This window comes from Triturus cristatus, chromosome 4_2 (genome assembly GCF_964204655.1).
Source record: "Triturus cristatus chromosome 4_2, aTriCri1.1, whole genome shotgun sequence".
Taxonomy (NCBI): domain Eukaryota; kingdom Metazoa; phylum Chordata; class Amphibia; order Caudata; family Salamandridae; genus Triturus; species Triturus cristatus.
The window spans coordinates 721669703-721958060 of NC_140586.1; the positions used below are offsets into that span (position 1 = coordinate 721669703).

General features: G+C 44.3%; 1 long non-coding RNA gene across 2 annotated transcripts; it reads left to right on the plus strand.

Moving 5' to 3' along the window:
- The first annotated feature begins 23631 nt into the window (after positions 1-23631).
- LOC146834965 (uncharacterized) lies at positions 23632-191127 on the plus strand. Of its 2 annotated transcripts, none has more exons than XR_014960356.1 (4): positions 23632-24630; positions 37092-37194; positions 38183-38338; positions 190738-191127. It is a non-coding gene; the product is annotated as an uncharacterized LOC146834965 (long non-coding RNA). The 2 variants fall into 2 exon arrangements; XR_014960357.1 differs by lacking the exon at positions 190738-191127 and adding an exon at positions 73181-73625.
- The last annotated feature ends 97231 nt before the right edge of the window (positions 191128-288358 follow it).

Consider the following 288358-nt stretch of genomic DNA (forward strand, 5'->3'; position numbering starts at 1 on the left):
GTTGGCACGGAAACTGCAAAGTACAAAGACAAAGTTTATTAACCCTTAAGGGTGGTCCTACAACCCATACAACACCCTTCAGTATTGCATAGAGTAGCACAAAGAACTTGCGTACACGGTCCCCTTTTATACACAACAGAGGGGCTCATAAGTGGGTGGATGAGGCAAAGAATATTACCTTTAATGGTCATTTTCGATACTGAATCAATATATGGGCGGAGCTGACACACTCCTTGAGCCCGCGAAAACATGGTCAAGCAAAGACTAACTGATAACTAACTGATAACAGATGTGGTCAAGCCTGGGCATGCGCCAGACGGACAAAGGAGCTATTTATAGACTGTTACTAGGCAGATTGCAAGAGCAACTAACACGAAGATAGGACTCTCCTCGTGTTGAGCACATGGAGACATGACAATACAAAATGGAGTCCAGACTCTAGTCAACATAAGACAAGAGACATGTTCTAAGGGAGGAGAATTCATGTCTTTAGTAAATGCTTAATCACATCGTCGTTTCAATTTACAACAGGAGCATCAGAACCAATCAAACACTCACACCGAGTCAACAGATCCGGGTTTGATCCATCACCGCTCTTTAGCCCACTCTACCACCCCAGTTCAGACATGGCCATATGCAAATCAGTCTGACCCTGTGCCTCATGGGAACAGTCCAGCCCGAACTGCCAAGCCATGCCTTCCCTGGACCAGGAACAAGCTTCCTAGGACCGGTTTCTGGCATTTCAGCCGTCTTCAGCCAGGCTTGCTTGAATCCAGTGGCAAAGTGAGCAAGGGACTCTCGTCTGAGCATACCCTGCCAACTTATGGCGAACAAAGCGGTACAAAAGGGGGTGGTGATGGACGGAGCATCAGAACCAATCAAACACTCACACCCAGTCAACAGATCCGGGTTTGATCCATCACCGTTCTTTAGCCCACTCTGCCACCCCAGTTCAGACATGGCCATATGCAAATCAGTCTGACCCTGTGCCTCATGGGAACAGTCCAGCCCGAACTGCTAAGCCATGCCTTCCCTGGACCGGAAACAAGCTTCCTAGATCTGACCCCTCAGATGTCGTGTTAACAGATCTAGAACCTTTCGCTCAGTCCCTCGTGCTTACTTGTTCTCAGTGAAATATACAGAGAATACACAGTGGGATGTTTTCAATATATTTAGCAAACCAAAGTTATTCTTGTATAGAATGCATGTGCTGTGATAACTGGTAGACAGAGGCAGATGAAAGTGATTACAAACACCAAAATTGTAAATAGCATATACAGTTCCACTATGGTTCCAAGACAGTGGATAGATGCAGGCATATACTACAAGGTAGTAATCAGGCGTACTCCTACTAGGCAAGCCCTACTCTGTTTATGTCTAGAGTGTATGTAGGTGTAGAGCCAAGAATCCCTAAGGGACGATCTAACCCCATTAACTAGAGGGAGAGAATGTAGGGTCCTGTCCTGGTCATGAACTGGACACCCCTCACGGAGATGTCAGACCGCTGTGTGGTGAAGTCTCAACATGCAGGGACCCTCTGTGTCAGCTAAAGTGCCTGCCCTGCCCATCCTCTGAAATGCTTATTATTTATAATAAAAAGCATCCATGTAATGTATTCATAGATTAGCAATGTTATGCTTAGGCAGATAACCCTGCTGCCCCATGAATGAAGATAGGATAATGTTATGCAAAGCCAGATGTGAAAACAGAAGTAGTTTCAGAGAAACAAAGCCAACATTATCACACCAATGGCTATGTGCAGAACGTTCTTGTGCTGGAATAACGTTATTGTGCTCGACAGATTGCAATGTAAGGAAACATACAGCGTTGCTCCATGGGCCTAAACCGGACACATAACAGAGTGTTATGCCCAGAGCGAACAATAAATGGCTCCCACTCAACATCAATGGATTTCACACACTCACCACATTATAACATCAGACAGAACAAGGGACGAGCCCGTAAGGCTGGTTGCTGGTGAATGTAGTGTGCTGGGGCCTGACATTAGGGAGGCCATACACGAAGGCCGAGCATCTGCGCTAAAACCTAGACTCACACTTTCACTTGGCTGGTACATTCTTGAGTCATCAAGGGTAGTGACCGTGCCTGGCAACTTCTAGTGTTTGCATTGATTTCTCACGTGTCGCTATAGTTCACACCATGCCCTTACACTTCTTTCACCTAACGTTCTCCCTCAAAGCAAAGTAAAATCCAAATTCATATTCGTTTTACAAATAAATTGCTCTTCATGCAGATTGTTCAGAAATGCAGTTTGAGAAAATGTAAGTAGTTGCTGATTCATTTTACAGTTAATCTGCAAATGTGCTCAACCCCTTGGAAAGGCTGGTTCGTGCACGGGGGATGGTAGGGTCCACTGGAACTAGGTTGCCATCCTTCTAGGTCAGTCTCAACAAATGAAAACGACGATTTGTGTTCCAGAGCTAGACTGCGTGCCACGGTTTGGGGCCCCACAGGGACCAGTGCATCCCTCCTCCTCCTCAGAGATGCATACCACCACTATCTAGGGTATTTACAGTGTCTTACCTGGGTTACCAGTTACTTGCTAATAACACCCAGATGATAGCTTGGGGCAGCCTGGCTAGAGTAAGAGCACACACCTGCCTGCTGGGGATTTATTGCCGGATAAGAGAGCAAGCACGCTTTCCTTTTACTTGTGTTTATCATGTCTATGACATTGACCCCCCCCCCCCCCTTTGCACCCTGATGTACAAGCAGCGCATCTATTACTTCCGTCAACGAAAGAACCTGAGAGTTTATCTTGACCAGCAATGATCATGCACATCTCGGATACCAGCTCTAGGAAATAGCTGCAATTTTCATTTTCTGCTAGAGAAAAATGTTCTTTTTTTCTGGAGACTCCAGACAGACCTTCTGTTTTTCTGGTCTATAATCCTGTCGAAGGTTAAGTACATGGATGCCATATGCGGGTCGCACTGCTGCCCAGCTCTACAGATTACAAAAAGCACACCATGGGTAGCCCAGGTCACCTACAGGCTGACATGGAATGCTCACGTGACCCCTACCTGCAGACCCGTTCAACGGATCCCATCACAAGAGGAAGTGGAATTTAAGTCTCCCGTAGAGTAAAAGATCTGCAGTATCTGAAAAGTGCATTCAGAAGGTAGCATTCAAGGTGGAAGGCTTCTGATTGGCTGATTCCTCCTAAATATCACAAAGTGAGGGCTAATAGACATAGAGGTGAGCCTCAACTTGGAATTCATTTCCTCATTCCACCCAGGTCACTGGGGAGCATTCCCAGTTTAGGAAAGCCATTATGACTGTTGTTGAGGCGAGTTTATGAATAATCTGTTAGTCTGTGCCGACCGCTTAAAAGTGTTATAGAAATTGCAATGCATAGTAATTAATACAATATATCAACAAAATATATCTGGATGCTATTGTAGAGAAGTCAGGCTCGGAAACTATGTGTGCTGCAGAATAAAAAACAATATCTGTGCAAGAGTAATAGTTAATAACATAAGCATCGGCCTGGCTAAATCACTATAAAACCGCAGGCTTTGCTTTTGAAAAATAAATCCCCGAACTTGAATTGCACTGTGGTTGCAATGTTGATAGCATCAGCCTCAGCTAAATGGGGTGGGAAACCGATAAGGACACAAAACTCATTTGCCTCAGTGTCTTGAAATGTTACATTGGGGGTTGTGTTCGCTTATCAAAAAAGCAGGCCTCCATAAGTGAATTAATTCACTGATGTCTTAATTGATGTTGATTGGTTGTTATCTGTGGCCCCAGATGTGCTGGAGATCAGAGCTATTGTCTCTGCCACAACTTAGAGAAATTGCCTTTTAAAAATGTACATCATTAATTGAAATACAATAGCTTGGAAGCCTTTACTTCGGCCTGCTTTAAATGCATAAAGGCAAACTAAACAGTGGGTGTGCTTCGAATTTAATTTTGGGCTTTAGTTTTAAGGAATGGTATATCATTATCGTTAATTTATTGCATGGGGAATTAATTTTAATTCATTTGCTCCTCCGTAAAGAATAAATAGTCGCAACTTTAGAAAACTGGTCGTCGAGCTATATTTGTATTCATGTTGGAATATCTGTTTTGCTCTTGTATTGTAAACCAGTACTCGAGTATGTGTTTTTTGTCTTGAATGCAGTAAGCTCAATTGATTTTAGGAATCGTTCATGCAATAGATTCTAAGTCAAGTGAATAAGCCGGCGCGTTGTGTGACATCCATGGAAATGAAAGCAGTATAGTGCAATGCAAGTCAACCGAGAATTAGTCTTTACAGTTTTCTCCCCTAGAATTAGTTTTACAAGGCAACTTATAGGAGAATCACCCTTCATCATTGGCTGCCGTAAAAGTAATTGCATGTCAATTTATGGAGAACTTTGCCACCTTTGGAACTTTTTTTTTTTAAGCATCTTTTTATTAACATTTTGCTCAAGTGACCACAGATAATCATGATTACAATAGTACTCCCTCAGTTGCCAATACATTCTGACCACATTTGACTCCCATTGAGACAGAAGGACATTAACAGCATTCTTTTCAATAGGTATAAACCAGATCAATGTGCACATATAGCCAGTAAAACCCCCCGCAGTAGAAACTGAGCTTCTCTTTCTCCTATCAATGACTTTATGGTTGACAGTCTTCCAAACCCAACCCCAATCTATATTTACGCCATGGAGACCATATTCTATCCTATTTTTTGCTACATCCTCTTCCTTCACAAACCTTCTCTTCTGCCCTTTGGCACCAGTCCATGTCGCATTTCCACTCTCTCAGTGAGGGCGGCAAAGGTGACTCCCACCGTCGTGCAATGTTCCTTTTAGCGATGTCGGCCGCAAGGGCCAGCCAGATTCCTGTGTATCTGGGCCAATCAAAATCCCCTTTGATCATCAGGAGTAGCCATTTTCGTCCATAGAGATACGCTCACCTGAGACTGAACAGTACATCTGTAACTTCCCGCCAATAGCTAACTATCTTCTGGCACTCCCACAGGATGTGAAAAAATTTACCTTCTTGCTGACAGCCCCTAACGCAGAGCACTGTGTGTGTTTTACCCCAGGTGTACAAGTATGTGTGCGGGTAGTATGTGCGATGCAGAATTTTAAGTTGTAACAGCCTAAATCGGGTCCGTATTGCTATCGGGCTTTGCACTGCCTTCTGCTAATCCATGTCATCTAAGTTCTTCAAGTCCTCAGTCCATGCCGCCCGCAACTCCACGAGGGGGTCTGGCATGTTATTGATTAGCTTACGGTATATTGTGGAAGTGGGCTTTTCAGAATGGGATCAAGGAGTAGCCGGGCCTCTAGCGGCGAGTAGTCTGGAAGAGAGGTGCCATGCTGGATGTGCCTCTGTAAGAGCCGGAGACAGTGGTATTTTTGTGTATTGTGCAGGGCATATTTTTGTTGCAACTTCTCAAAGGTGAGTGGTGCCGCCCCCTCCATACATCTCCCAGACATTCAATCCCAATTAACTTCCACTTCCCAAAGCCTGTTAATGTGACTACTTCTTTGAGGAAGATGCCCTCCCATAACGGTGTTTGACCAGTTAACTCTCCAGCCCATTCCAGTAGTTTGTTTGCCTCCCTCCAGCAGTCTACTACTACCTTTGTATGTAGCGGGCACTCCAGCTTCCTCTTTCACGAGTAGAGGAGTGAGGCGTAGCGGCCATCAGGCATGCCAGCTCTGTCAACTCTGTAGGCTGGTTCGCTCTCGTCAGTATATACCCAGTCGTTGATGACCATTAGCTGACCTTAGGCACTTTTGATACTAGTTGCACAATGTACTGATTTTTTAAAGTGTAAAGTATTCACTTATTTATTTAGCCAAAATCTAACCAGAAGCATTTGCCCAAAATCAAAATTTTCTACAGTGGATTCAGAGGGAAGATTTACACTGAAACCTAAAATACATATTTGCACAGATTTGCTCTTTACACTGTTCTGGTTTCAATAGAGGAGGCTCAATAAGGAGGGATTTTGCATTTTTCAACCCCAATTGATCGTGGCCACAGCAGCCCATCTGAAGGCACTGTAGCTTCGCTGAGAGCCCGCCATGTTTAATGCAGATGCTTATCATGTATTTTTATTTGTCCAGGTGGTTCTAGGAAAAAGATTATTTGGAGCATCATCCCTAATTAGGGTGGACAGACTGAAGTACTTAGATGAATGGCTGATGTTGATGGAGTTGTCTGTCTAATGTTTTGGTGGGTGGGGCCAGGGTAGGCTTTGCCAGTGGAAACTTGACAGTTTGCCAAATGTTAAATTGTGAGGGCCAACAGGGTACTCAGCCACATTTGTGGGAGAGTACCTTGTCTGTTGTAGGAAATCCACCTTTTCTGTGTGCCCATCCCCAATTTTTCACCTTTGGCTGGTCCTTATATTTTTACTAGCTTCAAAACTCAATTGATCCATGCTAACGAGTGTTGGCGTGCCTGTGCTCCCACTTTAAACATGGTCAAATTGGCATATTCCTAATTGGTGTATTAACTTACCCATAGGTACCTAATATACGGTAAAGACATTACCCAAGGCCAGTAAGTTAAATGCCACCAGTGGACTGCAGCACCTATTGTGCCATCCACTACAGTGATAGTGTAAAACATGGCTTCAGTGTAAAACATGGCTTTAGGCCTCCCATTGTAGCCTTATTGTGACAGTGTAAATACTGTAATGCAAACTTTCAAAAAATCTTTTGACAAATCAAAACCTCCCATTTAAATATTAATATGCCACCCTAAGTAGTTATTTGGTACACAAGGCAGGGTGCATGGTATTTCAAACTAGGACATAAGGTGACATGTCCTTACAGTGACTAGCCCCCTAAAGCAATTTTTCACTGTTGCAGGCCAAGCTGTTCTATGTAGAAAAACCATCATACTGTATCTCGGGATTGGGACTAGCTAGAAAATTATTAAACAACTATGTTTAATAGTTATTAGAAATCGAATTCACTAGTTAAGTCAGATTCTAAATACATATTAAGGGATAGTACCTTTCAGAAAGTTACCTTTACCGGCCTGAACGTCCTGGGTGCTAAATTTGCATTTGCTTTCAACTTCTGCCAGGCTGTACTTAGCATTTACTAAGTGTGGAAAATATTTAAAATGCTTCTTAGGAGCAGACCTGAATAGGTAGAGATGCCTCCTCTGAACTCTTACAGAATATTCAGGGTGTGAATGGTGAGCATCCCTTTTGACTCGTATGTTTCAAATCCTACTGGAGTGTCAAATCACTAGGATTTCCATAGTACACTATACACACACACAGACCGACCCTCTGAGCCCAAGTTTAATGTGGCCAATGGCTTTTGCTAAAATGGCCAATGTGGGTAGAGTTGGCTCCAGGAACCTTTACCCCATTTGTTAGGGCGTGCCAAGGAGTCATTCCCACCCAGCAGTTTGTGACAGGAATAAATGTGGCATCACCAGGCACCTACTGCAGAACCTCCTGGACATGAGGAAGATCAGAAGGGTGAAACCTGCTGCCTGCAATCTGAGAAGAGCCCAAAAGGACTGTACCTGATCTCTCTTATGCCCAGGACAAAGAAGTGGACTCCAAGGGTCGTAAGGCGGACCATCAGTTCAAGATACAGGTATGCAACAAACTAAAAGATTCCTTTTTTGCAACTTCCCAGCTCATCAATGGCAACTGAATTTGGAATGGACCCTACTGCTGGCTTCTGCCTGATACCCAGTGAGTCTCTGAGTGTCTCCCTGGAGATTCTGGGGGGGGGGGCTTTAAATGTAGTTCTGTGGTGGGCTAGTCAGAAGGCAAAATCTTTAACCAGGATGAACCTAGTTGGTGTATCTAACCTCCACTCCTTTACGGTCAGGGTCAAATTAGGTACCGGTCCAGTGTGACCATTTATTATCATTGGCATTTTATGCTTCTTGGTGCTAGGTCGACTTATATATTTTTTTAAATCATATCTCGGATTCCTCTTTTTGACTTGTTGTCAATTAGGTGTAATTTAGCTTATTAAATTAGACTCTATTTTCCAATTCAGGATGGGATTTTTATTATTTTGCGTTTTTACTTTATCATTATTTTGGTACTACATAACTACTTTACATTTAGCCCTAACTTAAACATGTCTGTTCTGTGCCATAGCTTCCTTGGGGTTGAGCTCAGGGTACTTTAGTGATCTGAGAGCTCAGCCTGTCAAGGGTTGTGATTGTTCCTTGAGGTCACACACCCAACATGGCTAGCCACCCATCCCAAATAACAATCCAGTTTCTTACATCTACCAACATTCTAAATCTGCCCATTAATTGGTAACATGCACTCTTGGCCATTACAGAGATTTCCCTTTGTAGGTTAGTTCACAATAAAGAAGGCAGTGGAATTGGTACACCGTTGCATGTCGGTTGGATTTTTTTTTAGCAGGGATTAAATATCTTAGGGGCATATTAGCAAGGGCTGGCGATATAATTATCGCCGTTTTATCGTCCGTTTTTGGGTGATAAGCGGCGATAATTGTATCGCAATATCATCAAGGACACGCTAGCGTGTGTTTCTTTGATGTAGAGCCCGTTTTTTCACAGCCTCGCCTCGCACCGCTAATGAGATGCAAAGAAGGCGTGGCTGTGAACAACACATGAAAATATTGCGAAGGCAGCTTCGCGATATTAACAAGGAGGTGCAGCGATAGAAAAAATTGCACTACCTCGGCCTTAACGCTGGAATTTAACGTCTGTTAAATTCCAGACTAAGGCATACTAATAATGGTAGGTGGATTATGCTGATACGGCCACAGGGTCGTATCAGCAATGTTATCGCGGTTTTCCATGGAACATCGCTTGAAAACCAGAGATGTTCCATGGTAAACACTGCTATCGCTGAAATATTATCGCCATAGCGCTATGTATTGTTAATATAGCGTTATCATGGCGATAATTTTCAGCGATAGCCGGCGATAATATTTCTACCGCTATGTGGGGCCAGCGATAAGCCCTTGTTAATATGCCCCTTAGCTTTTGAGGACTTGAGTTTTAAGTGATGATTTGTCAACATTCCTCTTTTGACTTTTTTCCATGGTACTTTAGTAGAAAGTGAGGTAGTTCGAGGGTGGAATATTTAGATCGATGTGTTTATCATCAGTGCATTGATAGTACAGTATTCCAAAGTTCTGAAGAAATGCCCTAAATGGCTCCAAGTACAGATTAAACAGAGTCTAATCATATAAAGCCTTGAGGAGCTCATTGTTGCAAACTGACATTGCTAGAAACAGTTTTGTCGATTTTGATCTCCTTGTGTTCGGTTTAACAAGCAGGGGGTGAAACAGTTTAATGCAACTTCTTCTAATTCCATTTAATCTATCACAATTTTGATAAGGGAACTATAATTGACTGTATTGAAGGCAGCTGATAGGTCTAGAAGCACAAGCAAGAGGCCCTCTGCCAAGGAAGTGGAGTGTGACATCAAAACCATGTAGAAGTGCAGTCTCTGTGCCTCAATGGTGTCTGAATGCAGAGTGAAAGTTGTTTGTGAGACAGGTTGACTCGATGCCCAGAGAACTTTGGGGGGATACAGAGCTTTCCATCACCTAGGAAAGGTAGACTTTTTAGAGAGCTCAAATTATTGAGGTTATAAGCATCAGTTGAGTATTTTTTTAAAAGTGACGGGACTCGTCCAGTTTTCAGAAAGGAAACATACATTGTGTAAATGGACAAATTCCCCAAAGATGTTTTTATAAATTTTGCCGGGCACCATGTCAGTGAAGTGGTTTGAGGGCTTACCTTTGCTTACAAAATTTCAAGTAACTCAAACTCCGAGGCACTATAAAATGAGACAATGTTGTATCAACTTTTAGGTTTAACCTGCCATTGGACAGCGAATTAGACAATAGAGAGATGGGAGTGCTACAGTCCGAATTTTCCAGGACACAACAACAATTCTAAGGTTGTGTGGGGGAAGAGAGCTAGGCACAATATAACATGTTCATTTGTAAAGCATATGCTCAGTCCATAGGGCATCCTGGCGCTGAGTAGCAGATGTTACCCCACTCAGGGGGTACTCATTTAATTGACCTCAGCTGGGATTAATATTTATGACTATGAGGTCGAGTATAGATTCTTGGAGTGGATGCATTAGTTCTATGAGCCACCAGAACCAGCAACAAATGCCCTTTCCTTTCAGTGCACCTCTAGTATGAGAATCCAGTGCAGATTGAAGGATATACTCCTACTTCCGAGTCATTTCTGAAATGTTCTTTCATCTTGCTATGGATGGAACTCTATGGCCATCATAGCTAGGAAACTACTACTAGTTTTGTTAATGCACCTGTTACCCTAATAATTTCTCTTTAGTGAAGGCATTCAGATTCAGAGTTTGAATGGCGGCAAGTGTGTGGCACAATATGGGCCCCTTACTCAAGGATGGAAATCATGATGCACGATGCAGGTAGAGTCATGAAGGGGCTGATGGCATTCTGCCATGTCCTTCCTACATGGACCACACTGCCTCACATTCACAAAGCCTTTGGGTGCATCTGCGTAACAACCTAGAAAAACGACAGCAGGCATATTACATTTATTAGAGAAAACTAGACGTGTAAGACAGCTGGTTGTAGAGGCAACCCCACTTGCAATGATTGCTGACTCAACAAAGGACTGGGACTACAAACATCACTCACTATGCTGAGCCCAGAATACTGCCTGCCCTAATACAATGTATGTGTTATGAAATGTCTTGTGGTTCAGGTTATGGCAGCTGACATCAACCAGTATTGGGTATTTTACAAAAAGGAAAAACACACATGCACAATAAAGGCATATCTTGAATTAGAACAATAATGGACTAGGCTTTTACCTACATTTATCACACCTTTCCCCTGAAAATGTTGCATTTGCAAAGGATGAGTCCTAAACCGACTTCCTCTCACATGGCACTGTTTTATGACATCTGTTAGGGTTGGAATTGTATATGCTGCAAAACAACGAATCAAATAGTCTCTGTACTTTTTCAGGCTGCACAGATATTAAAACCTTCATTATGATTTTTTAGGGTACTTCTAAAGAGTGGAGAACCTTGTGCTTCCATTCGAATCAGGATTATGATGGATGCAGTAATGCTCAATGTGGTAATACCTCATGCAGTAATACACCTATCAAATTCTAGTAGGCAAAAACCTGGCAAAATGTTTATGAAGAACAAAGCTCAGAATGTGGAGAAAACAAACAGAAATCTGTATGTAAACCCTGATTTCCATGCTTATTATGAGCACAAAAACTCATATTCATAAAGTAAAACTACACAGAGGAATTGCACCATGTGTAATTACTCAAAGGAGTCAGCAGCAACAGGTAAGGTATTGGTCATTTTTCTGGCACACCCATAATAAGGACCTAAATGATACCTCCCACCAGACCGTGGGAGCTTCAAGGGCAAGTTTCATAAGGCCCTCGCCCTTTCTCTATTTGGCAGATACCTGAGCCATTTTTCTAGGCTTTAGGTCCTCTTGACTACCGTCTCGGGCTGCCATAGACCTTGGGTCAAGCACACCCACTTAGGCAAACATTAACATCTCCAGGTGGGACTAGAGCTCCACCTACTTCCAGATGATATGCTCCAATTCATTACCAAGCACACAATCGACAGGCATGGCAGGACTCACAGCCCCATCAAGGAACCTGAGACCGCCAAGCCCCTAACTCAAAGGGAACCTGAGCCACTGGACAGTGACAATCAAGGTTGTCTGCTATAGCAACCTGGTGGAACAAATAGTGATTATCTGCTTTGAGGACACCAGATGGCACCTATTTATAGTCATACTGGCTCCTGTGTCTCTCGGAGCCTCCACTCGCTGCTCATTGATGGTGAACCACTACCTATAATTGAAAGTATGGGTAGGCATGTGGGCTTTCAGCATTAATGGCTTGTCACTCACGGGCAATAGGGTACCCTCTGCAGTACCAACTTTGCTAACTGGGACTGTCTCCTCCCCAAGCGCTACATTAGCCAACTCTTGTGTCTGCCCAACAGTGGGGGGGCGGCCCTCTTGGGACATTTAGCACCTCCCTTCATATGCCCATATCTATAGCACTACTAGTATTTTGAGTTGAACTTACCCAGTTTTCTCCTGGTCAGGTTGGGACTAGGAACCCTTTCCCCCTTGTTTTTATTTTTGCCTCCCTCCTCTTTACTTTGCTGGAGACTTTGCTGGAGACTCTGATCACCGTTTTGACCCCCCCCCCCCCAAATACCTTCTTGTGAACCCTGGTGCTGAGCCAGTGGTCCACCTCCTTAACAAGCTTCCTACGGTCAGTGAGCTCACTATCTACTAGTGTTAACGCAGAACTGCAGAATACTGAACATGTGCTCTCTGGCAATGAGGTTGGACAGCCCTTTCTAATCACTCACATCACTGCCCTTCACCAAACCACCCTATGCCTTGCAAAAGTGATCCACATACTCCACCTAGAACTGGTGGGCAGCATCTGTCTGTTATTCTCAGTGGCCATACTTCCTGATCAGGGGCCTTCCTTCATGAGGGGATACCTCTGTCTGTCCCCGTTCCCTAAGGCCAGTAATGCATTCCTCCCTTCATTTAAAATGTGTCACCAGAGACTGTCTACCTAATCCTCCTCAGGGACCCAGACTGTCTCCAAGGCAACCTCATAAGCCTTAAATCACTTGTTAATGTTTTCCCCTACAATAAAGTTAGGCACCAGGTCTTCGGGGACATGGAACCTCCTATCTGCACTGGGGTATCGGTGCCTCCATTGCTGCTGTACCCTGTACATCATTCGGAAGAATTTAGAAAAAATCACATTTGATGTCAGAATAGTTTAGCATTTTAGTGTTGCACAAATTACTAAGTGGCACTGCACATGTTCTGGATCCCACTACTGAATACCAATGTAAGAAATTGGGTTATTAGTTGAGGGGGTGGAAGCCCCACTCAGGTCATATCCACAATCCCTTTCCGGGTGAACCACAAAAGTCACAAATTTATCTAGTGCTCAACCCTCTAGTAGTTTGTCAAGTTAACTTAGAGGCAATGTGTAAAGTATTTATGCATTAGACAAACAGTAATAAAGTGAAAACACAACACATGAAAAATCCCACACCAATTAAAAAAAATAGAGAAAAAAAAGTAATGACACAAAAATGAATTCAATTAAAAGAATCAGAGTTATGAATTTTACAAGTTTTTAGATAAAATACCGCCTAAAAGATCAAAGTGCCAACTGCAGATATCTGGTCGCACAAGACCAGGGCAAAGTCAAAAGTTAAGGTCGACTGCGATGGAGCGTGGATCAGATTCCCAAGGTGGATTGGGCCCTGTCTTGGTTTACCTTCGGACTTGGAAGAAATTTTGTAGAAAAGTTACCGAGAAGGTAAAGTTCAGTGGGGCAAGGGAGTCAGTGGTGTTTGAGGAGGAGGTGTCATTCTTGGGGAGCCACTGGATGAGCGTCAGTTAAGATATCTACCTTTGGGTTTTGTCAGCTTTTTTGGAAGTCGAACATCTCTAGCAGGACAAATTTATAGACTGTAGCCGACAAGGGATCTGCAGGGCCAGATAACTTAGCTGGGAGGTCCCGCCGAACAGGATTTGCTGATGTGGAGAGAGTGTAGTGGGAGCTTCCATGGAGTCAGGTGATTGGTGATGTATCTCGGGTGGATCAGCTGTCAGGCAGTTCTTGGTCTTCTGTTGGTTGTCAGGCTTCTTTTTGGTGGAAAAAGTTTTGACACCAAGCTTTCGGGATAGGCAGAAGCAGTATCACCAACACTACAACAAAAGGTCCAGGACCTGGGGACACCAGTTGGTGGATCGGACCTCACTCTAGCAGAGGCCAGGTGCAGGGTCAGAGGACTCTGGAGCATTTAATGATCAGTAGCGGCTGCTCTCAATGAAAAGTGGTGAGGTAGAGTAGGGAAATAATGAGAAAAAAAAGAGAGTACGTGGCCTGCTGCTGTGGGCTGCTGCCTCAGTACTCTTCTGCTCCTCTGCTCCTAGCCCTAATCCCGGCAGTGTAACTTGGGTGTAACTGTGTGTCCGAAGGTTTCTATTGATTGTAGTTTTGGTCCAGTTGTCCTTTGTTGCTATAGCTTTTTACTAATGGCTCTTTCAGTGACCCGGATCAGTTTACTGTGACCACTGAGGCCATATTATAATGCCGACAGGCCTCTCTGCTCACAACCACTACCTCTACCTCCAAGGCTCTGAAGGGACTGCAATGCACAGACTTCGCCTCGGGATGGTGCACACAGCACAGGCTCCCAGATGCCAATCCAGATGCTGCTCTCATGCTGGTAATACCACTACTTGCATGAGAGAAGTGCCTATCACTCCTTCTCCCTGCTGCTGACTCTCCTTCAGCTTGGCACACCTTAAGACTTGGCAGACTCTGGCTAAATGAAAAATAAAATTATGATAAAATTGTTTAATCATCATTTTATTTTTCACATTTGCCTCTGCTGACTCTCAGCAGTGGGGCAACGCTCCTTTGTCATAACAGGCGAGCTGCTGTTTCTAATGTACCTTTAGCTCATACAGGAGAGCACTTGGAGGAAGTCTAATAGTCATGGGTTCAAGCAGCAAGGCAGGCCTCTAGCATTAGGGTAGCAATCCCGTAGCAGCAGGACAGTCCTCTGGGGAACAAGGGAAGCCTCAAGCAGCAAGGCAGTCCTATGGAGGGCCAGGGGAATCTTCTAGGCTACACCCATAGCTGGATCTGGAAAGTTACTTCCTTCCTCTGCCAAGTCTTCAAGAAGCCTGGGGTTGCAAAAGATTAGTGTCAAGTTCCTTTGTGTGTGTTCTACAGCCAGTCCTTTGTAGGGCAGAGAACAGCTCTCCCTCTAGTCATCCCAGAAGGATGGTCCATCCTGTCAACACCTCATCCTCCCTTTGTCTCACTGTTTGGGAGAAATAAACAAAGGCCAGCAGCTACGCTATTTACATTCATGTGACCCAGGGCACAGGCAGCAGGCAACACATGGTCAGGACAATTTCTAAAAGTGCCATTTTCAGAATTGTTACTTAAAATCCAACAACATCATTAAAGAAGACTTTAAATCACGATTCATTTGAGTTCAAACTTGACATTCCTATCTATCCTCAATCAAAAGTTAGCACTTATTAAATGTAATAAGGTAACCCAATGTTATCCAGTGTGAGGGATAGGACTTACAGTGAAAAACATTTTTATGTTTAAAACGTTTTTATTGAAACAAAACAAACCATGGGGGAGGGGGGTAGGAGGTTAGGGTACAGTTAATACAATCAAAGAAAAAAGGTGCAACTCAAGAGGGTTGGCGATGGATAGCTCGATGGGCCAGGGGAAAGGCACAGTAAACGAAAGGCTAGAAATGCAAACTGTGGAATCCCTGCATGCATATCCAACACCCCAAATCTGAGCAATGAAAGCCAGCAGCAACTCGACAAAGCACACTCCACCCCCCCTATCCCCCATCCCCCCAGTAAAGAAAGGAAGAAAGAAAAAACAATACCCCACCCCCCCGTCCTATGGTCCCGCGTCAGATTAGTCCTCCCCAAAAAGCCCCGCACCCCCCCCCCGGAGGCCTCTGTCTCACATGTGATCTAGTCCGCCGGGATCACCGGCGGCGTCAGCCTGAGAAGCCTAAGATACCTCGGACAGGTGAGCTCCCGGAATTCGGTGGACAGCAGCGCTAGAAAGGGTTGCCACAGCTCTTCAAATTGGTCTATTTCCCCCGCCACCGTGAGCGACAACTTCTCCATTCCCAGCACATGCCAAAGCCTATGCAACCAACCTGTGATGGAGGGAACAGTGTTGGTGCGCCAGTGGATAAGGATGTTCTGGACCGCAGACCCCAGCGCAATCGCGATCTGCCTACCCCTGCGGGACTTCAGTGGGTACATTAAGTCATTGGGGAGGCCCAGCAGAACATACGCCGGGAAGCGCGGCAGCTCTATCTCAAAGTGCTTATCCACCTCGTCCAAAACTTCCTTCCAGTAAGCGGTCAGCACGGGGCAATCCCAAAGAATGTGTGAGAGGGTACCCTCCTGCCCGCAGCCCCGCCAGCACCCCTTGTCAGTGTGTTTATGCATTTCATACAGTCGCTCCGGGGTGTAATACCAATAAGTGGACACCTTAGTGAAGGTCTCGGTAAGGCCCGTGTGATATGCAGAGTGCCGCGCCCGATACGCAATTTTGTCCCATTCCTTGTGGCTGAGTGTCCTACCCAATTCCCTGTGCCAGCGCTCCCTCCCCGGGTTGTAATGGTGAAACGGCGGGGGTTGTAGGTACTTGTACAGATCGGTAATTAGCTTAGCGTCGGAGGTCCGGGTAGCCAGCCACCTCTCATACGGTGTAATTTGACGAGCAGCGGTGTCACGCACCTGGGGCTGGAGGGCCCAATGCCGAACCTGCATGTAGCGCAATCTGTCCAGCTCCGTCAGGCCGAACTCCTGGCGGAGTTGCTGAAACGGAGTCACTCCCTCCGGGCCATAGATCTGGAAGAGCGCCCTGCAGCCCGCCTGCACCCAATGGGAGAAAACTCCCGGCTCCATCCCTGGGGAGAAGTCCGGGTTGCCCGCTATGGGTGTGAACGGCGAAGGGAAGGTGGTGAGGCCCCGAGCCTCATAGACTGCGTCCCACACCCGCAGGGGGACCCGCGTAATAAAAGAAGCGTAAAGGTTAGGGGGGCGGTGCGCGCGGCGCAAGAATGGAACCTCTTGTAAAGTGCGGCCTGCCACTGCCTGGTCTTGAAAGAGCCAGTGTTTGTCGGACTCCCACCTGCTCCACTCCACCAAATATCGCAACTGTGCCGCCTGAAAGTACCTACGGAGGTCCGGAATACCGAGGCCCCCCGCCTCCGGAGCAAGCGTGGAGAGGACCCTCTTCATTCGTGGCTTGCGGCCCTGCCAGACAAAGCGGGAGATGTCAGCCTGCATTTGTCGTATCCAGCCCACCGGGGGCTGGAGAGGGAGGGCCCGGAAAAGATACAGTATCTGGGGCAGCACCGTCATCTTAACCGCCGCGATTCGCCCCAGCCAGGACAGTAGGCCTTTGCTCCAGCGACCAAGCTCCTCCTTGATCTTCCTGCTGAGGGAGGCATAGTTAGCCGTGACCATCTCCGGTAATGTGGGCGCCAGCAGAATCCCCAGGTATGGCACCGTGGAGGAGGACCACTACATGGGGAAGAGTCGCTGAAGGTCCCTCCTGGTGTCCGCAGCCAGGGACACGTCTAACGCCACCGACTTGCTCATATTCATTTTGAAGCCGGCCACACAGGCAAAGGCGTCTAGTTCCTGGAGGCAAGCAGGCAGTGACCTCCTAGGGTCGTCCAAGGTCAACAGGACATCGTCCGCGTAGAGACTGACAGTGTGGACATACTGGCCCATCCGGACCCCAACCGCATCCGGGTTATCGCGAATCCTCTGAGCAAACGGCTCCATGTAGAGGGCAAACAAGAGCGGTGAGAGGGGGCAGCCCTGCCTTGTGCCGCGTTCGATGGCAAACCCACCGGAGCTACACCCGTTGACCCGCACCAACGCTGAAGGATGCTTATAACAGTTGAATACCATGGTGCGGAACTTATCCCCGATTCCCAATTTCTTGAGAACCAGCTCGAGATACGGCCAGTGAACTCTGTCGAAGGCCTTCTCCGCGTCGACGGACAGCAACATCCGCTCCCCCGGGATCCGCGAGGCCTTCTCCAGAACATGCGCCACCCGCTTGGTATTATCAACCGTCTGTCTGCCGGGTACAAAGCCAGCCTGGTCCGCCTCCACCAATCCGGGGAGGTGTGGACCCAGCCTGGACGCTAGAATCCCTGTATACAACTTGAGGTCGACATTTAAGAGCGAGATGGGTCGATACGAACCGCGGAGGGCCCGGTCCTTCCCCGGTTTCGGAATTACCGCGACCGTCGCCCTCAGGAGATCCGGTGGGATGGCTCCCGGTTCGGAAAAGGAATTAAATAGCCGAGTAAGGACAGGGGCCACAGCCGTGCAAAAAGTCTTATAAAACAAAGACGTGTACCCGTCCGGGCCCGGGGCCTTACCATGCTTCAGCCGCGCGATAGCGGAAATCACCTCCTCAACATGGATATCCCGCTCCAGGTGGTCCGCCTGAGCCGGATCCAGCATCGGAAGGGTCACCGACTCCAAATAGCCTTCAGCGTCCTGTGGCGAGGAGGGTTCCTCCGCATACAGCGCTTCGTAGAAGCCACGGAAAGATTCCGCTACCTCCGCGTCCCCGGAGACGACCACCCCGTCCGTGCCCACCAGTTCCTTCACGACGCCACGCTGCTGCGTGACCCGGAGCCTGTGTGCTAGGAGCTTGCCACATTTGTCCCCCCCAGTGTAGAAGGCGTGTTTCAAGCGCAAGGCGGCATACTCCGCCCTATCAAGATCCAATGCCGACAGGAGCTTCCTCGCAGCCTTCAACTGCCTCCACACCCTTGGCGCCCCCGTACGGCGGTGGACCTGCTCAAGCTCCCGGACCCGAACGGTCAGCTCGTCCCTCTTCCGTTGCCGCTCCCTGTTTTCGGCTGCGGAGATAGAGATAAATTCCCCCCGGAGGACTGCCTTCAATGCCGCCCACTGTGTCGCTTGCGAAGTGTCGGTGTTGCTATTGTGAGTTAGGTAGTCCTGTATGACCTCCCCAATGCGCTGGACTACAGACTTTTTGTGTAAAAAGGTATCCCGGAGGCGCCACACCCCCCCGAGAGGGGGAGGCCGCCGGCCACTGGAAAACGCCGGTGACTGGTGAATGGTCAGACAAGGTCAGGACCCCGATGTCCGCCGCCGTGGCAGCGGCATGCATCGGTCCACTCACCAGAAGGTAATCCAGCCGTGAGTAGGTTCGATGTGCGTGTGAAAAGTGAGAGTAGTCCCTATCCGTGGGGTGCATGGAGCGCCAAAGGTCGTGTAAGTCCATTTCCGCAATCCGGGCCTTCACAGCCTGGGACAGTTCCCCCGTCTGCGGGAAGCGCTGCGCCGATCTGTCCATCACAGAATCGAAGACAATATTAAGGTCTCCCCCCAGAATGACGTGGCGGTCGGGGGAAGCAGTGACATCCACCAACACGGAGTCTAGGAAACGCTCTTGGTGGTCGTTTGGGCTATAAACGGAGCCAACCGTAAACGCTATGCCTCCTAAGCGCATGCGATACGCAAGAAGCCTCCCCTTCTGTTCAGCACACTTATACAAAACCTCCCCCCTAAAGGAGCTCGCTAGAAGAATGGCTACCCCCGCCGTCTTGTTCGCTGCCGAGGAGAAGAACTGGGTAGGGAACTTAGCAGAGCGCAGCCTATGGCAATCCCGGGACAATAAGTGGGTCTCCTGTAAAAGGCAAATGTCCGCCTGCGTCCCCTCCAGCAAAGATAAGATCGCTCTGCGCTTCACGGGGTTGTTCAGACCCTGAACATTAAGGGTCACTACCTTTAGGGCCGACATTCCTCTCGGGGATCGGGAGCGCCGTGCAATGGGCAGGGGCTCAGCGGGTGGGGCGCGCGGGGCAGCCGCGCAGGACAAGCCATAACAGACCAAGCGTGGGCATGGACAACGTCGGACGGGACCTCCCCAACCCCAGAACAACCCCTACACCCACCCGAAACACAACCCTGGCAACTAGCCAAACGCAAACTCAAACACCCCATTGTCCCAGTCAAGCCCCAAAACGGGCAAGTCCGTAGAAAGGAACGAAGTGGACGTCCAGCCACTCACCTCCAGCCGCTCCCCCCGACCCCCCCGCCCCGAACCCAGCATTTAAAGAAGCTAAAGGCATCTCCCCCCGGAGTGAGTGTTAGGCCGTCAACGCCACGCCGGTGGAGCCGGCCGAGTCCCTGGCCGCCGCCCTCAAAGCGTCGGCCATGTCCGCCCTGATGGTAGGGGAATCAGGACGCCCTGCGCTGGCCGCTGATCATCGCCTCGCCGACCTCCGCCGGCTCCGTCTCTCCGAGGCCCTCCACGACGGTGTAGCTCCTTCCTCCTCCGCCGCCGTAAGCCCCAGGACTCCACAAATGTCCTGCAAGGAGCGTAGCTGGTGTAGCACCCCGTTCCATCGGAAGATCAGGCGGAAGGGATGACCCCAAGAGTACGGCGTCTCGTGCTCGCGCAAAAAGTCAGTGGCAATCCTGAAGGACCTGTGTTTCTGCAACGTGATGGCGGAGAGGTCCTGGTATAGCGCCACCGGCCGCTCCCGGAAAGTCAGGGGCTGTTTCCTGCGGGCCTCAGTCATGATGCGTTCCTTCAGCCGGAAATCGGGCAGGAAGGCCAGAATGTCCGGTGGAGGTGCCGATGATTGGCGCTGCCGGCCAACCCTATGTGCCCTATCAATGCTAATGGGGAAGTCCGCAGCCTCCCCCAGGATCTCTCGGAACAGGTCCCGCAGGTAGCTCCCCAGATCGGACCCCTCGTCTGCAGTCGGCACACCACGCACTCGAATGTTGTTCCTCCGTGATCTGTTCTCAAGGTCCTCAGAGTGGGCCTGGAGCTCAACACACTGCTCCCGGAGGCGGAGAACGTCCTGTTGAAGATGGACTATCTCCTCCTCCCGGCGTTGGGCCTCCGTCTCCACCATTTCAACGCGCTCACCAAGGCCCTCCACTTCCCTGCGCACTTCCCGGACCTCGCTGGCCACCTCCCGCTTCAGTGTCTGGAAGTCCTCCCTGAGGGAGCTAAACAGTTCCTCCGTAAAGGTCCTCGTGACGGGTGGCTCCCCCCCAGTCACATCCGCCGAGGCCCGGGAGGTCCCCGGCGAAGGCTGTGTTCTGTCCCGCAGTTGCTGGGCCCTGCCAAGCATGTCCGGCAGGGTGCGGTCCCCCTTCTTCGAGCCTCCTCTTCCAGACATCGCAAGCACTGCGGTCGGGCACTGGTCCAGCCACCCCAGGGGTGTCCAGCTGCTGGCAAGCGCTCGACGTGGGTGTCCCCCACAAGCAGGGTCGCTGCGTCACCGGTGACAAAATGGCGGTCCAGCCCGGTCACCACCAGCCCCGGGTGCCCATCCGAGACAGGAATGGCAGCTACAGTGGGGGGCTCCTCATCAGCACATCCCCCAAAAAGTCAGCCCGGCAGCAGCGGCGGTCACATACATCCACCAGCAAGGGCTCCGGTGAAGGCCAACACCACTGATCCCACGGGGACAAGATGGCGGCAGGGCGAGGCAGGGCAGAGCGACCAGGCCCGGCAACACCACCGGGGCCCCCAAAACGCACAGCAATCAAATAGGTTCCACCGCCGGTTTCAGTCTATCACACGCAGGGGCCCAGATGGTCCGACCCCAATAGAGAGTCCGCCGTACCTCGGCCAAGGGACAGGGGCCTACACAGTGCGAAGCGTCGCCGACACAGGTCTGAGTGCCAAAGCACCCGTCTGAAGTCTTCCGCACCGTCGGGTCCCCTCCCGCAGGGCTCCTTCACTCTCCGTCGAACGACGGGCCAGATTCCCTCCAGATCGCAACTTTCAGCACCAGGCCCAGCCGAGGCGCCCGGACAGCACTCCGATGCGCTCCGCCCCTCAGGCCCTCCTTCGCTCCTCGAGCTTGATCGGACTTTTTGGGGGCTTCCCCCGAGGCGATCAGAACCAAAACGGCAACAACGTGCGCACCAGGTGCTCCGCCACGCTCCTCTTCCACGCTGAGCCTCAGCGGGGGGAGAAAAGCATAAGAAAAGGGCTTAAGCTTGGCCGGGCCGGAGGAGCTACGGGAGGAAGCGTCCGCTCACCCCGCCATCTTGGCCACGCCCCATGAAAAACATTTTTGGGGGAATTTTTCACTATCAGTGCAAGTAAAAATAAAATCACATGTCCCACCTTTTAAATATAATGCATCTTGCCCAATGGCTATTTAAGGCCCACCTTAGGGGTGACATATATGTATTACAAAGGAAGGTCTAGGCCTGGCAAAGGTTTATTTTGTCAGCTCGAATAGACAGTTAAAAACTGCACTACAGCCTGTAGTAGCAGAACAGAGACATGTTTTGAAGTGCTATTTTAGTAGGTGGCACAGTGAGTGCTACAGTCCCCCTAGTAGCATTAAACTTAAATGCCTTGGGCAAATGTAGTACTACATACTAGGGGTGTATAGGTAAATTAAATGTGCCAATCACTGGAAAGCCAATTGTAACATGTTTTAAGGAGAGAGCATAAGCACTTTAGCACTGATTATCAGTTGTACAGTGCACACAGTCCTAATGAAACCAAAAACTAAATTCAGAAAACAGGAGGGGTGAAGACAAAAGGTTTGGGGGTGACGCTGCAGAGAGAGACAATTCTCACACCTGAGGATCCACAAGTGGGGCTTTTCCTTCTTAGTACATCCCAAGCAAAGGTAGTGAAATTTAACTTGCTACCTTGAGCTTGCACAAACCAAAATCCGGAGCATTTAGACTTGTATGCTTCCTGCTTTTAGGACCGGTAGCTGAAACAATCTGCATATTGGGCTCATTCAGATGCAGCCACCTGAAACACAAGAAAATCACATCTTGATAAAAAGCTGATTTTTTTCCAGAAATAGTGCGTGCTTTCATTATTCGCTCATGCATGAGCCAATATTGTGATGGAAAAGAGTGGGTTACCGGATAATAGGCATAAAGTATACATGAAGCAATAGGCCTTATTTGAAATTATTGACCATTGTTAAATGAGTTGACATTCCAGAGATATACTTAATTTTATGCAATTGTTGCAACAATGTTTTTTTAAATATATAAAATATACACTTAAATTGAAGGTACTCTTTTTCTCTGCTTTAGCAAACCTTTGGTGACTTATAGTGGCTGCTCATTACAATCTAGTTGAAATGAAGAGTTACTTTATATTTGGAGAGATGTATGACATTGCCGTGTATGCCTTTATCACGTAAGCCTTCACAACGCAGCCTTAACCATGCATGCCTTTACCATGCATAGTAAGTATATTTAAGGAAGTAGTGGCGGTCCCCACTGGATAATTATTCATGATGCTAAATAGTTTAGCGTTTCTAGAATTGAATATGAGGGAAGCTGTGTTTATATTTGATTAGAGTTGCCCACATTGATTCTTGCTTCAAGCTGTAAACATCAAGTTATGTAAGCATATTGGGGATTCATGGGACACGTAGTGCAGAGCAAGCATCACGGGGTTAATGTTGTTTTTTTATCACGTTTTCTTGTTGTTTTTTCATTAGCTAATTAATCGTCAGGGAACCGGTGTTACAAGTAGGAGGGGTGGGTCAGCAAGGTTAAATGGTGCGCGTTAGGAGAGGTTGGCTTTCAGATCAGACTACTGAGAAATGGTGAATAGCAGACGCAGCGCGTTTAGATCCACAGGTAAATGGGAGTGTTTGGGGAATACAACTGGGCTCTGAGGATGGCATGTGTTTACGGGCAGATAGCAGTTTGATAATTATGTTCTGTGGGGTGAGGGACGGTATGTATTTTCAACATTTGTCTAACGCATTAATGATTGTCAGTTGTTCAGTGGGGATTTAGCAAGGCGTTCAATAACAGGGTTGGTTTCAAACAGGGAAGGAGAGGAGAAGTCATTGCATAAAATTTAGTTGTTTTTCATAGGGGCTCTGCACAACGACTTCACACATACTTTGTAGCACTAACTAGCAGAGGGTGTGTATTAAATGTTAATAAGGATTGATGTGGGTAGGGTATGGGAGGCTATGCTTTAAACGTTTTTCAGTGAAGAAGTGTTGGAAAATGAATATGGGTTTTATATTTCTTAACAGTTTCCCCTGACGAAGGGCGCTACAAATAGCCCGAAATGCATTGGGAATATTGAGACTCTTGCTGTGATTCATGAATTGAATGTCTTATCGCAAAGTGGTAAGAGGCTTGGATGGGCACAACTACTTTGTGTGAAGCTTAATGGACATTTTTTGGCACAAAAGAAAGTCGAGTTGGCAAATTTCAACAATAAAAGAAAACTAAAGACACATTTTGGAAATCGGAAATACATTTATTTACTGCTGTGCGAATGGGTTTGCAGCCCACACCGGCTGCACACGGTATGCTGAACTAATCCCGCGCAAAGAAGTGAGGCGCGGTCCCAGATTGCACGCACAACCTAATAAAACCACAAGAATGGATTACATTGAGAAATAGAAGTAATTAAGTTCGGTGTGCAACGGCTTCCCCCAATGTGCATTTAAGATGATTTGCTCGCTTCATTAGCCGTTTGCACCCTCCAGAGATTGAATACAGAAGACGCAATAAAGAGATCTATTTTGAACAGCCTGACGATCCTAAGTGCCGTAATTCATGGATATTAAATTTGAGACCCGTGTCATAGAAAATATGTTGGAACAAGGAACGTTTGAAAAGTTGACCTTCAGCAGCAATCTATTGACATTCATGATGCTAAATAGTTTAGCGTTTCTAGAATTGAATATGAGGGAAGCTGTGTTTATATTTGATTAGAGTTGCCCACATTGATTCTTGCTTCAAGCTGTAAACATCAAGTTATGTAAGCATATTGGGGATTCATGGGACACGTAGTGCAGAGCAAGCATCACGGGGTTAATGTTGTTTTTTTATCACGTTTTCTTGTTGTTTTTTCATTAGCTAATTAATCGTCAGGGAACCGGTGTTACAAGTAGGAGGGGTGGGTCAGCAAGGTTAAATGGTGCGCGTTAGGAGAGGTTGGCTTTCAGATCAGACTACTGAGAAATGGTGAATAGCAGACGCAGCGCGTTTAGATCCACAGGTAAATGGGAGTGTTTGGGGAATACAACTGGGCTCTGAGGATGGCATGTGTTTACGGGCAGATAGCAGTTTGATAATTATGTTCTGTGGGGTGAGGGACGGTATGTATTTTCAACATTTGTCTAACGCATTAATGATTGTCAGTTGTTCAGTGGGGTTTTAGCAAGGCGTTCAATAACAGGGTTGGTTTCAAACAGGGAAGGAGAGAAGTCATTGCATAAAATTTAGTTGTTTTTCATAGGGGCTCTGCACAACGACTTCACACATACTTTGTAGCACTAACTAGCAGAGGGTGTGTATTAAATGTTAATAAGGATTGATGTGGGTAGGGTATGGGAGGCTATGCTTTAAACGTTTTTCAGTGAAGAAGTGTTGGAAAATGAATATGGGTTTTATATTTCTTAACAGTTTCCCCTGACGAAGGGCGCTACAAATAGCCCGAAATGCATTGGGAATATTGAGACTCTTGCTGTGATTCATGAATTGAATGTCTTATCGCAAAGTGGTAAGAGGCTTGGATGGGCACAACTACTTTGTGTGAAGCTTAATGGACATTTTTTGGCACAAAAGAAAGTCGAGTTGGCAAATTTCAACAATAAAAGAAAACTAAAGACACATTTTGGAAATCGGAAATACATTTATTTACTGCTGTGCGAATGGGTTTGCAGCCCACACCGGCTGCACACGGTATGCTGAACTAATCCCGCGCAAAGAAGTGAGGCGCGGTCCCAGATTGCACGCACAACCTAATAAAACCACAAGAATGGATTACATTGAGAAATAGAAGTAATTAAGTTCGGTGTGCAACGGCTTCCCCCAATGTGCATTTAATTATAGTTAGGGCAACGTTTCTAAGGGAAAATCATATTTTGTTTTCCTAATAACTTTGGTGCCGTTTGGCGAATCTTCATGAAACTTTAAAAAAAATGTTCTTCCACCTGAGCTCCTTTCTGCAATGTTTCATTGTGATCAATTGGTGGGAGAGGGCAATACATATTTTTCCCACTCATTTCTCCATAGGAACTTTAGACACAGCTACAGAATCCGCAAATCTTCAGCAATTTAACAAAAGTGGGTGCCCCCCCAGGACAACCACCAAATAATATTTCGGGGTCCTCAAGGGGAGCGTGAGTTTAGGTTTATTTTTAAACCATTTTTTTTTTCTTCATATCTGCTTCACATTTAAAACACAGTGATCATACATTCAGTGTTTCACAACTTCACATGGACAAATAATGCTTTGACACGGGGATATGCAAAATAGAGGACAAGTTGGCAATTTATCCAAAGTTTATATGGGTGGGAGATATTAACTGTGTTTCCCTGAATGGTGTAATACCCAATGGTATAGATCCTGAACTGGTGTGAACTGAGGTAGGTCCAGTTATCGCTAACTGGGTGATCAAACTGGGAACGCAGTGATTGAAACAGAAGAAGAAGTAGGGGGGAGGTGGGAGAGGCAGGTGGTTCTTATAGTTTCTACAGGGTTATGTCAGGGAGTTTGAGTCGTGGCTGGTGTTAGGCATTGCTGGGGTGTGGGTTTACCCTGGGTTCCAGGTGTGTGTATGAGGTTAGGTGTTGCCTGGGGAGGCAGTTGCGATGCAACTACATGATTCTCTGTTCTGTGCTGTCAGAATCGCTGGAGAAGTTCAGCCCATTCTGCAGAGATGTGTTGGCGGCGCTTCCTCGTATCTCTCCATTTATCAGTGTTTCCTCCTCTGCTGCGCCCTGACTGCTCCTGATCTGGCTGCTATTGGGGGTCCCTCAGGGGTGTGCCAATGCATGGCAATTACGCGCTTCACTAATAGAGGGGCCAGGGAGGCAAACCGCACCTGTATTTTATAATGTTTCCAGCAGCGGAACACATCAAGTGGGCAGGCCTCCCACGTGGTTATGTTGGGTATCTCCGTGACGTCCCACAGTCTAGAGTGGATTTCATCCTAGTAAGGTTGTATGGTGTGACAGTTCCAGAACATATGCTGGAAAGTATCGGCGGGTATATGACAAGAAAGGGCAGAGAAATTGTTTGTCTGGATCGTATCGCTGGAGCCGCTCTGGCGTGAGGTGTGCTCTGTGTAGGAAATTGAACTGAATGTTTTTGAATCTCGCATTTCGGGATACTTTCTTAGGGTATTCTAGGGCCACTTCCCATTACTTGTCATGTAGTGCCCTCTCTATTTCTACTTCCCTTGTTTGCCGGAGCTTGGTCAGTGGTGTGATCGTGAGCTCCCGAATGGATTTGTATAGCCAGGTGATTAAGTGTTGTCCAGGGCTCATATTGAGAATTGTGTGGAAAACTGGGTGCGTCGGTGGTTCCCACTCCGATAGGTCCCGTAGTTGCTGGCAGTTTGCGATTAGCCACCTATGTAGGAGAAATTGGCCTTGTGGGAGCCCATTGTCCTCTGCCAGGCGGTCAAAGGTGAGCAACTAACCGTCCTCAAATACAGAGTTGACATCATGAAGTGAACAGTCTCTCCATGGCTGCAAGGTGTGGGCTGTGTAAGGCAGACCTCCCAATGGGAGGAAGAGGTGTATAGCTGTGTACCGCGGAAGAGGCTGTGGATTATGTGTATACACGATTCCACCACTGTCACGCGCAGCGGGTATGGTACCGTTGCTTGAGCAGTAGGGAAAAGCAAACGCTGTATCATTGGGAGTGTCAGGGGGCTTGTCTCCGAGCTGGCCTCCTCCACTTCACATCTGGCTGCCCAGCGAAACAGCCACTGCAATTGAGCTGCCAGGAAGTATGACTCAAATATTGGGGCTCCCAATCCACCCTTTGTCGTTGGCAGTTGCAGCTTTTTCAGGGCCACTCTGTGTCTACCTGTGTGCCAAATTAGAGAGGTGAGCAGGGAGTCTAGTTCCCGGAAAAATAAACGTGGAGGGATTATCGGCAGATTTGCAAAGTGGTAGAGGAGTCGTGGCACTATGATCATCTTCACTAGGGCTAATCTACCGATCGGGGCCAATGGCAGGCTTGTCCAGAAACTAATTTGGGCTCATATTCCCGCCACTGTCCTACGAAGGATACCCTGGTATAAGTCTGTGGGAGAGTGGTAGAGTCGGATTCCAAGGTAGCTGGGGGCTTGCGCACACCAATCTAGTCCCACATTACCAATATTTCTCTCTTGCGGAGGGAAGTCGGGACTTAGGGTGTACACTGTAGAGTTCACCCATTTAACCCTTAGGCCCACAGCTATTTGAAACTCTGCAAGTATTTCCTAGATGTGTGCAAGGATCATTGTGATGTCGTGCACATACATCAGTAGATCATCCGTGTATAAAGACACGCAATGTATTGTGTCTGCTATAGGGATGCTCCATCCCATCCCGCTTTCCCAGAGGCGGGTGGAGATAACGGGCACCCCTGACGCGTGCCCCGCACCATCGGGGGTGGTGCAGAGATATGACGGCCTAGTCGCATGCTTGTCGACAATTTCTTGTTTCTATACTTCTAACAGCGTAGGTCCCACTCCTATCCGTCACAGCACCCCAAATAAATAGGATTAGGTCAGAGTGCCAAAGGCTTTCTCTAGGTCCAGGACTAGGCAAGTTGCGTGGGGATATCGATCCTTTGCCCATTCCTGGACGTGAACCAGCCGGCGGATATTAAGGGATGTGTTTCGGCCTGGCACGAACCCGCACTGATCAATGTTGGGAGGATCTGCCTGTAGCGATCCACCAGTATTTTACCCAGTATTTTACAATCCATCGATAATAATGTGATTGGCCTGTAGGAGGCCAGTGAAGTTGGGTCTCGATCTGGCTTTAGGAAACAGATCGTAATGGATTCTCCTAGCAAACTCGGTAGTACCCCCTTATCAAGTGCCTTTTTATACATAGCTTCTAATTTTGGTGCCAGTTGTGTGGAGAATGTGGCATAATACTCTAAGAGTAGGCTGTCCTGGCTCGAGCTTCATGTCGGTTGCTGTGATTTGTGTGTCATGGGTTGCTCTATCAGACTGAGGGATTTGCGGTATGGTGATGCGGGAAAGGAAGCTCAATGCTCGGTCTGGGCTTTTGCTTCCATTGGGGGATGCATAGATCTTAGTAAGTAGGTTCTGAAGGCCTGTAATATGTGTTCTTGCATGCGGACCGTGGTTCCCATTGGGTCTACAATTTCCGCAATTGGGGTTGTTGCTGTTTCTTGACGAATGAGCCAGGCTAGTAATGCACCGGATCAATCTCCTTCTCGGTGGGTTCTAGCTGCATAGGCTTTTAAGTTGTATCTCCGGAGATACGCCAGTGCCTCTGTGTATGTGGTCTTAGCCTCTGCGATTAGGGCTACAGACATTTGACCGGCCTCTTCTGCTTTGGTTAGGTCCGCTAGCCTCTTTTCTGAGGCATTCAGCCTACGTTCTAGTGTTCTTCAAACGCCTGCTCTCTATTTAATGCATGCTGTCCGGATGACCACCTTAAAGGCATCCCACTCCAATAATCTGGAGGAGGCTGTGTATGTGTTCTCTGCGAAGTAGTCACAAATGCTGCTTTCCTGTTCATGATGGAGCACCGGGTCCTCAAGACAGTCCCGGGGTAATTGCCAGGTGGGGATTGGATGTGGAGGTGGTGTCCATTTGACCGCCAGCACATGTGCGTCATGGTATGACACCACTTGGCCCAAATTGTCTGTGTGCTGTATCATTAGTACTATTGTTGCGGTTCATAGGAATCGGTCTATGCTTACCCATTGGGGGGATGGAGTGATGAGAGTAAAGCCTATGAGTGGGGTGCTGGCTTCTCCAGGCATCTGTAAGGGCCGAGTGTGTTACCCAGGCACGGTATTGTTCCACTTGTCTGCCCACTGGGGAGCTGGGAAGAGGGGGGCGGGATCTGTCTAGAGACAGGTCCAAAACGTAGTTGTAGTCTCCACCCAGAACCCACTGCAACACTGTGAATTGAGCGAGGACACCAGATAAAGTGTTCCAAAAACTCCCTTGCACAGAATTTGGAGCATAGATACTACCTATTATTATCTGCCTGCCATCCAGATGTCCCTCCAGGAACGTGTATCACCACTCTTTGTCTATTACTCTGGCAGTCTCTCGGACCTAGATTAGTGCTCAGTGCGCAAACGGTGAGTATGTGGTGGCTCAGAAGGTGCCTCCCCATCACCTTTGTAGATTATCTAGCTCCCCGGTTGTGAGATGCGTCTCTTGCAGCAGTGCTATTTGTGCCTGCTGACGCTTGATGTAGGAATAGACCGTGTATCGCTTGCGAGCCATATGTATACCCCAGACATTCAGGGGGATCATGTTAATGTTTGCTGTGCGAGCCATGATGGGCATTAGTGATGGTGGAAGGCGGGGTTTTAGCGAAGACCTCAGGTTTTGCCACCCTCTGTTCCGTGTAGAGTGTACATGAATTGGTACGATTGCATGCCTATCGCCTGCTCTTGGTGCAGGGGTTGAGACCAAACTAGGAGTTGAGGGTGACAACTATAACAGGATATGATCCCTACTCTGGGGACCTACTGCAACTCGCAGTATGTCCAAACAAAGCATAGTGTGAACACTCTAATGTTCTAAGGAAGCTGCTGTCGCACAGGGTTAGTGCTTTGCGTGTGTGTCGCCCTTGCAGCATCTGTAGTAGTAGTGGGGCTTGTAGCTTGTATAAGTCACATCAGTGGGTGTACTGATGAAGTTTAGGTTTCCATGGCCTGTGTATGACTAGGTAATGTCCCGTATGGTTTCCTGATGTGCCTTGGTGAGGGGTTGAAGAGTGGTTATGGCTTTCTCCCCATCAGCTTCTTTGTCGGTTAGCTTGTGGTGATCGTCTCGCAGTATGGTGAGGTCTGTTGTGAGCGTCCCAAATCGTTCCTCCATTGTCACTCTGGAAAACTCGATGGTACCATTGCCTTTATTTCGCCTGCCGGTCTTCTGACGTCTTTTGCGGGATTTTGCATAGGTGCTGTAGGTTGCTGTCCCACGTTTGATCTCAGCCTGCCCACAGTTTTGCTATAATTTGTGCGAGGGATCCTTTGTATGAGCTTTTGTGTTTGCCGAGCACTCCTGCCACTAAATTAGAGTCCAGGTTTTATCTGGCTGTGGGAAAAGCCCAAGGTGACACCTCCCGTAGCTCCTCAGGTTGAAACCCCCTCTTTTCTCCACCAGTCGTTGGAGTGTGGACATTGCTTCTGAGTGGGGGAGTTAAGGGTATGAATGCTGTCTGGCCGCTCTGTATCACTGTGCCAGGGACTTTGTCCATGTATTGTTGAGGGTTAACGTCTCTTATGAACGGTTCCTGCCAACTAGGTCACCGACGTGCTCTCCTCTCTTAGCCCAGGATGCGGTGCCATATTGCTTGCTCACCAATAGTGATCCTCTTCATGATCTTATATGCCGTGTCTCTAAGCTCCTTGGCACGGAGAACCGCTCATTAGGGTGGCGTTGTGCATCTGCCACGTGGCTGTTGGTGTGGGTCTTTGCAGTTATATTGCATCGGTGGGGGCTGTCCAAACTGCCAGTTGCAGTGACATCTATGGTGTTTGGGTCAAATCTTTAGGGCACCGTCCTTCATCTAATGGGGGGGGGAGTGACCACTCTGCTTACCCCCTTACGTTTGGGCCGCTGTCCTGGGTACTTCCTCCTCTGAGGATTGCTGGCTTTTTCTGGGCTCTCTTGTACTTGTGCGGTCCTCTCAGGGCCACAGGTGGTTCCCTTCCTACTTTGTCACTCAGTTGGGGGGAAGGGCGTGTCCCTCAATCTTGCCCTCACCAATCCTTGATGTGTATGCCTCGTCCTCCTTGTGTCGACACGCTACGCAACCTGATGGCAGGTGCCAATTTATCTTGCCGTGGAGGCGGGGAGGGGAAGTCAGACTCACCGCTCTCGAGTGCCCGGGGCTGACCAGAACCACCAGCTGCCCTCACTTGCTGTGAGGTCCAGCCACTGCCTGGCATGAGCCGTCTCGGTCTACCCCCTTGCTGGTTCTCAGCAGAGCACAGCCGCCTGTCTGCCACAGATAGAGCTCCTAGCATTACCAGGAAGCACTCCCCAGCGATGGAGTCTTGCCTTGTTTCTCTGTCCCCCTGATCAGGCTCCGCTCCGGGTCTCTGCTGGTTTGGGGAGGAGGGCTTTCTCTCGCCCCGTATCGGGAATCACTCACTGGGTGCTACCATCTTGTGCCCGGCCGAGTGTTCTCCTCTCATTATCATCCGCCGCGGGTGCCTTCTCGTAGCCAGCCTAGTGTCCGCTTTCATGTGTGCTGTGCTTGGCCTCCGGATTCTGATGTCAGGGATGCCTCCATTATTACGGATTATTGATGATTGTCGGGCCCGTACACAGAGCCTTAAACAATTACGTCAGCCATCTTAGCGGTGTCGGCCACACCAATGGGAGTGTGAGTTATAGTTACCTTAGGACACGAGTTATAATTATTTGAGATAACTATAACTGATGAATTTCAGTAGTTTTATACGTTTAAATATTACATGCATATATAATTATATATTTATATGTATACACACACACACATATATCACATTTTATTATAAATTAATTTCAAATGTAACTTTTTTTGTGGGGGGAAATGTTAGCTGCACACCTCTCAACAATGCAAACTTTAGATAGGAGGCTGTACTATGTGAAACCTCCTGCTTTATATTTAGGAGAAATGAATTGGGCACTTTTGCATGGTACTGTGGCAGAGGTAGAAAAGGTTTGTGATGATGTGCAGTTTTGTTTCTTTGGTCCAGAACAGGACTGTAGGGAAATTGAAGAGTTGATAACAGGAGGAGTTGCAGAACAGGACATAGGTACTACAGTTGATAGTTTTGAAGAAGAGATTACAAAATTTAGGACAGTATGTGCTGAAAAACCAGAGTATGTTTGTACATGCTGTCGACACACTCACTACAAGAATCAAACGCGGACTGTTGACTTATATTTGAAAAGCGAAAAAGAGAATAATGATAACTGGCAAAAGTTTGCACTTTACTTATTTGTAGAACAATGATTTGACTTGTCCACACAACAAGTTATATGTAAGTAATGCTACAATAAATTGGAGGATAATAAAAGGCCTGCTAGAGCTGTGCATAACAAGTTAGAACTGGTTCTCATTCCAGAAGCACTTCAAGGTTTAAATATTTATGAGTCCATGCTTATCCAAATTATACATCAATTTCAAGCTATAGTACGTATGGAGAGAGAGACTGGCAAGTTACCCCCAACAGAGCTGCAGAAAGGTCTAAAAGGTAGAGTAGTGTATTTGCCATTAGATGTCATGGAAAACATTGGAATGGTAGTGGTAGATAGAGATTTAGAGGAAGCACTAGTAATTCTGGTACATTGTGTGCATACCAAGAACAAGAAGATATGGCAGGAGTTAGTAGATGTTACCAAAGTTAAAAAAGCAAATATATCTGGTACAAAACAATAATACCATAGAAATGTGGAAATCCTGCAAGATATTAAACATATGGAGGATCAGACATTTCCATCAACAGGTGAGATTGAGAAGGTGTATCAGTCCAGAACAGAAGAAATGTATTAACATTATAGCATCCACCCTTCACATTCTAAAGAGGTTATTGGTAATGCCATTGAGCTGTTTCAAAAGAAGGAAACAAAAGAAGCTCCATTGAGTGTGTGGGAAAAAAGTTTAGAAGCTCAGTGTTTCCCAAATCTTTTTCCTACTGGAGTAGGTGTCAGTTATGACGAGCGGCCTCTGCAAATACCTGTGGTTGAGTATAGCTGTAGTACACTTTATTCAGAAGATCCTAGATATTGTCAGTGTATTCCATGTATATTTCACCTATTATTTGAGAGTGACTTGTCTGGCCTCTCATATGCCGTGAATCATATTCTTAAAACAGGAGTTAATTTGCATAATATATCAGCAGGAGAACTTTTGGAGAAAGTTCAAAGAAAAGATAAGCACTTGGAATACAATTTAATAAACCTAATGGCATGTTAGTGTGAGACTAATGAATATTGGTACCAGCGTCATGGTGAACTGAAGTGCATGTTGGGGAACCTTGGAGCACCTACTTGGTTCCTGATGCTGAGTTGTGCTGAATATGCATGGGATGACCTGCTAGAATTCCTGCAGCAGGCAAATTCAAATATAAAAGACCTTCATCTGGAGAACTGTGCTCACTAGTCCCTGCAAATGTTTGCAGGTATTTCAATCACAGATTTCAAGCAATGATGACTTTCATCTTAAACAAAACAAAACTTCCTCTTGGTGAAGTGATTGATTTCTTTTGGTGTAAAGAGTACCAAGCCAGAGATGCTCCTCATATTTACATTCTTTTGTGGGTAAAAGATGACTCAAAGTTTAGAACAGACAGTGATGAGTCTATGATGTCTTTTATTGAGCAGTATGTAACTTGTTCCATCCCAAAGGAGAGTAGTGACAACATATTAAGAGAACAAGTTCTACGATTTCAAAATCATAGATTCAGAAAAAAAAATATTTATACAAGATGTACTTTCAGATTCCCACGACCTGTCATCTCACAAGGAAGAGTCAACAGCTTTTTGTCTGCAGTCAGACAAAAACTTACAGGAAAGCACCTTAAAATGCATACAACCTAAGAAGAACAGAAGCCTCTAAGTACATTCATCACTACAAGCATGTGATTGTGAAGATGTGAAATGCAAACATTGATGTACAGTTTGTTGCAGACAACTCAATTGCTCGGTACATCTTATATAACAAAGTCAGAGAAAACTGAAATGAAAGAGGGAGGAGATTTCAGCAGAAAAGAGTTTTACGCAGAAATTGTAAAGTTTTAGTTTGAAAATGCTTTCTCACAGAGAGATAGTCTCCTATGAATGTGTAGACCGGTTAAGCTCAGCTAGTTTGTTTTCTAAATCTAGAGGCGTTCTATAGGTAAGTTTAGGGCTTACTAATACTTGTAACAGAGTACTGAATTCTTTTCCTTAAGTTCAAAATCTGGCAGAATTTCAGCCACACAGTACAGCTATTCTGAAGAGTAACATGGAGTAACATGCTGAATATGTACTATCCAAAAATAAGTCCTCATCTGGAAATGATGCATCTCTATGAAATACTTCAACATTATACTTTCAGAAGTAATGTCAGTGAAAAAATAGATTAAGGTATATCTGCTGTGGCTGGATTTGAAAGGATGTTTGGTGAGACATAACAAAGAAATGTACTCAACCACAGAATGCTAAGTTGCTAATCCCCTCACAAAAAAAGTTTTTCTATTTAGCCTTGTTACAGTTGTTTAAGCCATAGTGGACTGAAAGTTAGCTATTTGGAGAATTTGACTGTTATGAAGACTCATTCAACGCTGTGAAAGATAGCATTGAATGTGCTGTTTGTTTCCAGTGTATCTTCAAATGTTGAGAGAAGACATGGAACAAAAAGAAACACTTGCTGCTGAGATAGCACGAGGGAGTTCTCAGGGCAGTCAAACTTCAGCACCTGGAAGACAAGAACCTCTTAGACAGCCAATCATTGAAAATTAAGCTTCAATACCTGTGATTGAAGTGGAGAATGCAATGCAGCTAGTAAGAGGGGAAACTGCGTATCTAGAAATTCTAATACAACAATTGAATGCAGATCAGAAAGAAATGTTTGAAGAGGTAAAAGGTAAAGTAGACCATGGATTTCTCCATGAGAATAAAAAGTGTCTATTTTCAGCATATAAACCAGTTCTATTGAACATAAGTGGTCAAGCTGGAACTATAAAAAGCTTCTTGATTAAAGTACGGTCAAGTTACCTACAGAAGACAACAGATTAGTTGTGTGTAGTCACTGCACCAAACAGCTTAGCTTACCCTACATCAATTAATAATGCTGCTTGTTTAACATGACAACAAATTACAATACAACAAAATATTTGGTGATGCTTGTCATGAAGTGGCAAGAGTAATAAAGAAATTAAAGCTACTAATTATTGATGAAGTCAGCATGGTCTCTAACCTAATGCCAGCTTTTATAAATAAAAAAATGCTACAACTAACTCCCGTAAAAGGACAACCTGTATTCAAGAAACTACTATATACTGAAACAAGGAATTCACTAGGAAGTATTGGAAATGTAAACATTTGGAAAAACTTTCAATTTAAAGAGTTAATCCAAAATATGTGCCAAGCATCAGATATGCATTATCCAGATATACTGAAGAATATAAGAGTGGAAGTCCTCACAAAAGAGGGAAAGACAGTATTGCAAACCTGTCTCATCAAAAATGTGTTTCCAAGTAATGTTTCAGCTGCTGAAGTAATATATCATTTTGTTGAGGAAGAGAAGTAATTTGTTTGTTTGATGGCAACTCCTGAGGTGCATAGTAAATTCAATGAACATTTATTGCAAAAGGAAAAGGATGAGATCGTCGAAATTAGAGCAAATGATAAAATGGAACGTGAAGGAGTTACAGTCCTGCTAACAAGAAAACTCCAATCGAAATTGGATAGTTTAGAAAAGTCTGTGCTGAAAACAGCAGGGTGCGAAAAACAGTTACGTATCTGTAAAAAATGCTGTATTATCTTACGTCGTAATTTAAATGTTGAATAAGGGCTAGTGAATGGTGCAATGGGTAAAGTTATGCAATTTGGTAACTATCCAAACAGTAATGATGTAGAATACTTAGCCAATTTGATGATATTGCTGAAGATTAACAGATTGGTGGCTGCATTGTACGTTTCACACTTGTGAAAGACTTGTATGTTCAGCAAAAGCAGTTCCCAGTGACTTTAGCATACGCAGTAACTATTCACAAATAGCAAGGTTTATGTGTAGATACAGGTCTTATTAACATTGGTAGTAGTTTATTCAAATAAGGAATGTCATATGATGCTTTGTTGAGAATTAAAACATTGCCTGGTTTATTTCTGATTGATTTTGATGAGAAGAAAATAAGTGCTGATGTGAGCTGTGTAACGAAGTATAATCGGTTAATAGCTCAATATGCTCCTCATTTAGGCCAGTATCCTGTAATTCAAAAAGAAATACTGTGTTCAAAGCGGAAAATATCAAAACAGTCTATTAGAGTTGAACAGAAAGATAAACAAAAAGAAAATTAACAAGGTGGAAAGAAAAGAAAACTAGAGCACAATGAGGAAATACATGGCTGTCACTTTGATAATGAACCTAGAGTGAACTGGTATGCAAATGTAGTGTTAAATGCACTAAATCATTTGGTTCATTTTACAAATTCTATTAAAGAAAAGGTAGATAAACAAATGTCTTCACAATGGTGTAGTTTACTTGAAGAATTAAGAAGAGATAGAAGGATTATATATTCTGTTACTGGAATGAGAAAACTTACCGATGACTGTAGTGAATCAGTAGTGTTCTCATAAAATCTTTAGTAGGATGCTCAAGAATTTCTAATGGTAATGCTAGGACTATTAGATGAAGAAGAGGTGAATATCAGTGAATTATTTGGTTTGATTTATAAATGGACCCATATCTGTGAAGATTGTGAATTTACGTCTATCACTGAAATCAATTCAGACCGATTCCTCTACTTGACATTACCAGATTGTAAAGCTGTGCCATTTGAAGATTGAACCACAAAAGCCCATCAAGATATGACTTGTCCAAACTGCAGATCAGAACTTAGGACAACGTTGTTTCTACAAAGGTATGGAAAATATATCATAGTAGATGGTACTAAATTTGGAACTGAAATTGCAAACTATAATCTGTGAAAATTTCCATCTAAAAAAAAACTTTCAGAACTATAGCAATCAGATTTCATGAAGGAGTTAATATAATCTCTAGAAAATACACAATCTATTTAAGATGTCATACAAGATGGACAGAGTGCAATGACATACAAGTGACATTCAAATCAAGACTACCCAAAAAGTTACCAAACTCATATCTGCTATTTCTAGAACCCAAGTTCTAAGGAGAATCTAGGATAAGAAAATGTGGTATTGTGTTGACATATATATGAATTATGTGTTTCAGAGACATTATTCGGTCTATTGGGGGTATTGTCTACAGCAAGCTGTTAGAAAGTAAATGGAGGAACTATAATACCATTAGCCTTGTGTTGCATGTGAAAAGTCTCATCACCACTAAAAAAAGTCCCCTTTTGTTTCTGCTACAGCAACTTCTACGTAGTACTATGAGTTATGTTTTTTATGCATGGACCGAGAACATTTTAGACATCATTTGGCCTAACAGGGATGATGTTTACAAACGATATGCAAAAATGAAGACTGCATCATAATTGTTGCACATTTTGTACTAAAAATAAAAATATCAGAAACTGTTTTAACATATAGTTGCTTTCATTTAGGTAGTAACCTATCAGCAAGCCAGTATTAAAAAACGTGTAGTGAGTGCAGTAAACAGTATGACATAGTTGTAATGATCTTCTGTGCACATCTTTTTTTTTTTACAATCCGTTGATTGGTTTTTCCCACTGTTTAAAGATAATTCTTCATACAGAGCACTATTGAAAGTGAACAAGTCTGAAATCTGAAAACAGGAACAAACTGTGAAATATTTGTCAATGTTGAATTAAAGGTGTGGTTAAAAAACATATTACATGTTGTTTGGTTGCCTAATGTTCGAAATGAAATTCGAATACATTTTTGTCCGTTTCCATTTTTTCACAGTGGTTGGAGGTCAAGATATATTACGTGTGTCAAATCACTAATCTACTGATGGATTCATTGTGTAACTACTCATGAACTCATCCCATCTCCCAGTAACAGTTGAACTTGTCCAATCATCGAGCCACTACCTATGTAAGCAGTCATCCAATCACTCAGGTACTGCACTTGAAATCAACTAATCTCCTAGCCACTATCCAGGCACTTATCCAATCACCCAGGACCTACCCATGCACTATTCAATCCCCCAGACACTATGTATGCACTCATCCTTTCACTGAAGCACTGCCCATCCACTCATCCTCTAACCCAGGCACTACTTATAGACTCATTCAATCACTAAGGCAGTACCCATGCACTCATCCAATCACCCAGGAACTATCCATACACTCAGCTAATTACGCAGGCAAACCATGCATTCACACAATCACCCGGACACTATCTATATACTCACCCAATCACCAAGGCACTACCCTTGTACTCATCAAATGACGCTGACACTACACTTGCACTCATCCAATCACCCAGGCACTACTCTTGCACTCTTCCAGTCACCTATGTGCTACCCATACAGTCATACAATCAACCAGGCACTACCCATGCACTCACCCACTCACTCAGGCACTATCTATGCACTCTCCCAATCACCTAAGCACTAACCACATACTCATGCAATCCCCCAGACACTACCCTTGCACTCATCCATTCACCCAGGCACTTCCCATACACTCAACCAATGACCCAGGCTCTACGCTTGCACTTATCCATTCACTCATGCACTACCCATGCACTCATCTATTCACCCAGGCACTACTCATGCACATATAAAAACACTCAGGCACTACCCCTGTACTCATCCCAGCACCCAGGCAGTACTCTTGCACTCATTCATTCACTCAGCCACTACCCATGCACTATGCAACTGCCCAGACACTAACCATGCACATATCCAATCACTCAGGTACTACCCATGCACTCATCCATTCACTCAGGCACTATCTATGCTTTCATCCATTCACCCAGGTACGACCCATGCAAACATCTAATCACCCAATCACGACCTTTAAAATCATCGACTCACTCAGGCAGTACCCATGCACTCATCCACTCACTCAGGCACTACACATGCACTCATCCAATGACCTAGGCACTACTGTTCCACTCATCCATTCACTCATGTAGTACCCATGCACTCATCCATTCACTCAAGCACGACCCATGCACTCATCCAATCACCCAGTCACTATGTATGCACTCACCAATCACTCAAGCACTATCCAAGCACTCACCCAATCTCTCAGGTTGTACCCTTGCACTCATCCAATTATCCAGGCATTACCTATGGACTCATCCAATCACTGACGCACTACTTATGCACTCATATATTCAGCCAGGCTGCACAGCTGCACTCATTGTAACATCCATTCAGCAGTTCTACACTCATTCAATCATCCATACACCAGTCATACACTCATTCCAACATATATACATACTTTATCTTTTTTTAACTGTAAAAGGCGGTTCCAACAGAAACCTTTTTTTTTTTAGTGCTTTTGTAAAGTTTGACATTTTTTTCTTTTTTATCATAACAAAAATGGCAACTGGGACAGGAGGAATTGAAAAAACGTGCATTGAAAAATGTGTAAAACATATAAAAGGGGAAAAAATAGCATGTATGATGATTTGCAACATTGGGAATAGCTGTAGGACACTGCTCACCGTCACTTATAACAACACTACAGTCCATGCAGTATGTGGCCATTCTTGAAAACTCTGGAGCCATATCTGTTACAGTAGTCTGCACCTCTGAAGGGAATTTATGACTGGGAATTGTTGCTGCTGCCACTGAAGTAGATGGATCTTCAGATTCCCTCTGCTTGATCACCAGTTGGAGGAGTCTTTTTAGATAGGTTTATAGATGATATAACATGGCCATTGTCTCACATTTCTTGCTTTTCCCTCTAGAAAGGGTCTTGTTGCAGATTGTGCATTGGACAAGTTTGGAAGCAGTTTTCGATTCCCCTGACGGGATTTTGAAAAACAAAACATGCCACACTGGTTCTCTTTTGTGAAGGTTCCTCCTCTTCCAAATCTTCAGTCTCCACCTCTTCCACATCCTGGTCTAGCTGTTAGTCCTGCTGACCCCCCTCTCCTTCCTGTGTTGCCATTTTTAGTAAAAAAAAAAAGGGCAAAAACTTTGCACACCAAGATGAATCCACCTGCTCAGAATGAAGTTCTATGAAAGAAGATTCAAGAAGGCGGAGTGGGTGTGTACTTCCTATTGATTTTGCTGAAAAGTATATTATCCAATGATATTCCTTGCTTTCCCAGTCATGTGATATTTGCAGTGACCGATTTGTTCGTGGTTACTGCGATGAGGCGAAAATTCAAAATACAAGTTTAAAGTAGTTCTCTTTAAAAATGTAAAGAAAATCAGAACTTTCAATACTATGATTGTGAATAGCTATACTGAAACTTTTTCACAATACTTCTACATATATGTTTCTGAGTTGTTGAAAAATACGCGGGATCTGCGATTACCGACGTCATTGCGGCTTCTGCTGTCTTTGCGGAAACGGAAATTGCGTTTGAAGATGATTATTCTGGAAACTCACTACATAAATATGAATTTGAAAAGTACACTAATAAAGCTCTTCTGTTAAATATGCTGTAGAATATGTCTATAGATATGTTTTTCACCAGGGGTCTCCAACGAGTAGCTCGGGAGCTACTGGTAGCTCGGCAGTACCTTCAAAGTAGCTCTCTGAGGTGAAGTCAAGCCCAGTATCAATTTCAGAGTAGGTGCCTATTAAAGAAGGCAGCATTGATCATCTCAAGACCCTAAGAGTGACAGCCAGCCAAACTTATCACAGTAACTCATACTAACACTCAAACACACACTGTGCCAGCTTATAGGACCTGCTACATGACAGTCTGTATCCAATCTCAATATAATTAAGCCACAAGGAGATTGACCATGTTGCAGTCCCTCCTTTATCAGTCACAACATGTGTGTGAACAGTGCACCATCAAAAAAGTATGGCAGCAGTAGCCTGAGCTGTAATCAGTGCTGACCCACCAAAGTGCAGGACTGCAGGAGTCAGAGTGAAAATGTGTCAGTTAGATGCACGATCAGCTCAGGACCTGAGGAGAACAGGGCATGATCCAGATCGGAGACAATTAAGAGATTCATCAACATTTATGTGTGTGCCCATAATAAACGCTATTGCTTCCTGAAACTATGCCTGGTGCCAAGAACCGCCAAATATATATGCTAGCCCCATCATAAGAGTGTTATATTTGGCATAATTGTGTCCATTGTTGACATAATAGTGCCAATGGCATAATTATGGTCATCCTTGACTATTTTAGTTTTTTTGGTCTAGTTGTGGTATGTTGGCAGCCATCATAGACCTACTCTGAGCATGACTCGCCTATATGTACCTATTCCTGGCATATTAATGGTCATGACTGAGATGTGGTCTTATCCCTGATCCTTCTGGTTTCCAGCCTTGGCACAACTGTGGCCCTAGTTTAATGGTGGGCATTACTGGCATAATCCAGGCTTCCATTGTGCTATGGTGAGCATCCATTATGATATAATGGGGTAACCCACAACTGTCCACGGACCTGGGTAAAGATTGGTATAGGAAACAACGGTCCTAGACTTCTTTTAAGCTACAATTCAGTTATGAAAAACATTCATTAGCCAAAGGGCATCCGGTACATATAGAATTAGCATTGTATCATTAATGTACCACCATTTTCTTTACAATGCAAGCAAGTATATCCTCAAAAGACACAAAGGCACAAAATATCGCTTCAATAGTTACTGTTTATTATTTAGTTACTTTTATAACAGATCACCATATTCAATGCTCCAAATAGAGAAAGAGGTTGCTCCAAGGGGAGTGTGAAAAAGGAAAGTGCTCGTGAAGTAGGACAGATATAAAGGAGGGGAATCCAAAAGGCAAATTCAATAAATCAATCAATTACACATTCTGGTATCCTTAGTAAAACTGGTTGTGGTTCATAGTGGCACCTCAGGGGCTGTATCCTGACTGTACCTCACCCTAGGTTGCCTCCCCTTCCCCGTTCTGAGGAAGACCCGCCTGCAGAGGATATAAATTACCCTCATTGCACCAGGGGCGAAACGTAGACACTCTCCCCCAGTGGGCATGTACCCGATATCATCCCAGCCCTGCCTTTTCACAGATGAATGTTCTCTGTGTCATCAGAAAATCATGAAATGAATATTTGTAAATCCATAAGGGACAGGCCGATCTGTAAAACTGGTGCCACTATGAACCACAACCAGTTTTACTAAGGATACCAGAATGTGTAATTGATTGGTTATTGAATTTGCCGTTTTGGATTTTGGATTATATAAGGCAAAGGAAATATCTGTAGCAAGATAACTATTTTCAGAATGTGTTTAGGCTGAGCTAAATCTAATTCTAGCCACGTCAGCCAAGTGTGATGAGCAACACAAGTATAGCTCATGGCTTAAGGCTTCAATGCTAACCCTGCTTTGCATATTTAGAGCCATTCGTAGTGTGTTGCCTTCAAATGGTCTAAAACAATGGAATGCTCCGAATACAAAGCAGGGATGCCATATGTGGCATTTGGAGCCACTTTAGCGTGGTATGCCTTCAAGACCAGTATAATTGCAGAAACGCCATATTTGTGGTTAAATCACCACAAGCGAACCAGCTCTGCATGAGCCCTTCTAAATGCTTATTTAGCTAAATAATTAAAAATCCTAGTGATATCAAACTCTGCCCAGATATTTATACAAGTGCACCTTTTCAGGTTTTTCCTGTCTTTGTAGCCTTCAGGATGTTCAATTTAAGATCACCAAGTCATCAGCAAATAGAAGTAAATTGAACGGCCTACAGTTTATAGTGTATGGATCAAAGCTTTAAATAATGATGATGGAAAATTGTGTATAATCTAAGAAAACAGCATCAGTGTAAGCACACAGGTCTGTTTGAGCCAACTGTGTGTTCTTACTCTAACTGTCCGTTCATCGAATCCATGATGTTACAACACATACTAATACCACCTATGCCATTACAACCCAGGTATTACTATGCCAATGACTTTACAAAGACCTACCATTACAACGCAAACCTTTCACATGCATATGCCTTTACCATGCATGTCATTACACAGCAAAGGCATGCGTGGTAAAAACATACACATGGTAAAAGTTATGAAGGTAGGTAAATTACCATACATATGTATATGTATATATATATATATATATATATATCCAAAAGAAAACTGCTCCCAGCATTGAGGCGCCTCACACTTCGAGCTTGCATACCATTTATTGGAGCTTTGACAGGGATGGAACAGCGTGCACCCAAACAAGTACTTCAGCCTTCATTTTCCATACGCGTTTAGGGAGTGATCTCCCTTGATCACTGGAACCGGCAGCATTGGGGCAAGGCAACAGTGTTCACAGCGCAGCTGCGCTGATTTTAAATGTTTCCGCCCAATGGGCGTGAACAGCAGGTGCATGATGGTAACTGGAGTTTTTTTGCAACCTCGTTAAAACCATGAGGTTCCTTGCTGTCTAATTCTAGGATGTAGTACGTTTCCAGTTTCCTCAATTCCCTTTCTCTATCCCCTCCTCTTTTCTTCTAGGGTACTTGGGCTATACAGCTGTATTTCATTAAGGCCGGATCAATGTGATGTTCTTTTTCAAAGTGCCTTGCTACCGGGTAGCTTCGATCTTTGTTAACAATGGCCCTTCTGTGCTTCCCACATAGATTTTTAAACATGAACACTTTAAGATATATCCCACAAAACTCTGTATCTTGACAGTTTTATTAAAAACTGTGTGGAGGGATGTCATATTTTCCCCATGCTGACATGCCTTGCATTTAAAACATTTTTGGAATCCTTCCTTTTGTTTTAGTGACATTTGTTGAGATCCGTCTCCCAGATAATCGCTTCTAACTAGGCAATCTCTGAGTGACTTCCTGTATGTTATTTCTGGGTACTTTTTCATTTCTTGTCCAATTATTGGATCTTCTCTTATAAAGTGCCATTGCCTCTTTAAAATCTGTCTGATTTTTTTATGACTGTTGCTATATGTTGTTAGAAATCTATATGTGCTTCTCTTTTCTTTATTCCTCTTTTTCAGCTCTGTTGTAGATGGCTGAAAAGAGTACCCTGTCTCTGTTCAAATTCCTAACTTTGGCTGCTGCTGTTTACAAGGTTGCGATTGGATAGCCCCATTCTAAAAAACGACACATCATTTCCTCCTCAAATTTATCATATTCTTGTATGGCGCTACCTGCTCTTTTTGCTCTGTAAAACTCCCCAAAAGGGATACACTTTATGAGGGGGGTTGGGTGTGAACTACCATCGTGTAATATTGTGTTTCCAGCTGTTGGTTTTCTGAAATGTTGTACTCTCCAGTCTGTCTCCTTCCACCTAAACCTTAATGTCCAAGAAATCTATTGACTGTTTGCTAGCATGCCCAACAAAGTTCAAATTTAACCCCTTCAGCGCGGCGCGGATTACCGCGCCGTGCTGAAGGTTCCGTGCGCGGGCGCGGCCTTGACAGAGCGGTTCCGTCATGCACACAGCTCAACCGACGCGCATGATGGAACCGCTCCGTCACTCGCATCGAAGGGGTTAAGACATTGGAGTTTAGTTCACAAGTAAATTGATCTACTTCCGTCTCTGTGCCCTGCCACAGCAAGAAGACGTTGGCAATGAACCTTGACCACATCAAAATCTTTTCAGACCCCTGAGCACCTGCTTCTCCCACCAGCCGAGATGCAAATTAGCATAGCTTAGGCAAAGCAGGTGCCCATCGCCGTTCCTTGTTCTTGTTGAAACATTTCACTCCCAAATAAAAACATATTCCTCATCAGGCACCATTCCATCATCTCCAGTATCATTAGGTTGTGGGTCGAAAATCTCATTGGTTTCATCCTTAAAAAAATGTTCTGTCGCTCTTAGTCCATCTCTATGTCTGATACTCGTATAGAGAGTGGATATGTCCAACGTTACAAGCACAATATTTTGCTCCCATTGGATGTCATATATTTTCCTGAGGAAGTCTATTGAATCCTTCAAATATTATGGGAGGGTCCTGGTTAGTGGGTTCAAGAAATGGTCAATATACTTTGAAATGTTCTGGAAAAGACTTTGTTGGGCTGAGATTATCGGTCTTCCCAGGTGGATGTTTAGGTTTTTATAAACCTTCGGGATCATGTAAAACCTGGGATAACCAGATATTTTTGTTTTAGGAATTGGTATTAATTCTAAGTCAATAGTTTTTGTTCCTTCCATACACTTAGTCTCTCTGAGAATATTTCTTTTACATCCTCATATTCCGCCATAGTGATTCATTTGTAGCATTCTTTGTTGTTGAGCTGGATTAATGCTTCATCTTTGTATAGTTCTTTTCCCCATAGAACGACATTTACTCCTTTATCGGAGGGTTTTACAATTGTTCCTGGGTCCTTTTGGATTTTGTTAATTGTGCAGCAAATTTTTTGTTCTTTACTTCTACTCTGATTTTTTTGGTGTGTTCCCTCCTGATAGAGTTGCCTCAGATCCCTTGTGACATTGTCAAAGAAGATGTCTAGATTGTCCCTTGGCATCTGTGGTGTGAACCTAGATCGTGGGTTGAATGGGTTGTGGTCGCTTTCAAGTGCGTCGGTGTCTGGTGGGAGCACCAACAGGCCTTGGCAAATCAACAAACGCAGAAGTCGAAGAAGGTGCAATGTATGGTCCAGCAAGGTCCTGGGGACTCACCAAAAGCAGGGGAGTCAGAGCAGACCCCGAGAAATAAGGGGAACCCCAAAAAAAGATAGGTGACCCTCAATTGGACCCAGAGGCAGGAGGCACTAGAGTCACAAGAGGACCTTAAGCAGCTCACCAAAAGATGCAGGCCACAATGCATAACAATGCGGTGTGGCTGAAGATTCTGGTCTCTGGAGATGCTCGAGGTTGGGGATACTTGGAGCCTGAAGGTCATCTTGGAAGGAAGCCAACAAGCCTTTGCAACTGCAAGTTGAGGCAGCACAAGCGTTCGGTTAGTGCAACTTACACATGGGATACTGGCCTCAAACTTGGTGAGAGGGCAGGGCAGGCCTCTTGAGTTGTGGAAAACCGCCTCCTGTGTTGCAGAACCCTTTCAGAGTCTGGAGGAGCTCAGGATCAGCAGACTGGTCGACTTAGTTGCGGTGCCGGCAAATGCAGGGGAGTGACTCCTTCTCTCCAAGGATCTTTTAATAAAAAAAAATGTTATTGACATTTGAATAACAATAACAAACATCACAAACAACCGGCCAGTTGCCCACATAACCATCAGTTGGGTGTTCTTGTACATTAATTGGAGCAAATAATAGTACACAAGTGTTTTTCTTGTTGTTCTGGTCCACCTGAATACATCAGACAACTATATTAAAATAACCATAAGTCACCCTTATGCAGTAGTTATTCTAGTAGACATTAAACAATCTAGTATGCCCGCAGCTGCCACTCAGGGTGCAATCCACCAATACCTCTCCCAGCATTGCGTGCCCCATGTGATGTGCGCTTCAGGCGTCTTTGATGCCCACAGGCCTTGCATGGTTCCTGTATGGTGCACAGGCACAGACAATGCAGCAGACTAGTCGGGGGATGAATTTGAACCCAAATGAAGTCCTGTGAAGTCCAGAGTACCCAGACGGTGGAAGAAGTGGTCTCTGATCTGAATCTTGTCCCACGACGAGACCCACCCACAGGTAAGCCCTTAAGTACCCTAAAGAAAGGGTTGGGACGATTCAGGGGACCCTCCCAGGGGAGGGTCTGGACTGGGTGGAGGTTACTCCCATGTCCTTTGTCCAGTTTCGCTCCCAGAACTGATTTGAACTGGACTATGCATGGGGACACCAAATGTTCCCCTTATGCAGACTGAGTGGCACTGGCAAACACACCCACCCTGCCCCAATACACTCAGTCCTGTCTGGGAGGTGGTCACACCTCCCTGTGACAGAATGCCTATTGTTGTGCATTCCCCTGCTCGAGCTTGGCTCAGCAGCAAGAGGGCAGAATCATCTCTCTGGTCGGCAGCAACCCTTTTGTGCTGTCCGGGTCAATAAGGCTGGTACCAGGAGCACTGAGAGCCTAACGTAGGTCTCTTCCAGTGCTTGGAATCATACCTCCCACACGGTTTACATGATAGGATTCATTGCAGCCAGTTTCAAGATGGTCATTTCGTAGTTACGCGGTGCCCCTCTATATAGTATATGGCTGCTTCACTTACAACCCGACCTGCTGTAAGGGTGATTTATAGGTTTTAAGTGCAGTGACCCCAGATATAGGAAACCTATATCTGTAGTAAGTGGTGCTAGCACCAGCTTACACAGGCTGCAATGGCAGGCCTGTAGTTGCATTTTGAATGGTCTCCCATGGGTGGCATAATGCATGCTTCAGCCGATGGGGGACCACTGGGGTACCTATGCCCTGAGTAAGTTAGTAGCATCTATTAGGGACTGATAAGGGTACCCCAGTATCCAATCTGGAGTGTTCCTAAGTACTAAACACTACAATCCTTACCTTATACCTACAAGTAAAACACATATGCTTTTACCATTCATGCTAGTACAACAAAATTTGTTGTAAAGGCATGCGTGGTAAAGGCATATGCGTTGTAATGCAAGCATAAAAAAGGTTTCGTTGTAATGGTTGTTTCCCATGCTCGTCTCCAGTGCCTGTGCTACCTTGTGCGCATATGTTTAAAAGCAAGTGCACAAGCAATTTAAGTAATCCTTTAGGGGTGTTCTGGATAGCCAATTCTCGAGCAGACCATTGTCCACCACGTCACAAGCTATATGTAAATTAACAAAAGAAATACATATAAAAAGACCGATCTCTGTATAATTTAAGTTAACATAAAAAAATGGTGTAAAGTGGACTGGCTTGATCTAAACCCTCTTTGGATATTAGGGCATTCATTTTTGCCCACTTCGCAGCTTCTCTTTGCAACAGATGGATAAAACGGGATCGTCTGGTTCCCTTTTTTGAAAATTGGGGTTAATAAGGAGTCCTGCCATGTACTTGAGATTCTCTTGGTTGTCCACCAAAGGTTATGATCAGGGCTTAAAAAAAGTACCTATTGTTCAGGACTTTGCTTAAAGACCACGTTAGAATTGCAACCTGGACCAGCAGTCCTACTTGCTTTAATTTAGCAAATAACTGCCTTAATTTCTTCTGGGCCAAACATAATCAGTTCAAATTTAGTGTTCTAAATTTCCAAAACATCGAGCGGGACAGAAGAGGGCACATGCAATGCGCTCAAATATAATTCCCCTTGTGAATTTGTCACTTGACAAAACAAATCAACAGCTACTAATTTCCAAAACAATCTCGCGTCATTGTTTTTCATGGCAAAATACACGCTTTGTGAACTAGCACTTCTGTTTCATCAACATTGACGTTCAATCTTTTAAAAGAGTGTTGTAAACCAATTGAAATTTGGTCTAATGCTCTGGAGTTTTTACATATCTGACACAAATGTGCTAGAGTGTTCTCCTGAGTTCCCAGCGCTTTTAATCTACATTTCTGTTGGACTAGTTGCTACAGTTTCCAACACAGCCAACCACCCCCCCCCCCCGCATTCCTGGTCACTTACAGCTTTTTTAAAAGAATTTTAAAAGCATCTTCGTTGTCTCTTGAATTTAGAATCCCTTTTAATTTACACTTTTCAACCTAATTTTTTATGAATTCAAACGCAAAGACCAAGTTATGGATTATACCTTCCTGGAATATCTGTATGTGATGGGGTATAGTTTTACATTCACTATTAGACTTAACTGGCATGATGTAGTTCTACCAGAAATTGTGATTGTTGTCGACAGTGGAAGGTGGTCTCTATCTAGCCAGTCAAGATCCTCAAAGTGATCAATAATGTTTCCAATATACTCAATACTAAAAGAAAACGTAACAGTTTGAAACCTTTCTAATGAAAGCTCTTCTGGTTGGTTGATCTTGTCGAAATCTGCAATTTAACATTTTAACCCCAAATCCTGGAATAGACATTCGGTAGTGATACCTCTTTTACCAGTTATATAACTAATCAGCTTTGCATATACTTGGATATTCAAACACATATTCTCATTTTGATCTCTATTACCCATAAGGGTGTGACAGATGCTGTCTTGTCTAGAATTCTAGAATTAAAATCTCCCCAACCATTACTAACAATTTAGGATAACTTGCTCAAATGTATTAAGCAAGTCAGGTTATTTTCCATGAAGAGGATCTGAATTATTTTTAACTTATAGTAGAAATGCTCAAGGCATTTTTCAGTGTACATTTTTTTTACAATAAATTCATAAGTAACTAACGAAACTAGAATTTCAGTATGATGGAATATTTGTGCACGGATAAAAATAACAAACTGTTAGATATTGGATTCCTGGTTGACTGGGGTGGAAGTTCTGGTCAAACAGTAACCACAATCCTAGTCAGGATAGGTAACAAGCACAACCTACATTGACCTGTGCTCAACATCTGGTAGCTTGGTACAGATCAGTCAGGCTCAATTTAAGAGACAATTTGTAAAGTATTTGTGCAACACTTCAAACAGTAAAACAGTGAAAAATCCACTCAAAGATTCCACAACAAGTTAGAAAAATAGCTCCTAATTTATTAAATAAAACAAGACTGAAACAACAAAAACGAGTTATGAATTTTAAAAGATTAAACTGTGAAAATGTGCATAGAAGCATTAAGCGCCTATTTGGGATATCTGGTCACGCCGGACCTGTACAAATTCAAAAGCTGCATCATGGGCCCAATACAGGGAACCAGTAAGACCCGCTGAACAAACGGACCTTAATCCTGTTTGTGACAACGAAGATGCGGGGTGCAGCTGAGCGATGCTTCGGTGTCAAGCCTGCAGTCTAGGTGATGCGTCGATTTTCTCCACGCAACTATGGCGTTGCTCTTGTTCCAAAGATGATGCGTCAGTTCCGAGATGCGCTGGTTTTGATGACGATGCACCAGATTTCTCCATGCAGTAGAGGGAATATGTGGATCTTCTCCACACAGTGGTTGCGATGTGTTGGTTCTGAGCGGCGATTCTTATGGTGATGCACTGGTTCCAAGTGTGATGCACTGGTCCTGTTCCTTCAACAGCGTCGATGCGTTGATTCTGTTCATGCAGCAGAGGATGCGTCAGTTCATCTGGAGCAAGCACTTTAGGCTCTCTTCCAATGCTCTAGGTGCAGGAGCAGGGGTGGAAGTTTTTTTATCTCTCCGAGACTTCATATCAGTAGGCTACTCAGCTAGCCCTTGAAGTCACTCTGGGTTCAAGTGATGGAGGTCCAATCTTTACCAAGTCAGAGAGAGCAGCAGGCAGTAGACAACACAGCAAAGCCGGAGGTTTGCAGAGTAGCAGTCCTGCAGAGTGGCAGGGTTTTAGCACACCACTTCTTTCTGGCAGAGTGGTTTGAGGTCCAGAAGTGTACTAAAGTGGTGGTATCAGAGATCCAGTTCTTATACCCAGTTGTGCTTTTGAAGTGGGGGGACTACAAAGCAGGATCTTTGAGGTACACAGATGTTCTCCCTTCCTGCCCTGTCTCCAGACTCACTACAGGGAATACGCAGCCCTTTGTGTGTCCACAGGACACAGCCTATTCAGGTTTAAGTGTGCGGCTGTGCCCAGCTCCTCCCTCCAATCCACCCAGGACTATCCATCAAGTCACAACTAATTTCCCTTTGTGTGTGGCAGTCTAGAGAGATTACACAAAGTCCAGCTGTCACTCAACCCAGCCAGTGATCGGAGACAGGCAGCAGGCACCAAATGGCTGAGAGCAGAAAAATGCCTAACCTCCTAAAAAGAATATTTTTAAAATAGCAATATTAAATCTGACTTTGCCATTGAAGAGGATTTATCACTACCATTCAATAGGTACTGAACATGACGAATCTACCTTCTCTGCATTAGGAATTACAGGTTATTAAATGTAATAAGCAATCCCCAGTGTTATTCTCTGGGAGGAGTAAGCCTCACAGTATGGAAAGACAAGTTTGGGAGTTTTTCATTACCAGGACACGTAAAACTTAAAAGTACATGTCCTACCTTTTCATTACATAGCACCCTGCCCTAAGGGCTACCTAGGGTCTACCTACCTTAGGGGAGACTTATATGTAATAAAAGGGGAGTGTAAAGCTTGGCAAGGGGTTTTAAATGCCAAGTGTATACTGCACACACAGGCTCTGCATTGACAGGCCTGAGACGTGTGTAAAGGCTACTTGAGAGAGTCGCACAAGCGGTGCAGTCCCACTAGTAGCATTTAATTTACAAGCCCTGCGCACCTGTAGTGCATTATACTGCACCTGTAGTGCACTGTACTAGGGACTTATAAGTAAATTAAATATGCCAATTGTGGATATATCAATCAAACCATGTTGATAGGGAGAGAGCTCAAGCACTTTAGCACTGGTTAGCTGTGGTAAAGTGCTCAGAGTCCTAAAGCCAAGAAAATGAATAAATAAAATGTGAGGTGAGCAGGCAAGAAGTTTGGGTGAAGACCACCCTGAGGCTGTCAGTTATAATGCAAACTCACCTTGTGGGGACCCTTTAAGGTTAGGGTGAGCTGGCTTAGACTAATATTTGTAGTCCAACAAAGTCATAATTGCCATACTCCAGGTTTCTCAAGTCATTATTATGTCTTTTGATGATAATAAATGTATGTCAACATGCTTAGCAATATTTTAAAACCAAACATATTACAGCATTTAAATCTGGTTGAACAATATAGTTCACATGTTTGAGAAAGTTGACAAAAATGGGATAGGGAGCCCAGTTTTCATTTTCAGGAGCCAGGTGTCTAACCTTAGCAACCATATAAGTCTCTGTGCTTCATGTAATGGTGACTCCTATTTTGTCTAATTTTTCATTCTCTATATTGCTAGAGTTAATGTACCCTCCTACTAAAATTCTTGGAGTATTTCAGATACTTGAGTTGTCTGACCATGAGTAAATAGACCTGATCCTGGCCCGTAAGTTGGCTAGCTACATCATGAGATTGCAAAATTATGTAATGTTTCATAAAAGAGGTCGGCGTTGATATGATCAGGCTACAAATTAAAGAGGAACCAAAATAAACTCTGATATTTTCTTGATTTTCACAGTCCAACGTGATCCAAAAATTGTAATGACTTTAGTAGATCCATTAAGCGATTTACACTGAAACATTTCAATTTAAGAGGAAGCCATCATTCTTGCCCTTTTGAGCCCTTAACAGTTAGACTGCATTTGATATATTGTCTGACTACTCTTTTGTCTCACTAATAGTTTCATATTCAGGAATGATATCTGTGAGAATGGGCTCAACGACATGGAACCTTCATTCTTTTTCTTTCAATACATATCTAGCTACTGTGGAGGAGGATAATACAACTTGTTCACTGAATTTTGGAGCAACGTTATTCGACGCTATTTAGAGATCCTTATTGATGGTATCAAGTTCTTTCTGTCTACCGCATATTCTTCTTCTTTAACCAGCATAAAGTACTGGTGCAACTGATTTGACGTTGTGAATAGCGGGATCCAAAAAGTAACTTGCATCTCTTTGCACAACCTTAATTTAGGTTTGTCAGATGTCCTAAGGTTGGACTATGACAATTTACTTGAGTACTATTGTTGGGTTTAGACTTATTATTGTGTTTTGCAAAATGCTTTGCTGCCCTGCCACCATATGCTTCTTAGGCCGTCTAATCATTATATATGGAATACGAGAGATGAAGAAACTACCTGTGGATTGAGAATTAGAAGTTTTATATTTAAAGCAGCAAAAGTAAAGTTTTTATTAAATTTTAGTTAAACATGTTACTTGTTCAGTCTGTTCTTTAGCAGAACTAATACGTGTCAGTTTTGCTGTGAGAGTGGATTACATTAAAATAAAAGTTTCCATAAATTATTTTGCTGGTTCTGCTTGAAAGTCATTTTCAATGACAACTAGTGTATCTTCACCTCTAAAACTGGGAGATACTTGAGTGAAGAGCTTAGGGTCTATTTTTGTCCAGTCGCTATCATTTCTGCCTCAAATCTATGAGGTCTCAATTATAGGACATGGCCTACTATGAACTCCTAGTAGAGTAAGATCTCATCTTCTGGAGACAAGTTTGACCAAGTAGATGATGCATGTGCAGTTTCACATAAATTGACTGCTGTAACTCTATCTATAATGGGCTGCCTTATACTGCCCTAGCAAAACTCTAACACCTTTGTAACATTTCTGTAAAAATTGTTTGGTGCCCCAAACAAATTTGAACATGTCAGAAGCTAGAGAAAAATTAGGCTGAATGTTGGTTGTGAATACGATTGAATTAAAAAATGACTACGTTACAGAAAAAGCCTTTTATAATACTGGATCTTCTTTCCTCTCAGAGTTGATTGCTCTATATCAGTATGCCAGAACACTATGTTCCAGTACTGCTTTACTGACCAGAGTGTTCAAGATTCGCAGAGCTTGAGCCGGTGGAAGGTTTTTCCGCTTGGTTTGTGATAGAATTTGGAATTGTTTGCCACTAAATAGCTGAGCAAATGAAAATTACTGGAGATATAAAAAAAGAATTGGGCCTCTCATTTGCAGAGTTCCTAAATCTATTTGCTTTTGTTACGGAGGGTTCTTTGTTTTCTGTTTGACGCTATTTATTGGATTGATCATCTGTCAGGTTTGTACTAGCGAGTGAGTGAGTGCTTAATAAATATAATACTGCCTACAACTACTAGTGCTACTATTACTAATAATAATAATATTAATGGATTATTAATTTAAATATATGTAGTGGTTGCATGAATTTTTGATTTTTTTTTAATTAACATCTAAGGGCCTCATTACGATGATGGTCTGAAAGTATTCTGACAGAATCCTTGTCGGATTGGTTTCTGACCAACTTAGGTTCGGGGAGTCCGACTGACCGATTACGATGGTTCTGAAAACCGTTCGGTCAGACAACCATTGACTTCAGTGGGAGCCTGTGTTCCGACTGACAACACAGGCTCCCATTGAAAAAAGGGGTGGGTGCGGAAAACCTTGCACCCTGTGGTGGGCACATCATGGTGCCTACAACACTGTGCATGGTTGAAACAAGGGGATCCATGGGTACCCCCGTGGGCCCCAGACGGAGGCCTCTGGATTTAGGGGGGCCTGCTTTGGGCCCCAAACTCGGTTTCTGACAGCCGCTCCGTGTCAGACAGATCGAGTTGGAATGGCTGTCGGAATCCAACATCGTAATTGGTCGGTTAAAAACTCTGCCCGTAGAGCTCTACGATTCGGCTCCGACCGACTAGGACTCTCCGAATGTCGGTCGGAACCGATTGGGAATGACCGACAGACTACCTTGTATCGTAATCGGTCGTTCGGAGATGTTTCCGAGTCGGTCGTAAACTTGGCTTCCTACGCGGGCTCGGTCAAACCGAATGGCATTATTTACTAATTTATTTTAAATGATATTAAATATTTATTTTTGAAATTCGAGATACACTTATCTTTTATTTGTTTTAGAAACTTCTAAATAGTATGCATATATTTAATTAATTGTAATTTTTAGTTATTTTAATCAGATATATATTGGTCATGTGATCAAGGCAGGGATCTGCCGAAACGCGTCATGGCGGCTTGATGGTGTGTTGAACAATAAATGACTAGCACCAAACCTGGGTCTACGCTTATTTGTTTTTCGGAAAAACACTGAAGACGAGGTTCGTGGCATATATATGTATATATATGTATATATATATATATATATATATATTTAGATGATTATATTATTAGATGATTATATTAACAACATTGTGGCCAGTAATGGCAGGGCTAGACATACAACAATATTTCAATAGTCCATGGAAAGGGTATTTAAACCTGAATGTTATATAATGCCAGTGGTCAAAAAATCCTGAGGGCACTTAACATAACAACAATGAATTTATGCTTGTCTATCTGCTGTATTTTGCACAAACTTTGCTCTGGCACTTGTCACTTTAAATTAAAAAAAAATGTGTAATGAGATAAAAAGAAAAAATACAAAACACCAACAGGAAATGATGTACTGTGTTTTGTGTCATGTGATCAAGGCCCTCCGGGGTCGAAACGCGTCATGCTGATGGTGATATTGGTGATGAAATAAATTCAAAATCTGCACTTACTCTGTGGTCCGTGCTCCTGTTCCTGGTGTTGTTCCTGTGAGTTCGGGGAAGGTTGGAGTTGGAGTTTCAAGGATATATGTATATATATATGTATATATTATCTACTGGCGGTCGCCAGTAGATAGTTATAGTTAGGACCGTGTTTCCATAGGAAATCCGCAACATTCTATTTGGAATAACTTTGACGCCGGTTGACAAATCCTCGCAAAATTTTCAAAATAGGTGGGGCGCTCCGCTCCTACCCTGAAAGTCTCGGGGGGATTCGTCAAGCGGGGGCTGAGAAAAAAGGGGGGCCCCAAAACGCGTTTTCCCCATGCAATTTTCCATAGGGACCTTTAGTCCAAGGTACATCCCGAACGGCTGAACAGAATTACTTGAAATTTAGCAGAGAGGTAGTCCTCAGCTCAGGGATGTGCCTTTTGCATGTATGGAGTCAATCTGTTCAGTAGTTCCTGAGAAAATCAAAAGTAAAATCATATATATATGTGGGCGGAGCCTAACCACACATCTCATCCTGAGATCTGATTGGCTGTCATCACTTCATCCAAGAAGTGTTGGCAGCCATCTTGGGACCAATATACATGATAGCACCTCATTAAAAAGCATTGCAGTTAATAAAAGTTTTTAAGACTTTAGTTACATTATAAATCATTTGTTGATGGTACCATATTCATTTTAGGAATTGTGGTATGTTCTAAGGTGATTTCACCATGTGAAAAAGCCTTATGCTGGGATATCATGATTGAGAGAAAAATATTTTCTCATGCTTTTCCCACAGAGGTTTGGAAGGTGATCTATAAGCTAAACTGAGAGCTTATTTTCTGTAAATTCACATTATCTTTCTCAGTCATGTGAGAATGAAGTCTGACATTCTCAGTAAAACATGTACATCCAACAAGGGCAGAGACTGTCAGTTGATTCCTTTGTGTTCTACTGCAGCTTCCCAGAGTGTTCCAAAGAACAACTAGAGCACTAACAGTCCTACTTATGATAAACGTATGGCACACCTGAAGCCATCTTGCTTGGATTAAAGTGGTAACTCTTAAAACATTCAATTTAAAAAGGAACAAAATGAGGGGGTTCATTTTTCCATAAAAAGTATGATTAGTGCTGCAGAAAGAAAAATTAGGGCACATTTTGAGTGACTTCTCACTCACTTTTCATTAAAAAATTCTGACATGCAGTCTGAAACATGCACTTTCAATACCAGCAGCAGTTTTCCCTGGTGAGCAGTAGATTTACTACAGTGATCTAATGAGCAAAAAGAGTGCTAACATTCTGAATTTATGGCAAATGTGTGACACATCTGAATGCCTTCTTGATGGAATCAAAGTAAAAAACTGAAAGTATTTCCTACTGAGGAGACTGCAGTAAATGAGGAAATTAGGAAACTTCATAACAAATAAGTCTCCCAAGATGGCCACCAGAGACAAAAGAGCCCAAATGTAGCCCAAATATCACCCAGATGTAGCCCAAGTATAGCCCAATGACAGAATGTCCCAGAGTGTTCTTAAAAACAACTAGAGCGCTTACTGTCTTCATTATGACAAAAGTATGGCACACCTGAAGCCATCTTGATTGGAATAAACTGGTAACACTTAAAACATGTAATTTAAAAAGGAACACAATGAGGGGGTTCATTTTGCCATAGAAATTATGATTAATGCTGAAGAAAGAAAATGAGGGCACATTTTGAGTGACTTCTCAAATCCTCTTCTATTTCATGAAAAAATTCTGACATGCAGACTGAAACATGAACTTTTAATACCAGGAGCAGACTTCCATGGTGAACATTAGTTTTACTACAGTGATCTAATGAGCAACTAGAGTGCTAACATTCAGAATTTATGGCAAATGTGTGACATATCTGAATACCTTCATGATGGAATCAAAGTAAAAAACTGAAAGCATTTCCTACTGAGGAGACTGCAGTACATGAGGAAATTAGGAAACTTCATAACAAATAAATCTCCCAAGATGGCCACCGGAGACAAAAGAGCCCAAATGTATCCCAAAATCACCCAGATGTAGCCCAAATATAGCCCAATGACAGAAGTGTGCAAAACACTTATTATTTTGTGTTTTTGCAGTGTTATATAGTGCAGATTTGTCAGGTATTGGAGTGCTTTACATGAGCATTGGTTACATCACACAAGAACAAATTCATTTTGGTTGTAGACATGGAGAGATTAAGTGATTTGACCAGAATCACAGAATGTTGAGCTGAAGCAGAAACTCCAACCTGGTTCCCCAGTTGCAAAGTCTGCAGTTCTGGAAGTAACACCACATCCTCTCCCCTAAGTGCAACATTTAATCAAGTGGTCATTTGGATAAAAAAACATAAAGATAACAAATAATTTAAAAGTGCTTTGTCGCTATTTGAAAACTCAGAAAATATGTCCTTATTTTAGTCTTTTAGAGCACTAACCATACTTTTAATGCCAATAAGACCCTCTCATATATGTAATTTCTAAAGGAAATGCTCTAGGTATTACAGTTTTGATTACATCAAGATGACGTCACTTTTGTAATAAATATAGAATGTTAGCAATCTAGTTGTTCATTAGGATACTGTTGAGAGGCAGAGGCCAGGGGCACGGACTCTGAAAATCGAAGGCAGGTAGGAGGGTGCAAAGGCAACAATTTAACCACACTGAGCAGGCAGGAAGGGCCGTGGCAACACAACAGACTATGGAGGGCAGTGGAAAGGGGGGCAGGGGCAACAAACCAACAATACAGGACTTGCAAGAGAGGCTGTGGCAATGTAATAGACCATTGTGGGCAGAAGGAAGAGGCAATGGTAGTACAACCATACATGCCAACAGACACGATTCAGCCAGGAAACGTCCAATGTTTTTAAGCTCAAATGGGCTTTATTTGATCTGTCTCCTGTCTACAATCTCCTCTTTTTCAATGTAACTCAAAGGGGAAAATCAATACCCCAGTTTTTTTTCAAAATCTCCCTCTTACCAAGTTCAAAATGTTCGCAAGTATGGTACATTGGATCATGGAAGGAAATGGGGTAGGGACATGGACTTGGATAACAGAGGACAGGAGGGACATGGAGAGGTGCACCAAACTGACCCTGCAGGGCAGGCATCAGGGTTTGCAGCAGCACAATACACCACACAGGGCATGCGGGACGGGAGTGCAGCACAACAATCCATAGAAAGCAAGAGGGAGGGGACAGGACCATGCACATGGACAACAGAGAACAGAGGGGCAAGAGGAAATGGTAGCTAGCTGACCATAATGGACAGACAGGAGAGAAAGCTGCAGCATAACAGACACCTGGTGGCCCCCCACGGAACACCACTTACACCAGCCATCACCGTCAGAAATCTGGGGGTGATTTTTGACGATAAATTAAATTTTATGGCCCACTCAAATAAAATAGCAGCAACAGCCCATCACAAACTTAGGTTGATCAAGAAAAGCATGCCGTTTTTACCAACCTCAGCAGGTAAGACGCTGGTAAGCGCCCTCGTGCTGTCATCTCTTGACTATTGTAACGGCTTATTCATCAACGCCCAAGCAAGAGTGACCAACAAAATGCAGACCATCCAGAATGCTGCAGCCCGCCTCCTGTCTGGAATCCCTAAGTTCTCACCAATCTCTGAGACTATAAGGGACTTGCATTGGCTCAAGATTCGAAACCGGATCAAGTTTAAAGCGCTGTGCATACTCTATAAAGCACTGCACAACTGTGGTCCACATTTCCTGAAATCCCATCTCAGATACCAGTCCTCCATAAGATCGCTCCGATCTAACAACCTTAAAATCCTTCAAATACCACGAACAAAACAGTTAACTGGGGCGATGGACGCTTCCTTGTGGCAGCTCCCAGGTTATGGAACTCCCTGCCAGCATCCATCAAAGACAGCCCATCCCTGATGCATTTCCGTAGAAAGATAAAGACCTGGCTGTTTGATCAAGAATAGTTACCGGCTTAACCTCGGGAAAACATTCAAAGTTTCTAGCGCCGAGACGCCTACGGGCAATTGTACGCGCTGTATAAATCTCCAAAATAAATAAATAAATACATAACAGACCATAAAGGGTAGAAGGGACGGATCAGGGGCATTACAATGGAACAGACAAGCCAGGGGGGAGGGAGTAGGGGTCTGCACATGTAAACAGAGTGCTGGGGGCAAGGGGGCAGGGCAGGAGCAGGAGCAGCAAGATAGCCATGGAGGTCAGGCAGGATGGGCACTAGAAGCAAGACACACCATGAAGAGCAACAGTGAGACTGTGATGGCATACACACAGACCATGGAGGGAAGGTGGGAGGGGGTCAGGGGCAGCTAACTGACCACACAGGGAAGGTGGGAGGGGCCATGGCAGCACAGAAGACCATGCATGGCAAGTGGGAGGGTTAGTGGCAGCACAATGGCTATGATGGGCAAGAAGGAGGGTGCAGGTGCATGCACAAAGGACGATGGAGGATAGAAGGGAGGGTCAGGACCTGTGCACAGACAAGAAAGTTCAGGGGAAGGGGCCTCACAACAGACCGCACGGGGCAGGCAGGAGGAGCAGTTGCAGCACAACAGACCAGGGAGGGCAGAAGGGTGTGGCAGTACAATGGACCATGTAGGACAGGAGGAAGGGGATAGGGGCATGGCATGTGGACAGGCAGGGTGGAGGTGGCAGGGACAGGTTACAGTCATCTGACAATGCTAGGCAGGTGGGAGGGGAGTGGCAGCTCAACAGAACACTTAGAGTAGATAGGAGTGGCAGGTCCATGGAACATGGTGGGAAAAAAGGATGGAGCAGGGACATGCACAAAGACATCGGAGGGCAGGGGGAAGGAGAATAGGGGCAGCAAGCTAAGCACAGAGTTTAAGCAGGAGGTCAATGATGGGGCATAGAATTGGGCAATGGAGGGCAGGAGGAGTGGACTGGTACATCATACTAAATTGAGGGCAGTGGCAGCACATCAGACCATGCATGGCAGGAGGGAGGAGGCTAGTCCATGGATTCACACAACAGAGGATAGGGAGGAGGGGGATGGGGCAGCAAGCTAACTGTTCGAGAAGGCGGGTATTAGGAACTTTATTGTTTTTAAAACGTGTGTCTGTGCGAACTACTTAAAATATGAACAAGTATGCAGCATAATCTCACATTTATTCAGGAAGAAGAGGACGTTTGTGACTGTGACTCCGGGCTCACTTGGCAGAAACACCCCCTGACCCTCCACCCCCTATCGCAAAATGTAATGCCCGTGAAAAGGGTAGGTGAACACAGTGTTATATAGAACATAGTCCTGAGAGCACGATTGAAAATGAAAACTAGATATAGTGTATGGTATAAACTATGCACCAAAAAGTGTGATATAAGATGAACCGGGCGTGAAATATAATATGCAATACATTGTGCGCAATGACAGATTCATTGGAGAGCGCGAGATAGCACAGGCACTAGCGCGTACTATGCGATATGCACCTTGGAGTGTAATATGCACAGGGCAGTGTTGTGTAACCTAACTAGTCTCTAAAGTTGTAATATAAAATATGTGCTGGGGAGTGTAACGTTGCATATGCACTGTGACAAAGATATGGATCCCAGATTGTAATATGTATGGCATAGCACTGTGCGTTATAACATAGGCATCGAGGAAGGCACGTTAGATGGGGCAATATAACCCGTGCGAAGACAAGTGTGGCATGAAATATTCACGGGGTGGTGTTACAGTGCACATGGGCTAGAGAGTGTCATAGCATATGCACTAGCTAGTGGAATACAACACAGAGGTGTGTGGCACTCAGCAGGCAATGGTGGGTGTAACACAGCATTGGGCTCTGCCAGGAGCGCGCTGTGACTCTCAAGTGATGTTCGTCCCCTTTCCAGAGAGTAAAATAAAAAGTATTACACATCAGGCAGTGGATGTGTGTTTTATTAACCGTGAGGGGGGTTTCTTGCATAGTTTTGGTCGAATTTTTGTTGAATCTCCTTTGAATGGCTTGGTGTGCATGTGTATTAAATGTGCCCGTCAATAGCTACCCATGTTTGTATAAATAAACGACAAGGGTGTCTACCGGGATTAGGCACGGTAGGGCATCAGACATGTCAGAGCTTCACTAGTGGCGTAAATACATTCCACGTGGATTCATTGTATGCATAGTCGCCTTTTAATGAATATCACGCAAATCGTCATGGTGATAGGTACGTACGGTTTGTCCAGCATGTCCGAGGTGTGTCTATAAATATATATTTTTTAAAAATAATAAAAAACAGTGGCTGGCCCTGGGGATTGGGTCAAAAAAAATATAATTAGGAGACAGGCCCTGGGGGATGGGGTCATTAGGGCCAATAAATTAGAATAAGAAGGGGAACCACACAGCCCCCCTTCTTAAAAAATTAAAATAAATAAAAGACTGGCATCGCGCCGGAGGCCACGCCCCCTCCTTGCAGCACTCTGCAAACGCGCCCCCTGGCGAGTTGTAAGTTGGGGAATTAATTCCTCTTCAATACTGAGGGTCCCTGAGGGCCAACTAGCCCAACAGGCATCTCCAGTTTGCGCCAGGGAGATGCGCTGCAGACAGGTGTTCTGAGGCCAAGCCCCTTTTTACGGATGTATGACGTTACAACGCACACTTTTACAACGCATGCACTTACAATGCATTTTTTACAACGCATAATCCATTACAACGCATGACATTACAACGCATGACACTACAACGCATTTTTAAAAAATACCTTTACAACGCATTTCCATTACAACGCATACTACCTTTACAACGCATACCATTACAACGCATAATATTAAATTACATTTAAGGTAAGTATTAGATAGTATAGGGGTAAAAATTACTATTCTAACTCCAGGGGGTGCAACAGTGGGGTAAGTGTTGGATAGTATAGGGTTAAAAATTACTATTCTAACTCCAGGGGGTGCAACAGTAGGGTAAGTGTTGGATAGTATAGGGGTAACAATTACTATTCTAACTCCAGGGGGTGCAACAGTAGGGTAAGTGTTGGATAGTATAGGGGTAAAAATTACTATTCTAACTCCAGGGGGTGCAACAGTAGGGTAAGTGTTGGATAGTATAGGGGTAAAAATTACTATTCTAACTCCAGGGGGTGCAACAGTAGGGTAAGTGTTGGATAGTATAGGGGTAAAAATTACTATTCTAACTCCAGGGGGTGCAACAGTAGGGTAAGTGTTGGATAGTATAGGGGTAAAAATTACTATTCTAACTCCAGGGGGTGCAACAGTAGGGTAAGTGTTGGATAGTATAGGGGTAAAAATTACTATTCTAACTCCAGGGGGTGCATCAGTAGTGTAAGTGTTGGATAGTGTAGTGTAATATTATGCGTTGTAATGGTATGCGTTGTAATGGTAGTATGCGTTGTAATGGAATGTGTTGTAAAGGTAGTTTTTAAAAATGCGTTGTAGTGTCATGCGTTGTAATGTCATGCGTTGTAATGGATTATGCGTTGTAAAAAATGCGTTGTAAAGGTAGTGCGTTGTAAAAGTTGCGTTGTAAAGGTTGTTCCCCCCTTTTTACACCTCTCTGCAACGCAGCTCTGTGGCGCTTACTGGAGGTACCTCGTGGTCTAGTTTGACCCTAGGGACCCTTAGGATTCAAGGGGACTTAATCTCTCAACTTAGAACAGCCACAGGGCGCGTTTACACAGTGGTGAAGGGAGGGGACGGGGCCTGAGGTGACGTGTGCAAACACGCACTATGGCACGTTTTAAATTGGGGATATAATTTCCCTTCAATACTGAGGGCCCCTGGGGGCTAACTAGCCCACCAAGTGCTTCCAGTAAGCGCCACTGAGCTGCATTGCAGAGAGGTGGTCCAGGCCATGCCACTTTTTACACCTCTCTGCAACGCAGCTCTGTGGCACTTACTGGAGGTACTTAGTGGGCTAGTTGGACCCTAGGGACCCTCAGGATTCAAATGAACTTAATCTCCCAACTAAAAACGGACACAGGGCGTGTTTACACAGTGGTGAAGGGAGGGGACGGGGCCTGAGTTAACGTGTGCAAAAACACCCTGTGGCCTGTTTTAAGAGGTAGTTTTAATCCCCCTGCCCTATTATATACTAGGGGCTTACAGAGGAGGTCATGCTAATCACAGGGGGACCCCAACGCATAATGTTCCCTAGTGTATGTAGGTGTTTTCAGTGTATTCTAAGTGTCTTTTAACATAGCACTGGCTCTAGGACTGGTTAGTCAGACTCCGTTACCACCAGTATCCGTCTGAAAAAGTTGAGGGTACAGGATGATTTTGCAACAAGGCTTCTTTCTGCTCTTCTTTTTGTTCTTTCTGCACGTTATCCTTCTTCCTGCACTTTTCTTCGTCTTTGAGGACTTCTGTTGCTTCTTTCTGCACTTCTTTTTTTTCTTTCTGTGCATTTTTTCTTCTTTCTTCACATGTCCTATCTCTGTAGGCATAGTTAGAAATTAGCATTTAAAAAACCTTTGAAATTCACAGAAAAAACCATAGGTTTCAGGCACGTTATAGTTAGGAATTAGCATTTAAAAAAACCTCAGAAATTCACTGAAAAAACCATAGGTTTCAGGGGTGTTATAGTTAGCTGGACTTTTCACTTGTACAAAACCATTGAAATTCCCCCGTTATAGTTAGTTCAACTAACTATAACTCGCGCGCCCGCAATGCACTGCTGATGACGTCACATATTACATCACTCATGACATGGTCAGTGACATCACTCATGACATCACTGATGACATCTCAAATGACATCACTGATGACATCACTGATGACATCATCCTTGTGATAGAGTGGCAGACCTCCTCTCACCCTAATATAACCTTTGATACACACATTCAAAAATAGAGACTAACATTTTCAAAACAATGGACATACCAATATCAGTTACAACAACCTCTTCAGTAAATCTAAGATCCACATACACATCCACTCATTCACCAACAGTCCTGTACAGTCACTCATACATGTACTCACTCATCATATGTACTCATACACCTATACATCCTGTTACACAATGCCACTCATCCATAGAGTTACTCACACACATAGTCACTCATGCTAATAAAGAATCAAACATACATTTACTTGCATATACAGTTATACACACACCACCACACTTACTTCTACGGAAACTTACACATACTAGGTCTTTTTAACAATCACTTATAGAAACACATACTTATTCATACAGGAACTCTTTCAATCTCTCACTCTCACATATACTCACTTATATACACCAATAGTCACATATACTAGTTTAAAACATATGTAGTTACTCATAAAGACACTATTGAGACAGTCATTCACTCACTAACACACCCTTACACACACTCATCCACCCATACAGTCCTGCACACATGCTGTCTTCAACACATACAAACAGTGAGTCACTCATTCATGCACCTATGCACTACGTAATACCCCCCACGAACCATGCAGACACTCAGACTGATACTCAAAAAACCAACTAATAACCTATATAGACACCATGTAGCTACTCACCAACCCATGCAGCCACTTATACACAAAGTGAGAGACTGATACAGATATTTACATATTTAAACATTACTCACTAAGCCATGTATTCACTATGATACACTTAATCAGTCAGTTACACAATCAATTTTTCAAAAACAAATCATCCATTTAGACACTTATATACCCATTTATTCTTCCATCGACCTTGAGATATACATATATAAAACATATTTAATTTTCATAAAAACACACATTCACTGGATGATGTCATCAGTAATGTCATTTGAGATGTCATCAGTGATGTCATGAGTGATGTCACTGACCATGTCATGAGTCATGTAATATGTGACGTCATCAGCAGTGCATTGCGGGCGCGCGAGTTATAGTTAGCTGAGCTAACTATAACGGGGGAATTTCAATGGTTTTGTACAAGTGAAAAGTCCAGCTAACTATAACACCCCTGAAACCTATGGTTTTTTCAGTGAATATATATATATATATATATGTCACCAAAAAGCGCCCAGGTTTGAGGCCGCACTCCGCATTCAGGTGGGTTACAAACCATTTTTATTAAAGCATGCAGCTTCCCATCTCGTTAGGAAAATCCCTCGGCCTTACGCGTTTCGAGTCCTTCATGACCCTCATCAGAGGCCAACATCTGAAAACAATTCCTTTGCTGCCACACCCCCTTTATGCACTCTTGATTACTTTGAATAGCCTCCGGTGTGCCCTCGCAGTCGAATTGATATTATTAGGTGCATTATGGGGCATGTGTTAGTTATTAATGCACTTTATACGCACCATTGTGTTTGTTTCCTTTAGTTCAATCACGGGATAAAAGTTTAACAGCCCTCCAGTGGGTCCCAGATAGGACTCTGCATGCTTAAAATTAGGTCACCATCAGCGCCCAGGCAGAGAGGTATATATATATATATATATATATATTCACTTAAAAAACCATAGGTTTCACACATGTTATAGTTAGCTGTACATTTCACTCGTAAAAAACCAATGAAATTCCACGTTATAGTTAGATCAGGTAACTATAACTTGCGCGCCCACAATAAACTGCTGATGACGTCACATAGTACATCACTCATGACATGGTCAGTGACATCACTCATGACATCAATGATGACATCTGAAATTACACATTGTGGATTGCGGTCGCGCAAGTTATAGTTACCTGATCTAACTATAACGTGGAATTTCATTGGTTTTTTACGAGTGAAATGTACAGCTAACTATAACATGTGTGAAACCTATGGTTTTTTAAGTGAATTTGCAAGGTTTTGTAAATGATAATTCCTAACTATAACGTGTGTGAAACCTATGGTTTTTTCAGTGAATTTGTACGGTTTTTTAAATGCTAAGTTATGTATTTATTTTTTATTTTTTTTTCTGGTTTTTCACTATGCGCACACCCTGCGCGCACGGTGCGCTTCGCGCACCGAGCGCCCACGTTGCGCAGTCCATGCCGTGCGCGCCTCGCCTTTTTTTATGCAGTAACATTTGTTTTTTTCTCCCTTGTGGGTCCTTTGATTTATTTAATAAATGTGATTGTTACTTCTTTATTTTTTTATTTTTATTTTTTTTGCCGTGCGCGTACGGTAAGCTTACCGTACGCGTACCCCGCGAATTTTTTTAAAAATTATTAAATTTATTTTTCGTACTTTTGGGTCCTTCTTGGACCCCCTGACAAACACTAGGGGGTCTGCAACTCTCTTTGTTGCCCCCGTTTCACGTTCCCCACCTTTGTTTCTCAGTGCGAGAGACAGAAAATGGCGGCCGACACTTCCTGATTTCGACCGATTCGAATGTTTACAGTCATGTAACCACCAATCAGAATTGAGCTCGCGCACGGCACCGTACGCGTACGGTAAGCGCACGGTAAGCGCACGGAGCGCGCTTACAGATATATATATTGATTTAAATGCTATTTTCTCAGGACCTACTGAACAGATTTACACCAGACCTACAAAAGGCACATCCTTGACCTGAGGACTACCTCTCTGCCAAATTTCAAGTAATTCTGTTCAGCCGTTCGGGCTGTAGCTGTGTCTAAAGGTCCTATGGAAAAATGCATGGGGAAACGCGTTTTGGGACCCCCCTTTTTTCTCAGCCCCCGCTTGACGAATCCCCCCGAGACTTTCAGGGTAGGAGCGGAGCGTAGCGCCCCATTAGTTTTGAAAATTTCGCGAGGATTCCCCGACCGGCGCCAAAGTTATTCCAAATAGAATGTTGCGGATTTCCTATGGAAACACGGTCCTAACTATAACTATCTACTGCGACCGCCAGTAGATAATATATATATATATATATATATATATATATATATATATATATATATCCACAGCTCACGGCACAAGTAAATGGACCAAGCACTCACAGGAACGGATTACCCAAAGTTTTAATGGGTTCTTCACACGACCAGACGCGTTTCAGCTATCGCCATTGACAAAGGCGATAGCTGAAACGCGTCTGGTCGTGTGAAGAACCCATTAAAACTTTGGGTAATCCGTTCCTGTGAGTGCTTGGTCCATTTACTTGTGCCGTGAGCTGTGGATTGTTGATCCGTGCGGTTTCCGTCACCGCACTATCGAGCACCCGATCGAGAGTGTAAGGGAGTAAAGGCGGGGATTGAGCATGATATATATATATATATATATATATATATATATATATATTCACAATTATTTAGAGTTACATTAAAACACTTTTTAAGCAGATTTTTTGTGGATGATAACTTGGTAGTAGTTATGTTTGTAGTTGATATTTCATCATTTACTTTTTATTTCTTTTTTTATGTTATAAACTTTAGATAGTCTGACTTTGATATTTCTGTTGCTCAATACTCTTGTAGTCAATGTTTGGGACTACATCTATTTCAACACAACAGAAAAAGGAGCTCATCTGCTTTAGCTGTCTTTTTGTTCTGCACAACAGACCCAAGAATATAGCTCAATGGCAGAACACCTGCGGCACAACAAACACTGCCCATACATAAGGCCCCCAGTTCAGTCCCTAATATTGCAAATTTTGCATTTGGGTCTCATCTACACACAGCCTATGTTGTTTGTAGGCTGACCTATTGTTTCCAACACCTACATATATTTGTGCCCTTAATAAGAGTTTGACTGTCCTCCTGCCGGCCCGCCACTGCCATGCCAACAGGAGGTTACGCAAACCCATTGTGCACCAACCCACCAGATTATGAGTGTAATCCAGGGTGGGCGGGCGGTTCTGCAGTGGCTGTATAGGGCTCATAGGAGAGCCTTAACACCAGACGGCCGCTGTGACAGGCCCTGCAACACATTCCTGCACGGTGTGGCAATTCAAGGGCAACATGTGCCTAACCACCATTAAAAGGGTGGTGGATATGCAGGTGGGAATACACTTGGTGGTGCTAGGATTGGCCAGCCAGCATATTGAGGCCGGTTGCAGACTGCTGATGCAATAGAATCCTTAAACCCGCAGGAGCCGGTGGTCTTGTGGCAGTCCAACAGCTACACTCAGGATACTGTGGGCAGACCCACAGTGGTGGCGGTAGTTGGAAGGCCACTGTGAGTACAGTGGTCCTCAGGAGCGCCGTACTCGGAATAAGGCCTTTAGAGTGGAGCTTTAATCAGCTCCTTGCGCTTTATTGAATGTGTTTGTTGTCTCTCTCAGGTCTGACACCATGATTCGATGGATGGCTTTCCTCACTATTCTGTATGTCCTGGCAAAGAGGATTTTCTTCTCCCACTGTTTTCATTGGATTAGTTGTATCCTTCTACTGCTAACTTGAGGGGACAGACTTTTTTCTTTTCTTGTTCTTCTCCACTCAGCTCCTCATCCTGCTAATCATGTTTTCACATTTCCCAGCAGGGCTAACTTGGCCTTGTTTGAATGACATATTAAGTGAAGCCTTATATTATGGTGCATGTGCGTGCACACATCATGCATCATTCATGCACAAGCAACACCATGCACCCACCCATCCATCCTTACGTGGTAATGCTCCGGCTTCACTGTGTGGGGGCTTTCTTAGAATAGGTTTTCTTTAATAGGAAACTCGTTGCAAGATTGCTGGCCATGTATGCATCTTGATTTATATTTTTGCATGCTGGTACCTGGTCTCACTGCTGCTTCTGTGTTTCATTGTCTGTTCATTCCACACCCTATTCTCCCTGTTCTGTATCGACATTTATATTTCAGTCTTAAATCTAGTTAAGTAAAAAAAAAAATATTCTCAGCGAAGTGCTATTATATTAAGAAGTAGATCTTATGTCACTGTTCAACAAGTGGGAATCCAAGCCATGTGTCCAGAGAGGGGGTCCTTAGTAGTCGATAAAAACACAACTTACCAGGATAGTATAAATCCTACAAATTAAGGGGGTATAAAGAAATGAGGAACAAGCTCGAGTACATTGAGAAAAGACTGTAAAAATGCACAGTACAAAAACAATTCCACTTCTTTTTCCTAAGTTTAACAACATCTCAAATTTTCTGGGGAGGTTCAACGTTTCATAGAAAAATATTACAAACTCCAAAAGGTGAAACATTGTTGTGAAATCGGCAAACGCTATATTTACAATCAGAACTAGATATATTTGAAGAATTGCTATCATACATAAAGTGACTTTTTGACTGCTCCAGTTTCTCTTTCCGCGGTTCAATTTGAGAAATACACGTGCTGTGGTAGAGCTCCGGCTTGCTCACGCTGTGAATAGTTGAATATTTTGCCTAACAGGTTGAAAGAGTCCTGTTTCTACTTCCTTAGTTTGAGTATAAATGTTGTGCCTTATGCTATTTTCATAAAACTAATGTTACTTCTTAAGCAATTCATATCAGCACAATAACTCATGTTGGGCATCATTAGTCATGGGTTACCAGTGCACATTTTAATGGGGAGAACATTGTTCAACATGGATGCATTTCAAATTGACTGCCAGATGGAGTAGCATGCCTGGGTTAACCAGTTCAGACTATATTCACGAAGTAATGAATGCATGTAAGCGTCTGCAGAAGACTATGAGGTGAAATGCTAGGAAGAACCTGTCTGAATAGCTGCATTAATGAACCAAAACCAGCACTACTCATTTTTTCTGGAGAGCATTTAAGGCATAATTGCCTTTTAGATTTCATCATGAAAATGAGGTTGGAGGAAGTTTTGTATTGATTGAATATCCACGTTCCAAGCAGCCTATGAGGCAGAAACTCACCAAGGTCTGGAGGCGTGGGAGACTGCCATCCAAGATAGCAGCCTAGTCCGGGAGTTACGCTTCCCAGCCCGATAAACGTGTTCAGTACACCCTTTCTCTGTCTCTGACTGTCTCTTTTCTGTTACTGAAGGAGTAGTTACTATCCTTTTACTGAGGGCCCGGATTCCCCTCCCGGTCTGCTTGGGGCCATGGCCATGCTCGAACCCCCTTGATGATTCCACTGCGGGGCCTGCAGCCGAGACCCAGCCTGCTACTAGAGTGCACACTACTGGCTCTCCTTGGTTGTGGCTGGGTGTGGCTTCCCCGGTTGCCAGTGCAGACATTAGATCTGCAAACCGGAGGGAGCCCGTACCCATCATCTGCCTGATTTGTGCTGCTTGCCTGGGTGACCCTTCCTTCCATGGGTGCTATAATATGGACCCTGTGCTGGTTTCCACCTTGGGCGCAGCACCTATCTCCCTCCCCTTAAACAAGTAGCTTAGACTGGAGGGGGTGCCTCTGTCAATCCTGGCTGTGGACCACCTGGTGTCATCCTGGTGGCAGCTACCAGCATTTGACTTCTCTGTTAATGCCCACCTTCATCACCCCTGCAACAACTTGTGTAGGTGCATGGCAGGGGCCTCAGGAACTGCTGCCTGTTGCAGCTGTCAGCTGTACCCTTGGGTGGCGGGTAAGTCTCTTGTCCTTTTGCAGTGTGACGCCCCAACTACTTTGCTGATCTGGCTGGTGCCCAACCGCCTTGTCCCTGGTGTGGCCTGCTGAGCTGCCTGGTTTGGGCCTGTGGAACCACCATTTGCTATCGCTTTGAGCAGGACTTCTGTGCCCTCCTGGATATGGTGCCTTCAACCAGTTCCCTCTGCAGTTTTTACCATGGGCAAGAATGACCACAAGCAACGTCGGTTGACATTCAACACTCACCGTGTGTCTAGGGCCCAGGTCGGAGGGGATATAGACAGGGATACAGGGTTCCCTAATGTGGCAGGGGGGTGAAGACCCAAAATGTATTGACCTAGATGCGTGACAGTCTCCAGCAGATCAATGGTAAACTGGACTCCCGCACCGCCTGCCTTGACCATATGCATGGCCATATTGACAAACATGACAAATGCTTCAAGGAGGAGGAGCTCAGGATTTCCCCTATTGAGAATGACAATGCTGATCTCAAAACCAAGGTCATCAAACGGATCCTTGACATGTCCAAAGTTGTTACCAAACACGAAGACTTGGAATACTGTTCCAAGTGCAGCAACCTTTGCATTATTGGCATAGCTTAAACTACCGACACAGGCAAGATGAGACATATACTGAGAGAATATATGACGTTACAACGCATACCATTACGTACTTTTACAACACAAATTAAACAATGCAGCTACAATTACAACGCATGTGTTCACAAGTCTCCCTCTTACTTATCCAGGACTCATACTTGCCAGAGGCTTTTGATGTTCATTACTGCATGGACGTAGTGATGTTTGTTACTGCCTGGAACCATTGAACTTCATTACTACCTTCAGGGCTTGATCTTTGTTGCGGCCTGGGGCAATTGATGCTCTTTACTGCTTTTGGTCAATAATGGTAATTAGAACATTGGAATGTTGGGAGCTCCATTGAAAACAATGGAGCGCTCCGGGCTTATAATGGCTGGTATAAGCCCGGAGCACCAACATTCCAATGTGTCTTTGTTCACAGCTCTGGCTGTGAACAAAGTCTTCAGGGAGCCTGAGGGGATTTCAATCCCCTCGCACTCCCTGAAGGCTTTGTTTTGTTAGAACATTCTGCCCTCTAGTGGCAGAATGTTCTAATAGCCTTATAGCCCTTCGTATAAAAGTCCCTCTGCTTTGTTAAAGTCCCTCGCCTTCGGCTCGGGCCTTTAACGCTGCAGCGGGCCTTTAACAGCCGGTATAGCCCGCTACGGCGGGCTATAAGGCTATATTACTGCCTCTGGTGAAAGTTGCTAGAGCATTGAAATTAATTGCTGCCTATGGCAAATGAATTGCATTACTAATTGGGATCTTTCATGCTCATGACTACGTCTATGTATTCCCTTCGGCTCAGCTAATCCGCTCCTTTGGTCTCAAATGTATGTGTCATTACAATAACACACAGATATTGTTACCTTTAAAGACCCTACTCATGATGCTGCTGTAGCAATTCATCGAGGCAAAATATGGACAATACAGATGCCTTAGTGGTCTCTAGATGTAGTTCTCCAAGGACTCTTACCAATGGTATATGGCCTTCATAACAAGGATGCCCCTACTGTTCAAGCTACTGCTGTCTGTGATCTTGTTTTTCAGTTTGATCAGGCTCTCTCACTTGCCATTCAGGACAACAGACTGTCCTGTACCTGCTTTCTTTAGTTGAAATTGCTGCGTAAAGTTTGACCTTATCTTCCTTTTCACACTTGGTAGTGTGCCTAATACACCATGAGCGGTCAACCACAGCTGCAAACGACCAAAGGTCGTGATCAGCGATGTAGGGTATACTTTTATAAAAGTTGAATGCAGTATATGCTAAAAAAGACCTGAAAAACAATGGTGAAAATAAAGGGATGGCTAACTTTGTTTCAACCTGAAATACAGTAAAGGGCATTCTGCCTAGAGTAATTGTCCACCTTGATCTTTGTACGGTGCGTGCGGAATAATTACAACCCGGTCTTGCGAAACCGGCATTCCCCACCCCATCTTTGGAAGCCCAACAGTCGCCCTAAAAGGTACTGACACTAATTGTTACAACCCTATTTTGGGAATCACGTTATAAACGTCGCTCACTTGCCATAACGGGGAGGGGATGTGGTCCGTTGGCTAGACTGCTGACTTTGGTGCTGGAAACCAGGGTTCGAGCCTTGGGGTCGCGTCCACATTCTGTGATTCTGGGCAAATCACTTAATCTCCCCGTGCCTGAATGTGTAATGTAAATACGGTGCTCGTGTAAAGCGCTCCAATACCTTCGGGTCGAGTTCGCCTATATAAATTGGAACAAAAAAAAATTATTCTGAGTGTTCTCTTAATTCACTCTATAATTTTCCACACAGAATATATTAGCATTGATGATACACACTGAAAAGTACGACAAGTATCAGGTATACAAGATAAAGATAAACAACAATTGATAAGGATTTGCATATTTCATAATGTCATATAATGTATGCACAACTATTGTTATTTTTGTATTTTCAGGCAAGGACAAAGGTGCCCACAAGACGTTCTAAATGAGAGAGAACTCACATAATAAGGGAAAATATCCTGTTTGATCCTAGAGAAGTATCCGAAAAGCCACAAAAGGTCCTGATGAAAGCCAACGACCCAGGAGGGCGCTAGTATAGCTGAAACATGTTTACCAAATATTCTTTTATTATATAGGTGTGTGGAACATCCTAATATTTCCCTAAACACATCGTGTACATCTTTTTAACCTTGCCACTATCCCTAGCACTCTTTGGGGACAGTATGCAATTTTAACTATGCTTTTATAGAAAGGATCCCGCCAAAGTCTCTGACACTAGAGAGATCTTCTCCCGAAGGATAAGACCTAATAATTTCCCTTTCAGTAATAAGTATGTTGGTGGAAAACATACTACTGACTGAACATCACTGTTGAGGGTCCTACAAAGAACACAGTTGGAGATCACTGATTTAAAAAAAATATCTTCTTCCACTCTCCTTGATTGTGTGCTAACTTTGGTTACAACACCTTTAAGTTTGTTTTAAAATAAAATCTGATAGTCACTTAAAAATACATTTAAAATACATCAATAGTTGAGTGTTGAAACTGAAAAAATGCTAAAATGTGTAAGTTATGGTTAGGATTGCAATTCATAACTCAAACAGCCATACAAAGCATAACTTACACACCAAATGCAATGCTAATGTCCTCACAATATTTATACCACTTGGTAATACATAAAAGCAAAACGTAATTAAATAACAATGTACACTCTAGCCAATAAATAATAGTACACACGTAGTCATCTCTTTTACATTGCTGAGGCTAATATGGCATGCAATCTCATTAATGAGATTATTTACGACATTTGAAATTTCATCTGTCACATAAAGGGTGAGGTCATGGGCATTGCCTTTGGGTTGCAAGTTATGGTTTACGTGGCTTCAGAATTTCAATGCTTTGTCAGTTATAATCATAATCATAAATGCATGTTATCAGTGCTTATAGTGTTATGATGTATAAATAACCAACCATAACTTCACTGTAACCATAGCTTTTCAGTGATTATATATATATTTATATATATATATATATAGACACACACACACACATATATATATATTATTTATACACACACACACACACACACACATATAGAGTGGTGCATTACTTTTGCAAAAAAGAAGCAGAGAACTCTTGGTAGTTCGCACGTTTAGATGGAGCAACACTGGAATTTGCTCACCTCAAATGTCTGCTTTTCCAGCAAAGTTTAATTTGTCATTTTACAGCTCGGTCTGGATGGCACTGTGCTAATCCTATGCTTATAGACTTTGCTGTGGAAATGGCAAAATATTTTGGGCCAGATGAACAACGCTTGCATTTTACGACTTGCAAATTGCGTCGCTTTGCACTGCACAACAGTGTTGCAGACACTGTTAGAGACTCCCAATGGGGTTGCAAATTGCATGCTTCATCAATATTGATGAGGCAAGTGCAATTTGCGACCCCATTGGGAATGGCTAGCACTCCCATGGATGGTGGCCTGCTGGGGTCAGCAGACCAACATATCTAGGACTGCTTTTTATATAAAGCAGTTTTTTTTAAATGCAGCCTGTTTTTCCTTAACCATTGCCATGCTCAGGACGGCTCCCGGCCGTCATGAGTCACGTTAGTCGTGTGCTCATGACGGCCGGGAGCCGTCCGACCGTTGCCGCTCCCCCACACGCGGCAAATTCCCCGCCTGTGCGGGCGAATTAATCAGTGGGCGGAGTTCGGATGGCTCCCGGCCGTCATGAGCACACGCCCACCGTGATTTATGACGGCCGGGAGCCGTCCTGAGCACCTGAGTGCCACGCCCAGCCCCACCCCCCCTCCGAATTTGCCCCGCATGGAAGGGGTTAACGGAAAACGGGATGCATTTAACAAAGAAAAATTTAACTTTTCAGTTTAATTTTTTAAGGGCAGGCAGTGATCCCTGGTTGCCATGCAATATAAATAAATAAATAAATAAATCTATCTATCTATCTATCTATCTATCTATCTATCTATCTATCTATCTATCTATCTATCTATCTATCTATCTATCTATCTATCTATCTATCTGTCTGTCTGTCTGTCTGTCTGTCTGTCTGTCTGTCTGTCTGTCTGTCTGTCTGTCTGTCTGTCTGTCTGTCTGTCTGTCTGTCTGTCTGTCTGTCTGTCTGTCTGTCTGTCTGTCTAAATATCTATCTATCTATCTATCTGTCTAAATATATATCTATCTATCTATCTATCTGTCTAAATATATATCTATCTATCTATCTATCTGTCTAAATATCTATCTATCTATCTGTCTAAATATATATCTATCTATCTGTCTAAATATATATCTATCTATCTGTCTAAATATATATCTATCTATCTGTCTAAATATATATCTATCTATCTGTCTAAATATATATCTATATATCTATCTATCTGTCTAAATATATATCTATCTATCTGTCTAAATATATATCTATATATCTATCTATCTGTCTAAATATATATCTATATATCTATCTATCTGTCTAAATATATATCTATCTATCTGTCTAAATATATATCTATCTATCTATCTATCTGTATAAATATATATCTATCTATCTATCTATCTGTATAAATATATATCTATCTATCTATCTATCTGTATAAATATATATCTATCTATCTATCTATCTGTATAAATATATATCTATCTATCTATCTATCTGTATAAATATCTATCTATCTATCTATCTATCTGTATAAATATCTATCTATCTATCTATCTATCTATCTGTATAAATATATATCTATCTATCTATCTATCTGTATAAATATATATCTATCTATCTATCTATCTGTATAAATATATATCTATCTATCTATCTATCTGTATAAATATATATCTATCTATCTATCTATCTATCTGTATAAATATATATCTATCTATCTATCTATCTGTATAAATATATATCTATCTATCTATCTATCTGTATAAATATATATCTATCTATCTATCTATCTGTATAAATATATATCTATATCTATATTCACTGAAAAAACCATAGGTTTCACACACGTTATAGTTAGGAATTAGCATTTAAAAAACCTTGCAAATTCACTTAAAAAACCAAAGGTTTCACACATGTTATAGTTAGGTGGATATTTCACTCGTGAAAAACCAATGAAATTCCCCCGTTATAGTTAGTTCAGATAAGTATAACTCGCACGCCCGCAATCCACTGCTCATGACGTCACATATTACATCACTCATGACATGGTCAGTGGCATCACTCATGACATCACTGATGACATCATCCTTGTGATAGAGTGGCGGTCGCGTGAGTTAAAGTTATCTGAACTAACTATAACGGGGGAATTTCATTGGTTTTTTAAGAGTGAAATATCCACCTAACTATAACATGTGTGACACCTATGGTTTTTTAAGTGAATTTGCAAGGTTTTTTAAATGCTAATTCCTAACTATAACGTGTGTGAAACCTATGTTTTTTTCAGTGAATTTGTACGGTTTTTTAAATGCTAATTTATTTATGTATTATTATTTTTTTTATATATTTATTTTACAATAAACTACGTATTAATTATTTTTTTTTACCGTGCGCGCACGGTGCGCGCACCCCCGCGATTTAAAAAAATAAAAATAAAATTCTGCCTTCGGGGTCCTTCAGGGACCCCCTGACAAAGGCTAGGGGGTCAGGAACTCTCTACCCTGCCCCCTTTTCACGTTCGCCACCTTCCTTTTTCACTCTCGCACTGAAAACAAACAACTAACATGTAACCACCAATCAGAATTACGCTCGCGCACGTTAGGGTGCTCGCACGGTGCGCGCACGGTGCGCGCACCCTGCGTGCGTATAGATATTGATATGCTTTTAAATGCTATTTTCTCAGGAAATACTGAACACATTACACCATTTACACTTCCTTGACCTTATGGCTACCTCTCTGCCAAATTTCAAGTAATTCTGTTCAGCCGTTCGGGCTGTAGCTGTGTCTAAAGGTCCTATGGAAAAATGCATGGGGAAAACGTGTTTTGGGACCCCCCTTTTTTCTCGGCCCCCGCTTGACAAATCACCCCGAGACTTTCAGGGTAGGAGCTGAACGGTGCGCCCCATTAGTTTTGAAAATTTCGCGAGGATTCGTCAACCGGCGCCAAAGTTATTCAAAATAGAATTTTGAGATTTCCTATGGAAACACGGTCCTAACTATAACTATCTACTGGCGACCGCCAGTAGATAATATATACAAATATGTATGTATACATATATATATACACACATATTACCTACTGGCGGTCGCCAGTAGGTAGTTATAGTTAGGACCACGTTTCCATAGGAAATCCGCAACATTCTATTTTGAATAACTTTGGCGCCGGTCGACGAATCCTCGCGAATTTTTCAAAATAGGTGGGGCGCTACGCTCCGCTCCTACCCTGAAAGTCTCGGGGGGATTCGTCAAGCGGGGGCTGAGATAAAAGGGGGGTCCCAAAACGCGTTTTTCCCATGCATTTTTCCATAGGACCTTTAGACAGGGCTACAGCCCGAACGGCTGAACAGAATTACTAGAAATTTGGCAGAGAGGTAGTCCTCAGGTCAAGGAAGTGCCTTTTGTAGGTTTGGTGTAAATCTGTTCAGTAGATTCTGAGAAAATAGCCTTTAAATCAATATATATATCTGAGCCAGCTTACGGTGCGCTTACGGTACGCTTACCGTACGCGTACGGTGGCGTGCGCGAGCACGATTCTGATTGGCTCTTAGATCTTAGTAAACATTCGAATCGGCCGAAACCAGGAAGCGGCGGCCGCCATTTTCTCTCTCGCACTGAGAGTGATTTCTAATATATAAAGCCCAAAAACATGTAAAGGGGCTGTTTAGACAGCTCCCACACACATAGCCATGTTGAGGGAGTCCCCAAAGATCCCCCAAGGCCAAAAACAGAATTTTTATTTTTTCGGTAATTTCGCCGATTACGCTTACCGTACGGTAAAAAATTAAAAAAAAAAAAAAATTATCCACACTCTCTCCACCCCGTGTGCAATTGGTGCCCGCAGGGCACCAATTGAGCATGGCTTATTAGAGATGAGATAAACTAAAATATTTAAAAAAAAAATAATAAAAAAAAAAATTATCCACACTCTCTCCACCCCGTGTGCAAATGGTGCCCGAAGGGCACCATTTGTGCACGGTTTATAAAATATACGAAAAATTAAAATATTACCTTTCAAAACGAAGTGCATCATATGTCCTCCATGTGCGCACGGTGCGCGAAGCGCATCGTGCGTACATGGCCCATCTAGCGTAACGTGGGCACGCGGTGCGCGTAGCGCACCGCGTGCCCACCGTGCGTGCACGGCACTAACTGCGTAAAGTGGGCGCGCGGTGCGCGAAGCGCACCGCGTGCTCACTGTGCGTGCACGGTGCACGAAGCGCACCGTGCGCGCACTGGACGAACTGCGTTAAGTGGTCGCGCACGCCACGAATGGCGTAAAGTAACTTAGCATTTAAAAAAACGTACAAATTCACTGAAAAAACCATAGGTTTCACACACGTTATAGTTAGGAATTAGCATTTAAAAAACCTTGCAAATTCACTGAAAAAACCATAGGTTTCACACATGTTATAGTTAGCAGAAATTTTACTGATAAAAAACCAATGAAATTCCCCCGTTATAGTTAGTGCAGGCAACTATAACTCACGCAACCGCAATCTTCTGCTGATGACATATGTGTCTTTATGAAAAAAAAATATTTGTAATATATGTATAGCTAAAAATGTATGGAAGAAGACATGGGCAAATAAGTGTCTAAATACAGTATTAGCATCAGCAGAGGATTGCGGTCGCGTGAGTTATAGTTGCCTGCACTAACTATAACGGGGGAATTTCATTGGTTTTTTATCAGTAAAATTTCCGCTAACTATAACATGTGTGAAACCTATGGTTTTTTCAGTGAATATACATATATATATATACACACATATATACATATATGTATATACACACACACACACACACACACACATATATATATATATATCTTACCTACTGGCGGTCGCCAGTAGGTAGTTATAGTTAGGACCTATTACCCATAGGAAAATTGCAACATTCTATTCCCAATAACTTTGGCACCCATTTACAAATCTTCGTGAAATTTTCAAAACTCGTGGGGCGCTCCGGTCCGCTCCTATCTTGAAAGTTTCGGGGTGATTCGTCAAGCGGGGGCCGAGAAAAAAGGGGGGTCCCAAAAAATGTTTTCCCCATGCAATTTCCCATAGGAAACTTTAGACACGGCTACAGCCTGAACTGCTGAACGGAATTACACCAAATAAAGTAAAAATGTAGCCCTTGGTTCAGAAAGATCCCTTTTTTGGTTAAATGGTGTAAATCCGTTCAACAGTTGCTGAGAAAATCAAAATTAAAAAAGTTTCGATATCTATGTCCTCGGCGGATCCCCGCACCCTCCTGATCATGAGCTGCATGCTACATGCAACACTCCGAACCAGGAAGTGTTGGCAGCCATCTTGTGCCTTGGTAGAACCGAGGCACAAGAAAACAGAAAAAGTAATGCGCAAAACAAGAAAAGGGGGCAGGGTAGAAACACCTTGACCCCCTAGGCCTCCTCAGGGGGTCCCACAAGGACCCTCAGGGCACAAATAAGCATATATATATTTTTTTAAATCGGTGAGATTCACGCAACCAGCACGAATTTCGGCCGAAATTTTAAAAAAAACGAGGAGCGGGCTCCCGCGCTTTGTTATTCTTTAGCCTCCGGGTGGGCCAGGTCCCGGGGGCAGAGAAAAAAATAAGTTTGGGGGGGCCCCAATCCCCCCACACTGCCCCGGGGACTGCCACCTCCCCGGGGCTTTAATTTTTAACGTGGGGGCATCCAAGCCCCCCAAACCCTGGGGACCGCCACCCCCGGGGCTTTAAATAATTGTGTAGCGGGGGGCACACGGCCCCCTGCTGCCCCGGGGACCGTCACACCCCGGGGCTTTTTTTAAAATAAATATTCCTGTGTGGGGTGGCTTGAGCCCCCCCCACGCCCCGGGGACCGCCATCTCCCCGGGGCACTAAGTATTTAAAATTGAGGGTCCGTTAAGGATCCCCAAGCCCCGGGGACCACCACCCCCACAACATGGTAAATGTTGGGAGGGGGCCGCGTGGCCCCCCTCCTGGAGCCCTTGATGGCCCTAGGGACCGCCACTCCCTAGGGCCGGCTCCTGCAGTGTCCCGGGGTGCCCACCCCAGGACACTGTAGTTTGGTATGGAAGGGCAGGAGCCTCACGGCCTCACGGCTCCCGCCCTGCCATAGCAAACTGCTATGGTTTTTGGAAGAGAGAGCAGGAAACCTGATTTCTCTTCCAAAAACCAAAGACGATTGCTTTTCCACACGGGGAGCTGCATCTTAGCAGCTCCCCATGTGGAAAGGCAATGCCGGCTCCCGCAGGACGCGGGGAGCCGGCGGGACCATGGGGGGATTGGGGACCCAACTAGCCCACCAGGAACCTCCAGTATGCACCAGGGAGCTGTGTTGCAGAGAGGTGTTCTGAGGCCATGCATCTTTTTACACCTCTCTGCAACGCAGCTCTGTGGCGCTTAATGGAGGTACCTGGTGGGCTAGTTGCACCCCAGGGACCCTCAGGATTCAAGGGAAGTTAATCCCCCAACTTAAAACGCACCACAGGGCGCGTTTGCACAGTGGTGAAGGGAGGAGGCGGGACCTGAGGTGACATGTGCAAACACGCCCTGTTGCGCGTTTTATGTTGGGGTATTAATTCCTCTTCAATCCTGAGGGTCCCTGGAGGCCAACTAGTCCACCAGGTACCTCCAGTAAGCGCCACGGAGCTGCGTTGCAGAGTGTTGTAAAAAGGGGCATGGCCTCTGAACACCTCTCTGCAACACAGCTCTCTGGCGCATACTGGAGGTACCTGGTGGGCTAGTTGGCCCCTAGGGACCCTCAGGATTGAAGAGGAATTAATTCCCCAACTTAAAACAGCCACAGGGCACGTTTACACAGTGGTGAAGGGAGGGAACGGGGCCTGAGGTGACGTGTGCAAACACGCCCTGTGGTGTGTTTTAAGTTGGGGAAATAATTACCCTTCAGTCCTGAGGGCCCCTGGTAGCCAACTAGCCCACCAGGTGCATCCAGTAAGCGCCACTGCACTGCGTTGCAGAGAGGTGCTCTAGGCCGTGCCCCTTTTTACACCTCTCTGCAACGGCGCTTACTGGAGGTACCTAGTGGGCTAGTTGGACCCTAGGGACCCTCAGGATTCAAGGGGACTTAATCTCCTAAATTAAAACAGCCACAGGGCGTGTTTACACAGTGGGGAAGGGGGGGGGGGGATGAGGCCTGAGGTGATGTGTGCAAACACGCCCTGTGGCGCGTTTTAAGTTGGAGAAATAATTCCCCTTCAATCCTGAGGGCCTCTGGGGGCTAACTACCAAACCAGGTGCTTCCAGTAAGCGCCACTGCGCAGCGTTGCAGAGAGGTAGTCCAGGCCGTGCCCCTTTTTACACCTCTCTGCAACGCAGTGCTGTGGTGCTTACTGGAGGTACCTAGTGGGCTAGTAGGACCCAGGGACCCTCAGGATTCAAGGGGACTTAATTCCCAAATTAAAACGGCCACACAGCACTTTTACACAGTGGTGAAGGGAGGGGACCGGGTCTGAGGCTTGGTTAGTCAGAGTCAGTTAACACCAGTACCAGTCTGAAAAAGTTGTGGGCAAAGGATGATTTTGTAACAAGGCCTCTTTCTGCTCCTCTGTTGGTTCTTTCTGCACATGTCTTGTTTCTCCCTGCACTTTTCTTCGTCTTTGAGGACTTCTGTTGCTTCTTCCTGTATTTCTTTTGCTTCTTTTTGTGTGTTTTTTCTTCTTTCTTCACATGTCCTACCTCTGTAGGCATAGTTAGAAACTAGCATTTAAAAAACTTTTGAAATTCACTTAAAAAAACCATAGGTTTCAGGCACGTTATAGTTTGGAATTAGCATTTAGAAAACCTTTGAAATTCACTGAAAAAACCATAGGTTTCAGGCACGTTATAGTTAGAAATTAGCATTTAACAAAACCTTAGAAATTCACTGAAAAAACCATAGGTTTCAGGGGCGTTATAGTTAGTTGGACATTTCACTCGTACAAAACCAGTGAAATTACCCCGTTATAGTTAGTTCAGCTAACTATAACTCGCGTGCCCGCAATGCACTGCTGATGACGTCACATATTACATCACTCATGACATGGTCAGTGACATCACTGATGACATCATCCTTGTGATAGAGTGGCAGACCTCCTCTCACCCTAATATGAACTTTGATACACACACTCAAAAATAGAAACTAACATTTTCAAAACAATGGATCTACCAATACCACTTACAACACACCTATTCAGTAATTCCAAGATCTACACACACATCCACTCATTCACCAACAGACCTATACAGTTACTCATACATGTAGTCACTCATCAGATGTACTCATACACCTATACATCCTGTTACACACCAACACTCATCCATAGAGTTACTTACACACATAGTCACACATGCAAACAAAGTATCAAGCATCCATTTACTTGCATATACAGTTATACACACACCACCACACTTACTTCCACAGAAACTTACACATGCTTACTCTCAAAATCAATCACTTATAGAAACACATACTAAGTTATAGAGGAACTCTTCCACTCTCTCACTCTCACTCACTTATATACACCCATAGTCACATATACTAGTTTAAAACATATGTAGTTACTCATAAAGACACTATTGAGACAGTCATTCACTCACTAACACACCCATACACACACTCATCCACCCATACAGTCCTGCACACCTGCTGTCTTCAACACATACAAACAGTGAGGCACTCATTCATGCATCTATGCACTAAGTAATACCCCCCACCGAACCATATAGACACTCAGACACTCATACTGATACTCAAAAAACCAACTAATAACCTATATAGACACTCATGTAGCTACTCACCAACCCATGCAGCCACTTATACACAAGGTGAGAGACTGGTACAGATATGTACATATTTAAACATTATTCACTAACCCATGTATTCAATAAGATACACCTAATCAGTCAGTTATACAATCAATTATTTAAAAAAAAAAATCCATTTAGACACTTATATACCCATTTATTCTTCCATCAACCTTGAGATATACATATATAAAACATATTTAATTTTCAGAAAAATACACATTCACTGGATGATATCATCAGGGGTGTCATCAGTGATGTCATTTGAGATGTCATCAGTGATGTCATCCGTGATGTCATTTGAGATGTCATCAGTGATGTCACTGGCCATGTCATGAGTGATGTAATATGTGACATCGTCAGCAGTGCATTGCGGGCGCGCGAGTTATAGTTAGCTGAACTAACTATAATGGGGTAATTTCATTGGTTTTGTACGAGTGAAATGTCCAACTAACCATAACGCCCCTGAAACCTATGGTTTTTTCAGTGCATTTCTAAGGTTTTTTAAATGTTAATTTCTAACTATAGCGTGCCTGAAACCTATGGTTTTTTCAGTGAATATATATACACATATATACACATAGATAGATAGATAGTTATATTTATTTATATTGCATGGCAACTATATAATCTCAAAGTATTCAGGTAGAAAGTGGAAAGTTAGATGGCAATGTGGGAATGAATACTGGCACAAAAATAATTTCGGCCTATTCTATCTTTATCAGGATGGAATATTTGCATATCTAGAACCAAGCCAAAAAAGACAGCAGAACAGCAGACTACTGTAAAGGGTCAAACGCAAGCATGACGTCAATGAGTGATAGGAGAGGTAGTTGGTTACTGGATTACAATTCTGTGTCTCCAGTCTAAGGAATCCTGGCTACGGGTGTGTAGAGAACCAGCAGAGATGGTGCATTTGTCTGCAAGATTAGTGGTGGTGCTGGTCGTGATGGCTTTAAAACAATCAACTTATTTGTAGAGCGTTGCTTGTCACTCCGGGGGGTATCAGCCGCTTGCTCCTGGTCTCATTCGGGCAGCCAGGTCTTGAGTCTTTGTAAATGATGCAGACGGTTTTGCAAATCTATACACAAAGCACATCCTCAGGTGGAATCTTCAGGAATAATGTTGATAGTGTGATATAAAACTCTAAATAAGTAATCAATTAAGCTGTCGTTGTCAATTATTTTTTCAGCTATACCGGTCTAATGCTGGCCTATAAAAGTGCATCTGTAAGCAGCTCCTGCAGTGAGTGCTGTAACTGGAAGGCATTTAATTGGATCCTTTGCTGACAGAGCCTTTTCTGTTCAACGTCTTCCATCCAGGCAGCTGTCTATCGGGACCACCTTCCATGTCTGTGATTAATGGATCAGCTTTTGAGGTAGGACTGGTCAGAGTTAGCGTAGCACCACTACGCGGAATTATGGAAACAATGTGTGGAACACGCGCCCACGTCCTATGGCCAACCGAGGGTCCGTGTGCCTAGGACAGGGATCCCTCGTGCCTGGGCAGGCTCCCCGATCTCCCCGGCCTGGCTGAGTTGAGAAGCAGGGACCAGCCCTGGGGCCTGGGTTTTGGACAGGGCCTGGGGTGTGGGAGCCCCCGCCCTGCGACCTGTCAAAGGTCCGTCTGCCCGGGACAAGGGTCTCTGGTGCAGAGCCCAGCAAGGGTAGGTGGGAGCCCTATCGCACAGGCTCGGCTTGGGCGGACAGATGGGCGTCCTTTCGGTCCTGGCCATCTGGTTGTACCTATTCCCTCTTTGCCATCTGGTCATACGCAATGCTTTCCAATGTGGCGACCAGATGTCTGGGCTGTCCTGGAAGCCCCGATGGGGGCTCATTTGCCTCCCCGATCCCAGCCAGGGCCCCAGGAGGTCGGACACCTCAGCGCCCTGGGTCCCCTCCGTCACTCGGTGCGCACGGGTTATCAGAAAGAGGGGTAGCTTTCCTCCGGATTACTAGGGGCAGGGTATGCCGGAACACCCCTCCAGGGCTGGCGGTTCTTTGCCTGGGACCAGATGGGCTATGCCCGGACAACACCTCCCCTCCATCCGGGGGCTCCCTCCTCCCTCCTCTGGCCCACGGCGTGGCAAAGTTCCCGGGATGGGCTCCATTGGTCCTGGGCAGTCCTCCCCCCAGGCATCCGGGCCTGTGAGCTCAGGCGGTCCTACCCGTGCCTGAGGCCCAGCCGCGGTCCCCGAGCACCCCGGGAAGCGGAGGCCCCGAGCCCTGCAAGGGCAGGGGGGAGCCCTACCGCGAAGGCTTGGCTCGGCTCAGGGCGGGCAGAAGGCCGTCCTTTCGGTCCCGGCCATCTGGTCGCACCTTTTCCCCCTCGGCCATCTGGTCGCATGAAATGCTTCCCAAAGGGGCAACCTGATGGCCGGGCTGCCCTGGAAGTCCTGATGGGGGCTCATTTGCTTCCCCGATCCCAGCCAGGGCCCCAGGAGGTCAGGCGCCTCCACGCCCTGTGTCCTCTCCATCACTCGGTGTGCACGGGTTACCAGAAAGAGGGTAGCTTTCCTCTGAATTACTAGGGGCAGGGTATGCCGGAACACCCCTCCCAGGCTGGCAGTTCTTTGCCTGGGACCAGATGGGCTATGCTCGGACAAAACCTCCCCTCCGCCCGGGGGCTCCCTCCTCCAGCCCACAGCGTGGCAAAGTACCCGGGACGGGCTCCATGGGTCCTGGGCAGTCCTCCCCGGGGCGTACGGGCCGGAGAGCTCCGGCGGTCCTCCCTGTGCTTGAGGCCCAGCCGGTGTGCCCGAGCCCCCGGGAAGCGGAGCGAGCCCCCGGGAAGCGGAACCCCTGAGCCCTGCAAGGGGAGGCGAGAGCCCTTCCGCGAAGGCTCGCGCGGGCGTCCTTTTGGTCCCAGCCATCTGGTTGCACCTTTCCCTCCTCTGCCATCTGCTCGCACGCAATCCTTTCCAATGGGGCGACCAGATGGCCGGGCTACCCTGAAAGTCCTGATGGGGGCTCATTTGCCTCCCCAATCCCAGCCAGGGCTCCAGGAGGCCAGGCGCCTCTGCGCCCTGGGTCCCTTGCGTCTTGCGGTGCGCACCGGTTCCCAGAAACAGGGGTAGCTTTCCTCTGGATTACTAGGGGCAGGGTATGCCAGAACAACCCTCCCGGGTTGGCGGTTCTCAGCCAGAGACCAAATGGGCTATACCCAGACAACACCCCCCCCTCTGTCCGGGGCTCCCTCCTCCAGCCCACGGCATGGAAAAGTGCCTGGGATGGGTTCCATGGGTCCTGGGCTGTCCCCCCGGGCATCCGGGCCCGAGAGCTCCGGCTGTCCTCCCCGTGCCTAAGGCCCAACCAGGGTCCCCGAGCCCCCCAAGAAGCGGAGCCCCCGAGCCCTGCAAGGGCAGGCGGGAGACGTACCGCGAAGACTCAGCTCTGCTCGGGCGTCCTTCTGGTCCCAGCCAACTGGTCGCACCTTTCCCCCCTCGGCCATCTGGTCACACGCAATGCTCTCCAATAGGGAGACCAGATGGCCGGGCTGCCCTGGAAGTCCCGAAGAGGGCTCATTTGCCTCCCCGAACCCAGCCAGGGCTCCAGGAGGTCGGGCGCGTCCGGGTCTAGAGTTCCCTGAGTCTCGCGGTGCCCACATAAAAGTCATAAAGCCACCGATAAATATTAGCATAAATATAAATATTAAAAATACAATTGTAACTAAGCCCACGGTTTCATAAGTAAGTGTCACGCCATAATAACAATGACAATCATAATACAGTCATATACTTACCTCTTCATAATGTTTCCTAAGTGCAAGTGCCCTTCTGATAAAAGTTAGCACGGCATTACAACTATCTTAAGTATAAAGCTATAAAGTTTATGGAAGAACACCAGTCCTTTCAGGTACTGTCTAAATTTTGATCTACGCAGGACAAGGATCAAGAAGGAATACTGAGGCTCAGCATATGATGAACAGAACAATATAAAGTGACTAGTGCTTTGTTTAGAAACATTATTCCATCGGCTAGGGGGTAAATCGTGACAACACAGATTTTGTAAAGAAAAAGTAACCTTAAAGTGTACTATACTTAATCTAAAAAAAGGAAAGATAACAACTGTAAGTGGGATTTGCAATCCAGAGTAAGTATAGTTCTATGCTCCTTGTGGTTGATACCGAAGAGTATCTACCTACTGTCTCCAAGGCCTGACCCTCGCCAGCCTCAACTCCATATAATGATTAAAGTAACACTGTTCCACTGTCTCTATCCAGTTAAGAGTGATCGCTTGAGAGTTAATGAACAAATCTACCAGGCCTAGTGACTTGAAGGTATGAGAGGGAAGGGATCAGTCCTCCTAATCCAAGGACAAGCAATCAGAAATACAGGTTCTGACCAATGATGCCTCAGGGTTACCCCAACTCGTAATCCATAGCATAGGTGGAGCAAGCCCCATCAGGTCCTCCAGATATGGTAGAGCTATTTCCTTATGACATTACAAGTTGGATTTGTGTAGCTCAGACAGTGGTAAATTTGAGGAAGTAATTAAATAAATATTTCTGTATCAATGATTGTCGGTGGAAAACGACCTTAATACCACGGTCAAAACACCGCAATACATTTACATCGCTGCTTTTACTATGCAAGTCGTTACAACGACGTGCGCTGGATGGCGCTATAGACTAAGGAATAGTGTGATTTACTATTCCAACACCTTCCCAACTGTACGTAAGCTGGAGTTGGAATAGTAAATCATACTATTCCTAAGTCCAGCGCCCTCCAGCGCTAGTCGTTGTAACGACTTGCGCTGTAAAACAGCGATGTAATGTACCGTGATCTAAATGATCGCGTTGTAACATCATACATCCATTGTCTGCATATGAAATGGTTTTCTGTTTCTTCTTTTTTAAGGCTCCAGAAGATGGTGACCTATGCCTTGCAGAAATGGGCATTCTTCATCATCTTTCTTAGGTGTCCAGTTCAACACCATGGTGGGTCATTTTCTTCCTCAATTGAGGATCACAGTAATCCGATCTGCCATATCTCATCTGTTGAGCCAATCTGTTACGACGGATCAATTGTGGCTAAGTATTCAGGGTTTGATGGCACTGGCTTTGATGATGGTCCTCTGGACATGTTATCATGTGAAGCCAATAGTGAATCACCACCTGCTTCACAGATCTCTGAACTCTCAAAATTTCAAATTAGAGTACCAGTCACTATTCAGATCAAGGACACACTGACTTGGTGGTTGGAGAGCACTAATCTCTGGAAAGGAGTTCCTCTGCGCTTCCCCCTCAATTACAAATAACCACGGATGCCAGTCTACTGGGTTGGGGAGGAACCCTGGAGAGTCGGGAGATGGAAGGGAAGTGGCTACAGGAGGAGAGTGTGCAATCCTTGATCTGGAGAGAACTAGCTGCAGTATGGAAGGGGCTTTAAGCCTATTCTTCTCATTTGGAAGGTGCCAATGTGGTTGTCAGGGCCAGAAATCAGTTATCCAGGGTGTTACCAAATGCAACGGTCTGAATTATTTAGCATCACAGACATTTGCACGGGCAGAGAAACATCTGCATACAGTGCATATTCAAGGTCAGAGCAATTTCACAATCAACATTCGGGGTCACAATTTTCCATCGTCAGTGCAGTTTGTTTAGAAGCCATTGGATACACATGTTTTCATCTCCACAGAATGCAATGTTACCTGAATTTTGCTCAGAACTGTGGTGTCTGCAAGTGAGGGTAGCCAATGCTCTTTCAGTCCCAAGGCCAGCAGGGTTACAGAATGGTTTCCCACTGACCCCTCCTCCTCCCAAGTGTACTTTGGAGTATTTGGGAGGTGAGGACATCAGAGATTCTAGTAGCACCTTTGTGACCATAACATCAGGGGATGTCCCTTCTGATCTCACTCTCCAAAGGTGAATTCCTTCATCTCTCCATTCAACCTTCTCCTCTCCCGTTCTAATGCCTGCCACTGTCACGACTGAGACAGCTACATCTTTAAAGGGTAAGCTTACAACACCTCAGTGTTCAGTAAAGATATTAAAGAATCAAGAAAGCCATCTACCTTAGTATCTTACAAAAAGCATTGGAGATCTTTTCAGAAGTGGTGTGATCTAAAAAGTTTTGATCCCCTTTCTCTAGACATCATTCAAGTTCTAGAATTTCTAAGAAAAGTTTTTTTTTTGCCTGGATTAGCAACCTCTACCTTGTCAGCTCAGTCGGCGGCCATCAAGGCTCTTAAAGGGGAACAGTATGCAAAGATATTGCACCTGTGTTGGAACTACTTTTGAAATGTTTTCATCTTAAGAGACCAGTGGTAGCTCCACCTGCTCAAACTGGGACCTGTTACTGGTTTTGAAGGGTTTGCAGTTGCCTCCTTTTTAGCCACTTTAAGAAGCAGCTATGGGTTAGTAATCTGGAAAGACAGTTTTCCTACTAGCCATTACCTCAGCGAGGAGGATGGGGGTATTGAATGCGTTAGTTATTTATTTTCCCTATTTGCGTTTCTTCCCTGACGGGGTGAGCTCATAGATGTTCCCAAACATCTATCCGAAGAAATAGTTCTCCCTGTTTTCCAGTCAGAGGCTGATGACAATGTTCTTCCTTCCCTAAATATAAAAAGGACTTTGTTAATTTATTCAGCTTGTACAAAAGGTTTTAGACACTGTAAGTCACTTTTTGTAGCTTATGGGACTGCTAAAGACACTGCTTGAGAGTCACTTTTCAAACCCTGGGAAAGTGGGCTTGAAAAGCATTTTCGCAGACTTACAAAGTGATGACTGAATTTCCTCCATCATCAATACAATGTATTTTAACTAAAGCAAATCCTGCAAATTGGCTTGAAGCGATAGGGGCGTCCTTACTGGAGATTTGTACTGGCGTCACCTGGTCTTCCCATCACACATTTATCGAACATTACAATTTGGATTTGTGTAGCTCAGACAGTGGTAAATTGGAGGAAGTAATTAAATGAATATTTCTGCATCAATGATTGTCGGTGGAAAACGACCTTAATAACGTGGTCAAAACACCGCAATACATTTACATCGCTGCTTTTACAACGCAAGTCGTTACAACGACTTGCGCTGGAAGGCGCTATAGACTAAGGAAAAGTGTGATTTACTATTCCAACACCTTCCCTACTGTACGTAAGCTGGAGTTGGAATAGTAAATCATACTATTCCTAAATCCAGTGCTCTCCAGCGCAAGTCGTTGTAACGACTTGCGTTGTAAAAACAGTGATGTATTGTACCGCGATCTAAATGCTCGCATTGTAACATCATACATCCATTGTCGGTGCATTACTTTTCCTTCCTCACTAAGTAATGACCAGGAGGAAAAGGCCGGAATGAGGGGGTAATTCTTCAATTGCTTACCGGTAATCTTAATTTCCATGATTCCTAATCCTTCTTATCCTAGTCCACACCCCTCCCTCCCGTTTTTGCACGGAACAGATTGGGTGTCGCGGATGGTCAATGTTCGGAGCAAAGATTCTCTCGTGCTTCGCACTCTGAGTCAACGTGAACTATTGCCATTGGCGCTGGATCCCAGAGCTGACACAAAGAGTCAATAATTGCTGGAGAGTTGCATCAGAAGGTGACACGCAGAGCCCAAAAACATCTGTATCTTCACCTAGAGGCCAGGAATTGTGATCTGAGGCAGGAGGAGATCACTCTGATGCCAGCTAAGGGTGCAGAACCTGAGAGAGAGTCCATCAGCAGGCCTAAGGGAGGTCCAGGCACGTCCAGGTGTTGCTTCTCAGCTGGGCAGTTGCAGGGCAGGACTCTGGAAGCTTGTTGTGCCCCTGTAGCTGAAACAGGAGGTCAGCCAACTGACTCTTGGAATCACTTCTGAGAAGCCTTGGCTCAAGGCCAGAAGGTCCAATCTTCCTTTTTCAGAGACCAGGGCAGTTCTTCTTCCGACTCTTCCACAGGTCCAGGAGTGTTCTGATGAGAGGTTCTGAAGGTGCCACTTTTATCTTTAGTGCTTGTCTGTGGTTGGGGGATGCCCTTTTTGCCTAGCCTTCCTCCTTTTGTGGGTTTCGCTCCAAACTGTTTTGGGTAACAAAGGGCAGGCAGACCTATCTATGAGCTGCATTTGTAAGTGGTAGGGCAGGTAGCCCTTAGAAGTCAGGAAGGGAGTGGGCAAGCCCTGGGGATACAATTGGAGCCCAGGAATGGATGAGTACAACTGCCTCAGGACACTCTGCTCAGGTGAGCAACACCTTGCCCTACACCCAAGGCCGTTTTGTCCCCATGTCTGGAAGGAATATATAAAAGAATCCAATAGATCCATTCACAGTCATGTGACCCTAGACACTGGCAGAAAGGCACATTTGGTTAGGTAGAAAATGCAACTTTATAAAAGTGTAATTTTCAAAATAGTAACCTAAAATCAGACTGTACCATTAAAGAGGATTTTAAATTACAATTTATTTGAGTGGAAGAAACATTTCTTTATCTGTCCCCAAACCGAAGCTATGGCCTACTAAGTGTAGTAAATAGGCCTGTGAATAATTCTAATTATGCTGGAGTAATTGGAGGAATTTCAGTAATTTGGCATTATGCTTTAACGCGGTATTGCCAATAATTATGCAATTACACCGCTTGCATACTTAAGAGCAATTTGGGGGGAAATAGAGCAGAAACAACGAATTTAGTGAACGCGAGCAGCTACTCACGCTACTGGTCGTGTTGTTTTTCATATAGCGCTATTTTCTTAACGCAAAATGCATTGTTGCCCCCATTTTGAAAGCAAGGGTGCATTTTGCACTGAAAATCGAGCGCTCAATGCCAAGAGCACATTTAGCTAGCACAAGAGGCTGCTTGTGCTGCTATTAGTGTACTGTTGCACTTAGAGGTATTTCTCAGTGAAAAATGTATCCTCCTGTCCATTTTGGACACACAGGGGCATTTTTGTGCTTAGAAAATAGTGCTAAATGCAGAATTAGTCTTCTTATGTAATTCTGCGTAATATTTTGGAATGTTTAAGTAATATCATGTGACTACGCCATGCAAAACTTCGTGAATTACGCCAACTCTTAGTAATAAGTTCATCCAGTGTTAGTCTAAAGGAGAGATAGCCTTACAACAGGGAAATCGACTTTAGGAGTTTTTCACTGCTAGGACATGCAAAACCTAAATACACATGACCTACTTTTTAAACACCATGCATCCTGCCCTAGTTGAGGCCCTCTTTAGGGGTGACTTAAAATATTCAAAAGGAAGTTTTAGGTTCTGGAAAGAGGTTTATTTTGCTAGGTCAAAACTGCTCCACAGGCTTCAGTTGTATGTCTGAAACATGTTTTACAGGACTACTATAGTGGCTGGTACAATGAGTACTGCAGCTCACAAGTAGCATTTAATTTACAGTCACTAGGCACATGGAGTGCCACTTACTAGAGACTTATAATTAAATTGAATGCACCAATTAGGTGGAGACCAATTTCATCATGTTTAAGTGAGCAAGCAAAATCACTTTACTGCTGATTTGCAGAGGTATCCGACCCCAAAATCCTCTCTAATCTCCGACCCATTTCCTTACTACCCTGTCTCAGTAAAGTTACAGAGAAATTGGTCAACAATCAACTGATTTCCTTCCTAGAAGATTCTAACATTCTGCATCCTAGCCAGTCAGGGTTCAGGCCCAAGCACTCTACGACATATTACAGAAACTCTCAAATCTGCCTTAGACCAGGTAATAAATACTGTGCTGATTCTTTAGACCTATCTGCCGCATTTGATATGGTCTCTCATGACATTCTAGTGGTCTGTCTCAAAGCTTATGGCATTTCCTATCTGGCCTTGGCCTGGCTGAAATCCTTCCTAGCCAACTGAAGACAAGTAGTTACCCTGGGCACCTATCAGTCTGCAGAGAAACCCTTGTATTCTGGGATCCCGCAGAGGTCCGCCCTAAGCCCAGTGTTGTTTAATGTCTACATGGCTTCCCTTATAAACCTGATATCTTATGCTGATGATACACAGCTTATTCTAGTGTTAGACAAACACTGTACTAATGCTGAAGAGAATCTCCAACGCTGTCTCACATCTGTATTCCGCTGGATGAAATGTAATTATTTGAGATGTAACACTCAAAAAATTGAGTTCATGTTACTAGGAAAATCTAACACCTTCTTGCCTGACGTAAGGTGGCCTAAAGATACCCCTCCTCCTCCCAATACGGTAGATTAATACTCTAGGAGTGAAATTAAGACTCAAGAAGTGAAATTCGATACTTCACTATCTTTTCGGCAACAAGCTTTAGCAGTCACTGGGATGTGTTTTCATCTAATAAAGACTCTCAAAACGTTCTTTGATCTACTCCCTTGCTCGGCTAGGAAGGCAGTGGCAGTAGCCCTAATCACGTCCAGATTGGACTATTGCAATAGCCTATATGCAGGGACCAAAAAGTCTTAAATAAACTTCAGGTAGTCCAAAATGCTGCCGCACCTCTAGTACTAAAATTGTCACAAGGTTCCTAAGCCTCAGCAGCCTTAAAATCGTTACACTGGCTACCCATCCATAAAAGAGTTCTTCTTAAGATCCTGGTAATCACCTGTAGAGCTTTTAGATCATCAGGATCAAAATCCCTTAGGACTAGGTTCACACCTTATGTGACGCCATGCCTCTTCAGATCTTCATCAGTGAATCTTCTTAAACCTTCCACCTTCAGATGTATTTCAAAGGGGGGCAAATCAGTTGCAGTTCTGGGGACTAAATCCTGGAGTCTTCTTCCTAGCCATCTCTGCTGCATTCAGTCAGAACGATGGGTCTCATTACGATAGCGTAATGTTCGCCACCGCCGAGCCGGAGGTGGCGAACATTACGCAATCCTAACGTGAAATACCCCTGCCATAGTATGATGGCGGGGGTATCACGGCGGACGCAAAGTCCGTCACCCGCTTTTCTGCCGGTCGGCAATCGTTTTGATTGCAGGCCGGGCGATGCTGGGCCAGTAACATGGTGGCAGTGCCTAGCAGACACCGAAAGCCATATTACAATGTTGCTTGCGGACCGGCCATCGCTGCCATGGAAAAGCTGGCGGGGATTGGCTTTGGGGGCCCGTTACGGGCCACCCGGGGTGGGGGGTGGGAGGTGCACTTGGGGGTACCCATGGTACCCCCCCAAGCAGTACCCTGCACCAAGTGGCAGGCACTGCGCGGTGCCTGCCACGTGGTGCACGGAAATGCTGTGCATACACTTTTACCATTGTGGACAGTGCTGCAGCCAGCAGCACAGTCTGCAATGGTAAAAGTACAGGATGCGCCCGAAAGTATGGCGGGCGCATCCTGATCGGACAGGTGGGATCGCCGCACGTCTGGCGGTCGGTCCCATCCCCGTTTTGATGGCGGGCGGACTGATGTCTACCCGCCATCATAATGAGCCCCTAAGATCCAGGAAATTCTTGAAAACCTGGATTTCTGGTGCCCCAAACTCCTTATGTAAATGTAAAATTTGATACTTGTATTGCACACTACTCACCCACAAGGGTCTCAAGGCGCTTGTACGAATACCACTGTGGAACCCATCCTGGCTTTCCCTGTGAGGTGTCCACTCCTGGGCACCCCCAAGGTGGAGGCAAGGCATCCTTAGCATTGTGGGGGCCATTGTGGAGATTAAGCAAGCTATTGCCCAGAGTTGCAGAGTGGGACTCCATGATTGGAATAGGCACCGAGGCGAGAATTATCATGTCTGTGGAATTTTTGAGCCCAAGACCCACCGAGGTGGAGAATTGAACCCTGGTCCCGGGTTAGACCTCTGCATCAGGGTCTGCCACTCTAATCATTGAGCCACACTTCTCCACATCATTGAGCCACACTTCTCCACTTATGTTACTCACCTATCTGATTCTTGCAGTTCTACTGTGGTCGTATCAGCATAATCTACCCCCAATGTTAAGTATACGTAAGTCAGCATTTTAGCAGACGTTAGTTTTTGGCGAAAACCGCGTTTTTTGCCAATAACTAAAGTCTTCTAAAATGCGCGGGCCTCTTTGTAAATATCGCAATGTGCACATCAGCGATAATTTACATGCAGTACTGCCCAATGACGCCCACTTTGCATCTCATTAGAGATGCAAAGCGAGGCGTCGGGAAAACGGGTGCTAACATGCGCTAATGCATGTTAGCACCCACTTGTAAATAGGGCGATAGTTTTATCCATGTTTTTTTGGCTATTAAAGCCAAAAAAGCGGAGATAAGGCCCTTGTTGATATGCCCATACGTTCGTAATGTTTTCTTTAAATAAAACCTCAACCTTCTCCCACCTAGGAAGGCATCCTAGATCGCAAATGTTCACATATAGTTTAATTAATTTAAATTAACACGTTGTCTTACACATTATGTGAATCTTGGAGCTGCGGTATATTCTGAAAAATGTAGGGTTAATTTGAAGCATGAGAGCATAGCATCAATTAATAAAATGCAGTTAAAGACGTGCTGAGTGGATCGGCTGCTTGCAGTTATTATAAACCTTGAGGTGGCGGCGCTGGGACTGGAAGGGGAGGGTTCTCACTTAATTGGATTGGTTGATTGACATAGTCTGCTGTGCCCTCCTAGTCTGATTTAGCCCGGAGTGTTTTGTTTTTCAAGGTCGTCAATTAAAAAAAAAAAAAGTTTTATAATAATCGATGTATAAAACAATATGTTCTTTGGTGAACCCTGTCCTTATTTGCCTCCCTCGCAGGAAGTCATTTTGCACAAATAATTCCCCATACACCAGGCACCACTGCGAGCAGATAAGAGCAACCAACTGAGGCTGTGCTATAAACAACTGCACTTTAATAAACATAACCTGCTGGAAAAAATATAAAGGGATTCTTTCGCACTGCAATAAAGCTCTGGCAGCGGGATTTTGCAAAAGCCGCGGGGACTTTACAATTTCCAACCTTAATGAAATGTAGCTATGAAGCCGGTGTGATTTGTGACCTGCGGCTTTGATACACTCTGCCCCTCTTCAGGCACGCTACTTTTTTTTGTTTTTTTTCAAAGGACCACAGTTTCCAACAGCTTGAGAAATGCGGTGTAAGGGGGACATTAACCACCCACACAGATTGACAACAACAGAATCGACTGGAGCTGTATTAATTAGGATCAATTTGCTCTGCAGTGTCCTTTCCTGTCAGATGATTGGACGCCGACAAGGAGGATGCCAGGCACACGGCAGCACCTCAAGTATTCAGTTCCTGACTTTCCTATTACATACCGAAGGTAATCAATAGCGCTAGTGCAACTGCAGTAAACAAAGACCACAACTCCCACAATGCATTGTAGTTACACGAAGAGACACGGCTGAATCAATGCCCTTTGGTGGTCATGCAGAGGTCTGGTAATAAACCTCGCTGAAGCCAATATTTGAGGCAGGAGGACGGCTACGTGCTCATTTCTACTCTAACCGTCGATCAATAATGTGACCACTCGTCAGGCGCGCAACACCCATTGGACTCACAGGGCTTCAGCCCCCCCCGTCGTGTGCGGCAGCCCGGAATGAGACACCTTCCCGGGCAAAAAAGCAGCCGCACCCGAGCACTTCACAGGTCTTTAAACGACTATTTGCATGTTAATGAGGCCTCGCTGTTGTTTCACCCCTTCTAAGAGCCCCTGCAGCTCCACTCTGCCAATTGCTTAAAGTTCAGCCCCCCCCGAAATTTTTGCTCAGCCCCCCCCGAAATTTGGCTCTAGTTGCGCCTCTGCCACTCGTCCATTACATCCACACACTTTAAAAGCAGCCATGGTTGGCAACGGAGAAAGATGTTCCCTTTCCAGCCCCTGGACTCATTCTCTTTATAGCAGCACCATGAGAAACGCTTGTTTATAAATACATTGTTCCCCTGGTACTGGAGGCGGAACAGGTACAGGTCTGCACTCTCTTTATTGTGCATTTGCCTCGGGCACAGACATGTTGAACAGCATCAAGGTTTCCCGCTGCATACCAGAGCAGGGGATTCTAATGGAAGCAGAGTAAGATACCTGCATGGTAGGAGATGGCTTGGTAGTTCGGGCTGGACTGTTCCCATAAGGAACAGGGTCAAGACTGATTTGCATATGGCTGGGTCCAAACTGGGGTGGTGTGGTGAGCAAAAGAATGATGGATTAAACCCAGATCCTTGTGACTGGGGGTGAATGTTTGCATAGTCCAGCATTCCGTCCATCAATTGTTTCTTTTGCATTTGTCGCCCTAAGTGGGAAGGGTATGCCCAGACGTGGGTCCCATGCTCACTGCACCACTGGATTCAAGCTAGCCTGGCTGATGAAGGGTGATGCCTTGAAACCGGTCCAAGGATGCTTGTTTCCGGTCCAGGGAGGACCTGGCTTGGCAGTTTGGGCTGGACTGTTCCCATGAGGAACAGGGTCAAGACAGATTTGCATATGGCTGGGTCCAACATGGGGTAGCGTGGTGAGCGAAAGAATGATGGATTAAACCCAAATCCTTGTGACTGGGATGAATGTTTTCATTGTCCAGCATTCCGTCTATCAATTCTTTCTTTTACATTTGTCGCCCTAAGTGGAAAGGGTATGCCCAGATGTGGGTCCCATGCTCACTGCTCAACTGGATTCAAGCTAGCCTTTTCTGATGAAGGGTTATGCCCTGAAACCGGTCCCAGGATGCTTGTTTCCGGTCCAGGGAGGACCTGGCTTGGCAGTTCAGGCTGGACTGTTCCCATAAGGGTCAGGGTCAAGACTGATTTGCATATGGCTGGGTCCAAATTGAGGTGGTGTGGTCAGCAAAAGAATGATGGATTAAACCCAGATCCTTGTGACTGGGGGTGAATGTTTGCATAGTCCAGCATTCCGTCCATCAATTGTTTCTTTTGCATTTGTCGCCCTAAGTGGGAAGGGTATGCCCAGACGTGGGTCCCATGCTCACTGCACCACTGGATTCAAGCTAGCTTGGCTGATGAAGGGTGATGCCCTGAAACCGGTCCCAGGATGCTTGTTTCCGCTCCATGGAGGACCTGGCTTGGCAGATCGGGCTGGACTGTTCCCATAAGGAACAGGGTCAAGACTGATTTGCATATGGCTGGGTCCAAACTGGGGTGGTGTGGTGAGCAAAAGAATGATGGATTAAACCCAGATCCTTGTGACTGGGGATGAATGTTTGCATTGTCCACCATTCCGTCCATCAATTGTTTCTTTTACATTTGTTACCCTAAGTGGGAAGGGTATGGCCAGACGTGGGTCCCGTGCTTACTGCACCACTGGATTCAAGTTAGCCTGGCTGATGAAGGGTGATGCCCTGAAACCAGTCCCAGGATGCTTGTTTCTGGTCCAGGGAGGACCTGGCTTGGCAGTTCGGGCTGGACTGTTCCCATAAGGAACAGGGTCAAGACTGATTTGCATATGGCTGGGTCCGAACTGGGGTGGTGTGGTGAGCGAAAGAATGATGGATTAAACCCAGATCCTTGTGACCGGGGGTGAATGTTTGCCCAGCATTCCGTCCATCAATTGTTTCTTTTCTAATGGTAGGTGATGTTTCTATTCTGAACAAAACTGTAAGTGCAGCACGTCTGGTCTTCTTTGCAGAGCTCTCAATCTCCCACTTAATACCTCCGACGAGGCAGGAGACGGCTTCCGGGTGGTGGCCTGGTGTGCTCCCCGGGGCTGCTGAAAGCATGAGAGAAAAGGATGGTGTTTGCACCGCACAAACATTGTGCAAACTTCCAACTCCGCTTGGATGGACCTTTATCTCGGAATAAGGCTTCAAATCATCAATTCAGCAACATAATAATGGCAGTGAAGCAGATTTTGCCCCACAGTAACAACAACAAGCATTTGCAATGCAATAGGTCTCGCATTTACGTGAGTTTAAACTGTTGGCATTGTTAATGACAATGCCTTTTATTTATGTTTTAAAAACGTAAACAAAAATATAAGGCATTGTTATTTGCAATGTCAATAGCTGAAACTTGCGTAAGTGCAAGACCTATTGCATTGCAAATGCTTGTAGCTCAGTGGGCTATGGCGCCTGCTGCAGAAATCCGCACTTAACCTCAAGGCCACACCTCTTGAAGTCATTTAAATGAGTTCCATTGCTAACGTCAGAAAACTCAGACCTCTCTCTTGCACCTGAAACGTACCACACTGCCAGGGTTGCCACCTTCCCAAGGGAAACATACCAATCAGGTGTTGTCGTGTTAAGAGTCTGTGAAAGGCCCGGGCATGATACTAAATGTGACTTTAAACAAAATCGTATATATTCATTAATAGCATCACTTTACTGTCTCTGTTTTCTTTAATTATTAGCCCGGGACCGTTAGCGGCTCCCTCGAACACATCAAACAAGGCAGGGGGCAGGGCACACAAGGCAGGAAGCAGGGCACACAAAGCAGGGAGCAGGGCACACAAAGCAGGGGGCAAGGCACACACCAGCTCGGGGCAGGGTGCACACCAGCAGGGAGCGGAACACACGCCAACATGAAGCAGGATGCACAAAGCAGAGAGAAGGGTACACAAAACAGGGAGCGGGGCACACACCAGCAGGGAGCAGGGCACACTAGGCAGGGAGCAGTTCACACAAAGCAGAGAGCAGGGCGCACAAAGCAGGGGGCGGGGCACACACCAGCATTGAGCAGGGTGCACAAAGCAGGGAGCAGGGCACACAAAACAGGGAGCACGGCACACAAAGCAGGGAGCAGGCACACAAAGCAGGGAGCAGGGCACACAAAGCAGGGAGCAGGACACATAAGGTAGGGAGCGGGGCACACAAAGCAGGGAGCGGGGCACACAACGCAGGGGGGCGGGGCACACCAGCATGGAGCAGGGTGCACAAAGCAGGGAGCAGGGCACACAAAACAGGGAGCAGGACACACAAAACAGGGAGCAGGACACACAAGGGAGGGAGCGGGGCACACACCTGCAGGGAGCGGGGCACACACCAGCAGGGAGCGGGCACACACCACCATGGAGCAGGGTGCACAAAGCAGGGAGCAGGGCACACAGAACAGGGAGCGGGGCACACAGCAGCAGGGAGCAGAGCACACGCCAACATGGAGCTGGGTTCACAAAGCAGGGAGCAGGGTACAAAAAACAGGGAGCGGGGCACACGCTAGCAGGGAGTAGAGCACCCAGCAGCAGGGAGCAGGGACCCAAAGCAGGGAGCAGGGACTACAAAGCAGGGCAAACAAAACAGGAAGCAGGGCACACACCAGCATGGCACACAAGGTAGGGAGCATAGCACACAAAGCACGAGGCGAGGCTCACACCAGCAGGGTGCAGAGAACACAAAGCAGGAATCAGGGAACACAAAGCAGAAAGTAGAGCACCCAAAGCAGGGAACAGGGCACACGAGGCAGGGAGCAGGGCACACGTCAGCGGGGAGAAGTACAGGGCGGCAGGGAGGAATGCACACACCAGCGGGGAGCAGGGCACACACCGGCAGTGCATACAAAGCAGGGAGCAGGGCACACCACTGCAAGAAGCGGGGCGCACAACATTAGGGAGCATTGCACACAGCAGAAAGCATGGGTACACACAAGCAGGGTACAGGGCACATGCCAGCAGGGAGATGGAAATACACCAGCAGGGAGCAGGGCACACTCTGGCAAGGAGCAATCACACAGCAGCAGGCAGCAAGGTACACCTCAGTAGGGCGCACATCAACAGGGCACCCATCTGCAGGGAGCAGGACACACGCCAGCAGTGAGCGTAGCACATATCAGCAGGGCGCACAGCTGTCCGCAGCCTCACTGCACCTCCCCTCTGTTTGTGCCGACATCAGATTCCTCAAACTTTGTGAAGCTGTCTTGGAACCCCTTTTGCCCGCGCACACACGCACATGGTAAAGCACATGCCTGTTCGTAAGTTCCCGGCTCCTGCATGTCACGTTAGAAGCGGTTTTCCTTACCTGATCTGAACACGACGATGCAGCAAACCAGGATGCTTCTGAGGTACAGCCCCGGCTCCATGGTGTCTGGGGATTGGTGGGGTTCTGCTCTGGCCCAGAGAGAGATGGCAGGTCTGGGATCCTGTGAGGTGCGCCGCGGCTTTCTCATGGGGCTATGCACAAGAGAGGCCGGCCGGGGTTCCTGTGTGACATGGCGTCGGGGCGGCTGCAGCTGCTTGAGAGAGGCTGGCAGGACTGGGGCTCCTGTGAGGTGCGCCACTTCCTTGTCATGAAGTTGTGTGCAATAGGTTGTCCAGGCTGGTTGTTCTTTGATTTGCGCCTCGTCGTGAGGTTGTAAAAATTGCGGTACTTACTTCATTTGTTTGAGAGAAGCTAAGCTGCCGGGGTAGGGGGCCCTGTGAGGTGGACGCTGCTCGTGCCTGTTCGTAAGTTCCCAGCTCATGCATGTCACGTTAGAAGTGGTTTTCCTTACTCCGCGACCTTCGGAGACACACCCGGAGTGTCAACAGAGCGGAGTAGAAAGTAACCATACCTGTGAGACCGGGAGCGCAGGGACCCCGGATCGGCCTACAGCTGAGAGGGAGTCGGAACCAGTGGAGGTGCTTACTGCTGGGCATGGGCGCACCGTGCTTCTGTCTCTTACTTGTCTAGAGGCTTACGGGGGGGGAGGCGAAAGTATGCCACCATGCGCGCACGTGTGGACATCCCTACGCTAATGAAGGTAAACTTACGGGGGAGGGAGTGAAAGCGAAAGCACACCGCTATGCGCGAGTGTGTTGAACTCCGGCTTAAGCTATTGAAAGTTAATTTACGGGGGGGAGGGAAAGCAAAAGCGCGCCGCCATGCCCGTGCATGTCGAACTGCGGCATTTTCGTTGATAAGACAACAAGGAGCAGAAAGGAAACTGATTAGAAGGGAGGGGGAAGTGTGAAAAGAGCGGGGAGAGAAGGGAGGGTGTAATAAAAAACAAAGGAGCCAAAGCTATAGAGAAGGGAGGGGGGAGTGGGAGCAGCTGTGCACGTGCATGTGATTGTGCACATAAGGTTTAGGCCAGCCAAAAGACTGTGGGTAGCACTTTGAAAATCTCACATACAAAATGTCTCTTCGAGCCTTTGGCTCGCGAGACCTAAAAAGGGGCCAATTTGCAACCATAAAGTTTTATTAACAAATTCTTAAAATGATAATCTCAAATTGAATTGGTTTAATCATACATTGGTAATCACCTGAATACAACATTAGCAAATACAACCCAGGCAGGTCAAATAGCAAATGTATAGCCAAGTTATTAAAAGACAGCATGTGCACTTTTAGATAAATTCCGTTTCCATAAAGGAAAACTCCTCAATGCTATATCAAGCTGTGGGCAAGGGGGGGAATTTAGAAGCAGGAGATATCAGGAAATATAGCTTCGCAAATAGAACCAAAGGAGAAAATGAGAAATGGACTTGCTCTAGAAGATAACACTATGAGCAGAAATATAAGGAGCACAGTGTCTGAAGAGAGAAAAAGGAAATACAAATACAAAGCAAATGCTGGGCCAAACAATTACAACATGAAAATACTTCTAAAATATACATTGCATGAGTTCTCACAGAATAACAACTAATCAAATCTAAACATTCACAGTGAGGTTGGTTTTGGCCTCTTTCACATAGTTAGGTTAACAAGCAGCTCCAGTCCCACGGCCATGACAATATCAGACAAGAAGGACTTCTTCTACTCTGATTCCTTCTCTTCCCAGGCACAGAAATATAACATTCAAATAGTTAGCCTCACGAAACGGCCTTCACAAAAAGTTTCAGTAACAAAAAGATCATTTCATTAAAATGGAATCGGTTATTCTGAGACCTACAATGACTCACGCTAACTCAATATGAATATACTTTAATTATAGTTATTCAAATATATAAAAGTCACTCATTATATTCAATCTAAATGTAAAATATCCTTTGGATGTATGCAACCAATGTTTACACATATTATATATTAGCATACTTTTAAATTTAAATTCAAACGAAAAATAATGACACTGTGTCACCACTGCCAAACACCATCCTGCCCCAAAGCTAAAAATGAGTTTGGGCGTGCCGATTGGGGTTAGTCACTGGTGCAACATGTGGATAAATCGTTGAGATGAGAATTCTGGCTGGTGCCCAGAGAGAGACCTGGTGGTGTAATGGAGAGGGCAGGGGGACCCCAACGTAAAGATCTTAGCTCTATAGGACCTCGAAAGATGGAAAGCCACCATCATCAAAGCCGGAAGTTAGGTTCAATACTTGACTACCAGCCACTGTAGGAGTTCTAGATCTTCCTATGCAAAACATTCATAATGGAACCAACCCCTGCAGGCATTTTAGATCCTCTCTTACATGGCCTCAATATTGGAATCCCAATTTGAGCAGACTATTACAGCTTCAAGCATAAAAATAGGGCTAAAAATGTACACTGACCTCAGTGCACAGCATGACCTAAACAACAGCGATCATCAACTCAAAAACACTGTCGCTGTCACATTATGGGAAAAACCAACAATCTTAAAACAAAATATATTTGATGTCCAATTAATTTCCATTGGAAATGTCCTCCTAACTAATTAGGCATGGGATCATACGAAAACCTTGCTCAACTTGATCTACCTGTAAACCTGGACATGTGTCAAATCTTGTGGAAGAGGATTAAGTAGATGGTGAAAAAAAAAAACCGAACTGAGCTATCAGGTCAGGGAAGCTGAGCCTTCCTGACACAATGAAGGGGGGGAAACTAAACAAATACAAAATTAACCTAAGGCTGATTCATTTAAATACCAATTTTCACAGGCATCTCAATTGACCCAGAGAAAGTTGAAAGCAACTCCCTAGTATCTTGCAACATATACAACTAGGTCCAAATTCACCAAATAGCTGCCCACACTTGTGGAAAATGTAACAAGACTTAGGCAATCTCAAACGGTAAGCTATAGTCATCAGAAGGAGAAACCCAGACTAAACCTGCTGTAGCGATGAACCAGAACTCCCCCAACACAACTTATGTTAAGCTTCTCTGTTTTCCCTGAGCATCAGAACAAGGCAACAATGCAATGAACAGATACAACAAACACTTCACCCAAATGTGGCACAAATGTTTGGGAGATTTTGAACCCAAGCAATATGACCTTGAACAAAGCCAGATGCAAGTTGAATGAGTCTCTAGTAACCTCCCACCCAGAACCACCTTTACTCGATTATTTCCATCATCACAGAATAAGGAAACATAAAACTGATTTTCTGTTCCATATCATGGACATCCAGACTTGTAGGCAGACATTCAACAACCTTCTCAAAATCACTGAGACACAAAGAATACCAAAAAAGCGTGAGAGTAATAGCTCAGAGAAAAGATTAATTCAAGTGGAATTTCACCTTCAGTCCATATAACACAGCTACCAATGGGATTCAGGCAGACCAAAGAAACATCTCATTGTTTGACTCGTACAATCACTTGAAAACGTATAAAGTGAAACTAAGAGGTGAACACACCAACCCCCTTATCCCTTGGTCATATTGTTAGAGACCATGACGGCACAATTTCACCAATAGACAACACCTACACTTCTGACTCACCAACCCAATCATAAACTCTATGACTCAGAGACCTGGACTTAGTCCAGCTCTTCACGGCCTGATGCCTCAGAGCCCTACATCAAAGAACATAAGCACCTCTCACAGTTCAATCCACCAAGTGATTTATTTATCCCACCTTGCAACTGCCCTTCTACAATGCCACCGGAACCTGTATCAAACTCATTTGGCACCAACCAACTTAAACACCTCAGTTTCTGAAGCATACATTTCAAAATCAGACTCACAATCAGCCATTCTTTAGTCAAACACTCACTACCGATGCACAACATCATTGAACTGTGCTTTTCTAGGGATTACAGAAACTTGGTCCTTCTTAGACACTCTTCATCCAGCTAACTAAACAATATCATTTAACGGGAAGATTTCTTGTCCTCACTTCAAGAAGGTCAATCTGAAATTTTCATCCTTCTTGACCTATCAGCAGCTTATGATAAAGTAAACAGCAATATCATGAACAGTAAATTAGAAATTTGAGCTAATTATGATATAATGAGAAACAAAAGGATTGCACCGATTCTCCAACGAAGGCATTGAATCGAACGTACTGTTAAATGGTAGCGGCAGTCGTAGTCAATAACCTTTCAAGTATTGCCCGGCGGTAATCGCCTCTTATACCATTCGATGCTAAACCAATAAAGAGGCAGGCGCCGGAGACTGGAAGGCAGGAAACAAAGTTTTATTCCGTCGGAGTGGAACACATCAGATCAGACAGCGAAGTATCGTCACGAGGTGCTCTAACTGCATCTCTGAGGCCTGGCCTCTTATACACAGGTTTATGACTTTATTGCAGGTTTATCATACATGGCACAGTCTTGAGATTGTTTTGATACATGAAAGAACATCCTCAGAATCCCCGGCTCAGATCCGATCCCACACATAGATACAGTAGAAGTCCCCACCCCACCCACAGTAGGAGATGGCTATCACACAGCTGGACATTCCGCCGATTCCCGGGGGTGTGTGCGACCGGTCGGGTCTCAGGGGGTGGGGGGCCTTGATCTACTGTAATCCCTTTGATGTGGGGTGTTTCCCTTACAGTAGGGGCAATAAACTGCATCCGCAGGGCTAGGTGATGGCCTGGGAGCGGTTCGGACAATGGGGCGCAGAGGAAGGGGGTTATCAAAGAGATGCATGACCATGTATGGGATGTCGGTCAGGCGTGGGATGTGGTTCCATGGTAGGGTCGCGCAGAAGGAGAAGGTTTATGGCCCATGTATGAGAGAGCGGGGGTGGCCGGCGCGCGGGGGAATGCTTGCAGCGCCAGGGGGACGCGCTGGTGATCGGCAATGAGCAGGGAGAGACCGGGGTGCCTAAGATGGCTGCCGTGCGCTTTCCTATGTGTCGCGCTGGGGAGAGACAAGATGGCGCAGATAATGTTCAGTTCGCAAGCTAAATTTCCACAGTCCTCCCTTTTAACATATCTCGCCAGCTTGTTTAGTTCGGGTCTATCCCCATAATACTACGAACTTCCACCTCATACAAAGCTTTAATTCGCTCCGCTTCAAAGTTCAAAGTCTTAGGGCAGATGCAGTTCATAAAAAGCGAACATAAAGGTGGCAGACACTGAATCCCCAAGCAACATCCACATAGTATCACAATTGGTATTAGGATAAACGAAAACAGCCTCCATCCCCAACTTCTAATAGTGTCCCAAAACCAACTTCCCAGTGACCATTCTTCTTGCTCCTGATGAACCTCTGCGGAAAGTCTGTGGAGGTGTTCAATTGCTTTGTAGACTGAGGGTGAGTTATCCGGTACGTAGGTACAACAGCTGGACCCAATGATGCTGCATGCTCCTCCACGATCAGCCAGAACCACATCTAGAACGAGGCGGTTCTGAAGAGCCACCAGGCGGACGGCCTGAAGCTCGGCGGTGTTGTTGGCGAGGATGCCAGCCGTAATGTTCATCGCCGTTTCGACTGCCTGGGTTAAGTGGCGGATGGCACGGCTGTTTGCCATTGGACCCCAGAGTGGAACAAGACCTTTTACTGCGTCCATGAACTGTGCTCCGGTGGAGTCGGCTTGCGCAATGTCTTTGGCACGTTTCTGTCGGTGATGGTTTGCTGGAGCCACATATGTCGGAGGAAGGACAAAGGCGATGTAGCAGGTGCCTCCCCAACCTTTCGGAAGCCAGGTGTAGGCCTTAGTACCACAGACGAAGTACATATTCGGGGAGGCAACAAAGGAGGGTGGATCAACTGAGTCCAATGTTCGGGTGATGAGGCAGGAGCTGTGGCCCACCAGCTGCGCCCCCAGGCCTTCGAGGCACACAAATCCAGTGATGTTGATGACGGATAGGGCCACTGTTAGGGTGGCGGCCGTTCGTTTCCGGAGGTAAGAGAAGGTGGGTCTGGCTGGGTTGTTGAACACCTGCATTTCAACTCGTTCTTTGGCAGGGATGTCCATGTGAAAGGAAGTGTTTGATCTCAGAGGACAGAAGGGGGCAGAAGTTTTTCCAGTTTTGTTCAGCCAGAACCCATGGTAGAAGTGTGACACAGTTTTGCCGGAAGTGGCATTGTCCTTGTAGCTTTCTTGCAGGAGGATTAGCCAGGCGAGGCAGGAACCATGGACAGAAAAAGGTGAAGGGATGAAAGGGATAGAGTGTCCAGTGGCATGTGGTAGCAATCCACAGATCCAGCAATTAGTGGCATTGGCGGCAAGATTGTGTTGGTGGAGCAACTGCACAAAAGAGTTATTCCAGAACTCCTTACGCCTTTCTCGGAGTTGGGGTGAAAGTGAGATCAGATGGTGTTCTTTCATGGTGATAGGTTGAACGGTGGTCAGCAATGTCTTATGAGCGGGTGCGCTCTCCTCCATGATCCAGAAGGTGACCATGAGGAGAAGGCAAAAGAGAAGGGTAACGAAAAGTGCAATAGTCTTTGAGCTGTGCATTCTGTCAGTCTTTGGGTTTTTGTAGTGTATCTTCGGACGTCCGGTTGCTTCCATCATCTTCATGTCGGATGCTTCCATCACCTTCAAGGGACTCGGTAGCGGGCAGAACCACAGACTTTGTTTAGTTTCTCTCCTGGTGGCCTTTGAGGTGGCTAGGCAACCGCTCTTGAGATTTCAACTTAGTTTGTGGTCTGCTTAGCCGAAGTTCCCTCCTTTCGTCGTAGGTTATACCCTTCTTTGGATGGGACGGTAGGATCGGGATATTTCGTTAATTCAAGTGTCTCTGTATCCGGGCAGTGGCTCAGGGATGGTCGGTCTTTGTCCAGTAGTTCCTCTTGGGCGGTGATGTTGTCCGTGGTCGTCAGGGTCGATGATACCTTCTTGCAGTGGTGTGCATGCAGCCAATTGCGCTTCCCCTCCACTCGAAGAGCTGTTCGGGTGGTGATCAGGACTTGCAGAGGGCCCGTCCACCGGGGCTCCAGACTCTTGGTGTGCTGGAAGTTACGCACTAAGACAAAGTCACCCGGTTGGATGTCGTGCCCGGGGCCTCTGGAAACGTCGGGAATGGCTTGCAGCACCTGCTGATGGATAACAGACAACGTTTTAGTTAGGTTGTACAAATAGTCAGACATGAGGACGTCCGGGACGTCGTGGATGGATGTTGGTTTCGGTGCAGTCCAAAGGTTCATGGGCCGCCCGAAGACGACCTCGTAGGGGGTTAAGTGGTGTTTGGTGGGGGTGGAGCGCATTGATAGCAATGCTAGCGGGAGAGCGTCTGGCCATTTCAGTCCTGTGGTGGCAACTATTTTTGCTATCTTAAGCTTCAATGTGGCATTATGTCGCTCAACCAAGCCTGCAGATTGGGGATGGAAGACCGCATGGAACTTCTGTTTTACACCCAGCCCCTTTAAGATGAGTTGGATAACCTCGGCTACAAAGTGGGGGCCGTTGTCGCTCCACAGAATTCGACAAAGGCCGTATCGGGGGAAGAATTCTTTCAGTAGTACTTTTGCGGTAGTCATAGCGGTGTTGTCGCGGGTTGGGTAGGCTTCCACCCACTTGCTGAAGGCACACACAATGACAAGTACGTACTTCAAACCTTGGCACCTTTCTAACTGGACATAGTCCATTTGTAGGACTTCAAAGGGGTGATTGGGAACCCCAAACCCTCCCCGGGGTACAGCAGTTCCTTTCCCAGGGTTGTGTTGGAGGCAGACCAGGCATTGTTGGACCAGACGTTTGGCTGAGTCTGAGATTTTGTCGTTGTGCCAGACTTTGGAGATGAGTTCGATCATGGGAGCAGACCCTATGTGTGCGGGGGAGTGTGCCATGGTCAGCATGGGGATCAAGTATGAGTCAGGTAGCAACCATTTGTTCGAGTCTTTAGTTCGCCAGCAACCGTCATCGTCCTTCAATCCCACCCGTGCCCATTCAGTTAACTCGTGTGGTGTACTGGCTAATTGGATGTCCCTAATCGTTTCCCTAGCATCCTTCCATTTCTCAGTTTGTGACCTGGTTACGTACATACGGGTCGTGGACCTATTCTCGGCTGTGGTTCGGGCAGTAATGTCAGCTAGTGCATTTCCCTGACCTATAATGTCTGTCACTTTCTTGTGTGCCTGGCATTTGATCACAGCCAGCCGTGTGGGGAGGAGGACTGCTTCGGTCAGGGCAGAGACTAGATATCCATGCAGGATGGGTGTGCCATGGGAAGTCAGGAATCCCCTCTCCTTCCAAAGGAGCCCAAAGTGGTGAACTACCCCGAAGGCGTATTGGCTGTCTGTGTAAATGTTTGCGGTTGTCCCTGCTGCCAGGATGCATGCTCGTGTGAGAGCAATCAGTTCGGCCGCCTGTGCGGATCGCTGTGTGATGCGGGCTGTCTCAACAACTGTTCGGGCTGTGGTGACTGCATAGGCAGCGGAAGTGGCGCCATCGGGGAGCTTGATGCATGAGCCATCCACCCATAGTTCTCCGTCAGGGTCCGGGAAGGCAGTATCTCGAAGGTCAACCCTACTCTTGGTCTGTTCGTCGGTGAGAGTCACGCAGTCATGTATGGGGGCGCATTGGGGTCAGTGTCAGGGAGAGGTAGTAGAGTGGCTGGATTCAGAGTGGTGCATCGTTTCAATGTGATGTGGGGTGCAAGCAGTGTCAGTTCATAGCCAGTCAGTCGTGCGCTAGTCAGGTGTTGAGTCTTGGTCTGGTTCAGGAGGGTGTCAACCACATGGGGTACCAATACAGTGAGGGGGTTCGAGAGCACGATCCCCTCACTTTGCCGGATAGAGACAGCAGCGGCGGCTACTGCTCGAAGGCAGGCGGGCAATGCTCTGGCTACAGGGTCAAGAGTGGCAGAGAAGTAGGCACAAGGGCGTTGTTTAGGGCCTATGGACTGGGTCAGGACAGACAACGCACATCCCTCCCTTTCGTGGGTGTAGAGGGAGAAAGGTTTAGTGTAGTCTGGGGTTCCTAGGACTGGGGCCGAGCAGAGGGTGTCTCGTAATTCTTTGAAGGAGGATTGGCATTCGGGTGTCCAGGGGAGGGGAAAGGGGACATCTTTAGCCAACAGGGAAAGCAGAGGTTTTACAATAAGACTGAAGTTTGGCAACCATTGTCGACAAAAGGAGGTGAGGCCTACTAGAGACCGCACTTGCTTCTGAGTTTTGGGAACAGGGGTTTCTAGGATGGTCTGAATTCGGTCAGGGGTAAGTTTCCTCCCATCCTTGGATAGGAGGTGGCCTAGGTATGTCACTGGGGTTGGCAGAACTGTAACTTCTTCCTGGAGACCTTGTGACCGTTCTCCGCGAGGAAGTGGAGGAGGTGAAGGGTGGCCGTGACAGCAAGTGGGGTGGTGTCGGCCGCCAAAAGGATGTCATCGACGTACTGTATTAACACCACTCCATCGGGTAATTGGACTGTATCTAGTTGTCTCTTGAGGGCTTGGCTATAAATGCTGGGACTCTCAGTGTAGCCTTGGGGTGCCCTACAGAATCTGTACGACCGGGCTTTCAAAGTGAAGCCGAACAGGTAGCGGCTGTCAGGGTGGATGGGGATGGAGAAGAATGCGTTCTTGAGGTCAATAACAGTAAAGGTGGTGGCAGTGGACGGAATTAGGGTGAGGATGGTGGTGATGTCTGAGACCACGGGGTACTGAGGTATGACTACTTTGTTAACTTCTCGTAAGTCAACAATGAAGCGGTATGCTTTCTCATCTCCCTCGCCTTGCTTCTTTACAATGGGTAGGATAGGGCTGTTGCAAACATTACTGACTACTTCTTCTACTACTCCTGCATTGACTAGGGACTGGATGATTTCCACCAATGCCTTCTCACCTTCGGGCGATATTCAATACTGTGGAAGCTTTGGTAGCACTGCGTCCGGTCGGACGGTTATGTGTACTGGGTCGATCACCATGCGCCCTACATCTGAGTCGGTTTTAGCCCATAGATGTGAGGGTAACGTGTCGAGTAGGGACAGGTCAGCATCAGTTATAGAGAGCATACGTCGTGTGTGACAAGGTCTGAACAGATCTGGGTTATCGTGCAGGATGACTCGAACTCCGTCTGGGGAACATCTGATGGTAGCTCGGAAATGTTTTAGCAAATCGAGTCCCATAATAGCATCGGGGGTGTTGGAGGAGAGCAGAAAGGTCGTGTCAGTGGCGTTATCTTCTAAGTCAAAGGAGATTGGTGCTGATAAGGGGTTAGTGGAGGGCGTTCTATCGAAGCCTATTGAGGTTACGTGTGAGCCAGACAAGGGTGCCCTAGGAATCAGTCGTTTAGATAACGCACTACGTGTCGCCCCAGTATCTACCAGGAATGGAGACTTTGTGCCCAAGACCTTAGCAGTGACGTAAGGACCTTGCTGGTCAACACGGAGTTCGACTGGATCCCTCCCTTGCCCCTGGCGGTCCTATGCGAAGTCATGGGTGCTTTCGTAGTCGGATTGCTGACACTGGTTTTGTCGGGGGCGATCAAAGGTGTTTGGTCTGCCTGGCCTGTCGTTGATGGCGTCGTTCGTGTACCCTCGTCCCTGTCCTCTATTTCTGGGGTCATATGCTGTGTCTCTGGGGTCCCTATTTTTGTTCATTTCTAGAAGGACCGGGCACTGGGATTTCCAGTGTCCGAACCCTCTACAGAACGCACATTGGTTCCCATCTAAGTCTCTCCGTCCGTTGTAGAGTGCAGGTGTATGGTCTCTAGGGGGTAGCTTTCTAGGGGTGGTTGGTTGGTAATTCCCTTTTGGGGGTTCCCTTCCTATGGTCACCCCTTGCAACTGTGCTATCATTACCCTCTCCTTCAGTTCCTTTTTCTTCCTCTCTGATGCCCTATCGTTCTCATTCTTTTGGTTTTCGTAGTATTGGGCCATCTGGAGGATTGCTGCGGGTTTGGAGGCTGCCCAACTACTCTCGCTGGTCTGTAGCTTCTGGGAGACTTCTTGTGACAGACCCTTCACATAATTCTGGACAAAGAGGTGATGTCCGGTTGCGGTGGTCATGTCCTGGCCACTATAATCGGAAAACACGGTCTCGAATCGAGAGAAGTATTCAGACACATCCTCCTGGGATTTCTGGCGACAAGCCGTCACTATCGACCAGTCTACCTTTCTTTCTGGGATTAGAGTCTTCAACTTCTGTACAATCTTGTCTGGGAGCTCCAATATGGCTTTCGGGGGTTTCTGTCCCGGTTCTCACTGTTTATCTATGGTATTGAGTTGTACCCAGGTATATCCGAACGGCTCAGCGTGGTCAACTTTCCGGATTTGTTTCCACACATCAGCCGGCAGACATAACCCGAAGAACAAGTCGATATCTGCTAAGGTCATTATTGTTGAACCTAAGGCTGTACCTAGTTCGGTGTAGAAGGCAGTCGGGTTCTTTCTTAAGTCGGGTAGGGTCTTTCTAAAGGTCAAAATGTCTTGTCGGTCCCATGGCTGGTAGACCCAATTATATACAACCCTTCCCTTCGCATCTTGGTGGTTGATGTCGTCATGTGTTCCCTGACCTCGTGGGGGGACCCAGTAGGGGGCGGCCTCTTTGATGGGCATCATGGTATCAGCCCTTCCTGCCTGGGGCTTAGTCGCTATGGGGGTTTCTGCTTTGGTTGTCTGCCTGTGCTCTTTAAGGTGCCGGTACACCTCGAGTGTACGAGTGAAGAGGTTCGTCACATCGCCCTCTCCTTCTTCCCCAATGTCTACCTTCCTATATAGGGCCGCTAAGCCTTCGGGACCTTTATCGTGGTACCTATCCTCATATGTATTCAGGGCGTGATAACAAAGTCGTACGACAAAGTGTCGTCTGCGGTTGTCGGCATACGAGTTATACACGTCTGTTATATACTCCTCACTTCCTTTTCGCTCCACCAGTGTCCCTACTATCTTGTCGATTCCTGCTCGTTCATCCTTTGTTAGTCGATTCATTCTGGTGGAATCTTTCTTTCTCATCTCAGGGTCATCCAACGTTATTGCCAACGTTGTGTTCAGTACAAGAGGCTCGGCCGGCGCGGAGGCCGTGAGGACCGAGGCCCCTGTACTGCTTTCGCTTGCGTTTGGGGGTTGTGGGTGTTGCACTACCGGTTGGGAGGGTCCGTATGGAGGGGGCATGTAAATGATCGGGGGACCTAATAGTAATTCGTCATTCGTTCGTTGCTTAGAAGACAACTCAGGGTAGAGCATAGAGGGGGTCCTAACAGGGTACTGGCCTGAGGTTTCGGGCTCCTGTCTTAGTTTAGTTTCCCTTCTCTCCTTTATTTCTTCTTCTAACTTTCTAGCGGCAAGGTGAGCTACCTTTCGTAATTCCTTTTCTGCTTTTACTTCTTCCCTCTTTTTCCGTTGTGTTGCTTCTTTGCGCCACATGCCGATACTGTCAAGCATAGTAGGCGTCGTTTTATTACTACGCAGAGCTATTTCTAGCATTTCTATTTTATGGTCGTCGAAGGATCCCATCAGTGGCCACTGACTCTCGGGGTCCTTCCTTGTATATTTATGCCATAGCTTGCTATAAGCTACGGCGACTAGTCCATATTTAGTGAACATGTCCTTATTAGGGGTGCCTTCCAGTGGAGCCGGATGGTCCACCTCTAATAAGCGGTCCGGGCAGAACCAACTACCAATCAGTGGGGAGAAGATAGGCATGACGGGTTACAACGGGGACAAAAGTCAGCACTACCTATCTTTTCACTGCTTGCAAAGACTAGACAGAATATCTCTATTCCTCGTTATTTGTAAGCAGAGAATACCTCCAAAGAACCAATATCGAACAACTAGTGTTCGGACAATCAATCAATCAATGGGGAGATAAAAATAGGCACGACGGGTTACAATGGGGACAAAAGTCTGCGTTACCTACCCTTCACTATCTGCAAAGGAAGAGAGAGTATTTCTACTCCTCCCCGTTTGTAGACAGCGAATATCTCAAAGAGAACAATCAATAAGCAAATACTAGTATTTCAATCAACAATCAATCGTTTCGCAATTTGTCGTGTTTCACGACCTTACCCGGACCGCGTGGACAGTTTCTCGTCTTCCGCCTCCAGCGCCCGATCGTCCTCTACTCTCCGTATTTGCCGCGGCACTCCTGATGGTTCCCAGTCAGGACCGTAGATCACTCGAGAGAGGTCTGCTCGGAACCAGTGAAGTTCGGATGATCGGCTGCCAGACGAGGGTCTATCGGGCAGGAGCTCTCCCGATCGTTGCAGTCGTTCACTCTGTCGTTGGGACCTCTCCCACTGGATCCACGTGTCGCTGATGGGCCCCACGCTTGGGACGCCAATTGTTAAATGGTAGCGGCAGTCGTAGTCGATAACCTTTCAAGTATTGCCCGGCGGTAATCGCCTCTTATACCATTCGATGCTAAACCAATAAAGAGGCAGGCGCCGGAGACTGGAAGGCAGGAAACAAAGTTTTATTCCGTCGGAGTGGAACACATCAGATCAGACAGCGAAGTATCGTCACGAGGTGCTCTAACTGCATCTCTGAGGCCTGGCCTCTTATACACAGGTTTATGACTTTATTGCAGGTTTATCATACATGGCACATTCTTGAGATTGTTTTGATACATGAAAGAACATCCTCAGAATCCCCGGCTCAGATCCGATCCCACACATAGATACAGTAGAAGTCCCCACCCCACCCACAGTAGGAGATGGCTATCACACAGCTGGACATTCCGCCGATTCCCGGGGGTGTGTGCGACCGGTCGGGTCTCAGGGGGTGGGGGGCCTTGATCTACTGTAATCCCTTTGATGTGGGGTGTTTCCCTTACAGTAGGGCCAATAAACTGCATCCGCAGGGCTAGGTGATGGCCTGGGAGCGGTTCGGACAATGGGGCGCAGAGGAAGGGGGTTATCAAAGAGATGCATGACCATGTATGGGATGTCGGTCAGGCGTGGGATGTGGTTCCATGGTAGGGTCGCGCAGAAGGAGAAGGTTTATGGCCCGTGTATGAGAGAGCGGGGGTGGCCGGCGCGCGGGGGAATGCTTGCAGCGTCAGGGGGACGCGCTGGTGATCGGCAATGAGCAGGGAGAGACCGGGGTGCCTAAAATGGCTGCCGTGCGCTTTCCTATGTGTCGCGCTGGGGAGAGACAAGATGGCGCAGATAATGTTCAGTTCGCAAGCTAAATTTCCACAGTACGAGAGCATTGATTCTTTCACACCTCGAATACTGCAACATAATCTACATAGGAATACAAAAAAAATGTCCAAGGATAAAAAAAAAATCAGCAACTAGAATCTGCCGCAGGCTAAAAAAACCTGAGAATGTCACTCCAGGTCTAAAAAATCTCCACTGGCTACAGGTGGCACAAAAAGTCATATTCACAGTCCTATGCGCAATCTTTTATTCTCTGGAAAGATCAGGCCCGAAATAAATACAAAATCAAATTTGGCCCAAGACAGTGAATCAGGCCCTTAGATCAAGCAATGCAATTAATGATTGTTCAACACAGCTTTACTAGAGAGTTCAATGGTGGGCACTCAATCATAACTATGGAACTTATTGCTCTGAGACCTAAGGCATCAATTGACCTTGTGGTCCTTCAAGAGAAACCTGAAAAACTGCCTTTTGAAAGAAGCGTTCCCAATCAGTTAGTTAGGTTGGGACCGCCTCTACATGTAACCAGGGGAATAGGACCCCTCAAAGTATCATCGTCAGCAATTTCTATAAGCTCTCTTTAGATCCTGTGGAACCATCAACTGCAATCCACTTACTGACATCTCATGAACAATTCTTTCTAATTATGAATGCAGTAGAGCAATGAAGTGGGGACATATCATAAACCAGCAGTTTATAAATCAATAAAATAAGAAATTAAATAAATTGAGTATTCATAGATTTTAGTCAGGGTGACCAGAGCTGCTGCCTGTAGGAGAGTCCCATAGGAAGTTTAAATTAAAAACAAGTGTTGTAAAAACCAGAACATATGGTGTTGGCTACCGGCCCGCTGGCTTTGCTAATTTTTTTTTTTTTTTTTATGGTTTTGTAACCTCTATTACAAAAATATTGAAAATATCTACCGTATGTGCATACACACGCAGATATATGGAAATGTTCCTGTAATAAGTTTTACAGAAACATTCAAAAATGGCTTCCTGTACATGCGTGCACATGGCGCCATCTTTGAATGGGTTGAAAACCCACTCAGAGATGGCCATAGCTGCTTGCTGATGTATGCTCATGCGCACTCACCAATGTCCCTCTTTTAGTGGTATTAAAACTCATCCCCAAAAATTTATCTAGCAGTGCGCATACAGTATTTAATGCAATGTACGCGTTAGCTAGGTCTTGGTAAAAGTGTTAGAGGAGCATCCAGGCCCTCATGAAGTTTGAAAAAGTTAAAGAAAAGCATAATGATTATTCAGAAAAACCATCACAATGGCCTACAAGTTAATGGCACTGAAAGGAACTACTTTATTTCTTGATGATGATATTGACTTTGGTAAAATGCTGTCACTCATAGAGGAAGGGATCAGCGGCTGTTGTGGGCTTACCCATTACACCAGGCTGTATAATGTGATGGGCGGGTACAGTGGGTGAGTAATTTTAAAGCAAGCCAATTAAGAGGGATGGCTGACAAGCAGTTTCCGGGCTTGGGCTTTTACTTTCTGGAATGTGTAGTCAAAAACTGAATGGATGGGACAACCACTGCTGAGCCTGAAAATAATGATTTGTAAAAAGAAATCCTTGTATAGAAAAAGTTGGGCTGTAGTGGTTAGAAGGGCGCGAAAATACACAAAAGGTCTAAATGGTATTGTTAGGAGTTCTACTAGCAAATGGTTTTACCTTTATAGATGTTCTGGTGTAATGTTATACACTAGAGCCCCTGATTACAACTCGGTTGATATTTACTGCATCTCATAATTATCGGATGTATTAAATACCTCAACCTTTGTTAACTTTTGGGGCCGACCAAACCAGCTGATATTTAACAGGGAAATGCATAAAGTATTTATCGTATCATCCGAAATTTGTTGCATTACACTCCAAAATCCGCATATTTTTCACCACTATCTTTTAATGGATTATTTATACAGAAACAAACATTCATCAAACCAATAGACAAATAATTAAATATTTTATTTAATTCACAAACAAATACAAAAAAATCAACATTTTTATTTTAATGGTAAGGTTGGAGCTTTTCTAAATTCACTCATCCTCCTTACCATATTCGGTTTGATGCACTTGCACTGCTCCCTTAATTTAGTCTGAGGATACTGACTTAATTTTTAGCCTCCAATTTCAAATGACTTCACAGTTACAAAACGTTTTTTTTTTTTTCATTTTAATCTGTTAATAATATTTAATTTTCTAAGCAGTTGCAACCCCCCTGAGTAGGCTTTGCGGACCCCCATGGGTACCCAGATCACAGGTTAAGACCCACTGTTCTATTATGTAAGACTATTAAAATACATTTCTCATCTTTCCCTTTTCCTTTTAATAGCTATCTTCACCCATTTTTGTACTTGTGCAACTCTGCTGTCACACTGCTGTCACACTGTCTCTCACTTCTGTCATGAACATATGCTCTTGCCCCCTTTCCACTGTCTTTTACGAAGGTTACAGAACTCTTCTATTGGATCCATATTTTCTTTCTTCTTCAAACAGAGATCTGCCAGGTATCATACGCTATCAACTATTATATGTTGTATTTTATACCTGCTTTTTATATTCTGAAGCACTAACTTCTTGCTAGCTGAAATGCGATAAAGACATTTGGGGCCATGTGTATCAAAAAAGCATTTTGCGATTTCCAAATAGCGATTTTCACCAAATCGCTATTTGGTAATCACAAAATGCTATGTAGGTAAGGTATTGCCAAACATTTAGCGACTCCTTAATATTACCAAATAGCGTTTCGGTAAATAGGTAATCACTGTTAGGTAATACTACTCCATTCTTTCCTCTAGGCCTAAAGGCCTATAGGTGTGAATAGTTTTGCATTAGTTAATGACCAATTAGGTAATGCAAAGCCAAGGGTGCCCAGGGACCTAAGGCCCCCCCGAAGCACCCCAAAAACAAATGTGAACATGTAAAGGGCACACATGCCCTAGGGGCATGTGTGCTTTACATGGCACTTAGGAATAATGCATTTCTGTGCATTTTTCAAAATTTGCACATGGTACCAACAGACTTGGAGTCGATGGTAAAAGCATTTTCCTAAATGCACAGTGTGCATTTAGAAAATGCTTGGTACATGGGCTAAAGGAATCGCAAATTGCAATTCCCTATTTGTAGTAGCAATTCTAGGTAATCAATATTTTTGTGATTACCTAAAATTACAACTACAAAGCCTTTCATACATCTTGAAAGGCTACTTTGCAGTTGCAAATGGCCACAATTACCGATTCGCTCTGTTCGCAAATGCAAAATTGTTTGATGGTTTCTGAACCTGTATTGCAACTACGAATCTTATGGGAAGGAAACTCCAGATCAGACCAAAACAGAAACAAGCAGTGCATCCTTGCCACAGCAGAAGTACTGTTAATTCAATCAAGCTTACAAATGAAAATAGGTACACAGTTAGAAGTGCCCTGGCTTTTATTGACTAACGCAGACTTTGATTCAATGCAGGGATGGCAGGCGAGGATCCAGGGCTGACGTTGGCCACTCCTGAGGAGAGTGGGAGGCTGAGAAGGGAACATTCAGGCAGGGCTGCAGCAGTGGGCCAGCGGTCTCTCTTTCTACATGGGCTCAGGGTCCAGCAGAAGATGGGGCCAAAAAAAGTATTTTACGAGCACTATATCCACCACTGAAGGAAGGATGAACCTGAATCCAGTGCGACCACTGTGAGCGAGGAAGGGACTGGAGTGTGCTTTTTCACATATGTGTTATGCACGTATGCATTTATGTGTATACTTGTAGGTCTGTATGCATGTTTGTGAGTGTACAAGAAAACAGTGTGTTTACAAATCACAGCAATGATTGTGATTGGATAGAATCACCTGGTGAATAGTGCAGATGGTCTCTGCAAATGTGATGGCTTGTCTGCTGCTCATTGCCCGCTTCACTTGCTGCCAGTCAAGCAGCCCACTCATTTTAAGGTGCTCTGTTTTATATAGTGAGCATGCTACAACATGGGCCCGACCTTTCTTTGGGAATTGATTTGTCCCTAAGATCCAGCAGGAAATATGAGAATCTGGCATCCTTCTGCTGTTGGAAGTGATGGAGTGGGGATTCTTATATCTCAATAGCCTAGGGAAATGATCATAGAGAATCCCGCACTGGCCATCTGGACCTTTGACTAGTGACTAAAAGCGTATGAAATGAGCTAACAGCAACCGGACATTTCATTCAATTGTGAAACCTAAAAGGCTTCACAGGAATGACAGAGGAAATGATATCCAAACTTTGAAGGTTTAATAACAAATGAGTGAAATCATAAATCATATTAGCAAACAGAAACTCAGGAAATATATCATTGCAGCATTTATATTGAAATGATTAAGCAATTTAAATTTAAAGAACAATAGGTTAACCACAACCACAAAGAGAAGGCAGGATTTCCAAATTAAGTAATCCAGAAAGAACTTCACTACTCTAAATAAAACAAGGAACATAATTGATGATTTTCTAAAGCTCAGGAAAAGTAAGAAGGTGTGAGCATCATATAAACCTCGTTCATATGATGAAGGGACAAGACAGAGTGTCAAGCATAAAGCCTTCCCACTTTGGGAATTCAGCAAAAAAAGGTCTCCTCTCTGCAAAGTCAGGACACAGTCTGTCTAAACTAATCTGCGGGACACAAATTAAACAATAGAAAGTTTCCAGACACTCTTTATTATCAGGTCATCACCAAAATGAACCAATCCCGCAACAGAGTCCCCTGTGAAGCAGTAAACTTACCATTTTCCCAGGACCGCACATCTGCTCACCCTAGAAGGTACCGTTTGTCCGGGCTGCCTGGTATGGGAGATTCTTCTCACCATCCCATCTCCACGTCCGACGCTAAATCTTCATTCCTGCCCCTTTATATCAGTCAAATACAAAACAAAGAAACTTTCTCTAACTAACAGTAAGTCAGATTGCGCACCTGCAGAGGAGAGAGAAAACAAACTCCTGGACAGCAAATGGAACAAGCATTGGCATAGCCAATAGGTCTCGCTTTTGGGACCTTATAAGTATTTAGTTATGCAACTGTTGCATGGCTAAACACTTATAAGGTCCCAAAAGCGAGACCTATTGGCTATGCCAATGCTTGTTGTTATTATTCGTAGCCATGCTGCACAGCAGACAACCTGCTATGAGCAAGGCTACAAATCATTGCCACAGTCAGCAATGCCAATGGTGTACAGCATGAACAAAAGGCAATGGCAGTGCTAATCATCTCTATTGTGAGATGTGTTGGCTCTGCCAAAGCTTGATCGGTCTCAGCATAAAGCGCCCTGTGATTCCGAGCAAATTAGTGAATCTCCTCATGCATGAAAAAGAAAGTAATATGACATTTGGTATAAAACTTTATCATATAAAGAAAGCAATTGCACTTATGTGCATGTCTTACAGAAAATACATTTGGAAGTAGATAACATCTGTTGTCACTATAAAAAGCAGGTACCATCTGTTGTCACAATAAACATCCATTACAGAGGGGAAAAAGGGCTTCTTTGAAGTGTGTGTGGCATAGTAAAACATAGCTACAAATGGCAAGACATGCCCTTTTATGGTGTGCTTCGACAAAACAAATAGTAGCCTCGCCACAAAGGTGCGAGCAGTGGAAGACACTCAGTTGGAAAAGAAGCAGTGCTTTGACCATGCTCCACAGGAGGGACAAATGCACGAAGAGGAAGTGAAGCTGGCTCACGCTGACCAAAAAAAGAGCAGGGTTACAAAAGTGATGATGAAGCCAACTAATGGTAAACAATGGCCGGCTCTTCAGGTGAGACCTAAAACTGTGCTATGGACAGCGCCCTAATACTTGTGGTGGTGTGCTGTCTAAAAAATGTCAACACCTACAAGTCTTCAACAGGCACCTGATCAGTTTGTTGCAGACCAATACGTTTTTTTATGTTCACCAGTAAATCCTGCCATAGACCTATAACTAAGGCCATTGGCATTATGCAATTTCACAGCCACTGATTTTTACTAAAAATTTGCTGCATTTGCAACATAATCCATCATCGGCTGCATACTCTGCAGATTTCAACAAAAAAATTGGTTCTAGCGCAAATGGATCAAAAGTTACTGAAACTGCGTCAACACATGCTGTTGTGTAGTGAAAGACTTTTCTCAATGGTTGACCGGTCGCCTTTCTGTTGCTTATTTCTGTTCTTGTGTATCAAAGTACCTCAAATGGGGTAAAACCTCTGCCCAGATAGTGGTAATATGTGTAAAAATTACAAAAAAATGAGGTAATACTAATACAAAAAAGTGGCACATTAGGCTGCATAATTTGGTCCTTCCCTGCTACATGATTTCAGTGGCCCTGCCTGTAATGCTTCTATAAGCACTAGCCCAGTCTGTCGCAGCCCTACAACACTCCCAGGCCATTTAGTTACATCCTTGCATCGCTTTCATAGGCACGAACAGATTGTGCCACTCATCTATAAATCTTCAGTAGGTACCAGCCGATAATGGCATAGCCACATAATCGTCCATAGGCATCAGTTGATGTTCTCATTGCCCACTACACCTTACCTTGTAAATAGATTTCTAGAAATTCACCCACTTTCCCTAAATCCACCTAAGGTCAGTGTCTGGGCATGTTCTTGTCGAGTTCCAGAGGAACACCAAAGTTATCTTAGCCAATAAGGATCCTTATTCAAAATGGGAAAAATAATTCACCCCACCTTTAAAAATGTTGATCAGAGAAGCAGAGCACTTTCTTTGCTCGCGCTCAACGAAAGTCACCATATTCCAGCTACCAAGTCCGCAGACCCCCAGAGACCTAGCTAAAAAGAGACCGTGGGGCAGATAGGCCACATGTTCATCAGCTCAACCCTTGTGAGCTTCAAACCCCCCTCTTCGATGCACTTGGTGCCTCCCTCTTTCCATAGTTTCAATGGATGGCCTGCTGTATGGCAGCCTTGATGAAAATGCTGCTTGATAGACTTGTGCATGGCCAAATGTGGACGCTCGCACAGGCATTATTACCCATAATGCGTTGCAAAGCAGCCAGGAGCTCACAAAAGCTCAATTTTCCTGTTTTAACAGATAAATGCTGACTCAGATGTGAGACTCCATTGAAGTGTATTGATCTCAGTAACAGTCAGAGTGCACTTCCGGTGAGTGAGGCTTCCACTGTCTAGTAAAGGGCAATGTATGGTTGCTTAGCCAATTTCCAGTGACAATAGTGTGACCCCGGGGTCCAAATAGAAGTGGCTCTGTTTTCCCTTCCAATATCTTCTCTACTTAATAAAACACAAAGTGTCTCGTCACAATTGTCATGTTAGCTCCGCTCCCCAGCCCGTGCCCGGCCACTCGCAACACCGTGGGCGTGGTAATTACGCTGTGCTATATTACGCTATCATTCCGGGTTCCAGACCTAGGTATCTGGGACAATGCGTTAATAGTGTGTGTTTTGCCACTGAACTCACTATACCACTGGTAGCCACGCCGCTGAATGCACATAGCCCGATTTTGTTCAAAACTTACGCACAGCCACATTCTGCGTCTCTATGCTTGAGTGCCTTGTGTACAAAACATCTGAAGTGGTCCAAGCGGCACAGTTTCATAGCAGCGAAGATCGGGAAAGAGGGGCAGAGCTGTTATTAGTGCAGCAGTTGTTATTGGTGCAGCAGGCAAAGTGGCACCGGGGCTCAGATACACGATGTACTACTGACACCCATCTGTGATAGTTTTTCACTAGTTACATCAATGAGGACATTGTTCCTTGTTGGAGGTGAAACAGGATTAGTGAACACCTACTCAACGGGAAAAGAAGAGGAAAAGGTAGAAAGAGAGAGGGTACCTTTCCCTCTTCTTTTCCCGTTGAGTAGGTGTTCACTAATCCTGTTTCACCCCCAACAAGGAACAATGTCCTCATTGATGTAACTATTAATGTTGGAGCACGGACATTGGACCATAACTAGCTCCTGGTCCCCCTTTCTTTTGTTGACATAGTTTTTCACTACCCATTTGTGAGGTAGGGAGGTCTTATTGTCCTTGCTCGCATTAGGTGGGGCCCATGGCACCTCTAAGTATTATAAGTAAAAATAATGCTTTGTTACCAGACTCAATTAATAGCAACGCTTAATTTGTGCAGGTGGTTGTCGGTGGACTCATTTTTTGGAGAATAGGACTTATTTTTCTTCGTCAGACTTTCACGAAGAGCATGGGAGTGAAAGAATTAAAATGGGGAAAGAAGAAGCGTAAGATCAGAAAACAGCCATAAAGGGAGAAGAACATCTAAAGCTAAGATAAATAGAGAGAAAGCGTGGAGTGGTGGAGTCAGGCGGTGGAATCAAAAAATGCCAGCCTGCATTTTAAAACCCTGGCATTTGGTTGCTCAAGCGGTGGGTTCGTAAAAATAACTTACTTGGATTCCCTGCACTTAAAAAAAAAAAAAAAACATTTCTCCTGCATTACAACTTGTGACTCCGCAGTTCTTATACGTAAAAGTAATGAGGGATAGATGTGGGGAAGAGAATCATATTACAGCGCAAAATAATCTTTGCGGGTAACGCACAGTAAACGTAATCTTGGCTGAAATTATAACCCTGCCCGCACCCCCCTGTGTTCTTTGGTAACTAGCACCCCTTGCGATGCATTCTTCAGAGCAGCACAGAAAACCTGGAAGATTATCAGATAGTCATTCTTTTTATGCTCGAGATGTCTTAATTCATTTGAGGCGCGTCGCAGGACTGTAAGATTTACAGCCAAAAGCAAAACTTCTGTCAGCCTATCTTGGAAAGCGTCAGAGCAGCAGCGAGTGCGCCTTCACCAGCGGGAATCATTAACAAGCAATCGCGATCAAACATCAAAGCGGCCATGCGGCCGCGAATGTGAAAGTAATCGCGGTGAAGCGCGGCGCGCGCGCTCGCGCACATGTACTGTAGCTCTAGGCTGTCCTGGTAGCACTTTTTGGAGCCCTCTCAAAAAGTCTCGCCAGACCAGCGCATGCGCTGGGTCAGGCGAGACCTAAAAATACATGTGCACTCGGACCTAGTCAAAAGCTAGGCTAACATTACATCGAAATACATGCTGTCAAATAGGTACAGGCAGGACGTTTAAGAAAGTCTACATTTCTAATTAGGATGAATATATTTATTACAGTTCGATTATATGTATGGCCCTTAACTAACAGTAAATACAGCCACCTAACGGTATTTGATAAATATAATGCACACAGGTTAATATGCCTAACACATGCTAAACATATAATTTGTGTATGACTGATAATAAAGGGAGGAGCTCTAAACTGTGCAGCTCCAAAGGTACCATGGGTTTGAAAGGGTTTGCTTTATGTTTGGGCTGTCCACTTACTTGGACTAAAACTCTGGAACCGTCTGTCAGTCGAGCTTTATCTAAATGTCAGTGTTTGAGAAAACCTGTAAAATATAATTCTTTTATTGACTCTTAGTGGGTTGGATCTCAGTCTCTCTCTTGTATGTGGCTGGTCCTAGAAATGTGATGTGGAAGTACCCTGTATAAATAAATAAGTCAAGATATACCATATTCCTTGAATATCTGAAAAAATGTGCACTTTGTGGCATATCACGGTAATCCTAGGTATATGAGGGGAAAGGACTATCAGCGAATATAATGAGAACCCATAGCGTACAACAACAATATGGAGAAAACAGAATGCTTGTGCTTCATTTCTATTCACTTGTGTGGTGCATTCTGCAAGTGATCAATAGATTTTTCTGGATTAAGTAAAATCTTACACAGCAATGTATCGTGAACTGCTACTTATTCGTGATGGTATGTAAGCTACAATGGCTATAGGGTATTGGGATGCTGTGTCAACCTCTGGGTAAACTGGGAGTACATCTGCTGCCTGAGTCTGTAAAATCTATAACCTAAAGATACTGTTAATCCCTCACTATCCCTGTATCCTTACCATCCATGAACTATTTACCTAAGCTCACTGGCAGACACATCATTAAATAAAACACTGCATATTTTTGCAGCACTGCTGATAGGCTCATACATTGACGAGAACCTCAAAATAATGAGGAAAGCCTGCAAAAAAACGGAACGGCAATGGAGGAAGGAATATAAGCAGGAGGACAAAATCGCATACTTGGCTACTCTGAAATCATACCACAAGGCAATTCGGACAGCCCGTGCTGCCTTCTACGCTTCTGAAATAAAAGCCAGCTCAAACCCCACGAAAACTATTTTCCAAATCGTGCAAAAATTACAAAACGGGGGCAAGCCGGCTGCTCACATCACCTCCACGCAACAATGTGAAGACCTAGCTACCTTCTTCACGGATAAAGTGAAGAAAATATACAACACCTTCACCCAGGACAGTCCAGAGGACATCAGCCCCCCCAACGCCACCTTCGGAGACGTCAGGCTCACATGCCTACCCGCTATCTCCGGTGAAGAACTCACCAAACTCTGTAGGAAGGTGAAATCGGGTGCACCCACAGACCCGATGAGACCAATTCACTTTCTAGGAGCCTTGGAATTCTTTCTCCCATCCTTAACCGTAATCCTTAATCTCTCATTTGCTACGGCCACGGTACCCACCTGCTGGAAACAGGCCTGGGTAACTCCGATTATAAAAAAACCCTCCCTAGACCCCTCTAAACCAGAGAATTACCGGCCGGTCTCACTGTTACCATGGGTCGCTAAACTAGCGGAAGCGCACGCGAATAAAATACTCAGTAAGTATATGGCGAAAAATAACATCCTGGACCCCTCTCAGCACGGGTTCAGGCCGGGCCATAGTACGGAATCCGCGCTCCTCACCTCCACGGAAAGCTTACGGGAAATTATGGACACCGGCAAAAGTGCCGCGCTGATACTGCTCGATCTCAGCGCGGCCTTTGATACGGTCTCCCATGCCATTCTACTAAAACGCTTGGAAAATATAGGAATCGTAAACTCGGCGCTTCAATGGTTTCGTTCATTTTTAACCAACAGATCATTCAGGGTATCTGCCCCTCCGTTTATCTCTCAACCCCAAGATATAGGACAAGGAGTCCCACAGGGCTCTGCTCTCAGTCCCTCCCTGTTTAACCTATATATGCAACCCTTGGCGGAGGTTGCTAAGACATGGGGCCTCACAATGGTGTCGTATGCTGACGACACTCAGTTGGTCATCAGCCTTAGTGAGGCCCCCTCTCCTGATGCCACCAACTTCAGGGATGGACTGACTGCTGTCGCCAAATGGATGACAGCAAACTGCCTCCAACTTAACGGTGGCAAAACCGAGGTGCTGATAATGGGGAAAAACAGCAACAACTGGAACGATCTCTGGTGGCCCCAATCGCTGGGCCCAGCACCCCCTCCAAAAAATTTAGTAAAAAATCTAGGAGTATGGCTGGACTCGACCCTTAGCTTCCAGTCGCACACCAAAAAAGTTGCCGCAACTTGCATTGGCCTACTGAGAAGTCTCTACCCCATCTTAGGCTACTTCGACTCCAAGACACGACAACTCATCGTACAGTCTACCATCTTGTCCAGACTGGACTACGCGAGTGTCCTGCTGCTAGGAGCAAACAAAGCTGAGATAAAAAGATTCCAACGAATCCAGAATTCGGCGGCAAGAGCTATAGTAGGTCTTCCAAGAAGGTGCTCAGTGAGAGCGACCATTTACAGATTACATTGGCTGCCCATGGAAGCCCGCATCCAGTTCAAGGCCCTCATATTTGCCTTTAAAATCTTGAAGAACGAAGGTCCAGAGCTCCTCCGTTCATTACTGACCCCTTATGATCCCAAACGGAATCTCCGGTCGATGGCGCAACATCTAGCCTTGATACCCCATACGAAGTTCTGTCGCATCGGAGGGCGCTCTTTCAAACTACTGGGGGCCAAGTTGTGGAACTCCCTCCCTCTCCACATCCGTTGCATGGATAATCTGCTAGCTTTCTGCAGATCGATCAAAACCCATCTCTTTCCCTCCCCGTAGGTCCCTCTTTCGTTGCCAGCTGATTGTGTTACGGTTCTAGCGCCGGGACGCCCCGTCGCTGGGGCAGCTGTTTGCGCTCTACAAAACAGGTAACATAACATAACATAACATAACATTGAGCACCTTACTATTGGCTGCACCCTAAAATGACAACTCCCTGATATTGTTGGCATGTTTTGAACATTAGAGCAACACATATAATAATAATACTCTATTATATGATGACATAGTAGCTCTATTTTGAATTTGGAAATCTAGATTTTGATGGCTATCGGCTGAAAATCAATGACTATTATATCTGCTGCGAAATTCAGATGCTAGGATCCTCCCTCACCCTGACCCTTTTCAACGCTCTTCAATGCGTACATGATCCCACTAACCAGCATTATCCACTCTCATGACTTCAGCAGCTTCTCCTATGTTGAAGACATGCAACTAATTTTCTACCTCACGGACAAGATGCCGAGTACCCGGATCAAGTTCAATGCCTCCATGACTAAAATCGCCCACTGGATGAAGCCCAACTGTCTAAAGCTGAACACCAACAAAACTAAAAATCATTATCTTTTGGAAGAGCACATCAATGTGGGAACAACAGAGCTAGGACCGACACCCACCCCTACCACCCATGCCAGGAAACTTGGGATCATCATAGACAGCAAACTCCACTTAACTGCCCAAGTCAATGCCGTCACTGCCGCATGTTCCATGCCATGAAGATGCAGAGGAAGATTTTCAAATGGCTCCCAATCAGCACTTCAAAACCGTCACACATGTCTTGGGTCACAAGCAAGCTGAACTACCCTCTATGCCGGGTTCCGCAAAAAACTCACCAGAAGGCTGCAGACCATTCGGAACTCGGCCACCAGAATCTCTCTCAACATCTCGCGCCACACTCACATCACACCACACCTGAAGGAACTCCATTGGCTCTCTATTCACATGAAAGCACATTTCAATCTTCTCACCCACACTTTCAAGGCACTATATAACTCTGGCCCAGCATAACTCAGCAATTGCATCTGCTTTCATAAACCTTCCAGACACCTCCACTTGTCTGGACTCCAACGTACACAAATCCCAGGCATACGGAAAACCAGATCTGGTGGTCTCCTACATTGCTCCTAAAGCGTGAAACCTGGCATTACACATAAGAGCGTCCTCCTCACTTCCTTAACTCCACCAGAAACTGAAGACCTGGCCTTTTGAGTAGTCACACTAGGACCAAGGTGTGCCTAAACTCACAATTCCTTAGTGCCAGGATACCCTCCCGGGTGATAGTACGCTCCACAAATCTGCACAACATAAACGCATGCCCATACTTATCAGCATGTTGACTTATTGTAAGACGCCATAGTTTTAGACTATGAGGCAGAATATCGACCGTCTGAGGTAAGATGTGACTGAGCTCCCTCAAGGCAGAATCCATCTGACCCACAAAGGTAACATCCTTTCTGGGAGCAATCCTTGCTCAGTGTTGGTAGTCGGGCTCAAACAGCAAGGGTTTTCTTTGAGGAAATGTATGTGATATGATTGCTTTAGTGAATGAAACCACTACTGTCCGTCCTTCACTCGCATCAAGCAGAAGTTGGGCAAAGGAGGTGGCAGGGACTTGAATATCTCCTTCCTTTCGTTATACATCACCCCCATTGAGGGCATCACTTTGTGCATTTGACTTCCAGCATCAGGCATCAAAGGTCCAGCACTTGCATGCTGGCATTCTTCTTTGCTGACTGTGTAGCCCCCGTCAGTCCCTTTATCAAAGTTCTCTGCCTTTCTTGTAGAGTAACCAATGTGCAACCCAGACAGCACTCTTGTTTTCCAACGGGTAAATCGAACCCACCAGCTAGCATTATCTGCTTTAATGGGATGCGTTTGTAAAACTATGCGGATGGTACCCAGATCATGCCGAACCTTCACTAAGGTGATGGCTTGAATGCTTGTTAAATATTACGGGCGCTGGCAATCACTTGAGTCACATTCCAGTCCATCATTTATTTGCTCATCATGCCACTCCAGACTTGAACCAATCATTTGCAAATCGGACTTACCCTCGCTGCCCGTCCCAGTCCCTCATTCGGAGCATGCCAGTAATGTAACAATCTTGTTAATAGACATTTGTATTAGTTTCCTGTATTTAATCAGTAATGGTAATTACCATAAACCCCATAGTAATACCATCACTGATAAAGGGCTGGTGAAGAAAAATACAAAAATTACCTGCAAACATTAATCTCCTATTTTATACAAAACCTCTAAATTCCCCCAAAATGCTCTGCTGAATGTCCTCGCCTCTGCTGAGCATTCCAGCTGCATGCAGCCGCGGCGTCTAGATCAGTGCTATGGAGGAGATTTCTCCTGGGGCCTTTGCTGAATGCTTTGCAGACATTGATGGGCGCCTGCCTGGCGGGGTTTCAGATAGAATCCCAGAATCTCATATAGAATCCTAGAAAAACTGAGTATATGGTGTTTGGTCAGTGGCTCAATGACGTGTACGGCAAGCCTCACGGTTGCAACGCAAATCAGCACAATTTCTGATGCTTATATAACTGGGAATCTGGAATTTTCCATTTGCACCTAACTTACATTTTGTATCCCAGCAACACATTGAGGAAACCAGTTTCACGCTTGCCCATTGTGTACATAAAAATAAGTGAATGAATAAATGTACTCTGCTCTTCAAATGTGAGATCTGTGACTAAGTTCCCTGGAATATGAGCATGTTACATTATTCTTTGCATATAAATATAATGCAAACTCGGTTTATTTTTTTCGAAGAGCAATGTTTAGTTGTTAAGTAATTTATAAGACATTTACAATTATTGACAATCAATCAATATGTTATGAATGTTTATCAATGCTGCTTCACTTCAATCACTCTTTCGGTATCATGTTTCAAGGGTATGTCTGTGACATGGCATGGACTGGAGTTCCTCTGTTTGCTCAGTTCCCCGCTGCACAAGCAGCATTATGCTGCAACATGGATGTGTCCTGTTCTTGCACCAGTAAGAGATTTATATAATACGGGCCCCTTTCCTCACCTTAGTTTGATGTGAGCTCATTATATCACGAAATAAATGAAATGACACCAATCAGTTCACTAGTCAGCAATACCATCCTTATAAGGCGATTATAGATCAGTGGGTTAATGGCAGGGAAGTCTAGGCAAGGATACCTTGGAATGCCCTGTGTTAGGTGGAGGGCAAGGTCCATTGGACTTTGCAATCTATCTTCTTTTAGCATTTACAAGGTATGGATGAACAAGCTCTGCACCTGGTGATATAAACCTGTGCCCAGATCAATACATTTATACATCATACAATTCAAGCGCCAAGACACCTTTTTGGTATTAGCGCGCTCTATAAAACCCCCATAACATTAACATACAACTGTGCCCAGATCAATACAATCTCCACTTGTTTGCTTTGAGGACCCACCCAGGAACTATGTTCAGTTTTAAATATTTGTGCATTAATGAGAATGCATTTCACCATATCTCTAGAAAGACTGGTCAACTAATAGACACTTGTAAGTTTCCTGTAGGTGATGAAAGGCACTATCTGAAGCCACGGCTGCACGAGCACCAGCTGCAGTGCACACCTCTCGCAACGCAGCTGAGCACGGCTGGCCTGATGCCGCTGAATGCGTGGGAGTCGCACACTCCGCTTAAGGTCTCACTATGCTGCATAACAAAGCACTGGGAGGAGGCAGAGCCTTTCACTCTGATCAGGAATTATTGTTGAAATAATATTTGTCTATTCATGTCATGGTTTAGTATGAACTGAGTACAAAGGAGAATGTAATACATGTTCAACATAGTTTATTCGTAAGAAAAAATTGCACAGAACTAACAACTGAGTGATAAGAGGAGCAAAGAATAGAGGTAACTGAACATCCTGAGCCACACGAGGTGAAATCATGCGAACAGATAGGGCCAAAAAAAGACTCCCACATGCAGGGGTTCTTCATACTTGATCCAAAGAAATAGGGAAGCAATGGCTAAACCAGGGGTCTGTCTGTGGTAAGTGCTGCTTATGTTGAATGAAAATCATCCTGAGCTATTAATATTATTAGTGTAAGAGCAACCACATGAAACAAAATTACAATAAATCTCACCAGTGCCGCATCGTGCATCACTCAAATATCAGGCCTAAACTATTTTGGAAATTCAAGCACTTTTCTCAAAACATCAGCTTATGAGTTCTGAAAATACACGCATTTTCATTTGAAATACAAACTTTGCAGTTTTGGTGTAAGAATATTAATTCATCCAGGCAAGAGCCTCTAATTCAGTAGGCTGGGCTGAGCACAGGAGAGCTACTTACAGGTGGATGGAGAGCTACCAGTAGCTCATCAGCTACTCGTTGGAGAAGCTGTGAGCAAAACAAGTGAGCAGCGCGTCAGCATACCAAAGCTATTTAGGTGGGTCTGCCTCTAGTCATTTCTCTTTAGGGCAGGCTTCCCTGGATGGTCAGCACATTGGGTCTTATGGGCAGGCCACACCGACGCCCCTTTAGGAGAAGGCTTGTGTAGATGAATGTGTTGATGAAGTGGATGGTACACTGGATGAAGTGGCACACTGGATGGTGGGCCAGCATATGGTGGCATTTGAGTTTGCACCATTCCTCTAGTAGCAATAGTATTAACGGTGTTAGTGAGAACATCAACAGTGGAGCTTTCAACATTGACCGTAGAGGTGGATGGTATTGTTGAAAACCAATATTAGAGGAAAAGGCAGCATTGATGGCAGCTGTACTGGTGGCTACTTTACTTGGAGCACTACTTACACTTTTAGTGGTTGGATCCGCTGTGGCAGTTGAAAGCTGCCATATCAGTTGGTTTATGTTTCTATAAGTGCTTGTTTTTTCCCTTGGTTGGCACTGGGAAGGAGCCTTCTTTGCAGTTGGTGCGGGTGGCTTGGATGAGCTAGAAGAATGAGACTTGCTTATGCTTAGGGATGAAGCCTTGGGCAGACTACCAGGATGTGATTTGTGTCTACCTACGCCTGTGGCTTTGGATGGACATGGCGTTCTAGCCTAGCTACGAGTGCTTGGTGTTTTGGAGACTGCAATGGCTGATACAGACCTTTCTTTTAGGTGTCTTGAACATTGTGGTGCATTGCCATCAGATTCTTCATGTTGTGAGCCACCTGTGTTGAAAGTGATTACAGTGAATATAGCATCTCTGTCTTCGTTCATGCACTATAATGGCAGACATGTTAGTTATTTCCTCATATAAAACGGATTCAGTCCTTGCAGAGTGTAGGTCTAGCATGATGATTCAGAGGGGTACCTCGGTGTAAGAATGCGGGGTATTAATTGGGGTGGATGGAAGTCCACCAGAACCAATAAGGCCACAAACATGTTAAGGTTAAACACTGTTTCAATAATTGAAACCTAGGTATCTAGGCTCAACTTCCTGGCAGCTATTGCAGATGGCAGAGAGGCTAACCTTAGGAAAATATGTAAAGAATTTAGCAGTAACAAAACAGGTAAAAAGGCAAAATGCAACACAATAAAATGGCGAAAAATCCAATAAGGGGAACTGGAGATATGAATTCTTAAAGATTTAAGTCAAAACATTTAAAAAAATGAAAAGTGCCCATCAGCAGTCGATGTGCACATTTAACTGGGTCCTAGGTGAGATTTCAGGCTGACCATGACAAAACGCAGATCAGATGTACAAAGCGGGTTCGTTCCGGTCAAAGATTGTACGTTCTGATTTCATCTATGAAATGGAGATGAAATACTCCAGCAGGACAAGGATGCAGGCTGTATCCGCCAAAGTCCTCTCAAAGCTTGGTAGCTACTGGACAAGGTCCAGCTGAAGTCATTGGGTTTGGCAGGAAAAGCTTTCAGTGGGAGAAACTTAGATTTTGTTCTCAACAAAGTTCTTGCATCAAGCAGATCCTTGTGCATTGGTTACGATTTCTGCCATCTGACTTTTTTACGGAGCTCAAAATGCTCCAAAGTAGCAAGCCTGAACCTGGACCTCAGGTACAACACTTGTGTCCAGGACTCACTGCAGTAGAGGCCACCAGAAGGGTCCATTCCAGTTCTGGTTGTTGCTAGTCAGCTGGGCACGAACAGTCAGTGCTTAATTTGTAAAAGGATAAGTGCCGGTGGCCAAAGTTTTTCTCAGAAAGCCATCTCCAGCGCTGCCGAACGTTAGGGTTGACGAAAGCCAAGGCTGTCTAGTTTTGATCCCAACTCACACCTCTGTCTTTTACCATCATACACTTCCTTTAACTCACTCTTACATGTTCTTTCTCATCCCTGCTTTGCCCTTTTGACACTGATTTCATGTTTCTCATCCTCCTCCTTTCCCCTTTTTTGCCTTTATGTGTTTCCCTCGGTAAAAATCTGATATAGGTTTTACTAGCCAATGGGCGGGGTGCATCCTGGACACTGCCTAATCAATGAGAAAAAAGTTCCGAGAAGCAACCCTTCCCACTTTTGAAGTGAATTCTGTCTGCCTTACGTCAAATTTTCCCACGATGAGCCATTCTCAAGCAAATTCAACATGGCAGAATCTTTAGGCTTATGTGTCAACTAGGAGTATGTTTAGAGAAATGGGTAGTCCCTTCTTCCTCAGCTGCACCAAAATGGTTCTGGGAACAGCTCCCCTCCCACTGAGGTGGTGCCAATCTGGCTTCTCTTCCTCAGGTCTCCCTTTACACTTAACTAAGAATTGGCAACGCTCACACTGGTCCCTTTCAAGTTAATAAAGTTTCTGAAACCTTCCCTAGCACATTTCCTGAGCTGTAATGTGTCACATACTTCACACCCAGGTCTTCTTGTGTAAAGACTTAAGGCATTGTATCTGGTCTGGGACCAGGCTTTTCACCCCATTAAGGGGAATCACTGGAAGGCCCAGCTGCTGACTAATGCTAAATAGCCTACTGGAGGATCAGGCATTTAATTTCTAACTTTTTAGAAGTGACTTTTCTTAAATATTTACTAAAAATCTGACTATGCCAATTAATTGAATTTTTAATAATGAATTTTAAATTAATATTATAAATAGGGGTTTAATCGCCTTGTTGTTTATTCACGTCCAAAGTTAGCCGAATTATGATTATATTGTGAACTTTTGCTTTCCTCAAAGGACAGCTAAAGCCCATCACATCGAAAATAGCTTTTGGGGGATAGTCTCTGCTGATACATGCCAATTTTTCAAGTCACTTTTCTGCAATATTTGTTAAAAATCCAACTTTACCCATGAATTGAATATTAAATAAATATAAAAAAATGCAAACCTGTCCCAATATATTACCAAGCCTTTCTTCCGCTCCCTTGAGCAATTAACTGGAGACTTTATTTAGCATGCTTTGCGTTGCTGGGGGGCCTTTTTTAACCTCTACCTGCGATACGATATGGGAAGCTTGGGCTTTCCAAACTTTGAACTTTCAAACTACTACCTGAGATCATACAAACATATAAGATAAGCCCGGGGCAAGGGTTGAAGATCAACAAACCACATGTTAAAGACATCATTTTGTATGTGCATGCAATCATCAATAATAATAATTATGTGTAAATGCACTTATTAATGTTAATAAAGCCAATTTTGAATAGTAATCACTGTCACCATTATTATATCAATAAAGCATTAAAAAAACATTACATGTGTTTGTGTGCTTTTTATACACTTTCAAATGATGAAAAAGAAACCAGAAAAACAGCCCCTAGATGGCATCACTTTCTAATCACATTAAATGCAACCATACTTTCAGCCTCTAGAGGGCGCTGTACAGCATGCACCTTTTTTTAAACTTCTTCAGGCCACAATGAATGCAGCCATACAAGAAACCCTGAGAGGACGCAGCACTCTCGGCTATAGAGCGAGAGCCCCAGCCATGGGAATATTTTGAAACCTTAAATAAAAATCCCAAAGGGTCCAGGATTCTATGACCCTGGAGACGTATGGTCAGTCCTTCTAAAACGCATTGGGAGGAAAGCTGCCACACTTCTGCAGCCCCCCAAGCTCTCTTTGAACATTGGTGGTGCTACTGTCATTCTGGGGCCACCACAAGTAGAAAAAAGTATTTGAATGATGGGGTGTCCAGCCTAGATTGGTGAATGTTTGATGAGCGTCTCTCTGGTTGCACTAGGGAGAGCTCCTGCCTTTCCCCCCCTACTGCATGACCTTGCGCCGTGCAGCTTTTTCTTTGGTTCTGTTTTGTGGTATTGGGATTTCCAGTCCCACCCGGGCACCCCGATGCCTCCAGAACATTGGGTTTGGCTGTGTTTTCAGTGTTCTAATTGCATTTAAGTAAAATACTCCTTCTCTCTATACAAAAGAGACCTGCACTAATGGAGCATTTTATTTCCACTTTGTGCGGTATAATAAACCTTCATTACAAAGGGTTAGCATTAAGCCTACTTTAAAAGCTAAGAAATGAGGAACTCAATATTTCTCCCACAAGGGTAATGGAAGGCTAATGTTCATTCATTTTGCAATTTATGGTATGTACTAATTCTATGAAAAACATATGCTTTCAAGGATTCCTTTTATATCTTATAATTCAAGACAAATTGCTCAGGGCATGTAAAGTATATATGGTAAATGGTGGACCATGTAGACTCCTGCACAAGCAGGGCAGAGCACAATGAGAAAGGTTAAAGCAGATATTTTCCCCACTAAAATATGTAATTGCTTTCAGGCCCTTGAACCAGGCAGGCCTGAAGCCTGATTGCTGCTGTACTGTAGATACATTCAGCAAATTGATGCTATATGAAAAGGAGTGTGTTCGCAAGAGTTTGTGGCAAACTATACTGACATTTCTGGTTAATTATACCTTTCAATGGCGTGATGAGATCAGCATGATTTTAGTATATTGCTTCAGATTTTGTGATTACTCATCCTCCTTGTTCAAATGTGATGGTTGAAAATGGGGGTGGGTTAAATTGAAAGAATCCTAATACGGCATTGTGCGAGCAAAGACTTATTTGTGCTTTTTTTCCAAATCATTAAAATGCAAAGCACACTCACATTAATATTTCTTGTGGAGGATTAGTAACCAAAAGATTATGGGCCTAATTCACAAATGTATACTTACACTTCTGTGTGAGTTTACTATTGGTTGCTATTCACAAAGGTATTTTAAGAGTAGCATCTGTACAGCTCTGCACATAAAAATTTGCAGAGACCCACAGTCATAAAGATACTATTTGTAAAATACCTTTGTGAGTTGTAGACAACCGTGAATTTACACTAAAGTGTCAGTTTACCTTTGGGAATGAGACCCAAAATCTCCAAAGATCTGTGGAAAAATATTTTGTACTAATTTCTTGCCTTCTGGATTCATTCATCCCATCAGAAATCTCAGAGATAAAATTCCTCTCACTGAAGAATAAAGAATGTCTCAATTCTTAATTTAGCCAAAGCAAATTCTTCTTGATCTTCAGGTTAATTCTCCAAACTGTTTTTTTTTACATTGTTCCGAAACCATTATCACTCATAGGGATCAAATACGTCATATTCTTTATGTCTCTTTTGTGAAAGCATTGGGTAAGAGTTTATAGTTCAACCGTAGATCACCCTCTTCACTTTGCCTTGGCTTATATCATATTACAAGTGACTACCCTCCCCCGGCTCTCTGACAAGAGGAGAAGGGCAACACATCGGCCCTTAATCAATTTCCATCTTAGCTCCCCAGTTTTTAGCTTCTTTTCCATCTTCTCTTAGGGTCCTCTCCTTGGCTTTGGATTGTTGCCCAAAAAGGATTTACCATCTTAGGACATTGCTGCCCCTTTACTGAATACACTCTAGTCAACACCCAAAGTGAACACACACCCAGGTTCTGACACCAACCTGGGAGCTTGCAAGCACACCCTTCACTCTTACACCAGATTATGTGAGCTATATTGCCCTGATCTGCAGAAGCATTACAGAGAGATAGACTGGCAGGGATGGAAGGAGTGGGATCAAAAGAGATCTGCAGTGCACAATGTGAGGGTGGGACTTGCAGACTCTAATCTGAGGGGGTTAGCAGGGCATGGTAAAACGAGGATTTTAGGACCTGCTATTAAGACCTTAAGGGGATTTTCATGAGCAGGGTCTCAGGGCCTGACTTGAGTAGGAGTCTGAAAGGCCTTTTACCATTCCAATGATTTAATGTACACCACATGTATATTTCTCTATGAAACTATAAATGTGCATATGCTTCTTCCAATATTTTTAGGTATTAAGTTACTCATCTGTGATAATTAATTTCAAGCAGGCTTGTTATGAGGACCTAGACCTGGAGGCCACAAAAGCTCTTTTGTGGCCCAATGGGTTTCTCAATGCTCCTTTGCAGTCAGATCGCATTGTCGTACACCATCCTTGAATGAACTTTCACCTAGACATATGAAAACTAGGAGAGAAGTAAGACCTTCCCTTTCCCACTTGTCATTTGGTGAACCGAATACAAGGGCCTGAAGATGGATAGATAGTGTAGTGATCACACACAGAGCCTTCTAATTCATTAGACCTCACTCCACTACACTATCTTTGTCATGAACTATATGCACTTGAGAGCACCTACGGACCCAAGCCCCGGCCACATCTTTAACCTCGGAAGCAAGACAATGGGCGATGAGCTCAGGAAGGTCCTAAACACCTCCATCCCATGTCCTCCTTCCCTGAGAACTGGAAAAATGCTGAAGTAAGGCCCCTCCTGAAAAAACACATTCACCGACCCAGCCAAACTAAGGAAACAATGGCTCACTCTCTGCCCCCCTTATCCAGTAAAAGTCCTCAAAAAAGCGATCAACCAGCAATTCACCCAACACCTAGAAGACCACAATGGACCCCTCCCAATCTGTTTTTTGAGCTAACCACAGCATGAGGCAGCCCTGATCACAGCCACCGATGACATCAGAGTCCTTCTGGACTGCTGGGAAACAGCAGCCCTCATCTTGCTGGACCTGTTTGCTGCATTTGACAGTCTCCCATCACATCCTGATCAACAGACACCACCACATTGAGATCCAATGAAACTCTCTCAAATCGATTTCCTCATACCTCACCAAGAGAACCAAAATGATCTGTCTCTCACTGTACACCTCAAAGCCAAGGAGGCCATCTGTGGAGTGTCCCAAGGATCACCCCTCTGAACGACCATCTTCAACACCTACAAGGACCCCTGGCCGACACCATCAGATCACACAGACTTAACATGATCTCCTATGCCGACGACACCCAGCATTTCCTCTCACTATTCGAAGATCGTTCCACCACAAAAGCCAACTTCCACAGAGGCATGATGAACGTTGCAGACTGGATGAAAAACACAGTTTCAAACTCAACATGGACAACACGTAATTCCTAATTTTTAAAGCAACACCTAGCGATGAACAATGCATGGTGGCCAACAGAACTCAGAATGCCCCCTTCCCTGACAGACCATGTCAGCAACCTCGGCATCATATTGGATAGAAAGCTATCGATGAAGAAACAAGTCAATGCAGTCTCACCCACCTGCTTCCACACCCTTTGCATGCTCTGCACGATCCTCAGGTGGCTCCTGGTAAGCACAAGAAGGACCATCACTCATGCCCTTATCACCAGCATACTGGACTACGGAAACACACTCTACATAGGAATCACCACACGCTCCTGAAAAGACTCCAGACAGTGCAAAACTCGGCGGCAAGACTCATACTCCACCTCCCCAGAAGGCCCACATCACACCCCATCTCAAGAAACTTCACTGGCTCCTAATTCAGAAGAGAATGCCAGTTCAAGATGCTGACCTAAGCTAACAAGGCCCTGCACAACGATAGACCTGCATACATCAACAAACGCCTGACCTTGCATCAACCAACCAGACACCTCTGATCTGCATCCCTCTGGCTGGCAGACACCCCATGGATCTGCTGAGCAAACAGCAGAGGACACTACTTCTCGCACTTGGCAGCCAAGGCTTGGAACAAGCTCCCACTGCATCTCTGGACCGCACCCCCACTCCAGCAATTCAAGAGAGAACTAAAGACCTGGAGGTTTCAGTGGTCAAAACATATTTGAGAGAATAGATAAAAATGCTGAAATGCAAAGAAAAGGGTTAGCAAGAATATATTTTTTGTGAAAAATCCAAGTGCTGTTGAGCCAGAAATTTCAATGGCAGACGCAACAGCCCAGCCACCCTATTTTATTTTTGCTTGCCAGAATTCCAGTGCGTTGTAGATGTATTTAACAGAGACAGATGCAAGTGGGGCGTGGTGAGTTGAAAAGGGGCATCTGGAAGAAGCAGGCTGAGCAGATGCTGTCGGAGATGTAGGCAGAGCTGACACATTATTCCTTTGTTCTTCCTTTGATCACTGATAGATGAACAGGTGTGGAGTCAGTCACCCCTAAAATGTATTGATTGGTGAAAGTTGTGGCCCTGCTAGGATGAGACATTGTACTTTTATTGCTGTGTAGGACAAACCTGTCACCGAACAAATGCTGAAAAGCTGCACCCATTACACAAAGCAAGTGAAACCCGAGATGTGTCTTGTAAATGTCACAGTGAGGTGGAAGCCTGAAGCCCTCTAGTAACTAGGAAGTTCTTGTAACAGGAAGGGAATAGTCCTCTAACCAGACTCGGCCTCCCTGACATATTTCTCAGATAATACGCTGTTGTTTGAATGTGTTTTGTTTACCTTTAATTGCTTTCCTGAAAGAAGCACCTCATTACATTAAATATATAATTATCAAAGCATTCACTGGCCTTGAAAGTAAATACTTAAAGAGTCAGTAGGTTTGGGATTGACTGCAAGCTTCTTGCCAAGAGAGAAAGAGCAAGAGACAAAGAAAGAAAGAAAAGGGAAGAAAGAGAGAAGGAAAGCAAGAAAGAGAAAAGGAAAGAAAGAGAAGGAAATAGAAGGAAAGACAGAGAAGGAAAGAAAGAGAGAAGGAAATAAAGAAAGCAGGCATGAAAGAAGGCAAAAAGAAAGAAGGCAAGAAAAAAGAGAAAAAAGAAAAAGGTAGGACGTAAGGAAAAAAAGAAGGAAAAGGAAGGAAGTAAGGAAAAAAAGACGGGAAGAGAGAGAGGGAAGAGAAGGCAAGAAAGAGAGATGGAAAGAAGAAAGAAGGAAAGAATGAAAAAGGAAAGAGAATGAAAGCGAGAGAAGAAAAGAAGGAATGAAAGAATGAAAGAAAGAAAGATGGCATAAGAAGGAAAGAGAAAGAGAATACAAATAAGGAAGATGAAGAAAGACAGAAAGACAGAAAAAAGAAAGAGAGGAAGGAAGAAAAAAGACAGATGGAAAGAAGTAAAAAAGAAAGAAAGAAGGAAGGAAGGAAGGAAAGAAATAAAGGTAAAAGTAAGGAAGGCACGAAAGAAATAAGGCAAGAAAGAAAGAAACACACAAACAAACAAAGAAAGAAAAAGAAAGTCAGAGAAACAAGGAAAGATAGAGAAAGAGAGAAGGAAAGAGAGAAAGAAAAATTAATGAATAAAGGCAAGAATGATAGAAGGAAAGAGACAGAAAGAAAAAGAAACAAGGAAAGAAAGAAAGAAGGGAAAAAAGGGAGGAAAAAAAATTGAAAAGAAAGAAAGAAGGAGAGAAAGTAAAAATGAAAAAGAAAATAACTTAATACAGAATGGTTTCAAATTGACACAATCTGGTATGCTGGGAAATATCAGCAGTCAACAAAACAAAACATTCCAAAACGAATTCACAACAGCATTGGTAGGAGCTGGGATCTCATAAAGATGGAATGTGAATCAGAATTGTCCAGTATCACTTCAGGCTTGAAACACAAAGACAACACTTAAGTAATTGTAAAGTAGAAACAGAAACTCTGGCACTAAAGGAAACTAGTTTGTGCTCCTTGTGAGAGAGTAAAATGCACTCACTCAAAGGGAAGTTAACCAGTGGCTTAAGTAGGTTGACCCACTGCCCCATGTGTATGCTGTAGTGGACGGAATCAAAATGTGAATGACACAACAACAGACCAATGGATGACAAGAGGTGGCTGAAAGCCCCTCTAAACAAGTATTTTATACATACTTTAGTAAAATCAAAAAGTACTGGCTAACACCAGACCTTAAAAAGGTTTAAACTCTTATACCACTTAAATGCTTAAATGCCAGTTTGGTAGTGGTCCCAGTTGATATCAAGCATTGGAAAGTGTAGATTTTGGCTATAAAAGGCTGAGATATTGGCTTTGCCAATGTTTTTTTTTATTGCCAAGACTTCTCAACGCATGAGTCATGATGCATTCACGCTCATGGCCAGCAATCTTAAACAGTACATTTTCTACTAAGTATAACTTTTGCAAGATGACCGGAGTTGCGGCGTGCGTTGTGATGCATGCATGCAGCATGATATATGACACCAGGTTTAATTTACCATTCCAACATGGCAGATAGCTATTTTAGAATGCTGAAGTAAAAAGTAATTAAAAAATAAATGGCCAGATTTACAAGGAAAGTGACTCAGTGCGTGCCACAAGCCATTTTGCTACGCCGCACTGTCACTTTTAAAGCAAAGGGATGCAACATATTTACAACAATATGTTGCATCTCTGTGCTTCCCCCTGCGCTGGCGCACAAACTGCTGCCATGCGCCGGCACAGGCCCCCTTGCACCATGGTGCAAGGATGCCTGTGTCTTGGGGAGATTGTTTATGTGCAGGAAGGGTTCCCTTCACTACCCCAAACTGCTCCTAGAGGTCCCTAGTGAGCAAGGCACTAGCACTGCATGTCTAGGTGCAGTACCGCAAGTTGCTCCTAGAGCTCCCTAGTGAGCAAGGCACCAGCACTGCATGTTTACAAAGTTGAAGTTATTGTCATTATAAATGGCAATGTTTTTTACCTAGCCATGTTTCAGGGTTCAGTACCATATGTAGCCAAAAGGGGACCTCTTTTGGTCACATATGGTACTGCACCCTGCAGAAGCTATGGTAATCCACCCTACCCATTATGCATTGCATGCAAGACAGTACTACGAGTACACTGAAATAGCTATGTCCATATATACAATTAGTAGCTTTGAAATGTGACAAAAAATTATTTCATTAATATCGGATTAGAGAGTACTCTGTGTGGAGCTAATGAAAAGAAATTTATAGACGGTCTCATATAAATGTGAGATGTTCTAGTGAGTGAAGTAACCACTGCCAGCTTAGGTTAGGACCAAGCGTGTGTCCTGCTTGAAGCCTTTTAAGAAAATAGTGCCTTGAGGCCGTAATTAAAACATGGGGAGTAACAAGACATGTAACAGGGAGTGTCCTCATGGGAGGTTACAAGAAGAGACAAGGCAGTACTAAGGATGGACTATTAAGCCTATTGACCAATGAAAAGCCACCATTTACAAAGGACAGGGACAGGAGCGAATTAAAAAAATGGTCAGGAAGTGGACGGAGCTTTATGCCCATATCCTGCGTACAGCATGCCTTGAAGAGACAGCGCAAGCGCTGCTTAGGTGAGACCTAAAACACAAATTGGCCTTATTCACTATTAACATCCATGCAAAAATACATTTATTCAAATACAGTAGATTAATCTTGTGCAAGAAAGGGCAGTAATAAGTTACAAGGTTAAGTATACCTAAATGATTAAGTGTACCTTCACAAATACAAAACATTTTGGTGTGCAACTTCATGTACAATTTTCTAGAGGGTATGTCTATGGTATGCAGAGGGCTTCGTTATAAGCACTCACGAATTTCCACAAGTGTGCTATTTATGGTAAGCCTTAACTACTGCAATGCCATCTACAGAGAGCTTCTAACAAAACTCATTCAGGAGTTGCAAAGGCTAAGAAAACAGAATTTCACCAACACAACAACAACGTATTTTCCATGTAGTGCTCCACATAGATCAAGTTCAAGGTCTTCTGTAGTGTTCAAAATGCTGACTGGGGTAGAAATCCAGAATGCCTGCACACATCATCCCTCACTATGCACCAAACACCATTCTGCAGTTGGTGATTACTGCTAAAACATGGAGGCAGATCAGTGGGAGTCCATTTCCCCATATTAGGAAATGCCCTGAATCCTAACCTCAATAATCAAAAACCCATCTAGCTAGGCAATGGGCATTGGTATGCCTCTACAGATGTGTTGTCTGTGCCAGAAGTATACTCTGGAGTGTCTATTATGGGCTCCTGGATAAAAGGAGTAACATTCATCTGGATTGCTGTGTTCCCTCCAGGTATCTGTTAATCCCATAGCTCTCTCCAATCTGGTACGATGTGGCCCTATATGTGAGGTCCTGTGTGACCTGTCTTTCTGTTAATTCATTATAAGGTAAAATTGCCTCCCAGTAGCGACAGTGTATCTGGGTGGTCGACAATTAGTGTCCCAATTGTGTGCAGTGGATCAGTCTTTAGGCCTGGATGAAGGTATAAAGAATTTAGCTAGACATGGACCCCGCCTCCCCCCCATGTATCTGACAATGCTGCATACCTTCCAGATCATCTGTCCAGGTGCATTCTAAGGGAAATGTAATTGATTTCTTTAGTAATATTGATACAGCTCTGGATGACATAACACTTCATATCTACCTCGCACAAAAACTGCCATTAATTTGCTAACAGGTGGTTTTTCTTGAAGGCATTATGTTCGGTCTTTGTCTAAGTAATACTTTTTGTATCACCCCTATTTTAATTTTGCTGCCTAGTAACTGGAGGTGCCACAATAAACACACTAGATTAGTTCCAAAAACTATCAGTAATAGGTCTTAGAGGCATGGTTCTTTACTGTTCCCCCCTCATATTACCCCCTTCCTCCCCCCCCGCGAGAGATGCAGCCTATTTGCAATTTTTAGGGATCGCTTCTCTCCCTTCTTACATATTAATATGACCCTATATGCATCCAGCAATTCCATGACTGACAATAAATCATTTGCTAGGTCACTGCATAAATTCTTATCATAATACCTCTAAGTTGAGTCCAACTTCTTTTGTGCCAAGCCACCAGATGGTTAATAACAGGCTAATTTAGTGACTTTTGTGGTTCACCCTGACAAGCATCGTGGTTGTTGCTGGAGTAAGGTTTTTACCCACCTCTATCTATAACCCAATTTCTTACGTGCTCCATAACACGACCTGTGGAATCTTTGCCTTCCATGTCCCTAATTTGCCATTTTACCCCAACATTATAGTACTGAGCCCCTTTAATAGATGCAACTCAAGTGGTCATAATAAACACGCTAAATTAGTTCCAATAACAATCAGTAATAGGTATTTGAGGCATGGTTCTTTACTGTGTCTTACATCCTTCAAGAGAAGCAGCGCGTTTTAAATTTTAAGGGGTTGCTTCTCTCCCTTCTTACATGTTTAGTATAACCCTATATACATCCAGCCACTCCATGACTGACAATAAATCATTTGTAATGTCAGTGTTTATTTATTTCATTTATCTGGTTGTCCTCCTCGTCCACACATTGTGCAGAGGGAAGGGGCTAGGCTTTTATTTTATTAGCCCCTGTGCCTTTTTGTGAAGGTGGTGGGGTTTGATTCAAGTTTTTTTAGATGCCACTCCAGTTTCTGACAAGTTTGGTTCCAGGTTCGCGGGATCTTGTGATTTCTGGAATGTTCAGGCCACACTATTTTCTGTGGCCTCCTGCTTTTCTCACCTCTCACAACTGCTATCTAAACTCTTCTACTTTTAGGGCAAATGACACACCAGCCTTCCAGCCAGTCCCATGTATTTCCCCTCAGCAACCGCCCTCAAATGAGCTAGAAAAAACATCATATATTTCAGTTCTTTCTCTCTCAGGACCCTCTTGATGGCATTGAAGCTACACCTTTGCTTATGTTCTTCTAATGTAAAATACGAATAAATTATGATTGACTTTCTCGTGTAGTAACCTTTGTTTATTATAGTTGATGGAAGCATATCTGTGTTTTGCCCCCAATGCTTTTCCAATGTTCTGAGGATGATCCGCCTCAGACAGTGCTGAAGGAAATCACATTCAGAGTGGCATGAATTAGGTGCATTACCTTTAGAAATGGATGCAAAAGCTGCCTTCTTATAGATGGCTTTCAAGGTTAGAACATGCCTCTTTTGACTCCATGCCGTATTTATGCTGACATGCATCGAACTTACTCTCGTCAGAGATGCACTATTCATAAGGATTTTGCTGTTAGTTACTCTTATATTACTTCTGGATTTATTGGGCTACTTATGAATTCCAGAAAGAAGCCAGGAATACTTTAGGATTACGGAGGTTCAATGAAGAAGGTATCTGACATTGAACCACTTCTTATAATTAAGAAAGAGATGCTCAAGAATTCAGTTGTATTAAAGTTTCCTTTTATTTTTGTATTAATTATTTGTATGAAGACAGCTGACATTTCACTCCTGGCAAATATACCAGTCAGCTTCAGAAGGCAAATGATCAATTTCTAGGTTTTGTCAGAAACCTTTCAATGAGCTGTTGTACTGGTTACCCTGAAGTGTGTTTTGCGTTTGGTTCAGGATCTATTTCATAATGCCATGATGCCTTCTACTGAGAACCATATAGATTAACATGATTAACTGGGCTAATTATATTACCCAGGAGCTATCTTTGGCACCTATACCTACAGGATTATGTGAGGGTTGTCCTGTATCTACTTTCAGTTTGGACCCTCTCAATACTTTGGGATTATTCATAAAATTCAAGAGTGCACCAGGGGGTCCTACAAGGTTAAGTCACACCTTCCCTTAGCATCATTTTTGTAGAATCAGGGTATTGGCTCCCAAAATTTGGAGGGAAAACTGTTGACCATTACAAACCTAAGGCACTTACAGCAATAGAATGGAGCTGTAATAAATTACATTTCAATTTGAATCCTCACCTTTCAGTATCTTAATGTTCAGTCAATGATGAGAGGTTTTGTCGTTTCTGCTCCAGCGGGAAAGGGCAAATTTACATATCCTCCTGCGTCACAGATCCGTCATCACACTAACTCATTCACGTATGCATTCATTGGTGGGGCCCATAACACCAACACTCATACGACTTCACTTTGAATCTGCACACAGGAGAAAAGAAGCGCTGGACATGTGGCGGGGTACCTTATTACCTATAGAAAGAAATATTTACAGTATTTACATATTATACATCTGCACTTATAGAATCCTAACTTTAACATCAATGCACTCCACCACTTGGTCGATGGACCAATTAGTTGGACTGGTTGACGGTGATTTAGAACCAGCTAAAACACATTTAAAGTCTCAGAATGTTTTGTCAATACTCTTTAAAGAATCACAAACTCGTTTCAGTAAATAAATGTTTAGTTTATCTAATTAAATTCACTCTCATTGGCATAATCAGCATTATAATCAATCAGCATTTTAACAACATTGGCATAAATCAGTATGACAATTATATTTACCTAATTTCTGACATTGGCGACCATTCTCCCAAACCCCTGCATAAATCAACTCCCTTCTGATGTAACCCTCCAATCGAACGCAGGCTACGACCCCAATCAGTCCAGAGAAAAGTTATTTTCGCACGGCACAGTCCCAAAGATATCCGGGGGACATGACAATCGTGCAAGCAAATCGGTCAACAGGAATTCGTATCACTCTTCTGGAACGCAATACCCACTAACCCTTCTATTAACCCCCATTTTATAATACATTTTTGGGTAACATGCTACACTTGCTGAATTGGGAATGGTTCTGATTGGCTAAGCCATCAAATTTTCAATATAGAACGTGATTCCCAGAGTTCCTTGATTCTCATGGAACTGAAGATGTCATGTCCTGGACAGTTCTCATGCGAAAGGGTCCGAAGTATCAATATGCAGGCCTCTAAGGACAGGTGTCCTTTGTCTTCTCTGTCAGTCACACTAGTTGAGTTTTGGCAGTCCTCCATGTTCCTATTCTTGATGAGGAACACTGTGACCCGGTCGGAGGACGCCTGGAGATCTTCAGAGCCATCCGAGTCTGCACAGTAGACATCGCGCTCACACGACGGTGGCCACTTCCGAACACCATTTTGGATATTGCGGCCTAGTAGGACCGAATGCCAACTTAAGCGAAACAAACATAAAGAGTAATTAATATACGGAAATTAAGATTCTAATGTTTAAACCCACACTAATCCCTTTATTTATTAGTATTTTCCTAGTTTATAGCAACGTTCAAAGCAATATTACTCACCATTTCACCACCCCAGAAACGCAAAACATTACAAAAGCAACATAAATCATGCAATTTTCTATATCAACACAATCTACCGTTAATATGCGTACCACAGTTATTCATTAGGGTTATTTGCAATGCAATTTGCATTTAGTCCCGCGTGTAATTCGCGTTTATTAAGGTGTAAGGTTGATTAATACCAACTCTCCAAACAATTAGTACAGGTTAGTATTTAGAATGATTACGTAATTTAGTATTTTCATGCAAAATAGAGAAGGTATACAAAATTTAGTTTTACCTGCTCCACCAATCCCCCCTTTGGTGATTTTTAATATCACCACAAATCCCACTAAATTACAATTTAATTTTTTATGGAAATTATTTCTCAGTTCCCTTACTGTATGTTACGTCACATCACTGTTTCCCCCATCTCATCCTCCTTTGTTTTCTTATACATATTTTCTTCTTTCCATTCTTCCAATTCTATATCTCCCATTTCTCTTTCCTTTCTTTCTTTCTCTCTTTTCTTGGCAACTTCTCTTTGTATTTTATTTTGTAACTTTCTTCTTTTTATACATACACACCCTAATCTCAGAATTAATACTAATATTACCACACAAGTTACTGGAATTAGAATCTTACATACGAATGAACTACCTAATTTAATTAAGAAGTTTTTAATAGTAGAAAACCCTTTACCAATCTTTTCTCAAACACTTTCAACCTCCAATGGAACAATTTCCTCATGCAAGTCTGTTATGGTCTTAATATATTTCTTTAAATCTTGACTCTCGTCAGGAATATAAGTACAACAATGTTGCACTTTCAGCATTCCACAGACTCCTCCCTCTTTGGCCAAAATAATATCAAGGGCAAGTCGATTTTGCATCACCATGGCTCTCATGGCTACCATTTCGGTATTTATCAGTAAGAACCCTCCAGCAGTGCTTGTCGATAAGCGATCCACTACTGTAGACAATTTTCTAATTTTATGTGCATTCAGAGATATTCCAACGGCTGGTATCAGTGCTCCAAAAATATCCCCTACAATTTCTGACCAGCTTTCCCTCCTTCTACGTGTTAGTTATCGACCTATCTCATGCGCACCATCCTTTCCCCTTCCCACATGAAATATCTTTGGGAAGACCAGGCCTAGGTAACATGTGCCATACCAATGGTCCGGCAACCAATAATAAGCTTTGTTCCCACAGATAAAATATAACCCAGGGAATACCGGATCGTTTCCTCCTTTAAATCCCCATCCTCCTATGATTCTATATGTATCAGGGCATTCGCTTGCACCTATAAAATAGTTATCATACACAGTTTAATTTCTTCTAATACACAATTTCCCTCTCTGAGGCCAATCTAAAGCCATAGCCGGACTGGTTTCTCCCCTTAAATGTTTTTCTCTTTCTACGTCCCAAACTGTCTTCTCCCCTTTTCCCTCAAGTATCTTTCTTTGCATCTTAATTCTCCTCTCTTCCACCATGTCCAAGAAGGTATTTTCTTCCTTCTTCAGACTACAAGTAAGATTATTCTTAAACACGGCCTCTAAAGTCAATTCCCTAGTTTCTAGGAAATAGTCACCTAAAACTTTACCAGGTTTTATCTTATTCAATTCAGGAAATACAGGTACTTGTGTGAAAATGTTATCTACATCGGAGAAATGGTATTCTAATTTCCCTGTTTTGTAAATCAAACTTGCTAACACACTACATGTTATTCCATAGGTCACAGAAAGGTGGTGATATGTCACACCTTCTGACACTGATGCAGGTAATTGCATACAAACATAAGAATCTCTAACATCCATGGTTTTTACATATTCATACAATACCTTTGAGAAAACGTTGTTAGAAAAATCAGTTATAGACCTATCCTTATGTAAGTCAGTTCTGTCTATCAATCTAGTTGTGTGAGTATCATGAATCTTTTCTACATTAGTCTTATTCTCAGTATGACCCTCTATCATTTCGAACGTTACTTTAAATGAAACTATTTAGGCTAATACACTCCATAGAAGCATTAATTATCCTGTACAATAACAACACACTTGGCACCATCTTCGAAGGAACACACACGTAGATTTTCTACCTTCTGTGTTTGCCATTTCGGAAATGATTAATGTCTTTTGACTTAGTCTCGTCTACTCACACTAGCTTTTGTCTAAACCCAAGGCTCTGAGTGCCTACTTGGTTCTTTTCGGTTATATGTCTTTTCCAATAATTAAATCTCTCTACAACTTCTTCTTGTCACTTCAGTCTGGCATTTGATCGTCTTTTACTTTGTTTTCACAATCTTGGTTCAGAATTTCCTGAACATCCGTCTCTTCTCCGATATGGGACAAGATAACTCTCAGGATTTCTGAATCTTCTTCCCCCTCAACCACTTCCGGTATGGTCACCCCTAGACTTTCTTGGCTGTCTGCTTTCTCTTGTACTTCAGGAAGTGCCACATACGTCCATTCCGGTGACTTATACTTCTGGTTGGGTTTCTTAATTTGTTTTTCCTTCTTTAAGTGTGTCTGATCATTGTCTTCAGGTTTTTCTTGGCTAGATACCTCATTCACTTGTTCTGCTTTAGATGACTTCACTCGTGTCAATCGATACCTCAGCCTTTTTACTTTGTTTGGCCAAATTTCCTCTTTTGCTGGACTTTTCAACTTATTTCCCTTTTCACCTCGCTCGGCTTTCCAAACCCTTTTTCTCAAGACTCGTCCCTCTTGTATTTCTCCTTCACTATCCTTGGATTCGGTCTCAGTGTGACTTCTGCCTTCTGTCGATTTTTCTTCCACAACTTCCTGTTCCCTATCTATATTTGGCCCTCCTCGTGTTTCTTCCACGCAATCTTCCTGCTGACTAACTGTCCCTCCTTCTGCCTTGATGTGTGGTTTCCCTACACCTCCTCAGGGTTCTTCCGCAACAATCTTACCCTCACTCTCTGTATCTAATTCTTTACCTTCTACTTCACTGACCTCAGGTGGAATTTCTCTTGTACTTGCATGTGGAGCTTCTTTATCAAGAATCTCCTTAACAGTCTCTTCAATACCTCCTTTTACGTTTTCCTGTACTCTCACTTGTTCAGTATCTGACTCTGAGCTAGTATCGGAAATTTCCAATCGCCTTCTTAATGGCACATTCTCTGGTTCTGCAACTTGACTTGGTTCCAACTCTTACCTTCTCGGAGTGGGTATTGCTCTTGTTTCTTCTGAGTCTGATTCAGAACTGGTATCGGATTCTCCAAAATATTCTTCTTCAGGTTTACTCACTGGACTAGGGATTTGCAGAGTATGACTCGCATGAATCCAATTCTTTACCCTGGCGCATTTCACAGCCGTCGTCGTGGTCAAAATCACTTGACGTGGTTTTCCCTAACGTGGGACCAGACAATTTCTTCTTCTATGTACTTTGATTCTTACCCAGTCTCCTGGACTCAAATCATGAGCTGGCTTCCTTTCAAGAGTGGTTGCATCCAATCCAACCTGATGAAACACAGAATGAACGGAATCAGCCAAACCCTTGCAATAATCCAACACAAAGTCATCAGATATATGCAGTAGTTTGTTGACAGGAATGAAAACATGTCTCATCGCCCTACCCATAATAATCTCATGAGGACTCAGTCCAGTATACCTATCAGGGCTAGATCTAATAGTCATGAGCACTAGAGGCAAGACATCAGGCCATTTCAACCCTGTGGCCAAACACATTTTCCCAATCTGTTTTTAATGGTGCCATTTACTTGTTCCACTACTCCAGAAGCCTCTGGACAGTAGGCACAATGCAGTTTCTGTTGTACATTCAATGCTTTACAAATCAATTTTATGATTTCATTCTTAAAATGCTTTCCTCTATCTGATCATAACTGGGAAACCAAATCTAGGAATGAACTCTCTCAATAGAAGTTTGGCTACTGTAACCTCATCACTCCTTCTGGTTGGGTACGCCTCTATCCACCGTGAAAACAGACAAACCACCACTAAGACATATCTTAGTCGATTACATGGGGGCATTTCAATGAAATCAATCTGCATTCTAGTGAAAGGACCTCCTTCCCGTCCTATCATTCCCAAACTCACCACTGTCTTTCTTCCTGGATTGTATTGCTGACAAGTGAGACATCTTTGACAAAGGCTCTCCGCTACAAGCTGAAACTTGGCATTATACCATGTCTGTTTGAAAAGTCTGATCATAGCATCCCTTCCTACATGTGCCTGTCCATGGTATATCCGTGCCATGGTAGCGACCATGCTATCAGGCATGACTGGTCTTCCATCCCGATAAACCCAAACTCGGTCTGACTCTCGGGGTGGGCATCCTGATTTTATCCACTGTTTCCTTTCCTCATCTCCTGCCTCTTCCTGCAACTCTCTCACCTCTTCCCACATATTTACAGTGTTAGTAAAAAGTAAGGGACATGAGTTCATTTCCCTTTCCCTGTTACGGTTGACTAAATTCTGGTTGCGCGCACAATATTGCGCTATGTCGTTTGCGAACTCGTTTCCCGCCGACACATAGTCAGCAGTCTTCGAGTGGGCAGCACACTTTATTACTGCCAATTGCTTAGGCAGCTGTATCGCCTCAAGCAACTTCCCGACCACTTCAGCATTCCTTATAGGAGTTCCACTCGATGTCAAGAACCCCCTTTGGGACCATATTTGCCCAAAGTCATGTACCACTCCGAAGCCATACTGACTATCGGTTATCACAGTGACTCTCAAATTCTTTCCCTATTTGCATGTTCTTGTTAACGCAAACAGTTCAGCAACCTGAGCTGATCTCACTCCCTTCAAACAAGACGTTTCCAATACAGCCGCTACAGTACATACTGCATATGCTGCACTCAAAATCCCTTCGTTTGTTCTAAAACATGACCCATCCACAAGCATCACATAGTCACTTTCTTTCAAAGGCACATCTTTTATGTCCGGATGCGGCTTAGTGCAAAAGTCAAGCACTTCCAAGCAATCATGATCCATGTCATCTTTTACTTCCACATTTTCAGCATCAGGCAACAACGTTGAAGGATTTACATTGAGACACCTCACAAGGCTCACATTTGTTGCTCCCAAAATGACTTTCTCATACTTAGTTAGACGACTATGCGTCATACATTGGGTGCGGCTCCTTGTTAAAAGGATCACCACATCATGCGGTACAAACACTCTCACAGGATATCTCATCACAATTCCTTCACTCTGTTCCAAGCTCTTATAGGAAGCAGCCACTGCTTTCAAACAACCAGGCAATGCCACAGCTACAGGATCTAGTACAGCTGAAAAATATGCAATTGGTTATCTCAATTTTCCATGTTTCTGTACTAACACAGAAAGTGCACATCCATCTCTCTCACTGCAATAGAGCTCAAACTCCTTCTCATAGTCAGGCATTCCAAGAGCTGGGGCTTCACACAAACTGTCTCTTAATTGTTTAAAAGCCTTCAACTCTTCTTTGTTCAATTCAAGGAGGTCTTTCACATCACTCTTCGTCAATCGCACCAAAGGTTTTGCAATCAGTGAAAAGTTACTACTTTCACTGACGGCAATATCGGCAATATCCAACCATTCCAAGAAACATTCTCACTTCTCTTTGAGCCGTTGGTGCTCTCATTCCTTTTATTATTCTGATCCTATCTGTAGTCACTTTCCTTAAACCTTTCTCAATTGTATGGCCTAAATATTGTACTTCCTTTTTGCAAAATTGTAATTTCGATGGGGATACTTTAAGTCCTCCATCTGCCAAATGATTTAACAGTGCCACTGTATCTACCACACAGGCTTCTCGGGTTCTCGATATCACCAGTAGGTCATCGATGTACTGCACTAGTACTGAGCTTTCGGGCATTTTTATATCTTCCAGGGATTTCTTTAGAATCTGATTAAATATCGATGGACTTTCTGTATACCCCTGTGGGATTCGGCACCATGCCAAGGTACGTTCGCTGAATCGGAACGCAAAAATCTGTTGGCTGTCAGGGTGCAATGGGATGGAAAAGAAAGCATGACACAGGTCGATGACCGTATACCATTCCGCATCATGACGAATCTGGTATAGGATCACTGAAGGATTGGGCACTATGGGACAACATGGTACAACAATTGTATTCACTTTTCTCAGGCCTTGCACTATTCTGAAGGTTCCGTGATTGGTGAATTACATGGACTGCTCATTATCTCTCTCAAAATACCCTGTTCAATCATTTTGTCTATTATAGGAGTGACTCTTGCAATTATTTCGGGTGTCAATTTATACTGGGGAATATTCGGGTAACTTATTCCTTCCTTGACAGTCATCTTTACAGAGTCTACGTTTCTCATCAACCCCATATCTTCTCCTGTAAAACCCATACTTCGGGTTTCACTGTTTTCTTCAATTCCTGAGGCAATTCTTCTGGGTCAAATACAACAAATGCCTCAGTAACCTCGGGTTCCATATTGGCCATGGTCAATTTGTAAGAGTACATTCTCATCAGGAGTTTCAAAAGCTATGCCATCAGGAGTGCAGAAAATCGTGCAATTCATTTTACACAACAAATCCCTCCCTAACAAATTTACAGGGCTAGTATCACACACAACAAAGCAGTGCATGTCAGAAAATTTCCCTATTTTAACTTTAACTGGTTCAGTAAAATACGTTTTTATCTGCCTGTTTGAGACTCCAACTACTTGGATTGTGTCATCCGAGAGAGGAAGATTTTTTACGTCAGCTGATCTAACAGTTGAAGGAGTAGCACCAGTATCTACTAGGAAAGTAATATTTTCATCATTTACCTTTCCATCCACAAAAGAGCCTGTCTGGTCTACCTCTAGAGTCGCGCCAAGTACGCACTCTTCTTCATCTCCTCGGCACCGTCAATAACTCTCTTCTGACTCACTCTCATCGCGTTGCAGCCAATACTGCGAAACAGCACTAGCGCGCGGTAGCTTCGTTACCTGTTCCTCGGTGTAGAATCCTGTCTCATTAATGTATCTCTGAGGGTTTGCGCTCTGTGGAAAAGGTGGCTTTGGCACCTGACACTGTTGGGCAACAACCTCCTGCGGTCGCTGCGGTTGACAACTCACCTCATTCTGCACTTGTGGATTCAATGATGCATTATCTCCATTAGCACTTGGGGGCAATTTACACTCGGATTTCCAATGCTCCTTCTTTTTGGCTTCGTTTAAGCTAATCTGTCCCTTTCTTTTTCCAATATTAGGGTTTTGTTTTACATGGCCCATGCCATGTGCTTGTTCAATCAGTTGGGCTTCCTGTCTTTCCGCTACCTTAACCTGAGCCCACATGGCCTTCTCTTTTAGCTTGCGTTGCTTGGCTTCAATTTCATCACTAAATATTTTGCATGTCTCAGTACTTCATCTATCTTTTTATTTTGCCAATCTACAGTATGCTGTTTAATCATTTCACTTACCTCAGGTCTTAACCCATACACAAATTGATATACAAAATGACTTAAATCCTTTTCATCACCACTGTATTGCTTAAACGCCAATAGTAATCTCTCATAATAGGCATGTATAGATTCTTTTGCTTCCTGGTGAGTTCTGTCAATCTTCACCCAATCCATTTCTCTCGGAGGCACTTTATTTTTCAAAAAGGTGATTCTGTTCATACTTTCTCATTACCTATGGATAGGGGCACCTGTTTTAGGATCCCTAGGATACTCTTGAATGGGCCAACCAACTATAATTTTACATTCTGCCCATAGATCTGCTGGCACAATGATATCGAACAGACCATTCAAATCTACTTTTGATAATTTGACAAACCTCTCTACCTGTCGATACCACTCCACCGGCTTTTCCCTTAGTCGGGGAAAATCATTTGTAAATTACAAAATGTCCTGTCTAGTCCAATGAACATGCACATACCCTCCTCCTGGGATCTCCCTCATGGGACATTCTCTTACCACCGTCTCCTTTTCTCTTACCGGGAATGCCGAAAAGGTCTTATCTGTTGCCTCATCTCTTTTCCAAAACCAACTACTTTTCCACCTATCTACATCACCCCATTTCCTTAGTAAGGCAATCAGTTCTTTGATTTGTGTTAATCTTCCTGCAGTATTTAAATTTTCGATATCCTTTTCAGAGAAATCTACTCTATATGGTTTTTGTAGTGTTCTTATTTTTTCTAAATCAATACCCATTTTGCTTGCTGTCTCTTCTAGTTTCTCATGCAAACTTCTCGCTCTCCAAGTTATACTCTTACAAAGAAACATTAATTCCTCGTCCTGATATGCTTTTAATTTTTCGGTTGGAATAGTCCCTACTATTAATTCTTCCAGTGTTATTTTTAGTTTTGCCACATCTAAAGGCTGAGATTCTGTATCTTTTCGCTGTAAACTCCTTAACCAGTCACCCAATTCGTCAGAAGTGGGACCTACAGGAATTGTTTCATTTCTTATTCGCTCTATACTTCTCTCTGGAGTCTCTGGTGCTGATTCTGTTGTCATCAGCATTTTACTTGCTGGGCTTTGATTTATTGTCAGATTTTTAGGAGTACTTAATCCTGAGGTTCCTACTAATTTTCCCCATGGATTTTCTCCCGAATTTCTTGTTTCGGTCTCAATTGGTTTATTACTATGGTATGGAACGGTCAAACAATGCTCGCTATCCTTCTGTTGATCAAAGACAGGCATCACTGGTCCTATAGTTACAGGCACAGTTACAACTTCCATATTTTTAGTTAATTCCCTAAATTTCTCAGTTAGTTCCAAAGTAGACCAAGCTAATTCTGCTGAATTTTCATTTAACATCCTAACGGGTTGTGATATTTCAGACTCTCTAAAGGGATTATTTTTCCCTAAATCAGGGGGCATCTGCTCAAAAGTTTTATTTCGTGGTACTTCTTTTACTGGCGCACTCGGCGTCAGCAACGTGGAGTTTGGTTGGTACGGGGGAGGATTTTTTATAAAACATGTCTTCAAGCACATCATCCTCCGACTCATTCACACCATACTTGTAGCCTTCTGACCCTGTATTGTTTCTCTTCTCTGTACATTTTCTACCACTGGTCTCTTCAGCATTTCTCAATGGAAACATTCCGTCAGGCATGTTTGCACTCCGCCATCTCCTCATCCTTTCATCATGATTTTCCTGTCCACACGGTCTACCAAACATGTAATTATATCTTCTGCCACTCCGCTGTCATTCTCTTTCGTACATCTCATCTTCCCATTCCGTTAAAGCTTCAAACTGAGTAGGTCTAGGTCTCGGTTCTAACCTCATCATCCTTTCTCTTAAGTTCCTTACTACCGCTAAATTAAATGAACCATTTTCTGGAAACGCTAAATCTCCATCATCTTCTGTATACTTTGCCCAATTATCTAGCCAGATACATGTATGATACCCATATTTCGCTACCATGAAGGATGCGGGTGGTTTTAGTGGAGGAAGTAACTGTCTCTCTCTAGTCACAATTGGCTTATCCTTTTTAAATAAACTCTTGATTTTCCCAAACCATTACTTTTTCTTTTTCTCAGGTGGATCATAGTACATCATTTACTTATTCTTAATCTCGACTCGCTGGACTTCTTGAATCGCTTCTCTATGTCTATTCTGCTTGCTGTCCAATCGCTGCACTAACGCACCAATCTGGAGCATCTACGTCACTCTGTAATTCTCCAATCGCAGCGCGACTCACACTAACGCACCAATCCTGGGCGTCCACGTCACACCGGCACTTCTCTACTCCTAGTGCGTCTCACGCCAATGCACCAATCCGTGAAAGCCTCGCCTCTCTATGGCTGACCAATTCCAGCGCGGTCTTTCTGACGTCAGCTTTTCTCACTACTCCGGCTTCTGCTGACCCCTCCTTTACTAAAAAAATTAAAATTCGGCAATCTTTCTCTTACGTTCTCTTCAATCAAACATCTGTTAGTAACGACATAAAAACACCACCATTGCCTGTTTCGCTTAACCAAAGAGATAGTTTTGTCCAATTACACAAGAATTTCGTATTTCTCGAGAGCAGCGCTTTCCTCTGCCCTTCCACGGAATTATACAGTTTCGCCGATAAAGTAGCACTTCCCTCTACCTTACCCTTCTAACAAGCAAAAAGGCTAACCGTTTCTCTGGGGATAAAACACATGTGGAGACTACACTGCTCCTGAGAATTAAGGCCAAAGTTTCACGAGAGAACCTGTTGCTATTTCACCCACGCACTTACACACAGAAATGTCCCTAACGGTAACACACGACGATGTTACCAATTCGAACCCAGACAATACGTCAAGCGACTCCAATCGCCACACGTTTTCCCCGTGTACCTACAGGGCAACAAGACAATACACTGTGCGACTTCACTTGCCACATGTTTTCCCCGTGTACCTACAGGGCATCCAACTTCCTACATCCCGGAAGTCTTCAAAAACAAAATAGAACGCGATGCAACTCAACATAGAATGTTAGTACATAAATCAACAATCAATCAATCAATCATCAATAATCAATAACCACCAAACCAATACAATAAAACCACCAATCTGCTACCAGAAAAACTGCTCCAGTGGGAAAGGGCAAATGTACATATCCTCCCTGCTTCACAGATCCGTCATCACACTAACTCATTCACGCAAGCATTCATTGGTGGGCCCATAACACCAACACTCATACGACTTCACTTTGAATCTGCACACAGGAGGAAAGAAGCGCTGGACACGTGGGGGGGGTACCTTATTACCTATATAAAGAAATATATACAGTATTACATATTATACATCTGCACTTATAGAATCCTAACTTTAACATCAAGGCACTCCACCACTTGGTCGATGGACCAATTAGTTGGACTGCTTGATGGTGATTTAGAACCAGCTAAAACACATTTAAAATCTCAGAATCTTTAGTCAATACTCTTTAAAGAATCACAAACTCGTTTCAGTAAATAAATGTTTAGTTTATCTAATTAAATTCACTCTCATTGGCATAATCAGCATTATAATCAATCAGAATTTTAACAACATTGGCATAAATCAGTATGACAATTATATTTACCTAATTTCTGATATTGGCGCCCATTGTCCCGAATGCATAAATCAACTCCCTTCTGATGTAACCCTCCAATCGAATGCAGGCTACGACCCCAATCAGTCCGGAGAAAAGTTATTTTCGCTCGGCACGGCAAAGTCCCAAAGATATCCAGGGGACCCGACAATCGTGCAAGCAAATCGGTCAACAGGAATTCTTCAGGAACGCAATACCCACTAACCCTTCTACTAACCCCCCTTTTATAATACATTTTTGTGTAACATGCTACACTTGCTGAATTGGGAATGGTTCTGATTGGCTAAGCCATCAAATTTTGCAATATCGGACGTGATTCCCAGAGTTCCTTGATTCTCATGGAACCGAAGATGTCATATCCTGGTTTGGGAAGTTCTCATGCGAAAGGGTCCGAAGTATCAATATGCAGGCCTCTAAGGACAGGTGTCATTTGTCTTCTCTGTCAGTCACACTAGTTGAGTTTTGGCAGTCCTCCAAGTTCCTATCCTTGACGAGGAGCACTGTGACCCGGTCAGAGGACGTCTGGAGATCTTCAGAGCCATCCGAGTCTGCGCAGTAGACATCGCGCTCACACGACGGTGGCCACTTCCGAACTCCATTTTGGATGTTGCGGCCTAGTAGGCCCGAATGTCAACTTAAGCGAAACAAACATAAAGAGTAATTAATATACGGAAATGAAGATTCTAATGTTTAAACCCACACTAATCCCTTTATATATTAGTATTTTCCTAGCTTATAGCAACGTTTAAAGCAATATTACTCACCATTTCACCTCCCCAGGAATGCAAAACATTACAAAAGCAACATAAATCATGCAATTTTCTATATCAACACAATCTTCCGTTAATATGCGTACCACAGTTATTCATTATGATTCTTTGCCATGCAATTTGCATTTAGTCCCATGTGTAATTCATGTTTATTAAGGTGTAAGGTTGATTAATACCAACTCTCCAAACAATTAGTACAGGTTAGTATTTAGAATGATTACGTAATTTAGTATTTTCATGCAAAATAGAAAAGGTATACAACATTTTTTTTACCTGCTCCACCATCGTTTTTATTCGGATTAGTCAATTTACAGAAATATTGAGAAAGCTTTTGTTAGAGTCAGCATCAAATAGACAGCCTGTTCCATAAAGGAAGTAGTCTCTATCTTAATCTAGGAGTCCTAACCTAAATAAGAACCCATAAAGAGTTCTTTCAGAAAAGATCAACATTCTGGAGCTTCTAACGAGTTAGATAACAAACTCTCCATAAAAAGCAGTTCTGAAAACTCAGCCGAGTTCCCCAACAAGCTGCAGTAGCAACTCAATAAATCAAAAGAAAATTAACCAAAGCAGTAGCTATGATCACCATGAGTAGACAGTCTCCTCATAAAAAGGTCAGAGCAAAAGAAAATCGCCGTTAGCAGTAGCACACAGCAACCTTGGCAAGAATAAGGGAAAACAATGTTTAAAACATCAAGTAATTGAAGCAGGAGTAAGACCTTGACCTCTGGGTCTGGGTCAACTCTCTCCCCAGCAGCTCAGCAGTGCCGTTTGCCATGCCACACTTTGAATCCTCCTCCCGGTGAGGGGTTCGCGTCTGCAGTCTGATCCCTGTCTGCCTTGGCACTGCTTCAGTCTTCGCCTGCCTGGTGTCCCCCTTCTTGCGCTTATTTCATTTTTCTCTTCCCCACTAGGTGATTCTTCTTTCCCTTATTTAATTTATTTCTATTGCTATTTTCTGCCATTTTTTACCACCGCTGCTGCCCTTGCAGCCCTCCCCCCTGCACAGCCCCCGCTCCTGCCTCCCAGCCTCTCGTCCCACCCCCTCCCCTACTTAATGGCAGCCGCAGTGCGGTCGCGCCCCCCCCGGCACACCAAAGGCAAGCCCGTTTGCGTCCGTCCGTGACCCGAACGCGGCCAGCACCAGGGACCCTGCTTCTCCAGCCATCCACCGCTGCGACTCAGCTACCCTCATCGCACTCAACTCCGGATGAAACAACAACTACCAGAAATCGACACCAAACACCACCCATGGCCAGTTGTCTGCCGACACTGCCAACAAACCTTCACCATCAACAGCCCCCCTATGACCGCAGTACTCACGACGGACGCCCGCATGACTGAAGCCCGGACCTGCATACTCCTAAATGTGCGCTCCCTCCACAGACACGCCATGGAGATCTGGGTTCTGCTCGACACCTTCTCGCCAGATGCCGCCTTCTTCACGGAAACATGGACCAACACCACTTCTGCCCCCTACATCTCCACCGCCATCCCCTACGGACACAAGATCCAAATAAAGGTCCGCCCCCACCGCCCAGGCAGAGGACTCAACAACGCACACAAGAGTTCCCTCCGACTCTCCACCTCCAGCATGGGCGACCCCCTCTCCAACACAGAGCACCTCCACTTCCAGATCCAAACCAGCCCCAGAGCCATGCTGCATGGGACCCTCATCTACAGACCCCCCCAACCTCGCTCCTCTTCTGCCACCACCATTGCCGACCTCGTCGCACCCCACGCCATCGCCTCCACGGACTACATCCTCATCGGAGACCTGAACTTCCACCTGGACAACCACAGCGACCCCGACACCACCGCCCTCCTTGACAACCTCGTCAACCTCGGACTGAAGCAGCTCGTCACCACCTCTACCCGCAGAGACGGACACACCCACGACCCCATCTTCACAGGAGGGACAAACATCCATTTCAGCCACACCACGCAGCCCCTCTGGACAGACCACCGCTGTGTACACTTTACCTTCAACACTACCACTGCACCCAATCCTGCCCACGCCCGCTACGAAGGAACTCGGGCAAGATCACAGAGGAAAACCTCAACACCAACTTCAAGGCCTTCTGCTGCAACTTCAGCAAACAGACTCCGGATCCCAGCCCCTTCTTCACCACCGACAGCCAGTCGACCATCACCACCTGAAAACCTGCCACCACGGAAGACACCACTATGACCATGATGAACACCCACTCAGGAGCCCCCCTGGACCCCTGCCCACTGCACATCTACCACAGATCTGCCGCCGCCGCAGCACCCGAACTAGGCCAGACCATCAATGCCTCCCTCAAATCCGGCATCTTCCTTGATGACAGGAACCTGGCAGAGGTCAAGCCCCGCCTCAAGAAACCCTCAGCCGACCCAACAGACCTGAAAAACTACCGGCCCATCTCTCTTCTTCCCTTCGCAGCCAAGGTCACTGAAAGATTCATCAATGCCCAGCTGACCACCTTCATCGAAGAGAACGCCATCCTCGACTCCTCCCAGTCCGGTTTTCGCAGCAACCACAGCACTGAGACCGCCCTCCTCGCAGGCACCGGCGACATCTGCATGCTACTCGACCAGGGCCGCACAGCGGCCCTCATCCTGCTAAACCTCTCCGCCACCTTCAACACCATCTCACATCACACTCTCGCAGCCAGACTCCATGACACTGGTATACGAGGAACCGCACTCGACTATTCACTCCTTTCTCTCCGGCAGACCGCAAAGGATCAGACTCCCTCCCTTCCTCTCTGAACCTACAGAGATCAACTGTGGAGTACCCCAAAGATTCTCGCTCAGCCCCACGCTCTTCAACAGCTACATGGACCCACTCGCCGCCATCGTCAACAGCATGGGCTCAGCATAGTATCTTACGCCGACAACACCCAGCTCATCCTCTCCCTCACGAGGAACCCCGAAGACACCAGACTCAATTTCCAAGAAGGAATGAAAGACATTGCAGCCTGGATGAACGACAGCTGCCTAAAACTGAACTCTGAGAAGACAGAGGTCCTCGTCCTCGGACCCTCCCCTACCACGTGCAACAGCTCCTGGTGGCCCCCTGCCCTCGGAAACCCACCAACCACGATGGACCATGCCCGGAACCTTGGCATCATTCTATACTCCACACTCACCTTGACTCGCCAGATCAGTGCCGCCACTTCCTCCTGCTTCAACGCCCTCCGCATCCTCTGCAAGACCTTCAAGTGGATCCCCCCAGAATGCAGAAAGACCGTCACCCATGCACTCATAACCAGCAGACTGGACTATGGTAACGCCTTCTACGCCGGAATCAACAAAATCTTGCTACAGAATCTCCAAACCATCCAGAACACCGCAGCCAGACTGGTCCTTGGAATCCCAAGAAACGAGCACATGACTCAGCGCTTACATGACCTCCACTGGCTCACCATCGAGAAGAGGTACTCACCCACGCCTACAAATCCCTCCACAACATCGGACTCAAATACCTCAACGAAAAAGTCTCCTTCCACACACCCGAAAGGAACCTCTGCTCCGCTGACCTCACCCTGGCAGAGACCCCGCACATCCGCAGAACAAGAGCAGGCAGAAGAGCTTTCTCCTACATCGCAGCAAAGACCTGGAACAAGATCCCAGTCAAAATCAGAGCCTCAAGACCTGGCTCTTCGACTGATCTGTAATTACACCCCTCCACCCCCTCAGCGCCTTGGGACCCTCACAGGTGTGTAACGCACTTTATAAACCCCTGATTGATTGATTGATTATAGCATAGGGTCTCAATGAATAAAAAGGGAAAATTGTTATTATCTCTCTAACTAGGAACACGTATATATTAAAATATAAAACATTGTTCCAACATTCAGTATGGTTTAGTCATTCTTGTCCAATGGAAATAGGTCTTTTAATGGTCTGTCTTCTCTCCTCCCATTACCCACAGTCAGCACTCATGCCAGTGAGCAGTTAGCAAACTGTTTCTAAATGTCTTGCAATAGATTTATTTCTAACAGTAAGTCTTGATGAGATCATGCAAAACAATATATTTTCAGTAATCTTTACTAATACTCTATTCATTATAAAATATAGCGAAGTACATTTTTTAGAGAAATAAGGAGGAGATATGGTGGGAGCAAGCAAAGAAATACATTTCTCTTAGAGTGGCACATTTTAAAGTGATGAACGAGTTTGCAATCAGATGAGTAGGTCAGCAATTTCTATAAGGCATTTCATTTAAATGTCAAACAGAAGTCGAAAATTTTTTTCAGGCCTAATCATAGAAGCACATTAGGTTTGAGGGCCTACCACTTTATTTAAGCTGCACGTTTTTTCTACACATCGGGAAAGTATCCTCTCCTACGATTCAAAGCTAGCTGCATGATTTATTTAGCACGTTTTAAAGGAGCATTTTTCTATGGTTTTCTGTACGGTTATGACATAGTTAAAATATTATCTAATATCAGGCACATTTTTCTTCAACTTTATCCAAGGTCTATTTTAGACATTAACAAGGGCCTATGATTTTTGGATTATGCACACACTTGTGTAGTGCTAATTGAATGATATTCAGTTACATGGCCCACATCTTTAGGGATTTAGGGATTTTCTTTTTAAAAATAAACAAAAGTTCAAAATATGATGTCTGGCTCCATTAAGTTTTCGGAGCTGTTCATCAAAGTTTCAATGCATTTATAGGGATTGCAGTGATGGTAGTTCCTGTAAATGCAAGCTATGTCCACTTGACCAGCAAACATCTCAAATGTGGCAGATTGCTACTCCTTCAGGGAGATGGAGTACTTTACTCCGTTGCCTTGATGGAGTAAATTCCTGTCCACCAAACTCAAAATCATGCACTACGCCCTGAGTACTCTGTTGGGCGGACTCGCGTCAGCTGGACCCCATTGCGGAATGGGAACCGACCGACCGACCTCAGGTCGGCGGTTCTGACCGCATCATCCATTTTTCTATGGGAGCTTGTACAGCGGGCGGAAAACGCCTGAAACATAAGCTCCCAAACATCCCTGCACCGTCTGGCAGGCATTTCATAGCTTCCAAACATCCCTGCACTGTCTGGCAGGCACTGCCTGCCACACGGTGCAGGGAGTTTTAACTACCCTGGGCCAAATGCAGAGCATCAGAGGGGAAGGGGGCCCTGCTAGGGGCTCCAAAGTCAGTTTCCCGACAGCCAATCCATGTCAGAAAGGCCGACATGGATTGCTGTCGGAAACCAAGATCATAATATCAACGGCGGAAACACTGTCATTTAGGGATTATTAGGCCTTTCCTACTGGCCGACGGGCTCTTCGAGGAGCTCATTGGAACTGCGTCAGATTTCCCGGCCGGTTTAAACTATGACCGCTGTCATCAAGGCTTTCCGACTGACATTGTAATTAGGCTCCACATTATCATGTCATGGGCAAAACTAGATCTCAACTAGGCCTCAACTCCATCTTGTATTTGTATGGCTGCTGCATACTATTTATCATGTGTTTATTTCCCATTGACACTGCATGCACTAAAATGTGCACTGTTGCTCTGTGTTGACTTGCTATTCTTGAAGAACTCGGCAAGAAGCCTTTAGATACTTTTCATGTCTCTTCTTGTTTGCTCACTGTGGCCTGTTCATTTATGAGGCTTTTCATTGTTTATGTAACCAGATTTATTCTGACACCTCCGATGACATTAGGTTAGAAGGGAAGTTATTACTATTCAAATAGGTGGTAGTATTATATGACATTTTATAATGCTGTGTTATAATTTTACAATGTGTTGATATGTTTGCCTATTCTAAGCTGACTGTGTAATTTCCATTGCTTTATATAATTAATTTTTTTATATAAAGACATGATTTTGGGAGTGAGCAAGATTCTTTTGTGTATCTACTAGGGATGCTGTCCATTTTTGCATTGATTTGTTGTACATTCTGGACTCATTAAATTTTTCAGATTTTAGTCATTGCTGCATCTGCTTTAAATGCTTAGAGTTTTCATGTCAATTAATTTCAGACTAATTTATTACACCTAAATATATTTTCTACCTTCTGTATTGCACTTCATGGTTTTCTAATTTACTGACCTCAAACTTTGTTTTTGATTGTGCCCTTATTATTGACTGTATTTCAAAATGCTGAATCTTATTGTCAGGGACACATGCCTCATCTATTATTATTAAATAGTCACTGACCCAACACTGGGTTCTTTGTCTCAAGCATGTGATTACCTGAGAGACAGCGCCCAAACATGTTGTGTTCAAATCACATTTTTAATATTTTACGTGCAGTTCAATGTCTCAAAATTGTGCCACGTGTGTTAAATGTCATTTTGATTAGTCTGAATCTATTTGTAAAGTTTTTTTCAAACCTCAAACATAAATAAAATAAACTAGAAAGTGACATTAATGTATTTTTATTTTATTAATTTATTTATTGAGGGGCATATTCTCAAGAACGTGTGATAAATACCGCAAAAACGCAGCTCTTCACATCGCAGTCTATCGTGGGAAAAGAACGCCATCTTAACGTCGTATTCCCAACACGGCGGTACCATGCGATAGTTTCACGATAACGCATCAAATGAACGCTTTAAAATCAACGCGACACCGCAAAAATGCGAAACACAAATGCGAAAATAGGAGCGATGACGCCAATCGTGATACAAAAATCAGCAAAAACCAGCCATAGGCCTGCAATTCCCATGCGTCATGCCGGAAAAATGCACTATAAAAGTAGAAAAAAAATCCAAACAAAAGTAAAACAACAGCGAAGCACAATGGAGGTAACCGAAGCAAGTACAGAGAACAACTAGAACCCCACAAGCCCCCTAGAGGACAGCCTGGGACCTCGGGGTCAGGGAAGGGCAAGGACAAGAAGAGTAGGAAGAAGCGGTTCAGTCCGCAGGAAAACAGGATCCTGATAACGGAGGTGGTGGAACACAATCAACAACTGTTCATCACCTCCACTGTGTCACTGGCAACTAAAAATGGAATATGGCAGACCATCGTGGACAAGGTGAATGCAGTCGGAGTGCTGAAGAGGACAATGAGGCGCTGGAATGATGTGAAGTGCAAAACCAAGCAGAAACTTGCAAACAATCAGAAGGCAGTAATGCAGACTGGAGGTGGGAGTCCAGCGCCATAGGGGGAGCTGGACAAGATGGAGGAAATGAAGTCCACAGTCATCAGTGGGGACACGGTGGCAGGAGTCGGAGGCCCGGACACAGCTCAACATGACCGGAAACAACAGCAACAGGGTGAGTAACAACCAGGGACTAGGGGTACAGGGGAGATGGGCACAATGACACACATGCACAATAAAGCATGGCACATCTGCAGACAAACATGCCCCAGACACCCAACTCCCACCAAGAGACTAATGCACCCAAGTATGCAACATCTCAGCACAGAAGCCAAAGGCACATCGCATGTGAGGGATAAGGGGCAGCTAAATCAGAGCTGCAGGGGTGACCCCCCCCCCAAAATGCAGCACACACACATTACATGGAGAGCACACCAACAATGACAGCGATGTGGTACAAACCGCCACACGTCCACAACAGAACAGAGGACACACTGGTGCTGCATGTGCCTAGAAACTGGCCAATCACATTTGGCATTGCAGGGAAATGTGAGTTGACAATGTACAAGTACAAACACACATCCGTGATGTTGTCGGAATGTCCACTGTCCCGCATCAAATAGGCAGCTCCCCCAAACAGTCACGATGTACACTGTCATGCAGTCTGAATGTAAACATGTGCAATGTGTCAACATACATGTGAACACAATGTTAAACTGCATCTCCCCTTCACATTGCAGGGGGAAATCCAACACCTCCTGCAGAGCAGGCCGAACCTCTCTTCTCTGATGATGAAGAGGACCTCCACATCTTCCACTCCGATGCCCTCCAACAGCTCATGGACAGCTTCCGCAGCCCACTTCCAGGAGCAGGGCAGCCCAGCTGCTATGAGGAGAGCCCACCCCCTGCACAGAATACACAGCAGGCAGCACCCACCACCACGGCTGCCTCCCAGGACCCCCACGACAAACACATGGCCTTCCATTGCAGTCTGTTGGGGTGCCAGGAGAAGCTGGCTGAACAGGTGCAGGTGGGGTTCGACCGCATGGCAGCGAAACTAGACGCCAAACATGGGTGTCTAAGTACCATCAGGCACCACTCACAGTCTCTAACGGACACCCACAGTCCGCTCCATGCTCTCCAATGAACCATGGCTGACATCGCTAGTCCTGACTCTACGACAAGAACGACTGTCTAGTCAGAGTGCCTCCAGAGATCTCGCACAGGAGTTGGGACACATGCAGAGGATCATGGAGAACATGGAGCGGACGCAGGCGGAAAGAGCGGCTGCCACGGCTGCACACCAACGAGAGGTATATGGGTCCCTCAATGTCCTAAAGACCCTCCTCATAGCATTGCTGCCACAAGTCCTGGAGATGATGCATGCTGCTCCTACCACCCCATCCACATCTCCGGCCCCTGATGTGTCAGTGCCAAACAGTGCGGCAGACATTCCACCTCCGGCCCCTGAGGTGTCACTGCCACACAATGCTGGAGACAGAACACCACCACCCACATGTAAGGCACATGCAACAGCAGCGGACGAAGATGCGGATGAATTGCCTTCGTGGTCAGAAGGGCGCAGTAGCATTCATCCTGCCATGTGGCATGTTTCTGCTTGGTTCTGCCCTCTGCATCATCACCTTAAACTGTCCCCCGAAGCACTCTGCGACACTCACCTTGGACCTCGAAATGGACTGCCACCAATGACACAGCTATCAGACTGCTGACTGAACTCCTCCTCTTCTGATGTACTTGTCATTCCCTGAAGGACTCTGGCTGGCCCTCCACGGGCCAACAATGTAAAGTGGGGTTTGCATGCCCCTGTACTGCTCCAGCTGCAACACTCCACTGAATGTGCAATAAACATTCATATTCACACGGATGTGTAATGTCTATGTGGTAGTATAGATGAATGTAGGGTCAGTGATTCCCCCTTCCGTCCATGTTGCTCATGTTGTGGGCCTTGGGTCACAGGGTGACACATTGCCGATTGCGGTCCGGGTGGCGCCGACACTACTACGGAGACACAATCATTAGGTACTTCCTTGTCCAGCCCAGGACGGAACCACGCCCAGAGTCCCGGGGTCATTGTTCACACCCTTATGCTGGATTGGCATACGCCAGGACAGCCCACTCCGCTTACGCTCACAGGGGGGGACAACAAAGCTACACGTCCAGGTCTTCCCTGTAGGGATCTGCTGCTCACAGGTCTAGTTGTCAGCATGCCACAGCCACTCCCTCACGGCTGGTTTACACCCACACCACACCCATCCAGCACAGGCGTCACAGGACATGTGACCCTGCCAAAAAAAAGGGCCTGGTACACGTGCTGGATGCCATTTCCACTCTCTAACTGGGTGTCTCCGTGTGGTTATCATTTATGCATGAGGGTGACATGATGGCGTCCGCACCACGAGACTCAATCATAAAGGGTCCATGGCTAGCGGTGCACAGACTTGGTGGCGCCGGATACACTGCGTCAGACACAGGCACACCGCCACTGGATGGTGTCTTGCGGTGCACTGAAGTAGGGGCACTTAAAGTGCTGAGCGTGTGTGCAGCCTGCGTTGATGCAACGTCCTGCCGGTCTGGACTAGTAAGGATTAGTGTGAGCCCTGCTGGACCGCAGTGTGGGCCTGAGCCAGCGAGCAGTGCGGGCCTCACACCATGTGGCATTGCCTAGCGGTTCACAGAGTTAGTGGCACCTCAAGAGCTGAGCGGGTGTGCAGCCTGCGATGATGCTGTGTGCATGATATGGTCTCTGCCATTGCGAAATCAAGACCCAGAATCAAGTGTGTGACCTGGTGGCCCGCGGTGCAGGGCTGCATGATGTGGAGGGTGCCATGGTCGCGGGCCCCGGGCTTGGAGCTTCCACTGGCATGTGGTGGGCCCTCTTGGAGACACGCCGGTGGCGGAAGGTGAGCATTGAGGCCTGGTTGTGCAGGGGCGTGCAATCACCGCTGGTCTGTGGGAGGCACTGGGGTGAAGCAGCCTGTGTGCGCAGGGGCGGGCAATGGCATGTGCAACTGTATGGACTCTGCCATTCATGTCTCTGGAAACTGTTTCAGATAAGGGACCTGGGGGACTGCAGTGTATACCGGCACGTGGTTGGAGACACACCAGTGGCAGCAGGTGAGCAGTGAGGCCTGGGCCCGCAGTGTCGCTACTCTCTCTCCCTCTCTTTCTTTCTCTCTCCCTCTCTCACTCTCTCCCTCTCTCTCTCTTTCTCTCTCACTCTCTCTTTCTCTCTTTCTCGCTCACTCACTCACTCCCTCTCTTTCTCTCCTTATTATCTAGATTTCTGTCTTGCAGGCTGTGACTTACAGAATGTCCAGAGAAGACACGCCATGAATCTTCAGAATTGTTGTTTTGGGTTTATTCTGTAATAAACGTATTATTTGGATATTATGAGATGAATGTATGATTTCCCTTTTTCTGACGACACATGTATGTTAGGTGTTGTGATTGTGCGACTACAGGCGAACTTTTTGGTTCATGATTCTGTAAAGTTGATGTGCAATATCTTTGTCCAAGGGGCGGGGGGGGGGGGGAGTGCCCGGGGTAGTACCCGGGATGGGGGTCCTGGGATTGTGGCGGTGGGTGTTATTGTCCTATTGGGGCTCTGGGCTGCATGTTCAGTTGCTCCAGGGCATCTGTTGTCCTTCATGTGTAGCTATGGGCTGTGCTCCCTTGTCTGGTGCCAGTTGCCGTCCGACTTTACACCAGGTAATGTTTTGTGATCTTGTCACTGATCTGGCTGGTCGTTGAGAATGTTGCGGAGTTGTGTTGTCGCAGCTTTTTGCACGGGAATGCCTACTCTGCATATCATTAGTGTTAGTTGTCAGGGTCATCTGTGGCGATGTTTTTTACGACTGCTATCGAAGGATAACTGGTGATACGGGCTGTTAGCACCAGCTTGTGAATGGGGCGATACATTTATTGCGACTTTGGCTGCGATAAAGTGCCGATAACTCGGCGATAGATCCTTGAGAATATGCCCCTTAGTTTTATATAGCGCAAACTTGACCCGAGGGCATCAGAGCACTTCACAGAGTTAGCAGGATATATTCGCGATGCATTTGGAGTAAATACAGATACATAGTGACAGAAAGTGACGCGGTATACAAGGCAATTGCATAAGCCTAAATATGTAAGAAACATTTGGGGTACATATAGATACATGGTGACATTTTGTGTCGAGGTGTACACGGTCACTGTGGGAAGTTGTTGATACAATTTTGGTAGCTACGGTACACATGATACGTATCGCTGCTGCAATTGTACAACTTTACAGGTGGAGTAAAATAATAACAGAAAAACACATCGTTTTAATGAATATGACACATCAGGATGAACAGAAGTGACAAGGTAGCTGGAGAAAAGCCTCTTGCGGATAGGGGGAATTTGAGGCACAGATTTCCGCGGGGTAGTGGTGCACAGCTTTATTTAGTGGGTGCAGGGAGGGAGCCCCTCGTCTAGTCAGGAGCTTTAAGGGGGTGTGTTTAGGTATTTGTTGAAGAGGTGAAGCTTCAGTTTCTTCTTGAAGTGCTGTAGCTATTCTATATAATCTACAATAGAATAGTAATTTCGTGCTGTTCCTAAAACAAATAGCTCACATGTTTGGAAATATATTCATTGGCAATTTATTTGCCACTTCCAGTACAGTATTTTCTGTTTACATGTCTGCTGTTTTGGGGAAATAGCTGCCTATTGATTCGGAAAATGCTCAAATAATATACACTTTTGCGCAATGAACTTCGGTTGAAAGTGGCAAACAGATTGTCTCAGACATCCTTGAATAAAGCAATGCTTCAAGATTTGTTGCTCAATACAAAGAGAGGTCAATTGGAAAGGAGGGGAGGACCGAAGGGTGTGATTTATGGCATTCATTCATTGCTTAGGTTGGAAAGTGAGCATGTTGTGCAGGGAATGTTCTTCGGTGTGTAATCGTGGGAGCTGTGATGCTAGGCCATCTGGGCAAAATAAGTTTTCAGTTATAACATTGAAAGATTGTAATATCTGTTTGTTCAACTATCTTGAAATTAATAGTTAGCAAGAATTATCAAAACCTAAAGATCTGGCTTAACGTTAGGGGACGTGCTCTGTATAGTTCACACTTTCATGCCTATTGCCCTCAGCTGCCTTAGAAAGAAAATACCATGCTGAAGTGACATTTTGGGCTACAAAAACAATTAGGAAGATGGGAGTAAACATGTTAATGTGATTAATATTTATTCCAATTGAAACAGTGCCCCCCAGTGAACATACAAGCCACTATTTTATATTGGAAAATAAAAAAACGTAATCTAACATATAAACAAATAATTAACAATTAAATCATTATATACTTATAATTTTAATCAACCAACATGTATTAAATTTACTTATAAAAAATGTGCATACCTAATTCCCCCAAAATTATCCACTACTAAAACTTTGTTACAAATTGGAAATAATTGTGGTGTGTGTGATGCTGGGGCGATGTACAGTGCAAAGAAGGGTGGTGCATTGCTCATGAGCATTGGTGCGACAGCACAGGGACTTGAATGCAAAGCGACTAGTCATGTGGTGGAGAATGGTGGTGGTGGTTCAGCATTTTTCACGATGCGAAGATATGCTAGTAAGTTGTAGTGGGTGATGGTGGTGGTGTGAAGCTGGTTGTGTACTGCAGGGGGTGGTTGTTGTTGGTGGTCGTGCTGACTACTGCTCTAATGCAGGATGTGGTGATGCATGCCCAAGGTGTGGTAAGGTAGTGATACATTTGCTTTTGCAATGTAGTGCAGCGATGATGATACTCAACTTGGGGATTCGGGGGCCAGATTTATCACACTGTTGCATTGCGCTTGCATCATGCAAGGCAAAACAAAGGCAACACAACACTAAAATCAGATTTGCCAAGCAACACAGACCACCATCTTTGGAGTCACTGCCTTGCATTACTCTGCCCCAGGGAGGCATTCCATCGGTGGAGAGTGGGTGTTCCCACTCATCCACCCATGGATTTTTGTGCATTCACAGATTTACCATTAGTGTTAGACTTGGTAATGCATCAGAAATCTATGCCTTCCCAGGGGAGGCATAACAAGGAGAAATATCTTTATTTGTACTAATTGTTTCCACTTTCTACTTATGCTGCATTTTGCAGCACGCATAGAAAGAGGACAAATAATCCTTATTTGTGTGCACAAAGGCATCACTTACTGCACAAAAACAATCCTGCCTGCAATGCAGACACCCATGCAGCATGGTGCTAGGGTGCCTGCATTGGCGCAAGGCAGACCATTGTGCATAAGAAAAGGACAGGAATGTGCCATATCATATTAAATATGGTACATTTATCCCTCTTCCCTTCACGCAGGGCAGCAAGGTGTATTGCTGCGCTGCGTGAAAGTATGATAAAGCTGGCCCTTGGTGTGGTTCTGCAAAGGTGTGATGAGGTAGAAGTGTGGGGCTGCGTGGGTGGTAAGGTCTTGTGGGGGTTGTCAGTCTGGTGCTGTTAGGTAAGGTTGTATCCATGATGCTTGTCTTAAGCTTTCCATATCTATTTATATGAATGAATGATATGGGTCAGCTAATGAAGGAAGGTGCTCAGAGAGCATGAGGCCATCCTCTGAGTGTTTTCTCTTTGAATTATTCAGACCATAGAACTACAGGCTTGAATGGGTTTCCTCTCTCTTGCAAATTAGAACTACAGAAGATATTTTAGTAATCTGAAGTTAGTTTGAGTCAAAGAGGCTGTCTGAAACATTTTGTCTCAGCATTTGGGGCTATTTATTTGGATACAAAGTTCCTAATAGTCACTAAATGTCTGTTTTTTTTAAAACAATGTATTGGCATTTTATTATTTTGCATTTAAGTAGGCATACAAGTATGATAGTTACTCAGACATTACAATCAGACATTACGATTTGCTGGTTCAGATGCAAACCTTGGAATTACAAGTTAGAAAGATGGGGAAATACAATCGGACTATACATGTCTTGTGGGGTCGTGGGGTGTCTTCATGAATTGGAGTGTTTGCCTAACTGATTGGTATGTCGAGGAATATAAAACCTGCCTGTTAAAGGGGAAAGAACATATGATCACTTGTGCCTAACTAGTGTTTAGAACTTGGGGGTTCGGTCGGGTGACTCAGAGTGTCGGCTGTCTCCTTTAGGGATTAAGAGATGCATTTCGCTGTATGTTTTCATAAACAGAGGGGGATTGGGAGCTCCACCAGGAGCATGTAAGTCATTGAGAATGTGGTTCAATCAGAGTATTATGTGCTGTCTTAGCATTCCGCTTTACGGGGATATCGTCCCGTCCTGACACTTGGCGCGGCTAGTGTCGCTGCTGCCTGCAGCTAGAAGGGGCCCGGGCTGTGTAGCATGGTTGAAGCCTTCAGGCATATTCGTGGGCGAAACTGGTTGATGCGTGCTAGCCCTGTGTTGGTGAAACTGGTGTAAGAGCGTGGCCCATTCCATGGAAATGTATCTTTTCCATGGCCCCTGCACCTCCTCCCTCCTAATTGTGTCCTCCTCTGCCGAGCCCCACTTCTTGACTGCTCCCTCCCAGGCAGCCAAGGGGGGTCCGTTTGGGGTTCTCCAATGCATCGCAATCCCCCTTTTTGCTAATAGGAGAGCTAGAGAGGTAAAGCGTGTTTGGACTTTGAGGGTTTCGCGTCTACTGAAAAGCCCCAACACGCTGGCTTCCCACATGTCAATATCCTTGAGTCCTGTTATCTCCTGTAATATCTTATGTATAGTCTTCCAATAGTGTCACAGTGTGGGGCACGACCAGAACATGTGCATGAATGTCACGTCCGAGGATTGGCATCTTGGGCACACCAACCGTTTGTCTGGGTAAAAGCACTGGAGCCTTGCTGGGGTCAGGTAGGCGCGGTGCAATCTGGAGAGTTGTATGTTTTTGAAGCGGGCATTTCTAGATACCTTCTTTGGGTATTCCAAGGCCTGTTCCCACTACTTGTCACGAAGTGGGTGACCGACCTTGTCTTCCCATTTCAATCGCAATGGGGCTAATGTAGTGGCAGTGAGGTCCCAGACTGCTTAATAGGGCCAAGTGATAAAGTGTCGCCCTAACCCCATGTGGAGAATTGCATGTAGGACTGGGTGCGTTTCTGGTTCCCCTTCGGTGAAATCCCATATGCGGCTACTGCTGAGAATTAATTGCCTGTGCAAAAAAAATTACCCTGGGGAAGGCTTGTTTCATTCGGGAGATGCTTAAACGATAACAGTTGTCCCTCTTCAAACAGAGATCCAACCTCCAGAATGTTATGATCAATCCAGATTCGCATTGTGTGAGTCCTTTTTGGGCAGGCCGGCTTGTGGGTATAAAGAGTTGTATAATGGGGTGTTACCAGAGATACGGTGTATTCGCAACATGCATGCTCACGCCACCTTTACCTGAATCGAGTGTGATGCCCTGGGTTGTGTGCCCAGAAGCAACAGGCGACAGACGGCCTGTATTGATGTGAGGCCCTCTTCTGTAGCAGTCTCTGCTAAGTGACGCCCCGCTTTCCATCAAGAAATCCACTGCGTCTGCGCTGCATAGAAGTAGGCCTAGAAGGATGGCGCCCCCAAACTCCCTTAGTTCAATGGGAGCTGCAATTTTGAGAGTGCGACTCTGTGACATTTGTCGCCCCATATAAGGGAGCTCAGTAGAGTGTCTAACTCATGAAAAAAGGAACGCAGGGGGACAACAGGAGTGTTGGCGAAGTAATAAAGAAATTGTGGTACCAGGATAATTTTGGCTAGGGCAATTTTGCCGATAGGCGCCAAGGGCAGAGCCTTCCAGAAATGTACTCACGCCCTTGCTCCCATCAAAGCACGATATGGGTTACCTTCAAAGAGGTCAGGCGGAGAGTGATAAAGTCTGATACCGAGGTATCGCGGAGCGCCAGCATTCCATGTCATGCGAGAGGTCCCAAATATTATCTCCCGTGGGAGGAGGCAAGAGTTTAGAGGGTATATAACAGACTTCGCCCGATTGACTTTGATCCCTGTTGCGGCTGCAAAGTCTGAAAGAATGTTTCCGATGGGGCTGAGATCTGATTCTATGTCCCTCACATAAAGTAGTAGGTCGTCCGCATACATTGATACTATATGGGTCGTTCCTGCAATTGGGATGCCCCATGCATCCCCCTCCCGTCGTAATTGGATCGCTAGAGGCTCCATAGCCATGGTCAATAAGAGGGGAGAGAGGGGGCACCCCTGCCTGGTACCCCTCTCCACAGGGAAGGATGAGGAGATATATTTAACCAACCGTATTCTGTAGGTAATTTTTGTATATAATAGTTTCATGTATGCTCTAAAAGTGGGACCTATTCCCATTCGCTCCAGCGTTTCAAAGAGGTACGGCCATGTTAGGGTGTCAAGCGCTTTCTCAAGGTCCAGGATCAGGCAGGCCGCCCTGGGGGATCTTCCCTTTACCTGACCCTGAACCTGAAAGAGCCTACGGATACTATGAGACATATTTCTGCCTGGCACGAATCCATTCTGGTCTTGGTGTATGAGTGGTGGTAGCAAGGGGCCCTAGCGGTCTGCTAGGATCTTGCCCAAAATATTTCAGTCAGTAGAGAGTAGCGTGATTGGTCTGTATGAGGCCAGGTACGTTGGGTCCCGATCGGGCCAGTGCACGGATCGCCTGTTTCATGTCAAACTGTGTAATTTCTGCTTCCAGAAGATCCCCATCTGCGCTCGGTATCTGGGGTATTGTAAGGCGTTCTAGGAATCGGGCAAGTGCCTCCTCACTGTCTCGCACAGCACATCGATAAAGAGTAGTGCAGTAATCGCGGAAGAGCTGCAAGATGTCAGATTGGGATGTTGGGATGTTGCGATTCCGCCCAAAGGTTCCCTAATTTCGGTGATTGGACGGACTTCTTGGTGTTGGCATGCCAACCAAGCTAAGAGTGTGCTGGATCTATCTCCCCCTTTGTGTCTCTTAGCTGCGTGTAGTTTAAAGTTGTATCGCTGCAAGTCCGCCAAGCCCTCCTCATACAGCGCCTTAGCCTCCGTGACCTGCACGTGGGTTGCCATGTTTGCATTTTCTGCCTTGCCACCAAATGTCTGATAGTAAATATGATTGTTATCACATGTTTGGTATAGCTTAGAGCCAGCTTTAGCTGTCCTACCTGCTGCATGAAAAAATAAATATGTGCCTACACACATAGTGCATGCACACAGGGGTTTTTGGTCAGTCTTCTGAATCCAAATCCACTAGTCAGTTCAACTGTCATTCACTGTTCGCTCTGCCTAGCAGAGCATACAGCATGGGACAGTTGATCAGTGCCCTTCAGCCACTGACTGTCTTGCATTGTGAGTAAAGGCTATCTGCCAGATCACTTGTGCGCATCCACTTGAAAAGACGTGCACTTCAGTTCTAAACCATATTGATCATGGAATCATCTTCATTCATTTAAGTTCATTATGTTTCTACCTACAAGGGAAACTACGTTGTAAGTGTCTTCCTTATTCAATTGTTATTTCAGAACATAATAGTACACTGCAGAGGAGGAGAGTGAGAAGAGAGTGCAGGGCGAATTGAATGCCCTTTTATGTCTTCCAGTTTTTCCAACGTATACCCAGAAATAGAAAATGGTTCCCAAGGGTAAATAGTGTGGTGTTGATGCCATGCTGCAAGATGGTGGTCCACTGCTTGAGGTGTTGGTAAAGTGATACAGGAGGTGGTGGTATATTATGGGTGGAGTTGAAGTGCTAGTGGAGGAGGTGCAGTGCTGGGGCTTTAAATACAGTGATAGAGATAATGGTGAGGTGCTAGGAATCACCATCTTACCTGTTTGTGGTTCAGTGCTGGGTGGGGTGGCTGGTGCTGTGTGCTGGTTATGTAATGCTGGAATGGTGGTGAAATTGCAGTGATGGATTGGTGGTGCAGTGCTGCGGGTTCTGTGCTGGCATTGACAAAGTTGTGCTACCAGAAACTGATAAAGTGCTGGAAGCTACTTGTGGGTGTTGGTGTCTCACTATGGGGTGGTTGTGGTGATGGATAGTTTGGGTTGTTTGGTGCTGGATATACATTTTTTAATGGTTGAGGTTTAATGCTTGAGAGGTGACTTATGACTAGGTGATGGTAGTATAGCACTTGGGTATAATACATGTAGTGCTGGTGGTGCTCACGCAGTGGTTGTGATTAAGTTGTTGTAATGTGGCTGGTGGTGCAGTAATGGAGGGGGTGATTCAGAGCTTGGTTTGAGAATGATATGCTTGGTTATCTTAGTGCTGTACCACAGACCTTGGGGTAGGATGGTTATGCATGGTTTGAAGGGATGTGCAATTGTGCTGGTTTGGCGCAGGGTTTATATGGTGTGTTGTCAAGCTTGCACTAACCTGTCACGTGGCACATAGGAAAATTGTTGTGTTTTCACTAGCTGAGCATGAGCTTGTTGCAGCTTGCCTGCTGCTTTGCGCACGTTACTAGATGTCTTTATTTTTCGCAATATTTTCAAAGACTACTTTCACATGAGAACTCATCGCTGTGTTCTCGCACTGCATGTTACTGGGATTTTGACTGAACATTATGTGCAAGGTCGAACAACAATGCCCCTTGCTATTTTGTTCTGGCTAGTCTTTAGCCATTAGACAAAACATACCTATTCAGCTGTTGTTTGGACAGCATACTTGGGTTATAGTGGGGTGCACGAATAGCTAAAATGTAAATATCCAGTATTTGTAAAACACCAACAATTACCCGAGGGTGTCAAGGCGCTGGGGGCTGTCGAGAAGATTAACCAAGCCATTGCCCAGAGTCACATGGTGCTGGGCTGATCTGCCGCCGGCACCGGGGATCAAACTGTGAGTCCCTGGATTTTGGAGTTAGCTGCCCTGGCCGCTGCGCCACACCTCTTCCCTGATAACACACACTAGGAGAGGGACCTTTCCAAGGAGACGAGCGCCCATGATGTAGATCTCCCATCTACAGGCTAAGGTATGGGGTCTGCTGACAAAGCCAGAGATCTTCCTTTATGTAATAATACTTCAATAATACTTCTTCTTAGCAAGGGGAGGGAGTGACACTATAGCTAGTCGGTCCTGGGTTTGTGCATACTATGGTGGTGGGAAGACTCAGCCCCTATACACCAAGGTCCCATTTCCTGCACATAGTTCTGTATTTGTGCAGAATCCCTGCAACATTGCTCTACCAATGATTGGTCTGGTACTTATTCACAAGTACCCTGAGTAGCACTTGTGCTTGTCTACCATTCCCTCTCACCGGTTTCCGGAGATGTTCTTGGTGGAGTGAAGGGGATGGTGGCTTAGCCTCCTATATCTGTGTTTTATAGGTTTTTCAAGCTTGAGATTTAAAAAGTTTTGTTTCTCTTTCTGACCAGGTTTTGCGTTACCGTTCTACTTATCTATCCAGTTTCATGTTGTTACGGCAGTCGCTATTGCTGCTCCTAACCGGGCTGCGGTCACAGCACATTAGACTCAACATGGAGTACCTAATGCGGGGGCTCCTATTATCTTTGTAGTCGAGGTGGATGCAGCTTACCACTTTGAGGTTTTCTATTCTTGGGTTACATTTCCAGCTGTGGATGGGAATGACAACTTGTCTCATGAATATACTGCGGCCGCGGCCGCGGCTCAGCTGAATTGTTGACCTTATAGGTTACTTGAAGTTCTGTTGACAGGCTGGAAGCATACCATATGGTTTAATGGCGCCCTTCCTCACCCTGTTTCTGCGGTCCGTTTAGGACCACTATCGATCGATGGGGCCACGGGCCCATATTGGCTGGGTTTACACCACATCCCAATTACCTTAATGTTACACATCAGAGCTACGTTAATTACACACATTGTTGATTCATATACATAGAGCTGTCATACAGTTTATGTCACGTAATATTCAAGTGGTTCCAGCTGGAGACGCTCCTCAACCACCTGGACATGGTGGTAGTCTTGTTATTAGTCCCTCCATGATTAATTCAGTGATGGGCAAGCGTCTTCAGAATAGGGATGATTTCCCTTACTGGTTTGCAGAAAAATTTGAGCAACTCAAAGCTGTTTTTCCCCATACGACACCTGTTGAGAAACACAGGATCCTTACAATGAGTTTACTGAGTAGTATTATTCCCACTTTAGCTGATTGCACCAACTGGGGGACGGTGTTTGCTACAGTGTATAGACTTTGCTTTGGCACCCCATCCATGAGCTTTCTGCCGAGCATTCTAAAGAAGGTTCAAGATGAACACGGGGCTGGTCAAGCCCTGGAATTGGGGATGAAATTTGTGGGCATGTTCCCTATTGTCTCTGATATGATTCTGGCCAAGTCATTTCATTTCAATAATCTTTATTCGGATAAAAGAATATCCATAAAAGATGCACGTCATAAAACAATCATACAATCCATTAAAAAAGTTTGAATCAGTTATGCACATAACATATAAAATCAATAATATTAAAACCCCTATATACAAACAGGTTAATGGGATAAAAACGGGACAATCAATTGCAGTAAACCTTTATATGCGACTATCATGCATTAAAAAATATAGATTGTATCTGTAAGCAGCCAATAGGTCCTACACAATTATCCACTGCCTACTTCAATGGACCTCTCCTCTAGTAATTCTTAATTTGACTGCCAGTCGCAGAAAGTGCACAGTGCTAAATAAAACAAAAGGGTCGGTGGACAGTTTAAGGAACAGGAGGGCCACTTTGGCCTGTCTGATTTTGGCTCGTCTTAGGACAGTTTTTAAGAACCGGGACCTTGGGAGTGCATAAAAGGGGCAGAGTAGGACGAAATGTAGGGTGTCTTGCGGAGATCTTAGATCGCAGCCGCAGCACCCTTTTATCCTAACATCGCTTACAAAACCAGCAGGGACTGACAGGATGTGGTGCAAGAGGTTTAACCTAAATCTAGTCATCAGGAATCTATCCTGTCTATTATATATATTAGACAGGTAGAATTCCATCCCCACAGCGGTTTTTGTGAGCTGATAATCGCTAACACTACGTTTCCGCCCTTCTCTGTCCTCTCTGGCCCTGACTGTGTATCGTAGGTAATCTGCCTTTATAAGACCCAGGTCCTTTTTAGCCAATGTGGATGGATTGTTGAAAAAATGTACATGGCCCAATATATCTAGTGCGTCCCTAACGTATTTAAGCCAGGGTATTTGCAACCCCTTTTACCCCCTCATGCAATCCTCCAAAATGTGTCTGCTTAGCAGTGCCTCAGGATTTGTCCAGATTTTGACCCAACAGATTATCGGGTTGAGCTGTACCCTATCACTGAGGTGGGGAATGCCCAGTTCCTCGTGAACAATATAAGAGGGGATACATTGGGGCACTTGCAGGAGTCTCCTTAAGAACTTATTTTCTTCCATTTGGATTTTTTGCCCGTCTATAAAGCCCCACACCTCACTCCCATACAGTGTCTTAGCGCAGCAAACTGACCTATATAGCTTTACTATTTCATTAGGCGACCAACGGCCAAGTCTGCTTGCATAGTTCATGATTGACCCTACAGCTCTCGGGTATTGACTGCATTTGTGCTTTACAAGGGGTTTAAAGGTGAGGTCCTTATCAAACATAATTCCCAAATAGTTAAAAGTTTTTACCTTCTCAAGTTTGTGGGTGCCTATGGAGAAGGTACAGTTCTTTAGAGGCGTTTTGCCTGCTTCCATGACATAAGACTTTGAAAGGTTGGGAACTAAGTCTAAATCTGCCATGAAGCGTACGAATCTGCTGATGAGGGTCTGCAAGCTCCTTCCTGTACGCGCCAGGAGTACCGCGTCATCTGCATAAAGGAGGACTGGTATGCTTCTCCTACCAATGCAGGGACAATCGGCCTCCAGATCTCCAAGCGCCTTGTCAAGCCCATTAATATAGAGCGTAAACAAAAAAGGGGCAAGAATTCACCCTTGTCTCACCCCTCCACAGCACCAAAAGTCCTCTGTGACTTCCCCCTTCTCACTAAATCTGACCCGTGCCGTGGTGTTTAGATGAAGTGTTCGTAGAATATGGATCAGACCTGGATCAATGCCCAAAACATCCAGGATCTCCCACACCTTTCTTCTGTTTACGCAGTCGAATGCTGCTGAGAGATTCATAAATGCCAAGTAAACAGTGTCTTCCCTGGCCACAGTATACTTTGCTACCAGATGGTACAGGTTGAGGCATTGGTCAGTAGTGGAACGCCCATTTCTGAACCCATACTGCACGTCCGTGATGGTGTTATTCTCGTCGGCCCAGATCAATAGACGGTTTAAAACGACTCTCCCCAGGATTTTCGCCGTTACGTCTATAAGGGAAATTGGGCGATAACACTGTGGGTCGTTTCTATTTCCCTTTTTGAATATTGGCACAATAGTGGCCGTGGACCAGGATCTGGGCATGCCTGCTTCAATGGCTGTGTTAAGCACCCTGGTCAGTATCGGGGCCCAGGGGTCTACCTGACTTCTAAAAAGGTCAGGGGGTATCCCATCTGGCCCTGGTGCCTTCCTCGCCACCAAACCCTCTATCCCCATTTTGACCTCATAAACCGTAAGGGGTGACCAATCACCACCGAGAGATCCTGCGACTAGAATTGGCAGCTCCTCAGGCTCGCCACGGTTATATAAGCCTCTGAAGTGCGCCGCCCATTCGTCTGGCAGGATATGAGAGACCAACTGAGGCTTATTTGGGGGTTGGAAGCATGGGGCATTTATGATCCTCCAGAAACTGGTCATATCGTGGAGCTCCGCGGCCTCTCTCAGGGATTCCCAGGCCTCTATTTGTAGGGATGTTTTTCGTAACTTAATTGCCTTTTTATACCGGGCCCTACAGTCAGCAATCTTTCCTTTATCCCTAGGGGCTATTGATAATGCCAGCTTTAGGTCCCTGTGGGCTCTAGAGCAGCTCTTATCGAACCATCTAGGGCAGATATCTACCTGGGGCCTTGGTTTACTCCTTAAGAGGGTGTCTATATGCTGGGCAATGCCCACAAACGCTGCGATCAAGTCCGTCCCCTCGACAGTAAGATCTAAACACCTCCACAAGTGATTCTCGGCATTGGCAAGGAGTACTCTATGGAGTTCTTCCCCATCAATATTGTCCCATTTGATTCTTCTTCCCTGATCCTTTGCCTTGAATTCACCCGTAGTGGTCCTTCTATCCGTTTTAGTACAGGGAATAATGTCCACCAGTGACATGACCAGGGGATTATGGTCGCTGAACGCACTGGGCACTATCGTAAAGTGGCCTACCCTAGTTGTTAAGACGGTGGAAACGAAAATATAATCAATTATTGAATTACAGCCCTTTCCCTTAAAGGAGGGGGCGATATTGTCAGACTTTCCCCGATCAATCATGTCCATCGTCTGAGTTAGGGCAAACTCACTCAGGAATGTGCTCAGTGCCAGACCCTCTCTGGTATGCTCCGGATGCCAACCCTTGGTGGAGGGACAATCATCCCAAATGCCACCTTCCCATTTCAAATATGGGCACTGGTGGCAATTAAAATCGCCCATAAGGATTAACTGAGAGCCTTCATCCCCTGAGTCCTGAAGGTTGACCAGTCTTTCCTCTAGCTCCGCCAAGTTTGTTAAGGATTGTCCTGCGTTATAAAAATTTATAAAAATGAGCTTTAAGCCCGTCAGTGAATATTTTACGCCCTGAAGGCAGCCGGAGTCCCACCCCAAATCTTGCCATTTCCCCTGCAGTGACAATGCTACATACATTATTAGTCCACCCTTGGCACGGCCCATACTGGATTTCCGGGCCGGCACAAAAAACAATTTGTAACCTTCCAGGAATGGGACAGTTTTGTTAGTTTCCCATGTTTCCTGTAAGCAGATGATTTGGAATTTTGTGATGAAGGCTAACCATTCAGTATTTTGGATCTTGCCTGCAAGTCCTGCAATATTCCAGGAAATAATCCTCAGATCCTTAGGGTTTGGATCTAAACCCCTAATCATTCTGGTCATCTTTCTTGGGAAAGGGCTAGTGTCAGGGCCAGTTGGCAGTTTCGGCCTAACTTCCGTTTCCGTCCCTTGCCCTACCATGGGGACAACTACTGAAGCTGAGTTCGGGACCCCTGGGATATTAGTGTCTGCAATATTACACGGAGTGTCATTTACCATCTCGGGCTCCATACTCCCTATTTCCGTCAGTCAGTCCTGTTCATCCAGTGCGGAGAAACAAGAGAGCTGAGCGAATCTATTTGTGTCGTGTGCAGGTACCACCTCCCTCCGTTTTTTGGCATCCCAGGGCCCCGGCCATCTCTGCCCAGTCTCAAGTGCACTATTCCTATAAAAGAAGTGCAGGGGTAGCATCCTTATACATGACCCAAAGCCGCCATCCGTGTGTCGGTTGTCAAGCAGTTCTCTTACCATCTCAGGGTGTTTGAGGTTAACTATGATACAGTCGCCTGCAAATCTTTTCTCGCTGTTCCCAATCCAGGCCACCCTCCTGGCCATTAAAATGTGCCTATGCTGGAGACTCGTCCCATGTGAGTTGTTACGCACCCAATGTAAGGTCTTATTAATCAAAGTACAGGTCGTTTCCTCAATGTCTTTATTAAGACCTGGTACGCCTACTAACACTAACGTGTAAGGGCTAGATGCGGGGGGTAAGTCTAATGTCGGGAGACCTGGAGTGTTCTGAGCGCAGACAGTATTGTTGCTAATATTAAGCAAATCTGCAGTCTCCTTTGGTCCCCGGGGAGCGGCCTTGGGGTCGAGGGGAGTCCGCATATTGCCCTGGGTTTTTTGTCCAGAATTCCCGTTACCAGTGTTTGTTCGTTCTGAAACAGCTTCCCTACGGTTTCTGGGCTCGGGGTCAATATTGATGGTGACCGTTTTACCACTGTCAGCCATATGTGACTCCTCTTCTCTCCCACCTCCCTCTTGCCTCCTCTGTAGATTAATCCCGGCTGGCTTTCCAGAAACCGGGTCTGCCAACCTCCTTAATTTGCCTTCCAAATTAGAAATTGCGGTTAGTACTGGGCCTAGATGTTGGACTAGGAGCTGTTCCATTTTTCCCTCCAGTGCTGTAATGATTTCATGCAGCCCTGCCGACCCATTTGCTATTTTACAAGTTGGGCATTCTGAGCACTCGGGGTTCTTAATGGTTCCTTTAGTGGGCTTTGTTGGTCCTCTACGACTAGGCCTACTTGTGGTGGTAGGAATGTACGTCCCACCTTTAGCTGAAGGCCCTGTCTGCAATTGGGATCTTTTAGATCGAGTTACCACTTCCCTGATGGGCGAATGCGTAGATTCTGTTTCTGGTGCTATTGGGAGTGCACTGGAAGCCCCCCTCTCAGCTTCTCCTAACACAGTATTAGTGTGTGTCAGGCCGACCACTTGTGGCACCATGTGTGTAGGGGAAATAACTCTAACAGATGGGCTTGCTAGTTGTAAGGCCCCTTGTGGTCTAGAGTCTGCTGTCAATAAAGCTGCGGCAGGGTCGGGGGGGGTTTAGGGGAGCTTGACAAGTTTCGGGTAACAAAACCCTTCCCCCCGGCGTGGCGCTAAGGGCTATATTGCCCAAAGATGACCGTTTCATGGCTATTAAAGAGTCCAAGGAGAGCCGCTGCTCCGTCAGTAAAATTTCATGTGCTAGCAGGGACTCTGCTCTTACAATGGAGGCATCAAGGGTACCCTTTACCCCTCCCTCCACCCTGGGCTGGGAGTTCTTGGTCTTTACCATGATCTTGATATGATAAGCTGCCCAGCTCTTGATTTAATAGGAGCAGGAGAGGGGGTACGGTCCCCGTAAACCAAGTTCCCCCACCACTACCTCTTAAGAACACTTCAAGCCCAATATATGAGGCAAAATAAATGCAATGCTGTGGCAACTGTGGAAGTCAGTGAGCAAGAGGCAGTTAATACAACCAAAGCAACAACATTGGGTACGACAGTCTCAGAGTCCCAAGTCCCGTGTCTATGGTTGAATACTTGCCTCGACGGATGTAACCAGATGTGTGTTAGGCGAGTAGTAAGAGATGTGGCCCAGCCCGGCCTCTTCCGGCCCGTGACGGCCACAGACGGCCCGCCCTCTGCCTGGGCTCAGCCCGGCGCCGCCCGCGCGCGTCCCGCGACGCGGAGGAAGCCTCGCGGTATTTCTGCGCCTCCGGGCGCGATGTCGGGCGGAAGTGCCCCGCTTAGGACTCTGGGTAATGTAGTCCGGCGCTATCAGGGCGGCGATAAGGACCACAGACCACGGCCACACCAGCCTCACCGGGCGCTGCAGGACAGGACCCTCAGGAGCCTCACGAGCCTCTCGCCTTGCCAAGGTAGGTTTGAAAAGAGCCCCTGGCCAAGTCAAAGGTGAAGCAGTTAGCTTACAAGTATGTCAATGCCTTTCGGCGGTGACGGATGTTGATCGGCAGCGGCATTTACCGATCATTATTGTAGATGTATATACATCATTAGGTCGCAATAGTTTGGGAGTAGGACCCTATAGACAGGTACAAAATAAAACCCCACAGGACAAGGAGGGTCGTCCAGTCTTTCCTATAAAGGCATGGAATAAGTGGCAACAACAACAGAAGCCTCGTTCTTGTGCTGGTTCATCAACACCGGACGCTTTTGAACTTAGATATGATTTGCATGACCGTTCCAAAATTAAAACACCCGAGAGGTTTCAGGTTCATGATCCTCATTCTCCTCGTTCCTTTCAGGAATCATCGGATCAACAGTTCAGCGGGATGACGTCAGGATCGCAGAGAAGGCGAGTCCACGCAACCAAGATGTGACATGCAGCGCTAGTTTTACATAAAAGCCAATCCGTAGAGACCACCTCAATACCGTGCCCGATTTCAGAAGAAAAAAGTTGTCACTTTGACTGCAAAGTATGCCTCAGATGGTGAGAACAGTGATCCTCGATTGGAGATGGGCGGTAACACTCCTCAACAGCGCGGCGGAAGTTACCATAGTGCTGGAGGCACTCCACCAGTGTCTGGAGGCGAAAGCAACTGATATGTCCATTGCAGTTGAAACAGCAGACATACAAGTTGCACCCCCTGATCGGCTTTATGAAATAGGCCCCCAAATTGAAGGTATGATTAAAAGCACAATTAAGGTGGTCTTTTGGGACAACCTTACTTCTTCCTATGATATTTTGTTGGTGGAGGTAGATTGACCTCCCCCATTTGTTCTAGCTTCTTCTAAAGAGGAAGATGTTACTCTCCCGAGTGTTTCTCATTATGTCTTGGAGGAGGCTAAACACGCGTCCCCGTCAGAGTGGGTGTAAGCGCTTGCCCCGGCTCTCTATCATAATCAGGTGGGGTGGGATATAGAGTCCCTGGCACATGAAATGCCTTTGCGATCAATGCCACAACCCCAACGACAATACCCAATTAAACCTGAAGCAAGAGCTTCCATCAGTGAAATCTGACCAAATTGGAATATCAGGGTGTAATTGAACCCTGTGTTTCATCAATGAATAATCCTCTTTTTTCAATATTGAAACCGGACAATTCATATCACATAGTTTTGGATTACCGTCATTTGAACAGTCATGTTCGTACCTTTGCAGTACAGAACACCGACAGCTCTGCGTTAGTTGATACCATTGTTTGAAAAAAAAAAAAAACGATTCTTGATATCTCAAATAGATTTTTCAGTCACAATTTGGCTCCTGAGAGACGTGACCTTACCGCATTTATCACCCTTGGCAATCACAAAAGATATACTTATTTGACTATGGGGTATAAGAATAGCCCCGGTGCTTGTGCAGCACGCATAGTGTCGGTTTTGCTTGAAATTGACCCTGATGCTTTCTTGTATGTCGACAACATCTACTTGATGGATGATGAATTAATACCGCATCTTGTGCGTGTGGACCGCATTATAATGTCTTTTGCAGACTTGAGGTACAAATTCAAGTCACATATTTCCTGTTTGGCAGTTCTTTTCCTGGGTTACGAACTCACCAATGAAGGTAGGGGATTGGCCCCCCACTTTCTGGGGAAATGTGCTTAATTGCAACCTTCTTCTACTCTTACAAGGTTACAATCTTTGCTGGGTTTCCTGAGTTTCGGGAGCACCTACATTCCTGATTATGCCCAGCTTATCAAACCACTTTATTCTTTGATACAACCCACTTTCTCTGCTTCCTGTTGGCTTCCGGAACATACCGCAATTTTTCAGTCTTTGCTGTCTGATCTGCTTGTGACCAACATCTTGTTAACACTTGACTAGTCTACAAATTTGGTCATAAGGATTGTACCAGGGGCGTTAGGTTTCACTTACTTGACATTAAATGAGGGGGACACGGTCCCCATGGCATATAAATCACATTTGTACACTGCAGCTGGGATGCATTTCTCTCCTACAGAAAAAATGTTGACGGCTGTCCAGATGGCTATTCTTAAAGAACGCTCAGGGTAAACACATTTTCACGGTCTCTCCAGTACCTGCTTTAGAGGCAGTTATGAAAGCTAGTGTCCCGAACTCTAAAGCCTTGCATCCACGTTGGATACAATGGGCTAGTTATTTGATGTTGGCTGATGTCAATTTTATCTTTGACCCGCCTTTACAAACAGAGGAGTTTTTACAATATGAACATGTTCACCCTCCTCCTCTGTCATTGCTTCCTCTTGATCAGTATGAATGTATAGTTTACACTGATGGTTCTGCGGGACCGGCTATTGGGTTTCAACATGCTTATTCAGCGGCATGCGCGATTGTGGAGAAAGTGTAGATGGGGATTTTAAAACCTCCTTGGTGCACACACAGTCTCTTGGTGACTGCTTGGCTTAATTGGTGGAGCAACGTGCTTTGGTTTTGGCTCTTGAATTTGCTGATCCAGAGGTTCCTACACTTATAGTGTTCGATTCGTTTTACTGTGTACAATCCTTTAATGACAACTTATTCTTTTGGAAACAAAAGATTTCCTTGATTCTAAAGGCACCCCAATCAAGCATAAAATGCATTGGGTTTGGGTGGCTGCTCTCAAGGAACGTTTGCCACTCACACATGTTGTCCATAATTTGGCCATCAATGTGTGGGAGCACACGCTGTTGGTAACTCACTGACTGATGAAGCTGCCAAATCTGCAGTTGCCACTTGTTCTGTAACAGCAGTCACTAGGTCCATGACTAAAATTGATGATGATGTCTCAGCGGCTATTCCTGCTACGAAGGAGGGAACAGAGTTTCCGCAAGGTTTTCCTTCACGTTATACAAACCACTTGTTAACAGATCAAATTCCATATGCTACTATTCTGTCCGTTGGGGAGCGGCTGATTCCCAATGAGGACCGCATACTTTCTTTGATCATAGCCGCACATGGAGGCGTTGCTTCTGCACATGCTGGTGTGAATGCAACTGTTTCCCTTTTGCAACAGCATTTTTGGTGGCGTAGTTTGCACAGCAGACACGTAAATATGTTCTATTGTGTGACATTTGTCAACAAATTAAGCCTTCCACTGTTGCATGACCACCACATACTCAGCTTTACATCTCTAATCAGCCATTTGGCTGTATTTATCTTGATCACTGCGGTCCGTTGACTTCTGACACTGCTTTTAAACACATCTTAGTTGCAGTGGATTCGTGCACAAGATTCCTTTGGGTTTGGCCTCAACGTAGTGCTGATGCTCGAACTGTCATTAAAGATTTGTGTGCCTTTGTCGGGATGTTTGCTTGTGTTACCTCCCATTCAGACCAAGGTCGTCTGGGATAGTGATGCTTTCGATATCCATGGCCCGACGGAAATTTCGAATATTCCATTTATCTTCTGCGTTTCCTTAGGAGATCTGGTCTTGCCCGACATCCATTCTGATGTTCATGCTGCTCATTCGTTATTCCTTGATTTAAAATATTATGCTGCATTTGACACTGAAGATGTATATTTAAATTCGGCAAATTATGCAGCTTTATTTTATCAGCAGCATTATGGCCATCATTTCTTGCACAAGACAAAAACACAGAGAACCTTTTTTAATTATACCCAATGGCAGCATTGCCCAACACCTTTACTGGGAAGTTCGAAGACCCAAAAAAGTAAATTTGTATATTTTTCTGGTTACAATCTATCCGACCCACAGGTCTATTTTTATAAATTGAAGATGCCGACGGAAATTAAATTTATGTTAACACAAACTAAACTAGTTTATTCCATGTCCTTTAGGAAGGATTTGTCCTTGAAGGGTTATGAGCATTGGAAGGACACAATTGATTTAAAATCCATTTGGGGTACTAAAGATTGGCAAGTGCAGGGCATAGACGCTTTGCATCATGCTTGTTTGATACTGTCCCAAATCTTATTTTTAAATGGCACGGTACAACAGACTACTTGTTTTGGTTTAGCAATGACCAAAAATCTAAATATACCCTCCATTCCATCCTTAGCTGCGTATGATTCATGGCAGAAACTTACCAACTATACAATTGAAGACTTAGAGGCCTTATTTCAAAATGGCACACTTAACTCTTCCGATATTGATCCCTTGGGATGGTTAGTGTGGCCAACAACTTCAAATGCATGTCAATTATGTTTTCTAAATACTACAAAGGGTTTTACACAAAGTAGACCTGATCCACGTTTCCCACATTAGCGTACAGCTACCACATATTCCATGGCTAAATTATGTCAGCAATGGATGGAACATTCCACACTGTCTCTGAAACAACACCTTTCTCATTTATCAGGTGACATTGATTTAAATGATTTTCTTTTAGGTTGGAAGGCCCCACGAACAAAACGTTTTATTTATCCCGCATATAATGAAATTTGGAAACTGTCTCAGATGGAAGCTCCAGTGAGCCGCCGTCAAATTTTCCAGTCTAATTTGGAGAACGTTTGTCGATAACAACATTAATACACTGTCTTCCTGTATATATACTTTAGATAATATTGATTCTTCTGTCATTGATATTGTTCAACATGAAGTGCCTGTTTTGTATCATGGTCAAAATCAGTTATGTTCTGTGATGCAGTTTGCTTGAACGTTGCAAACACTCAAAAATGGAAAGGTGCCATGGGATTATTTGAATGCTTCTGAACTGTTTTTACCTTCTAATCTGACTGATAAACAGAAATTAATGTCCATGAAAGATGCCACATACACATTGGTACATATTGAACAATTAGAACAATTACTGATTTTGGTAGCCAAGACTGATTCAGCTGTATGGTTAATACATGGGGTTATTTCACTGCTTATCTCACTTTTTCAGTTCACAGCATGCATGAAACATTACCCGATTGGTAGATATCAGCCCCTCTGCAATCATTTTTATTCACGAATTGTGGTCTTTACCTTTCGCTTACAGATGTCAACGTGCGGAAAAGGAGGTTTTCCTTACAGGGGAGGACTGTGTTCCACAGTGGGACATTCCCTAGTCTGTAAACAGGTTAAATTACATGGAGCATGGAGCATGTAACATTTCGGCCCTTAATCTGGCTTGTTTTTTAAAGGTACCCCTTTCCCGGCTTTTATTCCCGTATTAACTTTACTTTCTAACGGTAGTTATCTTATTTTGACGAATCACGATTGCTGTGGCTTGAGAGCTGGCATCCTGTATATAGTAACAGTTTCTCAAAGTATGTTGCAGCAATTTCCTATTTCCACTTCCGCATGGGATTGTAGATAGTTCGCTTTGGCCTACCATTCCGACTTTATAAACAGATTTCAAGAAACTAAGCAGACTCAAATCACTATTGTTTCAACAAGAAGTCACTCTCACATCGGCTCGAGAAACCTTCGAATTGCAGGTGGCAAGAACCACAAGCGAGATAGACTCGCTGCTAAACACAAATCTCCCACTCCATTTTGGGGACTTAATACACCAAATATTGAATGCGTCTAATAAGGAGAGCCTTGCTTACTTTTTTAAACTTGTGGGATCTGGCCTTGTTTCTTCCTTTCAGACTATTTTTGGAGTAATTACAGCCTTTATTCATTTTATTTTTTCCAGCGCCTTCGGAGGGTTTCCCTTGGTGCTCCTGTTGGTTTGCGGCATGCTGGTTCTCCTATTATTGCTTCGCAATGGGTGCTCGATCGGTGGAGTTGCCGAAGGGGATCGAGCAGGACTGGCGGAAGCGTTCTGCACTTCAGAACCACCCAGTGCTGGCCCTTATCAGGGAGGCCTTCGGTATTGCATTAGTTTGCGTGTCCCAAACATTCTTGGCAACTTACTTCACAAGCACACCGGAACAAGCTCGCTCTTCGCTCATGGGACAACCTTTGGGGATCTGAGGACCGTCGCCCCCAACCCATCACACACCATCCATCGCCCTGAAGAAGGTCATTTTCAAATGAACGAAATGCGTTGGCTGGAACTTTTTACTGTCGGATGACATTGAGAATAAACGATTTATTGACACAACAAAACAAGCCTACATGACTTATTGAGAAATTCCTTCTGAGTAGTGCACCACTCCAACTTTGCTTTAAACCTGAGAATATGGATTCAATAGGAGTAATGCTAGTATCCTCACTTATTATTCTTACTGCTGCTCTCAATGTGCACTGTAGAGGCATGGATATTTACACCAAGAAAATATTCTTATATATTTTGGGCAACAAAAATACAATTCACTAGTTCTGCTGTGGCTTTTGATTACCTCATGATATGTATATATATATATATTCACTTAAAAAACCATAGGTTTCACACATGTTATAGTTAGGTAGATATTTCTCTCGTAGAAAACCAATGAAATTCCCCCGTTATAGTTAGTTCAGATAACTATAACTCGCGCGACCGCAATCCACTGCTGATGACGTCACATATTACATCACTCATTACATGGTCAGTGGCATCACTCATGACATCCCTGATGACATCATCCTTGTGATAGAGTGGCAGCCGTGCGAGTTATAGTTATCTGAACTAACTATAACGGGGGAATTTCATTGTTTTTTTACAAGAGAAATATCCACCTAACTATAACATGTGTGAAACCTATGGTTTTTTAAGTGAATTTGCAAGGTTTTTTAAATGCTAATTCCTAACTATAACGTGTGTGAAACCTATGGTTTTTTCAGTGAACTTATACGTTTTTTTATATGCTAAGTTATGTATGTATCATTATTTTTTTTATATATTTATTTTACAATAAACTACGTATTAAAAAAAAAATTTAAATTGTTCTTTTTTTTTTTGGTTTTTCACCGTGCTGAAGAACTGCCGTGACATGTACCGAACAAATCCTGTAGCCCATGAGGAAATGCTCATGCACGAAGCGCGTCGGGCGGGACTGCAATCAAGGCGAAACACCTTTGCTGTCTGTATGCGTTTTTGCCATTAAAGAAGTTGGCTTATGAACATACCTTTGTAGGCCCCTCATTGCAAGCAACTCTGTGTTCTGGATATATATATATATATATATATATATATATATATATATATATATATATATATATATATATAATATATAGACAGTATTGGCAGTCGCCAGTAGGTAGTAATAGTTAGTACGTAGTGTATACCGGAAGAGCGTTTTTGCATTTGCTAATAACTTTAGCTTCCTTTGACGAATCTTTGCGAAATTTTCAAAAGTAGTTTGATGCTCAATTGAGCTGCTGACTTAAAATTTTCAGGGGCTGAGAAAAAGGGGGGGGGGGGTCCCAAGCGCTTTTTCTCCATGTTAATTTACATAGGAAACTTTAGACACAGCTACAGCCCAAACTGCTGAATGGAATTATACCAAATTTTAGAAAGGTAGGTCTTGGTCCCCAAAGCACTCTTTTTGTTAAATGGTGTAAATCTGTTCAGTAGTTGCTGAGCAATTTCAAGATTTTTTAGATATCCAACTGAGGCCGCGCTGGATCAGTGGCCTCTCCTAATCTCATGCCTGAGATCTGATTGGCTGCCAACACTTCAAACCAGGAAGTGGTGGCAGCCATTCTGTGACTCGGTTGAACAAAGTCACAGGAAAAAACATTTAAAAAAAGAAAAGGGGGTGGAGTAGAATCACCCTGACCCCATAGGCCTGGGGGGGGGGTTGTACAGGGTCTCTTCAGGGCCAAAAAAGCATATATAAAAAAGAAAATTGGTGGGAGTCGAGCTGGTTCAGCGACTCCTGCCAAATTTAATAAAAGAAATGAAGCGCTGGCTCTGTGCTGCGTTAATTATAGGCCCCCATGTAGGCCAGGTCATGGGGGCATTATGAAAATATAGGCAGGGCGCACAGAGCCCCTCTCCTTGGGCTACACCTTCCCGGGGCAGTTACATAAACATATGCTGGTGTGCCTCATGGCTCCCCCGCTGCCCCAGGGACTGCCACCTCCCTAGCGCAGAGATTAAATTAAAAAATAATGCAGGGAGGCCGTAGGGCCTCCAGTGCTGCCAAGGGGACCAACACCTCCCCGGGGCTTGAAGCGTAAATAATGCAGGAGACCACGCACCCCCACTCATCCCCGGGGACTGCCACCGCCCCGGAGCACATACATTCTTTAAAAAAAACAATGAGAGGAGGCCTTAGGGTCTCCCCCACTGCCCCAGAGACTGCCACCTACCCAGGGCTCTTTACATTAGGAATGTGGGGGGGCCCACCTGGCCCCCCCTGCACCAGGGACTGCCACCCTTCCTGGGGCACAAAAACACAACAATAAAGGGGGTTAGTTGCAGACCCCTGTCCCCGGGGACCACCACCTCCCTGGGGCTTAGTTAACATTGGAGGGGTGGCCGCGCAGCCCCCACATGGCCCTAGGAACCACCACCCCCTAGAGCTAGCTAAAGCAATGTTCACGCGTGCCCACCCTGGGACATTGCTGTTTGCTACGGATTGGTGGGAGCACTGCTCCCGCCAAGCCATAGCAAACACTCTGCTTTCATCAAGTGAGAGCAAAAAAGGCTCTCGCTTGCGGAAAGCAGAGCATGTCTGTTTCCCTGCTCAATGTGAAGTGAGCAGGGAAATAGACATTGCTTTGGGATACAGGGAGCTGCATGTCATCAGCTCCCTGGGCCTCAAAGCAATGCCGGCTCCTGCAGTAGGCGGGGACCCGGCAGGGACCGCTGGGGCCTTCAGGCTCTCACCGTGGTCCCTAAGGAAGTGGCCAGGCCCTGGGAATGGCGTCCCTGGGCCCGAAGTTGGCCCACGGAGGGAGGCAACACACCCCCCTCCCATCTAAAAATATACAGCAGAAAAGGCAGGCCCCAGGGGATGGGGTCCCAGGGCCAAAATCGGCCACCCTCCCTATTTAAAAAAAAAAAATAAAAAAATAAGGGCCAGGCACCAGAACATGGGTCCCTGGAGTCAAAATAGGTGCAGGAGGGGGAGCTGCACAGCCCCCTTCCCTGTTTGTTTTAACAATTGTTTTTTGGGGGGGCAGGCCTCAGGGAATGGTGTCCTCTGGGCTGAAAATGGACTAGTGAAGGGGGGCATGCAGCCATCCTTCCTTTATTTAAAAAAATTTAAAATTTAAAGGATGTGCTCCAGCTGATGAGATCCATGGGGCTGAAATCGGCCGGGGGAAGGGGGCCATGGGCCCCCATTTCTGAAAAATAGGGGGAAAAAGCGGCAACTCACTGGAGACCCGGCCTCCTTCCTCCGCCACTCTGCAAATGTGCCTTCTGGCATGCTGCTGTTTGGTGGATGAGGTCCCCTTCACCAGTAAGGGTCCTTAGGTTTCAACGAGGCCTCCTGTTGCCTCCAGTAAGCCCCACATAGTGGGATTGCTGAGAGTTAGTTGGAGGCCACGCCCCCTTTCTCTACCACCCTGCAAACACGCCTTTTGGTTCACTGCTAGTGGGAGGATGAAGTCCCCTTGCCTCTTGAGGGCATCAGGACTAAAGTGGACTTCTTCTCCCAACAAGGAGCTGCCAGGAGGCATATTTGCAGAGTGGTGTAGAATGGGGGCATGGCCTCTGACGACCTCTCAGCAATCCAGCTGTGTGGGTCTCACTGGAGTTACCAGGAGTGCTAGTTGGCCCCCAAGGACCCTCGAGAGCCAAGGAGACTTTAACCATCAACTAGTAGGGCACCAGGAGGCCCTTTTACAGAGTGGTGGAGAAAGGGGGGCATGACCACTGAATACCTCTCAGCAAACCCACTCTGCAGGACTTGCTGAAGGCAACAGGAGGGATAGTTGGCTCACAAGGACCCTCAATAGGCAAGGGGACTTCATCCCCCTACTAGCAGTGCACCAGGAGGGGCGTCTGCCGAGCGGTGGGGAAAGAGGGCATGGCCTCCTACCAGGTCTCAGCAATTGCACTGCGTGGAACTTACTGGTGTTCCGTCACTACACCCATGGATTTTGATGCAGTCCCAGATTTACAAAATCATTTAAACCTTGGGAAACACAAAAATTCGCACGCCTCCCCTGAGCAGGCGTAATGAGGAGAAAAGTTTTAATTTCTCCTTGTTTTTTCCTTTTTCCATGTGTGCTGCATTCTGCAGTATACATAGAACAAGGAAAATGCCTCTCTGGATTGTTTTTGTTCAGGAAGCTGTCCCTTCCTAAAAACAAAATCAATCTGCCAACAATGCAGACACCCTTGCACCATGGCGCAAGAGTGCCTGCATCGGCGCTTGGCACCAAATTGTGTGCAAGCGCTGGCTGAATGGACAGGATTGTGCTGATTATCATAAATATGGTGCATTCCTGCCCTTTCCTTTTGATACAGGGCAGCGCAGCAAAGTGACTTGCTGCATTGCCCTGTGCCAAAAACTCATAATTGAGGACCCAAGTCTGTGATCTGAGTACTTCTTACTTACGCTTAGTTCATTATTTTATTAATATTAGTCTTTCACTTCTGGCAATATGAATTTTTCTTGCACTCTACTGCCAGTGCCCTAATACCATATGCGAATCAAGTGAAATAAGCAAAACCCCTATAAAAGATTTTGTGGCACCGGACGGATGACTCCAGTTATAGAGTTTGTGGCCCTAAACAAGATTATTCCAGTTTAATATGTCTCCAGCAAATTTCTCTTAGATTATAGTCCTTAGGCACTCTGGAAGAAATTTGTTAAGAAATCCAACTCCTGGCAAAAAGGGGCTAGCTGCAGCAACTAAGTACAATGGTTGCCTAGCAATACTTGCTCTGAAACATGAGAAACATTTACTTTACTGTTTGTCTTTAAGAGAGGAAGCAATTTGAATGACAGTTTGGTCTAAACTTACAAAGAACCATGAAAAAAAACATTTACACAATTGTGGGGGGTGTAAGTCCAAAAGTTGGTTATTACAAATATGGAAATAGTACTGCTTGTAATTTTACTCCCACCATGAAAATTGTGTGTGTTAATGGAAGAGATTGGATATTTAGGCATCATTCCAACTGTGTAACTACACATTTCATATATTGTATTGAATGTCCTTGTCATCTAAAATATATTAGCAAAACATCTCAAGAAGTGAGACACAAGATCCCGCAACACCAATCAAGGATTCAATGCAATGTACAGAATGTACCCACGGTCAACCATTATAAGATGTTAAACCATAATGCTAATGAGATTAGATGGTTTGTTTTGGATGTTGTGACTGGTACCACCAGGTACCTGGGTGTGGATCATTTACTTTCATTGAAGGAAAACAGATGGATTTGACTTTTTGATTCAGTTATCTAGGGCTTAAACCAACTAATCGAATGGCAAACTCTTTAGTACCCTTATGGTATCTTTCCTTCCTTTTCTCGACAACTGTCTACTGATATTGCTTGTATTCATATGATTATGAATGGCTTTTGCCTGGAAACAGAAATATGTGATTACCAATCACTCCACCACTCATTTCCAGAGGGTTAGCAGGACCGACCACACAACACATTACTGATCTAGGCTCTGAGAACTCAACTCTCCCCTCCAACTCCTTGACATTTATAGCCAAGTCTCTTACCTCTTTTCTTGCCATTTCCAGGAGCATGCTGGATGATGTACCCTCTATTTAGACACTTCTTAGGATTGTAGGACTCTTTCCACAATAGCTCTCGTGTCTCCTTCGACCCTGTGTCCTGATGATGACCCATGTCTGATTAATTCTGCATCATGGGTCAAAACGTCAACAACTTCCAATGTGGGCTGCTTTTTAATTTTATTGTGGATTTCGACAATCACAAAATGTGTCTCGCAGATAACATCACATTATCCCTATCAGTCACATGTACATATTATCATTGTGTTTAGCACCAGTGCACTATTTAGTCACATATCACTTTCACAGCGCAGTCACTGAACAGGATCACCTAGTTTTGCTATTGCTATAATCTTACCTGTATACATTTTTGAAACAGTATTCCTATGAAATTGAGAATAAATGTACAAAAGGCAGAAACAAACCTTACTTGTAAAAAGGGTTCTTTCAATCTATTGCTGTGGACGTCAAGGGCCAGACTTCCCCCATAGGGACCACTTGTGTTGTTAATTAATTGTCCTAGCCAGGCCCCTGGGTTACTGAGTTGTCCCGCTTTTTGTTCTAGAATTCTTATAATTGCCCACAAGCACAGTATCCAAATGGGAGTAGAGTGACGCTTGCACCTCTCCACACACTGTATTGTTTACATTAAAGACCTTCAGATTTTCTTGCAGGTGAGGCAATATTTACTTGATTAGTGCATTCGCGAGTAATGTTTTAAATGTTTTGATAAAACTTGTTGTGGTACGAGCATGATTTGAAATAGAGAATAATTGTTGGGAGTTCGATTTTTAGGTTGTTCAACTTTGAGAATCTATAAAGATTGAGGGTTGAGAGGGACTTTTGCCCCATAATTTGCATACTTTCTGTGAGTACTTCATGGATGATTTTTGTGATGGTTTGGTGCTTCTAGTCTTCCTTAATTGGCTACGTTTTATGTAGCACTAGCCCGAATAATATCTAAAATGGTTTGAAAACTCTAATCATTGTGTAAATATTGGCTTTAATTAGGGAATCATTTTTGGTACTCCATCTTTTTAGGTTGTTTGGTATATAGTTTTTGAGAATCATTACTAATTGGGGGGGTTGAGATTGACCATTGCCCCCATTTTTTACACATATTGTAGGTACTTCGTGGATGATTTATGTGTTGGGTTGTTTCATTTGTTCTTTATAGGTGTCTAACTTAGTTTTGTTTTACTCTGCACTTGGTGCAGTTTTGATCCACATCTTGTTTTCCTTGGTTGTGTATCTAACGGATCCAAAAACAAATATCCTAGTCTTATGTTACCTAACCTACTGAAACAAATAAACATTCTAGGCTCTGCACTATTTTTGGGGGCACAATCGCTATCAGAGTTAGAGTACTACATCTACACTTACTAACAAATAGTAGTACAATCAATCTTTCCCCATCTGAATCTCATCGCAAAACCTCACCCATGTAGAAAACCACTCCATGGTAGTGATGGAGCAGGTTAAGCAAAAATTTGTATACCTCCTCTAATTTGCATGAAAATACTAATTATATAACCTACTTATTATAATCTGACTAACGGTTTACTGTGTTATACTAAATCAACCATTTGCATACACCAATTACACAAGGGGACTTATTGCTATTTGCATGGCAAAATAACTCTAATAACTAAATTATGTCCGCATATTAATAGTAGTGCATGTGGTAATATAATATCGCATGATATATGTTGCTTCTGTGATGTTTGCGTTCCCGTTTTGGACCGTAAGGGTGAGTATTATTGCTTTAAATGTCGGGTTTAACATTAGAATCTTCATTTCTTTGTATTAATTATTCTTTTGTGTTTGTTTCGCTTAAGTTGGCCTTTGGGCCTACCAAAATATGGCGTCCAAAATGGAGTTCGGAAGTGGCCACCGTCTTGTGAGCGCGATGCCTACTGCGCAGATTCGGATGGCTCCGTGAACCTCCAGGCGACCCACAAGTCACAGTGTTCCTGGTCAAGGATAGAAACATGGAGGACTGCCAAACTTCAGTCAGTAAAATCTGGTCTAAATGAACAATTAGAACATACAAGCAAACCTTTTACATTGTTGCATAAGGGCAACATGGACAGAGGAGGTGAACCAGCAAAATACATGAGAACCTCAATAATGTGAACATCGGACGTTTCCAATGAGCCAATCATCGGCCTTCTTAGCCTAAGAATGTTTCATGTTATCCCGAAATTCATTATAAAAAGGGTAGTAGAATAGGGAGGGGCATTCCCCATTTTTCCCGACATGTATGCTGGCATTCTGCCGTTTTCGATGACTGCACACCCCTATCGACCCCACAGGCGATGACAGATGCTCGCACGATTTCTGATCCTTTGGAGATCTTTGGGACTGTAACGTGCTGAGCAAAAAATTTCGGACTTTGAGCTTTGGCCTGCTTTATTTGGACAATTTAACGGCTAAATTTGGTTATGCAGAGCCCAATGAATTAGGAAAAATCCAGATAGCAAGAATAGGTAAATGTAAATGTCATGTGATTTGTGCTGATTGAACAAAACTTCTAAACTTTGATCGACCAAAAATGCTAATATTAACTGAAAACAATATTTAGATAAACAAATATTTGATTAACAGAAATTACGAGTTTGTGGTTTCTCAATGAAGAGAGTAGAGAATTCTGAGTCTTAAATTTGTTTTAGCTGGTTCTAAATCACCATCAACCAGTCCAACTAATTGGTCCGTCGACCAAGTAGTGGATTGCCTTGATGTTTAAGGTTAGGATTCTATAGGTGGTGATGCTAATGTATATTCTGTAAAATAACTTTTCTTCCCTATAGGTAATAAGCTGCTTCCCCACATGTCCAGCGCTTGATTTCATCATCCCTCCTGTGTGTAGACTCGAGAGAGAAACACGTATGAGTGTTGGTGTTATGGGCCCCACCAATGACTGCGTGTGTGAATGAGCTAGTGTGACGTCAGGTGTGCGACGCAGGGAGGATAGTTCTAAATGTACCCTCTCTTTTCCCCGGTCTCGCGCTGGATCAGTTTTTCTGGTAGCCGATTGATGGTTTTATTGCATTGGTTTGGTGATTATTGCTTATGGATTTGATTATTGCTTATTGATTTCCGATTTTTTGAATATTGATTATTGATTGCGTATGTTTGGATGAGAATTGATTTATGTACTAAGATTCTTTGTTGAGTCGCGTTGCGTTCTATGTTGTTTTTGAAGACTTCTGGGATGTAGGAAGTCGGATGGCCTGTGGCAAGTGAAGTCACATGGTGAATTGTTTGTTGCCCTGTAGGTACACAGGGAAAACGTGTGACGATTGAAGTTGCACAACGCATTGTCTGGGTTCGATTTGGTAACATCGCTGTGTGTTATCGTTAGGGACATTTCTGTATGAAAGAGGTGTATGGGTTGCGAAGGTCACCTGTGAAATTTTGGTCTTAAGTAACAGGAGTCCACGTGAACTCTGATTACGCTTATCACTGGAAAGGTAATAGGTGTTCCCTAAGCTTGATTGAAGGGTAAAAGTAGATGCTACTTTATTAACGAGTGTAATAATTCTGTAGTAGGGCAGAGGTAAGCGCTGCTCTCGGGAAAGACAGGATTCTGTGTGAATGAACTACATTTTCCGTATGAATATGTGTAAATGAAATAGCATTTGACTTAATTGTGAAACTCGGGTCTAAAATCTCAGGAGCAGTGCGTCTCCAACAGGTGTCTTATTTCCAGAGAAACGGTTAGTTAATGCTTGCTAGAAGGGTAAGGTAGAGGGAAGTGCTACTTTATCGGCGAGTGTAATGATTCCATAGTAGGGCAGAGGTAAGCACTGCTCTGAGGAAAGACGGAATTCTTGTGAAAAAGGTCAAAACTATCTCTTTTGTTAGCGAAACAGATAATGGTGGCGTTTTGATGTTGTTTCTAACAGAATTTGAGTAAAAGAGAACGTAGGAAAAGTTTGCAGATACATTTTGTAACGGAGGGGTCAGCAGAAGCAGGAGTAGCGAGAAAAGCAGACATCAGAAAAGACCGCGCTGGGATTGGCCAGTCAGTAAGAGACGTAGACGCTCCTGATTGGTGTGTTAGTGTACGCCGCGCTAGGAGTGGAGAATCACAGGGTGACGTAGACGCTCCGGATTGGTGCGTTGGTGTGAGTCGCGCTGGGATTGGAGAATTGCAAAAGTGACATAGAAGCTCCGGATTGGTGCGATAGTGTAAATCGCGCTACGATTGGATAAGACAACAGAATAGTCGTAGGAGAAATCTAGCGATACTAAGAAAAGAAAATGATGTATTACGACCCACCAGAAAAAAAGAAAAAGTCCTGGTTCGGAAAGATTAAGAATTTATTTAAAAAGGACAAACCCATTGTGACTAGAGAGGAACAGTTGCTTCCTCCACCGAAATCACCTGCATCCTTTATGGTTGCGAAATATGGATATCATACATGTATTTGGTTAGACAATTGGGCAAAGTATACAAAAGATGATGGAGTTTTAGCATTTCCAGAACATGGTTCATTCAATTTATCGGTATTGAGAAATTTAAGAGATAAAATGATGAGATTAGAACCGAGACCTAGACCTACTCAGTTTGAAGCATTGACAGAATGGGAAGATGAGATGTATGAGAGAGAACGACAGCGGAGTGGCGGAAGGTACAAATATATGTTTGGTAGACCGTGTGGACAAGAGAATCATGATGATAGAAGGAGGAGATGGCGAAGTGCAAATATGGCTGATGGTATGTTCCCTATGTGAAGTGCTGAAGAGATTAGTAGTACAAAATGTACAGAGAAGAGAAATAATACAGGATCAGAAGGGTATAAGTATGGTGTGCATGAGTCTGAGGATGATGTTCTTGAGGACATGTGTTATAAAAATCCACCCCGTACCAACCAAATTTCACCTTGCTGACACCAAGTGCCCCAGTAAAAGAATCACCACAAAATATAAAGTTTGAGTCAATACCACCTGAAGTAGGAAGAAGTAATCCCTTTAGAGAAACAGAAAATATACAACCTGGTAAAATGACAAATGAAAATTCAGCTGAATTAGCCAGAACTACTTTAGAGTTAATTGAAAAGATTAGGGAATTGACTAAAAACATGGAAGCTGTAACTGTTCCTGTAACAATAGGACCCGTAATGCCTATTTTTGATAAGCAAAAGGATAGTGAGTATTGTCTGACGATTCCTTATTACAATAATAAACAAACTGAAATGGAAAGAAGAGGTTCAAGAGAGAACCCATGGGGACAAGTGGTAGAAACTTCTGGACTAAGTACCCCTAAAAATTTGACATTAAATCAGAGTTTAGCGAATAGAGCAATAATGACGACAGAAATGAAACGATTCCTGTAGGTCCTACTTCTGAGGAATTAAGTGAATGGTTAAGGAGTTTACAGCAAAAAGATGCTGAACCTCGACCTTTAGATGTGTCTAAATTAAAAATAGTTTCAGAAGAATTAATAGTAGGAACTATTCCCACAGAAAAGTTAAAAGCCTATCAGGATGAAGAACTAATGTTTCTATGCAAAAGTATAACATGGAGAGCAAGAAATTTACATGAAAGATTAGAAGAAGTAGCGAGTGAAATGGGTATCGACTTTGAAAAAGTAAAGTCATTATAGAAACCATACAGAGTAGACTTTTCTGAAAAAGACATTGAAAATTTGAATACTACAGGACGAATAACCCAGATTAAAGACTTAATTATTTTTGTGAGAAAATGGGGCGATGTAGACAAATGGAAAAGTAGGTGGTTTCGAAAACGAGATGATGCAACAGACAAAACGTTTGCAGCTTTCCCAGTAAGAGAAAAAGAAAAGGTGGTAACTGAATGTCCCATCAGGGAGATTCCAGGCGGAGGCTATGTGCATGTCCCCTGGACCAAACAAGACATTTTATCATTCGCCAATGACTTTTCTCACTTGGGCGAGAAGCCGGTTGAGTGGTACAGGCAGGTAGACAGGTTTATAAAATTATTAAAAATAATATGGATTGATTTGAATAGTTTATTTGACATAATTGTTCCAGAAGACCAATGGACAGAATGTAACATTACAATAGGTTGGCCTACTCAAGAATACCCTAGAGATCCAAAAACAGGTGCTCCTGATCCAGAAGTAATGAGAAAATATGAACAGGTAGTTACCTTCCTGAAAAACAAAGTGCCTCCTAAAGAAACTGATTGGGTAAAAATTGATAGAACTCATCAAGAAGTAAAAGAATCTGTACACGCCTACTATGAGAGATTGTTGTTAGCTTTTAAACAATTCAGTGGAGATGAAAATTTGAGTGAGAAGGATCTTAGTCATTTTGTATATCGATTTGTGTATGGGTTGCGTCCTGAAGTAAGTGAAATGATTAAACAGCATACAGTGGATTGGCAAAATAAAAAGATAGATGAAGTACTGGGACATGCAAAATATGGTAGTGATGAGATTGAAGCAAAGCAGCGTAAATTAAAAGAAAAGGCCATGTGGGCTCAAGTAAAAGTGGCAGAGAGACAGGAAGCTCAATTGACTAAACAAGCAAATGGTACGAGTATGAGACAAAAACTCAACATTGGGAAAGGGAAAGGACAGATTAGTATAGAAGAAGCCAAAAAGAAGTGACCATGTCATAATTGCAGAAGAATAGGGCATTGGAGAACCAAGTGTAAATTTCCCCCAAGTTCTAATGGCAATAATGCATCATTGAATCCACAGGTGCAGAATGAGGTGAGTTGTCAAACGCAGCGACAGCAGCAGGTTGTTGCCCAACAGAGTCAGGTGCCAAAACCACCTTTTGCACAGAGCGTAAATCCTCAGAAATACAGTAATGAGACAGGATTCTACAACAAAGAACAGGTATTGGCTACAACGCGATGAGAGTGAGTCAGAAGAAAGTTATTGACGGTACCGAGGGGAGGAAAAGAGTGCGTACTTGGCGCAACTCTCGAAGTAGACCAGAAAGGCCCTTTTGTGGATGGAAAGGTAAATGATGAAAACATTACTTTCATTGTAGATACAGGTGCTACTCATTCAACTGTTAGGTCAGCTGATGTCAAAAATCTTCCTCTCTTGGATGAAACGATCCAAGTAGTTGGAGTATCCAACAGACAGATAAAAACGTATCTCACTGAACCAGTTAAAGTCAAAATAGGGAAATTTTCTGAAATGCACTGTTTTGTCGTGTGCGATTCAAGCCCTGTAAACTTGTTAGGGAGAGACTTGCTGTGCAAAATTAACTGCACAATATTCTGTAGTCCTTATGGTATAGCTTTTGAGACTCCTGATGAGGATGTACTATACAAGATGACTATAGCTAATATGGAGCCTGAAATCACTGAGGAATTTGCTGTATTTGACCCCGAGGAATTGCCTCAAGAATTAAAGAAAACAGTAAAAACTGAGGTATGGGATTTCATTGGAGAAGATGTGGGATTAATGAAAAATGTAGATCCCGTAAAAATTTCTGTAAAAGAAGGAGTAAGTTACCCAAATATTCCACAGTACAAATTGACACCCGAAATAATGGCAGGAGTTACTCCTATAATAGACAAAATGATCGAACAAGGTATTTTTTGAGGGAAATGATGAGCAGTCTATGTAATTCACCAATTATGGGTCTGAAAAAGCCTAATGGAACTTTCAGAATACGGCAAGACCTGAGAAAAATAAATAAAATTGTTGTATCATGCTGTCCCGTTGTACCAAATCCATCTGTGATTTTATATCAGATTCCTCATGATGCAGAATGGTATACAGTGTCATGATTTCTTTTCCATTCCATTGAACCCTGACAGCCAACAGATTTTTGCGTTCCGGTTTGGCGAACGTACTTTGGCATGGTGCCGAATCCCACAGGGGTATACAGAGAGTCCCTCGATATTCAATCAGATTCTGAAGAAGTCCCTAGAAGATTTAAAAATGCCCGAAAGTTCGGTATTGGTCCAATATATCGATGACCTACTTGCGGCATCGAGAACTCGAGAAGCTTGTGTAGTGGTTACCGTTGCATTGTTGAATCATTTGGCAGATGGAGGACTTAAAGTATCTCGATCAAAATTGCAATTCTGTCAGAAAGAAGTACAATATTTGGGCCATAAAATTGAAAAAGGACTAAGAAAAGTAACTGCAGATAGAATCAGAATAATAAAAGGAATGAGAGCCCCAATGACTCAGACAGAAGTGAGAATGTTTCTTGGAATGGTTGGATATTGCCGTCAGTGGATTAGTAATTTTTCGTTGATTGCAAAACCCCTGGTACGCTTAACAAGAAGTGATGTAAAAGATCCCATTGAATTAAATAAAGAAGAGCTGAAGGCTTTTAAACAATTGAGAGATGGTTTGTGTGATGCCCCAGCACTTGGTATGCCTGACTATGAGAAGGAATTTAGGGGCATATCAGCAAGCTGGCGATGAAAAATTATTGCCGCTTTAGCATCCGTTTTCAGACGAAAAGTGGCGATAATTTTATCGCTTAATCATCAAGGTCACGCTAACGCGTGATTCCTTGCTTTAGCTCCCTTTCCCATAACGCCCACCTTTGCATCTCTAATGAGATGTAAAGTGGGCATTCCATCCCAAAATAACTGGAGAAATGTCGCTAAGCAACATTTCTCCAATTATCAAGGGAATCGCTAACAGGCATAGCGATAAGAAAAGTAGCGCTAACTACAGTTTACGTTACTTTCCTTATGCCTGCTTTCACCCTGACTTAGCCATTATATCCAATGTAAGGTGGATATAATGGCTAAGTATGCCCTGCCTTATCAGCAAGCTAACGCCAAAATGTGTGAGATTATCGCTGGATTTCCAGCGATAATCTCACTTTTGGCTGTTAAAGCGAGGAATTTTATCGCTTTTGAGATAAGCGTTGCTGATAGCACGCTATCTCAGCGATAAAATTCCACGATAGCCGGCGATAATTATCCTAGCGCTAAGTGCACTTAACGATAATTATCGCCGGCCCTTGCTGATACGCCCCTTGAACTCAATTGCAGCGAAAGAAATGGATGTGCACTTTCTGTATTAATACAGAAACACGGAAAGTTGAGGAGACCAATTGCATATTTTTCAGCTATGTTAGACCCTGTAGCTGTAGCATTGCCTGGTTGTTTAAAAGCTGTAGCAGCTACTTGTAAGAGTCTGGAACAGAGTGAAGGAATTGTGATGGGATATCCTGTGGGAGTGTTTGTACCTCATGACGTGGCAATCCTTTTAACAATAGTCGTCTGACTAAATATGAAAAGTCATCTTAGGTGCAACAAATGTGAGCCTTGTGAGATGTCTGAATGTGAACCCCTCAACATTGTTACCTGATGCTGAGAATGTGGAAGTCAGAGATGATGTGGATCATGACTGTTTGGAAGTGCTTGATTTTTGTACCAAACCACGTCCTGATATAAAAGATGTACCTTTGACCGAAAGTGACTACGTGATGTTCGTGGATGGATCATGCTTGAGAACGGATGAGGGAATTTTGAGTGCAGCATATGCAGTATGTACGGTAGCAGCTGTATTGCAAGCATCTTGCCTGAAAGGAGTAAAATCAGCCCAGGTTGTTGAACTTTTTGCCTTAACAAGAGCATGCAAGTTGGGGAAGAATGTGAGAGTGACTGTGATAACAGATAGTCAGTACGGCTTTGGTGTGGTGCATGATTTTGGCCAGATCTGGTCTCAGAGAGGGTTTTTGACATCGAGCGGAACTCCTATAAGGAATGCTGAAGTGGATGGAAAATTGCTTGAGGCGATACAGCTGCCTAAGCAGTTAGCAGTTGTGAAGTGTGCTGCACATTCGAAGTCTGCTGATTACATTTCAGCTGGCAACCAGTTTGCAAACGACATGGCTCAGTATTGTGCACATAATCAGAACTCTGTGAATCGGGGTAGAGAAAAAGAAATGAATTCATGTCCCTTGCTGTTTACTAACACTGTGAATACATGGGAAGAAGTGAGGCAGTTGCAGGAAGAAGCAGGAGATGAGGAAATGAGACAGTGGGTAAAAGCAGGATGTGCACCACGGGAAACAGGTCATGTGTGGGTTTATCGGGATGGAAGACCAATCATGCCTGATAGCATGGTTTCTACCATGGCATGGATGTATCATGGACAAGCACATGTAGGAAGAGATGCTATGATCAGACTTTTCAAACAGACATGGTATAACGCAAAATTCAGACTTGTAGCTGAAAGCCTTTGTCAAAGATGCCTTATATTTCAGCAATACAATCCTGGAAGAAAAACAGTGGTAAGTCTGAGAACAATAGGACGAGAAGGAGGGCCTTTCTCAAGAATGCAGATTGACTTCATTGAAATGCCCCCCTGCAACAGGTTGAGGTATGTTCTAGTGATGGTTTGGCTGTTCTCTCAATGGGTGGAAGCATACCCAACTAGAAGGAGTGATGGAATCACAGTAGCAAAGCTACTTTGAGAGAGTTCATTCCTAGATTTGGTTTTCCAGTCACGATCGAGTCAGATAGAGTAAAACACTTCCATAATGAAATCATGAAATTAATTTGTGAAGCATTGAATGTACAACAGAAACTACATTGTGCCTATCGCCCAGAGGCTTCTGGTGTGGTGGAACCATTAAAAACAGATTGGGAAAAATGTGTTTAGCCACAGGTTTGAAATGGCCTGATGTCTTGCCTCTGGTACTCATGACTATAAGATCTATTCCAGATGGAAATACTGGCTTGAGTCCTCATGAGATAGTGATGGGGAGAGCAATGAGACATGTTTTCATACCTGTCAACAAGCTATTGCCTATATCTGATGACTTGGTGTTGGATTATTGCAAGGGGTTGGCTGATTCCGTTCATTCTGTGTTTCAACAGGATGGGTCGGATGCCACCACTCTTGAAAAGAAGCCAGCACATGATCTAAGCCCAGGTGACTGGGTGAGAATAAAAGTGCATAGAAGAAGAAATTGTTTGGTCCCAAGGTGGGTTAAACCACGTCAGGTGATCCTGACCACGACGACAACTGTAAAATGTGCAGGAGTGAAGAACTGGATTCATACTAGTCATACTTTGCGAATTCCAAATCCAGTGGATAACAGAGAAGGGGAGTACTTTGAAGAATCTGAGACAAGTTCCAAATCAGATGCAGAAGAAATAAGAGCAAGACCAACTACTGAAAGGGAGGAGTCAGAACAAAATTCAGCTATAGCGCCAGAGAATCTACCATTAAGAAGAAAATTGCAAATTTCTGACACCAGCTCAGAATCAGACATTGACCAAGAACAAGCACACAAGAGTGTAAACAAAAACAGTGAAGAGACTGTCAAAGAAATTTTTGATAAAGAAGTTCTGTATGAAAAGCCAAGAGAAATTCCACCTAAAATAACAGAAGTAGATGGTAAGGTGCAAGATACAGAGAGAGAGGGAAATATTTTTGTGGAAGACCCCCGAGGAGATGTAGGGAAACCATACATCCAGGTAGAAGAAGGGACAGTTAGCCAGCAGGAAGAGTGTGTGGAAGAACCACGAGGAGGGACAGAAGTAGATAAGAAAAAGGAAGTGGTGGAAAGAAGGACTACTGAAAGAAAGAGTCAAGTTGGAACTGAATCTGAGGACAGTGACAAAGAAGTACCAGAAGGTCAGGTCCTGAGAAAAAGAGCGTGGAGAACTGAGCGAAATTAAAAGGGAAGTAAGTTAAAAAGGCCAGCAAAGGATGACATTTGGCCAAACTAGATAAAGAGATTGAGATACAGATTGACACGAGTAAAATCATCCAGAGCTGAACAAGTGAATGAGGTGTCTAGCCAAGAGAAATCAAAACACGTTGAACAGACTTCATCAGAAGAAAGCAAACGAACGAGAAAACCTAACCAGAAGTATAAGTCTCCAGAATGGTTGTATGTGGCACTTCCTGAAGTACAAGAAGAGGCAGACAGCCAAGGAGATCTAGAGGTGACTATACCAGAAGTGGTTGAGGACGACGAAGAATCGGAAATCCTGAGAGTTATCTTGTCCGACATCGGGGAAGAGACGGATGCTCAGGAAATTCTGAATCAAGGTTGCGAAAGAAAATTGAAAGACGATCAAATGCCAAACTGAAGAGACAAAAGTGCTCTCAAAAGAGAATTTTGAAAATTACTAAATAAAAGACATAACAGAAAGAACCAAGTAGGTGTTTAGAGCCTTGGGTTTAGACAAAACTGGTTGTGAAGTAGACGAGGCTAAGTCAAAAGACACTGATCATTTTCCGAAATGGCAAACACAGAAAGTAGAAAATCTACATGTGTGTTCCTTCGAAGATGGTGCAAAATGTGTTGTTGTTGTACAGGATTATTAATGCTTTTGTGGAGTGCATTAGCTTTAATGGTCTCATTAGACACAATAGAAGGTCATAGTAAGAATAAAACTGATGTAGAAAAGATTCAGAAGATTCATCCGACTAAAATAGATAGAAATTATTTACATACAGATAGGTCCATAAATGATTTTTCTAACAATGTTTTCTAAAAATTACTAAACGAATACGTGAAAACAATGGATGTGAGAGACTGCTATGTATGTATGCAGTTGCCTGCATCAGTGTCTGAGGGAGTGACGTACCATCACCCTCCATTGACATGTGGAATAACATGTAGCGTATTAGCAAGTTTGTTTTACAAAATAGGGAAACTAGAATATTATTTTTCAGATGTAGATAACATATTTTCATAAGTACCTGTAGTCCATAAACTAAATAAAGTAATACCTGGTAAAGTGTAAGGTGAATTTTTCTTAGAAAGAAAAGAATTAACATTAGAGTCAGTATTCCAAAAAGAATCTAACTTGTAGTCTGAAAAGAGAGGAGAAGGCTTTCTTAGATATGGTAGAAGAAAGGAGAATAAAAATGCAAAAGAAGGTACCTGAGGGAAAAGAAAAGAAGACTGTTTGGGATGTTGAAAGAGAAAAACATTTGAAAGGAGAAGCTATTCCGGCAATGGCTTTAGATTGGCCTCAGGAAGGAAAATTGTGTATTAGAAATCAAACTGCGTATGATAATTACTTCATAGGTGCAAGTGATTGCCATGATACTTACAGAATCATGGGTGGAAGGGGATTTAATGGAGGAAATGATCCAGTTTTTCCTGGATTATATTTTATCTGCGGGAACAAAGCTTAGATTACCCGACCATTGGTATGGCACATGTTATCTAGGCCTGGTTTTCCCAAAGGTATTTCATGTGGGAAGAGGAAAAGATGGTGCACATGAGATAGGTAGACAACTAACACGTAGAAGAAGAGAATCTTGGTCAGAAATTGTAGGAGACATTTTTGGAGCATTGATACCAGCAGTTGTAATATCTCTGAATGCACATAAAATTAGAAAATTATCAACAGTAGTGGATCGTTTGTCAACAAGCACTGCTGGAGGATTTTTATTGGTAAATACTGAAATGGTTGCCATGCGAGCCATGGTAATGCAAAATCGACTTGCCCTTGATATCATTTTGGCAAAAGAGGGTGGAGTCTGTGGAATGCTGAAAGTCCAACATTATTGTACTTATATTCCTGACGAAAGTCTAGATTTAAAGACGTACATAAAGAATATAACTGGTTTGCACGAGGAGATTGTTCCACTGGAGGTTGAAGGAATTTGGGAAGAGATTGGAAAAAGGTGTTCTACTATTAAAGACTTTTTACTAAAATTAGGTAGTATCTTTATTGGTAAAACTTTATTTCCAGTAACGTGTGATTATTCTAGTATTAATTTTGAGATTAGGATGTTTATGTAGCAAAACAAGGAAAATATGAAATTACATAAAAAGAGAAACTGTAAAGAAAGAAAGAAAAGAAAGAGAATTTGAAGAGGTAGAATTAGAAGAATGGAAAGAGAATATGTATAAAAAGACAAGAGAAGAAGAAACAGGGGAAACAATCATGTGATCTAACAAAATTTAAGAGAACTGAATTCATTTCTATTTACAAATTTTACCAACATTTATGGGATTTGTGGTGATATTAAAAATCACCAAAGGGGGGATTGATGGAGCAGGTAAAGCAAAATGTTGTTTACCTCCTCTATTTTGCATGAAAATACTAATTATATAACCTACTTATTATAATTTGACTAGCGGTTTACTGTGTTATACTAAATCAACCATTTGCATACACCAATTACACATGGGTACTTATTGCTATTTGCATGGCAAAATAACTCTAATAACTAAATTATGTACGCATATTAATAGTAGTGCATGTAGTAATAGGATATCGCATGATATATGTTGCTTCTGTGATGTTTGCGTTCCCGTTTTGGACCATAAGGGTGAGTATTATTGCTTTAAATGTCGCTATAAGCTAGGAAAATACTAATACATAAAGGGATTAGTGAGGGTTTAACATTAGAATCGTCATATCTTTGTATTAATTATTCTTTTGTGTTTGTTTCGCTTAAGTTGGCCTTTGGGCCTACCAAATATGGCGTCCAAAATGGAGTTCGGAAGTGGCCACCGTCTTGTGAGCGTGATGCCTACTGCGCAGACTTGGATGGCTCCGTGAACCTCCAGGCGACCCCCAAGTCACAGTGTTCCTGGTCAAGGATAGGAACATGGAGGACTTCCAAACTTCCGTCAGTAAAATCTGGTCTAAATGAACAATTGGGGCTTACAAACAAATCTTTTACATTGTTGCATATGGGCAACATGGACAGAGGAAGTGAACCAGCAAAATCCATGAGAACCTCAATAACGTGAACATCACACGTTTCCAATGAGCCAATCATTGGCCTTCTTAGCCTAAGAATGTTTCATGTTATCCCGAAATTCATTATAAAAAGGGTAGTAGAATAGGGAGGGGCATTCCCCATTTTTCCCGACATCTATGCTGGCATTCTGCGGTTTTCGATGACTGCACACCCCTATCGACCCCACAGGCGATGACAGATGCTCGCACGATTTCTGATCCTTTGGAGATCTTTGGGACTGTAACGTGCTGAACAAAGAGCTTTTGGACTTTGAGCTTTGGCCTGCTTTATTTGGACAATTTAACGGCTAAATTCGGTTATGCAGAGCCCAATGAATTAGGAAAAATCCAGATGGCAAGAATAGGTAAATATAAATGTCATGCGATTTGTGCTGATTGAACAAAACTTCTAAACTTTGCTCGACCAAAAATGCTAATATTAATTGCAAACAATATTTAGATAAACAAATATTTGATTAACAGAAAGTACGAGTTTGTGGTTTTTCAATGAAGAGAGTAGAGAATTCTGAGTCTTAAATGTGTTTTAGCTGGTTCTAAATCACCATCAACCAGTCCAACTAATTGGTCCATCGACCAAGTGGTGGAGTGCCTTGATGTTTAAGGTTAGGATTCTATAGGTGGTGATGCTAATGTATATTCTGTAAAATAACTTTTCTTCCCTATCGGTAATAAGGTACTTCCCCACATGTCCAGCGCTTGATTTCATCATCCCTCCTGTGTTCAGACTCGAGAGAGAAAAACGTATGAGTATTGGTGTTATGGGCCCCACCAATGACTGCGTGTGTGAATGAGCTAGTGTGACGCCGGGTCTGCGACGCAGGGAGGATAGTTCTAAATTTACCCTCTCTTTTCCCCGGTCTCGCGCTGGATCAGTAGTCGACACAATAATGAATTGCTGGATACATTCTGGTACTCTTAACATTCTATAAAAATGTAAATAACTCAAACTGTCTGAAGGTATCATGCTTGCCATCAGTCCATCGCTCCTCAAATGAAAAACAACCACAGGCTCCCCAGACATGTCATAATTTCCTTCAGGATTTCAGACATACACATATCAGGAATGCTCTGCACCCACATAACATAAAGAGAATATCTAATCCTATTAACCTTCACTTTGAATATACTTTGACCAACTTTTCCCCAATGTAATCCACAGAGGCAAGAGCAAGAGGAGAGCAGATAGTTGCTTCCCAACCTCTAGTTCCCTCTTTTCCACTAGCCACCCCTTCCATATTGGCTCCAACATCACCATCATCAAAACTGAAAGCAGTCATTCTAATTCTCATGAGTCTTTGAACAGCATTATGTCTGTGATGAATATGCCTTTCTCAATTATCAAGCATTGCAAGATAAATCAACAAAAATGCAGAATGTATGTGAACAGAATGTGAAATTCACGACCAAGAAAGGCAAAAATGGGCCGCATGCTGAATGGTACATAACCACAATGTGACAATTCCTTTTTTATGTGGGTGTCCCTTACTATTTGAAAGCTAAATGGGCAGTTTATAAACAAAAATGTTAGAAATTTGCTGTAGACTAATTTGACTGCTATTACTGAAGATGTTAAGCTTAAACCGAAAATATGGGAACATTGGGACTGTTACTTTGGGAAATAATCTGTTGTATGAGGCTGAGCATTCCTATGGAAATACTGTATGGATTAAATGCTATACTATTGTGGAAGAGGGAAAATTATATTAATTAAATCTAAATATTTTTGCTACTTTTGAGTGAGCGGTGGGAAAAATGGCAAACATGTGTTCCATATAAATTATAGCATCCAGCATATGTATATTTTTAGATTACAGACATTTGGTAAGTATTGAAATTATATTGCATTACCATGCTTGCATTATTGGCTCAAAAATTATAAGGTGAATGTGCATGTAGGCACATCGTTTATTGATAAAAAAAGTTATGGGGGTTATTTAGAGTTTGGTAGACAGAGAACTCTGTCACAAACATGGTGGTTGTGCCCTGTACACTTACCTGACGGTCCAAACTGACTATTTAGAGTCAGGTAGACCATCTGTTGGACCTTTCAGAAAACAGGCGCTCAGTGAGCAACCTCCGACTGCGTGTTGCCTGAGTAGTCCAGGTTTCAACAGACTTGATCTGCCATAAGTAGGGCAACCCTTACAGTAGCCACGGTCTTGCTGACACGTGATAGCGCCTAAGCAAATGGTGTCTTCCAGAAGGAGGCAATGAATGCAATGAATTTCTTGCTTGTTTCTGGGTGGCAAAGTATCAGAGCTTGAGTAAAGGCTAGCTTTAACTTAATAAAGGCAGCTTCGGCGGCCTACTGAAAGCCATTACGAAGCTTCTTTTTAAGGAGACGGACGGGTGATATCGCTGGTTAATAATGTAAACTTCCGAAATAATCGTCGGTCAAAGTTAGCAAAGCCAAGGAAGCACTGTGTTTCTTTGACGTTAGAGGAAATCGTAATTTAAAGGAACAGAGGTCCCATGCAAGAATGGTAAAAAGGTTATCACATTTTCTACAATGAGAGACTGGAATACAAAGGAGCAATCAATGCAGTTTTATGAAAGAAAATTATTAAGGATGAAAATTCGCAAAACATAATGAACAAAACAATAAGTGAACTAGCCGTGCGGAGGTTAAAAGGGAAATCAGCCGATTTCCTTAACCCAGGCTGGTGACTTAAAAAGTGACTTTTGGTGAAAGGTGAGAATGCGTAAAAGTCAGATCAACATCTCATTCTCAAATAACAAATATAAAATAAAGAATTGAGTTTAGAGACGACTGTCAATGACGTTTCGATCCCCATACGAATAGTGGGATCTCTTCAGGACTAGGCGATGGTAGGGATGCCTGGGAAGAAGCGTAGTAGCCGGAAAACTGCGGGAACGGCAATTGCGGTAAGATGCAGCAAGGGCGATCCGAAATCAGGGGCGAGTGAGAGCGAACGCTGTGTCCGCGTCTGGAAACGGAGAACCGGAGATACGTGCTGGGTCCGAAGCGCGGTAATGGAGAAGGCCTCTCTCGATGCGGAGGCTTCCTCCGCATCGAGTACACATCCTGTTACTCTGCAACCCCGGAAGCTCCGGTTATCACCACACGGCCGGTCCAGCACCGAAGGCTCTGCTCCAATCCCATTCAGAACGCATGGCGCGGATCGCCGCACCCTAATTTACACGCATGGTTCTCCATTACTATGCAAGCAACAGAGGCCTTCTCCATTACCGCGCTTCGAACCCAGCACGTATCTCCGGTTCTCCGTTTCCAGACGCAAACACAGCGTTCCGATTTCGGATCGCCCTTGCTGCATCTTACCGCAATTGCCGTTCCCGCAGTTTTCCGGCTACTACGCTTCTTCCCAGGCATACCTACCATCGCCTTGTCCTGAAGAGATCCCACTATTCGTATGGGGATCGAAACGTCATCGACAGTCGTCTCTAAACTCAATTCTTTACTTTATATTTGTTATTTGAGTATGAGATGTTGATCTGACTTTTACGTATTCTTACCTTTCACCAAAAGTCACTTTTTAAGTCACCAGCCTGGGTTAAGGAAATCGGCTGATTTCCCTTTTAACCTCCGCACGGCTAGTTCACTTATTGTTTTGTTCATTATGTTTTGCGAATTTTCATCCTTAATAATTTTCTTTCCTAAAACTGCATTGATTGCTCCTTTGTATTCCAGTCTCTCATTGTAGAAATTGTGATAACCTTTTTACCGTTCTTGCATGGGACCTCTGTTCCTTTAAATTACATGTTTACCCCTGGTCCCATCTGACTCCTAGGGTTTCCTTGTTTCCTTTTTGTACGTTAGAGGGAGTCGGCCAGTCAGGTATTGGAGATACTTTCTCATGATCCATTAATAAGCGTGTGTTATTTAATCCGAAGCTCAAACATACTATTTTGGGCTGATCAAATTCACTCTTCTCTCATTTGCAGAGCAACTGGTTTTGATGGAGCTCTCGAGCACTTGACAGACATGATGATGGTGATGTAAAGGATCCTTTGATTAAACCAGAGGTAGATTTTCACAAATCAATTTAGTATATCAGCAAAGATATGTTCAAAAAAGCGTTAAAAGATCGCTGCAGCATTACTCAGTCCAAATGACATTATAAGATATTCAAAGTGTCCAAGCGGGGTTCTGAATGATGTCTTCAACTCATCCCCTTCCTTAATTTGCAGTAGGTAGTTTACCCTCGAAGGTCAAATTTGGTGAAAATCCTGGCTCCTTGAGCAGATTCCAATATGTCCTTGATAAGGGGCAATGAGTCTCTAACTTTGATGTTATTCTTATTTAGACCCCTAATGTCAATACATGATCAAAAGTCATTCGTTTTTTCAGAAACTAAACACATAGAGGCCTCAGCAGGCAAAGAGGATCGCAATATTAGCCAATTCTGGGGCATATTTACAAGCTGGTGATAAAAAATTATCGCAGCTTTTGCAGCAGTTTTCCGCCAAAAAGCATCGATAATTTTATCGCCAAATTAGCAAGGCCACACTAACGCGTGAAACCTTGCTTTAGTGTGGGGATTCCTAACGCCCAGCTTTGCATCTCTAATGAGATGCAAAGTGGGCTTTCCTGACCTAACATGACAGGAGAAATGTCGCTAAGCGCCATTTCTCCTATCATCACGCCCCACTCTATGAAGCATAGCGGCAGGAAAAGTAGCGATAACCCCTGTTATCGCTACTTTCCTTACGCCTGCTTCAGGACTGACTTAGCCATGATATCCTATGGAAGGTGAATATCATGGCTAAGTTTGTGAGTCCCTATGAGCAAGCTAACGCCACACTACGTGAGATTATCGCTGGGTTTCCAGCGATAATCTCACGTTAGGCAGTTAGCGTGAGGATTTTTATCGCTGAGGAGATAAGCGTTGCTAATAGCACGCTATCTCAGCGATAAAAATCCACGTTACCCGGCGATAATTATCCTCACGCTAAGAGCGCTGAGCGATAATTATTGCCGGGTGTTGCTGATATGCCCCTCTGTGAGTTTTCCTTTAGGTATTCTAAGGCCCACCTTTTCGGACTCAGACAGAGAATAAATCAGACCAAAGGAAACTACAGCTACTGGTTCTATTGAGATGGAACAATAAAATTCCAGATGTGGTGGTAAGGACACTTCTTTTGGTTTCTGAAAAAGATTAGTATATATTTAATAAGGAGCAGGAAGCCCGTGGGGAAGGTTGAATGAACTATTGCTGTGTCCACTATTCTTTGGAACTTCTTTGTAAGTCCATTATTCTTCAGTAGAAAAGCAAAACCGGTGACAAAACTGAGAGGACAATGATGTAGTTCCTGCCTCCCAGTTTATAAAAGGATTGTTATAGGATTTCTAATATCAATATATAATTAGGAGAGTCAATCAGGTTGAATGCTACAACCACACAATGTTTTTCCTCAGTCTGCCCAGTACTAGTGCCAGCTGCATGGGTAGAAGGAACAGTAAGGGTTTGATATCTCATGAGAAACCACTCAAAGAGCTAGAAGATATTCCCATCCATTACCCTTTTAAAAAGGACGGGACCTGGTGTTTCCCAAGATCTTCTGAGGATGAACTGGACCGACACATATCAGGTGCTCAGGTGAACTTCAGTATAGACAAAGTCCATGCCTCTGACTAGACCTATATGCATAGGTTTCACACTAGGAGAGGCGGTTGGTTCTTCTGGAGTTGCCTCTGCTTTCTGGACTAATACTCAGGTATCCCCTGGACCAGAGGGGAGTCGGGAGCATCGGCTCTCGGTTTGACGTTCATGTAGCCAGTGTTCAACAGATAATGTCTGGCCTGTAAATACAGACGTGGTCTCTACTTTGGTTGAACAAACTAGCTTATTCTTGATTTCTTCCTGTAGACTTTTGAGAAAGAGGGTATCCAAAGTCCGCTCAACCCACGTTGTCTCTTCCATCAACTCGCAAAAACTGGTGATGTAGGTTAAAACATCTTGATTGCCCAGCTGGATGTCACAAAGGACTTCCTTGGTAGAAAACCCAAGATTAGTCCTTTCAAACATTTATTGGAATGTTGTTAGAAATGTTGAATAGTTACAAAGCACCAATCTTCTGCGGCTACTAAATGGGTCACCCATGCTAATGTTGGGCATCAACTATCCCACCTTTGACTTTTCATATGAAAATCGGGCTGGGCAAAAGGCAAAATAAACTGTCAAAGAATCCAACAATTCCTTTTGTTTATTTTGGATTCCCTGAGAATTGTGGTGTAGCAGAAGAAAATATGAGGACATCAGAGACTTTGTCAGCAAGAGCTTGGCGTAAGGCTAAGTTCTTTTCACAAAGTTGCTAGACCATCTGAACTATGGCTTGATCTGGATCGACTGCACCACCTGATTAGCTTCCATGATGTCTGACTCAGGACCGGTATTAGGAAGCCGCAATCTCTCAGACCCTACAGATGACGGATACTCGGTGAGCAACCTCTGGCTACTGGTTGCCAGAGTAGGCTAGGTTTTAACAGTTCTGGTCAGCCAGTGGTAAGGACAACCCTTTCCAGTAGCGCCAATGCCACTGACATTTGAAAGCACCTAAGCAGATAGTGCCATCCAGAAGGAGTCCCAAAGGAGGAAAATGACCTAGGGCAAAAAATGGCACGAAACGCCACAGGCAGATTGTGACCAGAAGAAGGAGCCCAAAAGGCAGAGGAGGACAGGCGATGCAGAAATATTTAGTGCTTTAAAAGGAACCACTGTGGTTGTGGCTCATTGGAAGGCAAATAGATGTCTGTCAGACTGGTGGAGAGCTGTAAATATGGAAGGCAGAAGTATGCCAGGCGGTGGACCTATTACTTCCGCCACCATAGTGGATAGCAGGCCACCCGCCACACTCTAAATAGGGTCAAAAGTTCTCAGTTATGAATCTCATTTTCATTTTGTTAGGGCTGGTAACTTCTTTTCTGCTTCAGCCAGTTTAATCCCCTGGATAAAAATGGGGAAAATTAGGAATTACTTAGGGAACCTGGTACAGAATTACCGATTTCCTCTGTAATTCCTAATTTCTCCGAGAACCATGAGCGTCCCAATTTACATCCCCAAGAAACTCAACTGCACCCACCGCACTGCTGTAATCCCTGGTATTGTTATGTTTCATATATGTACCCTAATATAGGTCCAGGTAACATCATACCCTTTCACCTACATCACCTCCCCTACACTACACAGTAAAGAGCCTTTTAGGATTGAACCTTTACCTAGTTCTAGTCCTGGGCGCAGAAGGAGGGATTCCTTGAAGAATAGCGTTCTATGACTTCATTTTTAGACTGACACAGTATGAATAAATATTCATAAGGGTTCTTGGAAACCAGGCTGGGGCTACATCCACCTGCATAATATGCCTGTACAAGGTTCATCCCATACGTCATCCTCATACCCAACAATGGATAATACCAGAAACAAGGGACAAAGGAACCCTAGATACTTTCAGTATAAATACAGTACCTCATGCTAGTATTAGTTAGAGGGAACCAAGACTTCCAGGCCAACACACTGACCAGAGACGCTCCTGCATGCAGACGCTCCAGCTGACAATGGTCTAAACATCCCTTGCGGGGTGTCCAACTCGAGACCAGGACGGGATCCCACACTCTCTTGCTTCAGGTAATGGGGCTAGACTAAACCTAGAGAGATTCTTGGCTTCACACCTACTCACATGCTAAGTACACTTAGGTACATCTAGATAGGTATCGTAGGAGTACAAGCGCTTTCTTTTATCATGCATTTTATATCCATGTATGTGTTCATGACTATAGAAAAATGGTAAAATTATACTCTCCTTTTATATTCACTGTACTGCTGATCATATATCTCTGCTACTGTCTAACGGTTGTCGCAGCACATATATTTTGCACTAGAAGATCAACTGTGCAATAAATACTTATTGTGAAACACCCGACTGTTACTTCTGTGTAACTCTCTAAGACTGAATAAGTGAGCACGAGTGACTGAGCAAAAGGTAGTTCATTGTTTCCATGATCCTGGGGGATTAGGGTTGTCATGATCTAAGGTTGCCAGAAACTGTTCTCTCCCAGATAAGAGGAGATTCTAGTGGCACTGTGAGCTAGCTAATGCAAACAGGCTAACATAAGCGACGGGGGTGCTCAGAGTTAGTCTGCCACCAATCCTACAGTTTATTTTATCCAAACGTGAAGGTCCTGCATGGGTACTAAAGGTACTAAACGACATGGCGCCACCAGCGTTGGTTAGGTACTTATTTAACAGTAGAATCTGAGTAGTTCAGTTGTGCTATTCTTAGAGACCCCTACTCCCAAACACCAGAGACGTCTGGAGTGGGTGGGCACACACACCACCACAGTTGAGTAGGCGAAATATCCTATTTATTGGCTGCTGGTTAATCAAACTTGAAGGATGCAGTGTTCCTAAAAATTGTGCAATAAAACCTTATCTTAGTTCCCTTGAACAAACTTCTTTGTTACAAAAATTACTGACCCAGTGGTGACTCGACGCCTCTCAACAGTAGATGAGGAGGTGGATGGAATTCTAATTGCACCTAAATTCAAGCATACTATCACCCTGAAGCTATTAGACAATGGTTTACAAGCTAGGGGTGGCTTGAAAGCTTTCATGATTGAGGCACACAAATCAAACAAAACAGAGGTATTCTACTCGTAGATTACATTCCCAGCAGCAGATGCACGAACACAGACATTTCACTACTATACAGATGGAGATGAACCATCGGAATATTGTCTGTTCGAGGACATAGAGATTCCACTCACCAGGAACACCAATACTGGTTTAAAGGTGCCCATCCCACGTAAGAGGAGGAGTAAGGCTTGGTCCGTCAGGAAGACCAGGAGCAACATGGCCTATATTAGCAGCCTACACACCTCATCCTGACATTGAAACAATGCCACAGCCAGACTTACTCACTCAAAACAAAGTTTTAATTAAAATCTAAAGAAACATGATGCAATTCATCATGAGTACTTTAACAGTCCAACTAGCAACAGTTGCAAAAAATGGAACTCAATCTCAGGGTACAGCAACTAAAATCACTTCACAAACATTACACGCAGTAATGGGCAAAATGCCCACAAAACGCAAACAAATGCAATTCTGGGTAGCTCAGAAAATAACTCAGCTTGAGTCAGTATTCCCGGGTACTACCCCATTTGAAAAACACAGATTGCTAACAATCTGCTTGCCCATGGGGATAGCACCACAATTAGAGGATTGTACCACTTGGGGTACATACTTTGCTGCCATTAATACCACAACTCATGGTATTAAGACAACTACAGAATGAGTAGAGAGCAGTGCCTGCTCTGAACTTATGGATGAAGTTACTTAATAACTATGACCAGGTATCAGTCATAATGCTAGCTAATATTAAAGGGGAGGCAGCATCAGTGGCAATCCGCCAACGCCTCAGGGAGTTCAGTCCGTCAGACCAACCACACGAACTACCCAAAATAATTGAAACTGCGAGACAGTTTGGGTGGGAAAGCTTTAAAACCACAACTGATGGGCAGTCCTGAAAAGGAACTTCTAAGCAGACTCCTGCTTCTTCTAAAAAGAAGTGGGATAATAAAAAACAACAAAACTTTACTGAAAACTTTACTGAAGTCCCGAGGTAGATCTCCTCCAAAGGAGCCCTCTGAAAAGAGGTACAACCTTAGGAATAGGGATAATATATTAAGAAACCTGACAGGTATCAGGATACTGATACGCCTTCCTCTCGTTCCTTTCAGGGCTCGATGAAAAAATCTGGGAGAGAAGGACGGTCAGACCACAAAGAAGAGCGTACTAAGTCCAGCGACAAGAAGCATGCTCAAGACTATACTGCCAAAAAAGAAGAAAAGCCAAAATCAAAACCTCAGTTTAAAAAGAAGAAAGTCGCAGGACTGAAGATCAGACATGCCCAGAATTCTGAGGACACAACTTCTGAACGGGGAATTAGCTCTGACGATGCTTGACAGTGCCGCAGAAGCAACAATAGCTCACCAGAACCTGATGGTATTTCTGGTGACAGCGGACTTGAATGATTACATCACGGTGGAAACACCAAATAAAAGGGTGAGCGTCCCACATAAGTTACATGAAATAACACTCCAGATGGAGGGCGATAAGCCCAGAAAAATAAAAGGTATCTTTTGGAAGAACCTGTCATCTGGTTATGACATCCTGTTAGCTGAAGAAGATTGTCTGCCAGCATTTGTTATGGCGTGCCCAAGGGGAGAAAATATACTTTTTCCAGCCTTCTCCGACCTCATTCCCATTCATTTTAAACATACATATGCGCGGGAGTGGGCAGTAGCCCAAGCTCCAACATTATACAAAAATCATGCCGATGGGATGAGAATTCAACCCACCATGTGATCCCGTTAAAAGTTTCACCAAATGTTTAAAGGCAATATCCAATAAAGCAAGAAACTAAAAACAGCTCAGGGAGATCTTAGATCAACTTGAATATCAAGGGGTCATTGAAACATGCACCTCACCAATGAACAATCCTTTGTTTCCCGTATCAAAACCGGACAATACATATCGTCTAGTTTTAGATTACAGACATTTAAAGACTTGCACTAAGACATTTGCTGTTCAGAATGCACACAGTGCCGCATTAATGAATAACATTGTGCGGAAAAAATACAAAACTACACTTGATATCTCAAATGGATTTTTCCGCCAAAATATAGCGCCTGAAAGACACATTTTGTCGTCTCCCTCAGGCGTATAAGAACAGCCCCGGGTATTTTCAGCAAATGTAAGTCAGTTGCTCCAAAAATTTGATGAAGATGCATTGTCCTATGTTGATGATATTTATCTGACGGACGAGGACTTAGAGAGGCGCTTGACCAGGGTGAACACCATAATTATGGGATTCGCCTCTGAGGGCTACAATTGTAACTTTAAAAAATCAAAAATTGCCCACCTCAATGTCCTGTTTTTGGGATATGAGTTGTCAAGTGAAAGGTAAAATCTGGCAGCTAACTTTGTAGAAAAGTGTGCGCTGCTCCAACTTCCAAAATGATCAAAAAATTTACAATCAATACTGGGATTCCTGTCCATATGGGGCGGGCGAGGGGGGAGAGTGCAGAAGGAATTGTACTCAACTGGGTACTTTCAAGCATATTATATGGGAGTGTGACCACATCCAACGATACTGGTGCAGAGTACAAGGAGGCATGAGTGAGGTGCTTGCAATGACTGTCCGTCCTGAAGCTTGGAGGTGCCTCCTGAATATATGGGAGCCAACCGATTTATCAAGTAAAGACAAACTGTGGGCTACATTGGTATTTATGATTGCTAAGCAAAATATTGCGCAGTTGTGGGGAGGTACATTGCCACCTAAAATTGTCAAGTGGAAAACAGACATGGACTGGTGCGTGTTTAGGGAGAAGACTGTATATACAGCACAGGGCTATCACCAAAAATGGTCAGCTGTTTGAAACAAATGGAATGTGTACAGAGGGAATATTTGCAACCCTCCCATGGTTCCCTCACCTGAAGAGTCTCTAGATCCATGATTGTGTTGTTTACCTATGTTAGATCTATCGTAAATCTATGTAAACATGTGCATATAGATCACTTCATCTCCTCTCAAACGATATTTGTAATGTCGAACTGTATTTGTTTAATAAAAAGAATTATAAAAACAAAATACTGGGATTCCTAAATTTTGGCAGAACATACATTTTGAATTACGTTGAAAGGGTAAAACCTTTCTACGACTTAATAAAAATGGACTTTTCAGTTAGAAATTGGACGCAGGAACACACAAACATCACTACAAGAAGACATGATAGCTTCAAAACACAAACGCGTAAATGTACGCCACTTGGTGGTCCGTGTAATAGCGGGTCAATGCGCGTACACCTAATTAACCTTTAATGAAGGCGAAACAGTACCAATCGCATACAAATCACAAATGTACACAAACGCAGAAATGCGTTTCAGTTCAACAGAGAAAATCCTGACAGCCGTTCAGACCGTTGTAGCAAGAGAAAGAGCCCTGGCTCAGGGGAAACGCATAATTGTCGTAACCACAGTACCGGCTTTAGAAGCTGTTACAAAGACTAGCATCCCGAATGCAAAAGCCTTACATCCGAGATGGATACAATGGGCTAATTCTCTTACTGCCGTTGAATACAGATCTGACCCAAGTCTAAAAACACAAGCATTCCTGCAACACGAACAAGAATATCCTCTACCAAAGAAAATCTTGCCTCTGGATTAGTATGAATATATCATTTACACTGACGGATCTGCTCAACCAGTCATAGGGAGTAAGCAACAATACAGCGCACCATGTGCTATTATTAAAGGTTGCATGCGAGATGGAAAGTTCCATCCAAGTTGCACCAAAACGTAATCTCAAGGAGACTAGACGGCACAGTTGGCAGAGTTAAAAGCACTAATACTGGCACTTGTAAATACAAAACACGAATTCCCCACACTTATTGTGTGTGATTCTTTTTACTGTGTGCAGTTGATGGAGTGGGTAAAACAAACTTTTGTATACCCCCCATTCTGCATGTTCATACTAATTAGAATAATCTATTAATTATAATAAGTAAAAATGCGTTTGTTTGCTATCTAATCAACCCTACTAATGTATGAATTACATGTGGGATTTGCATTTGCATGGCTAAAATAATTTGTAAACTAATATACGTATGCATGCTAACATTTTGTGATGTAATTGTAAGTTGCACCAGATGACATCATTGGGTGAGTATAAACGCTTTAAATGTCGCCAATATGCTAGATAATTACACACACATACTGGAATTAGTGAGGGTTAAACATTTTATTCGTTATTTCCATGTTTTAATTTCTTTTTGTGTTTGTTTTGCTTAAGTTGACCAATTTGGCCTATGACAAAATGGCCGACCCATGGACACGACGAAACAGCTACCATTCCACGAGGTTTCCGACTAAGTGCGCATGCTCCAGGCTTCTGAACAAGTGGCCTCAAGATGACCCACACAGCCTGTACCACTGACAAGGTTGTGACTGGACTACTGCCAAGAGCTTTAACAATGGACAACCTTAGCAAAACCGGATGGATCATGTCTGACAGTGTGACATCATAGACTTTGGGAAACCGAAACGGACGATCTTAACCAACCAATCAGAAGTGCCTAAAACTGACTTTTGCTACATTTTATCATTAATTTCATTATAAAAAGATGGTAGAATAGTGAGTTGTGTCGCTCTTTTTCCTGTTTCCTGACCTTATGCTGACGGAGAGGACGGTGACACTGCTGGACAGCTGTTTCCCTGAATCTTTGACAGACTAAATTGCTGGCCATTTTCCTGATGAACTGAGGGCTCTTAGACTGATGGGCATTGATTGATGCGGACACGTTTATGGTCCAGACCCAATCTTTGGGACTGTAGCGTGCTGCATGACGAATTGATTGACTTAAGAGGACGACTAATAGCCAGATTAGGTAACTATGATGTTCTGTGGATTGATTAAAATTCTTACTAAAAAAAATTGCATTTATTAGATAAAAATATTATTGATTAACAAGCAAATGTGTTGGGTTATTTATTATCATTTGAGTATAAATGAAAAGGATTAGAATCACTTTTCCAAATTCAACTAAATTGATCCATCGACTAAGTGGAAGGAATATCTTGAGATTCAGGATCAAGATAGAATTTCATTCGATTATAAGATATTCTTTTCACGCCAGCGTTTGGAACATCTATCTCCCTGTAAGAGCAGAATAAATGAGAGTGTGTGAGTGTTGGTGTTATGGGCCCCTCCAATGAATGTATTGAGTGAAAGCGTTAGTATGGTATCTGGTTTGTGATGAAGGGAGGATAGGAAATTCCACGCTGGAGCAGTTTTTCTTGATAGCAGGAAGATGGTTTTTATTGTTTTGGTTTGGTGATTATTGCTTGTAAATAGCTTATTGATTATTGATTGTGGATAGGTATTGGTTTATGTATTAACACTCTATGTTGAGTCGTGTCGAGTTCTATGTTGTTTGCACGACTTCTGGGATGTAGGAAGTCGGAAGTTTGTAACGGTTCTGTAGTAGAGCAGAGGTAAGCGCTGCTCTCGGGCAAGACAGAATTGTTGTTGCCCTGTAGGTACATGGGGAAAACATGTGACGATTGAAGTTGCACGACGCATTGTCTGGGTTCGATTCGATAACATCGTCGTGTGATGCCATTAGAGATATCTTCTGTATGAAAGAAGTGTATGGTAGCGAAGGTCACCTGTGAAATTTTGGTCTTAGGTACCAGGGGTCCAGATGGCACTCCAATAACGCTTATCACTAGAAAGGTAATAGGTGCTCCCTAAGCTTGATAGAAGGATAAAGTAGAGGGAAGTGCTACTTTGTTAACGAGTGTCATAATTCTGTAGTAGGACAGACTGTTCGCTGTTCTCGGGAAAGACAGAATTCTGTGTGAATGAACTACATTTTCCATATGAAAGTGCGTGAATGAAATAGCATTCGGGTTAATCGTGAAACTCTGGTTTTATTTCTCAGGAGCATTGGGTCTCCAACTAGGTGTCTTAATTCTGGAGAAACGGTTAGCTAATGCTTGTTAGAAGGGTAAGGTAGAGGGATGTGCTACTTTATCAACGGAAGAAACGATTTCGTAGTAGGGCAAAGGTATATCACACTTGTATTTGGTTAGACAATTGGGTAAAATATAACAGGAATGACGGAGTTTTAGCATTTCCAGAGCATGGTTCATTTAATTTAGCGGTTTTAAGATATTTGAGAGAAAGAATGATGAATCTAGAACCGAGACCTAGACCAACACAGTTTGAAGCACTGACAGAATGGGAAGATGAGATGCATGACAGAGAAAGACAGAGGAGTGGCGGAAGGTATAAATACATGTTTGGCAGATACGGGCATGATACTCATGATGAGAAAATGAGAAGGTGGCGGAATGCGAGTATGACCGATGGGTTGTTTCCTGTAAGAATGGTTGAAGGATTTGGAAGGAAAAAATGTACAGAAAAAAGACATAATTTAGAACCAAAGGGGTATGGAGTGAACGAACTAGAGGATGATGTTCTTGATGATATGTTTTATAAAAATCCACCTCCGTATCAACCAGAATCTGAAATGTTGACACCAAGTGCCCCAATGAGAGAAACTTTGCGAGTCATTAAGACAGGACAAGTACCTCAAGAATTAGGGGACAGTAAAACAATGGGGAAAGTAAAACAATGGGAAAAATAGAGAGGAAATCAGATGATCAAATGAGTAGTGAAAATTCAGCAGACTTAGCAAAAACAACCTTAGAATTAACTTAAAAGATAAGAGAATTAACCAAAAATGAAGAAGCTGTAACTGTTCCAGTGACTATAGGCCCTGTGATGCCTATTTTTGACAAACAGAAGGATAGTGAACATTGTTTAATGGTTCGTTATAACAGTAATAAACAAATTGAAAAATCAAGACAGAGCTCAAATGAGAATCAATGGAGACAGACAATGGGTACGATGGAGCCAAATGCCTCAAATAACCAATTTCTAGGCCCAAAAGTAGCAGAAAGCCCTACTGTGAAGATGGAATCAGTATTTGAAACCCAAAGGGACTTAGAACCAACTAACGTAGAGAAACCAGTAGGCCCATCTTCAGAAGAACTGAGCGAATGGTTGAGAAGTCTGCAGAGAAAAGACAAAGAATCACAATCAATAGATGTAGCCAAACTACGAATGGTATTGGAAGCGTTAATAGTAGGAACTATTCCCACAGAGAAGTTAAAAACTTACCAGGATGAGGAGTTGCTGTTTCTGTGTAAAAGCATAACTTGGAGAGCAAAAAGTCTCCATGAAAGATTAGAAGAAGTAGCAAATGAAATGGGTATAGACATTGAAAAGGTAAAGGCCCTACAGAAACCATATCGAATAGATTTCACTGAAAAGGATATTGAAAATTTTAATACCACAGGACGAATGAGTCAGATTAAGGAAATAATTATCCTGCTGAGGAAATGGGGAGATGTGGACAAATGGAGAAGCAGATGGTACCGAAAACGAGATGATGCTTTAGACAAAAGTTTTGCAGCTTTCCCTGTTAGAGAAAAGGAGAAGGTAGTAACAGAATGTCCTATGAGAGAAATTCCAGGAGGAGGATATGTACATGTCCCATGGACTAGACAAGATATTTTGTCATTCACAAATGATTTCCCTCGACTGCGTGAAAAACCCGTCGAGTGGTATAGGCAGGTAGACAGATTTGTAAAATTGTCCAAAGTTTTACGGATTGATCTAAACAGCCTGTTTGACATAATAGTACCAGCAGATTTATGGACGGAATGCAAACTTATGATAAATTGGCCCACACAAGAATATCCTAGGGATCCAAAGATAGGAGCCTCAGACCCCAAGGTAATGAAGAAATACGAGCAGGTCATTGTCTTTTTGAAAAACAAAGTACCTCCTAAAGAAACAGATTGGGTAAAGATTGACAGAACTCATCAGGAAAGTAAGGAGTCGGTACATGCCTACTATGAGAGGTTGATTTTGGCTTTTAAACAATTTAGTGGTGATGAAAATTTGAGCGAAAAGGACTTGAGTCATTTTGTATATAGATTTGTATATGGTCTACGTCCAGAAATTAGTGAGATGATCAAACAACATACCGTAGATTGGCAAAACAAGAAAATAGATGAAGTATTGAGACATGCAAAATATTTTAGTGATGAGATTGAGGCCAAACAACGAAAGTTAAAAGAAAAAGCAATGTGGGCACAAGTAAAAGTGGCAGAGAGACAGGAAGCCCAGTTAGTGGAACAAGCGAATAATATAGGTCCCAAAAAGTTCATTCCTGGAAAGGTAAGGGAAATTTTAACATAGAAGAAGCCAAAAAGAAATTCCCATGTCACAATTGCGGTAGGATAGGGCATTGGAAATCTGAGTGTAAATTTCCCCCTTGTACTAACAATGAAAATACATCATTGAATCCACAGGTGCAGAATGAGGTGAGTGGTCAACCGCAGCGACAGCAGCAGGTTGTAACCCAACAAAATCAGGTGCCAAAACCGCCTTTTCCACAGAGCAAAAACTCCCAGAAATATAGTAATGAAACAGGATTCTACAACGAAGAACAGGTAACTAAGCTGCCGCACGATAACGCTGTTTCGCAGTATTGGCTACAACGCGATGCAAGCAATTCGGAAGAAGGTTATTGCCGAAGGGAGGGAGAAGAGTCCGTACTTGGCGCAACTCTAGAAGTAGACCAGACAGGCCCATTTGTGGATGGAAAGATAAATATTGAAAATGTTACTTTCCTGGTAGATACTGGTGCTACTAGATCAACTGTTAGGTCAGCTGATGTTAAAAATCTTCCTCTCTCGGATGAAATGATCCAAGTAGTTGGTGTATCCAACAGACAGATTCAAACTTATCTGACAGAACCTGTAAAGGTTAGCATAGGGAAATTTTCTGAAATGCACTGCTGTGCTGTGTGCGATACCAGTCCTGTGAATTTGTTAGGAAGGGATTTATTGTGCAAAATGTATTGCACTATATTCTGTACTCCTGATGGTATAGCATTTGAGACCCCTGATGAAGATGTGTTGCATAAGATGACCATGGCAAACAGAGAAACTGAGGTTACTGAAGCCTATGCTGTATTTAACCCTGATGACTTACCAAAATAATTGAAACAAACTGTAAAGGCAGAAGTCTGGGACTTCACAGGAGAAGATGTGGGACTAATGAGAAATGTAGACCCAGTAAGAATAACAGTAAAAGAGGGAATAAATTATCCGAATATTCCACAATATAAATTGACACCTGAGATAATTGAAGGAGTTGCCCCTATAATTGAGAAAATGATAAAACATGGTATTTTAAGGGAAATAATGAGTAATCCATGTAATTCCCCAATTATGGGACTGAAAAAACCAAATGGAAATTTCAGGATAGTACAGGATTTGAGAAAAATAAACAAAATTGATGTGCCATGTTGTCCCATTGTACCGAATCCATCTGTGATTCTGTATCAGATTCCCCATGAAGCAGAAGGGTATACAGTAATTGATTTATGCCATGCTTTCTTTTCCATTCCATTGCACCATGACAGCCAGCAGATTTTTGCGTTTCGTTTTGGTGAGCGTATTTTGGCATGGTGCTGAGTTCCACAGGGGTATACAGAAAGCCCCTCAATCTTTAATCAGATACTGAAGAAATCATTAGAAAGTTTAGAGATGCCCGAGAATTCAGTGTTAGGACAATATATCGACGACCTACTTGTGGCGTAAAAACTCGTGAGGCCTGTGTAACGGACACTATAACATTGTTGAATCATCTGGCTGATGAAGGACTTAAGGTGTCACCATCAAAATTACAATTTTGTAAGAAAGAAGTACATTACTTAGGCCATAACCTCGAAAAAGGTCTGAGGAAAATACCAATAGACAGAATCAGGATAATAAAAGGAATGAGAGCCCCTATGATACAAAGAGAGGTAAGGATGTTTCTTGGAATGGTTGGATATTGTCGTCAATGGATAAGTAATTTTTCCCTAATCGCGAAACCATTGGTACGTTTGACAAAAAGTGATGTGAGAGATCCCATTGATTTGAGCAAAGAAGAATTGGCAGCTTTCAAACAATTGAGAGATACTTTGTGTGAAGCGCCAGCATTGGGAATGCTGGACTATGAGAAGGAGTTTGAGTTGTATTGCAGTGAGAGCAATGGATGTGCACTTTCTGTATTATTTCAGAAACATGGAAAACTAAGAAGGCCAATTGCATACTTTTCATCAATATTAGACCCAGTAGCTGTAGCTTTACCTGGGTGCTTGAAAGCAGTAGCTGCTACCTGTCGAAGCCTGGAACAAAGTGAAGGGATTGTGATGGGATATCCTGTGAAAGTGATTGTACCTCATGATGTGGCAATCCTTTTAACAAGGAGTTGCACTCAATACATGACACATAGTCGGCTGACTAAATATGAGAAAGTCATATTAGGTGCAACGAATGTGAGCCTTGAGAGGTGCTTGAATGTGAATCCTTCAACATTATTGCCTGATGCCGAGAAAGTGGAAGTCAGAGATGAAGCAGATCATGATTGTCTGGATGTACTAGATTTGTGTACCAAGCCACGTCCAGAAATAAAAGATGTACCATTGTCAGAAAGTGATTTTGTTATGTTTGTAGATGGTTCTTGCTTGAGAACAGATGATGGAATGTTGAGTGCAGCATATGCAGTAAGCACGGTTGCAGCAGTAATGGAAGCATCCTATCTGAAAGGAGTGAAATCAGCCCAAGTAGCTGAACTTGTTGCTTTGACTAGAGCATGTAAGATTGGGAAAGGTGTGAGAGTGACTGTGATCACTGACAGCCAGTATGGTTTTGGTGTTGTGCACGACTTTGCCCAAATATGGCTACAGAAAGGATTTCTGACATCAAGTGGAACGCCCATTAAGAATGCTGAAGGGGTTGGAAAATTGCTCGAGTCGATACAGCTGCCTAAGCAATTGGCTGTTGTGAAGTGTGCTGCACATAATCAGTCTGTCGATTACATCGCTGTAGGCAATAAATACGCTAACGATATGGCACGAAATCAGAATTCAATCAATAGGGGAAAGGAAAAGGAAGTGACTTCTTGCTCCATACTGTTTACTAACATTTTGGGTACCTGGGAGGAAGTGAGACAAGTACAGGAAGAAGCAGGAGATGAGGAAATGAAACAGTGGGTAAAAGCAGGATGTGCACCAAGAGAGAAGGATCATGTATGGGTCTATCGGGATGGAAGACCAGTTATGCCTGATAGCATGATGTCTGCCATGGCACGGATGTATCATGGACAGAGACACATAGGGAGAGATGCCATGATAAGGTCGTTTAAACAGACCTGGTACAATGCAAAATTTAGACTTTTAGCAGAAAGTCTATGTCAGAGATGTCTCATATATCAGCAATATAACCCAGGAAGAAAGACAGTGGTGAGTCTAGGAACAATAGGTTGAGAAGGAGGACCTTTTACCAGAATGCAAGTAGACTTCATTGAAATGCCTCTTTGTAACAGGTTGATGTATGTTCTAGTTATGGTCTGTTTGTTTTCAAGATGGGTAGAAGCTTACCCAATGAGAAGAAATAATGGAATCACAGTGGCAAAATTGCTTTTGAGGGAATTTATTCTCAGATTCTGGTTCCCAGTAACAATTGAATCAGATCGAGCAGGACATTTTCAGAATGAGATCATAAAACTGATTTGTGAAGCATTAGGTGTACAGCAAAAACTACATTGTGCCTATCGCCCAGAAGCTTCTGGTGTGGTGGAACAAATGAATGGTACTATCAAAAACAGGATAGGGAAAATGTGTTTAGCCACGGGTATGAAATGGCCTGATGTCTTGCCTATAACTGATGACATGGTGTTGGATTACTGTAAAAGCCTGGCTGACGCAGTTCATTCTGGGTTTCATCAGGTTGGAGCTGATGCCACCACCCTTGAAAAGAAGCAAGCTCATGACCTGAGCCAAGGGGACTGGGTAAGAGTCAAAGTACACAGAAGAAGAAACTGTTTGGTTCCAAGGTGGGGAAAACCACGACAAGTGACTTTGACTACAACTACAGCTGTAAAGTGTGCTGGAATCAAAAACTGGATTCATGCAAGTCACACGTCGAGAATCCCAAATCCAGTGGATAGCACAGAAAAGGAATATTTTGATGAGACATAATCAAGTACTGAATCAGACGAAGAAGAGACAAGAACAAAAGAAAACCCTGAAAGGGGGGAATTGGAGATAGATCAAACAGTTGTCCCGAGAAGTGTTTTTTCTTGAAAAGAAGATTGAAAATTTCTGATACCAGCTAAGACTCAGAGACTGAACAAGCAACTTTACATTCGAGAAAAGAAAAAAACAGCAAAAAGACAATTAAAGAAATTGTGAATAGAGAAATTCCAGATGAAAAATTGAGAGAAATTCCACCTGAAGTAACAAAATTAGATGGACAGGTACTAGATACAGAGAGAGAGGGAAAGTTTATTGCGGAAGACCCCCGAGGAGGTGTAGGGAATTCCAACATCTAGTTAGAGAAAGGGACAAGTAGCCAGCAGGAAGATTGTGCGCAAGAAACCAGAGGAGGGACAGAAGTAGGGAAAATGAAAGAAGCAAAAGAGAGAAAAGAGGTTGGAAGGAAAAAGCAAGTTGAAACAGAGTCGGAAGAAAGTGAAGACGAAATACCAGAAGGTAGAGTCTTAAGAAAGAGAGCTTGGAAGACTGAAAAGAATGATAAAGGAAATAAACTGAAAAGATCAGCAAAAGATGAAGTTTGGCCGAATAAGATAAAGAAGTTGAGATACCGACTGACAAAAGTAAAATCACCAAGAGCTGAACAGGTGAATGAAATAATGAGTCAAGAAAAATCAAAAGACGAAGAAACAGTTGTAATTGAGGAAAGCAAAAGAACGAGGAAGCCTAACCAGAAGTATAAGTCACCAGAATGGACATATGTAGCCCTGCCTGAAATTAAAGAAGAGGCAGATAGCCAAGAAAATCCAGAGGAGACTATACCAGAAGTGTTTGAGGAAGACGAAGAATCGGAAATCCTGAGAGTTATCTTATCTGATATTGGAGAAGAGACGGATGTTCAGGAAATCCTATATCTAGACAACGAAGGAAAGGTGAAGAATGATGAGATGCCAAACTGAATGAGACAAGAATGCTGCTGATGGAAAGACAATAAATAAGGAAAAAGATAAAAACTGGTAGAACCAAGTAGGTGCTGAGAGCCTTGGGTTAGATAAACTAGTTGTGAAGTAGAAGAGGCTAAGTCAAAAGTCACTGTTCATTTCATGAAAATGGCTGACACAGATGGTAGAAAAAGTAGATGTATAATTTTGAAACAATGGTGTAAAATGTGTTGTTGTTGTACACGATTAATTATGCTTCTATGGAGTATATTATCATTGATGATTACATTTAAGGTTAGCTTTGACACAATAGGAGAACATAGTGAAAACAAGACTAATATAGAGCAGATTCAAAAGATAGATCACACTAGAATAGATAAAATGTTTATGCATAAAGACAGGTCAATAACTGATTTTTCTAACAATGTATTTTTGAAATTACTGTATGATTATGTAAAGACAATGGACGTGAGGGACTGCTACGTCTGAATGCAGTTACCTGCACCTGTTTCGGAGGGAGTGACTTATCACCACCTTCCTGTAACTTATGGAATAACACGTAGTGTAATAGCTAGTTTATTTTATCGAACAGGGATGTTAGAATATTATTTTTCAGATATAGATAACATATTTTCACAAGTACCGTCAATTAACAAACTAAATAGGGTAAGACCTGCAAAGGTATTAGGCGAATTTTTCTTAGAAACTAAAGAATTAACATTAGAATATATATATAGAAATAATTTGACTTGCAGTTTAAAGAAAGAAGAAAGGACTTTTTTAGATATGGTTGAAGAAAGAAGGCTGAAAATGCAAAGGAAGGTCTCTGACGGAAAGACAGAAAAGACAATTTGGGATGTAGATATGGAAAAACACTTGAAGGAAGAAGCTAGTCCAACTATGGCTTTAGATTGGCCTCAGAAAGGAAATTTGTGTATTAGGAGGAATAAGACTGCATACGACAATTACTTTGAAGGTAACAGTGAGTGCCATGATACATGCCGAATCATGGGTGGATGGGATTTAAAGGTGGAAATTATCCAGTTTTTCAAGGATTATATTTTATCTGTGGGAACAGGGCATATTATCGTTTGCCAGACCATTGGTATGGCACATGTTATGTAGGCCTGGTTTTCACAAAGATCTTTCACATGGAAAGAGGAGAAGATGGTGTACATACTTTAGGTAGTTATTTAGCACGTAGAAAGAGAGAATATTGGTCAGAAATTGTAGGTGATATCTTTGGAGCATTGATACCAGCAGTGGGAATATCTCTGAATGCAAATAAAATTAGAAAACTGTCAACAGTAGTGGATCGCTTGTCAACAAGCACCGCTGGAGGATTTTTATTGGTAAATACTGAAATGGTTGCCATGCGTGCCATGGTAATGCAAAATCGACTTGCCCTTGATATTTTATTGGCAAAAGAGGGTGGAGTCTGTGGAATGTTGAAAGTCCAACATTGTTGTACTTACATACCAGTCGAAAGTAAAGATTTGAAAATTTATATTAAAAATATAACTGATTTGCATGACGAAATTGCACCACTGGAGGTTGAAGGTGTTTGGGAAAAGATTGTTAAGAAAATATCTTCTATTAAAGATTTCTTAGTAAATTTAGGTAGTACCTTGATAGGTAAAATCTTATTTCCATTAACATGTGTGATTTTATTAGTATTAATATTAAGATTAGGATGTCTTTGTTATAAAAGGATGAAAGTTCAGAAAAAGTTAAAAAGAGAACATTTAAGGAGACAAAATAAGAGACAGGAGAGGGAATTTGAAGAAATAGAATTGGAGGAGATAAAATAAGATATGTATAAGACAGCTAAAATTGAAGAAATTGGGGAGACTGAAATGTAACAATAAAAGCAAGAATTCACTTTTACGCCTTGAAAAAGGGAATACAACATTTTAATGGTGTGATGATAAAATCACCAAAGGGGGGATTGATAGAGCGGGTAAAACAAAATTTTGTATACCCCCCCATTCTGCATGTTCATACTAATTAGAATAATCTATTAATTATAATAAGTATTAATGTGTTTGTTTGCTATCTAATCAACCCTACTAATGTATGAATTACACGTGGAATTTGCATTTGCATGGCTAAAATATTTTGTAAACTAATATACGTATGCATGCAAACACTAGAAAAATAGAATATTACATGGTATATGTTGCTTTTGTGATGTAATTGTAAGTTGCACCAGATGACATCATTGTGGGAATTTAAACGCTTTAAATGTCGCCAATATGCTAGATAATTACACACACATACAGGAATTAGTGAGGGTTAAACATTTTATTCGTTATTTCCATGTTTTAATTACTTTTTGTGTTTGTTTTGCTTAAGTTGACCAATTTGGCCTATGACAAAATGGCTGACCCATGGACACGACGAAACAGCTACCGTTCCACGAGGTACGACTAATTGCACAAGCTCCAGGCTCCTGAACAAGTGGCCTCTACATGACCCACACAGCCTGTAACACTGACAAGGTCGTGACTGGACTACTGGCAATAGCTTTAACAATGGACAATCTTAGCAAAACCGGATGGATCATGTCTGACAGTGTGACATCATAGACTTTGGGAAACCGAAACGGACGATCTTAACCAACCAATCAGAAGTGCCTAAAACTGACTTTTGCTACATTTTATCATTAATTTCATTATAAAAAGACGGTAGAATAGTGAGTTGTGTCGCGCTTTTTCCTGTTTCCTGACGTTATGCTGACGGAGAGGACGGTGACACTGCAGGACAGCTGTTTCCCTGAATCTTTGACAGACTAAATTGCTGGCCATTTTCCTGATGAACTGAGGACTCTTAGACTGATGGCCATTGATTGATGCGGACACGTTTATGGTCCAGACCCAATCTTTGGGACTTTAGCGTGCTGCATGACGAATTGATGGACTTAAGAGGACGACTAATAGCCAGATTAGGTAACTATGATGTTCTGTGGATTAATTAAAATTCTTACTAAAAAAAATTGCATTTATTAGATAAAAATATGATTGATTAACAAGCAAATGTGTTGGGTTATTTATTATCATTTGAGTATAAATGAAAAGGATTAGAATCACTTTTCCAAATTCAACTAAATTGATCCATCGACTAAGTGGAAGGAATATCTTGAGATTCAGGATCAAGATGTGCTGGATTAAGGATATTAGGTGTATATTTATGAAAATAGAATTTCATTAGATTATAAGATATTCTTTTCACGCCAGCGTTTGGAACATCTATCTCCCTGTAAGAGCAGAATAAATGAGAGTATGTGAGTGTTGGTGTTATGGGCCCCACTAATGAATGTATTGAGTGACAGCGTTAGTATGGTATCTGGTTTGTGATGAAGGGAGGATAGGAAATTCCACGCTGGAGCACAGTCATACAATGAATATTTACATAATTAGGCACAAAACGGGTTCAAAGATGCAAAAGGTGGCACAATTAGGCATAAAATGCTATGGGAACAGATAGTTGAGCTGAAAAACGAGCTGCCAAGGGCTCACATGATTCATACAGTGAGTCATCATCGTGATGTCGTTCACGTTGAAGGGAATTCATTGGCAGATGAAGCCGCAAAGGGGGCTGTACGCACAGCTTCGGTAGCTGCAATCACTCGTTAAAAAAATAGGATAGACGGTGAGATTATGGTTGCTGTAATTGCTTCGCGCAAAGGCAGCTCAGCAGTACCAAATACATTTCCACTCAAGTACTCTTACACATTAGATGCAAACAACATTCCAACACGGTATGGTTACATTGTGGTTTTTACAACGAAAGTCGTTACACCGACTTGCACTGGAGGGCGCTCTAGACTAAGGAATAGTGTGAATTACTATTCCAACACCTTCCCTACTGTACGTAGACTGGAGTTGGAATAGTAATTCACACTATTCCTAAATCCAGCGCCCTCCAACGCAAGTCGATGTAACGACTTGCGTTGTCAAAACCGCGATGTAACATACCGCGTTGTGATGGTACGCGTTGTATCATCATACATCCGGACAGAGTAATACCAAATATGGATTGTAGACAAGGTTTGATTGTTGCAGCACACGAGGGTTTGGACTCTGCCCACACAGGCGTTAGAACGACTATTTCATTATTGAAACAGCGCTGTTGGTGGCCAGGTCTAACAAAACAAACTAAAAACTATGTCTTGAAATGTGACATCTGTCAGCAGATGAAAGGCTCCACCATAACACGCCCGGCGCAGACACCATTATCAAAATCAGACAAACCTCTCGCTTGTGTGTATCTGGCCCACTGCGGACCCCTACAATCTGATGAGGCTTACAAGTATATCTTGGTGGTAGTGGATTCGTGCTCCAGATTCCTATGGGTTTGGCCTCAGCGCTCGTCTGATGCTCGAACTGTTATCAAAGATTTGCGAGTCTTTATGGGGACATACACAGTTGGCACGTTACATTCTGACTTACAAAGAGGCCATGGAAAGTATCCTGAGGGAAATTTGGTTGTGGAGTGGAAGAACCAGGACCTACAGCAATCTTTAACAGCTCGGGTAATAGGCAAGGGCGGTAGTTGGAACAATCACTTTTATGGGGTACAGAGAGCCCTCAACAACCAGCCAAGAAGTTCTCTATGGGGTGTCACTCCTTACAAGGTCCTATTTGGGACGAGAATGAGGGTACCTGATCTTGATTGTGAAGGCACAGTGGTGGATGAAAAACCATTTGATATCCATGATTGTTTGGCTATTTTACAGGATCTAAATGAATCCAGGACATAAAGTAATGTCCACAAAAAGCAGACCGCCACTGGGGAAGACAAGGCAGTCAGAGCATGACCTGTCTGGATCCCAAAAGTCAGGGATCTGGTCAGAGAGAAAATAGCCGACAAAAAACAATTTGGACCATCCTACAGAAAGCCTGTACCTGTCCTAGCAATTCAAGAAAGAAGAATTGTACTTTTGCCGCCTCTTGCTGGGGAAAAGGAGAAAAGATTTGTCTCAATCGACTTAATCAAACCACACAATGTGGCCGATACTACGCAGTAGACCTCGTGGACTCCACAGTAGCAGACGCCCTCCTCTCGCTACAATCCAAGAAGTTCAAACAGAAAGACTCATCACGTTCGAAGAGCCTCCTGTACGGAATGAAGGACTATGCAACAATTCAAAGGAACTCGTTTCCTCTTGAACTTGAAGTTCAACTTCAAAATCAAACTCAAAATAAAAACTAGGTTGCAATCAGACCTAATACAGACCTCTACGTCAACATTCCTCGATGAGAGCAAAATGCGATTTCAACAAATCCCGATGCAATTGCAACAATTGATCGAACTGCTTCTGGCTACTTCATGAACTTTGATACGTTTTCCTTAGATCCAAGTGAACCGGAAACGACGCCAGCCCAACAAACACGCAAGCAACAAATCAAGAACTTTCTCCACTTTCTCAAAAAGACATGCCTGGTATCGCCTTGGGTAGAACTCTGGGTAATTACTGGGATACTGTCCTTTCTTTTCTGGCTAGGCTTAGTTATAACTTTTAGCATGCTTATTAATGGAAGATACCTTCAGCAAAGCTCTACAGCCCACAAGGTCAACTTGATTCTGAAGCCACATCAGTCATCACATCATGAACAAAGAGACTTGTCATCAGTGAACATTACAGCAGTTCCTATACATGACGGTACAGTTTGGGACAAGGTTGATTTCGATATATTCAGTAGGGGTGGGCGGAAGTTGCGAAAGTGACTTTAGCAAATTATCGTGAAAATGTTAAAAATCTCCGCAAACACGCGGAAATATCGCGAAGATGCAGAAGTTTTTTTCCCTCCCGTTCGTGGTATTTTCTGCGTGGTCGCGGCTCGCCAACTTACCCCTGCGGTTGCTCGCGGGCGCGGCCATCTTGTTTTCACTCTTCTCGCGGTGTATGATTGCGAGAAGAAAGACGTGATCTCGCGACCAATGACATTACTGCGGGCGCGAACTGTCGCGAGACAGCGCAAATAGCTACCAACAATCCAACATCTCGTGGAGAAAGCGACCGGATCGGGAAAACTTGTAGGCGAACACGGGGATTCAGGTATGGCGATCGCGCGCGCCCGAGAATTTATTATTTTACAGCGCGAGCAAGAAACAAATTATCGCTAAGCTGCGGAATGTGCAAATTTTGACATTTTCGCGCTCTCCGCGGAATGCGAAAATGTCAAATTATCGCAATTTCCGCGAGCGGAACGTAAATTTTGTCCCAGGCCTAATATTCAGTCCGACTGAACGTTTAAAAATTTCTCATGTATTTAAAATTTCATTGAGTGATGTCATTACCTCCAGTACATTTTCTGATGATTGGGACACTGAAACTGTTAATAACATGTTGTCAGATTTAGAGAAAACTGCAGCATTTCCAAACACTGAAATGTTAAAAGGTACTTTAGACTATGACACATTGTACTGTTACCAACATTATGGTCATCATTTCCTGCACAAATCTATTTCACCTAGAAATGTTTTTTAGTACCTTCAATGAGAATATTGCCCTTCACCACCAAAAAGTAGTTCACAAACATTTGCCCAGAACTTTTCATATTTTTCAGGGTTTACCACCACTGACCCAACCTCATATCATTATAAGGTTGCACCGACATCAGCACTGAAAATTATGCTGACTAACACCAAACAGATTTGCTCTGCTTCCTTTATCGCCCAATCATCTGAACAGGGTTTTGACCTATGGAAGGAAATAATAGACTTAAAATCGGTCTGGGGATCTAGGGACTGGCAAGTCCAGGAAACAGAAGAGCTATTTAGAGCATGCCTCATTCCACAGCAGATGATATTTCTAAATGACACTGTGCAACAGACATCTGTCTTGGATTAACCAAGATCAAGGACCTAAACACACTTCGGTTTCTAACACCATCACAGGGGTGGCAAAATTCAACTACAAAGGAAGGGGCAACAGTAGATTACATTTTACAGCACAATAGAACAGGCCTGAATTGGAAAGAATGGATGGGTCGGCCCTTAGATACAAACAGATGTCATGATAGATTCTTGGACATCACCGAAGGGTACAGTATCCATAGTCCAGACCCACGTTATGTACAAAGAGAATACCCTGGGGTAGTGACATCCTACAGTGTTGGGAAGTTGTACCTTGATTAGCTAGAAACCTCAACACTAACAGAAGTGAAACAACACTTATCCTTACTCACACAAGACATGCCTCTTAGGGATTTTTTACAATGTCCCAGGAAACCCCGTCAGAAACGTTTCATATATGCTGCCATTTATGCTGCCTGTAATGAAATTTGTAAAATATCCCAACAAGAGGCCGCAGAGAAAATACGAGAAATAGACCATTAACTTAGAAAAATTGTTAGCTGTGGTAGACAATGGGTTAACAACTTTGACCTCCAGGATATATTCTATAGGCAACATTGTGTCTTCTGCGATAGACATACTAGAACAAGATTTGGCCATATTACAACACTGTCAATCTTAGTTACGTTCTATCATGTTGTTAAGCTGGACGCTGCAATCTTTGTGTGCAGGCTATGTGCCTTGGAGTTTTATCAACAGTACGTCTCTGTTTTCTGAACATAACCTAACAGATAAACAGGTTGAGATGGCACAAAGGGGAGCTAAATATACAATGCTGTGAATTGAAAAACTGGATAGACTACCATTTACAGTGGCGGAATCACCATCGACAGAATGGCTAATCCATGGCCACATAACTCTACCGGTCACTAATTTCAGTTTCAATATTGCCTTGAGCAAAGGCAGGCAGGCAAATACGAAAAAATGGGTAAGGAATACATTAAAGAATCCTGGGAATTACCAGAAAGATTTCAATGCCGGAGTGGGGTTTGAGAAGTGTTTGTAAGTGGTTCAAATTGCAAGAACGCTTTAAGCGGTTCTCTCATGTGCCAGGACATTTCATTGCACGGAGCATGTAATGGTTCGGTAGCGAAATTGTCTTGCCACATGAAAGGGACGCCAGCTGCCGTGATTACACCGTTATTCGAGCTGCTCTTAAATGGGAGTCACTTGATGCTGAACTATCAAGGTTGATGTGGGATGCTTCCGGGCTTTGCCTAGCTAGACACTGTGAACTCCAGGGTTACTTGCTGTATGCAAGTATTGTTTCCCCCAACAAGTACAGTCAGGGGGGCGCAGTTATGGCCTTCGTTGAATGTTTCCTTTATAAAATTTGATACTTATTGCAGACTGAAAGCCATGCTTTTACAGCAAACCATATTGTGAACCTACGCTCAAGAGACCTTTGATCTTCAAGTCGCAACAACCTCGACTGAGATACAGGCACTTTTACGTACAAACTGCCCCTTTCATTTAGCTGAAATGGTGGGTTGTATCTTTAACATGTCTGATACGAGTGGTATTGTACACCTATTAAGGACAAAGGGTCAGGATTTCTAAGCACCTTTCAGACAATCCTCGGAGTTATTAGAAATTTTATACCCTCCGTATTTGGAAGCATTTTTGGAGGTCTACCTCTAACCCTGCTCTCAATTGCATGATTCCTGATTGTCATGTGCCTGCTATGCAATGGATGGCCCAATCAGCAACGAGATGGCAAAAGCGCTCCTGGAGCGGAAATACCGTGAGCGCATGGTACAACATCTGGGCACACCTCGCCTAAGGGAACCAAACGCCTCTTGGTTCCTATCATTTAGACCAGTCTGGATGGACTGCATCTTACCTGTTCTTCGGTGCCTGTTTTGCGGTGAAGAATGCGTGTTGGATCTCTGTCTGGCACTTGCATCCGACACGCCTGCGGACTTGAATACCAGGCTGGAACCCTTGAGGTCTCATGCTTGGCAATATCCCCAGCATATTCCTATACTGATGGCTACATTCCTCGAGAACCTGCAGGTGCCTTTTGCTACAACTGGGTTGAGCATCAGCTCTTCCACTAGCACTACCACTAGCACCACTAGCACCCAGTTATCGGCTACAGCACCAGCTGCCTCTACATCAACTATTGGCAGTGCTGAATATCACCTGTGCTCCATTGACGTACTCTGCGAGGACACTTAATCTATAATTGGCTCATCGTGTGCTGAGAAAGAATTCAGATTTTCCTTTTTTGTTTCAAACTCAACTAAAATTGGAACATTTCTTAAAATTGACACTTTCTCTTGAAAAGCATGGCCTTCTAAAAGCTTGTTGAAGTTTGAATTATATAAATAAACTCAACTAGTACTTTGGCTTAATAAACAATTCCAAAAACTAATTTTCAGAAAACTTTTTTCTCGTCTTAGACTATTTAAAAAAAGATTTTAATGTTTTTTAAATGTTTTTACGTTGCTCACTGATAAATATTATGCGCTGCTACCTAGTAAAAATGAGTAGTTCGCTAGCATTTTGTTATTGTTGACTATTCCAAAGAGGAGTGGGTGTTATGTTTCATATAGGTACCCTAATATAGACCCGGGTAACATCCTACCATTTCACCTACATCACCTCCCCTACACTACACTACACGATAACGAGCCTTTTAGGATTGAACCTTTACCTAGTTCTAGTCCTAGGAGCAGAAAGAGGGTTTCCCTGAACAATAGCGTTCTATTACTTCATCATTAGACTGACACAGTATGAATGATTATTCATAAGGGGTCTTGGAAACCAGGCAGGGGATACATCCACCTGCAAAATATGTAAATGTAAAATGTAAATGTCCAGTATTTGTAAAGCGCGAACAATTACCCGAAGGTGTCAAGGCGCTGGGGGCCGTCGGGAAGATTAAGCGAGCTATTGCCCAGAGTCACATGGTGCTGGGCTAACCTGCCGCCGGGGATCGAACCCTGAGCCCCCGGGTTCCGGAGTCAGCAGCACTGGCCGCTGCACCACACCTCTTCCAAGGTTCATCCCATACGTCATCCTCATACACAACAATGGCTAATACAAGAAATAAGGGACAAAGGAACCCTAGATACTTTTCTGTATAAATAAAGCACCTCTTGTTAGTATTAGTTAGAGGGAACCAAGACTTCCAGGCTGAGACACTGACCAGAGATGCTGAGGCTCCTGCCTGCAGACGCTCCATTTGACTGTGGTCTAAACATCTCTTGCGGGGTGTCCAACTCGAGACCAGGACGGGGTCCCACACTCTCTTGCTTCAGGTAATGGGGTTAGACCAAACCTAGAGAGATTCTTGGCTTCACACCTATTCACTTGCTAGGTACACTTAGGTACATCTAGATAGGCATTGTAGGAGTATGCGCACTTTCTTTTATCATGTATTTTATATCCATGTATGTGTTCAGTACTTTTGCAAAATGGTAGAACTATACTATCCTTTTAGATTCACGGTACCGCTGATCATATATCTCTGCTACTGTCTAACGGTTGTCACAGCACATATATTTTACACTAGAAGAACAACTGTGCAGTAAATACTTATTGTAACACGCCTGACTGTTTCTTCTGTGTAACTCTCTGAGACCGAATAAGTCAGCACGAGTGACTGAGCTTAAGGTAGTACACTGTTTCCACGATCCTGGATGATCAGGGTTGTCATAATCTAAGGTTGCCAGAAACTATTCTCTCCCCGATAAGAGGAGATTATAATGGCACTGGCTAATGCAAACAGGCTAACATACGTGGTGGGGGTGCTCAGAGTTAGTCTGCCACCAATCCTACAGTTTATGTTATCCAAACGCGCAGGTCCTGCATGGGTACTATAGGAACTACACGACAGTACAGTAGCTCAGGTGGCGAGTGGAGTTACCACACCATACTGTGAGAACCCATGCCCTGAGGTTCCCAAGCACTTCATCTGACAAATCAATGGTCTAAGAGAAAAGATTTTTCTCTTGATAAGACTAACCTAAAATGATGCCATTATTTACATTTGGCAAGACACAATGTTTTTCTGTGTTCAAACCATCTCAACTAATTAAAACAACATCATATTACATAGATAGACAAAATAAGTTAAAAATACGTTAAAAAGAATTAATACCATAATACCATAATTGATAGTTTTAAGAAAACTACTATCATCGTATGTTTATTCATCTTCAAAATTAATATAAAGTTATTTTAGTGTGTTGAATTTGGATTTTCCTTTTTAGCTGATCAAGTGCAAGACCTACAAATCTATGTCTCCTCCACTTCTGTGTATTTATTGATTCATCGATAGTCCTAATTTCACACTGGTGGAAGCTTGGGCGTAGCCGGATTTCTTTTCCAAATCAGCAATTGGGGGCAAGAAGTTTTTTTAAAGTGACAACGATTCTGTCTCATAACCACAAAGTCGACAACACACAATTAAAGTTGCAGTGTTTTTCCAGTTAGCCCTTAGGCTGTAGGAACTAGTTGGAAGTGAAATCACACCTATTTCCCTCTAACGCTGGGCTTAAAATGAAAATGTACTTGACTGATGAGTTTTTTTCATTAGCAAGTGTTAGAATAGAATACGGTAGCAATTTTTGTATCAGTTGTATTGGAAACGCTGGATTTTCTGGATATCTGAAAGAAATAAATGAAAGAAAAAACTCATAACAGGTGTGTTTACGCAGTAAAAGGGCGCTAGGGTGCTCTAAAATGAAGCAAAGGTCTAACCAGGGGATCATCTGACACGAGAACTAGTGTGTTTTCCGGACCGTGAGAAAGTTCGAGAGACACTAGCTGCATGGAGAGAGGACACAAGAGTGCTCCATGCTTGACTGGCAGGGACGAGGAATGGTCAGGCAGACGAGGCCTCGGGAATCTGGGAATACACAGCCTATTGGCCATTCTGGAACAAAGTTGTCGTGCAGGTAAATAACAGACAACATGGGATTTCGTGTTCTTTCGAACATGTGTGCGGTGTACTTTGCAGAACTGTCATAGCGCCTTGACTGGGCTGCATTTCCGCATCGGAAGCCAGTGTAAGGCTCTTGAGTGGAATGCGGTCCGGATGCTGCGTCTGTTCATTCCCAGGTTTCAGTGGGCTGCCGTGTTTTGAATACGTAAATGGAATTGGCTGTGAAAGATGATCCCTAAATTGCGTGCCACTGACACCTCTACCTGGGTTTGACGGATATGTAGTGGCCACCAAGTAGAGGTTGAACTGGTAGTATAAAAGATGCTTGCAATAACAAAAGTGGATTTGGAAATGTTGCCGGTCCTAACGGTTTGGGCACACACTGGGCAGGGATGGTCGGTAGATACCCCTGCTTATGAACCCCATCCGTGCTATAACATCTATACAGCGTTAAGCCATTCTGTCTCTACAAGAAGCATGGCTGTAATGGCACTTGGGTATTTTTTTTTTGCAGTTGTATAAAGCGGGAACACGACCAGAAGGTATAGAGTGCTTTATATGAGCACAGTTACGTTACCCCAGGACGCATTAATTTTTTGGGTGGTAGGCACGGGGAGATTGAGGCCCTTACTATGAGCTTGGTGGTCCTCCTGCAGCATCGCCACCACTGCACTTGCAGGAGGACCACCAAGCCCATGGTGACGCAGCCTTTCACCAAATTATAAGTTTAATGTGGTCGGGCTGGTGGTGCTGCAGCAGTCCCACGACGGCGGCCGTGTTAGGCTCATGGGAGAGGCTTAACAGTAGACTGCTGCTGTGACAGCACCTGCAACACATTCCTGCACAGTGTGGTATGCAACATATGCCCTCCCCCGCATGCACCCCAAGGCCCAGAAGCGGCAGGTTGCGTCCCCGCCACCCTTTTCATGGCAGGCTCACTGCCATGAAATGGGCGTTGGGAAAGCAACTCGAAATATATTAGGCAGTGCCGCAGTGGCACCGCCAGCATATTCCTGCCACTCATCGCTGTGCAACCATCACATAATCCTGGATCCTGGCGGACACAGCAGTCTTGTGGTGGACCGACCACCACACTTGTAATACTGCAGGTGGACCCGCAGTGGTTGCGGTGGTCAGACCACCACCGCAAGTACAGCAGTAATAGGACCGCCATACTCGTAATAAAGCCCTAAGTGATTTACCCAGAATCACAGGAAGTTGGCATCCTGTCTGGCAATGACAGCAGACCTCTGCTATTGCACCTGATAGCAGAGATCCAGAAGACCTCTGCCTGACAATGGGCCTAATTTAGAGTTTGGTGGATGGGATACTCTTTTCACAAAAGTGACGGATATCCTGCCCACCTTATTACATGTGCTACTGCTATAATGCATTCGTAATACAGGGGACAGGATATCCGAGATGTTACTATCCCATCCACTAAAGTCTAAATCCAGCACAGCGTGTCTCCAAATGGGATTCTTTTCTGTTTTTGAAAACACCAATAATTCCTTCAAGGATCACAAGCTGCTTTTAAAAAAGTTTAAAAGGTTTTCCATTTGTGATTGCAAACACAGGGATGGTGGTCTGCTGTTATCTGACGACATTCATCCTCTGTTAACAGCCCATCACAGGGTAATAAATAATTACCTGTCTAGTTTATGTTCATTATGCAAATAGTTCTGTGATTTTATTAATTCATCACGTTTACCATTATTTACAGAAGAATGGTCAACGTGATCTATATAGGACGTGAGTCATCACACTCAGATTTCTATTAAACGTTAAATGAATACAGCTTCCTAATTTAGTAAACATAATTCCATGTTAGTCAAAGTGTTATTTCGTCTACTCTACACTCTTCTGCATGCTTTTAAGTTGCAGTAACTATGTCCTTTCTTGTTCTAATTCTCATTATTCCACAATGCATAATGAGTATAAATTGTGCATGTTTGCCATTTTTCTCTCAAAAAGGTGTCAAAATCAGTTTTACGTGTCAATTAGGGAGTCAACAGTTTATCTGCATCATCAGTAGCCTCATGTTATTTGTGTGTCTAAAAAACAAATAACACACTGAATGCCAAAGAACATTCCAGTAAGTTATAAAATCAGACAGTAACGACTTTATTTGGCACAATATAAAAGCTCTGCAAATTGCAGTTTCCCTTTTGCTTGGATTATGGATGAAACTGTTTAGATAAATAAATCTGCAAGGCAAGCAGTATCTGACTTGCTGCCCTTTCGTGCTTGAGAACGTGTTCCTTATCTATAGTCAGTGCATGGGGCCCCTCTGCTGTGAGACATCCTAGATGGACAGATTGAATAAATGTATGAATAACTAAACAGACTGGTTTGCATTTTAAAGGTGAGTCAATGTTAACCTATCATTTGCATTTGGATGGCAGTACTTCTTGTTAGACATCAGAGTGCCTAATATAAGCTGTCTGGCCTCAGAAAGCAGAGTGTTTATATAATTATTCATTGGGTGCCACCTTCGTATGGCGTCTTGAACAAAGCCCTTCTATATGATAGACCACAAGATGTAAGCATATTGGATGGATTGTCAATACGCTGAAGTAAGAAAGGGTTTGTTAGCTAAAGAAGTCCTTTCATTGTCTGTTAATGCAGAAACGAATGATAGTCAAGATGATTTGTTTGACACACAAAGCATATTCTTAAGGGCAGAAACATTCAATCGACAGTCCCTAGATTCCATAGCCATTTGCAAACTAAGGTGGTCAACCAGGGGTAGCTCCTCTGCTAAATTTGAGGAGCATTGCCCTACTGCTTTCAGCAGGGCAAAAATAGAAAAATATAATGATAATAAGACAATGTTATTATCATTTTATTGTGGCTGGGGCACTTTCCAAGTGCGCATGACGGTTTGGCTGCCTGTCCAAACAGCCATATGCACTTTGCTTGTTCTCCACCGGGCCTTATTACACACCCTGGGTGGGGATCATGCACAGGCTATCAGTCCCCATCTGAGTGCTGAACCACGGTGCTCAGACCAATCACGAGGCTGTTGTTATGGTGACAGTAGTATTTTGATTGGCTTAAGGGAGCCTGTGTGATATTCCTGCTTCTGTTCTGATACTCATCAGAAGTTAAACGAGGAGAGACGTGGCCGGACGCAGAGGTAAGTGATTTTATTCTACATCCTCCAGGCCCCGCCACCCCTGATCCAAGTCAGCCGTCACTGTGGTCAACACCGTACAACTCCACCCATGCTGTCTTCCTGTGAAAATGTTATAGAAATGATGGCCTTAAACAAAGCAATGAAAATTGAATACCACGGGGCCTAATCAAGGTATATTTACTGCTGTGTACATTTACTCTTACACATAGAAGCAACATTACACATGTAGACTTACATGTCTTCACCCCGTCAGTTCAGAGGATGGAGTCTGATACAATATATATATATTTATATATGCATATGTCCTGTCTGGTAGACATATGCAGATGAGTCCGTGCTCGAGCTGAGCGGTTGGATTGGCGTATGTACCGAAGGCTATCAGCCCAGGACTGATGTGCTATAATACCTGACTGTCAAACAGTAGCTAGTAGGAGATCCTGATGAAAGCCAAGACACTCCTATAGGTCAAGAGGCTGAAGCATGTCGATCACTTCCTAGCGCAACTGCCTCTAATGTTGGCAGTTAAAGTATCCACTATTTGTTTGTAATCCTAGCACTAGGTAGCAATAATAAACTATGTCTGGCTAACCTCGTAGCTAGTTTTAATCACTATTTTTAAAGCACTGAACTCCCGCTACCACACACCACGCTCACATTGGGTTTTATGAATACCCATCTTTTGAAAACATCCCTGAGCTCCTCCCTCGCAGCGAGGGTGTTGTAGCCCGCATCACGACTAGGTTTGTGATGTGAGGAGGTATCCCTAGGATGAAGCATGACACCTCTGGTGTGTGTGGGAAACCGTCCCTAAAAGGGACTCCCCCCATCCCAGCATAGTTGTCCTTACCCATAAGCCCACCCAGTGCGACTTAGGATCCGAGGGCTGTTTGTGTGATAGATATTGTTAGGATTGGGGAGTTTGCCCTCGCTGGTCCATTAAACCTGATCAGACACCCCTTGTGTGTTTTCATAATATAGTTTACAACTGTACTGCTACTATTAGTTACATTCTGACAGTATTTTAACTTCCCAGAGGTTGGCAGAGACCTCTGCAACTGGGTTAGTGACCTCCACATGCAGAAGGGAGACCTCGACATGGAGGGGAATTTGAAATAAACTACTAACTTAATTTTTTTAAGTTCAAACACATTTTTTCGATATAAACAACAAAATAATGGGATGTATGACGTTACAACGCATACTTTTACAGCGCATGCACTTACAACGCAATTTTTACAACGCAACATCCACTACAATGCATTCCATTACATCGCATGACACTACAACGCATTTTTAAAAACTACCTTTACAACGCATTCCATTACATCGCATACCACCTTTACAACGCATACAATTACAACGCATAATATTACATTGCATTTAAGGTAAGTATTTGATAGTATAGGGGTAAAAATAACTATTCTAACTCCAGGGGGTGCAACAGTAGGGTAAGTGTTGGATAGTATAGGGGTAAAAATTACTATTCTAACTCCAGGGGGTGCAACAGTAGGGTAATTGTTGGATTGTATAGGGGTAAAAATTACTATTCTAACTCCAGGGGGTGCAACAGTAGGGTAAGTGTTGGATAGTATAGGGGTAAAAATTACTATTCTAACTCCAGGGGGTGCAACAGTAGGGTAAGTGTTGGATAGTATAGGGGTAAAAATTACTATTCTAACTCCAGGGGGTGCAACAGTAGGGTAAGTGTTGGATAGTGTAGTGTAATATTATGCGTTGTAATGGTATGCGTTGTAAAGGTAGTATGCGATGTAATGGAATGCGTTGTAAAGGTAGTTTTTAAAAATGCGTTGTAGTGTCATGCGATGTAATGGAATGCGTTGTAGTGGATGTTGCATTGTAAAAATTGCGTTGTAAGTGTAGTGCGTTGTAAAAGTTGCGTTGTAAAGGTTGTTCACCAAAATAATGACATTGAATCAAAATAAAAAATGCAAAATGACATTGAAAGCAGGGAGGAGGAAGGGGTGACATACAATTGGAGTAACATGGAAAGAATAATACACAAGGTCCAAAATAAATCTAATCTGATAGCAGTATAAGGTAAAACCTATGCATATAAGTCATTAAAGCATAACAGGAAAATAAAAGTATTTTTTGGAGAGAGAATGGGAAATCAAGATGGTTGACTTACTTCTTTAGTGAGGGTATGGCGTTCAAAAGAGGCTTTGGCCTGTTGATCCAAAAAGGAAACAGCAGGAGACCTTAAGGGAGCATGTTTTAAAACAAGTGAAAGAGGTTAAACATGAGCAAGGTAAAGTCTGTGATTGTAACGAATAGCATACCACCAGGATTGAAAAGATAGTTGGGTAAAATCTTTCCAATTCTTTGTTATTTGTTGGAAGGCTACTGCTAACTTCAAATCTATGGTGTTCATATTAGGTGAAACATCTCTCCAATTGCTAGACAAATATTAGTAAAGGAAAATAGTACAGAGGAGCACAAAACCGAAAACTGAATGTAGTTGGTTCTAAACTTGTATCCAAAAAGCATACACAAAGGGACTGGTAGATCTGAATGTGGTGAGTGACGTGACCAACAACTATTAGAGGTCCTGGTATAATTGATGAAGAGTAGAAGGAGAAAAGAAATGTCCGTTATAGATGTAAAATAAAGTTTGTGTTGCATTGGTGGCATGTGAGGGTTTCCACAATTTGGTCAAAATCTGTCTACAAATGAATATGGCCCTATTTTATCCAAATCTTGATCCCATGCCAGCTCAATTTCAGATTTGAGTCTGTCACCTGATGGCTGTTGTAAGAAGTGATAGATAGTCGAAGCCCTATGAGATGCATGGAGAAGTGTACTCATTTTATAGAGGGGTTGCACAGCACGTGGGGCTAGTGATTGAAAGGGATTATGAGCCTCAGTAGTGATTGCCTGTAATAATTGGAATTTAAGGCAGAAGGAGGTTGGAAGATTAACAAGGGTTTGAGCTTGCGAAAATGTCAAAAATGAGTTGTTAGAATGACGTTGATTGATCTATTTTAAACCAGTTTTCCTCCAAGCTTTCATGTATAAAGGCTTATTATAACAGTGAAGTTTTATGCCACATTATAGATTTTAAGAAAGAAGCAGTATCTGTAGAATTATGTGATAAAAGCTGTTCTCACAGTGAAGAAAGATGGTTGAAAATGGGGGTAGAGAGATTTTGAGGCTTTTTTGAGATAGTTAAATAATCACAAAAAATAAAGGGAGGCCAGAAAGCATGTCTCCAAGTCTATCCACAGAGGGAAAGGAGCAGAAGGTTCCAAAAGCCAATACATAGATTGTTTTAGAATATAAGATGAGTGGTAATTATAGAAGTCAGGGAAAATTACACCACTGTCAGATGTGGGGCATTTACATTTTAATAAGGGTATAAGTGTTTTTTTCTTGTTCCATAAGGAAGAGGAGAGTATGGAGTTAATTTGTTTAGAAAATTTTGATGAGATGGATGTTGGAAAGTTAGAAATTTTGAATTGGGGGGAGGAGCCTAGCGCGCAACCAAGATGGCCGTGTAGGTGCGAGGCTCCCGAGGACCTCCGCGACCTCCTGCATAAATCCTGACCATATCCTGTCCTAGACGAGGGGACTGGTTCGTGAGACCGAGCTGAGGTGCCACCCGTTTTCCGTTTCCAAATCGGACCTCGGACACCGGCGGGAGCATCGATTGAGGTTTGCGGCCTTCTCCACGCAGGCCCCCCGGATTGGAGTTGTGGGGCGATCCGGAGACAAAGTGAACAACAGCGGCGGGCGAAGCTGGGCGACTCGCGTACCCCGCACTTTCGCTTTCGCGCCCTCCTTGCTGCCAAGCGAGGTAGGGTCGCAAGGCGGCGTGCGGTGGTGTGGCTTCATCGGGGTGCCCTGCCGGCCCGCCAGTTGTGATCCGCCCTTCGGAGCTGTGGTCGCCCTCCCCCGGAGCCCGTGAACTGATTTGTCAGCCCCTTTCAAGGAGATTGGCACGATTTGGGGACTGGAGCCATGTCCACGAAACAAGATGGCGACCGGGCAAAGGTGAAATCGACCCGCCGTGGCGCAGCCCCTCAGTCTAACAGCATGGACCGCTACACCCTCCAGAAGGGATCTCCAGAGGCGCCGCGTAGGTCCCCTGTTGGCCCGACTGATGCTCCTGCTCTGCCCGCGGATCTGACCCTCCGGGACGTCATGGGCGCCATCGCCGAGATGAAGGCCTCAGTGGACCAGCGCTTTGACACTCTGGCGCAAAAGATTGACTCGGTCCTCGTGGATGTGGGCCTGGTGAGGGCCGATCTGTCCAAGACGAATGACCGGGTCGACTCTTTGGCCCACACCACCTCGGGCCTCACAACGGACGTGGCGGCCCTCCAAAAGGAGGTGCGCCGACTGGGCCAGGCGAGCGCCCTGATGGATCGTCGACTGGAAGATTCCGAGGGTCAGGCCCGGAGGAACAATGTTCGCATTGTCGGGGTGCCGGAGGGACGTGAGGAGGAGGCGGCAGATCTGTTTGTGGAGGACCTGATCCTCACCCGTCTCCAGCCCCGGGGGCTGAGTAAACTCTTCGCAGTGGAACGTGCCCACAGGGTCCCCGGAGGGAGACCTAAGATCGGAGCCCCTCCGAGGCCTCTCATTGCCCGGATCTTCAACTTTCGGGACAGAGACGCTATCCTGCAGACTTCTAGGCAACAAGGACCGGTCAGACTCGACAATATGGACGTAAACTTCTATCCTGATTTTACTCCGGCGGTCCAGAAGCAGAGACTGAGTTTTCTCGGAGTCAAACGTCGCCTACGGGACCTGAACCTCAAGTATGCGATGCTTTTTCCAGCGAAGTTGAGGGTAGAGGTGGATGGCCGCACGCACTTTTTTGATCGTCCCGAGGCGGCCGGGGACTGGTTGGACACTTTGCCCGGGGATCGGGGCCGGGAGGGTGGGGGGGCGCGGTTGGTGGGGAGGGCTTGCCGGATCAGGACTGAGGGACTAATAGTAGGCCTTGCTCTGGACAACATTATTGTCATCATTGACTGATTGTGTAAGTTCCCCTCCCGTGGAGGTCGTACGAGGTCTCTTGGGGGCTTTCCCTCCTCCTCTGGGGGACTAGTTAGTGTTTTCATCTATGGGGCGACAGGCACACTGCACTTTGGGGGGGCTGTTTGGGCTCATGCAGGGGTGCAGGGAGGGGGGAGTTCTGTTGGGACGGGTGGGTTGGGGTGGGGTGTTGTTCGTTTTTACCGCAAGGCAAACCCTTTACTGTATTGGTGTTTTTGAGGTGCTCTAGGGGGGACGAATGATGGCTTCTGTATGTGATGGGGGGTAGGGACTTGACTTTGTTGTCTTGGAACGTTAATGGACTGGGGGATAGGATTAAGCGAGGTGTGGTCCTGCAGTATCTGAAACGAATTTCGCCAGATGTGGTCTTTCTGCAGGAGACACACCTTATTGGTAACTCCTTTTGTGCCATGAATCGGCGTGGCTATCGTTTGGTGGCCCACTCGGGCTTCACGTCTGGCTCGCGGGGGTGGGCATCATGGTTAAGAACTCGCTCCCGCTGGAAATAGATGAGGTGCGCCATGATGAGAGGGGACGCTACACTGCCTTGGTGGGGAGAATGGAGGGCAAAGTGGTTGTCTTTGTTTCAGTGTATGTCCCACCGGGGCTACAGTCTACCACTTTTGCGGACCTGGGGCGCCTCCTCCTTGACCTTCCGGGGGGGCTTCTGGTGGTTGGGGGGGATTTCAATGCGGTGGTTTCTGGGACTATGGATCGTCACCCCCCTAGGGACCTCCCCCGGGCGCAGGCGTGGCTGTCCGGCCTCTTAGATACATTGGGATTGGTGGACTGCTGGCGCTTAAAACATCCCACGCAGCTGCAATACACCTTCCATTCGGGTGCCCATGGTAGCCTCTCGCGGCTTGATCATATCCTTGTCCCTGCGGCCTATGCTGGGAGGGTGGGAGAGGTGCGCCATCTGGCGCGGGGTATTTCAGATCACTCCCCGCTCCTGTTGCACTTTGGTGTCCTCCCGAGGGGGGAGGGCAGGGTAGCTCCAATCAATGCCTGGTACCTGCGCGACCCCACTATTCGTGCTGACCTGATTAAATCCTTGCAGCTGTATTTTGAGGAGAATGTGGGGTCTGTCCCTTCGGCTATCTCCCTTTGGGAGGCCTTCAAGACAGTTATTAGGGGGGAGGCCCTCTCCTTCATATCCCATGCCCGGAGGCGCGAGCAGGAGGAGGTGACCCGAGTGGAGGCCGAAATTACTGAACTAGAGGGTGATTTGGGGAGTGGGGTGACGGATGCTGCACTGCATGTTCTACACCTTAAGCAAGCGGCCTATAGGGCCCTCGTCACGGAGGCAGCCAGGGGCCTCAGTAGAGAGCAACAGGGGCGACTGTATGATGTGGGTGATAAGGCTGGTAAATTGATTGCGTGGTTGGATAAAAAGGAGAGAGCGAGTCGTGTGGTTCCGCTGATTGAGAGGATGGATGGTGTACGTGTCACCGAGCCAGAAGACATTGTCTCTTGCTTCGCGGATTATTTCCGCGAGGTGTATTCCCCGGTCTCTCCCTGCTCGGAGGCGGATTCCCATGCCCTGCTTCGAGATATCGCGCTGCCCTCCCTTTCGGTGGAGGACGGGGAGTCGTTGGATGCTGCTCCTACCTCGGACGAAATTGCCCTCGCTATACGCTCGGTCGCATCTGGCAAGGCCATGGGCCCGAACGGCATCCCTATCGAGTTGTATAAGCTGCGACCGGACGTACTGGCACCCCACCTCCGCGCGATGTTCCTGGCGGCCCACTCGCGGGGCTCCCTCCCGCCGGACCAACGTCTGGCTACAACCGTGGTGATCCACAAGGAGGGGAAACCCCGAGACCGGGTTACCTCCTATCGGCCTATCTCGCTCTTGAATGCGGAGCCCAAAATCCTTGCCAGGGTGCTCGCCAACCGGCTGGTCGGCGTGGTAGGCGATTTGGTCCACCAAGACCAGTCTGGCTTTATCCCCCATCGCAACACGGCCCTCAATCTGCGGCGCTTGCACGGGGTGCTCGCGCGTGTTCCGTTTGTGCGGGAGCCGGCCATCTTGGCGTCCTTAGACGCCACCATGGCGTTTGACACGCTCGAATGGCCATACATTTGGGCGATGCTGGCGAAGTTTGGATTTGGACCGGGATTCATCAGCTGGGTCAAATTGTTGTACTCGGGCCCGTTAGCGCAGGTGGTAGTGAATGGGCGAGTCTCGGCCCCGTTCGCGCTGGGACGGGGCACGCGACAGGGTTGCCCCTTGTCGCCGCTCCTGTTTGCATTGGCCTTGGAACCCCTGGCGGAGTGGCTGCGGTGGTACCCTTCCATCCGTGGTCTCCGTTGGACCCCCGAGTATGAGGACCGCGTGTCCCTCTACGCTGACGATATCCTTTTGTACCTAGCCTCCCCGCGCAAATCACTGATTGTCCTGGTTGATGTCCTGCGCTCCTTTGGCCGTAACTCAGGCCTTGTCATCAACTGGGCTAAATCATGTGTCTATGTGCTTTCCGGGGAGGCTCCCGTCCTCCCGCGGGGATGTCCAATCCAGATTGCCTCGCAGGGGTTTCGGTTCCTGGGTGTCTATATCACGCTGGACCCGGAGGCCCGCTACGAGCGAAACTTGCTTCCCCCCCTCCAGCGCTTGAAGGAGGACGTCGCGCGCTGGCGGCGCCTGCCGCTTTCGCCGCTCGGCCGGGCGGCATTGTTTAAGATGATGTCGTTGCCGCGCTTCCTGTACGCTCTCCAGAACACTATGGACCTAGTCCCGGCGCGCTACTTCCGTGAGGTGGAGAGTCTACAGCGCCGCCTGTTCTGGGACGGGAGGCCGCGTATAGCCCTGGCGAAGTTGACGCTCCCGTGGTATGACGGGGGGATTGCCCTCCCGGACATTAAGCGGTATTACTGGGCCTCCCAGCTAGCTGCAATTAATCACGGCCTCTATGGGCCCGCCTTGAACCCGGCATTTGAAATGGACAAGATGCTCCTGCCCAGTGGCGACTACAATCGAGCACTCTACTCTGGCGCGCCGGATCCCCGCTTGACGGGGCCCACGCGTGTCATGGTGCGGGTGTGGCACGCGGCCAATGCAGCTATGGGGTGGAAGGACCGTTTGACCCGGGCGTCGCCGTTGTATGCGCCTCAGCGGTTGGGCTCCCTGTGGACCTCGAAGGGCTTCGAGAAGTGGGACACGATTGGCATCAGTAAAGTGGGGGACCTCTGGACGAGAGGGGGATTTAAAACATTCGAGACGCTGCAGACGGAGTTTCAGCTGCAGGGTAGTGAATACTTTCGGTACTTGCAGGTCCGTCATGCGCTGGGCTCCGTCTTCCCAGACGTCGCCTCCATCCCGGAGTCTTCCCCCCTGGAGGATAGAGTGCTGGATGGCCACGTTCCGGATAGCACGATCTCCCTCATTTACAAAAAATTGATTAATGACCGCTCGGGCCTGCTGACCGGCCTCCGTGAGGCTTGGGTTGCCGACGGGCTGGAGTTGGACGACGAAGACTGGATTTCCGCGGTGGCCTCTCCGAAGGAGGTGGCCATACCGGCTCGCCTTCGCTTCGTCCAGCTTAAGATACTCCACCGGGTTTACATGACGGGGCCAAGGCTTCTGCGTATGGGTTATGCTGAGGATGGGTTGTGTAAGCGTGGGTGTGGTGCTTTGGCGACTTTTTTGCATATTTTGTGGGAATGCCCGAAGGTGGAGCGATTCTGGCGTGGTGTGCATGAGGTCCTGCGTCTGGTTACGCATGTCGCGCTGTTGCCTGAAGCGAGGAGATGCTTGCTGAATGTGTGGGAACCAACTGATTACTCGGTTCCGCAGACGCGATGGGTGACTCTGGGATATATGATAGCTAAGCGTGACATCGCTCAACTGTGGGGATCCCAGCGGCCCCCGGCGGTGTCGGCCTAGAAAGAACATATGGATTGGTGCATGTTCCGAGAAAAGGTGGTGTATGTGGCGAGGGGCAAGCCTGGGGCGTGGGTGAAAATATGGGGCCCCTGGAACGCCTACCGCGGGGGTATCTGCGAGCCACCACTGCTGCCTGCTGCCTCACCGGCTCCGTCCCCCTAGTTGACCCCCTCCCCCAGCCCCGGGCACAGAGTTCCCCCAGTCCTGGACTTGTTTCCCTTCCCCCTCTTTAGATTCCTGTGGATGGTTGGGGTCCCTCATTTGAGGAGCACGTGTGGTTACCTTCGATTGCGGGTTGCCTTGCGGGTGTGGTTTTTTTATGTTGTTGTGTTTGTATAAAATGAAACCGTATTGTGGGCTTAGAGTCATGTGGCCCACGTCGTTGATGCCTCCTGATTTACTTCTCTGCAACGCCAAGTGCCCTTTTGTAAGTTTGTCAGGTGCTCCTGTCACTCTAGCGGCCGGCCGGAAGGTTGTAGGCCCATACTTGTAGATACTTGAGATTGCAATAAACGGTTTCAAAAAAAAAAAAAAAAGAAGTTTTGAATTGAATAATGGGTACTGATGATAGTTGGATAAACGTACATAAGCTCCGGGGTGAGTTGACATGGGAGGAAACTGGAGTTAGGTACTAATTGAGTGGCTCGATAAATAACAACCACTAAAAATAAGACGAACTCTGACGAACTGTGAACATTGTTATGATAAATGTATCAGATATACCACATTGTGATTACAGTTGCATATTTGCTTGGGAATTGCTCCTCAGTTTTTTGTTAAGTTGTAAGAATTTGGGAGTGTTATATATTATTTGTACGGCACTGTATGGTCTGCACAAACTGAACATTGATACGCACTTCTTGATTGATTGTCCTCATTGAAGAAATGCAACAAAATAAATTTAAAAAACAAAAAAACAATGGGTACTAATATCATCTTTATAGAATTTATTAATTTTATTTATTTATTTATTTATTTATACAATTTATAGAGTGCACAACTACCCGTGGGTGTCTAGGCGCTGTAGACTGAGCCTGCAGGCAAAAACAAATGACTATTGGTTAAAGAGCCAGGTCTTTATTTGCTTCTTAAATGTAAGTAAGGAAGGGCTTGTCTTGATATGTTGCGGGAGACTGTTCCAAAGTTTGGTGGTGGCGACTAAAAAAGATCTGTCGCCCCAGGATGCTTTCTTTGTTCGCGGTACCGTCAAGAGGTTTGCTGTTGAAGAGCGTAAGCATCTTGAGGGAGTATAGGGGCATAGTGATTTTTTAAAGAACTCTGGTCCAGTGGCATGAACTGCTTTGAAAGCGATGCAGAGGGCTTTGAACTTGGCTCTGGTTCTGACGGGCAACCAGTGAAGCTGTCGCACCACGTTGGAAATTGGTTTGAATTTGGGGCTGCCCGTCAGCAGTCTGGCTGCTGCGTTCTGCACCAGCTGCAGTTTGTTTAGGACTCTTTCCTGGGCATTGATGAAGAGGCCATTGCAGTAGTCAATCCTGGACATGACTAGTCTGCTGATAAGGGTCTTGGCCAAAGTGGTGGGGAGGAGTTTCTTTATCATTTTGATGATAAAAAAGGATGCAGAGACGACTGCATTTGCGTGGTGCATAAATGATAGCTTATTGTCAAAGATGACCCCTAAATTTCTTACCTTTGAGACAGGTAGCGGAGGTGGTCCCAAATCCGATGGCCACCAGATAGGGGACCAGGCAGGGAGGAGATTGCCAAAGATCATAACCTACGTCTTGTCGGAATTTAATTTAAGGCAATTATCTGCCATCCATGTGCTAATTGCAAGCATTCCCTGTTGGAAGCTGTGTGCAATTTTGGCACCGTCATTGTGGACCGCTAAAACTAGTTGCGTGTCGTCTGCATAGGATGTTAGGCCCAGGTGGTGGGATTTAATGACCCTCGCCAAGTCAGACACATAGATATTAAATAATGACGGACTTAGCGAGGATCCCTGGGGGACACCACAAGGTAAGGCAAACAACGGTGAGTTAAAGTTACCAAGTGTGACTAATTGCGATTGGTTAGAGAGGAAGGAAGCCAAGAGGGCCTTAGCATTATGAGAGATCCCAACAGCCGCGACACGGTCGATCAGAGTTACGTGGTCGACCGTGTTGAAAGCCGCCGAGAGATCCAACAATATCAGGATGGCGGCCCCTCCACCGTCAAGTATTGTCCTGATTTCATCCGACGGCTTGATAAGAGCAGTTTCGGTGCCATGGCCCTTTCTGAATCCAAACTGGGTTTCATCCAGATGATTATTTTGATCGATAAAGTGTGACAGCTGGATGTTCATGACCTTCTCGGCAATCTTAGCTGGCAGGGGAAGGCAGGCGATGGGTCTGTAACTGGTGATGTCTAAAGCATCTAAGTTGGTCTTTTTTATCAGGGGCTTGATGACTGCAGAGAGATAAGTGACGGTTTTGAACATCGAGTTAAAGATATCGGCTAAATTAGTGCCTATGATATCAGCAAACAGTTTAAGGATAGACGGTGGACAGGGATCACCAGGGGATCCGGAGTTAATAGTGGTGAGTTGGTGGGAGACCAGATCTGGAGAGACATGGGTGAATTCCTGGAGCGAGGGAGCACAATATTTGTCAGTGGAGGAAGCATTGACAGTACAAGTGGGGTTTTTATGTTTTTGAGAAGGAGTAGTCTGTGTGTCACTAGAGATGTGGTTTGTGAATTTGGCATATATGTTAGTGACTTTTTCTTGAAAGTAGGTTGCCAGAGAGTCACAAAGATTTTGGTAGGCAACTGTGGAGGTGGTGGAACTTTGGCCAGACAGCCTGGTAACTACCTGATACATGTGTTTGACCGAATCTTGTGCTGATTCAATTTGTGTAAGATAAAATTTACTTTTTTCAGTGATGAGGAGATGTTTATATTTGGATAAAGCCTGCTTGTAGCATAGTTTTTGCTCAGGATCATACTCTAGTCGCCAGCGCCGTTCTTGGCGTCTGCAAATTTGTTTCTGGAGCCTAAATGTCTCGCCAAACCAAGGGGCAGACAGAGCCTTCCTGTTGTTGGAGATTTTTTTAATGGGGACCGCCGTGTTGATGGCATCGGAGATCCATTTGGTGTAGTGGTCAGCTGCTAAATTAGGATCGGAAGGAACAGCTTGTTGAGTGGCACATAATTTGGATTTGAACTCTAACGGGGCAATGTTACTCCATGCTTTAAAGTGCCTGGGGATGTGGGTTTGGTAGGAAGGGGTTGAGGGGTATTAGATTGTATCAAATCGGCCCCACCAAGAGAGGTGTAGGGGATGCCAACAATTAACTAAAGTGTATTTTTTCTGGATACAATCATCTACACTTAGTGAAATGGAGGTTTTGAGTGTCAGGGAAAATCATAAACAATAATCATTTAATGTTTGAAGACTTTCAAGAAAACTTGGGAGTTAAAAAAGTCTTTTTTAAAAGTGTATTTGTTAAGGGGTTAGAATTTCACACTTATAATTAATTATTAATTAATAGTCAATGACGAGAATAGGCATTAACTTCTTTTAGGAAAGCTGTGATAGAAGTTGAAGGTTGTGAGATAAGCCAATGAGATGTTTTGGGTTTCCAAGAAAAGCCATGGATAGCTGGTTTTTCCTAATCCTGGAGAGAAAGGTTTCCTATAACAAGGTTAAAAAAAAGGTGAAAGAGGGCATCCTTGTTGAATGCCTTGGTTTAAGGAAAATTATTTAGAGGTGGCCCATTGGCAACAATTGCTGCTTGGGTTGAGGTATATAAAAGAGAAATGGGAGCAATGATTTTGGTTCTGAAACCAAACCATTTAAGGGTATGGAAAATAAAGGATTAATTTACATGGTTGAAAACCTTCTCCAAATCTAAGGTAATTGCAGTTAGGAGATTATTTAAATGAGCAGATTTGGACAAGACATCAAACATTAAACATATATTGTCGGATATGTATCTCCCTTTTACAAAACCATATTGTTCTTTTCCAAGAAGATTGGGTGAAAATGATTCTAAAAGAAGGGCTAATGCCTTCAAAAACAATTCTGTAATCACTATTGACCAGTGATATGGGTCTTTGGTTGCGACATAACTGTAAATCCTTGTCATCCTTTGGAAAAAAGGAAATGAGGGCATCTAGGAAGGAGCTAGACAACTGGCCTTTGTGAAGAAAAGAAGAAATGAGAGAGTGTAATGAGGAAGAAGCAGTTTAGAAAAGTGTGTGAACAATTCTGCAGTAAATCAGACAAGATCTGGAGCTTTGTTGGATTTTAGGAAGGATTGTGCAGTCTGAAGTTCCGCCAAAAAGACGTCTACTTCTACGTCTGAGATGTCTAAGTGGGGATCAAAAGATTTATTCGTCAGAACGACCCACGATGCAGCGGGGGCTGGAGAACATGGTGGCCAGCTAGCGGCTGTCCGCGAGCTCACCAGGAGTTAAGGGATATGCTCGCTATGTGAATTACTGAGAAATGAGGAGTATGGCTTAAAAAACTCTGCTTACAGACTACGGTTGGAGCAGGGGAGCGGTGCAGGGAACCGAGCTCTGCGAGGTGTTGATAATTTTGGCGCAGTTCGACACAGTTTGGAGAAAGACTGGCGCAGTGGGGAGAGACCAGCTGCCATTGCCGAAGGCGTGACAGGCGTAGTGCATCCAGCAGTTTTCATGAGACATAGTGGAGAAAGAGCATTGGAGGAGGGCGGCCCAGGAAATGAGGAAAGTCCATAGGATGACTTCCAGGGTTGCATGAATAGGGATGAATTGCAGAGGCAGTTACTGTAAACCTGCTCTACACATCTCTGATGCTGCCTGGAGCTCCTTGGGCTGCTCGGAGCACAGTACAAGTAAATGTAAGTTTGTGGGCCCGCCTGAAAGATCTGCATATATATATACAGAAGACTAGAGGAGGTAATAGAAGGAGAGACCCAAGCTGGAAGCTGTCAAGGTAAGATGATGGTAGGGGTCTGGCTAATGAAGGGGAGGGTACAGAAGCTGATCAGGTATGCACTGAAGAGTGTGGGTGGGGTTTGTGATTCTAATACATCTAAGGAGCAACCCTCACAGGAAGGAAGTCAGAGGTGGGTCCCATAAAAGTGATATCGAAAGTCCCGAGGCTGGGTAAAAAAAACTCCCCGGTGTTGCAGGAAGAAGTGATTGGACCTCTTGCAGGGCAACAAGGGGTACTTGGGCAACCTCAAACATGGAGGTTGGGGAAGGCAATTCCGTCCTCTAAACCTAAGACTTTAAAGACTACCCCTTCTCTTAGGTCCCATTCAAACTATGTGAGAAAAGCTCTGAGTCCTGTAGGGACTCCCTTTCCTCCGACACCTCAAAAGTTCTCTCTGCAGAGGTCTAAACCTTAAGTTCTGTGTCTGTACCCGTTATGATGGATATACAGCCCAAGGATATATTGGAAGAGGAGTGTCAAGATCACAGTACAATGGCAGGGAAAATGCCTTTGTTTCTGGCTAGTCCAAATTCATATCAGTGTTTAGCAGAAGAGGACTCAATAGTGAATGCAGGCAAGAGAGGAGTGCTTTAAGGTGATGCCATTGCCCCAGTAAGGTCAAAACTCAAGAATGTGGTTGTGGTACCAGGAGAAGTAGGACTATCACATAATCATGAAGTTCCTAAAATCACCTTAGAGGAGAAGTCCCTCCCTATGCCATTCTCAATAAACCCTGTAGAGTCTCAAGCTCAGGCCCGCTCTTTTGAACATTTAATGACAGCTCTTGGGGAGGAGGTTAGAAGTGGGTTTGCTACCTCTCAGGCTAACCAAAAGGAGATTCAGGATGTTTCAAGATTCTCGATGAAAGGTTGGAATCTCTATCTCAGAGCATATATGCATTGGAAGTACAGTGGCGGAACCAAAAGTAAACATGACACAAGAAAGGCAAGAGTTGAGTCTTTGGAGAACAGTGCAAGGAGAAATAACATTAGGCGGCTGAATGTGCCGGAAGGAAGCTAGGGGAAGGACATAAAAGCTTTTATAGTTGATTTACTAATGTTCAGAAGAAATTCTGAGTCAAGATATTCAGAGAGTCTATTGTGACCCATTCAGGAAAAGTGTGAACAGAGTTCAGCTACTTAGAATCTTAGTACATTTTCTTACACAATATTAAAAATAAGATATTTATTGCAACTCCCTATCTTGAAAGGGTTTTGACTAGGGGTGGGCGGAATTTGCGAAAGTGACTTTCGCAAATTATCGTGAAAATTTTACAAATCTCCGCAAACACGCGGAAATATCGCAAAGTTTTTTTCCCGCCCGTTCGCGGTATTTTCTGCATAGTCGCGGCTCGCCAACTTACCCATGCGGTTGCTTGCGGGCGCGGCCATCTTGTTTTCACTCTTCTCGTGGTACATGATCGCGAGAAGAAAGACGTGATCGCGCGTCCAATGACATTATTGCGGGCGTGAACTGTCGCGAGACAGCGCAAACGGCTACCAACAATCCAACATCTTGTGGAGAACTAAACCGGATCGGGAAAACTTGTCGGCGAACGCGAGGATTCAGGTAAGGCGATCGCGGGTGCACGAGAATGAATTATTTTACAGTGCGAGCATGAACCAAATTATCGCTAAGCTGCGGAATGCGGAAATTGTGACATTTTCGCGCTCTCCGCGGAACGCGAAAATGTCAAATTATCGCAATTTCCGTGAGCGGAACGGAAATTTAGCCCAGGCCTAGTTTTGACTTTGAAATCAGATCAGATATCTCTCAAACAACTCTGAATAGGCAGTGGGAAATAGTAAAAAGGATGGATGAATTCCAAAAATCGGGAGGGTCCGGCCACTCTATGGGGCAAGAACATCGTTAAAATTATCGCCGTTTTACCGGCAGGAAACTGCCGCTAAAACGGCAATAATGGGCTTGCTAATATGCGTTATAGAATTCCAATAGGAGCCCAGGTTAGATGTGCAGGACATCTAACCTGGGCTTCTATTGGAATTCTATAACGCATATTAGCAAGCCCATTATCGCCGTTTTAGCGGCAGTTTCTTGCCGCTAAAATGGCGATAATTTTAACAAGGTTCTTGCTAATATGCCCCCATGTGTGATGGTGAAAAATAAAAGGCACAGTTTGAAAGACTTCGAAGAAGCAGACACCTTACTTGAGAAACTTAGGGTAATCAAGTATTATAGGATTAGAAGATGTGGGTTCCTATTAAAAAAAAAAATGTAAAAAAGGCCTAGATCTGGGTCAGATAGCTCCTTTTGAGCTGTATCAGTTGTTTAGATATTCCCTTTTTAGTATTCTTTTTTGGTTCGTCACATTTTTTGGTTCTATACGTTGAATTTCCCTCTACTTCCCAGTAGAGTCAACATGACTAGGATGGCTGGGGAGGGGGATGAAAGGGGGGAGTTTAGAGGGCACCGGGTGGGGAGCATAGTGGGAGAAAACAAAAAAAATTCCTTTTGCTATGATAGTTTCCCAAGGTACTCAGTCATCACTGACGGCAAGATAATGACAGGCAGCAAGGGCATTCAATTTCTATCATGGAATACCAATGGTTTGGGAGTTAGGAGTAGGAGAGTTGAAATCCTCCAATACTTGATGAATGCCTCAACTAAGATTATTATGCTTCAAGAATCACACCTAACCAAAGCTTAGTGCTTAGAAACTTTTAAAAACAAGAAGTGGGCACAGCAACTGGTGTGTATGCAACAAACTCGTCATTTAAAAGGTGTGATCATTTTGACCAAAAAACTAGCAGAGGTCTCTATTCTAGGTTGAAAAGTGGATAACAAGGGTAGATGGGCAAGTGCAACTGTGAAAATATTTGACAAAATCCATACATTGGCGAGATACTATGGCTCCAATATAGACAACATAGAGCCCCTACAAACCATATGTTTAAAGTTGGTTCAATCCCAGCACCCCATTATTATGTCTGGAGAGTTTAATGTGGTGATGAATTACCATTTAGACAGATCTGGCAATAGTAGATCAATCTTTTGCTCCAAAATGAATTTTACATTAGATCCCTGATTAAACAACTAGGCTTCTATGACATCTGGAGAGAGAGGAACAGTGTTAAAAAGGGGTACACTCATCACAATAAGAAATATAATCACTGCACCAGGATTGACTATTTTATGTTAGATAAGCCACTTAGAGCAGCTGTAAAAGATGCTTGCCACTTAGTCGCACATCTTTCTGATCATGCGGTACTGGCTTTAGAGTTACAAGTAGATACGGGTAAAAAGATGAGAAGACGGACATTAGATGGTTCTCTATTAAACAATCAGATAGTAATAGACACTTTGAGAATAAGAACAGCTGAATTTTTTTTAGAGGAATAGTAAGTCAGCAGCCACACATATAGTGTGGGATGCTTTTAAGCGTATATAATTGGAGTTTTGAATAGTCTTTCTGCTAAAAAACTAAGTAATATAAGAAAGTGGTTGAAGACTTGGAGCATGAAATTAGGGAGTTCGAAAAAAGTATTGGGAGTAAATAGATGGTGAGGATTCTATTGAGAGGTGGTTGAAAGAACTTCAGGGGCAAAAACGTAGCCTTAGTACAATTTTGGAGGAGAGGGTCCGGCCACACTGATATGCCAGTAAACTACCACACTTAGAATATAGTGAGAATGTGGGAAAACTCCTGCTGTGGAAGACTAAGACTGAATTGGTATGAAATGAGATAAGAGAAATAAAATGCAGAAGAATGGGGATCAGACTACTAGAAGCTCAGGAAGTCGAGCAAACTTTTGTTGAATTTTTAAAAACTCTGTATACAGATGAGTTGAATGTGTCGGAGGTTGAGGTCGACGATTGGTTGGGAAACTCTCAGTGGAAGAGAAGGAGATCCTTGAGAGTGATATAACTCTGAATGAGGTACTGGTGCTGATTCACAAATGTAAGAGAGGCAAGGCAGCTGGGCCAGACGGGCTCCCTAATAAATTCTACTTAAAACTAAGTGATATCACATGTACGGTAATTACCCAGTCCTTTGCAGAGATTTGGGATGAAGGAGCTCTGCTCTGGAAATCTTGGGAGGAAGTAGTGCTTACATTAATTTTAAAACCAGGAAAAAACCCTATGACCTGCTAATCATTTAGATGAATTTCACTATTGAATTGTGATTAAAAAAATGTGCAAGTATTTTAGCCAATAGGTTGAATAATGTAATCAGAAGGTTGATAGCTGTTGACCAAAAAGGCATTGTAAAAAGGAGATTTATGCATTTGCTAACCCTCAAGCTAATAGCGACTATTGATCTGGCAACCCTAAAGAAAGTACCATTGGCAATTCTTTTGCTCGATGCCACCAAGGCATTTGATAGGGTGAATTAGCAATATCTGTACACCCTTCTGGGCCATTATAATATGGGAAATAAGTTCTGCAGGACCATATGGGGCATTTATAAGGCACGTTTGGCAAAAATCTTGCTGAATGGTAACCTTACATCAAGCTTTAAGATAACAAGAGGGACCAGGCAGGGTTGTCTCCTTACCCCCTTGCTTTTTAATCTATATATTGGGCCCTTCGCTGAAATGATCATGTATACTCATATGCGGATGACATAATTGAATATTTGCAAGATTTTGTTCCTACTTTGGAAAGCCTAGACCACCTGATAACAAACTTTGGGAAAGTGGCTGGATATGAGGCTAACTCTTCCAAGGCGGAAGTTGTGGTGTGAAATATATAGATGAGACACTACTAATTAAGGGCCGCTGTTCCAATGAAAAAAGGGCAGAAGAAGTTGTTTTAGTTCTCAGAGAGGGGAAGCCAAAGTGACTTTCCTTGGTTACTTGGTTCCCTCACACATCCTGAAGGATGTCATGCTTCATCATAGGGCAGTGCTCCTCGTGGGGCCGGCGCTGTAATGTCCTATGGGTCACTTTGTCTGAGACCTTTTAAGTTTTCACCCCATATGATGAGTGCGAGTTAGTGCTAGTGCTATGATGGGTGAGTTAAAAAATGACTAGAGGATATCTGTAATGAGTGGGTTTAATGAGAGAGATCCCTCTGTCATGGGTAAAAAACTGTGGCAACCTGGTATGGGTTAAATATGGATATTTCACAGGATGGGCAGAATGCACCTAACTCTCTGTGGGGAGAAATAGTGCTGAATAGGAATCTCAATCAACTATGGCACGTATCTTTTTGGCTCTTATATAAGGTGATGAAACTGGCATATTTCAGAAGGAACCATCTTTTTCCTCTCCACAGAGCCTACTGGTGACAAAAAAGACTAGTAACTGAAGTGTTCAGAAGAGGCGTATTGCAAAAAATGTGGACTGAAGTATGCAGACGGTGTCCATATGTTTTTACTCTGTCCCAATATTCAAGACTTCTTGGAGGATGTCTGTAAGTCTTGAACTGCCTCTTACCTTCCCAAATCCAGGTAAGCCATTAATTAATTATTTTTGGGATATCACCAGAGGCAGGAGACCCCATGGACTATGGCTATAAATTGGTGTTCTAGAAGACAGGCTTGCATGCATTGTATTCAGTTGATGTCCCCCTCAAAAGCAGATTGGCTTGACTCAGTCTAATATGCTCGTAGGGTGGATTTGAGATGTACCTCCTCAAAAAAAGTGGCAAAGTTATGGGCCCCTTTGACTACTTGGTCTGAAAACAATGAAGGAGGATAACTTGCGTGTTTCTATTAGGTCTCCTTTCGCCTGAGTTGTATGATTTCAGCCGTTTGGGGACATGACTTGATAGTCAAGACCCCCTTTCCATTATGCTATTTCTCTCGAAGGTTTCCTCAAAGGGCAGACTATCAAAGCAGAGGGGATACTTGGAAGAGCCAGCTGGAAGCAAGCTTGGCAAATGAGGACCAAAAACACCCAGATTTATTTGACTTTGAGAGGTAACTAGTGATGCCAGGGTCTTTCGGAAGATATTCGGGTTTATAGAGAGTCTTAAAAAAGTTTACGATATTCTTGCAATATGTCAGGATCTTTATGCAGCAGGCTTGAGTGACTATCTTTGATAGAATCAACTTTGTTTCTATTCTTTTTAACCTTAAGATAGTTTGAGGGTAGCTTGCCAGATTTATTTTGACTCCCATAATATTTGGCACTAGATTTGAATAAAAAAGAAGAGGCATTGTCAGTAGAGAATTTATTAAGTGGGAGTTTGGCAATAATGAGTTCTTGTAAACATACATTCTCAAGCCTTGCTGAAAGAATTCATGAAAGAAGGTAGAGAAAGCAGAAGTAAAAGAAGTAGCTGACAGTAATGAATTATTAAATCTGCATCTGTTGGGTTTAATGGTATTGGGTAGGATATCTATTTGAATGGGAACCAGAGCATGATCAGAGATTAGAATAGATCCTTTTTCTGCTCAGTGAAGGGGTTGAGAGAGTGTGGGTGAAATGAAAATATAGTCGATTCATGACTGTGTGTGATGAGCAGGGGAATAATATGTGTATTCTCGAAGATTAGGGTTTAAAAAGTCCCAAAGCATCAGTAAGTGCATGTTGTTTAAGGGCTTGTATAAATAAGTTTTGAGATTTGTTAGGTAAAAACAAAGAACAGGAGTTTCTATCAATAAAGGAGTCAACAATCTGATTACAATCACCTGCAAAGATAAAATGGTCTTCTGGACAATGGATAACTTTTTGAGTGATGTCTAACCAGAATTGGCAATATGTAGTCATGGGACCATATACATTAAAAATAGAAATAGGGAGGACATTGTCAATAGAAATATTAGTGAGTAACCATTGACCTTCGGTGTATGTTTCTTGTGAGGACAGATTTAGAGATTTGTGACATAAGGTGGCAATCCCACTCTTCTTACCAATACCTGGTGAAAAATAAATTACCAACTCACTATCTCTTCAATTTCAGGGACTCTGATTCAGTAACATGAGATTCCTGTATGAGAGCAATACCTGCTTTAAGATTGGATAAGTGCATTAAAACCTGTTGTCTTTTAATAGGTCATGCTAGACCCTTGACTTTCCATGATACAATTTGTAATGACATAAAGAGGAAATATGAAGTGATATATCAGATAATAGAAGAGAAGGTAAGTAACAAGGACCATGTTTGAGATGATAAATAAATAAAGGAAAATGGAAAGGATGGAACGTGGAATGCAGACTTGAAAACAAACTGTGTTGAGTAATAGAGGCAAACGAGAAACAAAAGGTATCATACATATAACAAAAGAGGACTACAAGACAAAAAAAGGGACATGCCTTAACATATTTTCAAAAGGTCTAAGGAGTGTTGAAACCACATGGAAGGGCGACACATCCGTGATTCGGAAAGAGGGCACAATAGTGACAGCATGGATGCAAACAAATACAAAACCTGTGAATGGAAAGATAAAGCTAGTTGAAGTAACAAATGAACCCCTTCGCTGCTAGGCCTTTTCCCCTCCTGTGCTAAGCCTTTTTTGGGCTATTTGGGATAGTGCGCGCTTAGGCCCCTGTAACTTTTTGACCACATTAGGTATCCACGCCAAATTTGCGTCCTTTTCTTCCAACATCATGGGGATTCTAAAGGTACCCAGGGTTTGTGGATTCTCCCAGAGGGTTCCCAGAAATTAGCCAAAATACAGCAAAGTTTTTTTTTTTTGTGAAAAATGGGGAAAAGTGGCTGCAAATGAAAGCGTCTGGGATTTTCTCTGCAAATGATATCAAAAAAGGGTTTGCGGGGGTGAAATCACAATTTCTCCAGCTTTTAGGGAATGACAGTTTTTTGTCAGAAATCCAACATTTTTTACACAGTTTTGACATTTTTCTGGGACATACCCTATTTTTGCTATTTTTTGTGCTTTGAACCTCCTTCCAGATAATGGTAAAAATGGGTAGAAAAGCAATAATGGATCCTGGAAAGCTATACATTTTTGAAAAGTAGACAAAATTCTGAATTCAGCAAGGGGTCATTTGTGTAGATCCATCAAGGTTTCTTTATAGAAACTTGAGGTAAATATAGGAAAAATTAAAAATTTGTTGAAAAAAGCAGCCTTTTGAGTCAACGTTTTCACCTGTAACTTCTTCGAATTATGACATCTCTTTGAAAGCAATGTACCGTTACATCCGGTGGACCTTCCTGGTTGTGGGGATATATAGAACTTGTAGGTTCACCAAGAGCCCAACGAACCCAGAGTAAAAAATTGAGCAGCATTTTGTAATGTTTTGTTTTTGTGTTCCGGGTATATAGCAATTATTGTGGGAAAATGTATACATGGAAAAATCGGTATGAAAGACACCTATGTATTTCTGAAATGGGAACAAATTACAGAGTTTAGAAACAGTGCATATTTGCACATTTTCGAAATTGGGAATACTCATACTTGCATGACAATTATTGGTCATTTTTCAAAATGACTTTTTTTTTACACAATGTCTTTCATTTGGAAGGGAGAAATGCATCAAAAATCAATAGGTAATAACAGTTGCTTTACAAATCTGAACTACCCTAAGTCTCCAGATAAAAATGGTACCTCACTTGTGTGGGTAGGCATAGTGCCCACGACAGGAAATGGCTCAAAACCTAAGGTGAACGCACCACATTTTCACACTGAAAATTTACACTTTTTTTGCGAAGAGTCTAGCTGTAGTTTTTTAACCCTAGCCCTGCCGGAACCTAGCAAACCTATACATTTTTGTAAACTAGACACCCAGGGGAATCCAGGATGGGGTGACTTGACTGCCTCCCACCATGGTCTGTTACCCAGAATCCCTTGCAAACGTAAAAAAATGACAAAAAAAACATATTTTCCCCATATTTCTGGGATGGAAAGTTCTGGAATCTGCGTGGATCCACAAATTTCCACCCACCCCGCGTTCCCCAAAGTCCTACGAGAAAAATGGTACCTCACTTGTGCGGGTCGGCCTGGTGCCCGCGACAGGAAACGGCGCAAAACGCAACGTGGTCACACCTCAATTTTGCAGTGAAAAATGACCCCTTTTTGGCAAAGTGACTAGCTGTAGTTTTTGAACCCTAGCCCTGCCGGCACCTAGGGAAACCTAGCAAACCTATACATTTTTAAAAACTAGACACCCAGGGGAATCCAGGATGGGGTGACTTGACTGCCTCCCACCATGGTCTGTTACCCAGAATCCCTTGCAAACGTAAAAAAATGACAAAAAAAACACATTTTCCCCACATTTCTGGGATGGAAAGTTCTAGAATCTGCGTGGATCCCCAAATTTCCACGCACCCCGCGTTCCCAAAAGTCCTACGAGAAAAATGGTACCTCACTTGTGCGGGTCGGCCTAGTGCCCGTGACAGGAAACGGCGCAAAACGCAACGTGGTCACACCTCAATTTTGCAGTGAAAAATGACCCTTTTTTGGCAAAGTGACTAGCTGTAGTTTTTGAACCCTAGCCCTGCCAGCACCTAGGGAAACCTAGCAAACCTATACATTTTTGAAAACTAGACACCCAGGGGAATCCAGGATGGGGTGACTTGGCTGCCTCCCACCATGGTCTGTTACCCAGAATCCCTTGCAAACGTAAAAAAATGACAAAAAAAACAAATTTTCCCCACATTTCTGGGATGGAAAGTTCTGGAATCGGCGTGGATCCACACATTTCCACCCACCCCGCGTTCCCCAAAGTCCTACGAGAAAAATGGTACCTCACTTGTGCGGGTCGGCCTAGTGCCCGCGACAGGAAACGGCGCAAAACGCAACGTGGTCACACCTCAATTTTGCAGTGAAAAATGACCCCTTTTTGGCAAAGTGACTAGCTGTAGTTTTTGAACCCTAGCCCTGCCGGCACCTAGGGAAACCTAGCAAACATATACATTTTTGAAAACTAGACACCCAGGGGAATCCAGGATGGGGTGACTTGGCTGCCTCCCACCATGGTCTGTTACCCAGAATCCCTTGCAAACGTAAAAAAATGACAAAAAAAACACATTTTCCCCACATTTCTGGGATGGAAAGTTCTGGAATCTGCGTGGATCCACAAATTTCCACCCACCCCGCGTTCCCCAAAATCCTACGAGAAAAATGGTACCTCACTTGTGCGGGTCGGCCTAGTGCCCGCGACAGGAAACGGCGCAAAACGCAACGTGGTCACACCTCAATTTTGCAGTGAAAAATGACCCCTTTTTGGCAAAGTGACTAGCTGTAGTTTTTGAACCCTAGCCCTGCCGGCACCTAGGGAAACCTAGCAAACCTATACATTTTTTAAAACTAGGCACCCAGGGGAATCCAGGATGGGGTGACTTGACTGCCTCCCACCATGGTCTGTTACCCAGAATCCCTTGCAAACGTAAAAAAATGACAAAAAAAACACATTTTCCCCATATTTCTGGGATGGAAAGTTCTGGAATCTGCGTGGATCCACAAATTTCCACGCACCCCGTGTTCCCCAAAGTCCTACGAGAAAAATGGTACCTCACTTGTGCGGGTCGGCCTAGTGCCCGCGACAGGAAACGGCACAAAACGCAACGTGGTCACACCTCAATTTTGCAGTGCAAAATGACCCTTTTTTGGCAAAGTGACTAGCTGTAGTTTTTGAACCCTAGCCCTGCCGGCACCTATGGAAACCTAGCAAACCTATACATTTTTAAAAACTAGACACCCAGGGGAATCCAGGATGGGGTGACTTGACTGCCTCCCACCATGGTCTGGTACCCAGAATCCCTTGCAAACGTAAAAAATGACAAAAAAAACACATTTTCCCCACATTTCTGGCTTGGAAAGTTCTGGAATCTGCGTGGATCCACAAATTTCCACCCACCCCGCGTTCCCCAAAGTCCTACGAGAAAAATGGTACCTCACTTGTGCGGGTCGGCCTAGTGCCCGCGACAGGAAACGCGTTACAACAAACAAACGATGGACGGAATGCTGACAATGCATACATTCTCCCCCAGTCAAGAGATCTGGGTTAAATCCATTGTTCTTTTGCCCACTACACCACCCCAGTTTAGACATGGCCATATGCAAATCAGTCTTGACCCTGTGCCTCATGGGAACAGTCCAGCCCGAACTGCCAAGCCATGTCTTCCCTGGACCGAAATCAAGCATCCTAGGACCGGTTTCTGGCTATCAGCCGTCATCAGCCAGGATAGCTTGACTCCAGTGGCGTAGTGAGCACGGGTCCCACGTCTGGGAATACCCATCCCACTTAGGGCGAAAAGCGTTACAACAAACAAATGATGGACGGAATGCTGACAATGCATACATTCTCCCCCAGTCAAGACATCTGGGTTAGATCCATCGTTCTTTTGCCCACTACACCACCCCAGTTTAGACATGGCCATATGCAAATCAGTCTTGACCCTGTGCCTCATGGGAACAGTCCAGCCCGAACTGCCAAGCCATCTCTTCCCTGGACCCGAATCAAGCATCCTAGGACCGGTTTCTGGCTATCAGCCGTCATCAGCCAGGATAGCTTGACTCCAGTGGCGTAGTGAGCACGGGTCCCACGTCTGGGAATACCCATCCCACTTAGGGCGAAAAGCGTTACAACAAACAAATGATGGACGGAATGCTGACAATGCATACATTCTCCCCCAGTCAAGAGATCTGGGTTAAATCCATCGTTCTTTTGCCCACTACACCACCCCAGTTTAGACATGGCCATATGCAAATCAGTCTTGACCCTGTGCCTCATGGGAACAGTCCAGCCCGAACTGCCAAGCCATGTCTTCCCTGGACCGGAATCAAGCATCCTAGGACCGGTTTCTGGCTATCAGCCATCATCAGCCAGGATAGCTTGACTCCAGTGGCGTAGTGAGCACGGGTCCCACGTCTGGGAATACCCATCCCACTTAGGGCGAAAAGCGTTACAACAAACAAATGATGGACGGAATGCTGACAATGCATACATTCTCCCCCAGTCAAGAGATCTGGGTTAAATCCATCGTTCTTTTGCCCACTACACCACCCCAGTTTAGACATGGCCATATGCAAATCAGTCTTGACCCTGTGCCTCATGTGAACAGTCCAGCCCGAACTGCCAAGCCATGTCTTCCCTGGACCGGAATCAAGCATCCTAGGACCGGTTTCTGGCTATCAGCCGTCATCAGCCAGGATAGCTTGACTCCAGTGGTGTAGTGAGCACGGGTCCCACGTCTGGGAATACCCATCCCACTTAGGGCGAAAAGCGTTACAACAAACAAATGATGGACGGAATGCTTACAATGCATACATTCTCCCCCAGTCAAGAGACAGGAAACGGCGCAAAACGCAACGTGTTCACACCTCAATTTTGCAGTGAAAAATGACCCCTTTTTGGCAAAGTGACTAGCTGTAGTTTTTGAACCCTAGCCCTGCCGGCACCTAAGGAGACCTAGCAAACCTATACATTTTTGAAAACTAGACACCCAGGGGAATCCAGGATGGGGTCACTTGACTGCCTCCCACCATGGTCTGTTACCCAGAATCCCTTGCAAAGGTAAAAAAATGATTAAAAAAACACATTTTCCCCACATTTCTGGGATGGAAAGTTCTGGAATCTGTGTGGATCCACAAATTTCCACCCACCCCGCGTTCCCCAAAGTCCTACGAGAAAAATGGTACCTCACTTGTGCGGGTCGGCCTAGTGCCCGCGACAGGAAACGGCGCAAAACGCAACGTGGTCACACCTCAATTTTGCAGTGAAAAATGACCCTTTTTTGGCAAAGTGACTAGCTGTAGTTTTTGAACCCTAGCCCTGCCGGCACCTAGGGAAACCTAGCAAACATATACATTTTTGAAAACTACACACCCAGGGGAATCCAGGATGGGGTGACTTGACTGCCTCCCACCATGGTCTGTTACCCAGAATCCCTTGCAAACGTAAAAAAATGATAAAAAAAACACATTTTCCCCACATTTCTGGGATGGAAAGTTCTGGAATCTGCGTGGATCCACAAATTTCCACCCACCCCCCGTTCCCCAAAGTCCTACGAGAAAAATGGTACCTCACTTGTGCGGGTCGGACTAGTGCCCGCGACAGGAAACGGCGCAAAACGCAACGTGGTCACACCTCAATTTTGCAGTGAAAAATGACCCTTTTTTGGCAAAGTGACTAGCTGTAGTTTTTGAACCCTAGCCCTGCCGGCACCTAGGGAAACCTAGCAAACCTATACATTTTTGTAAATTAGACACCCAGGGGAATCCAGGATGGGGTGACTTGACTGCCTCCCACCATGGTCTGTTACCCAGAATCCCTTGCAAACGTAAAAAAATCACAAAAAAAACACATTTTCCCCACATTTCTGGGATGGAAAGTTCTGGAATCTGCGTGGATCCACAAATTTCCACCCACCCCGCGTTCCCCAAAGTCCTACGAGAAAAATGGTACCTCACTTGTGCGGGTCGGCCTAGTGCCTGCGACAGGAAACGGCGCAAAACGCAACGTGGTCACACCTCAATTTTGCAGTGAAAAATGACCCCTTTTTGGCAAAGTGACTAGCTGTAGTTTTTGAACCCTAGCCCTGCCGGCACCTAGGGAAACCTAGCAAACCTATACATTTTTAAAAACTAGACACCCAGGGGAATCCAGGATGGGGTGACGTGACTGCCTCCCACCATGGTCTGGTACCCAGAATCCCTTGCAAACGTAAAAAAATGACAAAAAAAACACATTTTCCCCACATTTCTGGGATGGAAAGTTCTGGAATCTGCGTGGATCCACAAATTTCCACCCACCCCGCATTCCCCAAAGTCCTACGAGAAAAATGGTACCTCACTTGTGCGGGTCAGCCTAGTGCCCGCGACAGGAAACGCGTTACAACAAACAAATGATGGACGGAATGCTGACAATGCATACATTCTCCCCCAGTCAAGAGATCTGGGTTAAATCCATCGTTCTTTTGCCCACTACACCACCCCAGTTTAGACATGGCCATATGCAAATCAGTCTTGACCCTGTGCCTCATGGGAACAGTCCAGCCCGAACTGCCAAGCCATGTCTTCCCTGGACCGGAATCAAGCATCCTAGGACCGGTTTCTGGCTATCAGCCGTCATCAGCCAGGATAGCTTGACTACAGTGGCGTAGTGAGCACGGGTCCCACGTCTGGGAATACCCATCCCACTTAGGGCGAAAAGCGTTACAACAAACAAATGATGGACGGAATGCTGACAATGCATACATTCTCCCCCATTCAAGACATCTGGGTTAAATCCATCGTTCTTTTGCCCACTACACCACCCCAGTTTAGACATGGCCATATGCAAATCAGTCTTGACCCTGTGCCTCATGGGAACAGTCCAGCCCGAACTGCCAAGCCATGTCTTCCCTGGACCCGAATCAAGCATCCTAGGACCGGTTTCTGGCTATCAGCCGTCATCAGCCAGGATAGCTTGACTCCAGTGGCGTAGTGAGCACGGGTCCCACGTCTGGGAATACCCATCCCACTTAGGGCGAAAAGCGTTACAACAAACAAATGATGGACGGAATGCTGACAATGCATACATTCTCCCCCAGTCAAGACATCTGGGTTAAATCCATCGTTCTTTTGCCCACTACACCACCCCAGTTTAGACATGGCCATATGCAAATCAGTCTTGACCCTGTGCCTCATGGGAACAGTCCAGCCCGAACTGCCAAGCCATCTCTTCCCTGGACCCGAATCAAGCATCCTAGGACCGGTTTCTGGCTATCAGCCGTCATCAGCCAGGATAGCTTGACTCCAGTGGCGTAGTGAGCACGGGTCCCACGTCTGGGAATACCCATCCCACTTAGGGCGAAAAGCGTTACAACAAACAAATGATGGACAGAATGCTGACAATGCATACATTCTCCCCCAGTCAAGAGATCTGGGTTAAATCCATCGTTCTTTTGCCCACTACACCACCCCAGTTTAGACATGGCCATATGCAAATCAGTCTTGACCCTGTGCCTCATGGGAACAGTCCAGCCCGAACTGCCAAGCCATGTCTTCCCTGGACCGGAATCAAGCATCCTAGGACCGGTTTCTGGCTATCAGCCGTCATCAGCCAGAATAGCTTGACTCCAGTGGCGTAGTGAGCACGGGTCCCACGTCTGGGAATACCCATCCCACTTAGGGCGAAAAGCGTTACAACAAACAAATGATGGACGGAATGCTGACAATGCATACATTCTCCCCCAGTCAAGAGATCTGGGTTAAATCCATTGTTCTTTTGCCCACTACACCACCCCAGTTTAGAAATGGCCATATGCAAATCAGTCTTGACCCTGTGCCTCATGGGAACAGTCCAGCCCGAACTGCCAAGCCATGTCTTCCCTGGACCGGAATCAAGCATCCTAGGACCGGTTTCTGGCTATCAGCCGTCATCATCCAGGATAGCTTGACTCCAGTGGCGTAGTGAGCACGGGTCCCACGTCTGGGAATACCCATCCCACTTAGGGCGAAAAGCGTTACAACAAACAAATGATGGACGGAATGCTGACAATGCATACATTCTCCCCCAGGCAAGAGATCTGGGTTAAATCCATCGTTCTTTTGCCCACTACACCACCCCAGTTTAGACATGGCCATATGCAAATCAGTCTTGACCCTGTGCCTCATGTGAACAGTCCAGCCCGAACTGCCAAGCCATGTCTTCCCTGTACCGGAATCAAGCATCCTAGGACCGGTTTCTGGCTATCAGCCGTCATCAGCCAGGATAGCTTGACTCCAGTGGTGTAGTGAGCACGGGTCCCACGTCTGGGAATACCCATCCCACTTAGGGCGAAAAGCATTACAACAAACAAATGATGGACGGAATGCTTACAATGCATACATTCTCCCCCAGTCAAGAGACAGGAAACGACGCAAAACGCAACGTGTTCACACCTCAATTTTGCAGTGAAAAATTACCCCTTTTTGGCAAAGTGACTAGCTGTAGTTTTTGAACCCTAGCCCTGCCGGCACCTAAGGAGACCTAGCAAACCTATACATTTTTGAAAACTAGACACCCAGGGGAATCCAGGATGGGGTCACTTGACTGCCTCCCACCATGGTCTGTTACCCAGAATCCCTTGCAAACATAAAAAAATGATTAAAAAAACACATTTTCCCCACATTTCTGGGATGGAAAGTTCTGGAATCTGTGTGGATCCACAAATTTCCACCCACCCCGCGTTCCCCAAAGTCCTACGAGAAAAATGGTACCTCACTTGTGCGGGTCGGCCTAGTGCCCGCGACAGGAAACGGCGCAAAACGCAACGTGGTCACACCTCAATTTTGCAGTGAAAAATGACCCTTTTTTGGCAAAGTGACTAGCTGTAGTTTTTGAACCCTAGCCCTGCCGGCACCTAGGGAAACCTAGCAAACCTATACATTTTTGAAAACTAGACACCCAGGGGAATCCAGGATGGGGTGACTTGACTGCCTCCCACCATGGTCTGTTACCCAGAATCCCTTGCAAACGTAAAAAAATGATAAAAAAAACACATTTTCCCCACATTTCTGGGATGGAAAGTTCTGGAATCTGCGTGGATCCACAAATTTCCACCCACCCCGCGTTCCCCAAAGTCCTACGAGAAAAATGGTACCTCACTTGTGCGGGTCGGACTAGTGCCCGCGACAGGAAACGGCGCAAAACGCAACGTGGTCACACCTCAATTTTGCAGTGAAAAATGACCCTTTTTTGGCAAAGTGACTAGCTGTAGTTTTTGAACCCTAGCCCTGCCGGCACCTAGGGAAACCTAGCAAACTGTTGTAATCTATGTTTCAGTTACTGTTGGTATGGTCCGCACACCCCCTCCGTCTGTGCCCATTTGGTACAGCCCGCTGGAGGTGACAGTAGAACGTTGGCACCCTTGCCGGTGTTCTGGAGAGTGGATGACAGGAATAAAGTTCGTGCTTACCTTGTCCTGATGCCTCACGTGTTTTCATTGAACTACAACACTGGCGACGAGGATGGGATCCGAACCCACGAGTGCAAAGCACAATGGATTAGCAATCCATTGCCTTAACCACACATACTTTTGCATAATTTGGGAGTACACGGTCGCAAAGTTTATGAGACGCTTCCTGAACCAGAATTGGAGGAAGAGGAGGTTGTAGACGTGTATGATATAACCTTGATGAAATTAGAGATTCATTTTGGCGACAAAGTCAACGTGGTGCTTGAACGCCACAAATTTTTTAGTAGGGTGCAAGGGAAAAGTGAGTCCATAAATAACTATATAGCGGCTCTAAGAGGATTGACGCAATTGTGTGATTTTGGTGATCTCAATGATTCATTAATAAGAGACCAACTTGTACGATGTACCAACAGTGGAAAGGTGCAGGAAAAATTACTTGCTAAAAATCCGTCCTTGAAGGATGCTATTGCCATTGCTCAATCAATAGAGCACACAGCCAAGTGCGTGAAAGAGATGAAAACCAAAGAGGAGGTGGTAGCTCCCATTCAGTGCGAAGAGTTGGAAGGGGAAGTATTGAAAGTACATCTTAGGGAAGGGACTAAGAATGTACCAACATACAAAGATGGACAGAATTTGAAATGTTACAGATGTGGGAGCAGCAACCATTTGGCCAACAGTCCATTTTGCTCAGCACGCGGTGTGTTATGTAAAAAATGCAATAGAAGAGGTCATTTGGCCAGAGTATGCAGGGAAGGGCCAAGCAACTCTTCAAGGGGCAGCAATCCTGTGGGGGAAACACAAGCTAGGTTCATTTTCCAAGTAAAGGACAGCGAGGAAACTACAAAGCCAAACTATCCTAAATGTGTTATACAGATAGACAATAAAGCCATTGAAGTGTTCGCTGACTCGTGCTCCCCATATACTCTAATAAATGTAAAGGACTTTGAGGAAATTTTGGGTTGCAGCAAAACCTTGCTACATTCTCCTGACATTTCACCGGAGGGGTACACCAGAGACCCCATTCCCCTGGTGGGGATGTTGAGTAGCCAAATAAAGTTTAAGGGTAGATCCATGGTGGGCAAGGTGTATGTGGTCGAAAAAGGTGCGAATCTCCTAGGGTGGCAGCACCAAAAAGCCCTAGGTATAATTCTAGACCCCAACAATAGGGATCAAGTCATCCTGGTAGACATCCCGGAGAACAAGGATTCCCATCATCTACAAAATACCTTTCCTGATTTATTCACTGAGAAGTTAGGGAAATTAAAAGATTTCCAGCACAAGATCAAAGTGAAGAAAGGTGCCAAACCTGTAGTCCATAGGGCGCGCCCTGTACCATTGCGCCTCAGAGAAGTTCTGAAAAACGAACTGGATAAGCTATGTGATATAGGGGTTATACAACCCATTGATGCTTCAGAATGGTTGGCTCCCCTGGTTATTGCCTCTAAAGCCAATAATAAGGGCATCCGAGTTTGTGTGGACTTACGCAGTTTGAATGACAACATCTGGGTAGAGCGGTTTCCTCTGCCCAACATAAACGAAATGATGAGCACGATGGGTAAAGGGTCCTTCTCAGTCATCGATTTGTCAATGGCCTACCACCAAGTAGAGCTTCATCCCGAGTCGAGACCGCTTACGGCGTTCTCCTCGCCGTTTGGGGCCTACATGTTTGTTAGGATGCCGTTTGGTCTAGCCTCGGCGGCATCCATTTTCCAGAAGGTGATGCAACAAGTGTTGGAGGGCATCAAGAACACGTTGTGTTTCCAGGACGATATTTTGATGTACGGGGCTACGGAAGAAGAACACGATGCTGTTCTTAACACGGTTTGTCATAGGTTGACCAAGGCAGGTTTGACTGTGAAACTAGACAAATGTAAGATAAAAGTGGACTCAGTTGACTACTTGGGCCATACTATTTCTAAAGAGGGGTTTAAACCTAAATACAGTTTGATTCAAGCGGTTATGGATGCCCACAACCCTACTAATAAGGAAGAACTTAAATCCTTTTTAGGACTAGCAGAAATCTTGTCTTCTTTATAAAGGGAGATGTGTTGTAATCTATGTTTCAGTTACTGTTGGTATGGTCCGCACACCCCCTCCGTCTGTGCCCACTTGGTACAGCCCGCTGGAGGTGACAGTAGAACGTTGGCACCCTTGCCGGTGTTCTGGAGAGTGGATGACAGGAATAAAGTTCGTGCTTACCTTGTCCTGATGCCTCACGTGTTTTCATTGAACTACAACACAAACCTATACATTTTTGTAAATTAGACACCCAGGGGAATCCAGGATGGGGTGACTTGACTGCCTCCCACCATGGTCTGTTACCCAGAATCCCTTGCAAACGTAAAAAAATCACAAAAAAAACACATTTTCCCACATTTCTGGGATGGAAAGTTCTGGAATCTGCGTGGATCCACAAATTTCCACCCACCCCGCGTTCCCCAAAGTCCTACGAGAAAAATGGTACCTCACTTGTGCGGGTCGGCCTAGTGCCCGCGACAGGAAACGGCGCAAAACACAACGTGGTCACACCTCAATTTTGCAGTGAAAAATGACCCTTTTTTGGCAAAGTGACTAGCTGTAGTTTTTGAACCCTAGCCCTGCCGGCACCTAGGGAAACCTAGCAAACCTATACATTTCTGAAAACTAGACACCCGGCGGCTTCCAGGGAGGTATGGCTTGCGTGGATCCCCCAACGTTTCCTTACCCAGAATCCCCTGCAAACCTCAATTTTTGCTGAAAAAATCACTTTTTTCACACATTTTGGGGTGGGAAAGTTGTGGCATCACCGGGCTCACACAAATTTACCACCACCCAGCGTTCCCCCAGGTCTCCCGGTAAAAATGGTGCCTCACTTGTGTGGGAGGCCCAAGTACCCGCGGCAGGCAAGGGCCCAAAACTTAGTGAGGCGACATCAAAATGGCCTATCGCAAAACCACCTGTTTTTGCAAGGGGGGTCACTTTGGTTTTTGACCCGGTGCTCGGCGGCCATCTATGGAAACCTACCAAACCCATGCATTTCTGAAAACTAGACACCCGGCGGCTTCCAGGGAGGTATGGTTTGCGTGGATCCCCCAACGTTTCCTTACCCAGAATCCCCTGCAAACCTCAATTTTTGCTGAAAAAATCACTTTTTTCACACATTTTGGGGTGGGAAAGTTGTGGCATCACCGGGCTCACACAAATTTACCACCACCCAGCGTTCCCCCAGGTCTCCCGGTAAAAATGGTGCCTCACTTGTGTGGGAGGCCCAAGTACCCGCGGCAGGCTAGGGCCTAAAACGTCAAAAACCAAAGTGACCCCCCTTGCAAAACCAGGTGGTTTTGCGATAGGCCATTTTGATGTCGCCTCACTACGTTTTGGGCCCTTGCCTGCCGCGGGTACTTGGGCCTCCCACACAAGTGAGGCACTATTTTTACCGGGAGACCTGGGGGAACGCTGGGTGGTGGTAAATTTGTGTGAGCCCGGTGATGCCACAACTTTCCCACCCCAAAATGTGTGAAAAAAGTGATTTTTTCAGCAAAAATTGAGGTTTGCAGGGGATTCTGGGTAAGGAAACGTTGGGGGATCCACGCAAGTCATAACTCCCTGGAAGCCGCCGGGTGTCTAGTTTTCAGAAATGCGTGGGTTTGGTAGGTTTCCCTAGATGGCCGCCGAGCACCGGGTCAAAAACCAAAGTGACCCCCCTTGCAAAATCAGGTGGTTTTGCAATAGGCCATTTTGATGTCGCCTCACTACGTTATGGCCCCTTGCCTGCCGCGGGTACTTGGGCCTCCCACACAAGTGAGGCACCATTTTTACCGGGAGACCTGGGGGAACGCTGGGTGGTGGTAAATTTGTGTGAGCCCGGTGATGCCACAACTTTCCCACCCCAAAATGTGTGAAAAAAGTGATTTTTTCAGCAAAAATTGAGGTTTGCAGGGGATTCTGGGTAAGGAAACGTTGGGGGATCCACGCAAGCCATAACTCCCTGGAAGCCGCCGGGTGTCTAGTTTTCAGAAATGCGTGGGTTTGGTAGGTTTCCCTAGATGGCCGCCGAGCACCGGGTCAAAAACCAAAGTGACCCCCCTTGCAAAACCAGGTGGTTTTGCAATAGGCCATTTTGATGTCGCCTCACTACGTTATGGCCCCTTGCCTGCCGCGGGTACTTGGGCCTCCCACACAAGTGAGGCACCATTTTTACCGGGAGACCTGGGGGAACGCTGGGTGGTGGTAAATTTGTGTGAGCCCGGTGATGCCACAACTTTCCCACCCCAAAATGTGTGAAAAAAGTGATTTTTTCAGCAAAAATTGAGGTTTGCAGGGGATTCTGAGTAAGGAAACGTTGGGGGATCCACGCAAGCCATACCTCCCTGGAAGCCGCCAGGTGTCTAGTTTTCAGAAATGTGTGGGTTTGGTAGGTTTCCCTAGATGGCCGCCGAGCACCGGGCCAAACACCAAAGTGACCGCCCTTGAAAAACCAGATTAACTATTGTTACTACAGCGTGAGAATTTTGGAATAATATTGCAAAGAAAATGTGGCAGACATTTTGAGGTTTACAGGACATTGGGGATAAAAAATCTTTTTCAATTCACAAGAGAGACATCACCATGAACTCCCATGGGTTTTCGACAATATCTACAGTTGGTGGGTTATTCTTGCATGGAAAGTGTACCTTGGCAGAGAAACTAAAGACAAAGATTCCTGCACAACCATCTATTCCTCAAACACACACACATACTGGTTGGATTTGGCACGAGGGCGAGTCATGGTTCAGTGTATTAAATTTTATTACCAAGAGATTTCACAAAAATGAAATGCACTGTCAATAATTAAATTCACAAAAAACCAAACCAATGACTCGCAGCTCGTGAGCTGTAAAGTTACGTCAAGGCACCAACCACTTTACAGGCCATTCACACACCTTTCATACGTGATACAAACAAGACCATTCGCACCACCAGGCACAAAAGCAACACATTTCATAATTCACCAAAAAGGGACAAGGTACACCCTGCTTCAGAAAGACAAATATTACTGCACAGCCATCTAATCCGCAAGCACACACACATACTGGGTGGATTTGGCACGAGGGTGAGTGATGGTTCAGTAGATACAATTGTATTAGCAAGTGATTTCACAGAAATGAAATGCACTGGCAATAATTGAAAGGGCGAGAAACTGAACCATTGACTCACAGCTCGTGAGCTGTAAAGCCACGACAAGGCACCAACCTCTTTACAGGCCATTCATACACCTTTCAAACGTGCCATACAAAACCATTCACACCGCCAGCCGCGGGCCCATCACATAACAAAACTCACACCAGCACACAGCGCCATTCAAGGGCCCATCACTTTCACACGCCCACAATCCAGACACAGCAACTACACAGGCTGATGGATTGCGTGGAGTGGCACTCAGCTAGCAGTGTGTGTAGTGACCAGCAGAAAGTCACTACTCACACACAGCCAGCCGAGCACCAGTCCACACACACCGCTAGCCAAGCGCCAGTCCACGCACACCGCTAGCCAAGCGCCAGTCCAGGCACACCGCGTGCCAATCGGCAGTCCAGGCACACCGCCAGCCAATCGCCAGTCCAGGCACACCGGCAGCCAATCGCCAATCCATCTACACCGCCAGCCAAGCTCCAGTCCACGGACACCACCAGCCAAGCACCAGTCCGCACACACCTCCAGTCCACGCACACCGCCAGCCAAGTACCAGTCCACGCACACCGCCAGCCAAGCACCATTCCACGCACACCGCCAGCCAAGCTCCAGTCCACGTACACCACCAGCCACGCACCAGTCCATGCACACCGCCAGTCCATGCACACCGCCAGTCCACGCACACCGCCAGCCAAGCACCATTCCACGCACACCACCAACCAAGTGCCAGTCCAAACACACCAACAGCCAAGCGCAAGCCTACACACACCGCCATCACATTTAGGATTTTTTTAGAACAAAATAAAAACACAAACAAATTGCAAATAGATACAAATCTTCTAACAGAAAATCAGCAACTAAATACATTGCACTAACACCAACCTTGAAACAGAATCAAATTTTCCAAAGAATACAGACCAGGCAGTTCACTTTACCACTCATGAATGCTCCCAAAAATTATTTCGCGTGTGGTACGCTCTGAAACAAGCAGGGAGACACAGTGCAGGATGAGAGGGACAGTCGGGGCAGTACATACGACTCTCCTTCCGCGAACCTCTTCGCCAACAGACTCTACATCTCCTCCTGGGAAAATCTTTTGCGGGTGTGGGAGGAATGTGATCTAGAAAGTGGCGTTCTTTCAATCTAGCAACATCCTCCACCACTCCAACTCTAGGAACACTTGCCTGTTCCACTACAACAAGGCTGCCTATTACAGACTCCTGAAACTTAGCAAAAGTCATCTTTGACTCAGGGCAAGAATCCTGGAACACAACAAAAGCATTAAACATTGCCAAGTGGAAAAGATGGATAGCCAACTTCTTGTACCAAATGTAAGCCTTACGAAGAGCAGTGTAAGGTTCCAACCTCTGATCTACTCTGTCAACACCACCCATGTGCCTATTATAGACTAAAATGCACACAGGTTTGCGCGCTTCAGCGACCTGACCCCAAACAGTCACAGGTGCAGTTCTTTCATCATGGATGGTAGTCAGCATGTAGACATCTCTCCTGTCTGTAAACTTCACAGCAAGAAGCTCCTGGCAACGCACTGCACTGTCCCCGCACAAGCTTTTGACAAACAAGTTCTTTCGGGAAACCTTTACGGTTAGAGCGGATTGTGCCACAAGCAACAGTGTCCACTTTGGCCAATTCCCTGAACAAACGCACACCAGTGTAGAAGTTATCTACATATAAATGGTGGCCTTTGTTAAAAAATCCTCTACCAAGTTCCCAAACAATTTTCTCAGTCACTCCAAAAGTGGACGGACAACCAGGGAGGTTAAACCTAGATTCCTTACCGGTGTACACCCTGAAATTAGAGACATATCCAGTCCTACTCCAAATGCACCACTTAAACAATATGATTAAGGTAAGTTCAAATCCTTAAGGTATTTTTCTTTTTCAAAAAAGTCTTCTTTATTATACAATAAGTGTTTCAATTGTAAAAGTTTTTTTTAAAAACACAGCCAAAGCAGCCGACGCGTTTCGTACACCTCTGGACTTCTTCAGGGCTGCAACAAATTTATACAAAAGCGCAATGTCAGTGTTCAACATAAAGACTAGGCACAAACACTTATGACATAACTCAAGAGACATTGTGAACATTAATAGACACATACTTGATACCAAAAATACAACACACACTCAAATAATATCATGACTAGTTTAACACTTTAAAAAACAACAGCATGTGATATTACAAGGAAGGATCATTAATTCCTGATTACACAGTTGCTGGTTATGACAATCTTTTTGTGACAAATTGAATAGTGACTAGGCCGGTAAGTGTGTGAGCAAAATATATGAACACTCCTCTCAAAATGCCACATAAATTTGTCTTAAAAAACTCATTTTGTCGTTAGGGAAAGTAAGGAGAGTCAGGTAATAAGTGCTAAAACACCGGATTTTAAAGGGTAACGGAACGAAAATGAACTAGAGAGATCAAGAAATGGATAGACAGTGTCGCCTAGAGCGGACGTGATTAGCTAGTCTAGGTCTAACTAGAATAGGGAGAAAAAGAACACACAGGGAAACAATGACCAAGGGAAGAAAGAAAAGGATGTACACACCTAGGAAACTTGTAGGTGAGTAACTTCGTCTTAGGGTTCGGACCTTCTCATTACAACTCCCCCACCATTTAAGGTGACAATTTTACTGGAGGTAAAGATCAATATGGCTAAAAGAAAAAGACAAAATAAGGAGTCCACTGATTTGTAAAAAGAATTATTTAACTCAGAAAAGAATCAAGTGTGGGATCGTAGAAATACTATACTCACTTATTATAAAGTGGAAAGCATGTATATCGTGGTAGAAATGTTGTCTATTTGTTAACCCCAATAAGGCTTGCCAAAATGATGATGGTTATTATCAGTATACATCAAAACGTAAGGGCAGCTGTGACGCCTTCCAAGATACCTGCAGTGAGGGACACATGTAGAGAAGAAGTATTCAATCAGTGATCTGACATAAAAGGGTCAGCCGATGTTACTAAATTAGAGAATTGATAGGGTGAAAAGGTCTCATTTTTTAGGAAATCGCATGCCTGTCGCACAATCACAGCAAAAAATTCAGTTCAATTTCAGAGCGCTATATGATCAACGTCAATGGGTTCTGCCACTTTTAAATGTCCAAGTTAGAAGGAAACCCAAGGTGACATCCAAGCAGAGAAAAACATTAAAACGCTAGCAAAGTGGGCTTCCCTATGTGATTTAATCATGCAAGGGAAAGTCAAAGCGACATATAATGCAAGGACTATGAGTATGTGCGAACTTACCCGATTCAGTATCTCGGAGAAAAGGAAAACTGCACCGGTCCTGTTGAATATCAGCAGGGCCAGTGATGGAAAGATCCTGTTTAAGTAGTGTACCTAACAGGTGAAATTAATTAACCTGGACTCCAGTCGCGGGAAAATTACACCGCGGAGCGAAGGAACCATTCAAAAATAAGAAAGTAAATAGCCGCCATCTTATAATGGTAAAGGAACCTATTTAATGGTCGAATGAATCAAGGAAACGGGGGGTAAACTAACCCCCTACTATACCAGTCCTCCTATAAAGTATCGTATATATGAAGGAAGTCCCAATTAGGATATTTAAAATTAAAAATAAAACATGTTTCTAAACGGTATGTAATATTAACCGAAACGAAATGTCAAAAGTAAGAAAGTAAATAGCCGCCATCTTATAATGGTAAAAGAACCTATTTAATGGTCGAATGAGTCAAGGAAAACGGGGGGTAAACTGACCCCTCACTATGTCAATCCTCATATAAAGTATCGTGTATATGAAGGAAGTCCCAATTAATTGAGAATTAAGATATTTAATATTATAAATAAAAAAAGTTTAGAAATGGTATGTCATATTAACAGAAGCGAAATGTCAGGGGGTCGCCATCTTGGAAAGGAGATGCCGCTCTATGTGACTAACCAAAGCGATTTAAAAGACATAAATAATAAATGTTAAGTAACCAGGGAGACCCTAAGTTCTCTTTTGGTGCTGCCCACATATATTTTGTTACACGGGCAACCCAGAATGTATGTCACAAACGTGGTCCTGCATGTGATGATATGTCTTATATAGAGTTGTATCACCCTGTTAAGATGGCGACCTTATTGGCATTCTGTTTCTGTCTGAGATCTTGCATTGGTACCCGTATATCTCTTATTTTGTCTTATAACTTTAAAGTTGACATTCAATCTACTTCTGATATATAGCTGGAACATGATTTTAACGAGGGAAGATATTAACCCCTCCGCTCTTTTCTGCTTTCTTTTTTCCTGTTTTCACTCGATTATCATAATGACTCGCTACACCTTTCAAAGATGGCGACTAGTAACCTTTCTCTCTTATGGCGCCTTATTGTTTTTTGCTCAATATTCCCGTTTGTTTTGGTATCAGGAATCTAAGTGGGACAACTTTTACCAGGCATTACAAATGTTTGGTTTTCCCTGGTTACTTAACATTTATTATTTATATCTTTTAAATCGCTTTGGTTAGTCACATAGAGCGGCATCTCCTTTCCAAGATGGCGACCCCCTGACATTTCGCTTCTGTTAATATGACATACCGTTTCGAAACTTTTTTTATTTATAATATTAAATATCTTAATTGGGACTTCCTTCATATACACGATACTTTATATGAGGATTGACATAGTGAGGGGTCAGTTTACCCCCCGTTTTCCTTGATTCATTCGACCATTAAATAGGTTCTTTTACCATTATAAGATGGCGGCTATTTACTTTCTTACTTTTGACATTTCGTTTCGGTTAATATTACATACCGTTTAGAAACATGTTTTATTTTTAATTTTAAATATCCTAATTGGGACT